We start from the raw sequence: 264,392 nt of genomic DNA on the forward strand, positions 1-264,392 counted from the left end.
ACCTTGACACATGTGGACTCCACATTCATGTGAATGTAAAGGCATTGAAATTTGAAATACGATGAGGTGAAGGCAGGAAATCTCAATCCCAAAATCACTCCATTTTTTCCGGAAGCCCTTACGGTCAACGAGTCCGGATCCTCACCCCGTCGAGAGAGCACTGATTGCTCCCCGACAGCTTTCCAACCACACAAATACGTGGGGCCCACAGATGAAAAACACTTTTAAAAAAAAAAAAAAAAAAAAAAACTTCAAATGTTCACCCGTGGGCCCCACGTGTTTGTGTGGTTGGGAAGCCGTCGGGGAGCAGTCTGTGCTCCCCTGACTGGGTGAGGATCAGGACTCGTCAAGGATGTAATTTTAGATAAAAAAAAAGGTGTAACTATCAATTTATCACTGAATACATGGATTTGCGTTAAGCAGCAAACCCAAGAGAGGCCTGCCTAGGTAAGTACTAATTTTTACGATGTCAATAGTCATGGAGTAGAATGGCGGTGACTTTCTTAGCATTTTGCTTCAGTCCTGCGCATGCCCACGCTAAAATCTGGTTGAGATTTCTACAAGACCTCAATCATTAATTTACAACAGTCGAGATCGAAATTTTAGTCAAATTCTTGATCCAACGATCGATGATCTCGCTGAACGTGTCCTGCGCATTAAATGCGCAAGGTCTGTTTTTTATACTCTGAAAATTTGGAGCTGGTTACAATCACTTTATCGGTGATGACCAGAAAACTTTAGATGGGGCTCGGAGTCGGAAGGAACATTTGATTGAGTATCAAGCCTGCATTTGATAATGCGCAGGATTGTCAAGCAAAACATTTTTGGCCACTAGTTGAGATTTTGATCTAGTGGCCGAAAATGTTTTGCTTGACAGTCTTGCGCATTAAATGCGTAGGACTGAATCAATTTCCGATGATAATGATGCTTGTCTGTTAAAGGATCCCTCTTTCTGGCCATGTATTTGTTGAGCCATGGCCGGAACATTTTGTCTGAAGGAAGCAATTAACAAGTCTCTAGTCCCTTCTAGTTTAGAACGGTATCCTACCACACATGAAACATAACTGAAGTGCATTTACAGAGCACACACCCACGCACCCACACAACAAAATAGCCGTGTTATCTTAACGCTATAGAAAGATTTCAGGCCAAATGTTACATACAGGGTATCTCCAACCACTGTCGCCTCTTGACAAACATAACCTAATAGGGTCGATTTCTTGGGGAAAGAAAACATCACAGATTCACAATGGCTACTACATATGATGTGTGAAAACCTTTATAAACAAACTGCTGACCTCGACGTCTCTATAACCACCAACTACATGCCATACGGAACCCCACAATCACTTCACTGGTCAATCTTAGCTAACACAAGTGCAGAAAATAGTTGAACAATGAATTTTGTGTTTCCAAAACGTGTAAATCACAACACTAAATTCCATTACAATGAAAAGCATTACATAAACTCTGTATACATACACCCTATAAATCTGATGCCAAAAGTAACGCAAGCATTGTATATCTGCAGCAGTACAAAAAGACAACAAACACAAGCACAAGTCGTTGGCTACCCAATCAACCATTACAGTATCGTTGTCACAATACAAGGAGATGAAGATGAGAACCGTGAGTAGATAGGTGTTGGGGGACAGGGAAATTCATTAGAAGGAACTAATTAATTCCCTTCTACAAGCAAATCAACCAAATCCACAAGAAAAGCCCACAATGCTTTCTCCAGACCTGGTTAGTTGCAATTTGCTCAGAAGAGATTTTCTAACTACACCCTGCCACATAATTGTGTTAAGAAATGACATACGAAACTCCAAGGGCTCACTTCAATATCGAAACTGGCAAGGATGCCCCACAAGCACATGAACAAGGTCAGTGGACATGGAAAATGACTACAATGGCCGAATGGCGTCCACAGCACTGTTGGTATAAATTATTGTTGTACTTACCATAATTGGCATTATAATTTATAAGTACTTGATCAGTAACCAAATGACAGCAGCCAGAACAACGATGCCAATTACAGCCAAAAGCAAACACATGCAGGAGCAACCACCACTTGTACGCTTGTTCAGAAATGCCAACTTCTTTTGCACACGCTGCATCCAACAAAACACAACAGATAAATAACATAGATAATTAATTCTTCAATAAACAGGCACTCGTCTAACCAAGGTATAGTCAACTAAATACGTACTAAACTAAAAATATTTGTTGTAATAGCATTTGTTATCTTTCTAAGCAACATTTTGGACCTGAAGTAAGTTACAGGTGGTCAAAGAGTTTTCAACATTTCCCTACCAAACCCTATAGGCAGCAACGATGCCATAAATTTATTTCAACTCCTTGAGGCAATGATTATTTTGGGGGTAAAACTCCCTCTTGCCAAGTACACCAATCAGATATTTGAAGGGTTTAATTTGACACATTTGAGAATTCCATACCAAGCACATGCATATTAGGGTCTGCACTTGTATCTGTACCAAAGCAGTAGCACAAGTGCATGGTTTTACAGAAGCAACAATATACATCTGTTCATGTGCATATGCTGAAAGTTTCACTTTTCCCTCCTTTTTTTGATGAAAAAGGAGTACTAGTATTAAAGCCAAAGCACAATATACAAAAGTTTCTCTTGGACTACAAGAAGGAACTAGATCCTTTGTTCTAAGAGAATGGACTGTTAGAGAAACCACTTAAGAGAGTTCAAGGAAATATTACAAAAAGCGACATCGGAAAGCTCCTGTACAATAGTAATCAAAATGGAGCAAGGTAAAAAGACCAAGTCTACCCCTTAGGAGAGGGTAACTGTCCAAAAGACTCCTACAACCCGACCATACTTCCTTCAAAACTTTCAATATACATTGAAAGTGTTACAAGCCCATATTAGAGGTACAGAGGTATGTGGATACTAAGAATATAACCTGTAGCCTGGAGTCTGTCGAGTCCACATGCTGGTCCAAGGAATCCTGCAGAGTCAAGGAGAAGGGAAACATCAAGTTCAGAAATGCAAAATTGAACTGAAAAAAATAGGGAGTAATGGGATGAAACAAAAGGCAGGGGACCAGTTATCAGAAACCATACAAGAAGTCTTGTGTGTAAGCCAAGTTCCTCATTCACAGCCAAAGCAATGTGCTTCGTACTTATTACTGTCTCCTCCAATTTCTCGAGACCTTCATCTTGTTCTGCTTCCAATACAAGCATGAACATATATCAAAATCATAAAAGACCACCCAAGAGAAAGACAGAAGGACTGTCAATTAACAAGGTTATAGAAACTTGCCTCTCATCACTTGCCGCTGAAGACCAACAAGGCCACGGTTGTCCAAGCCAGTTGTTCTGCTCATGGCATCTGGTTTTATATCTGGTCCAAGCAAGCTGTCCCTAGTGGCAAAATTGGACATATTCAACGCAGTGGCCATCTGGTTGGCTTTGGATCTCAAATTTGCTAGCATATCCTGGCGTCTGTGCATCTCCTTCTCTGTTCTGTGCATTTGAACCCAAAAGAAGAAAGGCAAAAAAAAAATGAGAAAGCTTGAGGAACAAAATAATTAATCAAAAGAATTAGAATTAAGAAGCTAAACAGTTTTTAAGTCTAGATATCAGTTAATCAAGTACAATGTGCTCAAAAACCACAGAAGAAATGATCTGCCAGAAACACAAGTATTTAACTTGAAAAATTTTCCAAAGACCCAAAATGTCCCATGACTACATGCAGGTGACCAAGTACAATAAGTGCAACCAAATGAAGGTGAAACCATTGATGAATGAAGAGAGAGATGGTAATCAAACTTAGTAGCCCTTCTGGGTACCATAGATGCAGATGCCTTCTTGCATTAACCCTTTAATTAGATTCTGAGAAAGTGATGAGGACATCAGTGAGCAGTTTCGAGTTTACCGGCGACACCGACGTAGAGATCATCCCACGACAGCTTCTATGTGGATGGATGACGAGCTCGAAGGTTATTAGACTGCTAGGATTCTATGGTTCGATGAGAAACACTGCTCATAGGCAGTTTGTCATGTTATTTTCCTTAGTCTTAGTGGGTTGGGTAGTAGTTTACTATTGAAATATTTTAATTTCATGTTTGAGTCTTATGGGCTGGGCCTAGAGTCTATTTAGGCCCAATTTTGAATTATTTTGAGTTTGGGTTAGATTTAGAACTTAAGTTGGGGTTATTTTGGGAATTAAACATGTAGGGTTGTGAGGGATCAATTTTTTTATTCAAACCTTGTATGAAATTTGTTTTTGGTAATCAATGAATGAAAAGAATTTGAAAAAAAAGAGCTCACGTTGCTTTTTTCCTCTCTCTCTCTCTCTCTCTCTCTCTCTCTCCGGCGGAACCAGCACTTTCCCCTCTCTCCAGATAATCTCTCTCTCCTCCTTTCACCCTTGTTTCCCACTAAAAAAAATTCCCCTTGCTCTCCTCTACAAAGATCTACTCTTTTTTTTCTCAAAAAAAGACTTAGTTTCTTTCCTAGAAATCTTCTTCTTCTTCCCCAAACCCCATGGTTCTATTTTTCTTGCAAAAAAAAAAATATATATCTTTGTTTATTTTTTCTTTCCTTCCCTCTTTTCCTTATACGGCAGTCTAGTTGTCTTTTGTTAGTCTCCCTTCCCTTCTCTTTGTTTCTTTTCTTTCTCTCCCTCTCTCTTATCACCTACTCTCTTTCCTAGGATACGCCTTCACTTCAAAATAATTTTTTCTCCTTTCCTAGGATTCACTACTTCAAAATATTTTTTCTTTCTCTTATTTCTGTTCCTAGATGCTTTCTAACCCCTGTTTTGGAGCCAGGATCAGCAAGTAACATTATCTCTCCCAAAATATTTTTCATTTATGCTTTGGCAGTAGTTTTGTTTAAAACAAAAACTTCTCAAGACTCCCTTTACATTGTTAATTGTTGAGTTCCTTATTAGAAATCTCATATTGATTATGACAACTCTATTTTTCTTTAAGTTTCTTAATACCCTTGCATTTAATTTAGTGTTATGGTGCCAAGATCCCCATCCCCTTGTTTCCCTATTGATTCTTGTTTCGTTGTGCTTACCAGTAAGACTTATTGTGTTTATTTCTCTACTTTAGCTGTCTTACATGCATGATTAATTAGAATTCAAGTGCTGCAAATTCCTTTCTTTACTATCTGTCAAGAATAGGTATTTAATTCTAAGAGTCTAGTAGCCCACTTTGTAGGTCCCCTAGTTTCTAGGGTTTCTCCTACATCAGAAAGTCCGGTACCCATGGTGGGAGATCTCAGCGAAATATCTCGCTATTTTGAGATAGCGAAAGGAGAGGAGAGACGAGATCTGAGAGATGGAAGATCTCGCCACGTCTCGGCGAGATCTCACCATATCTCAGTGAGATCTCGACATCTCTAGTCCAACCACCTGGTTTAGGGGGTTTTAAAACCCCCTATCTCGCTCGAGGGAGGCATATCGCTGCAACCCTCAAAACTTGCCGGAAACTTGATTTTTGCCGAAATTTGTTGGGGATTCGACTTCTAAACATCCTTAACACATCAACAACATCAGATTATCATCATTCAAGCCTATTTCAACTAGATTTTCAACAAAGGAAAGATTTTCCCCCAAATTTGATTTTTTTTCAAATAGAATGTTCTACAGTGGGTGTGTGAGTCTAGTATAAATATATGTTGATCTACTAGCTTTGATCTACACCTTCATGGAAACAAATTTAATTAACATTAAACTGATATGTGGCATACTACAGTGATGAGTTGAGTTGGGAGTCATATGTCACCAACGTTCAGAATCAGTTGATGCAGAATGCTGAGTGATACTCTTGCCGTCTGGTAGTCTTGTAATCTTGTTACTCTTGTACTCTTGTGATCGTGAACTTAGGGATTATGATTTATGACTTACTAAAAGTCTATAACTTCTTATGGTTGTAAAATTTTGAAGACATTTAAGTTCTTTGATAGTTTAATGTGTAATGTATTTGATATTTGATAGTTGATAACATGAATTACTTGATATCTCTACATTACATGTTGTCTAACCTTGCATTCCACAACATTTCGATTTTACACATAGGATCAACTTATAAGACATACTTAGGGTTATTTTCTCACAAATTTAAGGCAACCAGTGTTTTCAAAAGGCCTTAAATAGGCCAAATGCCAAGTTTCAGCCCAACCAGGACCTAAAACCCACCGAGATGGGCCACCGAGTTTATGCCAGAAAATTTGTATATCTCGACTGAGCTCTCGCCATCTTGGTCGAGATCTCGGTTTTTTTAAGAGGCTTGAGCGAGGTCTCCCACCATGTTGGTACCAACATATCCATCATGAAAACATAATGCCTTGTAAACCAATGATATCTCGTCTTTTCTCATCTCAAGCAAGAAATATGTCACCTACATCTTTCTTTTTTTCTTTTTTTTTTTTTTTTTTGGGCCTGGGGGGGGGTTGTGATTGTTGAAGAGCACCACCAGCCTACTGGTGTCTTTGCTAAAAAGCCAATCCAGGTTTCCGAGAAGTCACATAAGCTATGAACAACTTTTTTACTCTTTGCTTGCAAAGCCAACCCAGGCTTCAAAGAAGTCACAGAAGCTGTGAAAAAACTTTTTCTTACAAGAAGGTTAAGATGAAAAAATTTCACATATTACAGTCAAAGTGCTGTGGAGTTTGAAAGACAAAAAAACAAATTAAGAAATTGAAATGGCAGTGACCAAGGACATGAAAGGTTATTTCCCATTGCATAAGATAGTTGTTAGGGCCCCAAGGCTTGGTGCCGAAATGCATAACAATTGTTACGCCATACAAAGTGACACCTTGAAAACGTTATATATATGTTAGTAATTTCCAGTGTTACTTTATTTCGTACCACTGGTTTTTAAGCCAGGGACCTTGGACAAAGATGCCGATGTATTGTAGATGTGGGATGCACCTATCACAGGTGCTGACAAGACAAAGCTGCTGAGTTTGCAATCTTTGGAATTCAGTAAGCAATCACGACACTCTTTTTCCCCCCTTTCTGTCCCACTATCTACACTACGATAAATATCTAATTTGTTCTATTGTTTTTGTTTGACTATCATCAAATGGATGCCTGCGACAACGTCAAATTCTAAAATTTAGATGACGAAATACGAGAATGGTAGGCAAGCCAAGGTTTAATCTGGAAAAGGGTTCTGATCTGAATCTGATTTGAGTAGTTTATCGGAAGGAATGGAGGTTAATGGAGGGTGGGTGCAGGGAACGGATGATGAGGTGATGATAGTTGAGGCTGAACCCCTGAACATATATAGGTGACAGCCAGGAGTCCTATCTTTCATTATGACCGAAGGAGTCCCACCTCGGGCAGAAATTTCGTGGGCTTATTCTTCACTAGCAGCTGTCCCAAGTAAGACAAAATATCAAGTTGAAAGGACGAGCAGACTTTGAATCTCATGAGGAAGGTGATTAGAGGCAGGGATCTAGAGTGTTAGCTGCTCCAGGAAGATGATTTAACACCTGAAATACTAGGTTGTTCTGAGTAGTATCACTGAAATTGCAGCAAACTCAACCAGATCTAATTGTACCGCCAGAACAGGAAAAGGAAAGAATGATAGTGAAAAATAGGTAAGGAGGAGAAATTAAGGAATGGGAATGAAAAGTAGGAGGATGAAAGAAACCAAAGCTTACCTGAGGAAAGAAGAGTCCAGACAGAGAGACTGGAACAGAAAAGAGCAAGGAGAACCTGGTGGAGACACACACAACACCACCGTGAAGATTAACTCAATTCCCAATTTCATAGCATCCCTCTTCCCATTGTAGGCTATATGCATATGAATATGAGTTAGCATTTTTTGAGTTACAAAAGAGTCCAAAGTCCATTGTCGGTTAGTAATTTGAGTTGTGTTGGAATTGGTTAGTTTATGTATAAGATAATACTCTTTATCAAAGAGGATTCTCGTCTTTTAGGAGTTTTTGATTGAGATTTTTTTATTTTTTTATTTTAATTATTAGACTCCAAGTTAAAGAGTCTAGGTCAAGTGGTAGGATCCTTGTCTACTAGGGATTCCCACATTGGCTCAAAGTCTTTTAAGGGTTATAAATAGCCTGTTATTTCATTGTAATTTTCAGGCTTTGATTGAATAAAGTTTATAGTTTTTGGAACACAGGGTCACAGTTCTCTTTGGGAGGGCCACGGCGGATTTCAAAAGTTTTCAATCACAACCAACAGCTTACAAGTAATCATCAAGCAGCCAATCAAGAAATCACAACATCCCAAGTAAGTCCAAATACCTCCCCCACTCTTCCCTGCCCTGCACAACCTTCCCCAACCTCCTGTCCGTGCTGCCGCATCAATCCAGCACCACCCCTAGGCCTCACGACACCCTGCAGCCTCTCCCCTATCCCCCACCATCCTGTTAAGTTTCTCCCCCACCCTATCCCTGGAACCGAAGGCTTCCCCACCCCTTTCTTCTCCACCATACAGCAAACCCCTTTCCCTACCCTTCCTTTTCCCCAAACTAGGATTGCAATTCCCTCCTAGCCCTAATCCTACTTCCAATTCCCCAACTAAATTCAGTTTCCTAAGCCTAACAAACTCTGCTTATCTTCTTCTTCCTAGGAGATTCTGCAGAATTTTAAAACTCTGAAATATGAGCCTGTTTACACCTCTGACCTTACCTAGTAGTCCTGACCTATTAAAAAAAAAAACCAGTTCTGCAATTACTAGAACAAGAGGTACAGACCTGTTCCTACCCTCACCGGGATGCCTTCCAAAGTTCCAAGCCCTAATTCTGATTCTGTTACCAATTTCAGTCTGGAAGTCATATCCCTTAGTCCTGAAACTATAGTTCACGTTCAAGGCAGGTGTTGTTGAAAAGACTGGCAAAAGGTCTCAACTTGGGAGGGATTTGCTAACCGGAAAGCCAGATCGACTACAAGGTGGAATAGGATTGGAACGAAGTCCACTTCTAGAGAGATATAAATTCAGATCTGACTTTCAGTTGCAACAGGTTTTTCAGAACACTAGAATACCCTAAACACCATTAAACATCCCTCCCCTTTGCTGGAATTCCTATTCAGCCCTTAGATTTGGGAAAATTACTAAAATACCCTTATCCCTAGATCTGGGTTTACATCACCTATCCCCTACTAACCTTCATTTTAAAGGCAGCTTGAGTTTGGTTTTCCCTTGGTCTACATTTCTAGATTGGGTCCACCCGTGATAACACTGCTGCATCAAAAAGATTTATGCTTGACATGGAATTGAAGAGCTATACACAGAAACAATGACTGCCATTTGATTATCATAGCTTAAATGGTCTTCACAACATGGAAACTAACAGTAGATGAAATTGCAAAACTGTTTTTGTTGTATCCACAAACCCACTCGTTTTTCAAATATTGTGAAACAATTGGAGCAAAAATACTTACATTGGCTGCTTCGTGGGTAGCTTGGATAAAAGGGATTGCAAACTATCGAGTCTAGTTCCTAGTATTGTAATCTTTCTCCTAACGGCAGAGAAGTGACGCTGTGTATCTGGTCCTGATGGGGGAATAGAACCCCTCTCAGAAATCATCCCATTTATATCATCAGCAAGCTTTTGTGCCTCATTTAATTCCTTCATCCATGAGTCTGCTGCAGATGCCATTATACCTGAAAGTGTACTCAAAAATGAGGTCGAAATTAATTAAAAAACAGGCCATGCTAAAAAGAAAATATCAGCCTTAAGAATAGCTGTGACAGAACTCCAGAGCAGGATGAAAATATTGTTGAGCCAAAAGCACAACTAAACTATATATTTATTCGATTAAGTATTTATTTAGCATCATATCTACAGAGATCATCAGACCCCATATTTTCAATACTAGCCCAAGGAGCCCTCCTTTGTCCATTAAAGGAATATATTCTTCACAAGGAACTTCTCTAACTTGATAACTACTTTTCAATGTAACAGAAAACTATTTCAGCTGATAGCAACAATCCTCTGAATTTGGAAGAAGTACACCCTTGAGTCCAATGATCAGATTTTTTTATGAATAAGATATCTAAATAAGGCATAATTACTGACTAAATACTTTTCATACATTTACGGTTAACGCTTAGTACTGATTGTCGGTCCAAACAGTGGTAAATTTGTCTGTTTTGCCTGAATAAGGCAATGGGTGAGTGACTCAATTGCCAAGTTAACTCTAAAAGATAGACTAGCCCGTGCAAGTTATGGAATCCAAACTCAAAAACAGAAGGTCAAGATATTTCTCATCTGGCTGTGGGAATCAAAAGATACTGGGCATTGTCATTTCCGCGTACAGGTATTTGAGACATTAGCTATTGTAATCAGACAAATCTCCACTTTCGGACTCCTATCTGTGGTTCCTACGCTACAAAATTGGCTCCATTTTTGTTTCTTCTTTCATCATATATTTGATGCTAGTATTAGTGACTCACCCAAAGAACAACATCCATAAAGCAATACTTGAGCAATAACCAAAAGAAGTGTACCAGTAAATTGCCAACCAAGTGAGGTTCAGTGAGTCTAGAGAGTGCAAACCTAAGTTAACGCAATTTCCGAAACATAAACAATCTTATCTTCTTCCTCTAATTAATTGAAAATTTCCGAGTCTTAGAATCAAGGTAGTCTCATTAGCAGAACACTAAGGACCAACCGCGATCAACATACCAAGAACATCAAGAAACTCAATTATCTTTCTCCAATATCATCAAGACAGCTACAAACAACACCGTCGTGAAAGATGGATTAATGCTCAAACAGAGACACCCAATTATATAGCTAGAAATACATAATGACGATAAGATGGACTACCCACAAATCAAATCCTCCAGAAGAAACCGAACGCCCTAAATTCCATCCAGCACCATCAAAATAGATACTTACCTAAATCCATATCCGCAATTGATAATACTAAGGAAAGATTAATCAGATATATACTAATAACAATGACATCGATCCTACAAAGAAAACATTATCTGAAAATAAAAATGTAAAACAAGAAAAGAAGAATCAAATTACCTCAAGCAAATGACTTGATTCTGCAATCAGACAAACCCGATAACTCAGCGTCTGAGAAAAAGATTGATTGATCTGAAGTCGGACAGAGTTCTGACCTTGGCGTTCGGAAGGGAAGGGAGGTGGAAACGACGACACAAGCTAATGCCACGAAACTCAGCTGAATTTGTCCGAGTCTCGTTGTCGTCGTCAAATTTTGACCCCTTAAAAAAACACATTAAATAATACACAATATATATTGGTGAGTTTTCTCCTACAAGACCTTCGTATCCTCTACCTAGAGTCTAGGTCACCTACGCGTCAAGGGAAAGTGGTGAGGTAAGCGTTCTTGTTTGCAAAGGTGGGATGGGATAAAAAGGACTTGGAAAAAAAAATATGTGGATCCCATGTGTAGTGGGGTGAGGGAGAAGGAAAGGAAAGGGAAAGGAAAGGGTTTTGGAAAAATGATAATGGTGGGTCCCACTTTTTACTTTTCCCACCTTTCCCACAAAGTCCCACCAAATATGTGGGGTTTTAAAATGGATTGGGGTGGGAAAGTTGGGCTGCCACATCAACTCTCACTTTCCCACCCCAAGCAACCAAACAATCTACCATTTTGGGATTTAAGGGAAAAGTAAAAAATCTACACTCTTTTCAAGAATTTTCTCACCCCACCTTTATTCAGCAAACAAACGCAACTGTAATGTTTTTCTACCATACATTAAGGATAATGCTCATATGAAACTCATTAAAATTTATTTTTGATTTATTCTATCAGTACTCAGAGGGAGGGCTATTGTATAGTGAAGAAACATTAGAGGAATACATACTTCTTAAAATAGCATGAATGAAGTGGAGAGGTACGTCCAGGATCTTGTGTAATCGACTTATTCTGTTAAAGGTTGAAAGAAAATTATATAGGACCGTCGTTCAACTAGTTATGATGTAGAGTGCAAAGTGTTGTGCTATTAAAAATAATCATATAAATAAACCCAGTATAGTAGAAATGAGAATGCTAAGATGGATGAGTTACAAAACTATGAAGAATAATATAAAGAATGATCATATTAAAGTTGGTCCCATAAAATGATACGTTTCGAAAAAAAGTCGTTTGATGTGGCACAACCATGTTTTATGGAAACCTATAAATGTCATTGTACAAAGAAGAGATATAATCTAAATTGAAAGAACTAGAAGATTTTTTTTTTTTTTTTTTTTTTTGGTAAGAAAGAACTAGAAGAGTTAGGAGTAGACTTAAAATAACCTTAAGAGAAGTGATAAGAAATTATATGTATAACTTAGGCCTTATATCTAACATGATCTCAAACAAAAGTGACTGGAAAGCAAGAATCCATATAGCCGACCCCATTTAGTTGGGGCATTGCTTATTGTTGTTGTTGTATACTTATTTCCTAATGAGAAGATGATCCATTTTACCTCTACACCTTATGGAGGAAGAGGGGGGGGGGGTACGTGGGACCCAGTAGGGATCCCTGATTAATTTTGACAAAATTCTAAGGTGGATCTCACCTTTATTTATTTTTTTTTTTCTAAGTGTTGGAAAAATAAAAAATGTGAGAGAAATACAAATCCTCTATTCCTTTGCCGACTAAGGGTGTCAATTGCGTACCGAAACCGTTAAACCGTACCGAACCGCCTAGTATAAAGTCGCATCGTTCAAAATTCGGTATAGTACGTACCGAAACCAAATTTTTTCAATACAATTCCGATTTTAGGTACCCACACTTTCGGTTATTCTTGAAGCCGTACCAATTGGTACCATACCAAATTAAAAAATATATATGTAATTTTACGATTAAAACGCTTTACCTTTACCTTATCCCTAATTCCCTATTTCAGTTTTTTGTTTTGTCCTTCATTCCTTTTCTTAGATTTACTTGTTTTGTCTCTGTTAATATCACATTCTATCGATTGCTTGATCACAATTTCATTAAGATTTTAATGAACTAATAACAAAAGTGGGATGGGTTCGTTCGTACAAAAATTGTACCGTACTAGATATTGTGTTTAAACAGTTTTTCCCCACCGATTTAATACCGAAACTGTACCGAATCATTTTTGCAAATACCGAAATCATACCTTACTATGTAAATTTGATACGGTACAATTCTGGTTTTCAGTAATCAAAATTGATCCGTACAATTCTACACCGAATTTCTGAAACCGTACCGATTGACACCCTTACCGTGACCATATCTCATCTTTTGGTACCTCGCTAAAAAAAAAAAAAATGAAAAAAAAAAATAAAGATAAAAGATAAACGAAAATTACACATGCATCCCTGTATATGCAACTGTTTGTCCCTAAAATTTGTTCTATGTAATTTGATTAACACGTTTGAGCCAATCTAACCCAACTAAAAGTTCCCTTTAGCGCAGGTTTAACTTTCAACTTCTCCCGCCAAACTTGAAGAACGGTTGAGTAACCGTCTTGATCGCCTTAAAAGCCAAACTTTAGGAATCTTTCTTTCCATGGATCTTCAATCAGAAAATGCTTCAGTAAAGATTTCCCAATGCAGCGAACCTACCTTTTCGTACTTCTGTTACTACAAGTGGCTCAAGCACTTTCGAAGTGGCCACAGTATAGAAGATCTCCATGGGAATCACACTCTTTCATTGGTGAGTTTGCTCCTCTGTAAGTTGTTTCCTTTGGTTTGCTTTGACTGTTCATTTTCTTCTTCCCTCATAGATTTTAACCCTAACTGGAAGACGCATTAGTTCTTTAATTGGGAATTGCGTTTTGGACTCATCTCATGTGATGAGAATTTTTATAGTTCTTTCAGCTCGTGTAGATTAAAATATCACAAAATCGTGAGAATTTTTTCTGGGAATTTGAGAATTTTCAGTTGAGATTTGTTGTTTTCTTACTTCTTGCCTCATTCAATTAGTAGGGCTTTCGTGCATTGCTTGAAATTTGATACATGTGTATCCATGTTGAGCATATTTTACAAAAGACTGGGATTCATTCTTCTCACTCTTAAGAGATACTGACTTGTCCCATACTACCACTGTTGTTGTTTCAGCCAAAGAAACTGCTGAAAAAACTTGTTATAGACTCTCGAGACCATTTATTGGAGATGATGGAAGGATCTACACATGTTCTGGACAAAACCTTCTGGCATTTGAAAGCAACGGGTCTATCAGTTGGACTTTCACTTTAAATTACACTTGCAACACTGAGGTGGTCCCTGTGCAGGATGACATAGGGAGGGTAAGGAATATAAGATAATTAATTGGTTCAAACTTATTTATTTTATAAAATTTATAAACTTGAAGTATAGAATGCCATTGATCTGTAGGCAAGCATCTTAAAATTATCCTTCAATTTAGTTGCCAAGCATTTCCCGGATTAATGGATGCCTCATTCATTTTAGGTCGGAAATTCTTAATAATCAATCAATGCATGTTAAATATTTGGTTTTAAGTTTTTTTTTTTTTGGGTAGAATAAATATTAGGTTCTAAGTGATGAATGGTTTCCTACCATTCTGGTTTGGAGTCTGTATATGCAGACAGAAAAGAAATAATGGAAACCTGTCCCTTTACAGGCTCAAATTAAACAATAGTGAATACTTTACTTTCCTGAGTTTCCTCTTAATCAGTTTTGATTGATAGATAATCTTCAGTATCCTGCATGGTTTTGATACTTTCTTTCTTTGTTCCCTTTGGTGAAATCTATTTTTAGCTTCTGCAATTTCATGTTCTTTTAACACCAGACATTGGCAGATATATCTAATTGCAGAAAACAAAGTACTGAGAATCAAGCCTTCAGATACTGGAATCTTCTCTGCAGAAATTTTCTTTTCATCTGAAACAACTACAGAAGGATCAAATGAAATTTTAGGTCTTGCAATAAGCATGGTTAGTTCATCCCTTTTCATCACTGTAAAAAACCGGGGCCTTTTTGCATTTAAGTTGCACGGGAAACTGCTGTGGAGTGCTGGACCTGTTCTTTATCGATCTGGCTACCGTCAAGGTTGTAAGAATAATATCACAGATTGTTATTTTACTTCTGCCCCAGTCATTGATCAATGTGAAGGAAGTTTATATGTAAGTTCTTCTATTTCCATATGGCTCGAAATATTATTTTTTTTCACAACTTCAAGTTGAGCTTCCCTACTTGAGGATCATTGCATTAGGTAAACTGCACTGTAATGCTTCTCAATATTCAGGGTTCTGGGATAATATTGTTGCAGAAGTAATCCAGCTGATTGAATTTTGTAACCAAATCAAGCCTCAGCAGGATTTCTGTAGCTTTAGATTCATTGCAACTATTTCCACATTCTTTACATATTTATTTTTCTCCATCATCAGAACTCAGAAGTACTTTATAGATCACTGGTTCTTTGGTTTCAATATACATATATCTTTGTGTTTCACATCTGCAGATCACAAACACTGAAGGACAGCTCTATTCCTTGTCTCTTCGAAGTCCTCACTTTAAATGGATCCAGGATTTCAGTGATTTCGACAAGATGCTAACAATTACCCCAGGATACAATGGCTGTGTGTATGTCATAATCCCAGTGAAGGCTGTTGTGTTGGCACTGGACGTTTTGACTGGAAATATTCTGTGGCAAAAGAGTATTGGTCCACTGAGTAACTTAGAATGCTCACCAGTTGTTGATGCCAATGGTAAGAATCAATCTTGTGACAACATCTCCATTTCTCGGTAGTTGATGATGCTTATGAACTTATTGTAAATGTCTTTGAATAGACCTGTTAGCTTCTGAGACACTACTTTGAGGCATTTTATGTGCCCTTTAAGACACTAAGTCATTGTCATCTGTAGAATGAATCTTAGTATATACAGGTACTTCAACTGGGGATACTCATGCTTCTCTCTCTGGTATGTAACAGGTTGGATTTCTATTGGATCTGTGGATGGTTTTTTGTACTCATTTTCACCAACTGGAGATCTCAAGACATTCCCTAGAGCAACTGCACTAGACTCAGTCGTTCAAGTTAGTCCTCTTCTTGATTGTTCAGGATTTGCAGTTTACATCTCTCAGACAAGGATGGAGGGAAAGATAAGTAGGACAACCGGTGAATATACCTATGTCTCCGCCATGAAACCCATCAATGTAGTCTTTACTCTGTTAGCTCCAGCTACTGGAGCCATCTATTGGACTGAAAAGAATCTTGGTACTTGCAATATTTAGTGATCTTGATTGATCTTGAGATGGATTCATAATTCCTTGTTTGCAGGTCTAATTCTGTTAAATGATTGTTGCAGATCAATTCTCATCTTTATTGTTGGGAAGTGATCTACACCATTTTGCACTGGACGAAAGATTTCTTCTGGCTTTTATAACTTCAGCAAGTGAGAATCTTTTCATGTATGTTAGTTCCTGTAGGTAACATCTGTCAATGCTTTTGATGGAATTCTACCATTTGACATTGAAATAATGTGTAGTTTTTTGATAGTTATTTCCTTGTTAAATAAAACCAACAAATGTTTCTAATCAGTTCAGTTAGCTATTGAACTGAAGTTTCACATTTATTAGCATTACCTGCCCAATACTGATTGACTGGATGGCTGCTGATTTCTGGCAATCATGTAGAAATTTTGCAGCTAAGGACAGAGTTACATTTAGAGAAACATTTTCTGGATTTCTCAGCTCTTTTTTCTAGTCCAGTTTCCCCTGAACTAACAGAACCCTGACCATTTTTATGCAGAGATGGGCAATCCACTGCCATGTCGTACCAAGCGTAAGCAGTGAAAAACTCACCGTTGCCTATATATTTTTGATAATTTCAACATGTTTTTATATTTTGACTCTTAATTTTGCCAGGTCAAATTCTTTCTTTAAGCTGCTCCCAAGAAAGAACTAAGCAAAACAAGATCTACACAGGTGGATTGTTATTAATCAATGAACATTGGAAATATTTTAAGTCACTATTATAACATTATCTCTCTCTTTGCAGGCAGTGAGAGCACAATTCTACTATTTTTGCTATTCCAAACTGCAGTCTTAATCATACTAGCTGGATTTGTCCGGTTTTGTTGGACATTTTGGAGTAAAAAGAAGCTTCAAGGTCAAAACCTAGGGAAATTCCTTGAAAAGAGAGTGAGTCTGAAATTCTTGCTCCTGTAAGCCTTTATCGCTATCCTTTATTCTGCTGACCTCTTCTTCATTTCAGCACTCTCTTCGAGTCAAAAAGAAAGCATTTGACCGGACAATCACAGAGCTTGAGAAAAAGGCAGCAGAGGAAGCTGTGGGTAATGAAATATTCGAAAAACTTGGAGATTTAGTAAGAGAGAGGGAAGGCATCGAAAGGAAGCTTGCAACTTCCTATAGTTTGGGTAGGGATTCAGCTGGGACACAGCCACGCTCTCTCCTTCCACTGTATGAAGGGAGGAGCAAGAGCTACTCTTTTCAAGGAACTAAGAAAGAAAGTGTTACTATCTTCCACAATCTGAGTGATACTTCTGCTAAAGAGACAAGCAGCCACAGCTGCAGTAGTAGCAATAGTGAAAGCAGTGGGAAAGAGGCAAGCTGGTTTAACCATGGAGATCAGGGTTCAGCATCAAAGGGAAAGGCACCCTTAGAAATTGAGCCATGGGAAAGTCCATCAGGACAGGAATCGGATTCCCAAGAATCCATGAATCCATTATTTTTTGAGCACACTTCGGGGGAGATGAAGGAAGTAGATATCCATGATGAGGTAGGGATAGTTGAGCCCATACACAAGGAAAGCAGTGGTGGTGTGTGGTTGAAGAGGAGGACACTGTCTTCAGCTAATTCGCAAACAGTAGCTAACACTTCATTGAGAGATTGAAATTCATGTCAATGCCCTTTTGTTTTGTGAAATTGACCTACTAAAGGAACTTTGCTATCATGTTCGGGGGATTCAGATGTCAGATTCATCTGCAAAAGATCTTGTAGTATGTGAAATAACTTGATGATAGTTAATTAAGTCTTTTACCAGGTTCAAAACCAGAAGAGGACATGCCAGCTGATTATTTGCTTAAATTTTCTGCCAACCACTTTACAAAGGAGGGTCATAACTCATTTGTGGATGTGAGAATTATTCAATTCAAATTTCTAAAAACAAGATCAAACTACTTCCTATTCCAGCTTTTTGTAATTTGCCTAGATACCAAAATCCTGTGGGGTTTGCAATAGGTGTATCCCTCCCAAGAGAGGACTTTTTCGCATTCTTCAATGCTACAGTTTGACATTAGGGACAGCTGAAAAATTAAGAATAGTTATGAAGTTTTGAAATTGATATATGTTCTTTAGATTATTGTTTAGTTGTCGGAAATATAGTCAAGCTGGTTTCTTCTTGTTTCCCTTCTGGCTTTTAATTCCATGTATGAACTATGTCATTCCATTCTATTTCAAGAAATCAATTCCAAACCATATAACTATTTTGTTTAAATTTGTATGAGGAGTGTACATGTTGACTTGAATTGGATCATCATGAATGTGGGTGAGAAAAAGAGATTGATAGAGAAGTTGAAGAGAGGAAATGGCTGATATATCAAATGTTCGAGGGATTAGTTAGTTCTAAAGGGTCTATTTGAGTTCCACTCTAAATTGAAGGCATCTAATAGAAAAGCTAAGGCATATTTTAGGGTTTTTTTGAATGAAAATATACCATAAAATTATTGCTTTTTTTTTTTTTGGTCAAAAAAATTTATTGGTCTTTAACTTTTAAGAGGGTTCAGCTGGATAGCTTGCATGTATCAGTGTAACCAGAATTCTCTTTCAGCAATGGAATGGAGCTTCTTTTGGCTAGACATTCATCCTTTTCTGCAAGGCTTTGTATTGTTTCAGTTTTAAGTCATGGTCATACAAGTAGTTTTATAATAGAGATACCTCATTCTATTTAACCCTAGAGACCTAACGTAATCTTAGAGACATTTGAAATCAAATTTGGGAAAATGACAGAAAAACTACCAGCACTCTAGCACAAGAGTAAGATTTCTTTAAAGCATTTAGAATCTACCCAAAATATCAAGATAGAGAGATTCATGATAAAACCCTAGTATTGAAAAATGATTTCAATTAAACATCCATTTAGAACAGGACCGCATTTCAGTCTTACACCTATGCACTAGACCAACTTAAGAGAATCCTTTCCAGCTTAAGAATCCAGGTCACCTGTTTCTTTTAAGTCTCCTTCATAGTTCATTCATGACTTCTTTTACATATGTGCTGCTTCAGCCCGAACAGGACTCCCTCAGGTTGTCAATTCTGGATTCAAGCCTAATCTTTGAATCCAACGCTACTGCTTTCATTAAATTAAATTAAAATATTTCTAAATGTCACATAGGAAACTACAAAAGAGAAAATGAAACAAGCTATCCATTCCCATAAACTGACGTGTTTATTACCAAATCAACGTATTTCTCCTTAAATCTCTGCTGTCTAACTTGCCCCGAACCCAAAAAAAGAGAAGGTGAAAAATCCACATTTCCCAAACCCACATCCCCCTCTCCTAAAATCACAGTACCCACGAGCTTGTGCCAAGTTATCGGAGCAACTGCAAGTCGAACAGCCTGAGGTTGACACTTTAATAGTTGCCAGCTACAAAATTGGTATGCGATATGAATGAAGAAATGGATTCTACGCTGAACCTGCAGTCACCTTTCTCCGGACAACTCTCTTCCTCCGTGCCTTGGGGGGTGCTTTCTCTTCTTCAGCAGCATGTTCTGCAGTCTCTTGCTTGATTCCCAGGAGACCCAGCCCAGAAACAACGGCATTCTTTGAAATGAACCAGTTTGAAGAAGACCCAGCTACATCCTTAGATGGCCTGTTGTAAGCTTTCAACAGGTTATCTGATTGAACAAGTGGATCTGCCTCCACCCCAAGCCAAGCCAGCCTTGATGTCTCTCCAATTTGGACATTCAGAACCCTGCATGGCACACGAAACAAATGATACAGTATGATAAATCCTCAAGAATAACAGCGGCAACGTACAGTATCTAAGAACTTAATGCATCATCTACACCAAAATACTTAGCCTCCACTAGCTGCTGAATATGAATTAATACTAATATGATTAAGCATTGATTCCAACTGGATGGCTGTTAAAAAAAATGATTTGCCATCATGATGTTGGTTACACATGGCACCTCTAGCAAATCTACCACTAAAGTATGGTTGAAATCACCTAATTCTTCAGACAATAATTGTTCCTTGAGGTCCTTGCAGTACAACCAGCAAAGTTAAAGCCATTAACACCACATGCCTCCAAACCCCACTAACCCCCCAACCCACCCTCTGAAAGAAAATGGAAAATCAGAGGCGACGAGTCCTTGCTTTATCATGCCTACTGATTCTCCCTGTGCCCAAGACATGGTATCCTGACATCTATTCTTGAGCTTCCTAATGCCAATTCCGCAATTAGTTTCCAAAAATATGCAATGAGAAACTAAGGACCAGAATTTCTTTTGGCAGCCGTGGGCTCAAGTTGAGCAGGATCCCCATGGGCGTCAGGGGAAAGGTCATCAGCAACAGAACCTGAATCATGAGCTATACCCAAAACTTCTATTATAAACTTATGATTTATATTTAACTTATGATAGTTGAATTATTGTATTCTCAAGATTGAGAATATGATGCTTTTTGTACTCACATGGATGGAATTCTATTGGTATATAAGTTACTTGATATATCTTATCTTATCACTTGCTTTTCATTTATATGTCCTACTAATTATTTATTTGATGTTTTATAACCTTGTATGTTCATTCCTACAGCATTTTGATCTCAAACTTAGGATAGGGTTGTTTCTCACAAATCTACGGCGACCAGTGTGCTTAGAAGGCCTATAATAGGCTAAATACCAACTTGACCCTAGCCCTCGAGTTCACTCGAGGCTTATAATAGGTTAAATACATCTCGAGTGAGATCTCACTTTTTCTCAAGGGCAAGATTGCCCTCAAGAGCGAGATCTTGAAACTTGATTGGGAGGCATACATGAAGTACAACACAATAATAATTTGTTTGAGGGGGAAAACCGCTTTAACAGAAGTATACATTAAATCGAAACAAACTAAGAGATGAAGTTGTATGATTATTCTTAATTATAGTCTTACTCATCAATAAGAGGAATTTTAAGTCTTCCTCCTCAATAGAGTTGAAGGGAGGGTATAACCAGAAATAGGAGACTCAACCAGACTCCCTTCTTGAGTTCAAATCCCATGAATAATGAATATCCAGGAAATAATTCACAATATCCCACCTTATTGAATCCACCTAATGATCACCCAAAGTATCAAGAGATGAAACACCACTAATGCACTTAAACTGTCTGGCAAACAGCTTTAGGTCTGAACTGATGCTCATTATAAGACTCACAGCACACACAAGCTTTTAATTGTGGACTAGGAAGTTTGCATTTCCCCCAATGGAGTAACAATAATGTAAAACCTCAGGTAGAAAAGAGAATAGAGAGGGATGTACGAGAATCTTTTATAGCTGTCAGCCCCGCTGAGAGGGGGGGGATGGCAACTGAGTTTAAGAAACTGAATCAGGAAAAGAACAAAAGGTTAAGAGCGAAGGTGAAATGGGAAAGCAAAACAGAGTCCGCAAAGAAACTCACTTGATGCAGATTCATCACCAAATTAGGCTTCTGCCCATGGTTTGAGAACTCACAAGATCCCACAAGATATCTCAGCTAAGATCTTGGATCGACCAAGTGTTTGGTCAAGCCTTAGTTATAAATATGCACCGTCTCAAGCAAGATCAAGTTATCTTGACTCGTTTTGACTCAATCTGGATGGTGCCTTGTTTCCCTCGCTAGTTTTGTGTATTTTTTCAGATTTTTTGCCAGAATATTGGTCGGAACACCACTTAACCTGCATCAACGTGTTTAGAGCATCTACATCAAAGCTCCAAGTGACTTTGAAGCAAATCTTGAAGCAAGGTGAGAGTTCTTCCCCAACTTTTTTTTTTTTTGGTTGGAAAAACTATGTTCTACACTACTTGCTTGGATGTGGATTAAAGCTATGTTGAACAACTTAGCTTAATCTACACTTTCATGGAAACGATTTTTTTTTTTTTTTTTTCTGAATTAAAAATATTGTTGAAAACAGGGACTGAGGTTTCCTAATTATAATAGGATTATGTTTCCTCATAAGTCTAGAATTTTATTTATATATTTCCTTTTCCTACATAGTATAGGACTTAACTAGGTTGTAACTATAAATATCCTATTGGGGTCTTGTGAATACTTAACTTTTAGAAGAGTAATTCCTCACATTACAACATGGTATTAGAGCAAGGTTTGTTTGCATCATACAGAGCTGCTGTAGAAATTTTTTTTTTGAAGTCACTATTCACATGTTTGTTTTCTTTTCGGGTATCCTGGAAATTTATATTGGATGATTAAGTGCATATCTAAGAAATTTTTGTCTAAGAAGTCTGATATTTAAGCGGACCGGTTGTGTCCCTCCAATATTTCTTGGTGTACTTTGATTCAACAATATACCAATTGGAGGTAACCTAAGGAGATACTTTTCACGTGAATTAGTGGGAGTAATTTTGAAAATATTTCAGGGACTTTTTCGTAAATTTTGAAAAAGTTCAGGGACTTTTTTAATAATTTCTCCTTGCAATGATGTATGATCCCATATCTCCTTTATCTGGTACATCTGAAAAGTCTCCCATGTCTTCCATTCATATGGATCGTGAGTTTTCTCCGCTTCAGATAACCACTGTAAAACTTAATGAGACAAATTATCTTAGATGGTCTCGTTCAGTTTCCCTCGTTATTGGTGCTCGTGGACTTACTGGCCATCTTGATGGAACTTCTACCAAACCTTCCACACCTGGTCTGCAACTTTCCAAGTGGTATAAAGATGAATGCTTGGTCATGGGTTTTCTCATCAACTCCATTGAATCTAGCATAGCAGAGAGTTATCTCCTCCTTCCTAATGCAGCAACTATTTGGAAAGTTACTAAAGATACATACTCCAGAGTTGGCAATGATGCACAATGCTTTGAAATTAGACGAAAAATCAATCAATTACAGCAGAAGGATCTTCCTCTTTCTCAGTACTATAACACTCTTCGGAGATATTACCAGACTTTAGATTTCTATAGGAAATTTACGCCAAAGAATGTTGAAGATGCTATTGCCTATCTGAGAGTTTATAATTTTTTGGTAGGATTGAATATAGAATTTGATCAAATTCGCGCACAAATCCTTTCTAGAGAGCCTTTCCCTTCTTTGGCTCAAGCCTATGCCATGGTAGATACCAAGGACAGTCGAAGGACAGCTATGGTACACACTCAAACATCTGATAGATCTGCATTGGTGGCTGATTATGGCAATAATAAATCTAGTTTTGGTAATTTTTGCCCTCCAGTAAAGTGCGAGTATTGTGGAAAAGAGCGTCATACAAAGGACAAGTGTTGGAAATTGCATGGACGTCTAACAAATTCCCGTGGAGGAGGTAGAAATGGAATCAAGAGCAACAATCAAACATCTACAAATCAATCTAGTTCTGACACCCTGAGTACTTCAACACCTCTTTACTCAGATGAGTTCCAACACCTTCGCCAATTGATGTCCAAATTTGACTCATTCTTCTCCAGTACCAACTTCCAGTATGAGTATAGCCTCTGTCATTGATCTCTCTCTCTTGATCCACAAATCCCCACAGGTATTTTTGGTTGTCACAATGTCAATTTGACTTATCCCTCTTGGGTAATCGACTTTAGGGCAACCGACCATATGACAAGCTCATCTACTTTGTTTCATACTAATTCATTTGTCCCTATTGCTCAGGATGTTCGAATGGCTGATGGGTCTCTCTCCTCTATCTCTGGGAAAGGATCTATTATCTGTTCACCTTCTCTTACCTTACCTAATGTCATGCATGTTCCTAAGTTTTCAGCTAATCTTTTATCTATTAGTAGCCTTACTCGTGATATGAACTGCAAAATAACTTTCTTTCCTTCTCATTGTGTGTTTCAGGACCTGGAAACAGGGCTTACGATTGGTAGTGTTAGACAGAAAGGGGGGCTCTACTTAATGGATGGGTCCCCATCAGCTCTTTCTAAGGTCTCTAGTTCCACCTCCCCGGCACTTTTTACCTTATTACATTGGCATAGTCATCTTGGCCACGTTCCTTTACCTATTTTGTCCAAATTATTTCCTGATCTGATTAAAAGGTGCAATTTAAATAATTTTTATTGTGAGGCATGTATTTTGGCCAAATAGACCAGGCATGTTTACCCTATTTTAGAGAATCGTAGTAAAATTCATTTTTCAGTCATTCACTCTGATGTGTGGGGTCCTTCTCGGACCGTGTCTGTATCTGGTCATAGATGGTTAGTTACCTTTATTGACTGTTGTACTAGGACCACATGGGTTTACTTACTTCACCAAAAAAGTGACGTTTTCTCGTGCTTTCAAAATTTTCATAATATGATTAGGACTCAGCAAACCATGGCATCATACACCAAACTAGTTGCGTCGACACTCCACCTAAAAATGGGGTTGTCGAACGCAAGAATAGACATCTACTTGAGGTAGCACATTCCCTCATGTTTTTTATGCATGTGCCTCTTCGGTTTTGGGGTGAAGCCGTTTTTAATGCGGCATATCTAATTAACCGAATGCTTTCCCAAGTCTTAGACCAACGCTGTCCCCTTGAGGTTCTTTTAGGTACAACAGTTTTTACAGTCTCACCTAAGGTTTTTGGATGTGTTGCCTTTGTTCGGAACCACCATATTCATGGAAAGTTAGATCCTCGTTGGTTAAAATGCATTTTCTTGGGTTATCCTCCTACACAGAAGGGGTATAAGTGTTATCATCCTAGTTCTCGTCGTTTTTTCGTCTCTATGGATGTTGTGTTCCAGGAACTAATTCTTTTTTTTCCCCTACACCTCTTCAGGGGGAGAGTTTTAGTGAAGAGGTTCCAATGTTGATTCCTCCTTTCGATATTTCTCCTGAGATTCCTACAAATGATCCTCCTTTGGAAGATGGAATGACTGGACAAAAACAACTGGTGGATGATATACAAGGGGAGACTAGACCTCTGAAGACCTATCAAAAAAAGCAATAAGTGACCCCTTCTGAACCAAGCCAGTCAAAAGCTTTGGTTTCTGGCCCTGAACAATCCGTTCCTCCAGGTGAGTCTGTCTTTGACCCTTCTTCTACTCCTACTTTAGACTTACCAATTGCATTAAGAAAGCAGCCTCGAACTTGCACCAAACATCCTATTTCCAATTATGTTTCATATCATTCTCTATCTCCAGAATTTCAAAGTTTTATTTTATTTTTGTCCTCTACTTCTATTCCTAACACTTGGCAGGAGGCATTATCTCACTCAAACTGGAAAGAAGCTATGGATGAGGAAATGCAAGCTCTGGAAAAAAGAAAAAAAAAAGTGAGACTTGGTGACTTTGCCCATAGGAAAGCAGGTTGTTGGGTGCAAATGGGTGTTTGTGATCAAGTAAAAGGTAGATGGGACAGTTGAAAAGTACAAGGCAAGATTGGTGGCCAAAGGTTTCACTTAGACTTATGGCATTGACTACCAGGAGACATTTGCCCCTATTGCCAAAATGAACACAGTTCGTACTATTATTTCATGTGCAATTAATAAAGGGTGGAGTTTACAACAATTAGATGTGAAGAATGCCTTTTTGCATGGAGAACTCCAAGAAGAGGTATATATGGATATACCACCCGGGTATTCTACTACAGAGACTTATAGGAAAGTGTGCAAGTTAAAGAGGGCTTTATATGGGCTGAAGCAATCTCCAAGAGCGTGGTTTGGAAGGCTTCATAAGGCAATGATATCTAATGGCTATAAGCAGAGCAATGCAGACCACACTTTGTTTATTAAAAGAGATGGTTGCCACACTACTATACTTTTAGTATATATGGATGATATTGTGATCACAGGTAATAGTGAGGATGAAATTTCAGCATTAAAGACTTTTTTGGGAACTGAATTTGAGATCAAAGATATGGGAAAACTAAGATATTTCCAAGGGTTAGAGTTGGCATATTCTACTAGCAATGTATCTCTATCCCAGAGGAAGTATACATTGGATCTTCTTGAGGAAACTGGAATGCTAGGATGTAAGCTGCTTGAGACTCCTATTGAGCCTAACCTACACTTGAAGGCAAAGGAAGGAGAACTAGTTGACAAGACAAGGTATCAAAAATTAGTGGGAAAGTTGATCTATCTATGTCACACTAGACCTGACATCACATTTGCAGTTAGTCTTGTTAGCCAGTATATGCATGATCCTTCTTCCTCACATTTGGATGCAGTATATCGGATCTTGAGATACTTAAAGATTACTCCAGGAAAAGGAATTTTAATTTCAGCTCATGGACATTTGAAGATTGAGGCATATACAGATGCAAATTGGGCAGGATGTCCAGATGATAGGTCTACCTTTGGGTATTGTGTATATGTGGGAGGTAACCTTGTGACTTGGAGAAGCAAGAAACAGCCTGTAGTTGCGCAGTCCAGTGTCGAGGCTGAGTTTAAGGCGATTGCTCAAGGCATTTGTGAGGTACTACAGCTTAAAGGGCTACTTCAAGAGGTTTGGACAGATTTGGAGGTTCCTATACAGCTATTCTCAGATAGTAAGTCAGCAATCAGCATAGCTCACAACCCAGTACATCATAATAGGACTAAGCATGTGGAGATTGACAGACATTTCATAAAAGAGAAGCTTAAGGCTGGGATGATCCATATTACCTTTGTTACTTCAAACGAGCAACGGGCTGATGTGCTCACCAAGAGCTTGAGCACGAAGATATTCAATAACATTATGAGCAAGTTAGGCATGATAAGCATCTATGCTCAAACTTAAGGGGAAGTGTTGAAAACATAGAATGAGGTTTCTTAATTAGAATAGGATTATGTTTCTTCATAAGTCTAGAGTTTTATTTTTATATTTCATTTTCCTACTTAATATAGGACTTAACTAGGTTGTAACTATAAATACCCTATTGGGGTCTTGTGAATACTTAACTTTTAAAGGAGCAATTCCTCACATTACATTGTCGTGTGGAAATGTGAACAACTAAACATGTTTGATGTATTCTTTGACTTTAAACCTTAATCTATTCATTTATATCAAGTAAAGGTTGTGCACTTTATGTTTTATAAGTTTGCATGTTCACTTCCTTAGTGCATCCATTCATAGTTGTCAAGGCGTCGCTTAAGCGTCGCCTTGGCGTCTGGGCTCCTTCAGAGCACCTCAAATTGGTGTCGCCTTATTTTTAGGCAATAATGCGTCCGCTTTTTTTTTTTTTTTTTTTTTTATAATTTATTTAATCACGAGAAAGATGCCTAATTGAAGGCATATATTGAAATATTTATTAGATTTCGATTGTAAAGTATATATTGTTTGAACCTATATGCATATGTATAATGATGCTACATGTGATCAAATGTTAAAATAAAAATAAAATCAAACAAAATCAAAAGAGAATAAGTTCTTGACTCAAGTCTCACACTCTCACTCTCACTCTAATTCCTAATCTCTTTCTCTCTTCCTCTCTTCTTCTCTTCCATTCCCGCGACGACACTCCGACAAGCGGTGGCCAACGACAAACAACTTCTTCTCTTCCTTTCTTCTAGCGACTTTTTATTTAGGACCTATTATATGTGGTTTGTAGTATGTTGGATGACTTGAGGTAGTCTGATATTTAGTTTTTTTATTATATAAGATATGATAGATTTAGAGTGAATGAGATGTACACTAAAAATTTCACTTAAGACACCTCAACCGCCTCGGAAGGCGCCTCGTCGACTCATTGCCTCAATTAGCCTAAACCGCCTTGCATCGCCTCGTCGCCGTGACAACTATGCATCCATTACAAAGCTAGGGTCAAGTTGGAACTCACATCTATACTTGTTTTCTCATAAATCTAAGGCCACCAGCGTGTTTAGAAGGCAATAGGGCAAAAACCAAATTTTGGCCCAAAATGAGCCCTAGAACCACCAAGAAGGGCGAACAAGTTGGCTCAAGTGGAGCTGGCAAAAGATACACCAATTTAGACGAGATCTTGTTTTTTCCTGCACCATTGAGATCCCCATCAAGAACGAGTTCTTAAACATGCTTCATTTATGCCAATTTGATGGATTCAAATTATGAGTAGAAAGCATAATGTTAGGATTTATTTCATTAGTTAAGTTAGAGTCCTATTTTGAGTATATTTCCTTTATTACTTCACTTTCTAAATCAGTTCAGGTTAAGGATTCAGTTAGGCCTTTTGGTTTTCGTATAAGAGTCTATTTTTTATTCTCCCCCCCCCCCAACCAAAAAAAAACCCCGGGCCCCCTCTATTGGAGTAAAGTAATTTTAAGTCTTTTAAATAAAGTTGTAATCATGGAAAAAAAATTATCAGCAAATTTTGAAAATGAAATGAAACTCCAAGAATTTCCCTAAAATTCAGTTCAAAGTTTCGACCAAAATTTAAAAAATGTTAAACCATTTTGCAAGTTTTGACCGAAATTTTGCATGTTTCGACATTAAAACTTTTTTTTTGTTAATTTCTATTCCATTTTCACCTAATTTTCACAACTACTTTGCCTTCAAACACCAATTTTGCTCATTTTTGCCTTCAAACATCTTTTAAGCCACAACAGCTATTCATGGACCCAAGCCCAAATTGCAAAGGAAACTTGTCGACAACAGAATGTGAAGCATGAACCATACCCAACAATTCCAAACTTCCATTTTTTTTCATTTTTGTTTTCTTCAAGCCTTAAATGATCTTGTATTGCTTTGAAATTAAGTTAGGTTTAGTCTAGGACTATATGTGTGTTGTTCAACTTATATTTTGATTATTGCAACTATTTTTTTATTTATTTTTATCTAAAAAACTATTTTCTAAATTTCAAAATACATATGTATACATGATATATAGGCTTGAACTTAATATATGTGAGACACCATCATTTGATCTAGTTGGTCATTGTATTTTGTTTACCTGTTGTATATATAAGTATATAACCAGTCTACCAAACAATTCATGTATGCTGATAATTCTATGCATGTATAAAATTCAGTTTGTACTTGTTGAAACCAATCAAGAAATCAGATGAAATGGAGGTCATGTAAGGCCCGAAATCTCGGTCAAAATTAGAAAATTTCGGTTTTTTGCTGGGTCAAAACCTAAATGTTCTCCATGGTTGTAATAGGGACTAATATTTTCTACCAAAAAAAGGGACTAATATAAAAAATGAAGTTGAACTCTTGAGTTTTGTTCATTGCTACCGATGAAGCAAAAACGCATAGCATGGCTTCATGACCATCTTCCCATCCCCACTCCTATCTTATGTGATTTCTTGTCTCTTCTTCCTCCCAAGAATATCTTCTATCATTCAAGTAGTTATTCAAGATAACCTTTAAAACGAGTAAGTTAAATTGTATGCTGGACCCCTATTCTTCTTCTAATTTCTGAAACCCTATTTCTTTCTAGGGCTCCTAGTTGATCATCTATCAACCTATGACTACATCATTTGATAGGAAGAAGGTCTGAATAGATGGGGAATGATAACAGACAAGAATACAATGCCCAGCAGGCCCAGATCATACCATGCTACATGAAACTCAACTGAATTCTCCTCAATCTACACAATCCATAGGATTAAAAAGATAGAGCTAGGATAAACCTCCTAAGTGCTTTCTAAAACAAAGATTGAATTCCACAAGGAAACTAACACAAAAACAAGGAAACAAATATATTATCCTGTACTTTAACAAATAAAATTTAGAAAAGAAAAATACAACATAACCCCAAATAAATACATAACTAAACACAAAAAACACAATTGACCAGGCTCATCTCCGTCTGAGCTTAATGCATCCATATAAGAACTGAAGGCCAAAACAGAACCTTTGAACAGAATCAATTTAATTAGGAAAAATTAGGGTCAGCGTTTCAAATTGTAAAAAAATTTGGCGATTATAGAGTTTATGATAGAAACTAGGGCTGAATGTTAGGATTGAGTGTTAATGCGGCTGTGGGACTTTGGCTAGGTTTGAACCATGGTTGGACAGAGTATACTGGCTGGAACTGAAGTTCACACAATCGAGTTTCGGGTAAATTTAGGATTTGGCAGGGAAATAGGGGTCAAGCGGATGTTCTGTTCAGTGGATGTTGTTCCTAAAGTATGAAGGAATTTTGATGGTTACATATGACTGGAAACTATAGTTGCAACTTTTATGGTTTTGGAGGGAATCCAGCATGGTTGTCAAGCGTTCGCCTAGGCGGCAAAGCGGTTTTTCAACTGCTTTGTTTTGAACCGCTTAATTGACGACCAATGCAAAGGAATTCCAAGGCCCAAAGTGACCCCGTGCCCGTCGGCATCAGAATGTGAAGCATAAGCCATACTCAACATCAAGAATCAATGAATCAGTAAATGCCTATGCAGACACTTTGACAACCATGGTTTGACCCATCTACAGCATATTCAAAGGAGAAAGATCAAGTTTACTCCAGAAGAAAGTAGAGTTTCATGCTCTTCTACCTGCCTCGGTTGCTGCTCTCGTTCCTACCATGCATCCCTTTATTAGTTCCACTCCAACCACACCTCTTTCTGTATCAGGTACTACAAGATGAACTTATGTTTGTGTTCTTTTTTTGAATAATTTTTTTATAATTATGATTCTTGAATGTTTTTTTTTTGGATGAATGTGACTATTGAATACTTGTTTAGCTTATTATAGAAAGTAGTTGTATTGAAAATTTTTTACCCAACCGCTTTGGTCGCCTTATTGCCACCTAGGCGCCGCCTTGTCACCTAATTGCTTAGGCGGAGCCCCAATCGCTTTGGTCTCCTTGCACCTTGACAAGCATGGAATCCAAGGTTAATTGGCTGCTAGGGTTATGGTTGATATGGACTAAAACAGTTGTTAAGGTTCCAATGGTTTATGGACTAAAACAGCAATAAAGTGTAACATAGTATGGGGGGAGGTCAAAGTAGTTAAAATTATGAATACAATTGATGGCTAGTTCTGATAGAATTAGGGTTTGAAGTTCCTGGTTAGAGGAAAAATGAATTCAGAAACTTGGGAAACTGCTGCTGTTTTAATGAATGAATGAAGGAGCCTTTTTTTTTTGTCTTGTATGAGCATTTTATGGTAAGGGTTTCATCTATAGTGATTTGGGATTGTTCAAATGGAGAGATCAGGCTGGGAAATTTGGGAATCAATAAGGGCTTGAGGGGATAACCAGAAAACAAAGGGGGAAACAGTTAGGGTATAAAACAGAAAATTAAACTTAATCTCGTCCATTTGAGAAAACAGTTAAGCCCAACCTTAGTTAGCATCTCTATCATTAACCACAAAGAAACCATCAAACATACCCTATTTGAGACCACACCAAGAAAACCATCCCATGCCCCATAACTATACCGATCTAAACCTAACATATTTTTCCTATAAGCTGGTTCTGATAAAAGGATCTTGAAAGAACCGACTCCTAGGCTCTTAGCTGAGCATCCATTAATATAAGATACTTGGACTAGGGAACAAATAAATAAAGACATAAAGCCTTAAGGTAGTCAGGATAAGAGTGCAGCCCCAGTCATGTTAAATATCTTAACGACTTAATTCTTATAAATAGCTCTTTCCTTCCTTTATGCTCAGATTTCTATATAACCTACACATTTCTTCTTTTAACCCCCCCCCCCCCCCAAAAAAAAGGAACTCCACATATTTCTTTGCTCTTGCTCTTGCCACAACCTTCTCAACAAACAAAAAACTGAATAGCCAAAAAAAAAAAAAGGAATTGACAAAACAATAGTATCACTAACGGGGGAAGACAAAAATACCTCATTGCAGCACTAAAAAATAATGCCACCCCAATAACATCAAACCGGTTAAACAGTGCTCTGTCAACTCCACATAGTAGCTGATATCGCAGATTTGCATAAAGTCCCAAGAAAGCTCCATAACTGAGTGCATTTGTAGAGACATTTGGTATTGTCACAGATAATCTGGCATAAAAAGCAATGGTGGCTGAGAAGTAGAATGGTTGCAAAATAATTGATTTAGCTGGACAATGAAATAGCACCAGAGAAAAACTATGAAGCCAAGCATGTCTAGCAAGTGGTTTACCTTCCCTCCTTCTTACTGGCTGAAAGTTTTGTCAAAGCAGCTTGTGCTGCTCCAGCAGTTAACCCAACCAAACACATTTCTGCAGCCTTGTAGAAGAATGAGTGGATTCTTTTTTGCAAGTCAAATTCTCGGAGTGGATAACTCTTCTCAAAAATGTTGTTTGGAAGCTTTTGTAAAGTATTCTGCAAGTCAAACCGGAATGTATTTCCATACGAGCGACAAGGAGCAAGTGACCAAACAACAATGGCACTGCAGGCTGATACCGTCAGCACATTAATAAGTGCCAAATCCCATTCCTGCTTTATCCTATCATAGAAAGATGGAGACATGTATCAAATCTAAACCACATCAGGTGAGACAGTTACATTTCCCTATTAAATTAATGAAGTACCTTTCCCCACGATTCTTCAGTTCCCACCAAACAGAACAACCAACTGTAGCAACCTGATCTAAAAGAAGCTTATATAGGAAACCTGGGTCTGCAATCATTCTGCAAAACAAGAAGATTCAACAAGAAACCAGGGAACGATTAAAAGTATGGTAAGCACACTAAATATCCAACGTCAGTGGTTCCTAACCAAAAGAACCAACATATCATTTTCAATGACATTAAATAAACAGAAAGCAGTGACTCATACCCAGGAAAATCCACATAGCAATTTTTTAATTTAGTGACATTAAACAAACAGAAGGCTAATTATTATGATACAACAGCACAAGATTTAACCAAGATGTTAACATGTTGGCACATCATGGAAACTTCCAAATGTATCGAACCTCCGTCACTGTCCTAAAGCGTAATAATTATTATAAACTTGAACTAACTTGAACCAGCTATAAGATGCGCAGGACGAATTAGAATGTATGCAGTAAGGATAATTTAGGAACTAGTTCAATTACTAGTTGCCTTATACTCTATTTTATTCTTTTTTACCTTTTACCTACATAGGAATGTGTATGTAATTTTTCCATACCATTAACGAAGTAATATAGATGTGGAAAGCTCTCTCCATCATACAATATTCTACCATTCTCTCTCCCCTCTTCTTCCTCCAACATTCTACTCTCATCACCCCTCTTGCTCTTGTCTTCTTTCTTTCTTGCAACCTTTCAATTATAAATCAGTGTGGGAGCTTTATGTCCAAGAGTCATCCTATAAGCTCTTCAAGCAGTCCAAGTGAGACCGACTTTGTATGAACCATGTACAGGTTTAAGAATTTCACTTTTATTTCCAATGGATAATGGAGTTCTCAAATGAACAATTTGATTGCTCTCTATTACTAAATTATGTGTAGAACTTGGAATTTTAGACTTTTTTCAACATCATAGCATTTACAACTTATGGCCTGACATCAAACCTCTATTTGGAGCAAGTATTCACAATTTGGGCACACTGCTGCAGCATTGTTCAAATTGTCCAAAATACGCTGTGTACCCTAGTTTCAGATCCAAATAGCATAAAACCCACTGAGATAGCCATATGATTTCCCAGGAAAAAAGAAAAAAAAAATCACCCCAATTTGGCAAGATCTCAGCCCAACTTGGTTGGTTTATTGAACGGAGTTCCAAGACCGGATTCTTGATCTAATATGAGAAGAAGGGTGAAGGGGAAGAGGACAGCCCTCAAGCTACTCAAGCTACAAACTCAATTTATTGTTTTCCAATCTGCTTCGATCCTTGTTTATACATCAATTTATAAAACCTAATAAACAAACACGGCTACTCACTTCTGAAAACTTAGACTAACGAAAATTGAAAATAAGACAAGAATTGGAAATTTCACATATTTAATAGTTATCCAAAGTAATAGATCATATATCTTACCATAAGATAGATCCTTAAAATCCAACAGAACCAGAACATCAAACTGGGCCTGAATCATCCATGTTTGCATGCCCAACTGGGTTTAGGTCAATCCAAGGTAAGACTGCATAAATTAACCCAGATGGACTTCAATACAATTAAAACCCATCCAAAACCTCTAAAATTAAAGACTCATTCAGGCAGTCCTCACTGTATCACGTTGCCGTTAAAAACCATCCCCTACATATTCAGGGCCAGAATTGCCACATTCCCTTGTGTGTGGCAGAACTAGGTGCGACTGTCTACCTTAGATGACCAACTGGAAACTTTTTACACATTTATATATGAGAAATACATGGAAACTATGGCCTGGAAAATGATATTGCTCTTATCTTTTGCGAATTAGCCTCACCAAGGCATCAACTATTGGCCAGCCATCTTTTGCTGTCAAAACTACGACATAAAAATTGACTATACAGTTGAGAGAAATTGCACTAAAGGATATAAAAACCATCCAATTGCCACAGGAAATTTTGAAACAGAAACTGAAAAGCATCTGAACTATGAGAAGCGGAAGGACTAGGGTTGAATATGACCCACAAATAACTGTCCTAAATAGGAAACGAAAATGAGGAAAACAAACAGATTCATTCACTAAAGAGCTGCTGCACCCACAGAAAAGAAAAAACATGCACAAGCAATCATACATGTGAGTCACACAAATGTTTCAGATGGGCGCGATTGGCATCCAGTGAGAAATTAAATACGGATCAGGCTGCAATGACCTTGTCATTGATCAGGTGAGTATGTGAACAAATCCACTCATTTTCTAATGAAAAAGTATTTGATATCATGAGCTCTTTAACAAAAGAAATGTATTTGAGGGATTTCTATATTACCTGCCAATGAATTGCCTAGATAATCCTTGTGGAAGAGATCGAGAAATAAACCTAGCTGTGGTTGGCCTTGCATTGATTGCTAGGAACCTCACCATTTGAGCAGAGCTTACCAAACCCTGGAGAACAAATTACATCCAATTTAAGTTGGGTATCCATCTTTGTTTGAAAGGAAAAAGAGTAAAAGAACCTACCATTTCATAAGCTTGCCGGAGCCCAGCAGGCAAATCCAACATTGTCTTCTGCCACTCATTTAAGACAGCATCTACAAACTTCCTATCAAAAAGCTGGTAGAAGTGCAGAAAACTGATTACTGGATATTGCATTGTCAACAGATACATTTTCCCTGTATATATAAACTATTGTACCTCATCAAAAACAGCTCGAAACCTAAATAATCCACCCTCATCTCCTTCATCTCCATCATCAAAGTCGCCCATGTAGTCGTCATCATCACCACCATCATCACCTCCATCACCACCACCAAAATTAATTTTCTTTCCAATACCTCCATCCCCTCCTCCAATTGCAGTCTACATCATTCCCAAAGGCTAGGTTTGTAAGATGATACAACATAATAACATCAAATAAAACCTGAAATACTACCTCATATAGACTATAACAATCTCCATATCATTTAAAAAAGTATCAGTGTATGGTAACTAGTATAATAACACATGCTGATAATGGAATAGAATTGAGGCCACAAATTAAAAAGATATAGAAGATTTACATTATTTTTACATCTGGTGGTGCCCTCGTTGGCACGATCCCACATACCCCGAAGGCAGAGCAAAGGCTCTCCCTTGAAGAGAGCCGAGCAGTTGTTTTTGCACGGACGATCTAATTATGTTATAGTGCTTAAAATGGGGCCTTTTTAGGAACAGAAACAGGTAAAATACCAAAATAAAGGCCGACAAAAACCTTGGATTGTTGCAGAACGGGTATGCAAAACCTGTCTTGCATCAGTGTGGCCTCAAAGTGAACCTTGGTGTCATGTGCTTATAAGAATTTTGGATTCAGAATAAAATAAAATTGTCAGCCAAAATAGGAGAAGAACGTACATGAACGAAAAAATTCAACGTTTCCAAGACTAAGCTAGTATTGAACAGTAAGACACCATCGTATGGCTTTAACGCAGTCCTAGTGGATAAACACTTCCACATCTCTAATTGTTTTCATGAGCTTCAGACACCAATACCTATTAATGTCTCTTCATGACCAACTACTGAAATATGACTTGAGGAGAACATCGAGTAATAAAATTTTTCATTTCTATTCAGTTGCCCAATTCGAAAGTTCCTCACAGGAACCCTTTTGAAGGAAAATCTTTATCACCGCAGCACATAATTAAAAGAAGCAGATAACCATAAATAACACGAGTTCTGAATTTGACATTTAAGGAATCCATAGAAAACCCATTTCGGCTCAATTTAACAATCCATCGACCAATAAGAATTTGTATTAGCGCCAATTACACAACCATAATAAAGATATCTGAGCAACACAAACCTCGGGGCTAAACTTGGATTGCTTCTGACTCAAATCGAGCTTTGACTTCTCAAGCGTCACTGTTCCCAATGCGCCGTACTGTGTCTTCATTTCATGAGCAACCATAACAGATGAAGATGAGGATGCCGAAGAAGATGATGAAGGAAATCCAGAACCGGAATCAGAAGGGGGGAGCTTGAAACACCGCTCAAGGTGAGATGCGAGGTCTCCGTCCACCAGAGCCGGTCCATTAACAATCGCAAACTTCCTAGCTTTCCCAATAGAAATTGATCGACGATAGGTTGGAATAGGGCACAGGAGAGGACGATAAGGATGAGAATGGACGTTTTTGTTAGGGATTGAAGAGTTTATAGGCATGATTTGAAATGTCTGAAGGACGGCACGAGACATCTTTTACTCTCTTTCAAGAGATTACTCTCCTCTATCTTCAAGTGGAGCTTTCTTCTTCAGCTTTCATGATCAAGTAACAGTCGCGGAGAAGACCCTGTGAAGAAAAAAAGGGATTCCAGAGAGGATTTCGTGCTCTTCTCTCTCTAAAAAAAGGAATGAGAGAGAGAGAGGAGGCGAGGAGAGGCGGAGAATAGAGCTATGGATCGAAGAGAATTAATCCGAAAGAATCTCTCTCTTTTCAGTTTTCGCAAACAAGCCCCTCACGGTTTTTTAATTTCCCACGTGTATTCATTTTTTTATATCATTTTTTATTTTATTTTATTATTGCTAGTAAAATTACATGTGCTAATATCTTAGGAGTTTTTAAACACCCATCCAAACTTAAATTATGTGCATAAATAGGTTTTATATTAAGGAGTGACGATCATTAAATATATCATAGAAGGAAGCATTAACTCATGAAGGCTTCACTAAGAGTTGTCGATCATTACTAACTGAGCAACCCTTTAAATAATTATAAATAAGTTTTAATTCTTTGAGCATATAAATGTAGAACGATAGGACCATCCATGGAGCGTGATGAAAATTCTTTTATTTTGAGAACTCTTCCGATATTGTTTCATTCGACTTCCATAATTAAGAGGTCAAAAGTTCAACTTCTCAAAAGTTTACTGTCATATCGATACCATAGTGAATATTGTTTCTCTCTTTTTTGGGGATTAAGTTTCCCTCCCTTTAATGAATGTTGTATTTGTGTTTATGACCATCTTTCAGTCGTCGAGTGAGTAGAGTATACCACACGGTAACTTTAATAAACATTTGTTTTCAAGTTTTAGGGCCTATTTGGTTACATGAATCTAGAGATTTGAAATCTCTGAATTCATAAATGCAAGATTTATACCCGTTTGGTTGTGAAAATCTCTAGATTCATGAAATCTACATATTCATATTTTTACACTAAAAACGTGAATCAAGATTTATGGGTATATGGGATGAAATTCAGAGATTTCATTTCTATCATGAAAACGCTAAATATTTGCGCATTCACAAAAATCACAGATGAATCAACAGATTTTATTCAATATATTCGGTTAACTAAACAGTTAATTTTATAAATTATGACTCCATGGATTTGAAACTCTAGATATTTGAAATTTTCAGATTCATGTGTAGGGCCTGTTTGGTTACATGAGTCTGGAGATTTCAAATATCTAGAGATTTCAAATCTATGGAGTTATAATTTATAAAATTAGATGTTTGGTTGTGGAATGAAATTTGTGGATTCATCCTAAAAAACTATTTGATCAACGTGATTTTGTGAATGTGCAAATGATGCTTTTTGAAACTCGATTTCACCCCTTACCCATAAATCTCTTCCGTTGTGTAAGGGTTGATTCTGAATCTAGAGTTTTACAAGCAACGGGTATAATTCTCGATTCTGATCCGGATTTGAAATCTCTGGATTCATGGGTTCATGGTAATTTACTTTGGTTAGTTTGAATTTTTGGAATGAAATTTCTAGATTTATCCTAAAAAAATATTTATTGAATTATGATTCAAATCTTTAACGCTTTGATAGTATGGGTGAAATCTCTGGATTTCACCTCATACCCATAAACCTACAAATTCACGTTTTTAGTGTAAAAATGTGAATCTCTAGATTTCATGAATCTAGAGATTCATTCACACAACCAAACAGGTAAAAATCTCCCATTTGTGAATCCAGAGATTTCAAATCTCTAGATTCGCATAACCAAACAGGCCCTAAAATACTGTTAAAAAATGGTGAGAATTTCAATAGTAGAGAAATTTTAAATTGAAATGCCACAGTCAATTTCAATTTAAGTATGATAGCTGTGATATGGTGAATCTTGAAAAAAATAAAAGAAGAAAGAAATATTAAGGTCTAGAGAGGATGTGAATCCATTCAAATGATACGTTGCAAAAATGTCCCAAAGAAAACGAAAAGAATAAGTTCAACAGACATTGTGAAATCAATACTAAATCAAATGAAATTCATCATCAATTCCTTTCATTAATCGTAATTGTATCATAATTTATAACTAGAAGAAATGTTCAAATCCACCAATATCTCACCAGTAGAAGGAGTGTGGGGATTCCTCACCAGATCCTTGTCAATTGCTGTGGAAAGAGATGTGAATCCTTCAAGTGGGGAGAAAAAGAAAAGGAGAAAAGACGTGCACCCACCAATGAGAGATATTTATTTAGGCTGCATTTGTTTGCTGGAATAAAAGTGGGGTGAGAATAAATGGTGGAAAAATTCTTGAAAAAATGAATTTTTTTTTCAAGAATTTTTCTGTTATATCCCAAAAGTGTGGTCTGTTTTGTCGATGGAGGTGAGAAAGCTAGAAACAAACTTCCTTAATTTAAAAAAAGTTGTCCATAGTGAGGTGACATGATAACTTTTCACTCCAATTCTTTTCAAAACTTCACAAAGGTTGGTTTGTTTCTAAATACAGAGTGGAAAAAAAGGATGGGAAAAAAAATATGTGGGCCTCATGTGTAGTGAAGTGAAAGAGAAAGAAAGGAAATGAAGGGATTTTGTATAAAAATATTAATTGTGGGTCTCACTTTTAATTTTTTCACAAAATTCCACACATTTGGTGGGATTTTGAAAAGGCTTGAAGTAAGAAAATTGGTTTGGCACATCACCAGATAAGTTTCCTTAAATTATGAAAAACTTGTCTCTAACTTTCCTACCCCAAGCAACCAAACAAATACACATTTAAGATTTAAAGGAAAAGTAGGAAAAATTTATTTTCTTAAAAAATTTTCTACAAATTTTTTCCACCTCACTTTTATTATAGCAAACAAATGCAACCAAAATGTATGAAACTCTGTGAAAAAATGTGAAAAATAAAAAAGTGAAACCCACAATTAACATTTTTTCATAAAATCCATTCATTTCTTTTCATTCTTCCTTACCCCACTACACATGGGACCCACATTTTTTTTTCTCTCATTCCACCTTTGCAAACAAGCGCAGCCTAAGGGGTGGAAGAAAGAAAAAAGATGGTCCCATGTGTAATAGAGCAAAGGAGAAAGAAAGAAAATAAAAGAATTTTATGAAAAAATATTAAATATGAATCCTACTGTTTAGTTTTTCATATTTTTTTCACAAAAGTTCACATTTTTTGTGAAGTTTTAAAAAGACATAAGGTAAAAATGTTAGCATGCGAGCTCACCAGCTTTATCACTCCCATTAATTAAACAAACTATACTTTTAAAATTAATAATAAAAAAAAAAATTTTAAATTTTTTTTCTCACCTCACATTTAGACTAGCAAACATGGTCAATCCAGTTTAAGTCATATCCAGCGACTTAGATGTTGAAGTCTTTTTTTTAATGGAAACGACTAGAGGTTGAAGTTACCACATGTCATACTCTGCTCGCTTGGCTTAAGGATGGCCATAAGTGCAGCCACTGCATGGAATGTGAACTCGAAATCTCGAAAATATTGGTGGTTATTATTGAGTGTAGGCATTCAAATAGAATACACCACAGGTGGGTCCCACATAAATATGTAAAACATCAACCGACACAATGTTAAGCCAATCAATATTCATATAAATATACTTCTAGCACAATGGCAAGGAAGTCTCGAGTTCAAACCTCCATCCCCCAACCCCTTTCTCATCATCCCTATGCCAGTGAGGGGTCATGCGACGTCGAAATATGAAACCATTATCACATATTTGCAACTTTCAGAGAGCAACTGATCTGAATCAAGCAACTAGCCTGAAGTGTTTCCTATGAATTTTTTTTCGATTAAACCATTTCATTAGTTCGATTCCTGCACTTAGTAAAATTTTCTCTTGCCCAAACACTCTTCAAAATTGATAAATACTTGAAGAGATCTGAGATTCCATAGATACTTGAAGATGTAACAATGTGAGGTGATTCACCAGGTTAGAGAGACAAACTGGGGAGCTGATTTCTCGGCAAGCTTGATAAGTGATAAAAGGGAGGTGATCTTTGATCCGCGTGGGTTCCCTGACCGCCTCTTCATAAGGCTACAGTCTTCTCTGTATTATCTTTGTATTTATTTACCTTCATATTGAATTATATATATTCTCTTCGATTTCAAAAAAAATTGATATGTACAGTATTATAGTAGTCAAATTCAGAAATACAAAAAGCCAATTGACAAACATAAGCTCCAGCAACAGCATCAATTTTTACATACCATCATGTGAAATCGGTTATTTGACACAGGATATGAACAATATATTCACAATACTTCTTTCTCCAGTCTCAATACAGCCATGAATGCTTCTTGAGGTACATCAACTTTACCGATTGCTTTCATCCTCTTCTTTCCCTCAGCCTGATATGCAGCAAGGTATAAAAAGGATAATTAGAAAACAGTAGAATTACTATAAAACAATTAACTGTGTTCTGCACGGAAAGAATAGAAATCAAAGCTACAGTTTAAATCATATTGATGAAAATGTATCAAATTAGACCTTCAAGCAATTAGTATTATCAGTGAGATACAGATATAGGATAACCTAACAAAGTCCAATTTAGGTAAGGTATTGTCTGCTAGTCATCAGCAACAAGACAAGAAGTTGAGACTTTCCGCTTCTCATTGAAAAAATATAGTATGTGGAAGCAGAATAGCTCCACGAATTCCAAGGCAGGTGATGCAGCACCTTTTTCCATAACCATTTTTGCATTATATAAAAAAATACTCCTATTATTTTCAATTCAAAATGATACCTGTTTCTTAAGCAATTTCTTTTTCCTCGAAATGTCACCACCTGTACCAGATAGAAATTAGTTCAACTTGTCCAGAGTAAGAACCTTTCACACATCAAATGGACGTGTAAGTTACTAATGGCATTTGAGTAGATTGTGGTACATAGAACACAAATCTCCTGGAATCAAAACTTTCTTAACTATCAAGATGTCTGTTTTGAAGACGTAGATATAATTCTAGAATCTTATACTTAAGTAAAAGAGACTTTTGACAAAATCGAAAAGTACAAAACTTCCATCTTACCGTAGCATTTCGCAAGAACATCCTTCCTAATTGCTGACAGCTGTTCACTTGCAATCACCTTGGAACCTATGCATGCCTGTCATTGATATTTTAACATAGTAATACTGAGTACTGGAGAGCAACAAAATCAAGTCAACCAAAGATTCACATAGTTCTATTAACAGGTGCCACACGTAAGGTGCCCACTTACCTACCAAGAAGCTGTAGACATAACTAGCAGAGAATTTACCAAGGTAAAGGCAATCAATGTACATTATGTGGTCAATTAGTCATTCCAGGGCAAGTTGGCACTGATTTATAACTTTATCACATAGAACAACTGGAAAGTTATGTAACTCCATTTATATCATTACTTGAATGGTAAATAAATTATTTTAACACTGAATGATCCTTCCGCTTCGAGCTTTTGATAAACCTGAAACGCATCAAAAAGTTGATTGCTATGCCTTGAAAGTTTGACAGTTGATAATTCCTGGATTTTCAACTTGATTTTAGCACTAACATATCAATTCAACTAAGAACTCAGACCACTATCTACTTCAAAAGCCAAGCCTGGCGTTTCTAGGAAGTGCAGAATTGCCCAGGTTCCATTCTTGGTCTTCATCACATCATGTCACCATCAATATAAAAAGCATCATCATAGGTAAACTGCCCCACCAGTGCATCAGACAAATTAGTAAACAGCATGACCATGATTAGATCCAACTTCAACACCATCATCAAGATCTCACAAAGGCCCAAGGCTTATTCAGAATGGGCAAAGACACACCTATTTAAACAACTTGGCTCTCACCTTGATCACCAAGACCTTGCCTAGTTGTCAACTTGGTCACCAAGGTCTCATCTGGAATCACTTTTCTTGCTTAAGGCCTTGAGTAAAGCCATAGGCATCGAATTGGTTGCATGTAAGACTTTTTACCTTACCTTAAGAGGAGGCATTTTCAGCTTCTCCTTTCCTAACTCATGAATTGAGCTTTCATCGTGCACCTTACTGCACCCTATCATAGCTTTATTTATCTATTTATTTTTTCCTTGGGGGAGGAAGAGGGGGGGGGGGGAAGAGAAGTAAAACCAAGGGATACATTTGGAAAAACAAAAATAACAAAGGCTTCATAATGGTAATTCATAAAATCGAGTTTCATCATGTTTTGCTTGTTTTGGTAAATGTTTAATGATCACTAAATGACTGGTAAAAGGCTTGATTCTTCCTCCTGGGTGTTCCATTTATTAAGCACTAAGCGGCCTAACAATAATTAAAATTGGTTGGGAATTTGGAACAACAGTTTACAATAATTACTGACATAACTAGAGAAGTCCTAAGCCTAATTATTTAGGATCCAAGGCTCCTGCCCAGCGCCTTGGGTAGTTGGGTTGCCTTGGCACCTTTGAGCACTGTATTTTCACAAGCAGTTGTAGACAAAATATTGGTTCCACTTGAAAATCCAAAGCTCTCCAATGCTTGCAACAGCTAAGATTGGCTATTTCCACATGAACAGACTCGGGTGGACCTAAATAGGGGCCGGGGGCCCCCTTTTCTTTAAATGTAGTTACTTCCTCATTTTCTCCTTTTTGTTCTCTTTCCACATGTAAAATATCTTATTTGCATCCCTCCCCCCCCCCTGAATAATTTGTAAGGATAAAGATAATGGGTATAAATGTCATTCTCCATAATTATTCAACAATTACAATTAAAAAACATATTTTTAAGGAAGAAACAATTAAATTCCAATTAGAAACTAACTCATAATCCCTAAAATTTCTCCCTATTTATTCTCTCCTCTTTCAATTCCTATTTCTTCTCTCCTCTTTCCTCACACCTAAGACGCGGCTTATGGAAAATTTGGAAAAAGCTCATTTCTAAATCTTCAACACAATCAGGTATTCTCTTTCTTTTTTCTGGATTTATTATCTCTCTCTCTCTCCCTCTTTTTTTTTTTTTTTTTTTTTTTATCATTTTTATTTGATTTTATGTTGTCTCTCTTTCTAAAAAAAAAATTTGTTATTCTTTTATTTGATTAAATATTGTGAAATTAATATTGTGAATGCAACTTCTATAATTCACAAGGTAACTAACTATCATGATTGGTTTTGTTTGCATCTAGCTTTCTATTGCTGAAATCATGTTTTTCTTTTTTTGGTAATGCTGAATCTGTAAGATTTTTTTTTTGTTAGCGATCCTCATGCTTTAATTTACTTATATTTTGTTAGGGTAAAAATGATATTCTAAATAATATACCTATATTTTAATATATGTGGACCCACATCTAGATATGATAAATAAGTTGAGGTGGACCCCACAGTTTGTGTGGTGAAAAAGCATTAGTGCTCCCCCAATGAGGTGATGAAAGAAAATATGTTGAATCCTGGGTCTACCCTTGAATAAGACTCCAACGATCAAGCTAAGAACCGCTTAAAAGAGCTAGATCATTGAAGACTGAAAGGCTTTCACTCAACAGCTTCTTTTGTGTTCTCTATAAAGAAAATGGAAAGAGAATCCACCAGACTCCACAACAGAAATAAAACATTCATCTTGTAGTGCAATTTGGAACCATGCAACATAGTGGTTTATGCATGGCTAGGCGCCTCGTTGGTGTCGCATTGATTCTTTGCCCTCCTCCATGCTGGGGTTACCTAGACATTGTAACAACTATGCAATGCATGAAGCAGGTTACAGAACAATGAAAATTTTCAATATGGTGGCTTCACGGTAATTATCACCAATACATACCCTACCCCATTAAAATATTGCAAGACTATACCTGGTCCTCTCCAACAGACGTACACCAGCCCACCCAATTTTTAAAAAGTTTGGCCGGAGCTCTTTCTTTAGCATAACCCTTATCTGATAAAGGTCACATGATACTCAAACCAATAGGGAGGGAAAGGGGCGCTTTACTGATAACCAGACCAAAATATGTACACAAAATATGACAGGCTTTCCAAAATCTCAGAACTAACAGCACACCATATAATGGAAGAATTGATATTACCTGAATTGGTACTTTAAACATTTGTCGTGGTATAAGCTCCTTCAGCTTTTGACTCAATGCCCTCCCTACAGTATACGCCTGAAAAGCATTAAATAGGAATGTGTTAATTCTGCGGTAGGGAACTTCGATAATGGATATTATTTTTGGGGTTTCTTAGTGAAGAAGCTTTTCGTTGTACAATAAAATCCCTCTCAGCCTCCAACTTCAGAAATAGACTAAAATACTAACTAGTTAATCAGAATGGAACTTGAGGCATACTGGTGAAAGATCTAGATTACCTTATCCTTGTGGACAATGGTTGCCAGAGGTTCCACACGGTCACCATTAATCTGAATGTCTAGCTTTACTAATTCACGTTCTCGATACCTAACACCAAACAATGGTAACAAAAGATATATCACAGCTCAAGCACAATATTCTTTTCATTATGACGCAGAGTGTTATCAGTCAATAATGAAACAGCAGCAGAAACAATATCTATATTCTTATCGAAGGCAACGAATTTTTACTTTTACCCTTTTCTTCAACAAATAAACAGAAACTTAAATTGAGAATAAAGAAAAAACTAAATGAAAACAGCACTTGAACTGCAGGAGAACTCTCCTCCCTAAAAAGGTACAAATACCATTGAAGGCCACAAACCTGATGTTCAAAGCCACCAAAATAGCTTGGGATGGATCTCCTTCATGAGACTCCACCAAATGGCCAAAGGTCATTCAACCCATGAACAATAGCCCGCTGCCAATCTGCTACTCCAATAGGAAGCAATGAAGCCAACAATATCACACCATCATTTATAGAGTGCAAACTAATGGTTTGAGTAGGTGTAAAGCTCCAAGCATGTTAATCCTGATCGACTTTTATAACCTATAGTAAAGGAGAGAATAAGGGCCCAAGACCTAATAAAAGCATCCATAGGGATGCACCAAAAATATTTAATGTACCATGGCCATAGTTGTCAACAAGTTGCTAGGCATCCAGGCTTTTCATCAAGTTCAAGGCAACAATGTGTTGTTGAAACTTCCTGAGTTTTACCTGTTTACGTTTATTCATATTTATTGCTTTCTTTCCTAATGACTAAACTTGTGTGTATTTTTTTTTATTATACTTTTGTTTTTTCATATTAAGTCATTACGAGCATAATTATATCATATTGCATTGAAATGGCTTAGATGTTTTATAAACGCATAATTATATTGAATATCCTTGCCCATATCATATATGGCATATCTTGCACACCTAGGGCACTTGAATGACACTTTGGGTTGCTGAGTTGCCTTCTCTGAGGATACCTGTCTCAACCCCTTTGCTACCTCTGAATATGTGGATCGCCTCTTCTTTGCACATCTTTTCTCTTCAGCTATTTGGGTATGTTCTTTTAGCAAAGTGCTAGTGTCATTGGAAGAATGAAAGCTTCTCTTTGACAGAGAATGGATCTGGCTCTGATGCAAATCTAAAGATCCACATAAAAAAGAATAGTGGCAGTAGTAGTCGCAGCAGTACTAGTACTAGTATTCCATACTTTGTTTTTATTCTAACTAATGATCGATGTATTCCATAAATCTTAAAAGAAAATTCTTTAGGATCGTCGTTGAACCAGTCATGATGTACGATGCAAAGTGTTGGCCTGTTAAAAAGAATCATGCAGATAAACTCAGTGTAGCAGAAATGAGGATGCTAAGGATGAGTGGCAAAACTAGGAAGGATAAGGTAAGGAATGATCATAATAGAGTTAGTCTAGAGTTGCTCCCATACGTGATAAGCCACGAGAAAGTCGTTTGAGGTGGCACTAGCCACGTTCAACGGAGGCCTTTAAATTCCCTTGTATAGAGAAGTAATATAATCCAAATTGAAGGACCTAGGCGAGCGAGGGGCAGACCTAAGACAACCTTAAGAGGAGTGTTGAGAAAGGATACGCATAGCTTAGGCCTTGTATCTAGCATGGCCTCAAACAGAACTGATTGAAGGGCAAGAATCCATGTAGCCAACCCCATTTAGTTGGGAAAGGGCTTATTGTTGTTGTTGTATTCATCGAACAGGATTTGCCGGTCTGAACCAGTTGCACAATAGTAGTCGTCTAGGTCCATTATCTACCTTAGCTACAGGAAGGTTGTGTATCTTTTTAATCATGTGGTAGTTTTTAAAATTTTTGAGCAGTTTCCACCATCCACAATTTTGAAAGGTGGTATGAATTGCTTTAGACCCAGCTTAAGATACAACTCTGAGCTGCATCGGCTTAGGCTTAGGCCAATGGCCATACTATAAATAAAGATTTGTGGGGGAGGGGAACCAACTCCAGGACCAGATGTTTTATATTTAGCTTGTGCAAGCTGCTGCTGCCATATTCCTCCATTGTGAGAGATCAGTTTAGTCTGTGATCTAAACTCTAGTCAGTTTAGTGTGTAGAAAGTGCACAAGAGGTTTTTCTCAAGCTTGCTTTCAAGTTGACCAAAGATTCTCCAATTTATTGAGGCTACTCCGGTTCATGGTTAAACTGATCCATCATAAGCCGTAGCCAAGGTTCTACCTCAATAACAATAAGTTGATAGCAGTACCCAACTCCCACTTCTTCATCTAATCTTCCATTAACCCTCGGCTTCTAATTCCACAAAACTGCAATTACTTTGCATCCAACCATTAGATTTCTTTCCACTCAAAACCCCTCTCTCAATCCCCTTGGCAATCCCATCCATCCATGATACGATAGATTCCACTTACCAGGATAAAAGCCCCAATTTCTAGATTTCACAACCCAACCATCAACACTAAACCAGATTTGGATCAGATATAGGTTACAGTGCAACTCTTAACTCTTTTTTCTTTTTTGTGAATAAAAACATCATCTCCGAAGGAGTGAGGGAGGAGGGAAGGGGATTTGTTGGGGGAAGGGTGTTGAACTCATCCTAGAAGTCAGCAGGAGGAGTGCAACAACAAAGAACTAAGACCTCAGGTAGCAACAACATGTACGTTATATGGGGAATCCTAAGGAGGAGAATGGGGTAACATCCGCAGACTAGAGGTAACACCAAAGCAGATGGCTTTCTAAAATCAAGTCCACGCTTCTAGAATAGGTGGTCCATCTCCTAATATTCCACTCCAATCAAATACGCAAAAGTGCTGCCCCGAACATCAACTTCCTAGTGATAACACAATAGAGTTACCAACAAAGGATCAGAAAATCCTTGAGCAAAACCCTAGATACATCTAGAACGAGGTCAGAAGGACAAAGGGACTTCTTCCAAATAGACCAAGCTAGGAGGCAAAAGAAGAAACAATGTCCTTACTAGAATGCAATCCAAACCCAGACCCTAAATTCAACTCTAATCCATAGTTTCACCTTAACTCCTTAAGATACCATTTTCAAAACCAAACCCTATCCCTATCTTGTTGAGAACTCAAAATTCAGCAACTAAAAGCCTTCCATGAAGCCTTACACCATTGATAGCTTTTCCACCATTACTAGCCAAACCTAACCACCAAATCACAACAATAACCTGACCCTAGCTTCCAAAGTCACCAAAACCCTAATTTTAACCTACCCAAATTTGACTGTTCGTTCAAGAACCTTTGTAACTGGTAATGAGCTGATTCTATTAAACCAAGGGCTACATTAGGGTGCACTTGAGTTTCACCACAAATGCTTGCAGGAATGGAGGTCAGGCAGTGTATCGATTAATCAGCATGAGTGATATATTTTATGCTCTTAAAAAATTGCTGATTCAAACACATTCATCAGATGAGGAGTAAAAACTTGGGACAATTTTTTGTGTGCGCTTCTTCAGAAAATAAAAAAAAAGGGTATGTCTTAACCTCATCGTATTTCTTAAACGGATGAATGTCAATGTTTCAACATCAGAGATGGACTTCACAGAGAAAGGAAATGAATAGACACAGTCAATGACAATTCACTTTCTCTATTTGCATCTGGATATCAGTTCCTTTTCAGCAATAACTGCACATACCCAATAAAAGAGTACTCCATGCTAGCATAACCCTTGCTTCTGGACTTCAGTTGATCAAAAAAATCCCCAACCATCTGTAATTTGAATTAAGGAGAGCAAGAGATATAAGGTGAGTGTTGAACACAAGAGGACTAAAACAAACCAACAATGTGGAAAGGAATATAGGAATGAAATCAGCAGAAAACTGTACCTCTGCCAATGGTAACTCATAAATGATTGATGCTCTATTTTCAGTGATATATTTCATTTCTTTAAATTCACCTCTGCGGTCTTGGGCCAGCTCCATAAGAGGACCAATATAATCTTTTGGTGTAAGCATTTCAATCTACAAAAGTCAACCTACAACCACTGAATACTTTTCAAAGCCAACTTTAAAGGATACGATTTTATAGTATAGTACACAGAAAGTTTCATAAAAAAGAAGAGGAGATTTAATCCCAATACAAGAAATAACCTTAACAAATGGCTCTTCAATCGACTTCCTATTTCCAGGTTCAGGCAGTAAAGATGGATTTGAGCACTCAATCTGAACCATAGTACAGAAACTGATAAGATTGCCATATCGATCAGTCCATAGTATATCCAATTACTGGAGTAAAATGAAAACTCTCATAATGGGTCATGATATGCATAAGTCATAACTGCAGTACATGCAACAAGAGAAATTAAAAGAATAATAATAATTGTTATTATTATTTTAAAAAACTAATGAATATGCAATTCAATCTTCAAAGTAATCATGCATTGCATCCTTTTTTCTTGATAATACTGATACACATTCAAATAGCAATACATTTGTCAAAGCCTTGGTGAAATAAGTAAGAAGAAAATATTTTAATCAAGGCATACATTGGCTACATGGGTTCAACATAAGTTATGCATAAAGAAGATTCCAGATCAGGATGTCAAGACCTGTTTGAGGTTTTAGAACAACAAAGATAAGGCACCCACTTAGGGAACAGACAGACAAGAAGGCGAAAAGCAAGGGCATTTTTATGTACTATTATCATGATAACTGATCAAAGAAATTAACAAGGACAGAGAATATGAATGGGCCATCAAGATGATTATTCGTACGCATTTGTACTGAATCTACCGATGCACTCACTGCTAAGGAGGTCAGAATTTTCTATTCAACCATACAAATAAATGGGAAGCAGGTGTTTTCTACTCAGTCTGTCTTCAACTGTCTTGTCCTTGTTTACTAGATTCATTTGGAGCCTTTCAGAAGCAAGGACATTATTGTGCTGTTTTATGCTTTAGTAAACATTAGAGGATTCTCTCGGAGCTTCATTTAAGGAGTTTTCTTTGTGCTATATTCTCTCTCCATCATCTCTCCCTAGCCTCCCTCTTTTAGTAGGAGGGACAGGTCTAAATCTGCTTATTTTAGTGGATATAAACCGTGGGTAGGGTTACTTGCGTGTTGGCCCCCCGGTGCAATGAGTTTTTTTCCCCTAGTCGGACACTCAGATGGGCCTAAAATACTTTTAGGATATAGTATTAAAAGATTAGGGTTAGCTTTGTTGGTCTGTCTAGTTAGAATCCTATTTCTTTGTCTTTAATCATTATTGAAGTGTCCGAATTTAGATATGATGCAGATCCGGCACCAAATTAGGTTCCCTAGGATTGGTTTTGTTAGGAAAGGGCAATTTGGGAAATGACAGATCCATCGAGAGTTAGTGCCTTGCACTAACTCTCAATAGGAAAAAGAGGCGGTAGTTGAGAGTTTTATACCAATCGAAATTGGTTGATGCTTTCCTATATAGAATATACTTGTAAATTAGCCTATATAAAGTAATATTATTTTGAGGAGAGCTCACAAGTTCTATCTGAGCCTCCACAACTAAATCGTGGCTTCCATCTTCTCTTCTCCCTCATTCTTCCCCTTATTCTTTCTCAAAATAACATGGTATCAGAGCTGTAGTAATTCTTATTCAATTCTAAGAATTACTAGTACAAACAGTTGATTAGGGAAAGAAACTGTACCTGGTGTGGGAGTCGTTTCCAGAAAATAAAAGGATGCAGCTACACTGCACTTGTTGGTGATTATTATTTTGATGCAGCTCCTTATTGAAGATCAGTGCAAGAGATTGTCCATGATTACGGTTAATCTGCATTTTTTTTTCAGTCCGCCTCACTCTCGATCTGTTTAGAGTTAAGAGAATAACAATCTTTGGAGAAGAAGCAGCCGTCGGAGTAGTCGCTGGAACTGTGACTTTTCGCTTCCAACGCTGTTTGAGATCAGAGAGAGAGAGTGAGAGAGAAGGAGAAGAGTAACCTGCGACGCTGCTTTAGATCAGAAACTGGTGTGATTTTTTGTTTCCGATTGTTCCTCTAGATCAGAAAGAGAGAGTGAGAGAGAGAGAGAGAGAGAGTCTTCGTGAAAGAGAAGACTGACCTGCGGTAAACCCAGTTCGATTGGTTTTAATCTGTTTTCTGGTTCGGTAGGTTCAAGTGGTCCAAATCGATTGGTATTGGTTTGTTTACTGGTTCGGTTGGCTCAAGTGGTTATGAGATTAATCTGATTCTGGGATTAATTTGGAAATTATTCTGATTCTATTTCGATTTCATTTCTGGGATTTGATTTTAATTGTGTTGGATATGGGAGAAATTCCAAATAAAAATACCATGACTGAAATTATTTATTCATCCTCTCATCGGTTAGCTGAGAAGAAATTGGAGGGTGGATCAAATTTCCACCAATGGAGGGCTGTAGTTAAAATTGTTCTTACTGGACGGGGACAAATAGATCATTTGACTAAGACTGTACCCAAAGATGATGATACTTGGGCAATTATTGATGCACGAATACTTGAGCAGATGTTTAATTCCTTGGCCGATAATATTATAGATTTGGTTACTCACTTACAAACTGTGAAGGAATTATGGGAGTATTTGAATGTGTTGTATTCTGGTCAGAATAATCTGGCTAGAATCTACGAATTGTCCCAGGAATTTTATCGAGTAGATAGGAAAGGTAGAGATATTACCCAATATTTTGCAGATTTTAAAAGAATGTATGAAGAACTAAACTCTATCCTACCTATCTCCTCTGATATCAAAACTATGCAAAATCAAAGAGAGCAATTAGCTGTTATGGGTTTCTTGGGAGGTCTTGAAAAGGAGTTTGAGGCAGTTAGAGCACAGATTCTTGGTAGTGATCATGTACCCACATTAGCTAACACATTTTCAAGAGTTCTTCATGTTGCAAGGGAGAGTACCAATAACTCTACAGAAAATTCAGCTTTGGCAACAGTTTCTCGAGGCACTTCTGGAGGACATGCCCCTGGTGGACAGAATATAGGACGAACTCGAGGAAATAATACTGGAAAATATCCAGGTTCACACAACTCTCATCGACAAGACAGACAAGTTAAGACTTGTCATCATTGTGGTCGTCCAGGACATATTCAACGATATTGTTGGAAGCTTCATGGGAAGCCCCCACACATGGCGAATGCAATCATCACCTCTGAATCAGCATCTCCAACTACTACCGTTCATCCTGAGGGTAAGACTGTAAAGATGACTGATACAGATTATATTCGTGTCACTCAGTTTCAGGCCACTCAACCACATTCAGCCGCTGCCACCCTTGTTCAGACAGGTAATGCTACTGCTTGCCTTTCAACCACATCTCGCCCATGGATCATTGATTCAAGAGCTTTTGATCATATGACTAGGGCTACAGGTATATTTTCCTCTTTTGTTCCATCATCCTCTTTGGTTACACTTGCTGATGGCTCTCATATCAATGTTAAAGGAGTGGGTCCAGTTCAACTCACTCCATCCATTACCCTACCCTCAGTTCTTTACATACCAAATTTGCCATTTAACTTATTATCTGTTCATAAATTTACCTCCACTAATAACTGTTTGGTGCAATTCTTTCCTGGATATTGTTTATTTCAGGATCTTACAACGAAAAAGATGCTTGGTAGAGGCCGTATGTCTGGGGGGTTGTATCTATTCGAGGAGATATCCTCTACTGCGTGTTCTAGTATTTCCATCCCCCATCAAATACATTGTCGGTTGGGGCATCCCTCTTTGGAATACCTAAAATTGGTAGATAAAAGTTTTCATTTTCTTTCTAAGTTGGATTGTGAGTCTTGTCAATTTGGAAAACTTCATCGTGTAAGTTTTCCTCCTCGTATAAATAACAGATCAGATCACCCTTTCTCTCTAGTTCATTCTGATGTGTGGGGACCCTGTCCTGTTAGTTCTACTTCAGGTTATAGATACTTTGTTACATTTGTGGATGACTTTTCAAGAGTCACTTGGCTTTATTTAATGAAAAATCGTTCAGAATTATTTGACATATTTTGCAATTTTGTTATTGAAATTCATACTCAATTTGGTGTTCCTATTCGTACTTTTCGTAGTGATAATGCCAAAGAATATTTCTCTGATCCTTTTTGTAAATTTATGGCTTCTAATGGGATTCTTCACCAATCCTCCTGTGTTGATACTCCTAAACAAAATGGGGTTGCAGAAAGAAAAAATAGACACTTATTGGAGGTCACCCGTTCTCTCTTATTTGAGATGAAGGTTCCTAAATCCTTTTGGGCTGATGCAGTTTCAACTGCTTGTTATCTTATTAACAGGATGCCTTCATCTGTCTTAAAAGGTGGCATTCCTCATTCTCTCTTATTTCCTTCATCTCCCTTATTTACTTTGCCTCCTTGCATATTTGGTTGTGTATGTTACATTCGGAATCATCGCCCAGCGATCTCTAAACTTGATCCTCGTGCACTTAAGTGAATTTTTTGGGGTACTCTCGCACTCAAAAGGGATATCGTTGTTATTCTTCTGACTTACGAAGATATTTTGTCACTGCAGATGTGCCTTTTTTTGAGTCCACTCCCTTTTCTACTGAATCTTATAGTTTAACTGACTTAAATGATGATCTATGTATTTTTCAAAGTGTGTTTCCACAGGGTACAGTTCCTTCACCTCCATCTCTGCCAGACATCACCAAAGTATACATGTGCCGTCCAAAACCACCAGCACCCCCTCTGCACCTACGGTCTCTACCTCTGTGCCGACTTCGTCAGTTGATCCTGCGGACGTTCCTGCCAAATCTGACCTTGATATTCCAATTGCTCTTCGGAAGGGTACTCGTTCTTGTGTTCAGTATCCCATCTCTAACTTTATTTCATATTCTACTTTATCACCTGGACTCTCTACTGCTCTATCTACTATAGAGACTTATCCTATTCCTAAGAATGTTCTTGAAGCCTTGTTTAATCCTGGGTGGGTCAGTGCAATGAACGAAGAATTACAAGCCTTAGAGGACAATCAGACTTGGGATCTTGTGTCTTTACCCTTAGGAAAGAAAGCTATTGGTTGTTGGTGGATATTCACTGTGAAAGTTAATCCTGATGGTTCTTTAGCTCGCCTGAAAGCTTGTCTTGTTGCCAAGGGCTATGCTCAAGTTTATGGCGTAGATTATGTTAATACTTTTTCGCCTGTTGCCAAGCTTACTTCCATCCGCATTTTAATCTCTCTTGCCGCTACCTACCAGTGGCCCTTGTTTCAGTTGGATGTGAAGAATGCCTTCCTTCATGGAGATCTGCATGAGGAAGTGTATATGGAGCAACCACTTGGGTTTGTTGCTCAGGGGGAGAAGAATAAGGTTTGTCGCCTCCGCAAATCATTATATGGTCTCAAGCAGTCACCTCGAGCATGGTTTGGACGATTCACTACTGTTGTAATAGAATTTGGGATGACTCGTTGTGAAAGTGATCACTCTGTATTCTTTAAAAACTCTGATGCAGGCAAAATCTTTCTTGTAGTTTATGTTGATGATATTGTCATTACAGGAAATGACACTTCAGGAATTGATAGGTTAAAGACCTATTTGCAAGAGAAATTTCAGACCAAAGACTTGGGCAAGTTAAAGTATTTTCTAGGAGTAGAAGTTGCCCAATCAACAAAGGGCATCTTCTTATCTCAACGAAAGTATGTACTAGATTTGCTTCTGAAACAGGAATGTTGGGATCAAAACCCATAGACGCTCCCATGGAATGTAACTTAAAGTTAATGCCAGAAGATGGAACCATTCTTGATGATCCGGGAGAAGTACAGAAGGCTTGTTGGAAAGCTGAATTATCTGACTGTGACTAGACCTGACATTGCCTTCCCAGTCAGTGTTGTGAGTCAATTTTTGTCTGCCCCACGAACATCAGATTGGGATGCAGTTATATGAATTATGAGGTATCTTAAGAAAGCACCAGGACGTGGACTTCTTTACACTAATCATGGGCATAGAAATGTTGAAGGATTCTCTGATGCTGATTGGGCTGGATCACCTATTGATAGAAGATCGACTACAGGCTACTGCACATTCGTTGGAGGAAATCTTGTATCATGGAAAAGTAAGAAACAAACTGTGGTAGCAAGATCAAGCGCAGAATCTGAGTATCGTGCTATGGCACTGGTAACATGCGAGATGGTATGGATAAAACAATTACTCAAGGAATTAGGAATTATTGATGACACACCAATGAAGTTATGGTGTGATAATCAAGCTGCGGTTCATATAGCATCAAATCCAGTTTTTCATGAACGTACCAAGCATATTGAAGTTGATTGCCACTTTGTTCGTGAGAAGTTACTACAAGGCATAATATCCCCCAAGCATGTGAGGACTGGAGAATAACTCGCAGATTTGTTCACCAAAGCTCTAGGGAATACAAGAGTTACCTATATTTGTAACAAGATGGGCATAAGTAATATATATGCTCCAGCTTGAGGGGGAGTGTTAGGAAAGGGCAATTTGGGAAATGACAGATCCATCGAGAGTTAGTGCCTTGCACTAACTCTCGATAGGAAAAAGAGGCTGTAGTTAAGAGTTTTATACCAATCGAAATTGGTTGATGCTTTCCTATATAGAATATACTTGTAAATTAGCCTATATAAAGTAATATTATTTTGAGGAGAGCTCACAAGTTCTATCTGAGCCTCCACAACTAAATCGTGGCTTCCATCTTCTCTTCTCCCTCATTCTTCCCCTTATTCTTTCTCAAAATAATAGGTTCATACAGGTATTGGGCCTCCACTGGATTGATTTCCTTTGCAATCAGCCAATTTAATGGACTAAATCACGGGTACAGGAGTTGAGTACGGAAATCTCCTATTGATTGTGGTATTTTGTCTAATCCTATTAGAGTTCATGCACATCATTTAGCTAGTCCTTATTGAAGCTGATGCATGTCATTGAATTAGTCCTTATTACAGTTGATGGGGAGTTCTGTAAGGGTGGAACTATAAAATTCAAATCCAATTAAAACTAATAATTTCAGGTCAACTCAGCTAGATTAAGTTTCTAATTCAGTCTAGTAGTTAGAATCCACTTAGGACTTCTATTTTATTAGGTTTTCGGTATTTGTAAGGCTATGAAAGCCAATTAACGAGACTTATTATTTATAAGTTTCATATAATAATATTCAGCTATTGCACCTCAGTTTTGTTTGCTGTTGTATCAAGAATAGTGCATCCACCATTAATAAGGAAACCCCAAGTGCATAGATTTGGATCTCTTGTGAAGACGAGTAGGGATTCCCTTACAGCTGCGAATTTCAGCCTTCATGCAATGATGCAAGTCAATTCATCTTCTCCACAACATCATTCACAGCTCCTATATCCATGTGAGTGGCAGCCAGGATATCCCATTCCCCCTTCCCTCACTGTTTTTTTATTTGTTTTAAATTTTCACTTTCTAAAACCCTAAAACCTAGACACAGCATATCTTCCAGCTTAACCATCCAAACCCGACCAAACTTGGTGGATATCCCTATTATAGCATCTACTTTCTCTCCAAGTTTCAGCCCATCCTGACACTTGTAGACTCTAGTTCCTCATCTCTAAAATATTCACCCTATATATCTAATATCCACCCATTTTAAATTGGTTCTCTTGAAAGATCTTAGTTAATTGGCCCTAATTCATTTGAGACTACATCAAGATAAGTCACTTAGAGGGTTTATTTGAGTGGAAATAAGCCTTGGCATGGGTTATACATGTATTAGGCATCTGATTTTATGTGCTCTCTTTGTAACTGGCCAATTATTTAAGCCTAAGGTATTGGTAGAAATCAGAAAACAGGATTCACTTCATTAATTTTGTCAGTGTCCTATTCTGAATCTTCATTTTTTCATAGTCAGTTTAGCATACCACATTAGGGGTTGAAATTAGGCTTGTAAACGGATCGGATTCGGCTCGGATACACCCCTATCCGAATTCGAATCCGATAAGAAAATCCGCTATCCGACGGATATTTTAAAGAGTATCCGAATTCGAATCCGATAATTTATCGGATATCCGATTATCATCCGATCCGCGAAAATATCCGATTACTGGTTACCACTTTCTGAGTTCGGTGACTACGATTTGAAAAACCTGAGTTTAGGTGCAGTGGTGAAGACCGTCGGATTTGCGGGGTAACCCATCAAGCATCGCTAGACCACCGTCGGCCATTTTTGATATATTCAAAGATGATCTAACAGAGGAAGATCGTTGGCTTTTAGGGCTAACAAATCAAGCAAGATCACACTACCAGCGGCCATCTAAGATGAATTCAAGACAAACAGGGCTACGTTCAAAGACAAGCAGAGCTATGTTCTTACCAGCGCTGTAAGAAGCACAAGAGCCCAACGAAACAGGAGAACAAGAAGGGTCTAAAGAAGAATCACCGATACACTTACCCGAGTATACAGTTTAACGCTCTAGAAAACCCTTATAGCTTGTGGAACTCAGATTTAAAGTTTAAACCACGAGAGATCCACTCTCAAGCAGATCAGGAGTTTTGCATTTCAGAGAAGAGCCGCATATCATAAGCAATGGAGTCTCAAATAAGGCCTTCCACTTTTCGGATGAAAAACTTTTGCCACTGGTTGCTATTACTTGCTGGTTGCCGTTGCTTACTGTTACTTGCAGGCTGCCGCTGCTTGATGGCAAATACTGAAACATTAGGGTTTTGCCATTTCGGTTCTTCGAAAGCTTAAAAGAGTGAAGGAGAAGAATAGGAATAGTGCATCCCGCATCTAAGTTAAACAGTGTGTCTAAAGACGTTTCTAGAAAAAATTGTTATTTTAAAACTTTTTAAAATGAAAGCTGACAAACCCATGTGATGCGTGTGTGTGAAGTCACTAACCATTATCTACAAATATTATTTAACCATTATGCGTGTGTTGGAAGATGTGAGAATTGACAACTCATTATTTAAAAATCCTCAAAATGCGCGAAAGTGGTAGAAACCCGAATATTCAAAATAACGTTTGTTAATTAAACTTATTAAAAATTATATATATATGTTAATCGGATAAAATAGTATCCGGATAATATCCGATCCGTTTAGCAAATATCCGAATCCGAATCCGTTTGGTTGTCGGACGGATACGGATATTTTCCGGTAAGAAAATATTCGGATTCGGATACTCTTAAACGAATACGAATGCGAATACGGAGGCGGATTTCGGTTATCCATTTACAGGTCTAGTTGAAATAGGCTGTCTATCATAGGCATATTAGAAGGAGGCAGCTCAAAGTATGGAAAGGCAAAGTCAATGGCAGAAACCAAGAAAGAAGAGTTGTGAACAGTAGAGGTACCATCGGCAGCAAGCAACAACTCAGGGGGACAAAAAGAACCTGGAGGTGCCAGTGAAGCAAGGCAGGAAAAAGATGCAATCGAAGCAAGGTTGTCACTAGAGCAGCCTCACTAACTGGCAAAAGGAAAATTGATTAGGACCACCATTCCTAGCAGAGGAAGGGACAATTAACTGGAAGTTGGAACGCTGTGACCACATGGTGAACAAGAAGTTGGCATCTCCCAAAACTTGATTGACCACCATAGGCAATGTCTGCTAAAACCATAGAAAAGTTGTACGACATCAGAAGTAGTGGAAGGTAGAGAAGATAGATGGTGTGGGGAAGATGGATTGTCGAAAAGGTTAGGGCTAGTAGTAATGGGGTGGCGAAGGAGAAGGATCATGAAAGTTCATGGGAGGAAGGCACTGTTTGGTGTCATGGCAGAGGACACAGCAAGAGAAACACTCTAAGGGGTAGCCATCAAACTTCACAGATCGACTGAAAGAGAATCCAGTACCATCAGTGATGATGATAATCAATGGAGCTGTTGTGCCTGAAAGATTTTAATGCAAATTCTAGCAAAACCAAGATGTTTGTCCTTAGTTTGAGGATCAGAATAAATGGGATTTCTAGAACAAAGCCTAAGATACTTGGGCTTCCAACAACTGAAACTGAAGGGGAAGACCACGGAGACCAACCAATAAAAGCGAGTTGAGTTCAACTTTTCGTAGTTGCAGTCTAGCGGATGCCAATCCCAGTTTCTTAAGAAGCTTTCTTGCCAACCTGCAATTGACCTTCCTCTAGGGCACATAGCTTGTCTTCCCCACCTGAGAACCTAAAATAAAAAACTCACTGTCCAAAAGGTATGTTTTCAAAAGCCCCTGAGGTCTCTATTGGTCAGACAAAGAATTCTGAACCACTATGAAATGGCCTACCAAAGAAGTGATCCATTTGGAGGCTTCATTACCTAAGATGCTTCCCCAGAAGAGGTTAGTATTGGTAGTGTTGATGAAATTTTGAGGGATAAACTGACGAGTATGACCTTCCCAGTGAGGAAAGGAATTGTTATTGAAGATAGAGGTCCAAGTTAAGCCAGACTATCTGGAGGCAGAAAGGAATGGTGGAGAGGGACAAATGTGTGGAGGTTGCTGGGCAAAAGAGACCAGCCATGGAGGCAGACCTCAGGGAGATAGGGCACTGGCCATCACTCCAATTTTCATGTGAGGAGAAAAATGGAAATTGAGGAGACGGAGAAAAATGGCTTTGAAAATGACATGACAAGTTTGCAAGCAATTCTAGAATCCCCATTTCTTTTTGTTATGTCATTGTTTATTACTTGAGTTCTGCTTCTGAAGTTCTTTCATGGTTTTAGTTAAGACATTAAAACAGATCAAACACTAGTTTCCTACTTGAATTTGTGACAATACAAGAACAAAGAGATCGGTACCTACAGTACTAAGAAAGATCAAGGAAGAAGTTGTTGAAGTCAAAGGGAGAGAGAGGGAAGAGTAGAGCTCATAGTTTGATTCAGAATACCCAAAACATGGGCCAAGATCCAACTATATAGTTGACTAACTAACTTAGAAAATAAAACGACACAAAGCACAATCAAAAATAAAATCCATAAATACGAAAGAACTATAAAACCTCCCTCAAGAGTTAGCTAAATCATTTAACAAAATCTAGTTCTTCAATAAAATAAAATGGAACTCCAGATTGAAATTTATTTTCAAAATCAGAACTTTGTGGCAAATTTCAGAAGTCCTACATCAAGTACACTTCCTCAGACTCCTATCTTCTGATCTATTTTTCTAGATCGGATAACATAGTATTGTTTAAGTTCTCATTCTTGATTATGTCAGGTTTCTGAAATCAAAATTTGAACCTTGTTTTAATCTCCAAAACTCACTGCAATGATTGGTTTTTTTACTTGGTTTAATGGTTTCTATTTTCCTTGTTAGAATTAGAAAACGCCATATTTTGAGATCCAGCCATCAGAAAAGGATCAAACTTAATAGGCTTATCCTACAGATAAGACGTGCTACCACTTTGATTTTGGGCTAATCTGAGCAATCCTCCTTGACTTATTTAAATTTTTCCTAATCTGATTTGTTTGCTTCCCTGCGACCCTCTTGCAAGCTGATATTACCAATTCATGCTAGCACTGTACTAGTGTCAACCCTGAGAATTGATGAATGCAGGTCAGTTTAGATAGGAACCAATAGGTTATGCCTTTATTTAAAACCAATTGTGCTTTATGGTAACTGCCAAATTGGTTCTTCCCTTTATTTAAAATGACTAGATTAAAGTGTTTGGAGGGGTAGTTAATTTACACAGTTTTTTTCCTTCCTCTAAAAACATTCATGAATTAGTTGGTACTAGAAATGCTAGAAAAAGTGAACGAAAAGAGGCCTGATGAGGGGAATGGAAGTGATTGACACAGCAGGAGTGGAATGTGAGCGGACTTTCAAGGTGGTGCATGAATCAGTGATTTGCTCCCTCCTCCTATCCCGGGTATTTCATAAAGTATTCGACCCGGTTTAATTGTATTCTACGGAAAAAACCGAAGATTTCACATAGTACTTTTGATCGGTCGAGTCATCCGGCCTCCCCGATTCCTCCCCTCTACTTCTACAAACAGAATAGTCCCTTCACTTTTTCTTCTCAGTATAAAATACATTGATACAGAAGCCCTCTAGTATTCTACACAGTGTATGAGTTCCCACTGTAATCTTGAGATTAGTTGCAGACCTTTTCCGGTTCAATTCAAATTTGGTCACAAAGACACAAGAGAAGAAAATAGATAATAAAATGTCAACGTAACGGGATTAAAGAATGAAACTAAAACTGATGTAACCAGCCCTACACAGCCCCCAAAAAAGGCCCAAGCCCATCCAAGAGCAAGAGACAACCAGGGGGGGCGAACCAGATCAGGGGTAGAATGGTCATTTCCACCCCTGGATCGAGTCATAGTTAGTTGGTCAAAGTTCAGTTTTATTTTGGGTAATTAATTCTGTTTTTATTTCTAATTTTGGAGTCCTAGTTGTTGAGTTAATTTTGTATTTGATTGTCAGTAGGAGTTGTTAGTTCGTTAGGATAGGGTTCCCTAATTTTAGGAACCTTATCTTAATAGTAAAGGAGGAGGGTTGGTGCGTCAGGTCGGCAGCCGGCACCGGAAAAAATCTAGCCAAACCTTTTCAGCCGCCCCATGTTGGGCGGCTATGTTGTTGTGTTGTTGTTGTGTGGACTAATAGTAAAGCTGTTTAAGCCAAGTCCTATTCTAGTAAGTATTTGGATTCCAATTAGGTAGGGATTCATTATTTGAGTCTAGTATGGTTTGTGGAGACCATAAATAATCTAGTCTTTAATGTAAGATTTCAGTTTTGATTATTGAATGAATTAATTTGAGAATTTGGCTTTGGTAAAGTCGTGGGATCCCCTTTGGGTACCCTGCGGCTGGAATTGTGCTTTTCTTCTTCAACTCAAGGATGCCATCTTCTTCTCCAAGCATTCAACCTCAGATCGCAGCAAGTTTCTTCAACCAAAGGTAAGTTAAGAAAGCCCCCAACCCCTTCCCCTGCAGTTTCAGCCCATCCCTACCACTTCCCCCACTGCCATGGCCTTTCCCTTCCCGTTCTCATGCGACACAGCGGGCTTCCCTCCCCTAGTTTCCCTTAATCCCCAGCCCCTTTGGACCTTATTTACCCTTCCCTAGTGTCACCCTTGCCCCTAGAGATTATCACTAACAGCTACTGCCCAATCATCCCTAATTTCACAGTTTTCTGAAAATTCTGCAACTCATCTTCCCCAGTCAAGTTCTGCAGAATTTTACCAGACCCTAGCTCAACCTAGTTCAGATCTAAACCCCATTCCCCAGCCTTCTTTTGGTTCCCAAAATCCTGCAGCTTGGTAAAATTACCTTGCTGGACTTTCCTGGGCTAACCCTAATTTAGGAGGATTACCTAGAAACCCTAACCCTAGACCTCGGGTTTCATCAAAAAAATTAAGTAATATTACCTAATCAAGTCAACAAATGAAGCAAGGCTTAAACATTCCAGCAGCAGTTGATACAAATAAGGGAAAAGAAAGAAGAAGAAAAAATACATATATACATATATACATATATACATATATGTGTATATGTATATATGCATATATACACACACACATATATACATATCACAATAGTGTCAGCAAATACAGTTAATGTTCCAACAGCCCATAGAAGAGGCCAGAGGCAACAAACAAATTGCATGATATAGGTAAAACAAAAATTGCACAGCAGCAGCAAATAGGTAAAGGATCGAGCAGAAATTACAGTATCACCATTTGTACAATTCACTCTGTAAACAACACTTGGAGCCGTAGTTATCAATGTCAAATTGTACTCTCTCTCAAGTCTTTCCTGTAATGGAAGATCACCAGCAAGAAGTCCATTCAGGATGCCAACCATGATAAATATACTTACAAATATATCAGCATAAAAAATAAGAAGAAAGTTCGGTTCGAATTCACTATACCTGAACAATTTCCATATGGAGAAGGCCCAGGAATCCACATCGGAAACCAAAACCCATGGCACTTGAAGTCTCAGGCTCAAACTAAAAAATTGAACACAGAATAGTTTTTGAATTATTAGTTTTTGATCAAACATATTTTTTGTGTCTTGCTTCAAAAATGTCAAACTATTACAGTTGAGACGCATCACTGAAAATAATATGCAAGAAGAAAAAATTGTTGTTCCAGATAAAGCAAAAATTACTTCAAAGACAGCATTCACTAAAAGAACTTGAAGGAAAAGTACCATTTGTGAATATTTTAAAGCAGAGGGGCAGGCACACTGCAGACACAGAGCACCAATGGAGCATTAGTATGGGATATCATACAGGAGGCACAGGGGTCTCATTTTAAGGGAGAAGAGAGAGAGCACGTGGGCAGCGCCTAGCCTTCTCTCTAGTTAAAAATGCTGTCATAACCCAGTCACCAGAAAGGGAGATAAAAACCTGACAGGACTGCTAGGCCACACTGCCTAGTCTATTCATTGTGGGACTTCACCTGACACCTTACAACATGAGCTGAGGTGAGGACAGCTATGAACTACCTGTATCCGCATTCCCCAAGGCAACCCCCTTTCAGAAGAGATCACTGGACATGAGAGCAGACAGAGTGTCCATGAGGTGCATACTTATGACTAGCTTGGACTCTCCCCTCGCATTGAGGTGCTTTGCTCAAAGAAATGTCAATGGTTAGACAGAGGCAGGGTATACAGGCTTCATAATCCATAATCCACAATGCTATCTGCACACCCAAAAAAGGATCCTGCTGATCAATAGTCAGACAGGACATCATAATTTTACCAATATAATTCCTGAAGGCATTATAGGCTCCATCAAAACTCATCTGCAGAAGAATTATGCTAAATAAATCAGTCCTTTAATCCTTCTCCATCTTTTGGTCCAATATCTAAGCTCTTTCAAAATTTACAATCAACACCACAGAAGCTATCTTCTATAGCTTTCTCTAGAAGGGTCAAGAAAGTGAGAAACCACAAAATACCGCCACCCACTCAGCTGGGCCTCCATTTGCCTTCCCAAACCCAACGGAAGCCTCGTCCACAACCATAACATAGCCTGACTTTCTTGAGTTAATCCACAAAATCTATTCCAAATATGAACTATTTAGTCAACTGGGTATATTCCTACATCTTAAATCTGATTCCATTTGCATTATTCATATTCTGTCCAACCGATGTTGGACTTGGAGGAAAATTCTGCTCTTTTGTCCTTTAGCCTTCACTGCCACCTCTTTGGTGATTGCTAATGGTACTACCACTTCATTATGGCTTAACACTTGGCACAAGCCCCTGTCTCCTACGTAGCCCCCCATCCCCTCTCACCCACATCTCCCCCAAGACTGGGTCTCCCTTTCCCACATCACAGCTCCTGTTTTGAGTAAAGTGGTCTAGCTCCCCACTCGCCCAAGCTCCCCTTCTGCTTGGAACTTCATCAGGCCTTCCTCCACCCTTGTTCCTTGTTCCAACATCATCTAGGTCAAAGGCCATATCCCTCACCACTCCTTCACTGCTTGGAGAACAATGAGATTTTGCCTTCCGAACCAATCCCTTCTCATCTATCACCATATTCAGATCCCATTCTCTCATGCCCTTCATTGCAATGATGTTGAGGACGTCAGTCACTTTTTTATATCCTGCCCTTTTACTGGTTCTATTTGGAAGAAAGCCTTATCCTCTAAATGGCCCCTTGGCTGCCAGCCATTGTCGCCTACCATTTGACCTAGAAGAAACTGGTTAGCTTCTTCCCATTTCAGCCCCTTGGTCTCCCATTCTTGGTTGGAGCAAAGTTTCCAAAGTGTCACCTAGGCACCAAGGCGTTTTTGGAAGGCCTAGACATTGGACCGCTTTACGTACATGCAGAAAATTAACCTTTTTGTGTCTCTAGGCAACACCAAGGTGATGCCTTGGAGGCTTGGACACCATATGATACCATTGGGGTTGGCCGCTCACTCTTTAGACAATTTGTGTATAGTCTTTATCATTTTTCGGTTATCTTTTTAACTGATCAAAACGTATCCCACAATACAACACAACACAATATTAGTGGTTTCCTTTATAAATGAAGTGAGAAGTGTGGGATCAATTTAGGATAAGAAAGAAGAAGGAAAATAACCTTAAAGTCTAATCATGAAATAGATTCCGCTGAATGGCATTTTAGACTGGAAAAGAGGTAAGTAAAATAACTACTTTGATATTTTTACAAATTTTATGATATGAAGCTATGTTGCTATTGTATTATGATAGATGAACCCATGTTAGTTTAATTTTTTCTGATGAATATCTTGAACTGTTATAAACTCTTTAATATTCTTTTGACTTACAAGTAGAAACATACCAGTTTTAATATGTTATTTGTGCCACATAAAAAGGTATAGAAAAAAGTAGTATACCAGAATGCTTTGTTTGCCAAGGCACTTTGAGAAGTTCTTAAATGCCATGGTCGCTTTATGAATTTGATAACTAGGGGCATGGAAGAAAATTCGATCAAAATGGTCGAAATTTCGATCGAAATGCCTGCAAAAATCCAACTCGAAACGAAATATAGTAGTAGGCACGAAATGTATCCATATCGTTTCGTATCGACCGAAATTTCGACCTCATTTTGCAATTTTTGCTGATTTCTCTTGCTTTCATCCCATTCTACACCTAATTTCTAGTATTCCATTTCCTTCAAACACTTGATTTGCTCCTCCATTTGTGCATTTTCTCAAATCTTGCAAGGTGAGTAACCAACTTCCTCATTTTTTTATTTTTGTTTCATTTGTGCCTTAAATCATGTTAGATTGCTTCCAAATTTATATATGTTTACTTTAGAGTGTTGATCTATGAATTTGTAGTGTCAAAATTATTTTTTGATTCTTCCTACTATTTTTTTATTTTTCTGTTATTAAAAATTATTTACTAAATTATGTATATTGTTAAAAATGTTTATGTATAGTACATGTATAAGCTTCAAATGAATGTATGTGAGAGTTGAGACACCATATTGCTGTGATGGTGTTGAATTAAAATTTTTTTCTGTTAATTATGTAATTTTACTGTATTTAATATATATTTAAATAATTAAAAATATATATTTAAATATTAAAAAAATAATTAATTTCTGTTTTAAATTTAAAAATAGGAGAGTATTAGTGGAAGCATGTATGCAATTTTTTGAGCATGTTGTGGATATTTTTAAGATAGTTAGTGTATATTTTATATATTTTAAAATTATTTATATATTAAAAAATACTTATATATATATATATATATATTATTTAAAAATAGGAGGTTATTATTAGAAGCATGTATGTCATTTTTGGAGCATATTGTGGAGCTTTTCAAGATACTTAGTGTGTGTTTCTTGTATCAGGCACTCTAATTTAAAGATGTCAGACATAGCTTGGGATCATGGGAGGCCACTGACAGCTGATAAGAGGAAGAGCGAGTGTAATTACTGTAAGAAACAAATAGGAGGAGGTGGGGCCACTAGATTGAAGGTGCATCTAGCTGGTGGCAACAGGGATGTAACATGGTGCCCAAAGGTGCCTGTAGAGGTCAAGAGGGCAATGGCCTCATATATTAGTAGTGGAAAGCAAAAGAGGAAAGAGAAGAGAACACAGAGGGATGAGTTCGAGGATGCCTGCTTAGATGACCTTCCAGATCCTGAGGGTTATGGTAGGGATGAGCCAGGAGACAGTGACCCTGATCCAGAGGCCGATCAGCTGAGGAGGGCGATGATGATGAGTAGGGAGCAACAGAGGATTGATGACATCAGGAGGCAACAGAGGGGTCTGGGTTGTGGGTCCTCTAGAGAGCCAGTAGGTATGGGAGGCACAGGTGGCTCCCAAGTCCCTATGAGGAGGTCTCAGAGTGTGAGGCAGGAGGCTCCTATCCCACGGGCCCCTACAAGGGGTCGAGCTTCCTCAGCACATCCTACAGATCCGGATCTTAAGATTCTTTGCAATGATCCGGCCCTATTTGCGAGGCCTGAGCATAAACAGAGAAAGTTGAAGCACTTATGGGGGAGTGTGAAGGAGAAAGTGGGGATGGCTTTCTCCAAATGGGCGCATTACCATAGTGTTCCAGCACATACAGCCCAGGGGCCCTACTACAGAGATATGATTGAGCAAATAGGCAGGGCTGGGAGTGGTGTACAGGCCCCCACTCCATATGAGATATATAATGTGTATTTGCCTAAGCATAAAGAGAATATAAATGAGTACATTAAGGGATTAAAGCCCATGTGGAATCATTATGGAGTGACTCTGATGGCTGATGGTTGGACTGGTCCCACTAGACAATCCATCATCAATTTCATGTTGAATTGTGATGGGAGGACAGTGTTCCTCAAGTCAGTAGATGCATCCGGTGAGAAGAAGGATGCAAAATACATTTACAAATTACTGAAGCAAGTGGTGAAGGAGGTTGGAGTGGAAAATGTAGTTCAAATTGTGACTGATAATGGCTCCAACTACAAGAAAGCTGGGTTGAAGATGCAAGAGAACTCTAGGTATCTAAAGTCTAAACATATAGTATTCATTTTCATTTGTAAATACATATATTTACATTACACATATACATGTACACTTTATAACTTTGTATTGATGGCTTGATGCCTTGATGGATGGACAGATATAGGCTCTTTTGGACTCCTTGTGCTGCTCACTGCATTGACTTAATGTTGAAGGAGATTGGAAAGGTCAAGCTTGTGAAGAATACCGTGGACCAAGCTCGACATGTTAGCACCTTCATATATAACCACACCTACGCATTAAGGATGATGAGGGACAAGTGTCAGGGTGAGTTAGTGAGGCCAGGCATAACCTTAAACCACCCAGCCATCCCAAACCATACTCCCAACCCGCTTTCTGTTACCAATCCTTCATACCCTTCAACCGAGCCTTCATGTCCCAACTCAGACTCCTCCATTGACCCAAACATCTTTGAAACCCCCTCCCCTGGTGATTCTCAGCTGTGTGAGACTATGTTCCCTAGCCTGACCCAAAATGCTTTTCCCGACCCCAATTTTGTTTGCTAAGTTTGCCCTCCCCCTGTTCCTATGTCAGATTTTATTGTATGGAATGTTAGAGGCCTGAATGCAATTGCAAAACAGAGTGAAGTCAAGAAATTTCTCTTGGATTCCAAAGCCAACTTTTGTGCCCTCCTTGAGACTCATGTTCAAGTTGAGAGTTCCCATCGGATTGCCAATTTCTTAGCCCCTTCCTGGTCTTTTCTCTCCAACTATTCTCAAAGTCCTAATGGTAGGATTTGGATTCTTTGGAACCCCTCTTCTCTCAAAGTCTCTCTCATCGATGCTTCTCCCCAATTCATGCATCTCTCTATTTCCCCTTCTAATGCCAATTCTGATTTTTATCTCACCATTGTTTATGGTTTTAACCTGGCTGTCGATCGTGCCCCTCTTTGGGACTCCATCCGTTCTTTTTCCTCTGCCCATGCAAACCAACCCTGGGGTGTGGAAGGGGATTTTAACATTGTTCGTTTCTCCCATGAGAGGGTGGGTGGGCGCCCGCCCAATCCTAGTGCTGTCGAAGATTTCAACTCCTGTCTCGATGACTCTTGTATCACTGATCTAAGATGGTCAGGTCACTCTCTCTCCTGGCATAACCGTCGTATTGGTGAGGACAGGATTGCATCGAAGCTTGATCGTTTTCTTGTTAATCACCATTGGCTATCCTATTTCCCGAATTCCCATGCTTCTTTCTCCCCTCCTTGCCTCTCGGATCACTCCCCTTGTCTTGTCCATATCTTCCCTCTCTCCTCCTTCGGCCCTAAGCCTTTCAAGTTCTTTGATATGTGGACCTCCAACTCTTCTTTCTTGCCCACTGTTAAGGATGCTTGGGAGAAACCTGTTCACTGTCATTCCCTTCCCCTTATCAGTTTTGCCCGCCGGCTTAGGAACACAAAGGAAGCTCTCCGTAGTTGGAACCATTCCACCTTTGGAAATATTTCCTCCAGGGTCTCTGACTGCCGTTCAAATCTCTTGCGAACTCAAACTTTTCTTCAAAACGACCCTCTCAACCCCATGCTCGCGGAAAATGAGAGGAATCTCTCTTCTGAGCTTTCTTCCCTTGTCTCTTTAGAAGAGAGTTTCCTTCGCCAAAAAGCCAGAATCAAATGGCTCCAGCTTGGGGACTCCAATTCCGCTTTCTTTCACCGCTCCCTTAAAGAGCGTTCAAATTTTAACTCCTTTCCTGCTCTCCTATCTAGCAATGGAGTGTGGATCTTCGACCCTCCGGGGATCAAAGCCGAGGTTGTCTCCTATTTCTCAAATCTTCTCTCTCCCCCCTCGATCTTCTCTCCCGCCATGTCCCCCTCTCCCCCCGGGCCTGATTAATAAATTTGTCAGCCCTCAATCTTGCTCCTCTCTCTTTTCTATCCCTTCCCATGATGAGATCATTCATGCCATTCGATCTCAAGAAACCAATCGTGCTCCCGGCCCTGACGGGTTTAGTATGGTTTTTATTCAAATGCCTGGAGCATTATTGAGGATGATCTCATCAAAGCCGTCCGCAGTTTCTTCCTCAATCCCTCTCAGCTCTCTTCCATCAACCAAACTTTCCTTTGTCTCATCCCCAAAAAGGTTGGGGCCTCTTCTCTTCCTGATTTTCGCCCTATCTCCCTTTGTAATCTCCTTTACAAGTTCATCTCCAAAATCCTTGCGATCCGGCTAAAAAAGGTTATGCCTAACTTGATTAGTGCAAACCAATTTGCTTTCATTTCGGGTCGTAGTATTGCGGATAATATTCTCCTTTGTGCAGAGATTGTCAAGGGGTTCGACAGAGCGTCCCACTCCCCTGCTACTCTCCTCAAAGTGGATCTCCACAAAGCTTTCGACTCTATCCGCTGGGATTTTATTAGTGATGTTCTCCTTGCCATGAGATTCCCTCCCTCCTTCATCCATTGGATCGAAATTTATATCTCCTCCCCTTACTTTTCAGTCATTACTAATGGTTCGCCGGCGGGCTTCTTTCCTTCTAGTGTCGGCATTCGGCAAGGTTGCCCTCTCTCTCCCTACCTTTTTTCCCTGGCTTTGGAGGTCCTATCCCGTCTCCTTCAAGCCAAGACTGATCAACTCCTAATCTCCCCCATTCCTAAGTGTAAAGCCCTTAATCTCACCCATCTCGCCTTTGCTGATGATCTCATGATTTTCTCTAAAGCCGACCTCAACTCCATCTCCTCCATCACTTCTGCCCTTTCTTTCTTTGAGTCTATCTCTGGCCTTAGGGTCAATCTAGACAAATCTACTCTTTTCCTCTCTGGAGTTTCTGAGCCTCTTCGCTCCAATCTCTTAAATCTTTCGGGGTTCAAGCCTGGATCCTTCCCTGTGACCTATCTCGGGCTCCCTCTCATTCCGGGTAGGCTCTCTCGCCATCATTGTTCCCCTATGTTAGATCACATCCGTAAGTGTCTCCAGCTTTGGAAAAGCCGTTTCCTCTCCTTCGCAGGTAGGGTAGAACTCATTCAATCGGTACTCCAATCTTCATACCTGTATTGGTGTGGCATCTTCCCGATACCTAAAGCAATCTCGTCTGCCATGGAATCTCTCTTATGTGCTTTCCTCTGGAAAGGTCAGGATTCTACTCGATTCCTGCGCCCCATAAGTTGGTCCAATGTTTGTCGGCCCAAATCTGAGGGGGGTCTTGGAATTCGTCGAATCCAAGAAGTTAACTCCGCTGCCTTACTCAAGCTCATCTGGAAAATTGTCACCAAAAATGACTCTATCTAGGTCAAATGGGTCCACTCTTACCTTCTCAAATCTAACTCCTTTTGGACTGTCTCCATCCCTCCTAATCCCTCTTGGACTTGGAGGAAGCTTCTCCTACTTCGGCCCCGCGCTCTAATTGTTATTACCACCCACATCTCTTCTGGTTCCTCTACTTCTTTCTGGCAGGATCCGTGGCATCCAATGGGCATTCTCCTCTCGCTCTTTCCTCCCCGCACTGTATATGAGTCTCGAATCCCCAAATCTACCCTTCTCGCGGAATTCATCTCTAGTGGCACTTGGGTCCCTTCCCCGCATCATAGTCTCACACTTGTCTGGAATTCTCTCCCCCCTATTTACCCTCACCTACATGATACTATAATATGGACCCCCTCCATCACCAAAACATTCACCATGTCCTCTGCTTGGAACCTCGTTCGCTCCCCCTCCCCTTCCCCTCCATGGCCCGCCCTGGTTTGGTTTAAAGACCATATTCCCCGTCACTCTCTCACCCTTTGGAGAGCCCTAAATCTAGCCCTGCCAACCCAATCTTTCCTTATTTCCCGGCACATCCCTGTCAACCCAAAATGTATCCTTTGCTGGAATGGTACTGAGGACATCGAGCATCTATTTTTTACTTGCCCTTTATCTAGTGCCCTTTGGAGGAAAGCCCTTAGTTACATTTGGCCCCGCTCCCGTCGCTCCTTTGGGTTTGCCCGTGACTGGTCTTGGATTTTGAGCAAGTTCCCTGGCTCCTCTATCTGTGATCGGATTGGTAAGCTGGTGTTTGGTGCTACTATTCATCATCTCTGGTGGGAACGTAATCTCAGGCGCTGGAATTCCAAATCCCGCTCCATTGACGCTATGTGGAATGCTATATATTTCGATGTTTCTTCTAGGATCTCCTCTCTCTCCCTCCCCTCGGTAGTTGACTCCCCAAGGAACAGGCTCATTGTTGTTACCTGGGGTCTAACTCCCAATTCACCCCCTCTTCTTGATGTGAGCTCCTGGCTCCCTTGTATTTGTTTTCTTGTTCCTTGGTTCCTTTAATTGATTAATTATTCATCCAAAAAAAAAAAAATAGCACTGCAGAGCTTTGAGAGTAGGAAGACTGGCCTTAGGAGTATGTTTGCATCAGAGGAGTGGTTTAACTGGGAGGGTTCTTCATCAGTGGGAGGAAGGAGAGCTCAATTGACATCCTTGATGAGAGTTTCTGGCACAATGTGAGGATAGTGGTGAAGATGCTTGAGCCTGTGGTGAATGTGTTGAGGATGGTAGATCAGCAAAGAAAACCTACTCTAGCACACATATTTGCTGCAGTAGATAGGATGAAGCAGCAAGTTGGTCAGGTCCACCCACGCGGCAACAAGAAAGTCCTTCAAATCATCAACAGTAGATGGGAGTCTATGTTGCAGCATCCACTGCATAAGGCTGGTGAGTTGTTAAGTCTAGTATTTAATTTAATTTTCATTATGTTATCACACTATTAAGCATTAACTATTCCCTTTTATGACATACTTTTTCTTACACAGCATACTATTTAAATCCCAAGTACCATTACAAGGACAATCTTGGGATGAGGCAAGATTTGATGGATGTTGTCCAAACTGTAGTGGAGAAGTTCGAACCGGATACAGCTAAACAAGCAGTCATCCTTATGGAGGTGAGATAGTGATTAGAATCATTTGATATTCACAATTCGTAGTTTTATACTAAGTCATTAACCTAGTAACTAGTTATTGTTTTTTCTCTTTATATATTAGATAAAGGCTTTTAGGGATGCCACTGGGAGCTTCAGTCGTGCTGTGGCCGTATCGGGACGGGAAACCGCCCCTGTGGGTAAGTTCATTCATTTATTTCATTATACATTTAATTATTATATTCTATCTTTAATTTAATTATTTAAGTATTAAAATGACTTGGAGACTATGTTTGTTGCAGCTGAGTGGTGGTTGCAATTTGGACGTGATTCACACAACTTGAGTAGGATTGCAAGCAAAGTGCTCTCCCAAACATGTTCAGCCACTGGTTGTGAGCGAAATTGGAGCACCTTCAGCCTCATTCACTTGAAGAGGAGCAACCGATTGGGTGTGAAGCATCTAGAGGACCTTGTCTACCTACACTATAATATGAGACTGAGAGAGGATCATATTAGACAGGGGATGGATAGAGAGAGCACCAATATCGAGTTGGCCGACATATTTGAGATGGATGATGATGATAACCCGGTAGTTGACTAGATCAGGGATAGTGGAGACGGATTGCTGGATGAGGATGGAGGTCTTCCCAATAGTCAGTTGCCAGAGGAGATGGGGGCTGATGTGGGGAACTTCATGGCCCATAAGGGGAGGCCACATGCAAAGCCCGCCCGTCCCTTCGTGCCACACCCTAATGCATCCACCCAGAGTGAGGATTTGATTTTCTGGTCCGACACTGAGGATGAGGTGACTCAGGCCTCCAGCGATGACGACGATGGTGGTGATGATGACGGTGATGATGATGATGGAGGGGATGAGGAGGGTGTGGGACCTCGTGATCAGGATTTAGCTGATCCTAGGGACAGACCACCACCACCACCAGCAATACGTGAGAGTCAAGGGGGGGGAGGACGACCACCGAGATTCACAGGAGAGAGTCAGTTCACCCACGCGACACAGGATTCAGACCATACTGGAGCTGCATCTCGAGGCAAAAATGTTTCCTCTACATATTCAAGGAAGGGGAAGGGGAGACAGCACGGCTGGAGCATAGAGGACACGCCATCATATGGGTCCTACCGTCCATCCGATGCCGAGAGCTTGGTGGGATCTATGAGATCGATGAGCATTGATGATGCTAGAGACCCTCCACCTCCAGAGGATCCGGATGGCATAGGCCTGCAGAGTCCTCATATGATACTGCTGTGGAGAGTATTGGTTCTACCGAGTCGACTTATGGTTATGGTCCTTATGGACCATATGGTGTCCCTCCTGGCTATCGATTCAGGGTCAGGCCAGTCAGCCACGACTGGAGCCTTATGGTTATGGAACGGCCTATGGAGCTTATGGTGTCCCTCCCACTGTCGATTATCGGAGTCAGCCACTGGGACCTTATCAGTATCCTTATCCTTCTCCTAGTCCTAAGAGCCAGGGGCAGGGTGGTCTTTCATTTGTTGAGCAGATCTTCCACACTATTCCAAAGCCACAAGGCCCACCACCACTAGTTCCTTTGGAGATTCACAACTTCCCACCGTTAGGGAATCTTATGCATGTAGATGAGGCCACATACAGAGGTGCAGTTCTTGACTATGTCCAAAACTATATGGGGCGGGGGCAAACATCATGGGAGTTATATTGTCATTTGTATGGGGTGCAGACGGAAGAGGGAGACCTTGAGGCTTGAATAGAATAGACTTGTAAGTAATAACATTCCAGCTTCTTCTCTGATTCATGTACTATATACTTGGAATGTTGGATGTTACATTTTCAATAGTTTTTTAATAAACTAGTAGTTTTATAGTGTTTATTATGCTTGAAATAGCTAGTATGCAAAAATCCAAATCAATTTGAGTGCATTTGAGGCTCGAAATTGAGTTTTCAAGAATCAGGAAAAAGTATCCAGTTTCGGTCGAAATTTCGACCTTGGATGTTCATTTCGATCGAATTTTTTACCTTGACTAGGGGTTGAGAGAAAGCGAATGAAGGGAAGCTCGAAGCTTTCCAAACCGATTACCGCAGCGGCTTATGTAGTGCTCAGCCAACTAAAGCAAGTCAGGATACGAACCTCCAAATCTCAATCTTTTGATCTTATTTGGAAGGCCAATCACTTCATTTACTCCACCCATAAACCTCTTTTAGAATCTAAGAATCCCAAAGCATTTTTTTTAGGGTGAATAAATAATTAAATTAAAAGGAAACCGAAGAGAAATACAAAGAGATACAGAGGGAGAGAGGGGAGGGCTCAGCCAATCAAGCGGGAGACTGGAAAGAGGAGGCGAGACTCTAGGAACTAACAATCAACCAATTCCTTGGAGAGTCAATAACTGGGGGATGGGGGAAAGAGAGAAGTCTAGAAGAAACATTAAAATAGATGGCATTCCAAATCATATCTCGGGATCGGGATTTGGAAGTCCATCTCCTCATGTTGTTGTTACCTCGCACCTCGGGTGTAGATTCTGCCCTTTCGTCACTGTCTAGATCTAGCACTTAGCCTTTTTGGTTTTCTTCTATTCACTTTCTCCCCTCCCCCTCCCCCCTCTCTTTTTTCCCTTGGGGCTTCTCGTAAATCGTAATATATTATTTATTCACCCATAAGCAAAAATGTTCATTTACTAGTTTCAATTAGTCTAAGACTAGATTTGAATCTCCTATCACATCATAGTACTCCACTAGATGGACATACAATGGCAAGCTTAGGGCTGGATATGCAGGCTTCATACTCCATAATCATATTCATACACTCATATTCCATAATAGAATTAGTAGTCAGATTGGACATCATAATTTTACCAACGTCATTGCTGGAGTAATTGGGCTCTGTCAAAGTTCATCCACCAATTATTTAGCTCTTCTGCAATGAAAAACCGAATTTTTCAATAGGTGCCTGATTTCAACGCATGGTTCCAAGTTTCAATGAGATTCATAAAACTCCACAAATATTTCAGCTTCATAAAAGCTCCATACAAAACCACCTGAGTTATGACACTTCATGATGTAAATGTTTCAGCTAATATTTCGAGAATTCCACAATTCGGTCTAAAGTTACATCTAGCTGAAACATTCTAGGTGCTCAGACCCTGCCCAGAACCCGATGAGCTACTAGGAGTCTAGGATGGGCATAGGGCTGAATGGCTGCTTATATCACTGAGTAACATATCAGATTTCTAGTGGCAAACCATGCATAATGTATGATTTAGGAATGGTTTATAATTTGATCTCTGCTATTTCGTAATCCATGTGAAAGTTGTTTTACTTGAATTATAAGTGTTATAGTACTAAACATCATATGAAACAAGCCATGTTAGAGACTGTATACAGTGAACACTACTATATGTATATATGTCATACTACTAAGCATGAACTCAAAGAATACGGCTACATTTTTACTACCTAGAATACCCTCAAAATTGTTCTTAGTTTCCTTATATACCCTTTGACTCTTAAAGCTTCTTAGTAAATTTTGATGTACTTTTTTACCCTTTATCACTCTATTCATTTCCCTAGGTCGTACCTAGACAAATACTTATTACAATAATTGCACTACTAGAATTGCTCATTCGCTCTAGTCGCAGAGTGGCATACTGAAAAAAGGCCCCTCCCGAAATTGAACCGATGACTGACACCTTATTAAAGTTACGTGACTCTTGTCTTTGAAGCGCTGAGTTACTTAAGACTCATCTAAGATAAAGAGTGTCCCAAAGGGCTACCTTTTTTTCTCTTAGATGAAAGCAAGCCCGACCAAAAAGGAGGCGGAGCCGAGTGGAAACCTACCACGAAAAAAGAAATTCAAGTCTCGGCTTGACTCGTTTAGGGCGCCCTGTAGCAAGTGCCTAGCTCAGCTCCGAAGAGTGACGAGAAGACCGCCACTGTACATCTTTCTTTCAAAAGATGAGAACACGCCCTTTACTAATACAATAGAAGGTAAGGCAAAAGCAAGAGTGAAACTACAAGCTAAAAGCAGGCATGCTCTTATTATAAGATAATACGATACAATAATTGCACTACTAGAATTACTAATAGAAAATATGAAAACAATTACTCTTTTCGTAGGTTCAATAATTAAGGTGTACCTAATGGTTAATATAAATCGTTTCAATTAAAAAGATGGAATTTGTTCAAGTTTGGTCTGAATAGCATGCATTGTCAAAGTGAATTATATAATTCATTTTAGGTAATTAATATTTGAAGAAACACCAAAACGTGCACTAGCATCAAGGTGTTTCCAACTTGAACTCCTAACCAATATATTTCCTCACCCGCAGTGCTGCATCATTAAGTTGCAACTTCTCCAATGCATCACGTAAATCAGGAAACCTGCCAACCAAGTTGATAATAAGAATCAATAAATGTGAAAATTTTAGCACATGAAAACTCACTGTCAAACAAGCTATTTAGGAGGTGAGAAAAAGATCCATACTGGTCAGAATCAACAGGAAACAACCCACAAAAAACCATTGGAGTGGCTTCCTCATATCCAGGTAGTGAGTTTTCTGCCTTCCTACCATAGTGAGTAATTGTGTCACCCACCCTTGCATCTGCTACTGACCTTACAGAAGCTGCAAGGTAACCTACCTAGAACATTAAGAACAAAAGAAAGTAGCATTTAGAACTAATAACAACCAAGGAGGAGGCCACAGTAAGGAAGTCCAGGATTAGAACAAGAAAAAATATATAATGATTTTGAATATAAACAATTAGCAACGAGAACAAACTAGTCCCACCTCACTAACCCCCCCCCCAAAAAAAAAGGATGTTGAGTTTAAATCTTATAAGTTGGTAATAGAGTTTCCACACAAGTTTAACTTTTCATATTGACCTGTCCACTTTAAGATAACAGATTGGTAGCCGATCTTAAACTAACATAGTTGTCAAGGCATCGCCTAGGCATCTGGGCTCCTTCAGAACGCCTCAAATTGGCGTCGCCTTATTTTTAGGCAATAAGGCGTCCGCTTTTTATTTTTCTTTTTTAAATCACGAGAAAGATGCCTAATTGAAGGCATATATTGAAATACTTATTAGATTCCGATTGTAAAATATCTATTGTTTGAACCTATATGCATATGTATAATGACACTACATGTGATCAAATGTTAAAATAAAAATAAAAACAAACAAAATCGAAAGAGAATAAGTTCTTGACTCAAGTCTCACACTCTCACTCTAATCCCTAATCTCTCTCTCTTCCATTCCATCGACGACACTCCGGCAAGCAGTGGCCAGCGACAAACAACTTCTTCTCTTCCTTTTTTCTCGCGACTTTTTATTTAGGACCTATTATGTGTGGTTTGTAGTATGTTGGATGACTTGAGGTAGTCTGATATTAATTTTTTTTATTATATAAGATATGATAGATTTAGAGTGAATGAGATGTACACTAAAATATTCACTTAAAATGCCTCAACCGCCTCAAAAGCGCCTCAGAGGGCGCCTCGTCGACTCATCGCCTCAATTAGCCTAAACCGCCTTGCATCGCCTCGTCGCCGTGACAACTATGTAAACTAAAGATAGGTACATGCAAATGAGCATGATTTGCAATCTAATGGAAGAAAATAAGTTCGAGATGACTACATTTGCAAAGTAATGGTATTTGTTAGAGCAGATTTTACGTACAACCCTTCAGTCCAAAGGGCATGCCTTATTTAGGCGGTGCTTGTTGTCCACCCCCTTCTCTCTTCCCCCACCCCTTTTTTCTCCTTGAATATCCCCCCCCCAACTGGGTTGTTATCCCCCATTCTGGAACTTCAGTAAGAGATTATTAATTTATATTATATTATTAAGTATTATTAATAAGGGAGCCTTCGGCACTGGGTTTGCCCTATTATTAGTTTACTCAGACGATCCAAGTTTTGGTTCGCACTAGAGATAATTTATGAAGCATTATTTAAGATTGCATTATTTAAGATTCACAAGTAGAAGTTTTACAAGAGAAACCAGGTTTTGTTTACCATCCATATTAAAGATAATATCTCAGCATTATTTCATGTGTTCAATAAGGTAAATCTCCAATGCAATCTTCCATCTTATTACCATGTGTGTGCGGCTCCAAGGATGGAAGATTGCATTGGAGATTTACCTCACAAGAACACATGGGATAATGCTGAGATATTATCTTTAATACTCCACCAAAAGGTTGATGCCTGAGAAACCAGTAAATGGTGGTCTCACACTCTCACCAGTTAAGAGTTCCAGGTTTTGATGACTAAGTTGGTTCAAAACCATCCAAAAGCAAAACAATGTAATGTAGATACCGAATTTGATTGATCAAAACAGTACCCAAATAGGACCTTTTCACAGGGAGACAATTGCAAATTTGATGGACTTAAAGTGAAACAAAGTTTAGGTGGGAAAGAGGGCTGAAACTAGAATGGTATTACAACAGGCTAAATAGATCTTCCAATAGGGGCAGAACTATAATGAAGAAAGTGACAATAACAATGTAACACGTAACACCCGGGCTTCACACCGCAAGGTGGATCGATTGGATCGAACACCAACCTACCTTGATCAAACACAAGGGTTCTCCAAAGAGGAGGAATGCTAGCAAGCAATTTGATTTCAATTCATCAGTTATGTCTTCACCACTTACATAAGTCTCTTTATATAGCATGCTAAAGAGACATAAACACTAATGGCAACATCCAACCACTAGCTAACGCCACCTACCTATTAATAACTCAACTACTACCTAACTCTTGACAAAGGAGAACTCCTTTGACAATGAATTCTCTTATTTTCAAACCAAAGCCCCTTTTATTGACTTTCCAACAACTAGACTTAGGCTTAGGTCTAGGCTATGAGGTTCAACATATGTGGGCTAACTTTAACCCACTAAAACAGCCTTAGCCCATGAAAACCATGGGCTGATTCAGGTGACAACTTTAGGCCTTTGATGGGCCTGACCCAATGGGCTTCTTCTTTCGTAAATATGTCTTCAATTCTGCATCACAATGTTTCTTTGTACCCATCCACAGCAAGTAGTTTAACCCAATATTCTGTTCACGGGCAATCAGGAAACACAAATGTGATTGCTGATGACTGGGCTAACAAGGTTGGTCAGACGCAAATCTGATTTAGAGACCGTATTAGCTTGAGAGACATGAAAGAAAATTCATAAGTTTTTGGGTTTGGGGTTTGAGGGTGTAAATCTTCCAAGGAGAGCTCCAGCTTCGTGTTACCTAACTGCTAAATTAAGATGTACAAATGCACAAAAAGCAAAGCAATCAACTCAAATTCCTTCCTTTGTTCACCCCATGGGGACAGGGGAAGAGGATCACAGACACATTCTACTATTAAAAGGGAAAGAAAAAAAAAACTTGAAAATTTTGAAGTGACAGACAGATTGCAAGCAATGTGACACCAAACTTAACACTGAATCAATTAAAAAGTAATGGCAGTCCCACAATAAAAGTGGTGCTGTCTCTATGGGTGATTCTAGGATTGTCTATAAGTCAGTAGTTCAGCTAAATAAATACAAAAATACAGAAAGCTTTTAATAGTGCAACAAGAGATAATTTATCAATGCAGATAAGCACTTGGCACTTGTGTGCTTAGAAAACACTTCATGTGGGGATAGTTTTCCAATACCTGTGCATGGGTTAGCACTAAAGTATCACATGTTAGTGCTTTTACAAAAGAAGAAAAAGTAGAAACAACGTGCCCCCTGCCTCCTAAAGAGGAAAACCCCAAAAAACATTTAAGGGTTAGGTTACTGAAAACAAATGCTGAGGAAGCAATATACCAAAATAAGCATTAATTCACGCAAGTTTACCTCACCAGCATACAATTCATCAACTTGCATTTGACTGGGTGATAAGACTCCAATTTCATCCACAAAGTAGTCCTATAACTTGCAAGTGTGACAAGATTTTATGAATGTTAGCAATATTAGTAGGAAAGACAAAAGTAAAAATTTATAAAATAAGAAAGATGCAATCATTCTAAACATTTTTTCCCCTTTTTCATTGAAAACACATTCCCCCCCAATGCTTCAAACTACTCCAGCTTGCCATATCAGGTTCCTTAAGCATTGTGTAAGTTTACAAATTCAGTATTACATAATTGTCTCTTCTAACATTAACTTCTGAATTTAACACTTCAAGCAATAAAACGATTATTTAGATACCAAATTTTTATGGATAACTAACAAAACAATTTCATGCAGTGAACTATCAGACTAACTTTTAAGACCGCAATTACAAATTTTTCTGCATCTTTATACATAACTATCCAGGAAAACTCCAAGACAATCAAATAAAAGAACAAAAAAGAGCAGTTAACAGCAGCCAGTACAGAAACCGTATTGTAGGGATCAAAGATCCACAGGGTAGGCCCTGGAGAACCCAAAGGATATTAAGGAGGTGGCTATCCATTTTTACTTTACCCTATTTGGGTTGGATATAGAGGACGGGGGAGCTGTCCTCACAATATCCCTCAGGGAGGGGGATTAACTGAAAACCAGCAAGATGGTTACAGAAGCCTATTTAAAAAGAGGAAATTAGCAAGGTGGTCTCTGGGAAGGACTCAAAGGCACCAACGTCGGATGGATTTGGGGCCAAATTCTTTAAGCACTCCAGAGATCTAGTAGGGGAGGAACTTACAGAGGAGGAATATGATTTTTTGAGAAATCCTACATGCCTTCTTCTGTTAATACAACCTTCATTACTCCAAAAGGAGGGAATGTGGAAACATTTGCAGGGTATAGGCCTATAACTTTGTCGACCAGTTGTGTAAGGCTATCACAAATATCATAACCAACAGACTACAACAGGTGGTGGGGGACCTTGTAAGTGAGAACCAGTGAATGTTCACCAAGGGAAGATCAAGTGCAGACAACATTCTTGCTTGCCATGATATTTTAAGAAGTACGAAGCAGCCTCCCTCCCCCCCCCGGTAGTGCTAAAGGTGGATTTGCACAAAGTGTATGATTCTCTAAGTATGAAATTCTTGATGGAAGTTATGGAAAGAATGCAGGACCCATACAAGTTTTTGAGTGCCCATGTCAACTCCGTGTTTTTTATTCCTATCAATGGCACAAGACACTTTACAGGGTGAAGGGGACACAAGGAAATGCATCGTCTCTTTACCCGTTCACTATAGCAATGGAGGCATTTGCAGGGATTATGAGAAGATTGGAGGTGGAACAGAAAATTAAGATGATGCCTAACTGCAAGGTGGCCCTGATTTCCCATTTGAAGTTCATGGATGACTAGCTAATTTTTGTGAAAGCTCACCAAGAATCAATCACGGCTAGTATGGGGGCTTGGGATGAGTTTGCAGCCCACTTTACGTCGCACCTCAGGTCCTCAACAGGGTAAGTCCTCTATTATCATAGGGGGCCCTACCCAGATAGCAAACTGAAACTTTTTGAATTAACAAGTTTCTCTTAAACCAAGTTACCTATTACGTATCTTGGAGTACCATAATTTTCAGGCAGACTTTCTATTGGGGACTGCATGCTAATCCTGGAAAGAGTGAAAGGAAGACTAGATTTCTATCATATGTGACATCTCCAATCGCTCCTCTGAGCTACGAGGTTGTTACATATATTGGTCAGCCAAATTTGGACTGCCAAATAATGCGATTTCAAAACTAGTTTTTTTTCTTCTGTGGACTGGATCTTCCCCAAAAAAGATGTGGTTTTTGTCTTGGGATTAAGTGTTCAAACCCCAAGGAAGAAGGTGGACTGTGGATTCGCCAAATAAAGGAAATGAACTTTGGCAGGAATTTTGAGCAAATTTGGTGGATTGTGTCTAAAAAGGAAGTACATGCATTCACTGTGAGTATAGCAAACATCTGAAGCAGGATTCAATTTCAATTTTGGGTAATGCTACTTCCTAATAATTGCTTCTGGGTTTGCAGGAAAGCACTTAAATATAGAGGCAAAGTGGAACCACTGATCAACATTTGATTGGCAATGGGAAGGGCACTCGCATGTGGTTGCATAACTGCCATCCTAAGGAATTCTCACCAAAGGGTATGGGAACACCATAAGGTACAATGCAAGATCACAACATTTGGAATTCGTCAATAGGTTCCTTAGGAAGGAAGTTGGCGGGCATGTGCTAGGTGTTCCTCTTATCTATGTGAGGTTGGAGGGAACTCCCGTAGGAGGACAGAATTGGTGCTGAACATAAAGATTTAGTGATGCAGGTCACGCACCAGATTGGCCTAATTTCCATAGAAACCAACCTAGGTATGGGTGTTTGTCCTTTGTTTCATACTTGTATATGGTCATGGGCCTATCCTATGGGGCCATTTGTTTAGCATCTAAGCCATATATGAGAATAGGTTATTTATTTGGTTTAAATTAAGTCAAGTCTGCTTAGAGTGATACACATTAATAGACCTTATTTGGGACCTGATACACATTAACTAATTAGTCCTTATCAGGGATCTGATACCCATTAATTAAATTGTCCCTATTACGCTAGTAGTATATTAGAGATATTTCAATTCAGTTTTCTAATCGAGTACAACTAGGAATGCAATTGTAAGGCTATAAATACACACCTAAGCATGTAATAAAATCCACCTTTTAAGCAAAGGCTTAGAATTGCTTTGCTTTTCCATCAAGAATAGTGTTCTCAGCATTGGTAAGGAAACTCCAAGTACATGAGATTTCAATTCAGTTTTCTAATTGAGTACAACTAGGAATGCAATTGTAAGGCTATAAATACACACCTAAGCAAGTATTAGTTCACAGATTCATATTAATAAAATCCACTTTTTTTAAGCAAAGTCGTGGATTTGCTTTACTCTTCCATCAAGAATAGTGTTCTCAGCATTGGTAAGGAACCTCCAAGTACATGAGATTAGGATCCCTTGGTAAGTCAAACAGGGATTCCATTGCAGCTGTGGATTCAGCCTTCACTCAAGTCATTCCATGTCCACCATGGTTCAAGTCAAGGTTCCTAAATCTATGAAAGTGGCAGCAAGCATATCCCATTCCCCTTCCATCTCACCTTTTTCTTTTTTTTTTTCTCCTTTTTTTATTTATTTTTTGAGGCACTTCCTAAAGGCTAAAACCCTAAAGACAACAGACCCCATATCTTCCAATGTAGACATCCAAACCCAACCAAACTTGGAGATCATATCCCTATATCATCTTCTACTTCCCCTCCAAGTTTCAGCCCATTCTATCCAGCCAAACCCTAACAACATCAAACCTTAATTCTAAACCCTAATTCAAACCTCAAGCTAAGGTTGGTTTTGATAACATCTGAAAGAACTAGCCTCATTCCACACTTCTGGACTGAGAAATTTCAGGATTTAGGAGGCAAAACAAGAACTATGCACTAAGTGATGGCAGCAATTATTAAAGATGTAGTGATCGAATGTGAAGCATTACACATTAGATTGGAACGGAATCGAAATCAGAATACGCAGCACAGAAGTGAAGCATTCATTTTGAATGGAAACATAGAGTCCCAAGAGCTTGTTCTTGGCCAAAACCACCCTTTGATATGGTACTGCTACATTGTGATGGAGCTTTAGTTGGCAGCACTGCATCATATGGAGGACTGACAAAGGATGCAAATGGCAAAGCACCTATTGCTTATGCAAGGAAAGAAGACCACTTGTATGTCACCATCAATGGAATTAACTGTAAGTCTAAAACGGTTGTAATTTTGTACCAAAAGGGGATTCATCGAAACGTAAATCAATCTGAATCTCCAGTTGGCTATTGATATGCTTAAAGGGAGAAAGCCCTTGGAGAGTGCAAGGTATGAAGTGGGATAACAGTCATAATGCCTATATGTTACATGAGGTAGTATGAACCCGTAAGGATTTTTCCTATGGAACATAATGAAATGATTCAGAAGGGAGCAAAGCATATTGGTTTTACAGGAATGCTGTGGGTGCTTATACCTGTTTTTGACTCTAGTTAGAAGGGAATGCCCCCTCTGTTAAAAGTCCTCTCCCCTTCATTTGAGGGGTTCTAGGGGGCTGTTTACTCCGTAACTTTCCTCTCTAATACAAAGCTTAGTTATGAAAAAACAGAAAAATGAAAAAAAAGAAGACTTGCAGAAGACATTTACCTTCTCACTAGCCATAAAATATATTCTGTCACCTTTCTTTATTACCCCATCAATTATTCGAAAATATACAATAACGCCTCTATATGGATCGTAATAACTGCACAAGTAGCAAACCATATATCATAACAGAAAAAGCAGAACACAAAGAGATAAATTTTTTAACATGATAAACATAAAGAGATGAACAGAAAATCGTATCCTACAAGAATACAAGTTTTAGCATTCTCTTTTTATATCAACAAAAGAGAGCAAAAGAGAGACAAAAGAAATATCCTGCAGTCTGCAAACCCACCATTCACAAAGAAAGCCCACTGAGTGATTTTATAATTAACTGATCAATCTGAATGAAAATTTCTCTTGGGAAGCAAAAATGAAATAATCTTCAAATAAAAACGGTGAAGGGGGAACCCTAAGGACTAGGGGAACTACAAGGCTGATTATAAGTCCTCTTAGGTAAAGGCAAATACTAATGAGAAGATAGCAAACAAAAGAAAGGGATTGCAGCAGCTAATAGATGACAAAACATGCAAATTAGACAAAAGTGAGAAAGCTATAATCAGCATCAGCGTAAAACTAATAAGCAAGACTAAGGACCTGTTTGATAACCCACTGAGAAAACAGTTTCTGGTGTTTCTTGTTTCAAGAAGCAGAAAAATCGGTTGAAAACTGTTTGACAAATCATTTTCTTTCACATGATTTCTGCAACATAAATTGAAATCTATGAAAATTTTTGTTTCTAGAAACACTTTCGACACAACAACAAATAGCTGTTGGAAAAATTGGGGGCAGGTTGGTTTAAGTGAAACAGTTTTAGAAGGGGTATATTCAGATTTTGGCACTCAAAATATTAACCATCCTGCTTAAATCCTCTCAATACTCTGATACAGCTCTTCCATCCGTGGCAGGAGGACGACAAGAGTTGGAGTTGGAGTCATTTGGACCCCTGTTCTTCGATAACCCTTTGTCTTCACTCTCTGTTCACTTGTCTTCTCTCTGTGTCTCTCTCCCAGTACCTCCTCCTGATTCCAAACATCACTGGACAGTAGTACTATTGCATAAAACCCAACTTCTGTAAAGGGTTTCTAGTTTGTGATTTCAGACTGCAATGATTGGGCGGGTCGTCAGTTGCAAAATGTTGCAATATAGCCCGCCCATATGCTGCAATCCATCACTGAATGGTAGTACCACTAAGGCAGGGTTTTGGGTTGGGAGTGGATAGTTAAGATTTGATGAGCGCAGAAGAAAGACTCTGAGCATTGTACAGTTGAGCATAATGGTCCAATGATGGGTCAGACTGTCAGAGTTTGATAGATGCAGACGTTGCATTTCAATCCGTTCGCTGTAATTCAATGCTCTATCACTAACCTGCCTTCAAAGCCATTACATGATTTGATTTTTTTTTTTTTTTTTTTTTTGGGGGGGGGGGGGGGGGTCATTTGCCTTGTAGACTAGTGATTCAATTAAGGTACTTGCCATTAAATGATTTATTGCTGACTCTTTCAATTTCCTCTTTTCTCCCCTCCCCAACAACCTAATTGGGTCAAAGTTGCTTTTGCTTTGCCAAATTGCTATAGCTTGAGATGTTGGCATGTCTCAGTCATTCTATCCTGGAATCTAGGATTTAACCAAGCCAAGATTTTAGCACTTGGGAGATAAATTATTAGGGATTTGCAAAGGATAATAACTGCACCTAATGAAGGATAAGTGTGGTTCTTTTTTTTTCTCATTTAAACGTTTCAGTCCCTCATCTTAGTTGCAGGCTGCCACTAGACAGTAGATAAATTGTGAAGTGTCTTTATTTCCCTTTTTTCTTCATATGCTGTGTTTTTCTTGTTTTTTGTTGTTAGTCTTAACAGATGTTTGTTATTTATTCTTTTTTCTTGCTGTTTCAGTCAGAAATATGCATGATGGAAGTAAGCTTTTCTTCATAGAGATTCTAACTTTTTTGACATTTCACAGCTTTCTGTTGACATGTCAAGGATTTATTTAACGTCCTTTCGGCAATAATACAGTTTTGAATCTTACGGCATCCTAGTACTGAAAGTTTGTGGACAAGGAATAACAAGGGACACATTAGAGGTAGAGACTGACAATAACCTAGATTTGGATTTGAAGATCCACTGCAAAAACACAAATATTTGTGATATACCAGCATACAACTCTTAAATATGATGGCATAGTAGAGCACTATTTTATGTTAGTATGGTATGGCAAGAGAAATGAGAATGGGACATTAGAGTTTGCAGGGGAAATTGCATTAGAATAAATGTTTTATCTTTTATTGATCACTTAAGTAGCTATCCTCATCACTAGCTGGCTTAAGATTGTTTTAGTCACTTTTATTGATCTCATGATCTTCTCTAAAACGGACCACCTTTCCATTTCTTCCATCCTCTCGGCTCTCTCCCTTTTCGAATCCCTCTCGGGTCTCCACATCAATCTTGATAAATCCACTCTCTTTCTCTCCGGTGTCCCCAATCAACTTCGCTCTTCCCTTCTTCAGCTCTAGGGCTTCAAGCCCGGCTCTTTTCCTGTGGTCTACCTTGGCCTTCCTCTCATCCCTGGTAGGCTCACCCGTCACCACTTTCTCCCTATGCTCGATCATATCCGCAAGAAGCTTCAGCTCTGGAGAGGCAAGCTTCTTTCTTTTGCTAGCAGGGTGGTTCTCATCCGCTCGTCCCTCCAATCTTCCTACCTCTACTGGTGCAGAGTTTTCTCCATCCCCAAATCAACAATCCAAGCAATGGAGTCCCTATTTTGTGCCTTCCTTTCAAAAGGGCAGGAACCCTCTCACTTCATCCATCCGGTTAGTTGGTCAACCCTATATCGTCCTACCTCTGAAGGAGGCCTGGGTATTCATCGGATCTCTGATGTTAACATGGCCTGCCTTCTCAAGCTCATCTGGAAAATTGCCTCAAAGCAAGATTCCATTTGGGTTAAGTGGGTTTATTCTTACCTCCTCCGATCCGACTCCTCCTGGACTGCCTCAATGTCGTCCAATCCTTCATGGGTCTGGAGGAAAATAATTTTGTTGTGCCCCCGCGCCATCTCTACTATATCCACTTCCATTGCTTCCAATACGTCCACCTCCTTCTGGCTAGACCCGTGGCATCCGATGGAAATTCTCTTCAATCATTTTGGCCCCCACGCTGTTTATGACACCCGTATCCCCAAAGCCGTGCCCCTGTCTTCTTTCATCTTGAATGCACTTGGTCCCTGATGCCCCTCCCCATTCTCACACAGGTTTGGGGGTCTCTTCCCCTTATTTCTAACTCCTCGCGTGACACCACTATTTGGTTGCCTTCCCCCACCAAAGCCGTCTCCACTTCCTCTGCTTGGAACCTCCTTCGACCCCACAGCCCCAAGCCACCTTGGCCCCTTTGGTCTAGTTCAAAAGCTTCATCCCCTATCACTCCCTAACCCTTTGGAGAGCCCTTAACCTTGCTCTCCCCACCCAATCCTTCCTTATCAGCTGCCATATCCCAGTCAGCCCCAGTTGTATCCTTTGTTGGAATGGTTTGGAAGATCTGGATCACCTCTTTTTTTCTTCCCCTTTCTTTAGATTGCTCTGGGGAAAAGCCCTAGCCTCCATTTGGCCCCTTCGAGGAGCTACTTCAGGTTTTCCAAGGATTGGCCTTGGTTTTTGAGAAACTTTGCTGAAAACTCCATCTGTGATCGGATTGGTAAGCTAGTGTACTATGCCTCTATCCATCACCTTTGGTAGGAGTACAATCTTAGAAGATGGACTTCCAAATCCCACTCTATAGATAGGATTTGGAACGCCATCTATTTTGAGGTCTATTCTAGGCTATTTGTCATTCCCCATCCCCCTGCTAATCATTCCCCAAGGAACAGGCTCATTGTTGTCTCCTGGGGACTTAGCTCTTCTCTCCGGTCTTCTGCTTAAGACCTTGTATTTGTTTCCTTGTCTTTAATATATTATTTATTCATCCAAAAAAAAAACACAAATAGAGCTATAAATCTCAACAACCAACGGAACACAAACTGTAAAGAATGCCATGGCATAATAAAACATAAATATATAAGATGTATTGGAAATTACTTTCTAGAATGCTAAGATAGATACCTATCAAAAATAAGAGCTCTTAAAGGCCTTTCAGCAGTATCCTTGGGTGGGGGAATCCTTTTGATAATGGCATTCAGGATTTCCATTATACCTACACCCTCCTACAATAGAAAGACAAAACCAAAGATAATGAAATTTATAAAATAAATCAATAAAGATGCAGACAATAGGGCACTGGACAGAAAACAAGAACTAATAGAATAAGTAGAAATCCTTGACGATCTTAAAGTTACAACCATTTTATAGCTACATGTGATGCCACAAGTCATACACAAATCAAAGATTGCACTTCAGAATTACCTTAGCTGAGCAGTAAATCGCCTCACTGCAATCCAATCCAACAATCTACAGATAAAGGTGAATGGTTAATATGGAATTTTTCTCTGGAACAGCTAGCATCATATGGACTTGTTTCTTTCTCAACATATCAAAATGCAATGTATAGGACAATATACCACTGTCATCTACACAGGTACTAAGAATGCGAGAAATGCTTCATGAACTGATGACGAAAAATCCTTGTGTTTTTCAGTTACCAGAGATTTTTACTAAAATGAAGTGGTTATCATTTGTTACTCTAAAATATTGCTGCTAAATAATAGGTAAAAAATGCACGTATTGGAGAGGAACTCGTCTTTACAATATCTACTGGTACCACAGAAAACTTTCCCAAAAAAGATATTAAAATAATCTAGACTAAATTCCTCTGATCAATGTTGGAAAGTCGTAAAAACATGTACCAACAGTAGGATACAAAGCAATCACTATCTGCAAAGCTCACACACTAACCTCTTCAATCTCCTGTGACACACGATATGGTTCAGCACCTGGGAGATCTATTTTGTTTAAAACCTGAATTTAAACAGAAATAATCATAACTGTCAGAGATTCAGAAAAAATTTCCCATTCTCAAAAACTCAATAAAACTGAGGAAAGGTGAAGAGAGTTTACCCATCCAAATTTACCAGGAGGAGGAAATACATTAAGAATCAATAGTATGCGTATCAACTTTACTGCATGGTGTTAACATATGTTTTCATGTATAAAAGAACATGGCCAGTTAATCATCTTCTAGTACATTTATGTGCTGCAAGAGTGGGTTTTTTAAAGCCTATTAAAGGTTTACCTAGATATCACGGATTTATCTCCAATGCAATCATATGATCGTTTGCTAAGTAGCAAGACAAAATCTTCAGCATTAACAAACAAGAACCACTAAGCTCTAACAGAACAGTGTAACCTAGTAAGTGAAGTTTAATAAGTTCTCTTCTATCCAAAATTAGTTTCAAACTTTAATATTATCATAGGAGTTTCAAACTCTAAAATTTTTATTGCCAAATAGGGCAACTATTTGCTGGCTCAGCTATGAAGTAGTGCTCCAAACTTAAAAGAAGGTTGCAATTCAGATCAGATTCCTGATACCATCCTCAAGCTTTTTTTCCAGTGAATAAAAATATATTATAAACGTCCCAAAGGGAAAGAACAAATAATAAGAGAGAGGGGGGAGGGGGAAACCAAACTACTAGAGCCTAGGAGAAGACAAATGAGAGCTATCAAAACCCCAGATAACAACAATGAGCCTGTTCCATAGGGTATTCACAACAGACCTGTGGGGGCGACAAGGTAATCTAGAGTTAACATCATATCAGATGGCCTTCCAAATCTAGTCAGGAGATCTAGATTTGGTGGTCATCTGCACAAGTTGCAATATCCAAATCTGCGAGATGTATGCACCAAACATCAGCTCTGCCAGGGAATGGCCTTCGAAGGCAGAAGCAAACCAACATGTCTCAAACAACCTGGGGCACCTGGAAGTCTGCAAAGGCATGCAACCAGATGTGTCTAGTGAAGGGACAGACAAAGAAGAGGTGGGCGATATCTCCATCGGAGGGGCAGAAAATGCAGAAGAGGGGGAGCAGGGATTGAGCAGCAAATGAGAAGGGATTGGGTGGAAAGACAGGGAGTGACGGTTCTCCGAACCGTAAGGGAATGGCCGGGAATGTGTCCAGTGAACCAGACAAGGTTGGACCTTGGAAAAGAGGGGAGGGGGAGCGGACGAGGTCCCACGTAAAAGCTGTAGGGAAGACACCAGATCTGGAAGGAAGCCAGAGGAGCTTGTCACGAGGGGGCACAGACAGACAGGGGGGAAGTAAGGGCCAGATCAGGTCAAGCTCCTAGGGGAGGGGAAAGGAGGAAGGGGGAGACCTAGCATCCAAGGAAATGAAAGAAGATACCGGGGGGATTTTTTGGGATTCCCGAGGAGTAGACAGCCTGAGCTACCACAACATGGAAGAGGATGCCAGAAAGGTGCTAGGGATCGAGCCAAAATAATATTAGAACCGTCTACAATGTAGGAGGACAGAGCTTACAGAGCAAGGGGGCACAGGGTCAAAGGCTTCCTCCAAATCCAAGAGTAGTTAGAGGGAAAAGAAGCAGTCCAAAAGGAGTCACGCTTAAGGTAGGAATAAACCCAAATGGAATCCTCATTTGTGGAGATTTTCCAGATGAGTTTGAGGAGGCAGCAATATTATAATCTTTAATGCAATGAATGCCAAAGCCACCTTCAGATTTGGGCTTGCAAATCTTGGACCAGATGAGAGGGTGGAGGAATCTAGAGGATCTTTGACCCTTCTAGAGAAAGCAACAAAATAGAGACTCCATGGTTTTGATAGTAGATTCTGGAAGCGTAAAGGCCCCGCAACAGTAAATGTAGAAGGATTGGAGGTCTGACTTGATTAAGACAAATCTGCCAGCATAGGAGAGGAGCTCTCTCATTCAATAAGGTCAAGCACAGGAGCAGTAGTGACCCCTAACACAAGTGGGAAAAAGCAGGAGGCCAAGGTACCTGATAGGGAGAGAGCCAAGAGAGAAACCAGCCGCAAGTTGTTATGAACTCCTTTGAAACTTAAATACAATGGGTTTACAAACAACAAACCCTCCAATCGCCGCCTTCACCAAAACCAGAGGGGTGGTGTATCAATGCATGTGCATTACAATGAAATTGAAGATGGAGATCAGGCAGCAAAAGCTTTTTTATCAATCAAATTCATGTCCAACACTCATCTCCCATACAAACTTCATAAAGACACAATAGACTCCTAAACTAAAAGGAAAGGCCTAACCTAATACCTATCCTATTAGGTTACTTTAACTCACTAGGAAACTTTAATAGACTCAAAATAAATTCCAATTCTAGCCCCACTAAAGACTTCAAAGAAAAATATGCAAACAAATGAATATTCCCCAAGCCAGAAAGGGGATACTGTAAAACAACTTAACTGAACCACTGGTTCAAACCAGAAAAACTGGTTCAATTCTCAAAACTCCAAAATAAACAAGTATGGCCAATAAAATGCAACATAGTAGCCCACATTTCAGGCCCCATGAAAGTGGCCTATTACACAGAAAACCCAAGGGGTCAAATGCCCAAGATATATTGAAACCAACCATAGACCTGTTCCTAATAAAACAAGCCTATTTCAGTGATGCATCTGCATCACAAAAATGATGCAGTTTCAGCTTTCATGTTTTCTGGGTTTTGCAACAGATTTATGGTGGCTAACAAACTGACATTTTGTCTTTCAAATTAACCAAGACCATAGGCAAGTGGTAGGTGATTCAACAAATTTACGGACTTGAAATAAGAAGATGCGCAATCAAAAACAAAAACATTTATGATGAATAAGATTTGCCAGTAAAAACTAGCAGTAAGAGACTAAAAAGGTCAACAGGAGATGGTGTTTATCAAGGCCAAATAGTGCAGTCAATTCAACAACCCAAAAAAAAAAAAGAAGAAGAAGAAATCTCTGGATGGGAAAAGATGCAGAAAAGATTTAGAAACCCGCCTTTCTAGTTCTATTTTCTCTCCGTGCTGCCCTATCAATGCGGAAGCTGCAGGTTCGAGAACCTAAAGAAGTGACTGGTGACGGCATTTATCAAGACTATATAGTGAATTTGATTCATAAATAAAAATGGAAAATAAGATGAAAGACCTATTTGGGAAAGATATGCTGAATAAAAGTTACCTTGAAAACCATTACAGTGTTTACACATTTATTTAGATCATCTTTCTGATTCTATTTTAAACAACCCTATGGAAAGAGAATAATACCAATGTCACGATCAATCGTGCCATCACCTAAAACTTCAACAAGAAGAAGACATCCAAAAAAAATAGAGAAAAGCAGCAATATCTAAACTAGCAGCATTTTGTAAAGAATACTTCATCTAAGGACCCAGCAACAATACACATTGTTGACTGACAATAAGTACAGCACCATTGGCAAGGAACTTTCCAAAACGTACCAAGTCACACAAATAATAATTGATTAAAAAAAAGAGCATACCCATTAGTTGTCATGCTAGCACTTACAGGAATAATTTCAAGGTTATTTTCTAGAGCCAGATAAACATTTGCCAATGTCTGAGCTTCCACCCCCTGCAGTGCAGTGTTCATCAGTTACCAGTATGAAGACTGTGTTTCTTTTCACGTAGAGTATACCAATACTACAAGTTTGGATTCCATAAATTCATAATACAACATAAGCAATAAATATTTGTGAGGTGAGAATAATGGACCAAGATAAGCAAAGGAGTTTAGACCATCCCAAACCAAACCCTTCCCTTATTGGCTATATCAACTAGTAATATTCTTTCTACAAAAAGAAATTCAGTCATGCCCCTTCAAGTGGATCTGTTTGTCCATGGAACCAGTGGAACAGGTTAAAATTTTTCTTATTTTTTTCTTTATTTACCATAAAGAAATTATCTGTAGACATATTAAAGAAGGATGTGCATGTTGCAGGGCACAATCTTAGTATGATCACATATAGAATTTTTTTGAGGACAAGAACCCATGCAGCCGACCACTAATAGGTGATGTTCTGGAAATGCTGCTTTAACTCCCTCATTTGCATATTTTATTTCTGTTACTTACAGATTAATTTTTCTAATTCTATTATTTCTACACTTTGATAGGATCCATGTAGCTGACCCCATTAAGTCATGATAACGTTATCTTTAATTCTTTACTAAGTAACAACTTGGAAAGTTGATCAAATACTTCTATGTCTGACCTCTTCTGCCAACCCTCCCCTACATCTCCACCCCCACAAGATCCAGAGTTCCCTCTTCAGCTTGTAATGGCAGAAACAGTGAGTCAGTGAGGAAGAAGGAAGAAGGAACAAGTGAAGGGAGAAAGACGGGAAACCTGAGAAGAAATCACATAAGGGGGGAGAGAAGAAAGCGCACATGTACATAATTCATTCTTTTCCGTTCCATGCCCAATATGTCTAATATTTTGACTACAAGCATATAAAAAAAAAGAAACAAACTTCAATAAGAACCATTATACTAGGGCTCCTAATAATTCAAAACTAGTTAGAACTATTCCTATGCATCCTACCCAGGTTAAAATATGTTTACATAATTTTCCAATTAAAATAAGGCTAAATTGTAGCTGAACGGATGTGTAGATTGATTTTACTGAACACTCGTTGAGATCTTACCGTTAAATCTATAGAATTAAGTTTGAACCGTTCGTTAAAGTTTAAGATTTTTCCCACTACTTACGGGTAATTTTCATCACCGGTTATCGCCTTTTTTTTTTTTTTTTTTTTTAATAACTTACTGGATAAAGTCGAGTAACCTCCACCCCCTTGGAAAGGAGATTTTCTAGGGTTCTTTGGCAATGGCGTGTTTCAGGCGTGTTCTTGATTCGGTTTGAACAGATTTAATGGGGTTTTGAAAGCTTGAGTTGAAGGTTCTCTGTTGATTTCATTATCTTTTGAAAATCAACCCCTACCCGATGCTAGCAGAAGAGATCATCGCCTTTTAGAAGAGAAGAAAACTGAATCCTCCACAACAAATAGTTTGAACCAGTAAGTTTCAGAGGAAAGGACGAAGAAATATTAGAAGCCATCACAACCAATTTCGTAGGAAGCAGGGAAGAAACTCAAGAACCAAAACGACAAATTCATTGATGATTAACCCAAGATTCATTGATCGTTTCCAAAGAGACGGTGATAGAAGTTTAATGTTAAAGGCTCTTGTTGTTTTTTTTTTTTTTTTTTTTTTATGTCATTTAAATGACAACGGGTGATAGAAGATTTAACATAACTAATCCATAAATAAAAGAGAAAAATTAAAAATATTGTTCGACGATTTAGATTAGTTTACCAAATCTGATGGTAGATATTTAGAAACGTTCAGCTAAGAGATTCACACGTCCGTTCAGCTACCACCTTCCCTTAAAATAAATAATAAAATCTCAAATGTCTACAAGACTAAATCATATTTAGACCCAACTCTAAATCTGAGTTCCCCAAAAGGATTTGGACCAGTCCAAGGTAGGTCTGTCCAGATATGTACAGCATCACAGAGATTTGGCACCTCCCATATAATGTGACCTCTATTCTGACAGTTCTTTCACTCAGTTTCATCATGAATGCCCTGATAATCCTTCCACATCACCATTTCACAGTAGTATATTTTCTTTTTCTGATGTATTTGTTCTGTAGGTAGGAAATTTAACCTTTTTTAAAGAGAAAATAAACGATCCCTGTTCTGACTTCTGAGCAATCTGGTGTTCAAAAATGCTTGTCTAGATTGGGCTCTCCCAATCAATAAGATTTTAAGTTAGTTTTAGTTTGGAATTACCCGGAAATATTAGGGGCCTGTTAGGTAGAGTAAGTGGGGGAGGGGCACAAAATGGATTAGTATTCAAAAATAAGGATATACTAGGCAATAAAATTAGATAAAGGATTAGGCGGATTGACATGAAAGGAAGGGGTATCTGGGAGACAAAATCATATGATGACAAATGACAATTTGTACGTTGTTACCAAGCATTCTTCTTCCACCACTAGACATCAGTCCTCAAAGGCTCAAATCAGCAGTAGCCCCTTTTCCAATTGAGAGATTCTTTACAATTTGGCCTCCAAATGGTCTGCAATTTGAAGTGGTAGGTGGTAACCCCTTAGGCTCTAAATCCAACTAAGAGTCCAACAAAACAACCAGTCACCACCTAAGAGCTAACGAAATATTTATGAAACTCAACCTGGCATTGGGGTCAATTTTGGATGTGATTGCAGGTTCTACTCTCATACGAATAGGATGTACTTGGGGATGGAATCTGACTAGTTGGCCACTGAAGAGTTTATAGTATTGGCTGCTTCTCTGAAACGTATCCAATAGTGGGAAATCATTCAGGATTATCCAACTGAGATATGATGTTTTCTCTATCCCCTCCTTTTCTTATGTGGCTTATGCACTGAACCCAGCATCTATGTTGTTTAATCAAACACTTGGTAAAGCACCTTTTCCTTTTTTCTCTCCAAGAAAAAAAAATTCTCATTTTCTTTCCCCGGAAAAGACAGCCCCACCCTTTTGGCATGAATAAAAATCATAACCAAAGAGAGGAAAAACAAGGGACCATGGAAGGTATGAAGAGGAAAAGGTGAAGATATATAAAAGCAGGCTAACAAGGCCATGACCCATAGAAGAGGGTGATGTTAGAACTGACGTCAAAGTAGATGCTATTCCAAATTGTATCGAAAGATCAGGAATTAGTAGTCCATCTGCGAATATTTCATTGCATCACATGCGACTGGTGGTTTCAGGTCATTCCATCCAAATTCATTCTCCCTCAAGGGGGAGGAGTCTTTGACTGCTTCATCAACAATTTCTTAGGGTTTTCTCCCCAATAGTTGAGGAGAGGGTGATACAGCAGAGCCTTTTAAGGAAGCCAGATCAAGAACCAGGTCCAATTTGGATTTTTAGTCTAGTAGATATTTGGGATCTTTTTGTCTCTCTATTGGGATAATTATGTAAGCAGATCTTTAATTTGGTAAGAATAAGTACTAGTAGTATAGTCAGGAGTCCTAGTATAATTGTTTTCTCACTGAATTCTGTTTCTTTCACTACTATAAGCTTGTAATAAATCTATTGAGGACAGAATAGATGAATTAGAGCTTCAGTTTGTGTGCGCAAGTGCATATCCCCCCCCCCTCCCCTTCTTCTTCTTCTTGTGAGTTATGTTATTTCTTCCCTATCTCCCTGCAACTCTGTTTCTTCTTAGCTTTCCTTTTTCCCTTTCCTTCTTCTCACTTTCCCTGTTTCCCATTAAGTAGCATCAGAGCCAAATAATCCATCTCCTTCCTTTTTCTTAATTCTGTCTCTTGTCCCTCTATAATCTCTTTCCTCTCCTTGAAAACCCCTTCCTGTAGACAACCACAGCAATCCTAGCTTTCCCTGACTGGTGCAACGACACTCCCACCCTCCCCTTTTGTTTATGTAACTGTGAGCAAACATTCCATATAAAGACAAAAAGTTGAAAGGCTTTTCTTACTCCTGATCACTATTGAGAACCTGGAATTCGGCAATATTCCTTCTTCTTTGCAAATCCCCTTGTTGAAAGAAACGATTGTAATAGAATGGCTTATTGATCCATGATCTCAAGCCCTCTATTTATAATTAAGTGGAAAGTAGACTATTACAAGGAATAGAATTTTATATGAATACAAACTCTAATTTAACTCCTATACAAACTCTTATTAGACTCCTAATAGAATCCAACACTCCCCCTCAAGTTGAGGCATAGATATTACTCATGCCCAACTTGCCTACAATAGGAAGGAAATCTCTTTCTTTCAATCCCTTAGTGAAAACATTTGCTACTTGGTCTCCAGATCTTACAAAAGGCATGCAGAAAAGCCTTTGTTCCAACTTTCCTTTGACAAAAAACCTGTCAATTTCAATGTGCTTAGTTCAATCATGTTGCACCGGATTATTAGCAATACTAATAGCAGCCTTGTTGTCACAATATAACATCATAGGGTTTGGAACTTGAACTCCAATATCTTACAGCAAGCCTTTCAACCATAGTAGCTTACAAACTCCACGAACCATAGCTCTAAATTCAGCTTCAGTACTAGATAAAGCTACCACATTCTGTTTCTTACTTCTCCAAGTAACTAGATTACCTCCAATAAAGGTATAGTAACCTGAAATTGACTTCCTGTCTGGAGATTCAGCCCACTCTGCATCAGTGTATGCTTCTACTTTTAGATTATCAGTGGGTGACAAAAGTATTCCTTCTCCAGGAGTTCCCTTCAAATACTATAGTATTCTGATAACAGCCTTCATATGAGCTAAATATGGATCATGCATGAATTGACTCACTATACCTACAGCATAAGCGATGTCTGGCCTGGTGTGGGACAAGTAAATAACCTTCCCTACCAGCCTTTGGTATCTTCCTTTGTCCAGTGGTTCTCCCTCTTTTTCTTTAAGTTTAGCTCCAACTTCAATAGGGGTATCAACTGCTTTACACCGCAACATTCCCACTTCTGATAATAGATCTAGGACATACTTTCTTTGGGATAGGAATATACCTTTATTTGATCGAGCCACCTCAATCCCTAAGAAATACTGTAACTTCCCTAGATCTTTAATTTCAAACTCTCTGCCAAGAAAGTCATTCAACTTTTGAATTTCTTCACCATCATTCCCTGTGATGACAATATCGTCTACATAGACAATGAGAAGTGTGATGTTAGTACTTGACTTCTTGACAAATAGTGTATGATCAGCATTGCTTTGCTTGTACCCAATAAAAGTCATTGCCTTCAGGAGGCATCCAAACCAGCATCTAGGAGACTGTGTTAACCCATAAAGTGACCTCTTCAATCGACAAACTTTCCCTGCAGTATTGTCATCGGAGAAACCATGTGGGATTTCCATATAAACCTCTTCTGCTAACTCCCCATGTAGGAAGGCATTCTTTACGTCTAGTTGATGCAAGTTCCAGTGTTTGTTCACAGCTACAGACAACAGAACTCTGACAGTATTTAGTTTCGCAACAGGGGCAAATGTCTCCTGATAATCAATCCCATAGGTCTGGGTAAACCCCTTTGCAACTAGTCTAGCTTTCAACTTGTTGACTGATCCATCCATATTTTGTTTAACCACAAATACCCATTTGCAACCCACTGGTTTTTTTTCTGGAGGAAGTGTAACCAGCTCCCAAGTGTCATTTTTCTTCATTGCATGCATTTCCTCTACCATAGCTTCCTTCCATCTCTTATCAGCATAGGCTTCTTGCCAACTTTTAGGAACAGATACAGATGACAGAGAGGATATAAAAGCACGGTAAGAGTCAGACAAAGAGCTATAAGAAACATATTTGGCTATGGGATGTTGAGTACAAGATCTGACCCCTTTTCTAACAGCAGTAGGAAGATTAGAAGAAGATACCTCAGTAGAATCTGATTCTGGAGCAGGAGACTGAAATGGTAACATATCACCTTTCTCCACCTGCTTTAGCCGGTTGTATTTCTTCCTCTAATAAGTCTGCACCTCTTTATTTTGGTCAATCTGGTTTTGAAAGACCCCAACAGTGTGTCTCACAGGAGTGGTCTCCCCTTGGCTAGGTTCTTCACATGGTTCAGAAATCGAAGGGGGAGGATGAGAGTCCTCAGGTATACTGGCTGAAGTCTCCCCCTGATCAAGAAACTCTTCTGGGACTCTTAAGTTGTGTTGGTGTGTGAAAGGAAGATCTATAGTCGGAAAGAACACCTCTCCTCTAGGACTCTCCCCCTGGAGAGGTGTATAGTAAGGGCAAAACTCATGAAAAAGTACATCCATGGATACAATGGTTTTCCTGGAGGGAGGATAATAACATTTGTACCTTTTCTGAGTAGCAGAATACCCCAAAAATATGCAGCGTAGGCCGCAGGGAGCCAACTTACTTTGGTGGGCTATGATTCTGGCATAACACACGCATCCAAAAACCTTTGGGGAATAACAAAAGAAGAGGCTCCCTGAAGAATCTCATTAGGACATTTAAAACCAAGTATCCTACTGGGCATCCTATTCATAAGGTAAGAACCAGTGAGTATAGCATCACTCCAGCACTGGTCAAGTACATTTATAGCAATCATAATAGAACGGGCTATCTCTAAGATGCCGATTCTTCCTTTCGGCCACCCCATTTTGGGCAGCCGTATCAACACAACTGGTCTAATGTATTATGCCAGAGTCAGAGAGACATCTTTGAAATTCACCATCAATATACTCTGTGCCATTGTCACTGTGAAGGATCTTCACAATGGCATTGAACTGAGTTTTAATCATATTATGAAAATCATCGAAAACATCGGAAAACTTCATTTTTTTTGTTTTAAAAGATAAATCCATGTAGAACGAGAGTGACAATCAATAAAAGTAACAAAATACCTTATGGCCAATGATAGAACACGTCGGCAGGGACCCCACACATCAGTATGAATTAACAGAAAAGGAATAGTTTTTCTATTATGAAGAGAAGGTAAATAAGTAAAACGAGTCTGCTTCGCAAAAATGCAGGCTTCACAAAAAAAAAATCATCCTCATTACAAGAAGAAACTAAATCAGGAAATATTTTCTTAAGAGTTCCTAAAGGGGTGTGACCTAGCCTACGGTGCCACTGATAAAGGTCTGATATTACCGAATGGACCTGATTAGAAGATGTAGTCAGAGCAGAAGTAGATCCTTCAATCGGCTCGAGCAAATAAAGTCCATTGTCTAGTTTACCACGTCCAATCTCCTTCCCCATTACCAGATCCTGGAAGACACAGTAAGATGGGGAAAATGTCACTTTACAATTCAAGTCATGTGTAAGACTTGCGATAGAGAGCAAGTTAGTAGAGAAAGAGGGAACATGTAAAACTTTAGACAAAAAAGGGATGGAGAATGTTGAATGGTCCATTTTCCAACAATGGAAGAATAGGAGCCATCAGCAATTCGAATTTTATCCTTTCCAGAAGTTGGAGAATATTGTAAGAAAAAAGAGGATAAACCTGTCATATGATCTGTGGCTCCGGTATCAATAATCCAAGGAGTAGAAACTAAAGAAACTTGGAAGCCTGTAAAAGTTTTACCTGAAGTAGCAAGGTAGGAGTTGGTTTGATTAGTAGAGGAAGCAGTGGTAGAGGTTGTACCAGCAGTAGAAGATTGCAGAATACGTCGCAAAGTAGCTAACTCCTCTTGTGAGAGACCAACATCTGCAGAGGGTGTTGTGGAAACTGTCTCAGAGATATGAGCTTTCGGTTTTCCTCTTTTTTGTGCTCTTTTTTGCTCAAAATCAGCAGGCTTCCCATGGAGTTTCCAACAATTTTCCTTAGTATGATATGGTTTGTGACAGTGCTCACATTTGACAATCTCCTTAGCCAGATCAGATTTAGTGCGAACAGACTGTAAAGCTGATTTCTCCATAATAGGAGTATGAAGCATGGCTAATCGACGACTTTCCTCACACTGAACAAGAGCATAAGACTGTTCTAGTGTAGGAAAGGGAGAACAACTTAAGACTTGTACTCTGATCTGATCGTACTCCACGTTCAAACCGGCCAAGAAGTCATATACTCGAATCTTATCAATGTGCTTCTTATAAGTCGCCACATCATCTGGATTAGTGGGGTGATAATCCCCATAATGATCCAACTCTTGCCAAAGAGATCGCAACTCAGCATAATAGTGGGCCCCACGATCGGTTCCTTTTGGGTAGTCTCATGAAGCTTCTTTTGTAGCTCATAAACCTGTGCATCATTCCCCAACTGTCCATATGTTTCAGTAGTAGCCTTCCAGATTTGGGCAGCAGTATCAAGTAATAGATATCCACGGAAAATATTTGGAATCATGGAATTCAAGAGAAATGACATAATAAGAGAGTCATTCGAGATCCATTTATCCTGTGAAACGCCTGTGGTAGTAGGTTTGATAGTGGTGCCCGTAATGTATCCAACAAGTCCTCTTCCAGCAATAGTCAAGTAAGCAGATCGGGACCAATCAAATAATTTGTCCCATCAAATCTTACCGAAAGAGGATGAAGATTGGGGTAATGTTCAAGGCCGGTGGGAGCAGTAGTACCATTGATAGTTGCCATGTTGAAAAAATTGTCTGCAGTTCTTTAGTCTTCACCTTTTGAAAAAAAACTGAAAAATCGAAGATTTGTGTTGCGCACGATTGGGAAGATGAAGCAGCAGCAGCTAAGGTGAAGGCGATGGTGATGTTGGCTTCTCTTCTTCTTTCCTTTTCTTTTTGGTCGAGCCCACTGCAGTCCGAGAAAAGAAATTGGTTGTGATGGATTTGCGAGGGTTTGCGATCAATGCAATCTCTAGCTGAAGCAGCAGCAGCAGCCACCTTTGATTCAGTTTTCCTAATCGCAAGAAGCAGCAGCAGGCACCTGTGATTCTGTTTCCTAATCGCAAGAAGCAGCAGCAGGTTGCGGCCTGCGATTCTGTTTTCCTAATCGCAAGAAGCAGCAGCAGGTTGTGATTCTTCTTCTCTTCTTCTTTACCTTTTTTTTTTTTCTTCTTTGGTCTTCGAGGTGGAACTGAAACAATAGTGCAGCGGTGGGGTGCGATGGGTTTGAAAAGGGAAAAAATTCCTGCCAAACGATGGTTGCAGAATTAGGTTGTAGAAGAACAAGAAAAAAACTGCAAAGGGTTTTGGAGAATAATCTGCTGTGGGTTTATGGGTTTGAAGAAAGAGAAAAATAGAAGAACATCCTAATCGAACTTAGGCTCTGATGCCATGTTGAAAGAAACGATTGTAGCAGAATGGCTTATTGATCCATGATCTCAAGCCCTCTATTTATAATTAAGTGGTAAGTAGACTATTACAAGGAATAGAATTTTATATGAATACAAACTCTAATTTAACTCCTATACAAACTCTTATTAGACTCCTAATAGAATCCAACACCCTTTCTGAGTCTCGTGCCAAGTAGAACACCCTCCCTCTTTCCCTCTTTGTTAGATAATAATACGTACCCCCAATTTCCTTTCTTCCTTTTTAAATTTTTTTATTTCCCCAAGAACCCCGTCCCCCCCCCCCCCCCGGGGGGGGGGGAGGGCTTTAATGCACCTTCTGTTTCTGTTTGAAATTTCAAGTTCCTTTTACTGAGTTTGTTTTTAAGTTAAAAAAATTACCCATGACACCCTTGTCCCATCTTTGATTCCCTTTTTTCAGTTTAACCCTTTCTTTATTAGTTTGTGCTTCTACCAACCTACCCCCATCCCCACATTTTAAAACGTGACTGTTTTCCCCTGTCACCCTACTCATTTTGATAATTCAAATTACTTCCATATTGGCCCCCCAACTGACTCATTTACACACACCCCAGTAGTTCTTATTCCATTTTTTTCCCTTTCCAGAATTGTCTCTCCTTTTATTCTAGTGCCATTTTTCTCGTTTTTTCTTTTTTAATTCCACTACATTACAAATTGCCATTGCTATCATACCCACCAGGGCCACCCACCATTGAGGAGCACTGAATCATGGCCTCATCAAAGCCAAAGGTTGTGGATGCTGATCAAGTGATGCTGCTTTTTTCTTTTAACAAACTCGTGGTTGAGTTTTTTTCTTTTCTATTATTTTACCCCCCTCCAAACCCCGCAGTTTTGATGCAGCAGTCAGCACAGCCTTGGACCAACCCAAAATGCCAAGTGACTCAAAAAGGAGTCCTTATCACTTAACAAACACAAGATAACTTCAAACATAACTCTCTGTGTGACAATTAAGTATCCAATTATCTTGCATCTGTACAACACTATACGTGTATTAAATAACCCTCCTCACACAATACCAGTCACTGATATAAGTCCTTGATTAGGTGTGTAAATTGAGAAAGCTTTTACTATGTTCCAGATTTAAGAAACAAGAACTATTCTCTTCCAAACCATGTCCATTGAACCAGTGGATACCTTTTTCGCGTTTTTACCATTCTCTTGCTCTTTCTTCTACTCTTTTAAATTATTTCTCTGCAAACAGGATTACACCAAATTTGCACTACTTATTTCAGCATAGTGAGGTTTTTCCCCCTTTCAACTGTTACTTTTTCAGATGAATAACATAATAGATTTTCATTTTCGTTTCTTCTCATTTCAAGAACTGAATTTTATATATTGGGTTCTGCAACCAACATAATTCTTTACCTGCAACTACTCATCACCCTTCAATTCATTTCATTAAATTCTTTTACTTGACTAACATTATTGGTTATCTTACCTAGGCTGATGCTGACTTTTAAAACTTTAAACCCTAATCTACGGATTTTTGCTTGATGATTAATGAAGAGTTTCCATCCTCTTTTCCCCATGTAAAGGTAGCCTTGTCAATGGGAACCACAGGAGGCAGATGGCGCAGAGCATCAGAAGATAACAAGATATTGAGGAACTCGACAATAAAAAGGAACTCAACAATGAAAGGGAAAAAGAGGGGGAATAAGTAATAGAACCAACTATAAAAATAGGTATTCAACATTTAAACCGTCCTATAAAGTTCATGATCCATCACAATCTGAACTAGAATTGCATCTACATTCTAAGAAACCAGAATGAATGACCTAAGACCTGATCAGGCCAATTGTAGGTCACTCCATTTAACCAACCCTGTTCCCTTAATCAAGACCATAAGGAAGAGAACTCACACTGGCCTAATTAGAAGTGAAAAATAAAACTTATTAAATGAATAAAACAATAAATAGAAGAAAATTGTACCTGAGAGGCATCCACAACGAGGAGAGCACCTTCACAAGCAGCAAGAGAACGAGAAACCTAAATAACAGAACAGTAAGTTATGACAGCAACCAAAATATCAAAAGTAATTTGTTTTCCATCATGTCTGGGGATCAGAATAAGTACTGCTGGGAACAATGAATTATGAAGCATCTGAAGGAATCCCCCTGGTTCGGCTAGGATTAAAAGAATGTTTTTTTTTTTTTTGAGTAGGTATCAAGATTTTAAAAAAGTTCAAATATCATGATTAGAGGAGAACCTAGAATATAATACAACAACTACAAGATACATTAATTGTCAAAGAGCAAGTGAAGCCCAAACATCCTGAAGGATCAAAAAGCATACATCAGTGCCTGTTTTAATTGTATTATTTGATATGCTTTTGGTTGATTCTAACACGTCATTGTTTCCCAAAAAGCGCAATGTTATTGGTACATCTAATTACTGTCTCAGCTCTCAAGATCCAAAGTGTGCATAAACGATTCCAAAAGAAAGTGGACAGTACATTATCAAGCTAAACCAAATTGGAAGACTCAAGCATGGTCAACCTCTAAGGCATGAAGTGGCATAGTTACTTAAAGATCATAAGCCACTTTTTTCTTGGGTGCAAGTGTGCAACACCCCCTCAAGAGGAAGGAATCAAAAGCCAACTAAGTAAGCCAAGTGCTGGCATAAAACCTCACATATTGAAGATCATAGCATTAGTCCATGAGTGGCATAATCTGGTAATAAAATTGGAAGACCATTACTCAGCAACTGCATTAGAAGTATGAAATTGGGAAGGCAAGTGGAAAACTCAACCTTTAGTCCAGTAAGACCATTAAATAATGCTCCAAGACCTCAACTAGACAAGCATCAATATTGGCATATTGAAGACCTAGGAATATATTTTCATCTTGTTTTCAAGTAATACCTGAGTTGCAATATGGCTCTCACATAAAATCCTAGACCCGTAGAACTTAGTCTTCTAAGTTACTCAAGAAGACCAAATCAATATCATCTTACTATCTTAGATTAGGCAAAATTCAGGCCTCCTTAGTTTACCTATCTCAATAAAGTACATGATAAATAACTATAACAAAATAACTGGATCAAAGTTGGTATATTAGGCGAGGCATATGAAACAAAAACATGCTGGGAAGGTCAAATGTGACTCAACCTGTCCGACCAAAGAAAGATTACGAGAAGCTGAAGCCAGATGATGTTACCAGAGAACTGCCTAGAATGGATCGAAGATGGGACAGTGCTTTTAACTGTCCCCCATAAATGCTTAGACAGTGTACCAATGGCTGTCCAGCGATCAGCTAGCAACCATTAATGGCTACAAAGCGGTCAGTATTACGACTAAAGCCCGAGGAGATGGGATGGCTCTGCCAATATTTAAGCCACCAGAATATTCAAATGCTCCAATTGGGACCTTTCTGCCTTCTTTTTAAGAAATCAGAAGGACCAAGCTAGGACTTATTGAACATCAGTACTCTTGGTAATTTAGAGCTTCGAGGGACATTCTTATGCTTCTTAGTTTCATACTTCTCCATGTAAAGGTCTCATGCATAAGTAGTGAATTCAGCTATTTGAGCCAGTATTGTAATTTGAGTGGCAACATTCAAAGATTCTTCAAAGAGAAGAGTTGCTAGAGTTTGGAGAATATATATTGTAGTAAGGGCTGTAAGTGGTAGCACAGAAAACTACTCGTGGTTTGAGCATTTGCCAGAACACTTAGGCTAGTCGTGAGTTCAAGAAAACAATTAGGAAAAGGCTTGATCAATGCCATTTAGAAATTGATCCATGTTGGAAAGTCAAAGTGTATGGGTATCGCTTGATAATGGATACGAGCAAAAAATCTTGTGTTATATTATCTTTTTCACCCTACTCTCAATAGTGTGGCCTATCACATCACAATTCAAGCATTCATCTTCGTTTGGGTGGTAAAGTTTTGAGTTGAGAACTTGATACGGTTAATTTGTATAAGAAATAGGACAAAGAAGAAACAGAGGTTCGAAGTAGCAGAAGAGACAAAATGAGAGAAGAGAAGAGTGATAAGGGTTAATTCTTCTTATCAATATCGTCTGACACCCCCACTTTATAGTGGTCCCGGGTTGGTTACAACAGAAATACTGAATTATGCAAAAATACTAAAATAGGCTAGATAGCTGTTTGGCATCTTAAACATATGATTCTAGAGTCTTCGAGCGTCTTCCCTTACGAGATGAGCGTCGTAGTGGGAGTGCTTCTTCACCGTCAGTGGGTTCTTCTACCATAACTCGCTGAGTTGTATCAATACCACCAGCTGGGGAAAGAACCTTGTCCTCAAGGTTCAGGGCAGGGTACCGGCGAGAGAGCTCATGAAAGTCTTCCCAAGTTGCGTCGGCAGGTAATAAACCGTGCCATTGAACCAGAACCTGAGGATATGAGTCACCAGTCACCACGGCGACGGACATAGCGGTGTTGGAGAATGGCAAGAGGCACAAGATCAGGAGGAGGTACAGCTGCGGTAGAGGTGGCTATGGAAGGTGCTTCTCCCACAAAGGGTTTGAGAAGAGAAACATGAAAAACATCATGTATTAGGGCTTCAGCAGGGAGAAGGAGACGGTATGCTACAAGACCAACGCGCGCCGAAACTCGAAAGGGGCCGAAATAACGCTTGGCTAGCTTATGGTTCGGACGCGTAGCAAGGGATGTTTGTCGGTAAGGTCGTATTTTGACCCAAACCCAATCGCCAACACTGTATTCGCGATCGGTACTTCGGTGGTCGGCCTAAGATTTTATACGAACTTGGGCGCGGAGGAGGTGTTGACGCAGAACAGAGAAAGCTGCATCACGAGAAATCAATTCGTGGTCGACAGCGTCGGCAGAAGTAGAAACTGGAATGTAGCGTATTAATGTTGGTGGCGGTCTTCCGTAGACAACCTAGAACGGAGTGCTACCGGCCGATGAGTGAAAAGCTATGTTATACCAATATTCGGCCTAAGGAAGAAGGTTGACCCACCGTGTTGGCATATCATAGTGAAGCTGCGCAGGTAGGTTTCAAGACAGCGATTCAGAACCTCTGTTTGCCCATTAGTTTGAGGGTGGTAAGTCGTGCTCATTGCGAGTTAAGTACCTTGTTGCTGAAGCAATTCACGCTAGAATAGGCTGAGAAAAATCGGGTCTCGATCACTGATGATGGTTTTAGGAAGACCATGAAGGCGAACAATATCTTGCAGAAACGCAGTAGCCACACGTAGTGCCGTGAAATTAGGGACCAGAGCAGTAAAGTGTGCATATTTGCTGAGGCGGTCTACCACTACCATGATGGCCGATTTGCCGGAGCTGAGGGGAAGTCCTGTTACAAAATCCATGGATAAATCTTCCCAAATTTGTGTCGGTACTGGTAAGGGTTGGAGGAGACCAGCAGGTTTGGATTGCAGTGGTTTAATTTGTTGGCAGAGAGAGCAAGCGGCCACATATTGTTGAACGTCTCTATGTAATCCTTTCCAAAATACATTTGCCGAAATGTGTTTATATGTGTGCAACCAACCGGAGTGGCCCCCTTGCGGAGTATTATGGTATTCATATAAAAAGCGTTGTTGAAGAGGCTTGGGGATGACCAGTCAGTGATGGTGATAGAGGATGCCGTCTCGCCAGCTATAACCAGTGGCATCTGGGACATCGAACTGAATATTGGCAAGGAGCGGTTGGAGCTCCGGGGAAGATGTTGTTGCCTCGCGCAACTCCGGTAAGAAATCCCAACTGATCTGTGTTAAAGTTAATTCGTTTAATGCTGCTGACTCGTTGAGACCCTTCTGAACCGATTCGGTGGATCGGGAATGTTGGGCTGCATCATTCGATGTTGTAATTAGCTGAGGCCCATGGGCTCGAGAGAGGGCAACAGCAGCCATGTTGTCTTTTCCTGGCTTATATCGAATTTCAAAAATGTAGCCCACTAACTTTGTTAACCACGAACTTAGGATTTTGAGAAAGGCAAAGCAAGACTAGAGGGTTCACCTCCTTCTCTCCTTCTCCTCCGGTGGTTCTGGAGGCGGAGAGATGCTGGCGGTCCTCGCTGTGTCTCTCCGCCTCCTTCTCCCCTTCTTCTCTCTCTTCCTCTCTTTCTTCTCTCAGTCTTCTCCTCAGCCGGTGTCTCTAGAAGCAGAGAATGATGTGCTATTTTGCTCAAGATCGAATGGGCTTTCCCTGATGAAGATATCACCACTGCTGTCGCTCAAGTCCTTGAAAGCTCGAAAGTCCTCAAAAGCTCCGTTGCTGCCCCTGCTGCTCAAAATCTTGTTGAAGCCCGATGCTGCCTCTCAACTTGCATCGCCATTGCTGCTGCCCCAGTAGAGGCTGCTGCCTCCGCTGATGCTCAAGACCATGTTAGCTCCGTTGCTGCTGACCTTATTGAAGCTGTCGCCACCTCTGATGCTCAAAACCATGAAAGCACCGTTGCTGCCGTCTGCTCAAAATCTTGATGAAGCTGATGTTGTCTCTGCTGCTCAAGTAGCTGTTGCAACCGTTATTGCTCATCTCCCTTTAGCCTCTGTTGGTTTCAGGGAAATCTCCTACACCCCTTTTCCGGCTCCTTCTTTATCACCTATTGCTCAGTCTACTTCCATCGTCCTCAACCTAATCCCTCTTCTTCAACTTTTGCGATTTCTGATTTCCGCTTGCCGCCGGTAGCTAGTTCCTACCAGAGTTGTAGACCTCACCAATTCCTGCTCCAATTGTGACAAATCCCTGCACAATTTCTCTCTTCGAGGTTCTCTGTCAGATATCTGCAGTCAAAGCCTCTGCTCCTCCTGTCAATGCCTAGAATATTGTTCCTTCATCGGCTACCGAGGGTCCTCCTTTTCAAGAGGTGTCGCCTCTCTCCCCTGACCCTCGCTCTCTGCTCTCTGCTCTCCCTTTTCTATGTAGTCTCCTGTTTTTCCTGTTTTGAGCACTCTGTCATCCACTTTCCTCCCCTCAAACCTTCCACTTCGGTAACCAGCTCCAGTAAACCATCTCTCTCCCTCTCCCACGATCAATACCCTTTACCCATTATACCCTCACCTTTGCGATTCATTTTGGGCCCTATGGCCCATGGGCCTTGCTCCTCTCCTCATCCCTTCCCTACCCTCATATCTTTGACTTGTGACTTAATCCCTTCAGGATTTGTTGTTATTGTTGCCCTCAAATAGTTGATTGGCTCGATGTCGCTTCGTTTATTTCTTAGTTTGGCTTTGGGTCTCCTTTGCTTGTATAACTAATTTGCTTTAATTGTTGCTCTTAGGTAATTGTTAGGCTCATTGCCTCTTAGGTTGCTTGTTAGTTGAGGCCTTTTTCTCGCTTTGTCTGGGCTCTGTTCCTTGTGCTCTTGTAATTTCTTTTATTCTCTTTGGTAATGAATTATTTAATCATCCAAAAAAAAAAAAAAAAAAACTTTGTTAACCACTTGGCCTGTTCAGGTGTTTGGATTGTTTGGCCAGCTAGCTCCCGGAGACTTCGATGATCAGTCAGGATGATAAAATTTGCGGCCCAACAGGTATTGGCGCCAACGGGCCACTGCCTGAGTGATGGCATACATCTCCCTTACATAGGTAGAGCTAAGCTGCATTGTAGGAGTCATTTTCTTACTAAAGTAGGCAATTGGATGTGTTCCTTGGGCCAATACTGCTCCAACCCCAAGACCTGATGCATCCGTTTCCAATGTAAATGGCTCATTAAAATTTGGGAGAGCTAGCACTGGAATTTGAGTGAGGACGTGCTGCAGCTTTTGAAAGGCCTCTTGTGCTTCCTGATTCCATTTAAAATTTCCCTGTTTGAGGAGTGAAGTGAGCGGAGCAGCTATGTTGGCATAGTTCTTGATAAAACGGCGATAATACCCGGTTAAGCCCAAGAATCCCCGTAGAGCTCTTAATGTAGTTGGTATAGGCCACTCAAGAACAGCCGCTATCTTTGTTTGATCCACTGCCAACCCCTGAGATGAAACCACATGTCCCAGATATTCGATGCTCTGTTGCCCAAATGCACACTTAGATAACTTTGCATATAACTAATGTTCCTGCAACATCTCAAATACCAATCTTAAGTGTTGTAAATGGGCCTACCATGATGGGCTATAAATTAATAGATCATCAAAAAATACTAAGACAAACCGTCGAAGGTATGGCTTGAAGATGGAATTCATCATAGATTGGAATGTAGATGGCGCATTCGTAAGTCCAAACGGCATGACCAAAAACTCATAGTGGCCGTCATGTGTACGAAAGGTTGTCTTGGCAACATCGTCAATGCGCACCCGGATTTGATGATAACCGGAGCGAAGATCCATTTTGGAAAATACTTGTGCACCATATAACTCATCAAACAACTCGTCTATGGTAGGTATAGGAAATCAGTCCTTGATAGTAACTGAGTTTAGGGCTCGGTAGTCCACGCAAAAACGCCACGTGCCATCTCTCTTCTTTACCAATAGCACTGGAGAGGAGAAGGGACTGGTACTGGGCCGAATGATACCGGTAGAGAGCATTTGGGTCACCTGGGCCTTAATCTCATTTTTCTGGAAATAGGGATATCTGTAGGGCCTGACATTCATGGGCTCAACTCCTGGTAACAAATGGATTGAGTGATCTTGGGCTCGGACTGGTGGTAGGCCCATGGACTCTTTAAAAATGCTATTGAAGTCAGTCAATAAGGAGGTGAGCTCTGGTGTAAACTGGGTTAATGGGGTTTGTTAAGCGAGTAAGAGCTCCAACCGAAACAAGGCCCATCCAGACCCATTATTTAATACCCTATGAAGGCCCTGATATTTAATGGGTTCAGGCCCATGTGATCCATCTCCCTCTAATGTTATTGAACGCTGTCCATGATGAAATTGGATTGTTTTTTTGGCATAATCAAACACAATCGGGCCTAGGGTAGCCATCCACTGGACTCCCAAGACCAAATCTGCTCCACATAGTGGTAGGACATATGCGTCAATAGTCATAGAAAAATGTTGAATGTGCACAGTTAAATTACGTATAAATCCTTCACATACCAACCTATTTCCGTCGCCCACCATGACGTGTTCATTTGTTACTGGTTCCACCGTCGTGTTCACGAGTGGCAGCATATGGTTCTGAATGAAATTATGGGTGCTTCCTCCATCAAGCAGGTATTTGAGCAGATGGCTGGCTATCCTTTTAGTGAAACGGATCGTGGTTGGTGAAGACATACCAGTGAGGGAATGATAAGATAATTCGGTAGGTTCTTCAGCTGATAAGTGACTCTGTTCTGAAAGTTCGGCTGACCCTGAAATCAGCGGAGTCTCACTGTCCTCTTCATCGTATTCCAACAGGAACAGTTGTTTAGTCTTACAGCGGTGCCCTGCAGAAAATCTCTCATCACAGTTATAACACAATCCTTTCTCTCTACGCTGTTGCATTTCAGCAACTGTTAGGCGTTTGATCGGGATGGTGTTTGGTGGTAGTAAGGTTGTGGTTGATTTGGAAAGCCCAGATCCTATGAATGAAGGTGCGGGGATGGAAGGTTTTGTGGATAATGGCATGGGGCGAACAAATGGTCGTCTAACTTCAGATAGCTTTTGTTCTTGAATACGAGCTAGCATCATGGCATCCATTAGTTCTACTGGACGAAAGGATTTTACCTCATGGCGGATGTCAAATCGGAGTCCTGAAATAAAGAAACTAACCAGAAATTCGGTAGGTAGGTCCTCTACGCAATTGGCAAGACCTTCGAATTGGGCCTGGTAATGCTCTACCGTTGTAATATGAGTTAGTTTAGCCAAGGCTTCTCTCGGATCATCATATCCTGTTGGCCCAAACCGCATTTCTAAAGTTCTCGTAAGAGCGCTCCAGGTTGTGAAGATTTTGGATCTGGTCATCCACTGAAACCATTGTAATGCTAGACCTTCCATATGGATTGATGCTAAAGTGAAGCGTTGATCATCAGGTGTTGCGAGAAACTCAAAGAATTTTTCAGCTCTAAAGATCCATCCCGAAGGATTGGTACCATCAAATTTTGGAAAATCAACACGGGCCGTTCGAGTCTGAATCGAGTTTGGAGAAGCTATGGTTGCTCTGGGAGGAGATCCCAGGATGCAGCGGCCTTCCGATACTGGAGTTGCTTGTGCAGCTCGACCATCCATCGTTGTTAACCTTACAATAATCTCATCCAATAGAGCTCGTTGTTCAATCAGAGCCTCTCGTTGATCTGTCATAATCTCTTGCAGCGATTCGATTTTTGTAGCATGCTCACTTGATGCAGCACTCAATTGCCGGAGTAGTTCTTCAGCTTGCCTTCCTCGAGTCCCTTCAGCCATGGATAATCCGGCAGGTCGAACCAATGATACGGTTAATTTGTATAAGAAATAGGACAAAGAAGAAACAGAGGTTCGAAGTAGCAGAAGAGACAGAATGAGAGAAGAGAGGAGAGAGAAGAGAAGAGTGATAAGGGTTAATTCTTCTTATCAATATCGTCTGACACCCCCACTTTATAGTGGTCCCGGGTCGGTTACAACAGAAATACTGAATTATGCAAAAATACTAAAATAGGCTAGATAGCTGTTTGGCATTTTAAACATATGATTCTAGAGTCTTCAGGCGTCTTCCCTTACGAGATGCGTGTCGTAGTGGGAGTGCTTCTTCACCGTCAGTGGGTTCTTCTACCATAACTCGCTGAGTTGTATCAGAACTTGTCACATCAATATCTTGTTTTGCCTCACCCCATTTACCCTGCTTTGTGTTGCCGCCAATCTTACAGCACTAACTTTCAGAACGTGATACCTGGGATCTTGGCCTTAAAGTGTGTTGTGAACTAAGTTATAACAAGTGATACCTAACAAGCTTCCTATGGGGGAGATAATATCTGTAATGTTTAACTCTATGTGCATCTGTGTGCATATGTTCATAACTGTCACATACTGTGATATTTCAAGGCTGAAGCATACCACATGAGTCAAGAATAACATGTATACAATATTAGGAATGCTACTAAAGCCACAGATACTTTCAAGCTTGTTAAAGTCTCACATAAAATGACTATTCGAATTAGGCAGGACTAAGGAACTATCTGACTTATCTACCCACACAAACTCGGTTCAAGCCAACAGAATTATGCCTTCTGCTACTGGGAATTGATAAAAAATTTCGTTCTGCCATCCCATTCCATTGTTTGGAAACACTGTACCCTTATCTCAGCAAAGACATTGGAAAATCTATTTCGCGGACCCTCTTCGGTAATCTAAAACCCTAGTATAGTCTATGCGAGAAAACAACATTCCTCGACCCCCTTATTTTTCATGCGCACCCTCCAATCTCCATAAGGTGATTTAGGATCTCAAGCATTAATATGGTAAAAAGCGATGATAGGGTGAGCAATTGTAACAATGTAAAAGAAGAACAGAAAATGAGACCTCTCCCTCATTAATTCAACAGGTCAAAGAGTGTGTGACCATTCTCCTCAACAGTAAGGGAGATCATATCTAATTTTCATGATATATTGGAGTTGATATCCAATTATCCATCATTCTATGGCCAGCCTCCCTGTCATTAATCACCTAGGGATTCAAAGGGACTTGAGGGATGTAAGGGCAGGATGTCAGTGCAAGGGGGTCCCATTATGCTATGCTCACCTAATCTGTTCTGTTATCAATTCTTGGTTCTAAAAATATCCTCATACCCTGGTGAGCTAGATCCTAAAAGACATTAGATGAGAAGAATAGAAAGGAAAGTTTATACATCAGCTCTTATCTAATGATTGCACAGTTGTCCACTTGCTTCATTGAGGGGTTTTTCTTCTTTTTTTTCTTTTTTTCCTCCTGTTTGGGGGTTGAGGGGGTGTCTGTACCTTGTTTTCTATTATTAAATGGGCTCGTAATATTATTCATCCTTCTTCAGCAAAATTACTATAAACCCTTATAATGTAGAATTCACCACATGATAACTGGTTGAGTGGAGATGACATCAATGTGGATTACTCTACCAAAATGAACTTATGGAAGAATGGATGTCATTGATCCTTTTAAGGTACATACATCATCTCCAAAGGATAATAATATCAGTATGGGAATATCAAATAAACTGTGGATTACCTCATACGAGAAGTCTACATGCCCTGGAGTATCAATCAAATTTAGGCAATATGGCTCATTGTTTAATACATAGCGCATACGAGCTGCCTGAAACAAAGTATCAAGTAAATTAGAATATACAAATGAAACTTAGAGAAAACAGGAACATGATCAAAAAAGTGAGAAGAAGAAATAATACAATACAAACACCAACAGGAAGAACAGAAGGGAGAAAATGATATGTTAAATAGGCCAGCAAGTAAAATCCCAAGCCTATGAGTCATTGGTGCAATTACAGTGAGGGAGATTGAAAAGAGACAACTTAATCAGAGCTATTAAATATTCGAGTGATAGTTTAATCAGACACTCTGATCATAAAGACATAAACTATGCAATTCTTTGTATTCTGATTCATCCTTCAATTCATTTAGTTGATCAGTTTGGAAGATATGGCAAAAGGCCTTTCCTTGGTAGCCTAGGAGTAGAAAAGCTGATTCCATCCCTGGCTGAATCACATTGACAATGAATTAAACACAACTTAAAAGGAAATATTCTTTAAGCCAAAGAGAGAATACTCCAAAACAACTCATATTGAACCTTTAATCCAAACCTGCAACTCAGGTTCATAGACATAAAACAAGAACATCAATTTTGTATACAGCCCAATTACCCACAGTTTAGGCCCATAAAAATGGCCTATTACATTAAAAAAATATCAATGGGGTCAAAGATCCAACATGTATAAACCCAATCCGAGACTAATTCCTAACAAACAAAACCCACTTTGGTGATGGAACCACACCAGCCTCACTACTGATCTGAACATATTAGACTCAACAAGCAGAGTCACAAGTGCTCAAGATTCTATCTGGTTTGAATTCTGATCTACAACATATCAAAGGTCAAATACTTCTGGGTGAAAAAAATTCCTTCAATGAATGAAGCCTATAGCATTCAATGGATTGTATCCCCTCACACACTTAAGTTGAAAACTCTTCCTTCTCTAATGACAATTCTGATATTGGTGATTGTCATGGATGTGGTCATCTTTCTGTTTTTCCTGTAAGAGGTTGTGAGTTATGGGGAGATCGAGAACATGAAAGTGGAACAGGTAGAGGATGACAAACCACCCAAGCCTTATGTCAATGATCGCACTGTCCAAGATCATTCACACAATTGGCAAGTGTTGTGCTCAATAAGGAAAACCTCAGTGTGCCCAAACAACTTGCTAATACATTTGGAAGTTGCAACTGCGCAAAGTTCTGATGTGGTATTCTAAAATGATACTAATCTTTCTTCTTCATCTGGACGTGTTCAATTGGCATCTGTTTCTCTTGATGATTTGGTCACTCAATTAGTCTATTACTTATATGCACTGCTACAAGTGCCCATACAGATTCTACTGTGATCTTGTTTCTTCATCTCGTACGGCTTGGCTTTTTATTCTAGTGCTACTTCTCCTATGACAATTAAATCAATTGTGGTTTCTCCCATTCATAAATATAGTTATCCTTCTCCATTCTCTCCAATGGGAATTCACTCCGGAATCTGGTAACCTTATTGTTTCTCCTTCTTTATCCTTGTCTTCTATTCTTCATATTCTTCAGTTACTTCCAAGTCTTTTTGTCAATAAATCAACTTACTATATCCTTGAACTATTCTATTATATTTTTCCCTTTGTATTCTGTTTTTTAAGAATCTACAAACAAGGTAGACAATAAGTGCAGGGCATTATAAGGATGGTCTACACCATACCATCCAGATCCTGCTTTGTCTTCTACAGCCACTTCAGCTTCTTCCATTAGTACTTTGCTCTCTCTGTTGGCATTTCAAATTACAGCACGTTTCTCCTTCCAAGCTCCCGCAAAATGATTGCTCTTTGCAAGACCATCTCTCACACAGAATGTGAAGTATATGAGCTGGGAAAGCGTCATCATGCTGTGCCTCTCTATTCATAAACCATAATGTTGAAAGAATCCTTCATTATTTTCTTTAGCCCGTCTCATTTCAAAAGCCAGTTCAACTTTTTCATATTCATTACCATTGTTGACTAATTGTTTTCGTTTGACTTGTTTATATTATTGAAAGATAATTCACAATTCATCTGTCGTTAGGGAATTTTGTAGTGAAATAGAAAACCAGTCTGACGTTTCCCTTAGGTTGTGGTTGTTTGCATGATTTTGGTGGGAAAGCTTTTCATGTCTTCACCAAAAGCATATGAAGAACACTGTACTTATATACCAGGGACAGAGATGGCGAAGTCTTTAAATCAGTTTTGCCAGCCTGGAGTTCCAGTTGATTCGGTGTCCACTCCCTTCAAAGTCCCATCGATTTGGTGGAACTCTCGCAGGGAATAGATGGAAACTTCGGTAATCCAACCACGAAGATACCAATCATGGATCATTTAATTCAAAAAACTCGCCCACTGAAAGCACATAGGTTTTATGTTTCCGTAGCCGAATCAAGGAGCTCATGATAAATTGATAAATAAATTTAAACGTTCAAATGAACAATAACAAAGTAATTTAAATTGCAAACGGTAAATGCGAACCTGTAGTTTGATAGTGATACCACGCTCTCTCTCCAGATCCATATTATCCAAAAACTGTTCCTTCATCTCCCTCTTCTGCACAGTACCAGTCACCTGCAGCAACTTGTCGGCTAAAGTAGACTTCCCGTGATCAATATGAGCAATAATACAGAAATTCCTAACATTCGAAACGGGGACCTGCCATCACCAAACCACGAAAACTCACTTCAAAACAACAAACTCCACGAAAATTAACACACACCTTTAAATCATTTTTCCTCCATGAGAGTACCTTCAAAAGTCGATCCCGACCAGCATTAATAGCGGATTCAGAATCCAAAACATCCTTCGATTGTGTTCCAGCGGTCTGACAGGATACTCTGAAGATTCGACGATGGCCCGAGGTTGAAGTGGAAATGTTGAGTCCGGAAACAGAAAATGGTGAAGAAGATAATCTGGAGGTTCTTCTGCAACTGTAGACTTGCCTAGGAGTGTTAGCAGATAAGAAGACCGTCAGTCGAGAAAGGTCTGTAGCCATTCTCGAAGTGGAACACTCGAACGGTTGCTTCCGGCGATGGACTCTCCAAGCATTAGCTGCTATTCTGCGTGTTCTGATTTCTGAGCCACAAAAGATGGGAAGATAGACGATGTTTTGGGCGGTAAATCAATTGTGAATCAGACAAGTTCTTGGCCCGATTATAGCCCTCTTTACCGATTCGGATCGGAATTCTGACAGACATAATTCCGTTCTTGAGTCCGAGTTAACTAATAATATTGGATTATTGTAAAAGAATGACGCGTCTAATTATTGATGGTTTATCGGTTTGATTCGGTCTCAACGGTTTAGTATAGTTTGTTTTTAGGGTATTTTTCATGTTGTATGGCTAAGTTGGGCCAAAACTCTTATCAGTTTTACTTAAATAACAAAAATTAGATGCTATCCACATTGGTCATTTTGAGAAATTACAAGTTATCTACTTCTTCTCTTCATTTTGAATTTAAAATGACCATTTACCCACGGGTGAAGAAAAATACATGTTTTTTATTTTGCAAAAAACTCACTTAATTTTCTAAAATTTACCCCTCCCCCCCAAAAAAAAACTCATTGGGTTCACCAATTCACCTAAACCTTTATGTCGTCACTCCCTAATGATATTCGAAATAAATCAACAAAATTCAATCAAATTACACATAACTCATAAAAACATACAACGTCAATTAGCGAAATAATATACAGAACTTGGCAAAATTGGAAGATAATTAGAACATTGATCTCATAGATGTAAGCGGTGGGGTTTTCAAGCCAAACCATCAATGCTAGTGATCTAGACCACTGACGGAAGACTGGAGGGGAGAAGCGCCTAAAGGGGTCTCCTAGAGAACTCTTTGCCATCATCAATGTATTATGATTGAACTAAAAACAATTATATTTTTCGCATGCTTCTATCACTTGCTTAAAAACTTGGATGCACAAGACAATAGAGGCCTTGGAATGGAGTTTCCACATGTCATCAAAGTAACAGAACTTCGTTGATTTTACTGAATCCATGCTTAGCGATGAACCCTTCAACCGCTGCAAAGATTGCAACTTTATATCCACTTATATGAAGCCATTTGATGGTAAATCACATAAATGGCGGTTGTGCGTGAGAGAGTGAGAGAGGGAGAGAGTGAGAGAGATTCCCATACAAGACTAGGGTATTGGATTTCACCAACCTAAGATGTGTAAATTGGAGCTTAATAAATTGATGAAGGTAGAATCCTTAACGTCAATGGAGGTCGTGGCTTCTTTGGTTTAGTAATGCTAGCTTTCAAGGTTACAGAGCACGCCGCAGGGTCTAGAAGGTTTTCCACTTACTGACGTTGTGAATTTTTATTTTGTCTGTTTCAATCGTAGTCTAGGGTTGAGAGATTTTTTTGATCAGGAATTGTGGTGGGTATTTTATAGCGGGAGGCAAAGTATGGGTAAAAGATGGGTGAAGAGATAATCCATTCACTCACTTAAGGCTGAGTGAGGGGCATTATTGCTATCTAAAGTGCTAATGAATATTGTAGTCCATTGGCATTCAAAACTTGAAAAAATTAACAAGTCAAAATCTAACAGTAGTTAACTTTAAATTTGTGAAATGATCAATGTAGGCAGCATGCAATTTTTTTGTTTTGTTTTGTGGTAATGAAGTCCAATTTATTGAGATGACTAAGCGGAGGTTACAGAGTTACATAAAGACGATGCAACTAAGGAGTGGACAAAGGCCATTGAGTCATAGTCATACTTGATCCAACAAATTTTTTTATTTGATTAAAACATGGAAAATCTGAATTAGAAGCAACTAAAAAAAAGGGTAAATATCACTTACCTCCCCTATTAATTGGACAAATAACATTTACACCCCCTCTTAGTTGAATAATATCAATTTACTCCCCTCTTACCTAGCAAATATATCAAACACCTTACATCTGTTAACTTTTTCGGTTAAATTTAACTTTTATCGTTAAATATTTTCTTAAAACCCCAAATTACCGTTGGCTAAAATATTTGTTTATTTTAATCCATAAATTACTGTAATTACCCTAGCAGTTAAACTACTAAATTACCCTCAATTAAAATAAAATTTAAAAGCCAAAACACCATAGTTCAAATTCAATTTATCTTTAATTATTAAAAGCCTAACATACTTTTTTTTTTTTAATATATATTTTAAATTATCAAACAATTAAAAAAACACCTACTACTATCAAGTAAAATTAAAAATGCAATTAAAAAAAAGTTGATAAAATTAAAGAAAAAAACGTACTGCTATCAAGTAAAATAAAAAATGCAATTAAGAAAAAGGATATGTTGATAAAATTAAACCCTTACTACTATTTTTGGGTTTTTTTAATTGTTTGATAATTAAAAAAAAAAAAAGTATGTTGGGCTTTTAATAATTCAAGATAATTTAGGTTTTAACTATGGTGTTTTAATTTTTAATAATTATTTTAATTGAGGGTAATTCATTAGTTTAACTATTAGGGTGATTATGGTAATTTAAGGTTTAAAATAAAAAATAAAATTTTTAGCCAATAGTTTAGGGTTTTAGAAAATTATTTAAATGAAAAAGTTAAATTTAACCAAGAAAGTCAACAGAGGGGAAATGTTTGATATATTTGTTAGGTAAGAGGAGAGGTAAGTGATATTATCCAACTAAGAGGGGTTGTAAGTGTTATTTGTCCAAAGGGGAGGTAAGTTGATATTTACCCATAAAAAAATGATTTTAATTTGTAATATGCGCGGTCCAACATATATGGCTTTGACCACCAAAAGGTTGGCTAAATTATTTAGCGGGTTGCTGATCCAAACTCTGCTAACAAATGCATCACAGTGGATCCTCTTTCGTCCTCGCATTATTACCTGTTGTGAAAAAAGAAGACCGAATCCTACAAGCTGGATACAACCTCCATTATTAAGGATGCGAATTCGTTGTCAAGCTTACCAAACCATCTAAACCTGGATTTATGTCTACGCACCTGGCAAGCGACAACAATGAAGCCCATCAGCATAGACTTTTATTGTTCTTGGTCTTCTAATTTTTTTTTTGGTGTTTTTCCATTTCACTGGCAATTGAATTTCTTAGTACGGAAAAGTTTCAAAAAAAGAAGTACGGAAAAGGGATGTTTGTAGGAGTAGAAGTACGGAAAATGGGATCGGGAATAGCAAGTTGAGCCGGATCCTGCTGACAGTTTAGATGTGCAGTGTTGTTCCAGGCTTACAGCTGGAGTTTGTTTCTGGATATGCGGTTGGTGTTTTAAGATTTTCTGCATTATTTGGTCGGTGTTAGATTGAAGGAGTCGAAGTGAATTCTAGAAAAAGAGACGACTGAAGCAAGAAATTCGAACGAAGTCGTGGTCACGATGGGATGATCGGTTTCACGCGTGCTGGTAAATACGTGTTTTGGCTGTTTCTTGATGCGATCCATCGGGAGGGATACAGACCCAGTGAGGCAGTTAGTCCATGAGCTTCAGGTTGTGGAAATCTCTGTTCGATGTTTCGGGGGAATGAGGGGTTTCTGAACTTATTTTCTTTCCTGCGAAAAGCTAGTTTAGATCGGAGGAGGGGCTATGGGTATGTACAGATAATGAGATTGATGAGAAATGGTGTCTAAAGGTTTTAAGCACACCCTTGGAGATTTTCATGTAGAGTAACTGCCATTGTTTCTGCAGAGTGACGATTCGGGCTTCGCCAAGAAAACACTTTTCAACTATGGCCGTATTTCTACGGACGATTTCCTTCATTGCAGTTGCAGGGGGAGTATTAGCTATGTTCTTGATTTTTGCTTCATGGGTTCTGATTTCATATCCTATGGGTTCCACTGTTCAAGGGTATCTACCTGGGATTGACCATGCAAAGAATTCTTCTGAGCGTGGATTCGTAAATCAGAGATCTTCTTCTGTGGCTGATGATTTATTAAATAAGAATTTAACTTCAAAGGTGCTCAATGTACCATCTGATTCAAAACGAGGAGCACTGCCGGTCATTTCTGGTTATCCCAGTTTTCCAATGGCCGAGAAGATTGATCAGAAAACAGTGCCAGTACCCTCATTGGCTTCCGATTTGATCGAAGAATCCAAGAAGGACGTTAGTGTTTCGAATTCTCCAAAGGTTTTGGAAGCTGGGAATATTCAAACGCCATCCTTAGGTTTGACTATTACCTCAATAATCAATCAGGAGACAAATGGTAGCACCTTAACTTTTCCTCCTCCTAACTTTCTGGACCGTAAATTGGATTCTTCAAATTCTACTTTGGGGGCTTCGCCGCTTTCATCTCCACTAGCCGGAAAGTTTAGCAAAAGTGGTTCAGTTTATTTAGGTATCTTTCTGTATCCATATTCTCTTATGTTTTTATCATACTATATATGTGCTTCTTTTTCCATTTTTTTGGGTCTCAGGAAAACATTATAATCCTTTCGTCTTTGTTTTTCTGTTTAGCTGATGGGTTCCCCTTACCTAGGCTGTTGTTAACTGTAAATGTTTATTGAAATTCACTGGGTAGTTTACTGTTCATCTGTCTGTGTGTGTGTATATATATATATACTTTGGGTGTGGGGATAACAAAGTTCTAGTGCTAAAGTACCCAAACCCATCCATGGACATGATGAGCTTGATGTTATTCTCATTTATCAAGCTACAGTGTTATTGCTGGTTGGGTGGTTCTGACTTGCATGTACTTGAAATTGGAATAGGTTTTGGGTCAATTACATGTATGGGGTAGAATTGCAATTATGTGGTGATTAGGGATTGGGTTTTCCTATAGTTGTTTTCGGCTTTTCGCATGAAAAAAACCCTAATAACATGCAAAAAGGATGCATTTTGAGGTATAGAGTGATCAGTGATGTAAAGAGCTTCATTTAGGAAACATTAGATATCATTGTTTCTCTGCAGGGATGGAGGCCATCTTGCCAAAGCACCATTAAATTCCTTACGTAATGTCATTGCTTGGATTCCTACTAGTGGTTGTACATTTATAGCCAAAAATTATTTCACCTGGAGACAATGCTCTTGAATGATTTCTCTTGAAAGACAGTGAGGGTGGACAATTGCCAAATATAGGATGAGCATCATATGGGGACAATGCTCGTTCAGTCTGTGATAAGGTTCTTATTAGATTAAGGAAATTTGGTATGTTACGCTACCTTATTATTGTGTCCTGCTGCAGAAAGACAGTTAATAGATTGTGGAAGATTATCTGTGTCAGATTTTGTAGTAATGAAGTATGGGCATTTGACTTGAAAAAATAAGGGGAGCTGAGTATTTGATACTTGGAGTTACTAGTACACTCTCACATGCAAATGCATGTGGACTTTTTGCTTTAGTTATGATCAGAGAGAATAATACAAAGTACAGATTTCCGTCAGTAAAATTATCATATTGCCAAATCTATTTTTTTGTTTTTAAATTACCTTTTAAAGAAGATTTTTTTTGGGGATGAATTTGATAGTAAGTGAAGGATGAGGGTTGGCAATGGAGAGACAATGAGAAGTGGTCGGATCATCTTTGCTTTGTCTTGCAATGATCTAGGGAGAGAGAATTTTTAGTGCTTTTGGTAGCAAGTGAAGGATGAGAGTTGATGTTGAAGAGACAGAGAGGTTGTTGGGTTGTCTCTACTTAGATTTGTAATGAGATGTAGAGAGATGCTCCAGTAAAACATTAGGAAGCTATGTTTCTACAAGTTTCTTGGGGGTGAATACATTAAAAAGTTTACCCTAAATTGGAAATTAAAATGTACTTTGAGTAGTGTATAGAATGTCCATATCTTAGCATTTAGAATAGCGATTCTTCATCCTAGGGACCTTACTTTGTGGTTGAAACCATCTTGTTTTCTTTATGAGTGATAAGTTTCCACATACAATTTTCTACTACACAAACTACTTGAATCAACAATTATATTTCACAACCATCCTCCTCTTTTGTATCTATATACCCATTCTGTTATCTATCACCATAAATTTTCTAAACCTTGGGTTATGCTTCGATTGGGTTCATGAAGTTCCATGTTCTCCTTCATAAATAAGTCTACCACTTTTGTTGGTTTTCTCACATTGGCTTTGCCTTCTAAAATCTTAAAGATTTTGTCATACTTCAATTAAGAGATATCAGCTAACACAGTAGTTAAGTTCTTTCATCTTGAAGGCTTATTGGTGTTAAGAAGAGTTGGGAGTTGTGCTGCCTCGAAAGTTTTAGTGATAGGCTCAAATTGTTAATAGAAACTTAACATCCCATCATTCATGAGAATCAACAATAGAAGTTGCTCATAGGAACATTAACAAATTACAAAAAGAACCATGGCTTCATTGATTTTCGTCTTCCTTTGAAATCGATAGCGAGAGATATGGCTGACTGATGCATGACATTATTGTCACTATAGTTGAACAACTATCCAATATTATTGATAAGCTGCTGCCTCAGTTGGGTCCTTCCCTCTCAAGTTCTTGTATCAAGACCTTAACCGATGCAAAGAATTAAAGAAAACAAGCAAATAAAAACTCAGAACTCACCTTAGGAACTCCACCGTCTTGCTAAATTTCTCAAACCAAGCCCGTGGAGACTGTTTGAGTCCATAAATCGCTTTATGAAGCCTGCAAACATGAACATTGTCCTCCCCCTGAGCAACATACCCTGGAGGTTGCTCCATGTAAACTTCTTCATGAAAGAATGCATTTTTTATGTCAAGTTGAAAAAGAGGCCAATCATAATTCACAGCCAAAGATATCAAAACGCGGACATAATTAAGTCTCGCCGCAAGAAAAAAAGTTTCAAAATAATCCACACCATATGTTTGTGTATAGCCCTTAGCCACCAAGCGGGCCTTGAGCCTTTCAACTGTACCATCAGAATGGTACTTAACAGTATACATCCATTGACATCAAACCACATCTTTCCCAGGAGGTAAGTCTACTAAAGACCATGTATGACGAGATTGTAAAGCATCCATTTCCACATCCATGGCGGCTTTCCAGCCAGGAATTTTAAGAGCCTTGGTTTGATGGGTTGGAATATGAATGGTAGACATAAACAAAGCAAGGCAACGAAAGCTAGGACGGGAGATGAGAGATAGAGACAAAATTAGAAACAGGATAAACAATGTTAGAGTGTAAAGTACAAGTACGAGTACCTTTCTTTAAAGCAATTGGTAAGTCATCTGAAGGCGGGGTGGGATCTTCACTAGAAGAATTCGCCAGTGGAGAGGATGAAGAAGGAACATTCATAGGGCCAACTTCAGGCTCCACTAAATGAGAGCCGCTAATATTGTTAGGAGGAACTGTGCTATCCATAGTATGTTCTGCCAACTTATGTCTCCGTTGATAAACCTGTAGAGGAACAATGCTAGTGGGAGGAACTAAAGAGGGAATATGAGGAGTATCATCCAAAACACAGTTTTCAATAGACACAGATTGACTAGGATAATAAGAAGTGTCTTCAAGAAAGGTCACATCCGCACTTATAAATTGTTTGCAAAGAAACGGATCATAACAGTGAAACCTTGCGAAACCTTTTTGAGTACGTGAGTACCCAAGAAAAATACACTTAAGAATGGGGGGAAAGCTTATTTAAAGGATGTGGTATGTGAACAAAACACACAACCAAAAATATTGGATGGAACTAAAAACAGTTCTCTATTGGGAAAAACAATTGAAAAAGGAGATTTTTCAGAAAGCAAAGTCATAGGCATTTCAGTTAATTAAATGACCAGTAGTCAAAACCGCATCACACCAGTAACTCTTCGGAACATTCATCTGAATCAAAATAGCGCGTGCAACCTCCAAGAGGTGACGATTTTTGCGTTCAACCACTCCATTTTGTTGGGGAGTGAATGAACAATTGATTTGACGAATCATTCCAAGAGAATCACGAAGGTTAGATATATCATGTTGCACATATTCTAAAGCATTATCAGACTGAAAAGTTTTAATAGGAAGAGTAAATTGAGTCCGAATTTCATAAATAAAACTTTTAAATGTAGTTAAGAACTCTGTCCGATCCTTTAAAAGATACAACCATGTAAGACGGGAGAAATCGTCCACAAAAATGACAAAATATCGAAGCCTATTACTAATTCTATAAGGACCCCAAATATCGGAATGAATAAGAGAAAATAAGGACTCACTTCGAGGGATAGAGCGTGGAGGATAGGTGGCACAATGATGCTTCCCTAATTCACACGCTACAAAATTTAATCTAAACACTGATTTAAAAGAAGGAAACAAAAATTTTAATCTAGGTAAAGACAGATGGCCTAAACGACAGTGCCACTGGAGAGCATCTACACCATCATCAGAGAGAGCCACAATAGGGGCAGCATAGTCCAAATAGTAAAGTCCGTTCCTTTCACACCCTCCACCAATTGTCTTCCTCGTGTGAAGGTCTTGGAAAACACAATAAGTGGGAGTAAAAGTCATAGAGTAGTTTAGTGCTTTAGTTAATTGACTAACAGATAATAAGTTAATAGGAAAGTTAGCAAGATGAAGTACGGATGACAAGGTAAGAGAAGGTGTAGGAGAAACACTTCCAGAGCCTAGAATAGGTGTGGAAGTCCCATTAGCTATGACAACAGAATTTTTAGTGGTAGATTTAAAAAAAGAGTTGAAAAGTGATGACTTACCAGTTATATGGGAAGAGGCCCCTGAATCGATGATCGAAGGGGTGGAGTAGAAGTGAGAAGTGATGTGTTACCTACATGAGAAAGTGTGGCAGCAGAAGTACCAGTGGATGTGTAAGCGCCGGTCTCAATATTTTGCAATCGGCGAAGGATTTGGTTTACATCATCTCTTAGAGTCTTAGACAAGTCCCCTGAAGAAGATCCAGATCCACTATCGTTGTTTGCTATGTATCAGTACCACCATCAGAAACGACATGATTGACAAGGTGTTTGGCCCACTCTGGCTTTCCATGTTTGGCCCGACAAGCTTCCACTAAGTGCCATGTTTTACCGCAATGAGTACAAAGTCGAGATGTCTTATCAGACAGTTGAACACCACGACCTCTAGAAGACCTGTTAACTCCCCTTGAACCATGACCACGAGAGGTAAATTTTCTCCTTTAGAATTTTTTCTGGAGAACTCCTTTTAGGCAAGGCAATACGTTGAAGTCTAGAATATGCTTCAGTTTCACTAAGGTTAGGGACATGTTCACCAGCAAGAAGATGTCCTTTGACAGATTTTAGTTAAGTGTTCAATCCTACAAAAAACTTGGATACAAAAAATTCATTCCGTTGGGCCTTAAGCTTCTCTATATCTGGGTTGAGAGGTTGAAAGACATTCAACTCCTCCATCATGCCTTTAAAGGAGTTGTAATAATCCTACAGAGACTTGTCAGCTTGCTGAAATTGAAATAGCTTTTCATAAATCATAAATACTAAAAATCTGAGTCATATTATTAGCTTGGGAATAAGTCTCTTGCAAGTCATCCCATATTCATTTCAGAATAACAAAGTTAATTGCACCACTACAGGTGGAAAAGCACCACACTACTAGGAGGCGGAGAAAAGATAACTCACTGATGATGAGAAAGAAGGTGAACCAACGCCTGAGACTGCCTTCTTCTCAATGCCGTTGGTTTCTCAGTGGGGTGTGGGTTCGTTTCATTTGAAAAGGTTGTGTTATGCTTGGTGGTGTTTTGTTTTGAAAGGGTGCATTCACTGGGGGAGGGGTAGGTTGGTTTGGAAGAAGGGTATTTTGGACCAGCAAAAGATTGCGATAATTGAATTGAGTTTTGACTTCTATATAGTATATAGTATGATAAATAGGAATCAGATGGAGATGAAGGGACCTCGTCTTGAATGTCCCCACCACGATGTTTTCCTCCGATGATCCCCCCCTGTGATCATGGCCGCCCCTGTTTCCTCCGGTGACCCTCTTGTCTCTCCCTCTCCTCCCCTCCCCTCCTCCCCTGTCCACCACTCCCCCAAGCCTTGGAACTCCCTTTTCTCCAACCATCACAATCCTTCCTCTACTGATCTAGACCTTACCTTCATCCCCTCCACCTCTACTGAACCATGTCCGGTCGCTCATTGTCCCTTCGCCTCCACCGCTGTTAGTATCCAGCGATGGTCCTCTGCTTTTCTTGGCCAGTTTCTTGGTCCCCCTCCCCCGTTCGCCATTCCGAAAGCATCACTCTCTAAACAATGGAAAGCCCAAGGAATGCTAGACATTCGCCAAATTGACTCCGACATCTTCTTATTTAAAATCGACTCCCCTAACTGTCGCTCTCGTGCTCTTGAGGGCTCCCCATGGTTTGTAGGAAAATCACCCTTATTCCTTAAACCTTGGACCCCGTCGCTCCCACTCCGCAGGGTCGACTTCAGCTCTCTTCCCCTGTGGATCAATCTGCCAGGACTTCCGCTCGAGTTTTGGAACTCCGATTGTCTGAGCAGAATAGGTTCTGCCCTTGGAAAGCCGCTGCGAACTGATGCAAAAACATTGAATTTGACTCGCCTCTCATACGCAAGGATTTGCGTTGAATTTTCTGCTGCAAAAGATCTCCCGTCAAACGTCACCATTGCTGATGACCTTGGCCTCAAATATAGCCAAATCATAGTTTTCGACTGGATCCCTCCTCGTTGTGACCATTGCTCCACTTTTGGTCATGCCTCTAATGATTGCTCCTTTGCAACTCATCAATTTGCAAAGTCCACCGTCCCGGCTCACCCTCTGGCCAACGAAGATTCAAGGTTCTCTATCGAAGCCCTTCTAAAAATGAACACAATTGACGCTCTTGAGTTGGTTTCGATTCCTGCTACAACCGTCGCTACCTCCTCCGCTGTGAATTTGCCGCCGGCTGCCGGACACTCAACTCTGGCAACCAGTACTTACCGAAGAAGAAGAAGAAGAAGAAGAAGAAGAAATAAAGCTGCTCCCTTACCTGTTTCTCTGGCTGCTGCCTCGATTGCTGTCATCCCCTCTGTCGAAGACCAATCAAATCTGACTGCCTTACCTGATAGTTACTCTACAAATGAGGACTCTGAAGTTCCTGAGATGTCTGCTCGTCCTGATGAAGCTGCTGCCACTGATAGAGCTCCTGATCGAACAACTGAGGTATCTGTTTCTTGCTCCGTTGACGCTCAGTCCTCGTCTTTCCCAATTGGTGATAACTAGAACAACCTAAACATTAAAGTCATTTCGCCCAGAGCTATCTGTAACTCCCCGAAGAAGTCTGATCCTATTCTTATCTCTCCTTCTACATCGGTTTTACCCCTACCTTCTCGCCAGCTGGGGCCCACCACCAATTCCTCTTCCATTATCCAGCTGGGAGTTGTTTCAAATCCTTCATCCTTTTCCCACCGTCTTTCGGCCCATAACCCTTCTTCCCTCAATATCCAGTTTCCCTCTCATGGGCCGAAGCCCATTACCTCTTTAACCCCTTCCTTTGGTCCTTTGAACCGTAGGCCTAGGTCCAAACGATCTTTACAACCCAATGCTAGGCCCAATTATTCAAATGGGCATGTTCCGCCTTTGTCCTTTGTCCATTCCAACTCTAGCCTTGAAGCCTTAAATCTGCCTTCAGCCAACCAACAAATAATCCAGCCAATTGAACCATCATCCCCCATCCCAGCAACCTCCTTTGGCCCTATTACATCTGCAGTCACTACCCATGAGAATCCTCTCTTGCGTGAGACTTTGTCTAGCCCACCCCATAAGTTTGCCTCCTGACCCCATCTCCTTTATTTTGCCCTCCCCCCCCCCCTCTTTGTTTTTATGTCAGATTGTATTGTGTGGAATGTTAGAGGTTTAAATAATATTGCTAAGCAGAGTGAAGTTAAAAAATTTCTCTTGGATGCTAAAGTCAATTTTTGTGCCCTTCTCGAGACTCATGTCCAAGTTGAGAACTCCCATCGGATTGCTAACTTCTTAGCCCCTTCCTGGTCCTTCCTTTCCAACTATTCCCATTGTTCCAATGGTAGAATTTGGATTCTTTGGAACCCCTCCTCTCTCAACATAACCCTCATTGACTCTTCTCCCCAATTCATGCATCTCTCTTTGTCCCCTTCTAATTCCACCTCCATCATCTTTCTCACCATTGTCTATGGTTTCAATCGGGCTGTTGAGCGTGCCCCTTTATGGGAATCCATTCGTTCTCTTTCTTCCGCCCATGTAAATCACCCCTGGGGTGTGGGTGGGGATTTTAACATTGTTCGTTATTCCCATGAGCGTGTGGGTGGTTGTCGGCTTAATCAAATAGCGGTTGAGAATTTCAATTCCTGTCTTGAAGATTCTTGTCTCATTGATCTTCGTTGGTCCGGTCACTCTCTCTCTTGGCATAACCGTCAAATTGGTGAGGATAGGATTGCTTCGAAGCTTGACCGTTTCCTTGTCAACCATCATTGGCTCTCCTCCTTCCCTAACTCCGATGCCACCTTCTCCACTCCGGGCCTCTCGGATCACTCCCCCTGCCTTGTCCATATCTTCCCCCTCTCTTCCTTCGGTCCCAAACCTTTCAAATTCTTTGATATGTGGACCTCCAACTCGTCTTTCCTTGATACTGTCAAGGAAGCTTGGGAGAAGCTTGTTCATTGCCACTCCCTTCCTCTCATTAGTTTTGCCCGTCGGCTCAGAAATACTAAGGAAGCTCTCCGGCGTTGGAATCTCTCCACGTTTGGAAACATCTCCTCTAGGGTCTCTGATTGCCGCTCCCACCTTTTGCAAATCCAGGCCAATCTTCAAAATGACCCCCTCAATCCTTCGCTTGCGGACAATGAGAGACTTCTCTCTTCTGAGCTTTCTTCATTGGTCTCCCTTGAAGAGAACTTTCTCCGCCAAAAAGCTAGGATAAAATGGCTCCAACTCGGGGATTCCAATTCTGCTTTTTCCACCCGTTCCCTCAAGGCGAGAAATAACCACAATTCTATTCCAGCTCTCCTCTCTAGTAATGGATCTTGGATTCTCGACCCTCTGGGGATCAAAGCTAAGGTTGTCTCTTTCTTCTCCAATCTCCTTTCTCCCCCTCGGTCCTCTCTCCCTCCGTGCCCCACTTTGCCCCCAGGCTTGATTAACAAAGTTGTTAGCCATCAATCTCTCCCCTCTCTTTTCTCCATTCCTTCCCATGATGAAATCCTTCAGGCCATCCGCTCCCATAAATCGAATCGTGCCCCTGGCCCAGATGGATTTAGTATGGGGTTTTTCTCTAGTGCTTGGAACCTCATTGAGGATGATCTCATTAAGGCTATCAGCAGTTTCTTCCTCAATCCTTTCCAGCTCTCTTCCATCAACCAAACTTTTCTTTGTCTTATCCCCAAAAAGGCTGGCACCTCCTCCCTTTCTAATTTTCGCCCCATCTCCCTCTGTAATCTCTTATATAAGTTCATCTCTAAAATCCTAACGAATCGGCTAAAAAAGGTTATGCCTAACCTGGTTAGCTCAAACCAATCCGCTTTCATTTCTGGTCGTAGTATCGCAGATAATATCCTTCTTTGTGTAGAGATTGTCAGGGGGTTTGATAGAGCATCCCACTCCCCTGCTGCTCTCCTCAAAGTGGATCTCCACAAAGCTTTTTGACTCTATTCGCTGGGATTTTATTAGTGATGTTCTTTTAGCCATGAGATTCCCTCCTTCTTTTATCCACTGGATTGAAGTTTGCATCTCCACCCCCTTCTTTTCAGTCATTACTAATGGCTCGCCGGTGGGCTTTTTTCCCTCTAGTGTCGGTATCCGCCAAGGCTGTCCCCTCTCTCCCTTTCTCTTCTCTCTGGCTTTGGAGGTGCTATCCCGTCTCCTTCAAGCCAAGACTGATCAACTCTTGATTTCTCCCATTCCCAAGTGTAAAGCCATCAATTTGACTCATCTCGCATTCGCCGATGATCTCATGATCTTTTCTAAAGCTGACCCCAGATCCATTTCCACCATCACCTCTACTCTCTCCTTCTTCGACTCTTTATCTAGCCTTAAAGTCAACCTTGATAAATCTACCCTCTTCCTGTTTGGAGTCTCGGAGCCCCTTCGTTCTAGCCTCCTGAATCTTTCAGGGTTCAAGCCCGGGTTCTTTCCCTGTTAACTACCTTGGGCTACCTCTCATCCTGGGCAGACTCACTTGTCATCATTGCTCCCCTATGTTGGATAACATTTGCAAAAGCCTCCAACTTTGGAAAAGACGGCTTCTCTCCTTTGCTGGTAGGGTTGAGCTCATCCGATCTGTGCTCTAATCTTCTTATCTTTACTGGTGTGGCATTTTCCCAATCCCTAAAGCCATCTCATTTGCAATGGAATCTCTCTTCTATGCCTTTCTCTGGAAGGGCCAGGATTCTTCTCGATTCCTTCGTCCCATAAGCTGGTCCAAGGTATGTTGACCCAAATCTGAGGGAGGCCTAGGAATCCGTAGGATTCAAGATGTTAACGCCGTTGCTTTGCTCAAACTCATTTGGAAAATCATCACCAAGGATGATTCTATTTGGGTCAATTGGGTCCACTCATACCTTCTCAAATCCAACTCTTTCTGGACTGTCTCTATCCCCCCTAACCCCTCTTGGACTTGGAGGAAGCTCCTCCTTCTCCGTCCCCGAGCTCTTTCGGTCATCACCACCCACATCTCCTCTGGCTCCTCCACTTCTTTCTGGCAATATCCGTGGCATCCGATGGGTATCCTCCTCTCTCTTTTTCCCGCCCGCACAGTCTACGAAACCCGAATCCCCAAATCCACCTTGCTTTCGGAGTTTATCTCCAATGGTTCTTGGGTCCCTCCCCCGCACCATAGTCTCACGCAAGTTTGGAATTCCCTCCCCCTTATTTACCCCCTCCCTCATGATACTGTTATTTGGTCCCCCACTACCAAATCCTTTACTACGGTTTTGGCCTGGAACCTCCTTCGCTCCCCCTCCCCAGCCCCTCCCTGGCCTCCCCTGGTATGGTTTAAAGGTCATATTCCCCGTCATTCCCTCACCCTCTGGAGAGCCCTAAACCTAGCCCTACCAACCCAGTCTTTCCTTATTTCCCGCCATATCCCGGTGAACCCAAATTGTATCCTTTGTTGGAATGGTATTGAGGACACTGAGCATTTGTTCTTTTCTTGCCCTTTATCTAGTGCCCTGTGGAGAAAAGCCCTTAGTTACATTTGGCCCCGTTCCCGTCGTTCTTTTGGGTTTACACGTGACTGGTCTTAGATTCTGAGCAAACTCGCAGGTACCTCTATTTGTGATTGTATTGGTAAGCTAGTCTTTGGTGCCACAGTCCATCATCTATGGTGGGAGCGTAATCTCAGGCGTTGGAACTCCAAATCCCGCTTTATTGATACCATCTGGAATGCTATTTATTTTGATGTTTCAGCTAGGATTTCATCCTCTCCCATCCCCCCGGTTGTTGATTCCCCAAGGAACAGGCTCATTGTTGTCTCCTGGGGGCTCAACTCCCAAATCTCCCCTTCCAGCTGACTTTTGCCCGTGACTTTTTGTATTTTGTTTTCGTCTCTTTAATAGATTATTTATTCATCCAAAAAAAAAAAAAAAAATTCATTGCAATATCAGGTTCTATACTATTCGACATCCAAATTTTGATGATTGCATCATCTTGGATCCAACTAAAATAGGATTTGTCAGTCTCAGCAGGAGGTTCATCCTCAATGAACTTAAGCTTACCTTTTGCAAGTATGTACTCCCGAACTGCTTGTGACCACAACTAGCAATTAGAACTACCTTTGAGCTTGATAGATGTAATTTGATTGTTTATATGATCTCCTTGAGATCCTTTAGATTTATCCATACTCATGGTTGAGTCACTTGTAAGTGAAGACATTAAACTGAGGTAGATATCACTCAAATCAATTTTCCAAAACTTGAAGTAGAATGAGCACAAAAAAATAATAAATATAAAAATATAAAAAAATTTGCAACCTTAGGACCGAATAAGAGAAAGAAAAAAAGGTTTGCAAAGTGCAGGAAGAAAGAGAGAGGTAATGAAGGTAGGTAGAAAACAATATTTAATCCAAGTTCTGGAACTTGTAAGAGTAAGGTAATAGGTAGAGAAGATCAGTTCACATGAATACTTGATCTAACAATCCATAATATACAACATAAGGTGGCTGCACACCAAGGAAAACAGAAGAAAAAAAAAGAAGAAGAGAACTTCATAAGAGAATATTGAGAACAACATTGTTTTGATTAAAAAAAGCTCTAATGCTATGTTAGAAAACAAGCATTAAGTAATTAAAACAACAGTTGAATTTGAATAGAGAAAAGAGAGAAGAAGAAGAAGAAGAAGAGAAGAGAGATGAAGAACTAGCAGAAGAGGCTTGTGATTCTAGCTAAAGAGTCTAGAATCACAGAGCTTTTTTATTTATAGCTTCTAATGAATCTAGTACCACTTGAGAGACAAGTAATTGTCCTCTAGAAAAAAAAAGAAACAAAAAATTACAGCTTTAGTAACTTTCTAGTTCCTAAAATAGAAAATTTTGAAAATGGAAATTACCACAAAAATAGAAACTACGCTTTCTAAAAACTCCCAAAACTTATGTAGCAAGACTCCTACATTAGAAATAGAAAGTAGAGTAGCATCACTAGCATAATACTTTCACGTGAACAAGTAAAATCAGTTTTTAAAATTCATACCGAGGCTCTTAAAATTCCAACCCCTCATGCCGAGGCTCTTAAAACTCCTGGCTGGAAAGCCACCATGAATGTGGAAATGGATGCTTTACAGTCTCATCATACATGGTCTTTAGTAGACTTACCTCTTGGGAAAGATGTGGTTCGCTGTCGGTGGGTGTCTATTGTGAAGTACCATTCTGATGGTACGATTGAAAGGCTAAAGGCCAGCTTGGTGGCTAAGGGTTATACACAAACATATGGTGCGGATTATTTTAAGATTTTTTCTCCTGTGGCGAGGCTTAATTTTGTTCGTGTTTTGATCTCTTTGGCTGTGAATTATGATTGACCTCTTTTTTAGCTTGACATAAAAAATGCATTTTTATATGGTGATCTTCATGAAGAAGTTTACATGGAGCAACGTCCAGGGTATGTTGCTCAAGGGGAGGACATTGTTCGTGTTTGCAGGCTTTATAAAGCGATTTATGGACTTAAACAGTCTCCACAAGTTTGGCTTGAAAAAATTAGCAAGACTGTGGAGTCTTTTGGATTTGTACAGCGTTATTCTGATCACTCTCTCTTTGTTAGACCGTAGGGTGATTGTGTTGTCATTATGGCAGTTTATGTTGATGATATTGTTCTTTCAAGCAGTGATGTTGATGCAATCCATACTATTCAAGGCACACTTACAGAAATCTTTCCAAACCAAAGACTTAAGTGATCTACAATATTTCTTGGGGATTGAAGTGATTTGTAGTTAACAGGGAGTAAGTTTGTCACAAAGGAAGTATGTGTTAGATCTTTTGACTGAGACTAACATGCTTGCTTCTAAACCTAGTGACATTCCCATGGATCCTCAGTTGAAGTTAGGACGTGATAATGGTGATTTGTTGGATGATGTCCATCGTTACAGGAGTCTTATTGGGAAACTTATTTATCTTATTGTAACTCGTCCTGATATTTTTTATTTTGTTGGTGTGTTGAGCCAGTTTATGCAGTCTCCTAGGAAGGCCCATTGGGACGCAACAATGAGAGTACTTCGGTACCTCAAAAGTGCGCCTGGAAAAGGGCTCATCTATCGACCAAATTAGAGTATGGACTTGATCAAGGTTTAAAGTATCCCACGATACCATACGATACTAGCCAATACGTATCCATATTTGACCCAACCGATACGATACATCTCGGTACGTCTCTCCATTGAATTACACTAAAATACAGTAGCTAGAGCAATACAATACTCAATACAGGACGACACGTCTCTTAAAATCACCTGACCGATACGATACTCGATACCGATACTTTAAACCTTGGACTTGATTGCCTTTTTTGATGCAGATTGGGTTGGATCCGTTATTGATTCTACAGGTTATTGTACTTTTTTTGGTGGAAATCTTGTGACCTAGAAGAGTATGAAATAGTCCACCATTGCTTGATCTAGTGCTGAAGCTGAGTATACACCGTTGCTGAATTGATGTGGCTACATTCGTTGTTAGAGGAAATGGGATTTCTAGTTTTTGCCCTTATGAAAATGTTTTGTGATAATCAGGGAGCCATTTACATTGCTAGTAATCCAGTGTTCCATGAGAGGACGAAGCATATAGAGGTAGACTGTCACTTTGTGCATGATGCAGTCAAGAAGAAGCTTATAACAACTCCTTTTGTGAGCTCTACTGACCTGCTACGTAATTTGTTCACCAAAGATCTATTCAGACCAAGTTTTCAGTCTATTTGTTGCAAGCTGGGCATGAGAGATTTGTATGCTCCAGCTTGAGAGGGGAGTGTTGAAGTATACGCAAGTTTGGGCTATTTTACTGTTCACGTCATTGTTCACATGAATAGTAAAAACTATTTTTACTGTTCACGTGAACAGTATTATGCTAGTGATGCTACTCTACTTTCTATTTCTAGTGTAGTAATATTACTACATAAGGTTTGGGAGTTTCTAGAAAGCATAGTTTCTGTTTTGGTGGTAGTTTCTATTTTTAGAATTTTCTATTTTAGGAGCTAGAAAGTTACTAAAGCTATACTTTTTTTTTTCTTTTTCCTTTTTCTAGAGGACAATCACTTGTTTCTCAAGTTGTATTAGATAAGGGCTCTGTGATTCTAGACTAGAATCACGGGCCTCTTAGCTGGTTCTTCATCTCTCTTCTCTCTTTTCTCTGTTCAAGTTCAGCTACTGTTTTGATTATTTAAAGCTTGTTTTCTAACAATTAACAATAAAGATTAGAACCCATGATTTCTCAAGAATTGCTACTACATTGTTCAGTTCTTGAACCACCATTTCCATATTGTGCTTATAGTTAGTATGTCATATGTGTGCCAATTCTCTTCTCAGCCCATATGTTTTGGTGAATTACAGCAGATTTCATAGGTTTTTAAAACCCTATAAATACTTGGTACCTGCTAGGAGAAGATGACATGTATCAGTTTCAGCAATTTTTGCAGCGTATGAAAATTTAAACACAACCAATGGAGAAAGGGATCCATCACCCAACATCAGCCATTGTAGATTTCTCTTTAGGTGAGTATAGGGGTAGAGGGATGGGGGTGAACACACTGACTTAATTTTGAACTTTACCACTGCATGTTCATTCAAGGCAACTCAGTTCAATACATTTGGAGAAAGGAAAAAGGGTGAGCTGAGAACTGGAAATGCAGCAAATTCACAGAGTCCGCATATGATTCAAAGTTTGCAAAGTCATCCACCTAGGCTGCTGTTGTTTGCTGGAATTAAGGTAGGGTGGGAAAATTCTTGAAAAAAGCAAAATTTTTCTACTTTTCCTAAAAGTGTATATTGTTTGGTTGCTTGGGGTGGGAAAGTGAGAGACAAGTTTCCTAGAATCAAGGAAACTTGTCTAGTGACATGGCAACCCAACTTTCCTACCCCAAGGCTTTTCAAAACCCACAAATTTGGTGGGATTTTGTGGAAAAGTTTGGAAAAGTAAAAAATGGGACCCACCATTATCACTTTTCCACAAAACCCTTTCATTTCCTTTCATTCTCCCTCACCCCACTACACATGGGGCCCACACGTTTTTTTTTTCCATCCCTTTTTTCCCACCCCACCTTTGCAAACAAACGCAGCCCTATAGAACCTTTTCGCAGTTAGGGTGGATTATCTCACAAAGAATACAAGTTAAAAACCTCAGAGAACATTTCAATTGACGCCATCTGAAATCCCAAATTAAGGATCTCAGATGCAAGCAGGCCTAGTAATCAAATCTGTGATCGGATATGAGATAAAGGAAGCAGCCGCATTTTGAGGGAAGAAATCAGATTGATGGAAGGGGAGGCACGAGAGATGTGAACAATCTTCATGGCAGGAAGAAGAGAGGGAAAGATAACAGGAGAGAGGAATAAAAATCACGTTTGGGCGATCACACAAGCTCTTCTCATCTCACTAACATTGTGGCAAAGATAAAAAGATAGCTTTACTTTTGCTTTCCTAATAATGACAACTCTATTTACCAAACAATAAAAGCATAACGATGATCTTGAACTCGATTTTCTAATTAGTACAAGCATAAGTATATGTGCTGTCAGAAATAATCAGGATATGTAAACGAACAAATATATAATAACCAGGTTTTTTTTCTTCTTCGCGAATCCAATGTTGTAGAAATCAGCACTGGCATTTCTAACAAACCCCTGATGTTGTATTAACTCACCCTTATATACAAGTAATTCAACCATAATCTAATAATATAACAAGCACACAACCAGTAGCTAAAGAATGTTGCTTACAATTGAGCTCCAGACTCCTCATAAGCCAAGCTACTAAAATGCTTTCTTGCATTTGGTTTCAGGGCTCGGACAACCTTCTCGGAGCACTGGTTCTGCCTGTGCTATTGAGGTTTGGTTAGGTAACTGATTTCTAACCTCAACATCAGCATTTGGATCCAATCTATGTTCACACGGTAGTAATTAACTCAACAGCCTATTTTCTTCTACATCATAGTCCTTCCCGCACATAAAGAAATGGCAATATCCATCGGGCAATTTCATGTCAGACTCTTGGCTACCTTCAAATCTACAAGGAAGTGGGCATGAGTGGGAGTGCCAGTTTAAGTAATCTGAAAAGTTAACCTCCTCTTTGTGATGAAGACAATGTGAAAACTTCTACAATCCACTTCTGTGGTCTTCCATTAACTGACACTGGGGATTTGATCCAGTTGGAGATCCCTTACGTACTGCTTCAAGAGCAATCTGTGGGCAGAATCAGAACGATAATTTTGTGTCTGCCAGGGTGTGGATTATCAGGTAGGGTTCCAAATGGAGATAGAGAAGTTCAAGAACTGAACACTGATAGAAGCTGATTTCCATTGTTTGAGTCACCAGAAATTCCTTTTCGTAAGGCCTGAGGCTTGGTTTCAAATGGAGATAGGAAAGGTGAAGAATGGGGCTTCCTTTGCAAGGAGGGTTAAACCAGATAAATCAAGAAAAACCAGAGCGTTTATGGACCCATATTCCGAGCTTGACAAAATAAAATATTGCCTGTGGATTATCGGGTAGGGTTCCAAATGGAGAAAGAGAAGTTCAAGAACTGAACACTGATAGAAGCTGATTTCCACGGTCTGAGTCACCAGAAATTCCCTTTTGTAAGGACAGAGGCTAGGTTTTAAATGGAGATAGGAAAGGCAAAGAATGGGGCTCCCTTTGCAAGCAGGGTTAAATAAAATATTTAAATAATTATTTCGAGAGATGTCTCTCTTCAGAGGAAGTGTTAGAGAGCACACCTGATGGAAAGAAAGTGTTAAAGATTGGTAGTTGGGAAGATTCAGTAAAGAAATGAAATAATAATAATAATAATAAAAACTCAGATATCTTGCAAGAAAGATGGGTCAGTGCTCCATCTAGAGAATCGCTGGCAATTGTGTAAGCTTATTCATGAATTCCAGCAGTTGGGTGCTTTGCAATGGTGAGGAACTATGAACTCATCACATTCATCAGGATCGAACAGGCTGGGACGTTTTTGGTGAAATATTTTGTCAGTTTTGAACAGGCATTTTTGTCTGTTGAGAATGGGAATTTTTTGGTAGAAAGCATCCTATATTAGAGAAAGGAAACTGGTGTTACACTCTTGGAAAGGATAAACCCATAATCCAAGGATCGAGAAGGGGCCATCTGTGGCACATGGCAACGACAGCGCCCACCTAGCCAGGGAGTTGAGTCGGCAGCAGCGTTTTCCTACCTTGGAGAAAAAGAGAAAGTACAAGATGAAAACGAATAAATGATGTAGCCAAGTGAGCAACTTCTCCCACTACCATGCCCATATGCGTTGCACCCAGAAGCCCATCAGGAAGTGCAGTTGCTTCTGCCTGCAGAATATAACTTACTGAAACGGGTGTTGACACAGCTTGAATGGCGACACCAGCACAATAAAAATGACATGCCCGACACCACCTAACGGCTTCGACTGAACAAAACTTCCAACGCAGCACAATGCTGGCAAATCTCTAATCATCTCTATCGACTGAGAATTGCGAGCCGTCGGAGGTGAAGAAGAAGGTGAATGGCAGATGAAGTTAGAGAGTTTGGAAAACCAATTGCAGCAAGATACTCATTCGTTGCGGTTAGAACTTTCTGCAGTGTTTCCTCTGGTCGAACTTGAGAACAGGTGGACGCGAAATTATATCGTTTCTTCCAGATACTTCAGAGAACGAAAGAACCAATTCATGTGTGGAGGCATTGTCTAGAGGAATCTTGATGTTGGATGGAAGTGCTTGAAGGAGTAGTTGTGTCTCCTTGGGTACTGTCAAAGTAGGGATGTTTTAAGTCTGAGAGGGGTATGGAAGTGTTTGAAGGAGTGGTTGTATCTCCTCAGGTTATGTGGTAATAGGGGTATTTAGGTCTGAGAGGGGTATTTTTGTCCAGCGAAAGATTTGCCATACTTGCTTTGAGTTTTGACTTTTATATAGTATAGTATGATAGTATAATATTTATTAATGGAGTAACCATATTTTCCTGTATGAGGATATTTTCTTTCTGGGTTTGTTCTGCTACTCTCTTATTATGTTTTTCACATGGAATATTAGGTAGAAAACAGACGAGTTCCCCGCACAATCCCTGTAAACTGGTTGTCGTATTGATAGCCCTTTGCATAGACCATGGTCGGCATGTTCTATCTGAAGTCACATCTTTGGTATGACTTAGGTTAACACTTCTCTTACAGAAGTTCCACATTTTAACTCACATTTCACACCAACATTGTCCTTGCTTGCTCAGATTTTCCTTTATTCTGGAATGATGTTCTAGAATGAACTAAAAGTTTGTTCATAGTATGCGATTGTATTTCTGATCTACCTTATTGCTACTCTGGTTCAATAACTGTAAAGACTTACACAAGCATAGTTGTCGAGGCATCCAGGCGCCTTGATCATCTTATGGGTTGTCTTGAATTTTGACCTTCTCCAATGCCTTGGATTGGCTAGACACTTTGACATCCATACCCTATATTGGCATCCTTAGCTCCCTTAGAGAGAGATTGTATAACTGCATTCTTTTACACAGAGAGAGAGAGAGAGAGAGAGAGAGAGAGAGAGAGAGAGAGAGAGAGACAGAGAGAGACAGAGAGAGATGATGATGATGATGTAACTGCATTCTTGATACTAAACTGGTGCTCATCACTTCTCCTTGAGGTTATCTTATTTCACCATAATATTTTTATGGGTTTGTTTAACATTATTACTAAATTTAGTGAGGATTACCACCGGGGGGGGGGGGGGATCTTTTCCTGATTCGTGTTACAAAGAGTTGGAAAACAGTATCCTTTTCAAAGTAGGATGTTTTTCCAAAAATAGTGATTATATCTTTGACTATTTCTCCACTTGGCACCCATAGTGGACTTTGCCCTAGCATATGGTTGCATTGTTTCCCCACTTGATAATGTTGAAGTGTGCTTCTGATTTGTGTCCAATTAGAAAATTTAATTTTATGCCAAATGGGAGCAGTTAAGTAGCTATGTCTACGCATATTGCCTCATACCATCTACAGTGAAGGTCACTGTATTTTATATCAATTAAACTATTTCATTATGTATTTGTGTTTACTGGAATCATACTTTTCTACCATTGAACCAAAGACTTGTGGTTTTGGTCAATGCATTATCCATGCTACCCTACTGTATGCGTATTGCATGGGTTGAGCTTATAAATTTAGATATCTGTTATGCCGTGAGTTTGTAGCTCTTAGAGGAGAACTGCTGCCCACTAGGGGTACTGTAGATGATATTCATTATGCTCTTCAAGAAAGTTTTGTTTATATCTAATATTTTTTCTCTTGGGTTAAGCTGATACTTCAACTCATCATTTATTGTTTTAGAGACTTGTGACCTGTACAATGGCACATGGGTATATGATTCAGCTGGGCCATTATACACAAACAACACATGCCCCATTCTAACACAAATGCAGAACTGTCAGGGCAATGGAAGGCCTGACAAAGACTATGAGGACTGGCGATGGAAACCATCCAAGTGTGACCTCCCCCGGTTCAATGCAACAAAATTCCTTGAGTTAATGAGAGGGAAGACAATAGCATTTATTGGTGATTCAGTCACCCGGAACCAAATGGAGTCTATGCTGTGCATTCTTTGGCAGGTAATTATGTAGGTATGCTATAAGTTTTACTTTACAGACCATCATCAAACACCTACCTGTTTCCAATGAAAGCGGTGTGTGATGGTTCTAACATATTTCTGATTTGTTGTGTGTTGACCAATGAGCAGTTGGAATCCGCTAAATTGAATTTGTTGGTAATAGCACGTGTTGGATAATTGCGTGCTTTCCTATTACATTTTCAGGTGGAAGTTCCTAAAAACCGTGGAAGCAAACGAATGCAGCGTTGGTACTTCAATTCAACATCAGTGATGATTGTTAGGATATGGTCATCATGGCTCGTCCATAAGACACCAGATGCATTTGATTTTGCTCCAGAGGGAGTGGACAAGCTCCATCTTGATAAACCTGATGAGAACTTCATGGAACATCTTCCGACCTTTGATGTGGTAGTTCTTTCTTCTGGCCATTGGTTTGCCAAGCAATCAGTATACATCTTCAACAGTGAGATTGTTGGGGGACAGCTTTGGTGGCCTGATAAGTCTCGTCTGAAGAAGATCAACAATGTTGAAGCTTTTGGTATCTCTGTTGAGACAATTCTTACTGCAATTGTTACTCACCCCACTTACAAAGGCTTGACCATTCTCCGATCCTACTCGCCTGATCATTATGAAGGTGGTGCCTGGAATACTGGTGGGTCATGCACAGGTAAAGTTAAACCTGCCTTGGACAGTGAGCTTGTTCCAAATGGGTTTACAGATGCAATGCATCAGAAACAAGTGATGGGATTTGATCATGCAATCAAGAAGCAAACCAACAAATCAAAGTTGAGACTAATGGACATAACAAAACCGTATAGTTATCGTCATGATGGCCATCCTGGTCCTTATAGGAGTCCTGATCCGAATAAGATCACAAAGCGTGGTCCTAATGGACAGCCTCCACCACAGGATTGCTTGCATTGGTGCATGCCAGGTCCAGTTGATACGTGGAATGAGATTGTGCTTGAAATCATAAGAAGAGAGTTTGAGGCAACTGACAGGGCTCTAGAATGATCCTATGGCAGCTCAGTTGGTTGGGTGTAGTTTGTTAGTTTGTATGAGTTGTAATTTTACATGTGAAGCTGATACCTCTTCAACTAATCTAGGCAGATTTTGTAGGCTTAAAGGGAAAATCTAATCACAGTGATAATTGGCAGGTAGGTTGCGATCACCATTTGGAAGTGCAACTTACATTTATCAAAGCTGAATGAGAGTTCACTCTGAAAGGGAATTGAAGATGCTTTATAGTTTTTCATCTCAGTCATTTTGTCATAAACATTATGGGTTTGGATTGTGTTCAGAAATATGGGAGTTTGAAAATGCTAGGATTGTATTGAGATTGCCTTGTTTCTGATTTACTGGTTGTTGAAGATCATGTGACAACACTGACAAGGGTAGTTGTACTGAAAGGAAATTTGAGGTTCCTCCTGAAAAGTCAGTATTCGGATCAAAGTTGCATTTACAAGGAGTGGGCCCTTGGCGCAACGGTTGTGGATAGCAGCTTCAGCCATAAGGTCAAGGCATCAAAACGGCCTTTTATAAAAAATTGTTGGGATGAGACTACTGCCCTCAGACTTTAGTCGTGAAAAAGCCTTTGACATTGAGTTTACCGTTTTAGATGCGAACACTCCTATCCTTTGGAACGCAAGGAGAGTACAGAGTATTGTATGTTAAGGAGAGAAGTGGCTGGGTCTGGACTCACGGGAGAATGGCTAAGGTCATTAATCCATTTCTGATGGAATTGAATGCCTTCATTGGTAAGGCAATTTTTGCGTTTAAACTTTTAATAGAGCCCAGGGGAGCTCACCTGCTGCAAACCGAAAAACCAAGAAATATCAAATTCTGCTTTAGACTCATTAATGCCTACAAGTTTACTTATTTCATTATCAAAATTTGTTTTCCAAAATTGCATAATCATCTGGTCTCAGTATTGAATTGGGTAGTTGTGCATTTCTTCTGTTTGAGGTTCTTGGTTTTTGAGTTGCATTGGCTGAGTTTAAGAGTTAAAATGTAAATGACGAATCCAAGATTGTTTAAATTTCCTGGGGTTACGGTTTTATTATTGATAGAGAAAATAGAGAGAAATGTTGGTCACCAAAAGTAGAGAAGATTAAGGAAAGAAAGAAAAAAAAAATGGAAGAAATTTATTGTATAATTGTAGTATAACTTTATAAGAGGGTTTTAATAAGGTTCTTATGTTTTTTTTTTTTTTTTAAATCTAAGGCGTTTATGTTTAGGAAGACAAATTTAATGAATACTCCTCTCTAAAAGTGTTTACTTCAACTTATCTTGTATTTTCACCAACAAAAATATAAAAAGAAATTATGTATGTCCAATTTTTCATTCAAACATGGTACAATACCGTGTTAAAAGTGTTTCTTTAAAGTAGATATTTTCTTAGTTCATGAATGAAGTGTTATTTACTGAAAACAATATAAAAATATATCTTTTCATAAATTTTAAAATAATAATAATTTTTGGTTGATTATTTTTTTAGTGAGTTATCAAGTGGATGATTTATTTTTCTACCAAAGACTAATTAATACTTTCTTTTCTTTTCTTTCTATAGCTTTGCCTAATAGCACTATTGCGTAATTTGTATCAAAAGTTTAGTTTGAAGTCGTATCAATCAATTTTTTTTCCTTCCAATCTAGGGCAGAGTCAAGATTGAACATTGAGGGCGGGGCCGAATAATGAGTCTGGATCCATATAGATCTCACTTGTGAATTATTTTATTCTATTTTGACAAAGACCTAAACTAAAAATATAGGAAACTAATAAAAAAAAACTATAATATAGATAACACAGTTATACATAAATTTTTTTTTTTGGTTACAAAACTGGGTCAAAAGACCCAAAAAAACAAAACAAATTAAACTAGAGCACAACTCTTGAGACAATTTAATAATTATGATTTTAAATATACTATTAATAAAACTAAAGATTGAAATTGACATTAATAGAAATAAAAATTTTAACCAACAGAGTTGGTCCAAGTGGTGAGCAGCTTGATCCGCTTAAGCAAGGTTTTTCGGTATCGAAACCTTGTGGATGCAAAAAATTCTTGTTGGAAGACTCACCCACCACAACCAGGTGTGTGACCCAGATCGAACACTGGATTAGTCAGGGCAAAGCCTTAGAAACCGAGGTTGACAAACCAAAAAGACAAAAAAGAAACCAAAATTTTAAGAGAAAGTTTAGAGATTAAAAAATAAAGAGTTTTTTACTTTTGTGAGTATCAACCAGATTATAAAGTATATTCAAGTTTCAAATATAGAGGGACCAAAATGCCCCTTCAAATTATTTAATATATTATATTATTATATGCATATATTTTTTAATCGTATAATTAACGCTTAATGTGTAATTATGTATTTTTAAAATCATATATTGACAATATATTAAATAAGCTGATGGATACTGCGCTGTCTACAGGCTACGGTGAATGTAACAACAGATGCGGGGTCCACTTCTGCATGAAAGAATGAAAGTGCGAGGAAAGAAGATGACGCCAGAAGCAGCTGAACTACGGATTTCAAGAAACAGCAGCAGTTATCTTTGACTTCTACTCTTTCCTCTCTCTTTCTCATGCCCATCATTCTCAACTCTCAACTCTCAACTCTCAACCAATATATCAAACTCAAATTTAAATGGCCTTACAAGAGAGAGAAAGGTAAAGATTCAACACACCCATAAACAACTCAATCACTCAATCGGTTGCGATAAACAAAAGCGGGAAATCAGATTTTTCGATTGCAAGCTCTCACATACTGGTGCGCTCTTCTTCTTCTTCTTCTTAGTTCTGACACACCAAATCGAAGACTATTTCTTCTTACGAGTTACCATTTCTTTAATTGTAAGGTGTGAATCCAAGTGGGTACACGGAAATTATCCGTAAATCTGCAGAGCTTGGCTGCTGGCCGCTGGCCGCAAATCTAGGGTTTCTGTTTTCGTGTCTTGAAGTTGAGAATTTTTGCAAATCTATGCGTCTTTAAGGTTCTGAATCAGAATGGTTGAGTAATCTACTGCTAATTTGGAGGTGCAGGTGGTTTTTTTTTTTTGGGTGCGAGGTTGGAATTCCACTGAGCGATCTATGAGAAGCCAAGTATAAGAGAGGGCTTTGCCAGTTTGGCTTGGATTTCACAGTGGACTAATTTTTTATGTGTTACTATAATATAGCAGCAGCAGACTCCGTGGGTTTTTTGGAATTTGCTAGAGGTTGATATTGGCAAGCCTTGAGATTTTCTGTATGTTATGGCGAGCAAGCATAAGTAATTAGTTTGAGCGTTGTTGGATTGGCTATCCAGAAGCTAGTTTGGAGTTGCTGCGTTTGGAGCTGAAAGGGAATTAATCTGGAGAGGCATGGTGGAGTAAAAATGGCTCAAAGTCCTTCGGCGCAAAAAGTTGCTGAGACGGTGATTGAGTCGATTGGGCTAGGATACGATATTGCCATAGATCTGCGACTGAAGTACTGTAAGAAGGAATCACCAGATCCTCGTTTGATTGAGCTCGATGAGGACCAGGGTCGAAATGTTGTTCTGCCTGGTGGTATAACTATTCCTAATGTTTCGAAATCAATAAAGTGTGATAAAGGGGAGCGGATACGGTTCAGGTCCGACGTACTCTCATTTCAGCAGGTAATAAGTTTTTTCTTCTATTTGCTTCATTAATTTTGATGTCCTGCACTTACTGTTAACTGTTATAGAATTTAAAAATGTGGCGCTTCTGCAAATTCTTTTCAGCTTCTATTTTTTCTATCTCTCATAGAGTTACTTCTGTTGAGGCTTCGTTTCGCTATTGGCCTTCTTTTACCAGAAAATCCTGTAGCTATGTAGAAGATACTCATTAATCATGCTACAGTTTGAGGGTTAGATCGAACGAGAATTATAATTTACATGTTGATACTTCTCCGTGCTATCTATTTTCGTTTGGCTTAACTCTACTGTTTGTAAAGGCATACCCTGATATGATAGCAGCGAAAATGTTTTTTAATTCATGTACTCATGCAACTGGCACAAAATCTGTAGACCTTGAACTGATAGAGTAAAACAAATCTGGCTATTTTGGGTGGGAGTCTTTCTTTTTTATTGTATTGACATTTGATAGCCTGTACATAATTAAACAATGCCTGTATCATCCTTCAAATTTCATTTTTGGCAGATGGCAGAGCAATTCAACCAGGAAATTTCATTGTCTGGTAAAATTCCCTGTGGTCTGTTCAATGCAATGTTCGAGTTATCAGGTTGTTGGCAGAAAGATGCTGCCAATACAAAAGCCCTAGCCTCTGATGGATGGTTCATTACAATCTACACTGTTGCATTGGCAAAATCTCAAATGGTACTGCGAGATCATGTTAAACGAGCTGTCCCACCATCATGGGATCCTGCTGCATTGGCAAAGTGAGGATCTTACCTTCTCATGTTTAGTAATGATTTTACTTATCTGAAGTTTCCCCCATCTCTTAGAAACCTTTTTGTTTGGTAACATTCATGTGGTTTCCTCTTTTTACTTTTAAATTTTCAATAGCTGTTCGTTGTGTATTGTTTAATTTTTATTTACTACTGTGGGGAGTTGATGCCATTCTGTTGAGAAATATGAAATTGGTAGAATGGCTTATTGATCCATGATCTCAAGCCCTTTATTTATAATTAAGTGGAAAGTAGACTATTACAAGGAATAGAAGTTTACAAGAATGCAAACTCTAATTTAACTCCTATACAAACTCTTATTAGACTCCTAATAGAATCCAACACTCCCCTTCAAGTTGAGGCATGGATATCACACATGCCCAACTTGACCAAAAAAGTATAAAACATCTGTCCAAGTAAACATCTGCAATTTGATCTTCAAACTTATAGATTACGTCTGCCTTATAGACTTCCATTTGCTTTGTCCTCATCTTTACTGCAACTTTATGTCTCCAAGGAAGAACGCCCAAGAAAAAAGGTAGAATATTCAAATGTTGAGAAGACTAAATTTCTGTGCAAATCTTAGGGAAAATATATTTTGGGGGTAACAATTGCTAGGGTAAAACAGCCAAAGTGAAACTTTTGATTTGTAGTAATGTTAGATCTTTAAAGGAAAAGTTTGCCAAGGGACAATCTCCAAAGGTAGGGGAAAATTTGTCAAGATAAGTGACATCTCCAAAGGTAATAGAGATCAAGTTCTGCAAAGGTCAAATGACAAATCTTTTGCAAGGTTAGATCTCCGAAGGGAAGATGTCAAGTTAAGGGGCAAATCTCCAGGGTTAACAGAGATCAAGTTCTGCATAGTCAAAAAGATAGCTCTATAGCAATGTTAGATCTCCAAAGTAGAAGATTGCGAAGGTAAGGGACAAACTTTCAAAGGAGTAGAAGATTGCGAAGGTAAGGGACAAACTTTCAAAGGTAACAAAGATCAAATTCTACATAAGGAAGTCTACATGGAAGGCATTGAATTGTAGACATCTTCAATCTCCCCCTCACGTGTAGCTTTACACGTGGGAAAACAATAACAAAGGAAAGGAAGAAATTGTAATGGTAAGATAAAAGTATTAGGAAAACAAATTTAGAGAAAATGACAAAATTTGAAAGGTGGATGATCGAGCCTACGGTGCCACTGATGAAGGTTTAATATTACCAAATGGACCGGATTAGAAGATGTAGTCAAAGCAGAAGTAGATCCTCCAATCGGCTCGAGCAAATAAAGTCCATTTACCACGACCAATCTCCTTCCCCGTGACCAGATCGGAATTAGCTAGGTAGGAGTTGGTAGGGGTAGTAGAGGAAGCAGTGGTCGAGGCTGTCTGGGGCAGAGAAGACTGCAAAATACGTCGCAGAGTAGCGAACTCCTCGTGTGAAAAACCAACGTCTGCAGAGGGTGTGGTGGAAATTGTCTCAGAAAGATTAGCCTTTGGTGTTCCCTTTCTTTGTGCTCGTTTTTGCTCAAAATCAGCAGGCTTCCCATGCAATTTCCAACAATTTACCTTGGTATGATATGGTTTGTGACAGTGCTCACACTTGACAATCTCCTTAGCCGGATCAAATTTAGTGTGAACAGACTGTAAAGCTGATTTCTCCATAATAGGAGTATGAAGCATGACTAATCGACGACTTTCCTCACACTGAACAAGGGCATAAGACTGTTCTAGTGTAGGAAAGGGAGAACGACTTAAGACTTGTACTCTGATCTGATCGTACTCCACGTTCAAACCTGCCAAGAAGTCATATACTCGAACTTATCAATGTACTTCTTATATGTCGCCACATCATCTGGATTAGTGGGGTGATAATCCCCATAATGATCCTACTCTTGCCAAAGAGATCACAACTCAGCATAATAGTGGGCCACGATTTAGTTCCTTCGGGTAGTCTCATGAAGCTTCTTTCGTAGCTCATAAACTTGTGCATCATTCCCCAACTGTCCATATGTTTCAGTAGTAGCCTTCTAGATTTGGGCTGCAGTAACAAGTAATAGGTAACCCCGGGCAATATTTGGATGCATGGAATTCAAAAGGAATGACATAATAAGAGAGTCATTTGATATCCATTTATCCTGTAAAACACCTGCGGTAATGGGTTTGATAGTGGTGCCCGTAATGTATCCAACTAGTCTTCTTCCAGCAATAGTCAGGTAAGCAGATCGAGACCAGATCAAGTAATTTGTGCCGTCAAATCTTAGCGAAAGAGTATGAAGAGTAGGAAAATATTCGGATCCAGTGGGAGCAGTAGTATCATTTGTGGCTGCCATGTTGAAAGAATTGTCTGCAGTTCTTTAGTCTTCACCCCTTCAAAGTAACTGAAATGTCGCAGAATGCAACAGCCAAACCACCTAAAAAAAGTTTGTTTTTGTTTTTTTTGGAAATTACAAACAAGTCCCTAGAAAAGCTGAAATTACAAATAGGTCCCTATAACTATTTAAAATCACAAATATGCCCTTGGAATTATATGAATTTACAACCAAACCCCTAAAATTATGGGAATTTGCATGTAGGTCCCTGGGAAAAAGTAAATTTACCAAAGAAGTCCCTCAACCATCGTCTTTTTTTTTTTTTTTTTTTTTTTTTTTTTTTCTGGGCAAATAGAACGGTAGCTAAGGGAGAAAAGAAACTAGGTATAATTCGATACAAGTTGGGGCTTGATTCGATTCAAGGTAGGACTTGATTCGATTCAAGGTAGGACTTGATTCAAGGTTCGAAAGAAAGAATCAGATGAAAAAATTTGACGGAGACGAAGAGTTTCAGAAGAGAAAAAAACCAGAAAAAAATCACTGTGATTACGATCGATATTCTGCGTTTTGGGTGTGATTAGACGATCGATATGCTGCGATTCAGACAAGCGATGGGCCAGAACTGTTTGTATTCTGCGATTCAGAGGAAAACTGTGTTGGCTGCGAGTATATTCTTGGAACTGGAAGCAGCAGTTGCAGAAGCAAGAAGCAGCAACCGACAGCTGTGAATCTGTTCTTGACGCAGGAAGCAGCAGCAGTAGTGCAGCAAAGCAGGAGCAGCTTTTTCTCTTATGGTTTCCTCTGTTTTCTGTTACTGTTCTTCCCTCGAGATGGTAAGTCCCTGGAAGCTAGAAGCAGATCGATTTTTCTCTTCCTTACTTTTTCTTTTTTTGTTTCTTTGGTCGATGGCGGAAGCAGCGATGAGAGCAGCTCCAGTAGCAGCAACGATAGCAGTACCAGTAGCAGCGGTGGTAGCAGCAGGGTTCTTGACGATAGCAGCGGTGGTATCAGCAGGGTTCCTCTTCTCTTCTTCTTTCCTTTCCCTCCTTTTGGTTTTGGAGATCGATAATTGCAGAAAATTTCTGAATTTGAGTTTCTGCGATAGTTGCAGAAAAAAAACCTGCGATGGGTTTGAAAGAGAGAAAAAAGAAAGAAGAGAGAAAAGAAAGAAGAGAGAAAAGAAAGAAGAGAGAAAAGAAAAAAATCCTAATCGAATTGAGGCTCTGATGCCATGTTGAGAAATATGAAATTGGTAGAATGGCTTATTGATCCATGATCTCAAGCCCTCTATTTATAATTAAGTGGAAAGTAGACTATTACAAGGAATAGAAGTTTACAAGAATGCAAACTATAATTTAACTCCTATACAAACTCTTATTAGACTCCTAATAGAATCCAACACAGTCTCCATCTTAATTTTTTTTTTTCTGCAGTTGGCAGGTGATGCTACTCCTTCACATCTATTTTTCAAAGAATTAAGTCTATTGTTAATTCTTGTAACCAGTGAAATTGAAAAGAAACTTCTACTCACTGAAAGAAACAACCAAGCATAACTAAATCCAATGATATTCTAACATGTACAAAATGTAATCCAGGATCAATATAAAACTCAAATTCAGTGATGGAGAGTATGTCAAACAAGGGCTACTACATTGGAGATGACGTAGGCAAAACAACAATTCTCCTCCCTCAGTTTATTGATCATGCAAAATAGGAATAGACAGACATGAACAGGTGGAGGTATAGGGTTACCTCAAAACCCACAAGTGCAGATATTCTGAGGGATTGCAGCACTTGAACAAGGCACCCATGTCATAGTAGACATCGCAGCAGCAGAGGAACGCCCTTCTCAAATTAGGGTTTCTCAAACACTGGCTCTCAGTCAAAGGAGGACGAGAGCAAGAGCTTGTGATGGGTCGTTTTGCCTTAAGCCCAGTTAATCTTAAAATTGCACTAATATGATGGCAGTAATGAATCAAACCACAGGGAAGCTGGAATTATAAAAATCAACCAATAACTAAATTAACTAATAATTTAGATGAGAGTGATTGTGAAACCGAACAAGAAAAACAATGCGAAATAAAAAAAAGTGAACATTAATTCGTAGAGAAAGCTTCTTTCTAGGTTTATGAACCCCCTTCTTTAATCTTGCAATTAAATTATTCCGACACTCCTATGGCTCACTTTGGCCTCAAGCTTCATGACACCACAAAAAGATAAATTCAAGGGTTGTGCTATGGTACCTATCTTGTTGATTTTTAGATAAATTGGCTAAAGACCATTTGTTGGAGTATCCCTTAATTCTAATAAAAACCATTACATGAAAGTGACGATAGAATCTCTCTCTCTCAATATATATATATAGGAGGTAAGAAATGAATGGGGGAGGAATTGGAAGAGAGGGATGAGAGAGAACAAATTGGGGGTTAGAGAGAGAACAAGAAAAAGATCAAAGCATTGAACACCAATTTACCTACCAAATCACAAATGGATTTGCTTGCAAAATGCCTTAAGAACCAAGCCCAATCTCTAGGGAAACCAAGGGGGCGTTTGGATCGAGGTCAAATGGAGGTGATGGCTATCATCCACAAGGAAGGGAAGAAGGGGCAAGAGATGGAAAGATGGTCCACATCTTCAGGGTTGTTCCAACAAAGGATGCAGTTAGGGTTGACATTGAGATTGTGCTAGATGAAGAAGGGTTTGGTGGGGAGGCAAAGTTTGAAGGCTCTCCAAGCAGCAAAGGAATGGTGGGGGATGTGGCTTTTGAACCAAACAATGGGGTACCAATTTACGGTGGGGGGGGGGAGAGAAGGGGAGTGGAGAAGGTTCCATGCCGAGGTAGTGGAAAAGGTTCCCAAGGGGGATGGGGATCAAATGGTGTAGTCATGGGGGGGATTAGGATAAAAGGGGGTGGGGTGGGGGTGAAGGTTGGGACAAACTTGAGTGATACATGGAAGGGGAGAGGTGGGAGGAGACCAAGAGTGACCAGAAATAAAATCCAAAAGAAGGGTGAGTTTGGGGGCGAGAGGTGTGGACTTGCTGAGGGCCAAGGAGGGTGTAAAGGACACCTAAAGCAAAGGCGTAAACTTTGCTTCCTTCTTTTCCATTGTTGTCATAGTGTCCGCCTAGGCGGCAAAGCGGTTTTTAAGCCGCCTAATTTCCCCCCGCTTTTTCGCCTATGTGCTACTACTTTGCCGCCTTGTGCGCCTTATTGCCTCCTAGATGCTAAAACAACCGTTTTTTTACATTTTTTTAATTGTACATATTATTTTTTTGTTATTTTTTTAATCATAATTTATTCTACAAAGATGTATATAAATTTAAATAGGTGAGTCATTTCGGAATTGAGACCCAATTTGTAAATGAACTCCGAGGCCTGAAGTGTCTGTCGGCAACAAAATGTGAAGCATGGGCCATACTCAACATTGATTATGAATGAATCATTAAATAAACAATGATTTGGAAATCGGAACAATGAGATCTATTAATTTATCATGTCGGCACTGTTTGGTAAAAAAAAGGGAAAAAATGGATACATCAATTTTGATTCCAATTCGAAATTATCCATGTATATTTAAGAAAAAAATCATGTTAAAAATAATTTCTCTAAACTATATATGAATAATATTGTTGAATGTTTGTTTAGCTTATTATAAAAAGTATTTGTATTAATAAGTAGTTTAAAAGTAGTTGTATTAAAATTTTTGACCCAATTGCTTTAATCACTTTATTGCCGCCTAAGCGCCGCTTTGTCGCCTAATTGCCTCGACAGAGCCCCATTCGCTTTGGTCGCTTTGACAACCATGTTCTTTTCTCTTTCTTTCTATTTATTCTTCTGTATATTTCTTTTGCTGCTTGCACATTTAAGCACATTATGTTAAGAAGGCATTGTATTTTAGATATCTTGCGTTGTATTTTAGATGTCTTCTAATTTGATACACTTCAACCAATGATCTCTTGAATGGATCATCTGTTCCCATCAAACCCTTGATCATGATTTTGGATCAATGGCCTTAGGAAATTTTGACCAACACAGCCTTGTCTCTACTCATTCAGCATCTACTACATGCAGCACTCTATACCTGCATCTGCGTATAATTAACATTACGTAGCCACATAGTCTAGAATGAACAATCAAAAACTAATAAATTAATACCAATTACATGCCCTTTATGTGGCTTGATCAGCCGGCCAAATCATGGAGCTCTCCTAGAGACCCTAATTCAATAGTGATAGTCCAACCCCTCTCCAGCTAGTCACATATAGACAAAATATGGAATGTGATGTGTGCATGACTCTCAACCAAGTTTCCTTTTTATGATCAGAATTGATTTTTTAGCATAATTCTAGCCTGCACATGTCCTGGTTTAGAATATGTCATGCTGTGCATGCCAACATTTGCCCAAAGCTGTATGGACTATTCTTGATTGTAGGGAAGGAAGCTTGATCTGCTTTCCAGATGTGAATATATATATATTAGAATCTGAGGTTTCTATTCTGACAGACATCCATGATCAAACATCCTACTTCATTAGTACATCTGACCTGCCATTTAGGGTCATCAAAGGAGATCTTCACCTTGCAATTGATTTTCTGCTGGTTGATGAAGTTTTCTCCATTTCAAATTCCAGTTTTATGCCCTAAGTTCAAGTTTCTGATATTGACGGCCCCAAGTTCACATAGAGAGAAAGGACAAGTGGATTTGGTGTTTTGCAATATTTCAAGTCTTTGGCCTGGTTTGTCTTGCTTGACATGGAGACAAATTTACCCTCGTAGTCACAGTTGGCTGGTGCTGACCAAATTTACCAATCACATAGTTATATGCACACCAAACTGGCAACCACGGGTGGCCAGGTATACCATGTACTGCCCACATACGTGGTGGAATACACACACTAATATCCAAATAAGAGAAAACCAAGGAGACAAATTTGTGTGGTTAGACAATGTAAATATGTCCATAAAGCAATTCTCTACTATTGTTTTGTATTTTGTTCTATACACTTCAAAGTTTTGAACCCTACTACAACCAAGAAATCTGTACTCCTAGTGCACTTCCGCTCCTACAAAGATATTTAAGGCTGCAGGCTTACTCTCTCAAGGCTCAACTTGACATTCCTTAACATGTTAATGATAAGCAAAATATAATTCCAAGCCTTACACGCAATATTTTAGGTTTACTCAATGATAATCCGAACTGAATTTTCTCGATAATTACCACCGTAGTTTGGGACCTCATGAGATATCTCATACTTTTGAGTAGGCTAATCGAGATTGAGGTTGGCATATATATATATATATATATATATATATATAACATAGCAAGATTTTAATGGGAAACCATGGTACAATATCATTTGTGTGTCAGAAAATAGAATTGACACCTATTGGCCTAAACAGACACTTATTTATGGTTAATATCATTCGAGTAAATGTTTTTGTATTTGTATTTCATTTACATAAGACTATTCAAAAATAACCAAATAACCGCTTCCCCATTTTGAAATTTGAATCCAAAAAGTTTTAAAAAAATAGAATCTGAAAGGAAAGAATGTCAACCTCCGAGTTCACGAGTAAATGATGACCTGATGTGGCTTAATGTTACCTCATCAAATTGCCTAAAACCTTGGTGGTGTTCATGGTTTGAGCTGACCAATTGGCTTCAAAGTCAATACATGATTGTTTTATTTCTTATTATAGATACTCCATAATTCTTGGTTTGGTTTGACCACCCAAAACCCAAAAGAGATACCTCATATTAATCCACCCGAAAAGAGAGAGACCTAGATTCAAATCCTAACACCATAGATCAAAACCTACCCTTTCCCCACCAAATTTCAAGCCAATTAGAAAACTAAGCGGATGGTTTAACCATCCCCTCATCGATAGTGGTTAGAGAGTCAGTATAGATTGAGGAAAGAAATCTCCAGAGTAGTTGAGTTATACTTAGTCAATTCACTGTGACCAACAATATCCCTTTTTTTCGGATGAACACTTCTCTCAAGTAACCTAATGTCAAAAGACGAACATATAATGTAGGTGATTGCTTTTTGGTCTTTAGATTAGAAAGGTTACTGATTCAGCACAACCAGAACCAAAAGTTACTGTTCATGCTACAGTAACGTGAACAGTACCCTAGGAGATCATTCTTCATATTTGGTGGGCCCCAAGTCCAGCTTGCAAGGAGATAAAGTAGGAACTTTTTTCATGGGAGTTTTAGAGATAACTTAAGATTTTGTTATTTATTTATTGGGATAATTATGTAATTAGATTTTTAATTCAGGTAAGATTTCTAGGATCAGTTTTTTAGTTAGTTTTAAATTCCTAAGAGTCCTAGTATGATTAGTGTTTTTGCTAGTTTTAAATTACCAAGAGTCCTATGATAGTTGTTTTTGTATTGAAGAATGTCTCTTTTACCATTTAAGCACTTGTAATCAGCTTTTATTGAGAATGAAATGGAAACATATGAATTGAAGCTTTAGGTTTGTGCGTTTGCAGCAGCCCCCCCTCCTCTACCTCCTCCTCTTCTTCTTACGGATTTCTTCTCCCGCTTCCCCTTCTTTCAAGACTAATTCTTCTAAGATTCCCCCTTTTTTCCTTTAACTTCTTTACCCTTCTTTATACTCTATTCTGTCCCCCATTAGTTACCAAGTTTCGAGGTTGGCCTCACTGACGCTTATAGAGTTTTAGGACCTCAAATGCTGCGTAAAGTGTCTTTCTTGCTTGGTGATCAACCAATGAAGTCATTATGGATCCCTGACTCATCTCATTCAGGGCCTTTGACAACAAAGGGAGCTTCACTGACTTGGTTCTTATACAGACCTTGCCAATTGGCCCCTAATCCAATCGAGGCTACATCAGAGTGATGTTAAGCATGGCAAAACCAACCCTTGGAGATGTTAAAGAGTTGCTCCTGAAGGTTGTTGGTGATTAGGCTGAAGCTACCAAAAACTTATAGCAGAATTCCGAGCTATGAGGCAAGGTTCTGCTGATGGAGCATGCACATTAGAAGATCCTAATCCTACTAGGGGCACAAATTCCCCCAAACCAGAACCGATATCCACTGAACAGATAACTCAAGTCAAGGCTGAAGTGGTCCTCTTCTTGAATCCAGCTCACAATGCTCATTGAGAAGCTGCTGCCCGAGTCTTCAAAAGCGATTCCAGAACAAGTCTACCCAGAAGAGATTGAGGTAGTCAAAGCTGAAATTAGAAGAGATGAAGCAGTGGTTGAGAACACTTGGCTATAGTTCTTCAAAGCTCAGAATGCTATTGATGTAGCACAACAGAAGTTACCGTTCACGCTACAGTAGCGTGAACAGTAACTTAGATGATAATTTCATATTTGGTGGGCCCCAAGTCCAGCTTGCATGGAAATAGATTCAAATTTGGTGGGCCCAAAGGCCCCAAACTCCAGCTTGCAAGGAGATAAAATAGGAACTGTTTTTGTGGGAGTTCTAGAGATAATTTAGAATTTTGTTATTTATTATTGGGATAATCATGTAATCAAAGTTTTTATTTGGGTAGGATATCCAGGATAAGTTTTAGTTAGTTGTAAATTCCTAAGAGTCCTAGTAGGATCAGTCTTTTGTTAGTTTTAAATTACTAAGAGTCCTATTATAGTTGTTTTCGTATCAAGTATCTTTGTTTTGTTATTTAAACACTTGTAATCAGCTTATTGAGCATGAAATAGAAAAAATGAATTGAAGCTTGAGCTTTGTGCGTTTGCAGCCCCCCCTTCTTCTTCTTATGAGTTTTCTTCTCCCTCTTCCCCTTCTTCAAGACTAATTCTTCTAAAATTTCCCTTCTTCCCCCTATCTTCTCTATTCTGTCCCTCATTAGCTATCCTTGAAGAAACAGACTGTGTGCTTGAAATATTCGACAAGAAAGTTATTGAGGCTGAAGATGGTAATATGGAGAATTGCGAAGAGATGATTAAGGTCATAGTACCAACTGAAGATGTAATGGACATGGCTGCTGATGGTTAAAGTGAGCACAGAGAATTAACCATGCCCCATTATGAAGAAAAGGCTCTTTGCCCTAAAGACTTTGTCCCTCGTGTTTGTACATCTCTGGAGTTATCTTTGGGAATAGTCAAAGCTGCTGCTTACTTGATATTACCTTTACATCACTAGCAGATCCAAAGACAAATTCTTTTCAAGATGTGGAGAGCTGGTACAGGTTGATGATCAATTTGGGTTTGTTTTCCTTGATTTAATTCCAGGATCCTACTGGTTATTGGCCTTAAATCCATGAATTGAGTTGCAATGGACCTCTTTATGGGCCCCAAATACGGGTACATGTTCCAAATGCAAAAATAGCTTGTCTATTTTAAATCAAGGGTTATTAGGTCTTTTACTTCTTTTAAGTTGCATGTAATTAGGGTTCTTTCACAGCCTTCATGCATAGGAGAGCTAGTTTTTATGTTTTTGTACTTTCTAAAAGACTCGAGAGTTAGTTAGAGTCAATTAAGTAGTAGGTTAGTTAGGTTGTCAAGGCGACCAAAGCGATTGGGGCTCCACCTAGGTAATTAGGCGACAAAGCAGCGCCTAGGCGGCAATAAGGAGACCAAAGCGGTTGGGTCAAAATTTCTCAGTACAACTACTTCTAAATTACTTTTTAATACAGTTACTTTCTATAATAAGTTAGAAAAACATTTAATAGTCATATTCATCTAAAAAAGAAATCATTCAAGAATCATAATTATGAAAAATTACCCAAAAAAAGAACACAAACATAAGTTCATCTCATGAAGCATCATAACAATGACTATGTACTAACATAGTGAATACGATAAATTAATAGATCTCATTATTCCGATTTCCAAGTCATTGTCTATTAAATGATTCATTGATTCTTGATGTTGAGTATGACTCCTCCTTCACATTCAGTTGCCGACGAGAATGGGGCCCAGGGAGGCCGCTCCGGCAAGGGTGTGGGTGCAGGTGCCCCGAAGCTTGAAGAGGTCCTATGTCACTTTGGGCCTCGGAGTTCCTTTGCAATTTGGGACTCTATTCCGAAATGACTAAGCTATTAAATTTATATATGGTTTTGTAGAATAAATTTTGATTTTAAAAATAAAATTGCAAAAATATATTATGTACAAAATGTAAAAAAAGCGGCTACTTTAGCGTTTAGGCGGCAATAAGGTGCATAAGGCGACAAAAGTGCTTAGGCGAAAAAGCAGAAAAAACAGTGCATCAATTAAGCGGTTCAAAACAAAGCGGTTGAAAAGCCGGCGAAATAGAGTTGTGGTATAACACTCACAAATATATACTCATAAGAAATATAGCTGGATAAAAAAATAGAACTGTACTTAAGAACAAAGAAACTTTACACACAACTGAGGTGTTGCAACACCTTTGTTTCTTAAAGGCTCTTTCTCTCTTTCTACCTCAAAATTTTATTATTACAAATAGGGAGGGATTCATTTCTATTTATAAGCGATGTAAACCGACAAATACGAATAAAATAATAATTTCTTTTTTTTCTTTAATCTTCTACTTCTTTCAGCAATCTTCTACTCTCTTCTTCTACATTCTTCAAATTTCTTCTCTTTGCTTCTGACTTCTACATTCTTCTTCAAATTTCCACTCTCTTCTACAAGATTCTACAATGTTCTTCAAACCTCTTCTTCTTTTCTACAACCTTCTTCAAACTTTTTCTTCTTTCTTTAGAGTTTTACGACATTCTTCAAAATTCTACAACTTTCTTCAAACCAACTTGTGAAAGTTGTAGAAACCTGACACCTAGCAAGGATACTATCAGAAATAAAGAAAGTCATAAAACTTTGAAGAAACAAGAAGAAGATTGAAAAGGTCTATAGAATCTTAAAGAAAGAAGAAGAACTTTGAAGAAAGCCGTAGAATTTTAAAGAAAGTAGAAGAAGCTTGTAGAACCCTAAAGAAAGACGAAGAATCTTGAAGAAAGTTGTAGAATTTTGAAGAATGTTGTAGAATTCTAAAGAAAGAAGAAGAAGTTTGAAGAAGGTTGTAGAAAAGAAGAAGAGGTATGAAGAACATTGTAGAATCTTGTAGAAGAGAGTGGAAATTTGAAGAAGAATGTAGAAGTCTGAAGAAGAGAGAAGAAATTTGAAGAATGTAGAAGAAGAGAGTAGAAGATTGCTGAAAGAAATAGAAGATTGATGAACAAAGAAATTATTATTTTATTCGTATTTGTTGGTTTACGTCCCTTATAAATAGAAATGAGTCCCTCCCTATTTGAAGTAATGAAATTTTGAGGCCAAAAGAGAGAGAGAGCCTTTAAGAAACAAAGGTATTGCAACAACTCAGCTGTGTGTAAAGTTTCTTTGTTCTTAAGTATAGTTCTATTTTTTTATCCAGCTCTATTTCTTATGAGTATATCTTTGGGAGTGTGTTATACCACTACTCCACTGCACCAAACAACACCAATAGTTTGCACTGTTTTGGGTTAGAAGGGTCTGTTTAGGACTCTTTTTAAGTTATCTCAGCTTTACCTCAGCTTTAGGAGTTGCAATTAGCTTTAAAGCTGCTGTCTCCTTCTCCATCATGTGCTGGTGAGTCACATCCAATGCCGTTCTAAGTCACATCCATGAAAGCCTCAGTGAGTCATATCGTAGTGCTAACCACACCCTGGAGTTAGTCATATCCAGGTTAGCTATCCTCTACCATCTTGTTTTCTTCCCCTTCAATTTTTTGTCTTCTCTTTTGGTGACTCCCATTTATAGGGATCCACTACAACCTTTTGTACACCATCAGAATCCTCCAAAATCCACCCTACAACCTTTTATACACCATCATAATCCTCCAAAATCCACCCTACAACCTATACACATCATACCCTTCATTGTATCAAAAGTACACATCAATTTACCATCCTTGACCCAAGGTTTTACTCCCTTTTTTGAGTTCTCAGATTCCCAATTCAAGGTTAGATCTATATCAACCTAATCCTCATCCCTTATTTTAAGACCGATAAAATCCTCATCCCTTGTTTTAAGACGTTATTGATTGGAGTAGATTCAGGTGATTTGGTTGATTTGGGTTGATTTAGTTGATTTACTTTCCTGTTCTTTCTTTATTGAGGGTAGATTTGCTGTGGATCTTATATTTTTCCTGTAAGATTCTCCCATTGGGAAGATTTTATTGGTTTTGTATTTGGTAAGTTAAATGAGTATAAATAAAGCTCCTGCAGACACAAGTCAGGATTCATTCAGTTCTTTGAGCATCCCGTAAGTTTGATCTAAGTTTCCTTTTTTTTTTTGGGTACCCCATTAAACTCCCCTAACCACCCAAAACTCATGACAGGTACCATATCAACTCAACCCAAAAGAGAGAGACCTAGATTCAAATCCCAACACCATGAATCAAGATCTACCTTTCCACACCCATTTCGACTTGGTTCTTATATGGATTTGGCAGTGGCCCTCAATCCAATTGAGTCTCCGTCATAATTGTACTCATTATAGTGGTTGGTTGCCCCTATGTAGTATGTACGCATGGGGCCATGGACATATGAGGGGATGAATGCCAATACATGGAAGGATACTGGCCGATGCACTATTCTCTAGATATTCAACATTTGGTCACTCTTCCCCATGGTAAACTGCTTGGATATCTGTTTCCAAGGAGGCACTGAGATGAATTTTTCCCTTCATTTTAAAAAACCTGCTGTAATGCCACCAGTTGGTAACTCATTTTCTTGATGTTCAATTATACAGAGATATACCTGTCCTGATTTTTATAAATGTTATCCAGTGAAGAAGTAATACTACTGTAGTTCAGCACCATGTGCAAGTGTGCCATCCCCACATGGACGGTACCATTAAAAAATTTAGAAATCATTTATTGTTCAATTCAAAAGGTATCCGGGTTTTGAAATTCTTATATGCAATCCTTATTTGATCGAAGTGAACTTAATTTGGTTTCAGGTTCATTGAAAGGTTTGGCACCCATGTCATTGTTGGCGTGAAGATGGGAGGGAAGGATGTAATTTATTTGAAGCAGCAGCATTCATCAAAACTCCAGCCTTCTGAGGTACAAAAGAGGTTAAAGGAGATAGCAGACAAGAGGTTTTTGGATGCAAATGGGCAATATGATGCAGATACAGCACTGCGCCAGAAAGACAAGGTTTGTAGATTTCTGATTTGAATGATTCTACTAAGATCTATATTTGATCAATTTAGAGAATATGAAAGGTTTGTTTTGTGAGTTCTAATCATTTCTACATAAGTGAACTAATGATTCACTGCATGCCACATCATAATTTTGGTGTTTGAAGTTCTTATCAAATTTGATTACTACGTTTAATTAGTTGAGAAGATAATTTGACCATGATGTATCTTGTCAAGAAGGAGAACAACCTAATCTAGTCCATCTCCTTTTTCTGTTCAGACATTATTCTTCCACTGTAACGCTTGTTAGCGGATGCTTTGTTCCTTATATGGACCTTCTCTTAAAGCCCATGGGTGCCTTGATTAGTAGGATGTCAAGTTTGAAGAGGACTTTGTTGTATGCCTAACAAAGTGATTTATGGTTCTTTTATTATGTATGTTCTCTAAAAATAACAAATAAGCCTACTTGTTTCACTGATGGAAGTGATAGTTGACTATCCTTCATGAACACCATCAGTTCAAAATGGTCGCCTCCTCACAAAATGCTAAGATCTTTCAAAGGACTCTCCTATTTTTCATATTTTATTCAATAGGGGTTTCCTATTTTTCATATTTTATTCAAGTTATAAATAGAGAGTGGGGGAGGAGACTCACTACCGTTGATTCAAGAAATAATTAGCCTTGATCTCATGATTTTTTGCGAGAGAGCATAGTTTTGGGGGACTCATAACTGCTCTACCGTGTGGTGCAGTAGGGGAACCTTGGTGGTTCGTTCTTCTGAATCTCCATGTTAAGGTGTGAGGCCTGAAATATCCTTCTCTCTTCTCAGCCAATAAGGTCAGATTCATGATTTCTATATGTTATGGTTGGTAAGATCACTTCGTCTCAATCGGTTTGTTTATTTAGTGGAAAATCTGTTGGGAAGTGTCCATCGGAAGCCTTGTCTCTCTAAAATTGCAGTCATGGTAAAATCTTGGTTTATTTAATCATCAGGGACTCCCTAGCACACGAATTATCTATAAAATATTAAAAAAATAGATAACTGAAGGCTTGTTATTCAACAATATAAGACGACTTATATGCCAGTGTCAACCAACATCACACAATATATAGAGTGATTAGCTCTATAGCTATATTGATCAGAATAGAATGAATTGTGGTGTAAATAAATAAAGTTGAGTTGAAAAATAGAAAAAATAGAATAAGAATTGGATTTGTTTTTTAATAAAATTTTCCAAATAATAATGGGTTGCCCGGGATTTGAACCCGGAACTAGTCGGATGGAGTAGAAAATTTCCTTGTTGAAATAATAATATGTATAAATATATATTCCTTCTCAGTTAGTTTCCTCTTCAGACCTGTCCATTGATTCTGGTTATTCATCTGGTTCTAAGGTCTTGATATCATCTATTGATTCTGCACTGCTTTTCTTATCCGATCTCTGTGATTCAAATGTATTGAGCCATCCTTCTACAATTGCTACTGTAGTTGTTGTTTGCTAGTAATTTCTGTTCCAGTGTCATGATCTAGACTTTAACAGAGGCTGAAACTTTTGAGGAGTTGATTCTCCTCAGGTTCCTTATACTCATCTTGAAGGGTTTTCTCTCCATTCTGTCTAGTTGCTATTTGGGGAAGTTAGGTATGTTTGGGTACCAAGAAGAGAAAATAAAACTTTTGAAAAAATTGGAATTTGAGGAGGGAGATGGATGCATAAAATAATCATAGCTTCATCATGATTTTTTGTCTCATCGTGTTTTTTTTCCTCTCTTTCTTTTTTCCCCTCTCCCCTCTTAGCATCTAACCATACCCTTGGTTAACCCCCCCCCGCCGATTAAGAGCCTTTCATAGTTCTGCCAACAGCAGTGTGTCCTGCTGTGCTATATGGACAGATACTTTGGCTATTCTGACGTTTGGATAGATGAAATGTTGTTGATTTGGCAAGTATCAATTTTAAATTCTAACTCGGTCAAATAACCAGTACATAGGTATGCAGCCCTCTTTGTGGTACTCTGGCCATTACTATGCACAACCCAAATCCATGGTTCCTCAGAACTTTGTGTGCACAAAATTTGATATGTGAACATGGGACATCCTTGAGGTCTAATTCTGCCCAAAATTTTGACCCCCTTCCTGACTGCCATGTGGCAGATATTAGGGCCAGATGGGAAGCCCTTCCAAGGTGGGGCAAATAGGAACCAAGAGATCAAAGAAGATGACAAAATATAGGTTGAGCCATAGTATTCTTATTTTATTATTTTACCGTTGCTGCCTTTGATACTCGTCATGAGCAAGGGGAAAAAAGTAAGGGAGAAAACATGATATGGTGCATTTCCTTACCCATTTCCTTGATGAGTATTGTATTCTAGATTCCTCATCTAACGGTTTTCTGTAATCATTCTTGGGTTCAGTTCGAGATCAGGGAACAAAGATTAAGGTTTGCAGATGTTAGCACATCGAGTTCTTTTGCACTTAAGGAGGTACTTTGAGCACTTTGCTTATATTTTTCTAGTTTCACTCTTGGTTGTATTTAGTTTGTGCATAATTGCCGTCTTTGCCACATCTATTTACGGTATCCATTTGCAGGATATTTCTTGCTTTTATAAGAGGAGAGGGGGAAGTGACAATAGGAATTTGCCTCACAATGAGTGGTTAAATACAGTTCAGTCAGAGCCTGATGTCATCTCAATGTCCTTTGTTCCAATCACGTCTCTTTTGAATGGAGTTCCTGGTAGTGGATTCTTGAGCCATGCCATCAATCTCTATCTACGTTGTAAGTTCAATGAATTTCCATTGTACTATGGTTGCAATTTACTAGGTGCTATTCACAGCTGAAGAAAAATTTTATGTTACTCTCTTTTGCTTGTAGTTACCTGATTCCTTCTAGCACATATTATAAAGTGCAATTATATAGGCAGAAATGATGATTTATCAGCAGGTTAGAAGAACGGGTTTCTTGATTCGTTGAAATATTTTGGCTTCTGGTTGTAGATAAACCTCCTATTGCTGAGCTGCATCAATTCTTGGAATTTCAACTTCCCAGACAATGGGCACCTGTGTTTAGTGATCTTCCTCTTGGTCCGCAGTCTAAGCAGCAAAGCAGTGCATCCCTACAGTTCAGCTTTATGGGTCCCAAGCTTTATGTCAACACAACACCGGTAAAGTTCTGGCTGCCCTGTTTAATTTTCTGTTGTATTATCCCTGAGGAAATGGCCTCTAGCATTTCGGATGAGCTAAACCATGGGTTATGGCATGCATGGATGATGTCCCCATGGGGGTATTTATACTTTATAATGTCTTAATGATCCTCTAATGAGAACTAGTGTCTAATAAGCCATGGATTGGCTTATCATGAAGCTTGTGGTATTGTATTTGTTGAAAGTTCACTCATCTCTTCTCTAATTGCTAGTCTGGCAATCGGTTTGAATCATGTGATGTTGACATTGAAAGTGAAAATTTTGAATTTTTCTGGTCTTCTTTTCAGATGTTGGTATTTTGGTCACCTTAGGTCTGTCTTTAACCTGGCTTGGGTTTGTGCAATGCTTTAACACTTGATGGGCATCAAGTCACAGTCACCTTGTCGATTGATAACAGGAAAATTGTGAAATCCCTAAATATATTATTAGTTTTACACGAACTCAGGGAAAGGTATAACCCTACTGAAATCAAGCTCTCCATCTTATGCTCTGCAGACTGTTGTTGAACACTGGGATGCTCTCCCATTGCTGACATAAGAAATATACTTATGGGGATGCAATAGTAAGTCTCAAATTAGAGCCACTGTTTTATCTTCCAACATTTCTGCCCATTCCTTTCCCCGTGGGGTTGAAGATCAAAGGGTGAACAATGTGGTTTCCCAAACAGAGCTCTATTCTCTTGCCTCCACCTCTTGAACATCCACCCAAGAAAAAACAAGGGGAAGGACATTCACATCTGTGTGTGGGTGTGTACATATCTCATCAATACATCTCAATCTTCCTACCCATCTGTCCTCCCTCTTGTATCAGAAGCCTTGACATCCCATGATATCATATTTGTATCGTCCTATTTTTCTTATCATTAATTTATGTTGCATTACCATAGCTGTTTCATTTATTGGTATACTGTGTAGTTATTAAAATTTTGTTCATATTATTGCATATATTTAGAGTCATGATTTAAGTTGGTGTTAAACCTGCAAGATACAGTCCTTTTATGTTACATGCTAGAAATATCTTTTTCTTTTCACCATTGTTGTGCAATATTATCTGGTTCATATGTTTGTATCTGTTCAATTATAAAAGTTCTTGATTTTATTGGATATACATAGTTCTTCTCTCAGTTTAAGTTGGTGAAAAGTTCACAAATAAGGACTTTTTAAGTAAGTATTTTAAAAATTAGTTGTTCAAAAGAAAAGGTCTGTCTATATGTAGGAAGAAAGATCCTGCACTGACAATGTGGGAATGTTTTCCGACACCTCTGACATCCTTACCATGTCAGCCCCTGTCAACAAACCATTTCTCATGTTGTGATCGGTATGGCATGAGAAATTTCATCCATAGTGGCTGCATCGGAAACCTTCTCACTTATGTGATTTAGCTGCAAAATAATGACTCAACTCAATTTGAAATATTCTGTTCAATATGGGCATACAAATTCGCACATGTGAACCTTCAACGCTCAACCTTTAGCTTCATGCATTACTAATTGTTTTCTAGCTGTGCTGTAAAATTTTCAATGCAAAAATTGAAATTTCTTTTGCAGTCTAGTTATTATATTATGTTTGGGTGTATCTATACAAGCATGCTCGAGATTTTCCAGTTTTCTTTCTTGACAACACACTTTCCGTTCTTGCTTTTGCTTTTCATCTTCTTAATGCAGACGCTAGTCGGGACTTGGGGTCACTTGTCTGTTACTTTAATCCTATAACCCCACCTAGGCGAGTTTTGCCTTACAAGGATTAAGTTTTCTTAATGTATGAGTTCCAATCATTCTGTTTAATTCCATGACAGGTAGATGTGGGTAAGAGGCCTGTGACTGGCCTCCGACTGTATCTGGAGGGTAAGAAAAGCAACCGCCTAGCAATCCATATGCAGCACCTTTCTTCTCTTCCAAAGATCTTCCAACTCTATGATGACCCAAATGGCAACTTCACTAATTTTATGTATGATCCCAAGTATTACGAAAAGGTTCAGTGGAAGAACTTCTCTCATGTCTGCACTGCCCCTGTTGATTCCGATGAGGAATGCTCCATCGTCACTGGTGCTCAGTTCCAGGTTAAGGCTTATGGAATGAAGAAAGTTCTATTTTTGCGGCTACGCTTCTCAACGGTTTCAGGTGTAACGGTGGTCAAGAAACCTGAGTGGGAAGGGTCTCCTGGGATAACTCATAAATCTGGAATCATCTCTACTCTGATAAGTTCCCACTTCTCGACAGCTCAGAAACCACCCCCACGTCCTGCTGATGTGAACATCAACTCTGCTATATATCCTGGTGGCCCGCCAATTCCTGTCCAGACACCTAAGCTACTTAAGCTTGTTGACACTACTGAAATGTCAAGAGGACCACAGGACAGTCCTGGCTACTGGGTTGTCTCTGGTGCCAGACTAATGGTCGATAAAGGAAAGATCTCTCTTCGTGTCAAGTATTCCCTCTTGACTGTCATGTTGCCGGATGACGACGACTCTCCATAATGTATGGATTGCAAATTGCACTCTCTCCTGCCTCACAGAAGATGGAAAAGAAAATGGACCGGGACATACAAGGAAACAAACGGCCAAGAACACCGAACAAATTGGGTGCTTTGGGTGCTTTCTGGAGGTAAAGCGAAGCCGTGTATGCAGTACAGCAAGGTTAGAGAGTAAATTTCCCTTTTCCAATTCTCATAGTTGCATGTTGTAATGTATTACGCGCTTGTAATTGATGATTCGTATCAATGGAACAATTTTCTGTATCCATTTATCTTCCTTGGCTGGGTTGGTTGGCTAAAAATGTGAATCATTATGCTGTTTTGAGATGGCCTTCAATTTCAAGACTGTTGAAGGTCATCTTGAAGCTAGCCATTTCTCATAGGATGAATAAATAGGTTGTGCATACACCTGAGGATACATCACATAAGCATTAATTTGTAGGCAAAAAAAAAAAAAAAAGTGATTCCTGTGAATAAGAATTAATAGGCATACCTGAAAAGCTCCAATTAGATGAATAAGAACTGCAACGTTTCAAATGTCGACAATCTAGAATGGTTCGTAGAATCCGGTGAGAATATTACCAGGAGCATCGTTTCCGAAGGCCGTATATCCTCCACAACCAAGTGATACATAGAATAAGGTTGTCACTCGCTGGCCATATAAACCTGCTTTCTTCATTGTTTTGTTCTCAGCCGGAGGAGGTTTTAGGGTGTCCTCCATTACAACACGCAGAATGATAAAACTTCCTTGTGGGACAAAAAAATCATAATTTAACAGATCTGGGGTCAACTCAAAAATCACTGAGCTAATCCAGGTTTCCCAATCCATTATGCTGGGTTGGTTCCTTCTGTATGCAATATTTTGAGCTAGCTAACTGGCATACCTGGATTTCAACCAAAGCATGGCATTGGCAAAGGCAATGTTTCCAAGAGCTTGGAAGGAATACCAAAGTTCTGTTGATTGAGAGATACCATCAACCCCACCTTTAACACCAGTTAAGGTCCCTCTGAACTTGTGATGAGAAGCAAAATTTTGCATGCATAAGTACAAAGCAATGAAAGAGTAGGTGAAGGACATTGCTGCTGCCATTACAGAAAGCAGGGTTACTTTCTCCAAGTTGGGGAATTGAGATAATATAATTTCAATTCCTCCAAAAATTAATGTCTGAATTTCCTGATGCTCCACAGCTTGCCTCGTGACCTTTCTGGTGGAAACAACTTGATCTTTTGAATGCCCTGTTTTAGTGACAAGAATAGAGAATATTTGAACAAGAGATTAGGTTAAATTCAAAAAGAAAACAGAAAAACAAAGAGATTAAACACAAGTGGATTGATGACTCACATCATGCTTGTTGCAGCTGTAATAACGTATCCAACTATAGTTTCCCAAAGCATTATGTATTGGATTGTACCACATATAACCTCATCTTTCTTCTCTGAAGAACAAAAACAATTGTCTTTGCATCATGAAGAGGGAGAGAGAAAGTGAGAGAGAGATGTCACGAAGTCTATTAGTGAATTACTTACCTAAACATACTCTTACAACACCAGCATATGTGTTGTTCCTCTGGCCGGTCACCGGTTCTGAGGATCTGTGTCGAACAGGAGGACAGAAGTGCAATAGGTAATGACTGCAAACATGATAAGAGCAAGAGGCCCAAGAATCCAACCCATCTGAGCAACACTCCATGGAAAGCTAGAACACCTGATCCTGCCACTGCTGTTATAGCATGTTGTTGAAGTCCACCAAGTCCTTAATTTTTCTTTTTCCACAGCAAAATATTAGCTTTGCTCATGTTCAATTTTTCTTGACGTTTAACTAGTTCATGTCTGATCTGATACTTGAATTTAAGGGTGTCAATGGATCAAGTCAAGTACTTTCTGGAAAATTAATGAATCAGGTTGAGTTAGATCATGAAGGTGGGAGGTTGATAAGATGATACCTCATCTTCCAAGCATATGTGGAAAGAATTTGATTTTAATTCAAGAGATAAGGATCCAATCTAACAACAAAATCAAGTATGGATTCTCTACCCATATGGAGTGGAAAAATTTCAATCCACATGGTTAAATGTTTTACATGCATTCAACTTAAAAATGATATCGTCTTTTTTAGGAAATGAGAGAGAATATTTGAATCCCAACATTTTCAAATTTTCCTAAATATAGAAGATTTTGTTTTTAGATTGAATATGTGTCAAGCATTCGATTGGAATTTTCCTCTTCATTTGGGTGGAGGATGTGGATTCCAAACAAAATTCTCTTTTTTAGGAAAAAAAATAGAAGATTTGGATTGAATTTTCTTCTAAAAGGAAATTTTGTTTTTAGATTTGGACATGTGTCATTCATCCAACCGTGTCGATTAAAATTTTTCCTCTTCATGTGGGTAGAGGATCTGAACTCATTATCATTTTACTAGAAAGCCTTCTAAGCCTGTGAGATACATGCATACATCATAGTACACAACCGGAGGGCTAACGACATTGTTTCTTCGTTTACCCCAAAAAAAAAACGACATCTAAATGAATGGACTAATTGGTGCCCTGGGATTGAGCTGTTTATAGTATATTTTCTTTTCTTTTCTTTTCTTTTTTAATTTTTAATTTTTCTAATACTGTAAATGCCGTTCGCAAGGATCGAACCACAACCTCTCCACTGAGAAGCATAGGTCTTACCACTCAACTAACCCTACAATGGCTGTTTATAGTATTCTTGTATGTATCAGCTTCGAGGTGGGGCCCAAGGAGGAAAGAAAGTTGAATTATAGGTTCCAAAGTGCTTCTTTGGTCCACATATAATTAACTTACCAGCAAAATTAAAGACAAAAAGACCCTGAGTCCTGGCTTTAATAAAGAAACTGGTCTCCACACTTTCTTGCTTGACACTAGGTTGGTTATATCTTACATGTGTTACCCAAGAAAAAAAGTACTATGTAGTACCTTTATGTCTTGTAATGTGTCCCATATATCTAGGAAATCTAATGTTGTTGCGGATTTCCTAGCCCGGAAAGATTAGTCTCTTTCAGACGCGATTGCTTGGTTTATTTCCTCTCTTTGGTTGCGAGAGTTATGCTCTCTCGCTCCCTTGGCTAGTCCGTCTCTTTAAATAAAGAGTTTGATTACCAAAAAAAAAAAACCCAAGAAAAAAAGGATTGGTTGTATGCTTCTCACAGTGGACTCCAGGCTTTATCCTTAGTTCGTCAAAATGGGTGAAGTTGGCTGTTTAGTTGGGGAGGGAATAGATAGTGTGATTCTATAGAATCGGTTTCCATAAAATCCAGATTTAAGATTTAAAAAACTATTTCATTAATAAAAAAAAATGAATTCACTAGAGTCCCACGATTTACTTAAACCTACTTTCTACCTTGTAATAGATTCACGTAGGGTATAAATGGATCGAATTCGGATCGGATAGTGATAATACCATATCTGTGTTCTATTATATTCAGACAAAGTTGGATAATATCCTATCGGTTTTTGGATGATAATCAGATAATTATTTTTTTCAGTAGATTCTTCTAAATGGACATGAATACAATTTGAATATAAGTTTTCCATTACCTGTTGATATCTTTACCATTTTGTTTGAAAATCTAAGAATTCAACAACTTTAGTTGTTATTTTAGTATAAAACCTAGAAAAATAGTCACATATCTCAAATGAAATTTTATATAAAAAATAAAAATAAAAATCCCAAATAAGTAACTTAATCGGACGGATAATAATCGGTAAGAAAGAGGCATACCGTATCCACATCCTATTAGTAATCGGACGGATTCGGATATTGCTAAACAGATGCAGATGCGAATTTGTGAGCAAATTTCAGTTATCCATTTACGCCCCTAGATTCACGGCTGAGACATCTCAAAACTTATACTCAAGATAGATTCCACTTTACAAGTTGCACACTCCTAACATACCATCTAAGATTCCGTTAAATCTTATTTTTTAAATTTTTTGTACATAAGCATTTTTTATATAAAGATAAATTGGGATGGGGTATTACATATGCTATAGGCAAATAGTTGAATCCGTGACCAAGGTTTAAAGTATTGGTTCGTATCAGCCGATACATGTCAGTATCGCAAGCTTGCGATACGATATAGGATGAGATGTATTTAAAATTTTATTTTTCCAAATCATCTATCGCGTATCTCAATGTATTAGCTGATACGTGCTGATACAATGTGATGCATACCGACACGACATTATACATACCGATACACGATCTCTGCTTTCAACCTCTTATCCTTCTCATTTACTTCTTCACCTTGTAAGTTTTCTGTTCTCTCCTTTTCCTTATTCTTTGATTTAAGGATCTACATGACTACATTGGATTGAAGCTATTATTTCAGTCCTTACTTTCAGTTCTAGATCATGGGTTTTTGCTTTCGAATTGCTTCCCTGATGACCCTCTTTTATGTATTATTTGCCAATGGTTTGGAAACTGAAAAATTCAATTCCAAGCTGATAGTTGAACTATAACTAGATAATCTTAGAAAGATAGTAAACCAACTTGCCCATTAACATTAAAAGAAACTTCTTGAATTTGCACATCCCAAAACTTGGGAGAACTAAAATGTTTAGACGGAAGAAATGGGTTGGACATATAAGCCTCCCAATTGAAAGATAATTTTTAGTTCTGGTGACTATTTACCTTCTTTCTCAATATAAAGTCTATTATTTTTTATTTAAATCATATTATTTTCATATGTATTTTGATAATTTTATTCAATTATGCATCCATCAATATGTATCTTAGATACGATCCAATACAAACCGCAACATCTCTTAGAATCACCCGACCGATACATCACTGATACACGATATTTTAAACCTTGTCCACGACCTCTCCATTGAGAAGTGAGGTTCTTGACAATGCTCTCTTCTTCTCTGAATTAAATTGGCCCACAAACACAGAAGCAGATCCATCCATCTGATCTTCATCAGCCTCAAAGGACCTGTGGTTCTGGTGATGTAGAAACACAGCCTAGGCCGACCCAAACCCAACCGGTTCTATACCCAAATGAACCGGCCCAGTTTGAGTAATGGGTCTGGACGAGTTTTCGGAAATATATGATTTCGGGAATACCGTATTTGTTTAATTATTTTTAAGTTGGATTTTTGGGATATTTTCCACGAAAGGAATCCACAGTTCAAGTTTACCGGTTCTTCTTACCAAGCAAAAGAAACCTGTGAAACATGGTGTGAGTCTCTGTTGGTCGACGTCAAATAATCTAATCTGCAAATTTGTTTGAATTTAACAGGTGCGTCAATTTCTCAATCCATCTATCTACCTGGAGATTTCAAAGCAAAGGGTTCTCAGATTTCGTCCGTTTTTTGTATCTTCCCTTTCCTCTTATATGTAAAAGAATTTGACTCTGGGTATCACATTGAGTAAAAGAATTTGATTTTCTAGGATAGATGTTCCACTGAGGTATGAAATCTTTCAATTTATTTTTTGTTTGTCTGATTTTATGGATTAGCAAAGTTTGTAGATTTGGAACCCTAGTAATCGTTTCTTTGTCCTTGCCGTTCTTGGTTCACGGAGTTTATTTACTGTTTGTGTGTGTCTGTCTGTGGCTATGTTTACAGTTTAGTTCATTTACAACTACGACGACTTTATAAGATATTATATTGGTTGTGGGATATACTTAAAATTAAGTTGCATTGAAAGGGAAAGAGCTAAGCGAACAGAGCGGGTGATACTTTGCTGCTTTTCGTGTGAGCAGTTGATGTAACAGGTTCTTCTTCTGAAGAGGATAGCATTAGGTTGTGGATATGAAGCGCAAGCGGGGTAACAGGAAAGGGAAACAAAAGAAGCATTCAGTGACTCTGGTTAGTAAAAATGAGCAGGCCCTCTATGCTATTAGTGTAAACAGTGATAATTCGGGTTTAGATGACATAGATGATGTCCAGATGGAGTCTGGAATGGAAGTTGAAGCATCGGTGTCTAGAAGGCCCGAGTATCTGGCCAAAATTGAGAATACCGACGCTGAAGTGGTTAGTGATAGGAACACAGCTGGGCAATCAGGGCATAATGGGTTGACTGACAGACCTGCCGGGCAATTTGGACGTGGGCGTGTGAAGGTTAAGCTCAAGTCTTCAAAATTGTATGAGTCTCAGCGTTCGTCCGATGTGCAGACTCAGAGTGATACAGACAAGAGTAGCCTACAAGTGGGTTTGGGCAAACAGGTAGAAATTGCAGAAAAGATGGAGGATAGTGCCAATTCTTTTCCGGAAATGAAAGTTGCTGGTTTGGAAAGATCACCCCGAAAAGCTGGAAGCATAAAGATTAAATCATCGAGGGGTTTAGGCTCTTCAAATATAACTGTTAACCCAGGGAGTAGTCAGCTACGTACGCTGGGTGAAAGGATCACCCAAACTGCATCAGACAGTGAAAAGCCTTTGGACTCATCAACATCTAGGGAATCATATCAAAGGGAATCAAATGGACCTTATCTGGAGCCAGGGTACAATGAGAAAGAACTAAGTGCTGCTTTGGCGGTATGTCAGAAGTAGAATCCCAGAACATCTGTTTTCGCTTTAATTGTTGCTTTTTTGAAGTCTTAAACGTATTTATTTTCTCAATCGCATATTCCTCAGGTTATCAAGAAAATCATGAAAATGGATGCAGCGGAGCCATTCAATGTTCCAGTGAATCCTGTTGCCTTGGGAATACCTGTAAGTATGAATCTTATACACATGTTACTGCTTAGGAAGTGATAAAATATTTTTGAATGCCATAGCGTGATGTAAATATGTAAGCATTCCAGCTTTCAAGAAGAGGAGGCATACGCATCAATTTACAAAAGCATAATCTTCATCAACATATTTTGGTGTTTAAAGTCATTCCATATCTACATGTGCTTATCCTACCTATTTGTGCGTTTATCTGTGGGAGGATGATCACAGTAATCAATAATTTTTCTACATTGCATTTTCCTCTGTGTTGGTAGTATCTAGATTCATCTAATTCACTAGTCTAACAAAATTTCACCTCAATGGAAGATGTAAAATGTTAAAAGCATGATGTTTTAGTACCCCCCCCCCCTTCCCCCTTCACGCTTTTTCCTTCTCTAGAAGTTAGAAGAATTCAGAAAACTGGGAATCTGTATTTGTGTTTGGTGTTGACTTAAATCTGTTCAGACAATGCATATTATTTGTACTATGATATTTTATCATACATTAGGTTTATAGACTAACACAGCTTCTTGGATCAGGACTATTTTGACATCATAGAGACCCCTATGGATTTTGGCACAATACGCAATAATCTTGAACGGGGTGATAAGTACATTAACTCAGAGGGTGTTTTTAAGGATGTGCAGTATATTTGGGATAACTGCTATCGGTATAACAACAAGGGTGATTATATTTTGGACCTTATGAAGCGGGTGAAAAAGAATTTTACAAAGTACTGGATGACAGCTGGCTTGTATAGTGATCAGTCAAAGAGAATTAATGGTGAGAGCTTATTGAATGCAGGCTAAAATACTGTTTTTCTTTCTATATCATATTTTTTTGGTACTCTATACCTATCTTGGCTGTTTTTAAATTATAGAGTGGATGAGTTTCATGAAGTGACCTGAATGGATACTAAATTGGATGTGTCTATTCAATAGAAAGCATATACCTGCTGCTTTGTTCTTTGAAATACTTGGAATAGAAAATGCATGGTAGCGTTGGTAGAATTTGGAAATTGTCTTCCTGTTTTTGAAGTCTTATCAATTGTGAGTATAAGTTGGTTTTTGTTTGAAGTTATGTTCTTCCTTTTCATGGCTCACCATGACTGAAAGAAGTTGAAGCTGGCACACATGTTTGAGTAAGATAAGCAGAAGATCCACCATGGCCACCAAATGACCTCATGGTCCACCAACATATCCACCATATGCTATGTACCCTACTTGTAATGCTGATCCAATAGTCTTGGCATCATGGTCACCATGATATGTTGGACTGGGCTTTCTTCTACGAAAGATGGCATGCACCAACGCCCAAATTCTCTGTTTCCTTCCCCCCAAACTCATGGTATCCATTATGCTAGACAAGCTGGATATATCCATGTCCATCCCAGCTATCTCTTCAAGTGTAGCCTCCCCTAGAACATGCAACTGTGATCCTTCTCCTGCATTACATGATTGGCGGTATGTAGATGAGGCCATTTACAGGGCAGTTGTGGAGGACTATTTGTGTTTCTTCTAGCACACTGTTAGGCATTTGTCTTGTAGTTGGAGCAAAATGCATATTAGCTTCATCAGCACAAGTGGACTCAATTGAGCACATTATGATTTGTATAGCAGATATTATGTATTGTTTGTTGGGACTTGGATATCTTTGTTAAATATACTTTATAGCATATACTAGGTCATAGATAATCAATCGTTATTATGTTTTTTTCATCCATCGTGCATGGTTACCTGTTCTACTTATATTTTCTCAGCTAGTACTAAAACATTGTAGAATGGGCAATGTTACATGTGGTAGGCAATAGGGTCTGACATTTTCTGTCAACCAAGGGTGCAAATCCAAAACACCAATTTGTCTGAATTTTCCAGTAACATGATTATTGATCCCTTCCTTTTAGCAGGAAGCAGTGGTGCTCATGTGGAGAAGGTTGCTGTTTCCAGTCAAGAAAATCTGCATCTTAAAGGCAGTCACTTGAAGCAAAAGACACATAAACGTCGTGGGTATGTTTTTTTAATTATACTTATACTTTTTGCAAAAAAAAAAATTTCCCCCTTTTGGTAGGACACTTTTTGCAATAGTTATGTTTAAGGCTGTTCAAGACACTTAATGCACATTGAAGCAATTATATTTTTAAAAAGATGGGGAGATGGCTTTGATGGCAGTGCAGAATAAATCAATAAGAATTGATGGCAGTGCAGAATAAATCAATAAACGTAGCATGTGAAAGTTGGCTGTAGTAGCAGATCTAGTCACAGGTGAAAAGGAAACCCACAGGAGGCCTAGGAGAAACACGGTTAAAGATTCAGTAAAGAAATGTAATAGGTTCAGTAAGCAATATCTATTAGTTGCTTACGTTTGGTAGAAATCAAGGATCCAATTTGACAGAGCAACCCTTTTCCACTTGGTTGAAACTGAAATGTTTCTGTTTTTTGGGTAATCGATTTTTTTTGTTGAAATGTGCCAAATTAGGCTAAGAATTTGGGGAATATGGCCTTTGAATTTACAATGAAACTTGTCACAAACCAAGATCAGTGGCGAATACTGGCTAGGAGTGCGACGAAATATAGAAGAGAGAAAGAACAGAAGAGAAGAATGAGATAAGGAGAGTAGCCAACCAATAGAAGAAGCTGTCTCTCCATCATGTGTGTGTATTCAGTTGACTAGAAGAGAGCAACGACCAGATGCCATGTTGAAATAGGAAATAGAAAGATTCCTACACTAAAATAGGAAAACAAGGATCTTATTTAACTGGGAAAGTAATATAGTAAATCTAGCCTATCTAAAACATAACCACCCATGACAGGGAAAGTCCCCTTCATCATGGAGTGTTCATATCAAAAGAAGCCTCCAGCCTGGACAGAAGGTATAGATATGAGACGCTGTGGCAGTATTCACATAAACAGTAGTGGCCAACACTGGTGAGCTGGAGAAAATTTCATTCAGGCAGTAGTATCAACTCAAACATATTAGCCATCAATAATTCCAGCAGCGGATAGTAATCTTTGTATCGAATATGATTACAAGTCTCAATCCAAAATTTCAAAGAAGCATTTCAGAGAAAATTGTTAGTAGGAAGCCATTTTTTCATAGAAAGATAAACAATCTCACTGAATGACTGCATCAAAGACTTTCTCAAGGAAGGCAAGTAGTAACTAGTAAGTAATATTCTACTCAAACAAAGACAGATATAGAACCCTAAACAAAGGTCTCAGATAGAAATCAATGATAAATAGGCAGTATCGGATACTACAGATCGGGTACGTAGGGTAGGTTACTATGGACCAAATAGGTAGTACAGGAAAGGTTATCGTGGACCAGACAACATCAGGTTGTTATAGATCAAATAGATATGAATTGTTTTTAACCATCTTTATAGATAAACTTGTGGTTGAGAACAACACAAACAAGAAAATAGTAATCTTCAGTTAAAGGTAGTCTTAAGATAATGACTTGAGCAGATGACAATGATAATCTTCAATAGCAGTCTAGCAGATAGTTATTGCCAGTCCCCTGCCATCATGTGTGTCATTACACGTGGACAAATAATGACCCTCAATAATCAACATTTCAAAGGATGAGCATCACAAAAAATTCAGTAATCTAGAGTAGTGCTGCAACAAGATCCGAATAAAAAGAAACTCTCCAATTTACCCTCTCAAAGCTGCAAATAAAATCCCAAGAAAATAAATCTTCTACCCATTATCTCTGTAACAAATACGCTCCACGCAAGTATCAATCTTCAAATATGGCTACCCCAAATTTATATGATCTGCATCCCAACATGATGTAGTCATAACAAATAATTTCCATGCAAGTATCAATCTTAAAATATGGCTAACCCAAATTTATATGATCTGCGTCCCAACATGACGTAGTCTTATATTGACAAGAGTCAACTAAGGTATAGGGTTGGGGTTGAGTGATCGGGTTATGATAGATGGATATGGCTGAACTCGAATTCAGCAATTTAGGGTTTATTTCCTGGTTTCTGTAAAGGGAAGATTGAGTCTCTGAGGTTTAGAGTTGGAATTTAGGGATGGGGTATTCCAACTTTGGGGTGGGATTTAGATTGAGTTTCCAGCTAAGGGAGGGAGTTAGTCAACACCAATGTAGGCCAAAACCCAAAAGTGAAACGTGAATTGGGCTGGCTGAGTTTTAGGGTTTCTTGGCAAAACGATGAGATGGAGGTTGTTAGGTTTTAATGGATGGACAGGTGAAAATTTATCTAGTCCATTTCCTTGTCAGAAATGGACCATCCATTTCCTTGTCGAAATGGACCATCCATTTCCTTGTAGATGTATGACATGTGTCCCAACATCACATCAAATTGTTGTAATCCATTTATAAGTCACATCAAAGAGTTCTGATTAAATTAAAAAAAAATGATGTGACTTGTAAATGGACCTCAACCTTTTGATGTGATGGTGGGACACATGCCACACATCTATAAGGAAATGGATGGTCCATTTCCTTGTCAGAAATGAGATAGGATGTAAGTCCATGGACGGGTTCTCCTTATGAGCAGCAGGTGGTGTGGTCAAATCTTGGGGTTTCGTGGTTGACATCTAGGTGTGATCTAAAATTTAAGGCTTTTAGATAGTTTCCTAACATGGAGGAAAAGCTGTGCTTGATGTTCTAGAGTTTTAGAAGAAGAAGAATTGTATTTGGGGATGATTCAATTTGTTATTGTTGAAGATCTTCTTGAGCAGCTTGAATGGTTGAAGATGTTTTCCGGAGGAAGAAAGGAGAAGAAGAGAAGAACAAATCAGGTTTGGGTTGTCAATCATATATGTGTTTGCTCAACTCCACCTAAACCCTTAGAAAAAAAAAGTCATATTCTTTACTTTGATCATCTCTAATTGATGGTACATATGCATACGCGCACATTTTCTCCCATATCTAGGAAAAAATTCACACATATCACAACCGCAACACCCCCCCCCCCCCCCAAAAAAAAAAAAAAAAAAACCCAAAAAAAGAGAGTTCTTTTTAAATATGGTCCAAAGTACATATTTTTTCTTAAAACACATTTACTAACTGTGCTCTAGACATCTTGGCCTCGTGGGTGCTCTCTGTCTTTCAATTCCTTTGTCTGTTGCTAGCCCGTTGGCATTTTAGTGTGATACCACTGTTTATAGCAGTTAACTAATCAAAGAGAACTATTTTTCTTACTCTACTAATGCTAATGTTCTGTAATGCGCTAATGTTCTGTAATGCTGTAAAATCTGATGCAGAATCAATCGCCACAAAAGTGATTGTCTGTGTGCAGTCTGTGTTGTGAGGCGTCGCAGGAAGGAGCGTGAGGGAAATTCCCAAGTGATTGAGAATGAGACGGGAATAAGTGATAGTAATTTATCGCAAGAGTTGAAACATGAGGTATGTCAGATATCTGACTTTTAAGTTTTTGACTTGATCAAACATAAGAATGTACAGGGCAGAGTTCTCAAGCCTGTAACTGCCTGTGATTTTCCTGGTTGGCCCATCATTTGATGTTCAAAGTGCATTGAGAAATTTTAGTACTATTTAGATTCGGCGAGTTGATCTTAGCTGGTGTATCAAAATGCTGTGTGGTGCCAGGTTTAAACATTGAAAAGCAAGCCCAAGAGGTCTAGTCCATTCTCTAAGCCATCGGGCTCAAGTTTTGGTCTGCATAAGGCCTCTGATGATAATTAGATAAGTCATTGATTTAGTTGTGAAGATTCTTCTGGTTCCTTTAAATCTCAGGGGCATTGTTGTATTCTTATTTTTATTTGTGGAGCCTTAAGATGGGAATGGAGTTTTTAGTGTCAGTCTAATTAGTGCTAGGCTTTTCTATAGTGTTCACATCTAGGTTTCTTGAGTTATGGTTATTCCATGGGGTTCTTTGGGTTCAAGAAAACAGAAAAAATAGGGGAAAGATTCTTTTTTTTGGTGGGGTGGGGGTTAATTTGGATCTGCAGCCTACCTTCTTGTTAAACTTGATTTTCAATAGGGCAGCCTGTAGAATGGAGAAGAAGACTGAATCCTTAGTCATAGCAGGATTCTTATACTTGAAACTCCAAGATCCACATGGCCACACCTACCTCAGACTTGAATCACCAAGGATCCCAGGTCTTTGACTTTAAACACCAGGAGCCCTCGACTTGGAATTGAATCACCAGATCAGGTCTCCAAACAGAGAAAATGCAAAGCTGTTGAGCACATGCATCAACTTAATTGTATTCATTGCAATTGTGAGGGGTGCATTAATGGGGCGCCAAAAGACCATAATACAACTTTTAGACTGGAAAACTAGTCCCGTGTGCGTGGAACTCTTTTAATGACTGGAAGTTGCCAATTGAGTAGAAATCCCCTTACTTGAATTGGATCAGATGATAAAAGAGCCAATTGAACTTGACAAACCCTCGTTCAGCTGAACCAAGCTCAAAAGCTGGACTTAACGGAGTATACCATGATACTGCTACTACTACTATTACTATCCTGCTTGGGCAGTTCCTTCAAGGGCTTTTTGAGGGTTTCTTATGGATGTAGTACTTCAGGCCTGCATCATCATGGCATGAGACTTAGAATAGGACCAACCATACAGTTTGCTGGTTACTAGGGTTTCAAAGACCGGGATGGGGTGCAAGTTGGTCTGGGTGTCTGATCTGCTTTTTTGCTGTTTTTCCTCTCTTCTTCTTCTTCTTCTTCTTCTTCTTCTTTTTTTTTTTTTTTTTTTTTTTTTTTTTTTTTTTTGGGGTGGGGGTGGGTTACCAGTCCAAGTTCAGGATAACCCTGACAGTGGAAATTAAGTATTCTGTTTTTAGGGTTTATGGGGAATTCTAGGGTTCAGTAGAAACCTTGGAATGCCTGTAGTTTTTTGACTGCAGGTAGGGTCAAGTGTGAGGTTTATTGAGAGGAAGGTTTCCTCAACATTGCAGCCTATTCTGTTGTGGGAAATGGGGAATCAGAATCTGCAGAGTTCTAGGGTTCAGGGGATTTTAGGGTTTCAGTGAATGGAATGGAGTGAAAAAGGAGATATTCAATAAATATCTAGATGTATGCATTGAGAGTCTGAGACAAGTTAATAATGAGTTATGGCTACTACCTACCCTAGGGAACGATGTTATTCTGATGTCCTGTTAGTCTCGTAGATGGTTGCAGACTATAAAATGTAACAATATCTGTCAACATGGTTCAAGTTTTAGTCAAAACTGACCAAGATCTCTCTATAATCTTGATTTCATGACAAACCAAGACGAAACACCAGGGTAAAGGAAATCTGGTTTTCAACCAGAAGTCAAGATATCTTGCTGATTTTGAGAGTTTTGACTCAGATTTGGTTTGTGCTTGTCCATTTTGATGATTTTTTCTGGATTTTTGCCAAAAACCAAGGATTTCTTCTAGTTTTAGTAGGCCTTGAACTCAAGCAAGTTGGTTTGGAGGAAGTTTTAGCCATCAAATAATTGTATTAAAGTACATTAGAACTCCTTATTTTTGTCATTTACTGTTTCTGAATTGGTAACCTAGTATTCTAAATTCTAGCAAGCAATGATAGACCATGGTTAAGAATCCTGTGTGATCATTTTCAATGATTATTTTCTTTTGAAAAAAAGATAGTTCATCCGTTGTGAGTGGAAGACTTCAATAGCTTGGACTTAAAAAAAAAAAAAAAACCGTGATTTTAGGTGTCAAAACCACTAGTTGAGATGGAGAGGGAAAATTCCCTGGTTCAACCTGGTTTCACAAGATCTCGGCCAGATCTTGGTTTCTGGCTAGTTGAAATCAAGATTGAACCATGAACTTACATGTATCGAATATCTTACTTGCCCCAAGACTCCTTTAAAAACAGAAAAAACACGCCTTTCTCCTTCAGTCCTTTACCCATGGCTTTGATAGGTCGAAAAGTCAGTTCATTATTGTTCCACAAAATGGAACGCTAATTATTTAACCAGCTTGTGCTCAATACGGGAAAGGCGGAGGCCACAAGAATGGAATTGATGGTCATTGCCCGTATGGTTATGGCCACAGAAGAACATATCGCCGATTTTCCGGCGAACCAGCAAAAATCAGCCAAAATTGCTGAAATCTGGCTTGTCACCGTCACCCCTTGCTGTTTTCAGCGGAACAGCAAGGGTTTTCAGGTTCAGCTGTAACAGAAGCCTAACTGCTTAACCCTCTTTGTGTGAAAAAAAAAGGAAAAAAAAAAAGAAGAAGAAAAAGGAAACAAAGATGTCATCTTCAACCTCCGATCTTCTTCAACCTGAAACACAGAACAAGTAAATGTGAAGAAAAAGAAACGCATAGGCCAAAGTAATTACTAAAAGGAGCTTTGTGATGTGGGTTCTGGTAGATTAAAGCACAGACGACAGACCAAAGTACTTCAGCCAGTTCAGCGATCAAAGGATTTCCTCCAGAGGAGGGTTTTTAATAGAAGACCAGGGAAAATGAGAAGCAGGGTTTGAACTTCGAATTTTATCTGATTTCGGGCGAACTTTCGGCGATAGTCCGGCAAAATTTCGTCATATTGCCAGGTTTGCTGGGCAGCGAACCGGCGATATCCAGCGAATTTTCATTCCCTGGTTATGGCTTGAAAAGGGGGTCATGATGACCTTGTTTGCACCATTTTTGCATGTCTGTATCAGCTTGTTTATCTTGTTCACAATGAAGGTGCACTGTGTAAAACTCAATAGGATTTATTACAGTGGAACCTATAGATGGGAACACTGTGCCTATTCTCAATAAACCAGTCAATACTAGATTTATTTATTGATCAAGATATGGGTGATATGGTGTGCATGTGTGATGATGAGTGCTTGTGATGTGATTGATGCAGCACAACCAGTGTTCACGCCTCAGTAACGTGAACAGTAAGCTAGCAGATTATACTTTCTAGTTGATGGGTCCCAAGTTCAGCTTGCAAGGAGATAAAATAGAAGATGTTTAGCATGGAAGTTTTGAATATAATGTAGGATGTTATTATTTATTTAGTGGGATAATTATGTAACCAGATTTTTATTTTGGGTAGGATATTTTGGATCAGTTTTAGTTAGTTTTAAATTGCCAAGGGTCCTAGTAGGATCAGTTTCTCGTTAGTTTTGAATTGCCAAGAAGTCCTACTATAGTTGTTTTATTATTGAAGTATGTTTGTTTTATTATTTAAACACTTGTAATCAACTTATTGATGGTTCGGTGACTAGTGTTAGAACAGTGGGGGGACAAAGTAATGAATTCCCGATAGCAGAAGATGTTATTTAGGAGTTTTAAAAAAACAATTAGGATTTTTATTATTTATTTATTTGGGATAATTATGTAATCATATTTTTAATTCAGGTAGGATATTTTGGATCAGTTGTAGTTAGTTTTAAATTTTTAGGAGTCCTAGTAGGATCAATTTTTTGTTAATTCTAAATTGCCAAGAGTCCTACTATAGTTGTTTTCTTATTGAATTATGTCTCTACTATTATTTAGACACTTATAATCAGCTTATTGAGGATGGATTAGAAAAAATGAAATAAAGCGTTTGTATATTTGCAGCCCCTCTCCTCTCTCTCCTCTTCTCTTTTCCTTCTTATGAGTGTTCTTCTCCCTCTTCTCTTCTAGTCTGATTCTTTTCAGGTTTCTCCTTCTTCCCCTATCTTCGTTATCCTTATTATTTTCTCTGTTATGGCCCCCATTAGTTATCTTTGGGTGGAATGCTGCTCGCAAAATCCATGAAACGGCAATTAAACCTATTTGACCATGTGGTGAAGGTCCAATTACTCAAGGAGCAACACTGGGCAGAGAAGGTTTATTGACCAACTAGGGTGCATCTACTAGTGACACATTATCAGGTAGAAGCGTTCATGAATTTTGATGATCCAGCAGGTGCAGGAATTTGCAATGCTCATACTGCTTGAAGGACCATATTTCAATTTGAACCGATAACCCAGGATCTTCACTCCATTTTTCTGACTTCCTCTAGGGGATTTTCCTTCAGGAGGGAGGAGATTTTCAAGTTTTTCACGCTGTATGTGCTACTCTTGGTCCTTGTTTTTATCATATTATCTTATACTTCATATAATCCATTTTAGTTTCTTTCTTCTCTACCTCTATCTCTGAAGCAGCAGATGGGGACAAGTTGTGGAAGATGTGCTGCTACAGCATACACCACCAGGGGCAGTGCCTCGGTATGGATGACTTATATTTTTATTTGTTCTTATATCATTATATTAGTACTAAATGGTCAACAATTTCAGAATTCCTTGTCGAAGGCCGTCATTTATGGGCTCATGTATGCATGCCTAAGTCAAGGAGAACCTGAGCAGGAGGGGAGGGGAGGACTTTCTAAGTAGTAGACCTGTCTACTAGCTTTAATTATTTCCTCCCTATTTTTGTTGGGGTTGTCTTCATTGTCAGGGTTTTAATTGGTGCATCCTCCCAACCTAGGATATCATCATTATTGTACTGTTGTGGTATTGATATGAGAAGTATGGGTGTTCATTCTTAGTGGAGTTGTGGTGATGTGATGAATCATATTGTGACGATTGCTGGATAAGTACTATAGAGGTTTACTTTCCTTGATTGATCATCTCTTTTCTTAGTTCTGTGTTATTCAGTCTTCAAATCTGCTAGACGCAATGTGGAAATAATAGTTTGCTAGTTATTTTAAAGGAACTGTCTTGATCATGTGCTGAATTAAAAAAGTAACAGTTTGATATGCTCAAACTGCAAGATCAAAGGTTCATAGAAACACAATAAATTGTAATTTTTTTTTTCAATTATATGATTGTTTGTTGTGGGGGCCATAGCTGATGCTGTTTTGCTGGGCCTTGCACAAGGCCGTTTTACTTGTTAGAAACCAGAAACTGATTGATCAGACCAGCAAAAAAAGGGGGGGGGGGGCAGCGTGCTTTAGGAATTAAATTTGCATGGTAAAGACAACATATAAAAATGATAGTGGAAAATGAGAAAAACCCAAAAAACTGAACTTAGGTGACCAGGGTAATCCAGATTTTGAAGTTTGAACAATACTTTTAACGAGGACTCGAACTTAAACCAACTGACCTTCTATAGTATTTTCTATTGCCAGTAGGAAATAATCGAGTCTTTTGTACGTGCGCAACTGTATGTCTGTGTGAGTAGGAAATAGCTGTGTTATTTATTTTGTTGGCAACTGAAAACCATGGCAACTTCTTAATTTTTTGGTAAAACTTCCTTGGAGGTCTCCGGTTAATTTAGAACAACAATAAGTCAAGTTAACATATCTGCTGTGACAGCTGATTGACTAAAACCTTTATTATGGGTCAATCCCATGTTTACTTTTGTAGGATGCCTTTAAGTTTGAGCTGTGGTTTTCTTTCAGTGTGCGTCATTCCAATGCATCAAATGGACTTATTTTCTACAGTAATCCCACCCATCACAGTGGATTGACTAGGGCCGTTGTCTGCCCAATGTTTTACTTTTGTGGGATGATCTTTAATAAATGGTTTTCGTTAATGATACATCTAGTGCAACTTATGAACTCTGATTTTATACAATAGACCCACTGCTAAACTGTATGTTTTCTTTCTCTTCCTATCGATCAATTACCTATCTATTATTACAGGAAACCTCCCCTGTAGATAATCCTTGCAGCGAGGATGCATCATCAAATTTTGATGACTCAGCTGAGCATGATGCTGATGCTGATGTAGAAGAAGCAGGAGAAGAGGTGAAACTAGAGACAGCCAAACTGTTCATTCCCAAACAGCAAAAAATGTGTGAGAATGAGATGGAAATTGAGCAGAATGAAGCAGGTAAGTTCTCAAAGTTAAGACAAGGCAATGGATCTGGGGAGGAACCTAATGTGCAGTCCCAGGTGCTAGAAATGGAGAATCCATCTGTCGCTTTCCAGCCTGACACTGAGAAAGATGACATATTAGTTCAGCTCGAAAGTGAAGGCAATGCTGTGCAGAATCGGGATCAGGATACCCAGCTACCTAAACAAGAGGTGAGTTTATTTCTGTTTCTCAAACTAATGTTATTTGCTAAATAGATTCTATTTGTCTTCATATCTTGCTTTGAATGCGTGTTGCATTTCCTTTTCTATGGTCTCTATTTACTCCCTTATTGGAGCATACTTGATTGCTTTTGCTGTACCTTGACAAGTTTTTAGGTAATTTTAATGGAACTAAAAATGAATTTCTAAGTGTTGATACCAGCCAACATTTTGTGACTTGGCTCCTTCCTCAAATGGCTAATTATTGTAGTTGTCAGTTTGGGCTTTAACTTCATAGTGAGATGTCCTTCATTCTCTCTTTCTATGCTTTTGCTTATCCTACTAGCAATAAACCACCTGTTTTGGGATACTGTTGTAAGGGTACTAATGAGAACTAATATATATGTACATTTATACATATAAGGTGTACTTGTAAAGGTAATTTGGTTTTCTAAGCAATATAGAGTGCGGAAGAATTGGTATTGGAGGCAGGAACAGCTCAGAAACTAATTATGGTCTGTCTTCGTACTTTGGAACCCTAGAATAATAGAGAATTCAAAAGAAGTGACTGCATGTGAGGACTTGCATCAAGACTCACCCTTTCTTATCTGATCTAAGTTGGAGTCGGTTGAACATGGTACCAGGACCATTTGTCACCCTAGGGTCCGTTATCAAGGACTGATGCTCCTAAATGGTGATATCTTATGTATAAACTCTGCAGCTCATATTTCTGTTAGATATCTTTCACTATATGGGTTATACGGCCAAGTTTTCCTTAGGGTTTTTTTAATTGCTGGCCTAGGGGCATTACTATACTTGTACTCTGTACTATCTTAATTAAAGGTGGCTAGTGCCAAAATGACCCCTGTTTTCCCAACTCTCGACCTGGTAGAGCTGAGACCCATCAAGGGATTACCGAGTCCTTTCTCTTGGTTCCTCTTTCTTTCTAGCCTCTTTCTTGCTATCCTCCTATGTCTGGAACTTTTTTTCTTACCCTCAGTGTTGCTTTTTCCGCTGAGGGTTTACCCTGGTTTTTTCTTCATGATCTAAGACAAATTGGTGCTTGGGGATTTCGTGAATTTTGTCTGTGTTTTAGTTGCTGCTTGCTACTATTGATGTAGCATATGTTTGTGATTCTTTCTGAGTTTTACCTTTGGATTTCTTGAGATCAGCAATTATGGAAGTTGTAATATTTCTACTGATCATCTGTTTCAGACAGGCCAAGTGGTGGAACTTATGGGGACTTCCCTCCGTCCACTGCTAGACCATCAAATTAGTTGCTGTGCTCTAGGTCCTGCTTTTCATCTATAGATTCCTATTGTTTTTCCAGCTACCTCACATGAGAATCTGAGAAGCCCCAAATGCTAGTCTTTCTCTAGAAAACTGAAGTTTTGAGGACGCCCTTATGACGTCTTTCCTGCTGAATTTGATGAATCCTAACATTGCAAGAGGTCATCTTTTGGTGGAAGCTGCTGCTGATGTAAAAGCAGCCAAAGACCTGTACTCCCAAGTAGCAAATGATGCACAATTTCATGAACTCAGAAAAAATTCTAGGTAGTGTTTTAAGTGGTGAGATACATTGCAAGAGCTGGAATTCTATGATGATTTTCAAGCTTTTTGTTGTACTAATGCCACAGCTTTCAAAAAGCATGAAGACAAGCTAATTGTGGTTCCCTGGCTGGTCGAATGTGGATCTTGATCAATTCGGCCACATGTCCTTAAGTGTGACCAAGTCCATTCTAGGTCCAATCTGAAGATAGCCATTGTACTGCCGTGCTTTAATCTGTAATGCAGGGACAATACGCCCAATATTCTGTTTCTGGTTCTCCATCTTGTTGTTGCTATGCATAATCAAGTGATTGTTCTACTTCAAAGAAGGAACCTATGACATGTGAGTATTTTGGAAAGGAGTGTCATACCAAAGACTTTTGCTGGAAACTGCCGGGATATTTTGGTGATCGAACCAGTCCAATGCACATCACACTTATATTCTCTCATTTTATTCTACTCATCTTAAACCTTCTTATTTTCAAAGTATGTCTTGATGATTCCTTCCAGCTTAGTGTTTCCTGTCTATAGCATTGGTGAAAAGCTTACACTCATGATTTTAAAAATTTTAGCCTGATCTATGACATTACTCTGTTGAATTTGTTACAGGACTCACAGAACAGGCATCAACACACTAAAACTTTTGAGAATGTTTTTCATGAGAATCCTTTGGTTTTGGAGTTGTGTTCTACACTTTTCCCTGACAATTCTGTGTCTGTTTGGACGGGGCCTCATTCGCTTGTCCGTCGCTCTAACCCCATTCAGAGTGGTGCCATTCATGAGGCTATGGCAATGTTTATGAAGTAGTAACAATCAAGGGAAAACAATGTGGTGATGTTTAAAGCTCATAGCTTCTCTATGTCACAGAAGGATATGCGTGAAATGGATGAGCAAAACAACCCCAGGTTGAATTCTTCAGTTGCTGCTTATCCCTGTTGGTCAAGCTTGAGCCATGTTAGGTCGTAGAAGGTCTAATCTAGTCCATCCAGATTGCTGGTCATTTCTCCGTGGGAAGTTTGAAGATCATGATGAGAGCTCCGAACTTGTCAATGAAGCATAATAAGACATGAAGGAGCTGGAAGTCCTATTAATTTTTACAAAAAGAGGGCTAACATCATTCATACAAAAAAGTGGCGGAAAATTAGGGCCATTTGTATATTGTGAACCACACTTTCTTTTTTGCTGCTGTGGTAGAGGTTAGTTATTCTGTTAAAGCCAAAGCAGGCATGATGCATGACAATGGCATACATAAGTTTATTCCTCTTTCTTCTTTTCTTCATGACATAGGTCCTTGCTGGATGGTTCTGTACTCCAAGAAGACCTCTAACTGATGGACAGGTAGGCTTTGTGACTTAGGCTTCAGTAATGGAAAGAAAACCAGAGAACTGTACAGCTTGGAGGTTTAGTATTTTACCTATAGTAGTTGATGAGCCCACACTGATCATGGCAGAAGCTGCATTGCCACTTGTTTTACTGTGGACAAATGGGTTAATTAAAGATGTAATCTTGTTTAATGAATGCAAATGAATACTTTGATCATTTTCTCAATATTGTTGCCAATCATGAATTGATAACCTAGTTGGGCATCTTATAAGATACCCAATGTTTTACACCACTGGATTTTCTTTTATTTTTTGGAGCGGATGATTTTATATATAAGGAGGGTAAGAGTTGTTTCATGTACCACCAGGGAAAGTCAGCTTAATTTTCTTCATTATTCGGTGGTAAATTAAAAATAGGCTAGGATTCAGCACCAGAATTTGTTGCTGTGTTAGGAGTTAGGACCTTATGACCACAAGCGAATTAGGAAGTGACAAAGCTTCAGTCAACGACCAAAAGCTAATGATCAACATTGAAATTTCAACCGAGATCTTGGTCCAATAATCTGAAATGCCTCAGGACGGCCTCTTGAAACAAGGTCCATTGGTGAGAGACACAGAAAGAGGAAGTCATCCAGAATTCCAAACCCTAACTGATGGACCCAAAATAGTCTCTCAATTTTCAATGTTTTGGTGGTTGAATTGGATTAACGTCAACATCTTAACAGAAAAACATCCTCCATTATGCACAACAATGTACCTTTTATACCGTATGAAAGGATAGGATTAAATGTTTAATTTTAACTTCAAAAATACTTTGAAGTTGCTTTGCTTTCTCAGCTGCCCATTTGGTATATATGTGCACTGTTGTGCATAGTAGATGATGTTTTCTCTGTAGTCTTAGTTCGACCTCTATTTTTCAGGTCAGAATTGCTTATATTAGTTTAAGATTCCGTTATCTCTTTTCGTCTCTCTTTCCCTCTTTAATAAAATGAGCTTTAGGGCTCATCCAAGAGACCAAATTCAGCAGCTTATACAATCTGGTTCAATCATCACCAAAACCAACCCATCGGGTGCTCTTTAAACAAAAATTCAAATTGTAACCTTCAAGGAACCATTTCTGAATCGTCGGTTACTTTGATCCAAGTTTCAACTTTTATCACATTTAATCACTATTAACAATTAACTTGACTTAGGTCAATATAATTAAGGTTGGTTCACAAACTATGGATCTACATACCAGTTCCATTAAACAACATACTATTCCGTTCATTCATATTACTTGGTCCCATGGCTTTGGCTTACTCAGTCTACTTCTCCTCTGGAACCTAATAATACGAGGAAAAGGTGTAAAGGCTACCTGTTCTATTTTTAATGATTTTCCATTCATAGAATGAGTATATCAAACACTAACTTATTCTAATAGTGTTCTAAAACACCCAATTATAAAAGCAAGTTTTATGAAATACTTAAAAATAGAAATAATCAAATTTGTTACTAGTGTTTTTCGATGCAGAAATACTCTTTGGGTTATCAAACAGATGTTTGATTAGAAAAAATTTATATTTATTTACTTTTTATATATTTATTCAAAGTCTTCTACTAGAATTTATGTTATTTATTTTTTTTAAAAAAATTAAATTATTTGTCATATATTTCCTCTAACTCTTCCACTCGAATCAAATGCATGTTGGAGACGATTTATAAAGATTGGGATTTGAAATTCCCAAGAACACTCTGTAAAATTTGACTACCAACGTATAAGACTCTAGCGAATTAAACGGTACCAGAAAGGTAAACGCCAAAAGAAAACGAAGGAAAACCAAAACCAAAACAAGAAAAGATTCGTTTCGATTCATGCGTTCATTTCTCTCTACTCGAAAGCCCTACGTCTGGTCCACCGAATCTGATCGTTCGGGCCGTCCGGCGAGCTCCACGTCGCAGGTTATTCTCCGACGCCCGGCGAACTTCAAGTAAGCTCTCACTCAATTCCTTTTCATGGCATATGTCACTGCAATCTGTTGAAGATCTGATCGTATAATCAGAGTTTCAGTCTATTAGCTCAACTCTGTTTTCTGGTTTTTAAATGTACTAGGTTGCTACAGATGTAATTTTCATTGTTTTATTTCCGATCTATACAAATATATCATGTTTGCCCCTGCTGATTGGCTATGCTGTTTGTGTTGTTTCTGGGTTTAAATGGATTGGCTTCAAATCTCAGCTTTATAAACAACTAATACGGAACTTGTTCATATTAAAATCTGAAGGACGGGGGTGGGAGTGGGAGTGGGGGTTAACGAACTCTTCAACGGATGAAGCTGTAGAGGGATATAAATGAGGGAGTGGAGGAAGATATTTCAGTGATTATGTTGTACCTTATTTCACGAGTGTTGATTATTCATTCTATGGATTTCTCGTCAATTGGTTGCCTAGTAAACCTTTCATTTTTCAAAGTTTTGCCGTCTCGAAAAGCATGCTAGACAGTGTGCTTTCTATTCCAGGTTATCCATAGTCCTTCAAATGGTGCTATTCAAATTTAGAAATTGATCCTTATCGAGATTACTAAGTGTTTTCTGTTTCCTCCCTCTTTGATATATTTGAAAACTTGACTTTGAAGAGGATCTACCAATTGTCTCATCATAAATACTGCATCATCTGCTGCTTTCATAGTAGATACCTGCTTGGCTGTGTTGCTGAGATGTTCCATTAGATTATTCAGTGGGAAGAAATCCCTGTTATTTAATAATTTTAACTGTCATTCTGTGCTGCCTTGTTCCATACTTTCATGTGAGTTTCAGAAGTAATTCGTGAACTGCAGTTTTCCAGCTGATACTGTTCTCGAAAGGGGAGGATATCACTCTACTGGATGACCCTGCAAGCAAACATCCTGTCACAAGTTGTTATCTCTACTTGCAGTCCCATCTTCATTCTTACTAATAGCAAAAATATTTCCTGTTGTATTCTGATTCTATTCCTGAAGTCCTAATTGTGACTATTGATTTTTTGGATCCCAGTCCCTTTCTCCATATTCCCCTCAATAATCCTTTGTCAATCAGTATCCCTCTTTAATCCCACTAGTCAATGTCCCTTGCAGGGGAGAGATTTGTTGACTGCAGTCAGAAGCTGAACATCTGAACTCTCTTTGATGTAGCATCAGAAATGACTGATGGCCAAAGATAGGATCTCAAGCAGAACCAGCTTGAATTTGGGAAAATATGGTCAGGATCAGCCTGAAGTTTCAAATTTGGTTGTTTCGGTTTCTGTAATGGTATTAAGCCATTGGATTTGGACAGTGGTGGGGAAGGATCTAAAGTTCTCTTGTGGGATAAAATGGTTAAGATGTTGGTCACCTGGAGTGGAGATCTTTATTCGTTTTGCAGCAAAGAGATAATTAGGTTTTTAGGATGGGTATCTCAAATAGGGTCATTGGATGTCAGATTAATTCAAGATTGGTGGAGTTTGTGTGGATTAATGTAACTAGAGATTGTTTAAGTTTGAAATGAACTGGATGGCTGGAAATATTTCTTGAAAACCTTGGGTTTTAGGCTTTGGGTTACTGTTGGGGGAACCAGGAACATATAGATTGTTGTGGTTGGATCAGGCTGTAAACCGGATTGAATAAGGAGGTAGGTGTAGGTCCCAATCTTGGAGGGTCTGATGGTTAGATTGAGCACAATTTAGGTTAGGTTTTTTTTTTAATTGAATTCAAAATTTTAGGGGGTAAAACCTTGTGTTGTGGAGGCTTCTAATGGTTGGATTGCACAAATTTAGGTTAGAAAATATGGTTTTTTTGGTGAATTTGGAAATTCAAGAAAGGGGGTGAAGTCTTGGATTTTGGATGGTAATATGATGTGTACTATTTGGTTGGATGAGTGATACAGCCTGAAAACCTACATCTGGAAGAGGATTCCAAATCAGGCCCCAGAGGGTGCTGTCCACTACTAGTAGTAGTTTAAGTATTTCCATAGTTATTCATCCAAAGGAAAAAAAAAGTATTTCCATAATTTTCTTGTCTTTTTTGGTGTCTCTAATTTTTGGTTAGCGCTGGTCTAGCTTAGTTCAAGTGGTCTAGTTCTAGCCCACTTTAAGTTATTAGACAGAAGATTCTTTTCGTTTTCTTCTCATCTTTTTTAATCATTCTTCCTTTTCCTTTTCCTCTCATCTTTTTTAATCATTCCTATACTTATTTAAAGCATCCATGATTTAGAGTTGCTGTTTTATGTTTAATCTTAGGTGTCCAAGTCCTAACTCAGGTGGGAGTCCTGTTTCAATCAGGTTTTCAAGTTATATTTGTAATTGGACAGGCCTATGGCCTTTTTCTATACTGCCCCACCTCCCTTCCTCCCTCCCCCACCAGGAAAAAGAAAAAGGAAAGAAAGAAAAAGGTTAATGGGAAGAATAGAACCTGATTACTTCAATTATTGCTTTCAGTGCTGCTGCATTCCCTTTTATATTTGTCTAATCTGAGCTTAAGATGAGTTTGGTGTTTAAAGTCCAAGAGGCCAGGATCCTTGCTGCTTAAAATCCAAGGTGGTTTTGAAGGTTCTTGGAGGTTAAAGTCAAGATCTTTGCTGTGCCTATACATTCAACCTACACTTTCTTCAAATGATCCACCACTGAAGAAGAGGTTCTACAGCTAGTTAGGTCGAGGCCAGCTCTTCCTTACGCCATCGTTCCTTGTAAACCATCGTTTCATGGGACAATATTTTCAATGGTGGGGAGTCTTCAGTGCCAACAGTGATCATGGGGTTTTTAGAGGAAAATAACAAGCCTTGAAACTTGGTAGCCTCATTTTATGAACCTGAAGAACATTTAGATCTTGAAGATGGAATGGTTTCTCTATCACTGGAATCAGGTGAGGAACTGAGTTTCCCAATTGAGATTTAAGAGCTATGGAGACTCTGGAAAGCAACAATTATGGTGTGAAAACACTTCCTGATGTTGAATTCCCAAAACAAATGAGAAGTTGGGGGTGCTAACTTCTATGACAATTATGGGAGTGATAGGCTGCTTTGCATCAGATTCTCTTCACCATCCATATTATGATGGTTCTGTTGTATGGAGAGTGTTGAAGCTTGCTTCTGCTCTGGAGTTTAGTTGGTCAATAACACGACCTGTCCACCATGCCATTGCACATTCTTTAAGTAGTTTCAGTTCCTAAGAAGGTGATTGAGAAAATCAACTTTTGTGGGTTGAGAAATAGAAACTTATAAAAACATGAGACAAGCTTGAGTCATCTAGAAACAATGTTTGTGTCTTTTGTGGTTGATAAAACTCATCTAGGGGAGTGCTTTGGTCTCTGTGTGTGTGCTTCTCCAGTGGTAGTATATATCTTGAGGGCTCCCAAATGTGTTCAACACCCTTTGTCCCTATTCAGGAGTCCACTGTGTTCCATTTACAAGCTGAGTTGGTATTATGGGAAGCTGTAAGGTCACAATTTAATAAAGTTCATGGTTTCCTCTGCTGTGCTTTGTAGCCGCCATAGAAGCATCTGCCACTTGAGCAAACCTAGCTGTATGACAAAGGAAGTGATGCAACCAATTCTCTTTGACCTCGGGCATGGAGGAAGTGCTCTCATTTGATTCCCGAGAGGAGTTGAATTCTGATTGGCGTTTTAAAGGTTGCCTGCTTTTCAAGTTCCATAGGAGGGCAGGCTTGTTGAACTTTGTAGTCTTTGTTTCTTGATGTCTAGTTACACAGTGCAAATGTAGAATGGGCTTTTTGATGCATTACAGAATGAGCCTCACTCTTGGATGCATCCTGGTTTTGAGAGAATGTATGCCAAACAGTGTCTTTTACATTTCAGAATGCATTCTGACAATGCATTCCAAACATAGCTAAGTATATTATTATTGATCAAATGAAAGGGATTTTGATTCATAATAAAAGGGACACTGTAATTTGTTAAAACAGGAATTAGATTGGTCTTAGTGAATATTCAAAACTTCATGTACGACCACCTATAGTTTTCTTGCCTTTGCAATGTCTATGAATGAAGTTGAAATTTGACAGGCAAGATATAATGAACTAAGAACACACGTGTGACGTGACACACACCTCCCTCCCCCCCCCCCCCAGGCGGGGGCAGGGAAATGTTGCATGGTATACCTTTTGATTTACATCAATCTGCAGGAGAAGGTAGCATGGTAAGGCGAAAAGACCGATTTTGGGAGTATGCTGAGGATTTAAAGGGGCGGTTTTTATGCAAATTTTGTCAGAAAGAGTATCCTGGGGGAATCGCACGAGTCAAATCTCATCTGTCTCAACAACGAGGTCGTGATATTGCAATTTGTGACAAAGTTCCAGATGATATTCAAGCTCAAGCTCTCCTTGCGATTGGTCCTAACAAGAAGAGTAAGGTTGCATCTTCAACCAAAACAGAAAGAAGTGGAATTGGTTCATCAATCCCTAATGCTTCAATGAGTCCACATCAAGTGCCTATGCTGAGAATAAGTGAGAAAAAAGACACTGAGTCAGTTGACAAAGATGTTTTTGAATTCTTTCTCGCGAATAACATTTCACTAAATGGCATTGAATCTCCGTCATTTATTAAAATGATCAATTCTATTACTGCTTATGGTTCCTGTTACTATCCACCCAGTTATTCAACTCTTTGCACAGAACTGATACCAAGGGCAAGGAAAGAGATTGAGAAATATGTCTCTACAGTTAAGGAATCTTGGACTCTCAATGGATGCACTTTGATGTCAAGCATGTGGACTGATGTGAGTGGTTGTTCTTTCATCAATGTGGTTGCATATTCTCCAAAAGGAGCTGTTTTTTTAAATTCATTTGAAAGATCAGCCAAGAAAAAAACAGATTCCTTTCTTAGAGATATATTTAAATCTGTTATGGATGAGATAGGGCCAGAAAATGTTGTGCAGATTCTCTTGAATGATACTTCTGGTTGTGAATCTGTTGGTGATTTTGTTATGGAGAAGTACTCACACATCTACAAAATGCAATGTGTCACAAATGGAATACAAATGCTTTTAATGGATATTTATGAAAAACTTGAATGGATAAAAGGTGTTTTTGATGATGCTAAACTGGTGGTTGATTATATATTTAAGCACAAAATTGTTTTGAAGCCATTGGGGGATATGACTAACAAGGATTTGAGAAGGCCTTGTAAGACTGAATTTTCGTCCTACTTTTTAATGCTCCAATCGGTCTTAGATGCTGAAGAAAATTTGCGGTTGATGATTGCGTCACCTGATTGGAACAACCTGAATTCTGATGAGACTGCATTGGCAGGAAAAATTTCTCAAACAATTCAAAGTGAAGCCTTCTGGATTCAAGGAAAGGATGTTTTGTCAGTTTTAGAACCACTTATTAAAGTGTTACGTTTGGTTATTGGTGAGGAGTTGACTACAGGTTACTTGTTCGAGGCAATGGAAAGGACAAGGAAAGTGATTGAACACTGTTGTATTAGTGATCCACCAAAGTATTCAGGGCTACTGGAATTGTTTGATAAAAGGCGGAATGGGCAGATACTCCACAAGGTTCATGCGGCAGCTGCATATCTGAACCCATCTCTTATGTATAATGGGAAGATCAGATATGAGGACGTTGATGTAAGAGATGGTTTAAACTATGTTGTGGAGACCATGATTTCTAAGGATGAGAGGAATGATTTTGTTACACAGCTATTACTTTACAATGGGAAAAGTCCAAAAGTTTTTGATACTATTGCATTATCCATGTTGACGAATGTTCATCCTCGTAAGTGTTAAAACCTCTTTATTTTATCTACCAAACACCATTTAAATATGGAGTTTTATTTTATTTTTTTCCTTTACTTGCAGGAATTTGGTGGGAATTCAATTGTGCTTCAGTTCCTTTACTTCAAAAGGTTGCCATGCGAATTTTGAGCCAACCGTGTAGCTCTCGGGTATGTGAACTAAATTGGGGTGCCAGTGAAGCAGCAGAATTAAAGAAAGCTAACAAGACACCAAATATTTCAGACGATGTGGTTTTTATAAAGATGAATAGGAAGATGAGGGCTAAGTTTACAGATCCTGAAAGGAAACAAATTGAGGCTATTGATCTAGACAATCTTCCAGAGCTTGCCAAAGGCACCATTGATTGCCTGGAGGATTTTGAACATGAAGCAGGTGATACCTGATGTTCAAAGAAAATGATGCTTGCTTAAGATTGTCTAATTTATATCCTGCCAAAAATTCCATTTGACTTTATTCTCTAGAGGGTGTAAAGTTGTGTATTAGTTGGATATCTATTTTGATTACATTGTGCACTTGATCCATCGGGTAGTATTTCTTGATACGCCTTATGTTTCAACTGTTTTTGTTGCATGGTTGAATATTGCTCTATGCTTTACGAGCATCCAAGGTTCACCTGAAAGTACATTCGCAGGAGGAACAACCAGCATAACCTGAATATTTTACAGTTTAGCACTTTGCGAACTTTTTGGTCTTAAACTGAAGCCTTGGTTCAGGCTTTGTTTTAGGCCTTTTAGTTTTATGCTTGGGTTTGTTTTTAGATGTATTTCTTGCTTAATTTATTAGTTTTAAAATGCTGAACAAGTGTATTTAATCTCAGCCTGTCCTTTGTTAAGTTCTTCTAGATTCTTTCCATTTCTTGAGATTCTGTTTGAGAAATTTGGACTGCGAGGAACCCCTCCAGACCTGGGAGGTTTCCTATTATTCTTTTTCTGAAAAAATAGCCTAACTGTAATTAATGACACCTGTCCAGTTTTCTAGGGACTACAAAGTAAAGAAAACTAGGAAAAAAAAAAAAAAAAAAATTAAGCCTTTTAGAAACAATAAATAAAAAGGTCAGAATAACTTAGCGTAGGGGTGGAATAAATGCCATATGTTTCCTCCAGGCCTTTTTAGCCTGGTTGCCTCTACCCCCCCCCCCTCCTTTCCCCCCTTGTACTGTATTCTTCCCTTCAGGGTGTTTATGTTATATTCATGTATTCATCCAAAAAAAGGCCATCTGTCCAGCCTTGTAGGAACAATAAAACCTCGTTTGGCCTTCGTAAAACAATTTTAGGCCTTCTGGAAACCATATAGTAAAAAAGAATGCAACTCAAAACAGTTATTAAGAAAATATAACAATGGGGAACTTCTCTTGTGTGGAAGGGTTCCTTGCAACCCAAGTTCTCCTAAGATTGAAATTGTAAGAAGCAGAAATATCAAACTTCCACCCATGGAGGTGTTTCTTACCATCCAAGTTCTCTTAAATTAGAAACTGTCTAGAAGAACAAATTGCTGGAATTTTGGTACCCATCTTGCCTTCTAGAAACAATAATGTTTGAGGGGGGAAAAAGAAAAATATAACTTAAACAAGCTCCACTACTAGCGCTAAAAGGTCCAAACCAAAATCTGATCAGTGAGTTCAGTTTAAGATAACAAAAAAAACTTGGATCAAAGTGCTTAATTGTCTGGTACTACAGTCCAGTTGCCAGGCTGGTTCTTCCTCTTGTGCATGTACTTATGGGTGAAAACTCGGATCTGCAAGATTTTGTACTTCATAATTTGATTTTGATGGTTGAGTTGTATCAATGAAGTTGATGTATACATTAATTTTTGGTTGTAGGTCTGAAAGTGAAACCATGTTATCCTAGACTTTTTGACATTTGTTTTTTTTATTGTTTTATTTTTTCACATGTAAGGTTGGTTCACTGGAGATGAGTGTTTTCCTTAAGTTTGTTATTAGTTAAATTTGCACATTGCATCTGATCCTAATTCTTCTTTATGATCAGCCGTGAAAATGGAAAATTCTAGTGGGAGCTTTTAACTTTTTGTACCATCTATTCTTGGTTTATGTTCGAATTCAATAATTAACCATAGTATTTGGACCATTCCATGACTACATGTAGCATTTGAATCCATAAAAAAAATTTTTCCCCGGTAAATTGATGAATTAAGCAACAACTATGCACCAATATTTTTGTACTTCACCACATTAGATTTTGTTTTAAAGATGACTGTACTTGTTCTATCCAGTATCAGTTGTTATTGAAATAAGGTAAGCATTGTTCGCAGGTCTGAAAACAGTGGCCACATGGCCACAATTCGTCGGTGCCGGGTGCAAATCTTAGTTAGAATCAGCTATGACCTGTATCTCGTGTCAAGCATCCCTCTATGCACTGTATGAAAAAGAGAAAAAGTTTATTATAGTGGATTATAGGGTGATGTATGTGAACATAAAGGTTGAGATATATATGGGTTCAGGCTGTGCAGGTAAACTGCTAATCCAACTGTTTAGTTCTATCAAGGCGGGATGACTTGATAGCTGGTAGTTGGGGCAAGATTAGTCAGCTTGTAACCTAAAAACCTTGTGCTTGGTTGTGATTCCCTAGGTATGAAAAATGGCTTTGCATTAACCATCTGGTGAGTTGAACCGGTTGTGCCAATATATACCTGTCCTGACATGCACTAGATTCATATGAGGGATAGGTTGTTAAAGTAAACCTGCTAAAGAACCAGCTGGCCTGTGTTTTGGTCTGGAATCTCTACATCCAATCTGATACATACGTCCTAAACATGAGGCATGGTATGCTCATAGCTGGTTGAATGCTAGGGACTAGATTTTCTTTTAAAAAATGATCCTAGCAGATTGCTGTAGCCAAGGTGGGTGGATTCCACCTTGTGCTTGTCCTTGACCTTGGAATTTTGCATTCAAGCACACGGTATAGCTTCATGAGAAAAATGTATACCTTTATTAAAGAACATTTAGCAGAGCATACCATGGGATGCATAGACTAGGTTCACTACAAGGTATGGATCTTCCTCCTATATGATTGCAAAACACTCTTGCTGATCCTGGCTAAAGAGTTCATAATAGAAGGATCAAAAAGCTTTTATTACTATTTAGCAGTAGTTGTGCCAGGGTCTCCATAGTCGCGAGGATCCCCACAATTTTCTTGGTTGAAATTGTTCAATGATTTGATTTTGTCATTGTGAAATTTCTTATATGTTAAGAGTGTCCTCCTGTTTAATGTTCTGGGAGGTGATTTGGTTTGTCATCACTATCTTCTTGTCTTGTTGTAAACTGAACGCAGGAGAGTTGATCCTTCCCACAGTACTGTCTAATTTCATCTTAAAGCCTGTAAAGAACGAAAAGTGATGTTGAAGTGATTGGGAAGTTACAAATGTGCAACTTGGATTCCTTTACTTGTTTTACCTGTCTGGGACGATTTGGAAAATTTTGGTGCATCTGTAACCAAAGAGGAGATTCTTAGATGCTATTTAAGAGGTACATAGAATTCTTGGACATTCGAAACACAGATCAATTTACGGAGAACTGACAGTAGTGAAAACTTCATAGTTTTGAATTTTGTGAAAATATTTTACAGCATATGACTGCCCTGATTGTGATAAGTAATACAAATTAGTCTTTCAAACTTCCCTAGTGAGCAAAAAGCACCTCTTTGAGGTTATCTGACAGCCATTATTGCTCCAAGCATCATCCTGTTGGGAGGGTTTTCTCTCAAGGATTGCATTATCTAATTGCCTTTTGAGCATGAATTGCATTTTCTTTTTCTTTTGATCTCGGTCAAAAAATTCATGCCAATAGATTTCATCATGATAAGGGGTATATGTTCTCTGCTCCCGGGGGAAGAGTGGGGGCAGGGGGGTTAGCGTGGACTAGGATCAGGGTCAGGGTTGGATGGAAAGATTATATGCTGTATATTGCACAAGGCTGTCATCAATCATACTCCTGTTCCTTTTTGACATAGCAAAGGTTAGTGCTATATCAGCAGATGGCCGGTGCATTTTTTTTTCATGATGTTCATTGTAAAATAGTAGAAGTTTTCAGTCAGGAATACTCTTCTCGAACTGGGTTTATATGTGTGATCTGTTGACTATGATTGAGGAGGATTTCAAGCTCGACAATATGCTTTTGCTGTATGGTATTATTATATTGATTTTTTTATTTTGTTATTCAAATAATTGCAAAATGATATTCTACAGCTCATATGTTGAAAAAATTACTTATGCAGTTATTGTGTATAGCTTAAATGTGTTATGTTCTCTTAGAGAAGAAAGACTTACCCAAAAGAGAGAGAGAGAGAGAGAGAGAGAGAGAGGGGAGAGATTTATGAACACTCTAACCCCCCCCCCCCCCTCTTTTTTTGGTAGACAGAGCTTCTATATATAAGGGAGAGAACTATTTATATATACACTAGAGAGTTGGACACTTGACCTCTTACCATGGGAGTTTCTCATCTTCCGTTCAATTGACTTTTTGAGTAAATTGCTGTTGACACCTCAAAACAGAGGCCTTAATGCACAAATACCCCTTTTAATGTCTTATCTTATAAGCACAGCACCCCGGAGCTGGATTTTTATTGGACACTTAACCCTTTTACTCTTTTTCTTTTTTAAATTAAAAGAGAGAGACACAACACAACTGTTTTTCAGCTGAAGCTTGTAAAGAAAAGTTAAGTAGCTAGGATCATATCTGAAGACTAGAGGCAGGTTAAGCCTATTTATCTGATTAACCACATCTAAAAGGAGGCCCAGTTGGTGTATGGATTGGGTTGGCATTCTCTGTAGCCCTGAGTTCAGTGGTGATCTTTTTCTTCATTTATTCTCTGGTCACTATGGAAAGCATGCACCGATAGGCTCAAAGGCAGGAAAACATGGTCACCAGAAGACATATAGTGAAAGAAGGTGAGAGAGCTTTTTCGAGTATAAATGCAGGGGAGGAAGGTGAAGTCATGGTTACAAGCAGGTACAAGCAGGGAGGAGCAGGTGGGTACCTATTTCTGGAGAGTCCTCCCAAGGCACCCTTTTTTCGACTAAATACAGATGTGGCTTGGCGTGAAAAGGAAAGGAAGGTAGGGGCTGGAATCATGAATCGCTCCTCTAGCTCGGTATTGGAAGGTGAAGCTATGGCTTTGCGGTGGGAAAGCTGTATGCACTAGGTGATTGTCAAGACTATTCGGAGGTTGAGTTGGATAATCACCAGTTAATTAGGATTGTCAATGGCTTCGAGGAAAGTCCATTCCATTGCCTTCCTATTGTCCAAGATATCCAGTTTTGAGTTTTGAGGCAATGTATGGTCTTAGGGTATCAAATGTAATTGTAGATCACCTAGTCATGACTCTCTCCTTAGGAGAAGATAAAGACTGGCCTTCATCCATTGTGTGGTTGTTAGAGCTTTGTTCGGCCGGCCGTGTCCATTTTATCTCTATAATAGATTAGTTGATTAACACCCCCACCCCCCCCCCTAAAAACAAAAAAAAATAATAACAATAATTCATTGGTGATTTTCCTTTTTTTTTTTACAAACTAATATCCCATGCACTCTGTAGCAATTGAGTGTGGGGGGGGGAGGCAGGCTTGAGAAAACCTGTATTGGTTTGTGGGTTACAAGACTAATTTTTTTTTCTCATGGGCTTGGGTCGGTGGCATTTACAGGTCAGCACTTCATTGTGATTTCATCTTCTAGGGCAGTCAGATGAGGCCCTAATTGTTGTCTTGCTTTCAGGGGATTTTTTTTTCCGGTTTTACTCCCGTTTTTTTTTTTTGATGGTGATAAAGGGGTTAAACCCCCGGTGGGTCCCACCCCCCGTGGAATCTGCTGAAAAGAAATTGAGTCCAAATCCTCTATCCTCTATTTTTAAATTTTCTCTTACAGTTTACCTGACTTAAATGACATCATCAAGTGGTCTATATGAGTGATAGATGACCTAAATCGAAAGAAACATCAGCACTCCGTGATTTCATCTTCAGGCAGTCTGATTGACAAATTAACCCTCTGACCTTCGAGGCTGAGTCCACCTTTATTCTCGTATTTTTAAATTTTTCTCCCGCGTCCCTGACAGTGGTGATAGAGGACCTAAATCGAAAGAAACTACGCCGATGAGGTTTTGGTGCGATTATCTTGTTGTTTTATTCTCTCATTTCTAGATAAACCAAGATCAAAGTTCATCCATCATCCAGGTTTATCCTTTTCTTTTGCAAATACATCCAATTATTTAAATTCAAGAAAAATGAAGTGTAGCCAATAGCGAATTGATCGATCATCAGTCTTTGTTCAGGTTTCATGGAAGAGATTGGATAATGTATCTGAAAACACCTACAACCCAACCGTGAATTATTTCCCAGAAAAAAAGAAAACTTGTTGAACAGATTCAGGGGAAGTAGCAGAGATAAGAGAAAGAAAGTTCTGATTCAAGGTTTTACTTAACCAAGAGAAACTACAAATAAGAAGATAAATCGTAGAACGAAGAGTAAAGTCGCTCTTAAGAAGGATGAACTTTATTGCCAGGTTTGGATGACAAACCCTTCCATGCAGATTTCATCGATGCAGTGGCCGAAAGAAGAGCAGCTTCCATGTACTTCTTCGAAGCAGTAGTCGCTGCCTTTTCCATCGATTTCCCGATCTTCCTCGCATTATTCGCCACTCGAAGTAGGCTATCTAGTTCAGACTTCGATGCAGAGTCTAATTCCAGTTCAAATCGCCGGAATTCATCCATGGCTTCTTCCATGGCCGAGTTGAGGTCATCCTCTGCTTCTTTCATGAAGGTTTCAGCTTCTTCAACTTCTCTTTCCTGTTCAGATTCAAGGTTAGCCCATGCCTTGTAGGCTTCCAATTCGTAGAGTTTCAACAGATCTTCTATTGTCGCTGGATCAAAATTCTTGTCCTGCAATGCTAGATCTGATAAAAAGGAGAATTGATCCATTAGAGCATCCATGGATGATGATGATGATCTGCTCAACTTTGGCCTTAGCTAGAGTTTCTCATGAAAATTGAGTAGAACAGGAAGTCTGGAATGATATCTTTATTCAGTGACAGAAGAACATTTGGGTGCTGTTTGGTTTCCGAGAAAAAGTTGTCAAAACTCAAAAGGCACTTTACGAAGGAATCGGCCCCTTCAGTCAAAATCACTGGAACCTTTAGATCCAGATCCAACGGTTGTTATTAAACCATCTAATTTCATGTCCATCCACAGAAGTTTTTGGTTGCTTGAGGTTTTTCCACCAAATAGAATTATTTCTTTCAAGAAAAGGCAAGAAAATGGAGACATCGATGACTTTATATCTTATCTATAGAAGAGCCTGGGAATCATTGCGGTTGGTTTGTGGGGTCTGAGGATTAGGTATGGTGATAAATTATTACCTCTTTTCACACAGTTGGCGTGGAATGAGAGATTGCTTCACTTCACTTGTAACTCCTAGGAATACACGGAAATTGCTTCAGTGCTGCAGCCAGCACCATGCAATCCATGGTCTACCAAACAAGTAATTGAGATTTTGTCTTAACCACAATTTTCGATTTGAACCTGTTGGTGCAGATTTCGCCCTGATCTATAGACCGTGAATCTAACACCGAACCAAGCAGATCTGGATCGATCTGACTTCAACTTCATTGGATTGAAATGAGCTCTCACAATGAATCTATTAGAAACGTAGCCGATCGTCTTGATCGGCGTCACATCTCCGACAATCTTGTCAGATGATAGTTCAAGTAGGGTTTTTGAGCTCTTTCAAAGCTTCCAAAGAGCCTCTCCAACAATCTTGTCAAATGATAGTTCAGGATTTAGGGTGTGTTCTCCTTGAGAAAGAGTACTCCTTTTATAGCGCTTCTCAATTTAGAGTGATCGTCGATCAACAAATCAATTGAATGGTCATGATCAGCCTTTATCTGGTTTTTAGGGTTTACCCACTAAGAACTTCACTTTGTTGGTTTAGAAGGCCTTAATGGAGATAGACAGGAATAGAATGAGAGTTCCGAGATTTAGAGGTGGTACCCCGATTAGAATATTTTAGTCACAACAAAACCATAAACTAAATGGTCCTATCTCCTTCATTGCCCATCAGCCGTGATCTTAGGACATAATAAATTGCAATGGTCATTGCAGTTGCAAATGACTTTACAATGACTTTTTGGGCGCTTCTCCCTCTAACAACTTCACTTTGTCAGCTTGAACCAATCGAATCGTCATGAAACCGGAGCAAACCGGCCTGGACCCGGATTGAAATATTTTAGTCACAACAGAACCATAAACTAGATGGTGCTATGCCTTCATTGCCCATCACCCAAGTAGAGTTTAGGAATACACAGGCAGCAATCTTTCCGATAATGCTGTTGGCAATCATGCATATTTATAATTGACTTGAATTGGTGTCCCTTCTCTTTCGGTCTTCAGATTTTTAGGTATTTTGGTTTGATACTGAAATTGATCAACTAATCTGCTACATAATCTGTATTGAGACGGTCCGGAACTGTTGATTTGAAATCAAATTTTAGGGATCCTACGTGACTAGCGATTGCATCTTCTTAAATCTTAACATCCTTCCTCAACTCCTAGTACTAAAAATGAATTAAATCTTAACATCCTTCCTCAACTCCTAGTACTAAAAATGAATTAAAACCATATTATGACAAATTTACAATCAAATTCTAAAACTGAATTGCAACTACAACCGAAACCGGAACCGAGTTGTTTGGATTTGGATCTAATTTTAGAACCGGCTCGGTTCTTGGATTGAATTTGGACTTTTATTAACATTGCGTAAAACCAAATTGAATAATCAAAACTAAACCGATTGACACCTTGAAACCAGTAGCGATTGTATTGTAGGCTCTATTTGGTAGGATTTCTATTCCGAAAAAATCATTTATGAGAATAATTAACGGGTCAAATACAGACGGAAAAGATCAACATAGACCCAGGATCATATCCACACTCAGTCAAAGAATGCCAGTCTCATTGATGTGATACACGAGATCTTTTACAATGGAAGAAATCCAATTCTCTTTTTCTTCTGTCTCTCTTAGCCATGAACCTGACTCTTGGTTGTCTTTAATCTCCAATGATGGAAATTTTGCAACAAAAGTAGCATATAAGAAATTACTTGATAGAAAACTTGGGAACATGCATAATTCCAATACACACAAGCCAAAGTTTAAAGTTTTCTTTTAGAGATTGTTGAATTTTGGACTTTCAGTCTAGAGACCCTTTCTCGATGGACACCAAATTCACTCCGATTGTGTACTTTGTGGAGGCAACGCAGAATGAACATGGACCTGATAAATTTCCGAATGAACATGGCATTTGTTTGTTCGTCGTGATTGGATCAAACAAATCCGGGCAACAAGACCATTAAGACTGAAAGTGGATAACTTTGAACAAAATAATCTGCAGGACTTATGTCCTTCATTATTCTATCATACCCATTTGGATAAACCCATACTACCATAGATGTTTTCAGTTGTCATTATAACTTGCTATGGTATTTGGCCATTAAGGAATGAGATTATTTTTACTAATAAGGAACCGGACCCGTCTAGAATTATGGATTATGTTAGACGTTGGACCACAGAGAAGCAGATCAACCCGCCAGGATCTGGCTGGGTTCAGGACCAACAGGCAACAGCAGACTAACTTTAGGAATACAATATGTGTGTACAACTCTTGCAGGTTTCTTGCAGGATCGTAACACAATTCTGATGCGTGCAAGGATGGCTCAGCAGAAAACAGAGAGAACTGGATGGACTTGGGGACTACTCACAAGGAACAACTTTCGAATCATCACTAGGGGAACTGTGGAAGGTTGGACACACTAGTACGAGGGGTGAAGATTGGAATGCAGCACGCAAGGACAAAAGCACTACAAGTTGATACCATTTGGTGTAACGACCTATGACTAGTGGAGATCCTACCTTCACCAAAGAAACTCACTATGTATTTTTCAATCATCTTCATTAACACTACAGGAAAAGTAAGAATTGTGAACAGTGACATCAAGGAAGAAGAGAAACAGAAAACAGCCTGTTTCAGAGGTTTACCAACCCATAAGATAAGAAACCGACTCCCTCATCCCAAAATTTCATATAACTATGTTAGCCCACTGAAGTATAAAGGTTACATCCTTTGTATGAGTTAAAGAAGAACTTCTTGTATTCACACGGTGGACACTGTTATGTACTAATGCTCACAGGAAGTTATTGCAGTAAATGTAGTTATTTCTAGGAAAGCAGTCAGTAGGGAGTTGGGAAAAGGGAGCTTCTACATATAGGGGGTGATAACTATTTGCTTGTACCCCAAGGAGAGTTGAACTCTTAGCCTCTTATAAGAGGCGTTGATCTTTGCTGACAGAGTCAACCCTTGTTGGTAGGGAGGTATTTCCTTCATTCATCCATCATAACACTGAAATCCCCCTGTCTCTAGTTTCAATCTAAACACTAAAGCCTGCAACTCTAAATTCCAGCCATTCAAATGGTCACATTTCCTTTATATGTTGAGCACAGAATCCCCACCCCCACTCAATCGAGCCCATCAAAGCCCCAACTTACCCTGGCATCCCTGAATTCCAACAAGCCCTAAATTTACCTCAAAACCCTAGTTTTGAGAATTTCAATTCCAGCCATCAGTTTCTCTCCAAACTTGAGAACTCAACATAGGCCCCTGCCTCTTAACCCTTGACCTAACCTCCAGCTCTAACTCTTGTTATAAACTCTAAATCCCCAAAGTCTCCCCAGATGTGAAACCAAAACCCTGATTCTGCCCAAATCAAACTGGTTGTAACAAGGTCCTGTTTTGGCATAAGTCCTTCTAAGGCTCCATCACTCTTACTACTAGTTCACTACTATATTTGCCTTGCAGACTTGACCCACTTATGTGCTTATAAATTAGAGTTGTACACACAATCATTCACAAAGAAGTAGGTCAAACTGGGCAGTAACTACTGCATCAATCATTCATCCTTGAGTTTCAATGTAAAAATCTCACAATTTGATCAAGCAGCCAGCCATCCACGATCAGCACTTTTGATTCAATAACCCATTGAATCTCTCCAACATTACAGACGAAACCAAGTGCTGAATCATTGTCACCAAAGAACTACTGAGGCAGAAACGAACTCTACATTCTAACATTGTAAGCCCAATCTGAATTTCCTTTCCTTCAATGGTGTTTTTAACACATGGCATCTTCATCTACAATGAGGTTTTCAATTGCTTCACTTACAATTGTAATCCACTCTTTAATGACTTGTATGTCAATCGGATCTTCCACAGCTGTAGATACCATTGTTCCCCTATAATTTGTTAAGATAATTATGCAAACTCTTCACCAATTTCCTACTTTCTAGCAATAATTAACTTTTATTTCCCTTGGACCTTCTTGAAGCCATTTTGAATTCTCTTCCACCAAACCGATCAAGTGTTGGATACGTAGCGTATCCAGGACAGTAGGAAGCACCAACGTTTGGCTCTGGACCACTTGATGTAGTTCAATGTTCCAGAAAGGAATGCAGAAGAAAGAGCTACAACCAAGATCTAAATAAAATTCACTGAATTGAGAGAAATTCAACAACTTATGGTCAAATAACCTGATCTAGTGGAAATTCTGGTTAAGAGTTCATGAAAAATATAGTTCAGAGATCATCATCTGAATAAAAATGTTGATCTGATATTGTTCAACGTATATTGGATATTTTATTCATGTTGCAAAGTAGAAGAAAACTCACCCTGCTTTATCTGTAAATGGGACATCCCTCCTACCATTTACCTAAAAGCTCCTCTTTTCAAAACTTGTTTCTAACTTATCTGTAAAGGGTTGTAATTCCAGTAATGTATCCTAAAATATAGTTACTCTGTTTTACCTTGACAATAGAATCCCTAACTGTTCTGGAAGTCACAGAATCACCCAGGTTTACATACCTGAGCACTTTATTGTTTAGAACACCAACCCTTCCCCCCACCCCAAAAAAAAAATTCCAATTTGTGGGTTTTAAGCTCGAACGTTTATGTTACTGTTGTACTTAAGCTGTACCACATAACTGTCTTTCTGAGCTATTGGAGTATATGGGAAGGTCAGAGATGCAGTCGATAACATGGGTTCAATGGAAAAGAAAGTATATTACTTTTCACATATGGATCTCTACTAGATCCTATGCACAATTAGATTACTGAAAATACAATCAGCTCAAAGAATCACTTTGCCACCAAACCTATGATGCATTACTCACAACCCAAATCGGTAACTTTGGGTACAAATAAGCATGTAATCCAGCCATAAAAGCTAGGAGATACGATTTATAGAATTTGCAGTTTCAGAGAGTAAAATGGGTTACGAGAAGCAGCATGGACATTCCTACAACCGGAGAAAACCGTCAAAGATTAATGGTGAGCTTCTGTGGGATGGAAATTTTGAAATTCAATAAGGACAACACTCAACGTCAATCATGATCTGAACCATAAAATCAGGGCATAGTCAGATGCTCCAGCATAGATTATTAGCCGTAACACTAGACAATAATATGCAAAAAATAACATAATACAAATACCCAATTAAACAGTATTTTCAGCTGCGATGGCTGAGAGGTACCCGTATTTGGACTGAACCGAAGAAAGCAAACTAAGGATATAAACACCAAACTTCAAAATTGCAAGGAGAGGAAAAGTAAAAACCTCAAAAAAAATCCAGTAATCAGATAATTTCGAGAGGAAGATCAAAGACAGGAAATCCTTTAATCAAAACTCATGAGCTTTTCAAGTTTCAATTGTCATCCATTACATTTTTCAATTTATATAAACTAATAACTACTAAAAAAAAATCAGAAAACTACCCGAAACTGAGGAGCATTATTGCCAGTGGCAGGCAAGATTTCCCAGCGGCAAGGCTCGAGGTCTTCGGAAACAGGGCAGTATCCTGCAAGCGTCACCTTATCTGTCGAAGCTGCGGCGGAACCAAATTCGAAGACGGTGACATCCGACGGCCGAGGAACCTCCATCGCTCCGTTCATTCCTGGTATTCCCGATTTCTCTGCTGGATTTTCAGATTTTGAAGTGGATTTTGGCTTGGAATTTGTCGTGGGAGCCTCTTTTCCTCTCCACCAAGAAAGAATCCCCATGGCTGTAGCTCTGAGCAAACAAAGTCCAAAAGCTAGGGTCTAGCAGAGCAAAGACTCAAGAGTCTTGAAGCCTCTAGTAGAAATAGGGGCAAAGGAAACCCAGTCGGGTCGATTTTCTGTTTGACCCAAACCTGATCTATATTAGAATTTTGGCCCTTTACCTTTCTCAAATCAGATGAGTACAGAATCTATTTTTTCTAGTACAAGATTACCGGAGGTGGTTTTAAATACAAGGGCACTGTGGGGCGTCAACGAAATCCTGTTAATCCGGCTAGGCTCAAATTCACCCAAACCTCGCACGATTCGAGTTCAATTTTTTCAATCTGAAAGGTGGGCTTTGGTTACAAAATAGTGAGCCTTGACAGTGTGGAGGTCAGTTTGCATTTAGCCCTAGGGCCAACTCTGGGTAGTCCAACCAGACACTATGTTAGTTTAATTTAACTAAAGTTACTAATAGTTGCTCCGTTGGTAAGTTAACAATTTTCAACAAAAAAAAAAAAAATTCATGGGTTTGATTTTACTTGGTGGCAGTATTATTATCTATTTTATTTTTCACTATAAATTAGGATCAGGGTTAGGGTTAATCAGGGTCAACTCCACCCTATCAGGATTAATCAGGGTGGGTTAAGCTAGGGTTGGAGATTTTCAAACACTGATAGGATTGCATTGGGCTTGAGTTTCAATTTCAGTCTCTAAGGTATGGTTAGGGCTCAAGGTTGGCGCAATGCAACCTGACCCGTTGATACCCCTAGTAAAGGATTGGGGCCATTGACTTTGAGGATGTTTGAAGGGATGGAAGTTCGGACTAAAGACCTCCTTGGTTTTATTGTCTCGACATATGAAGATGCTACCATTGTCTCAAAAGCACATCCAAAGTTTAAGGATTTGTTCAAGGACTTAATTGTAGTGTTTGAAAACAACCGAACGAACAATATTGGATTTTGCTTCTCTAGTATCTCTTCAGCCAAAGATTTTCTTTTGTCATGTATTGAATACAATGATCCTAGTCAATGCCATTTTTTGGTGAACCTCAATTAATCCATCGTGTGTTTTGTGAAAATTGTGCCTAAGCAAATATGGGCAGCATTACAACACCTCTAGGATTGAGAAGTGACTTTCTCTCCCACGCGTCATTGCTTCTTCTTTCTCAATCTCTTCTTATCGGCTCAAGCTAACCCAATTGTCCTTCAGTGTGTGAACGATGGACTGGGAGATTGGTTCCACCTTATACAGGGGAAGACAAGTACTTTTCTAGTATAACAATTGATGATGATTGCAACATTCTTAAAAGCTGAAGGAGCTGCATACTATGGGATGGTCAAGGAGACTTCGTGGCTGACCAATGCAAGGATTGTATGGGGAATTCAGTTTCACCCATGGAGCTCTTTGCGATTAGGGATGGCTTGCTTCTTGGCAATCTTTGGGTGTTTTGAACATCTAGATTCTTTTTGATTGCCTTTCAATAGTGCTTGCTCTTCAGGGACCGTTGCCCGGGCCCTGGGGGGGCCCCCCCGCCCCGAGCGGCGGGCCCCCTCATTCCGGCGGCTCGGCGGCGGCCCCCCTACCTCGTCGCTTGCTTGGATGAATCAAGGACAGTATGAAGGTCACTCCCAATGACTCTTAAGTGAAACTTAAAGATTGTGAGTTTTGAAAATGTGAAATCTGGAGAAGCTAATGTCAAGTACGATTTTCTGAGGGAGTGCCACAAGTTTGAGGCGTTTTGAAAGCAAACAGTTTATAGAATAGACATTCGCTCCAGGCCATATTGTGGTGTACTACAAGAATGACAACCACCTCTAAATGTTTGTGGAAATACAAATGAAAACTTAAAATCTAAGACTAACTGTATAAATGCAGTTTTACAAATGGGGAACAGAGTTGAACCCCCTTGAAACTCTCATTTTATGCCAACTGCGAATGACAATTTTGGTCGAGTTTTATTCTTACCCAACAATTTCATCTGATTTGCCCGTTCTTCCTCCTCTTCTAATTTCTTCCTTCGCATAGCCTCTTCCTTTTGTCTTTGAATCCGTTCTAATTCCCGGTAACGTTCCTCGTCTTTTTGCTGCTGCTCCAAAGCTTCTCTTCTTTGAGCCTCTTCAACCCTCCTTTGGTTCTCCTCTAGCATTTTATCCAGCTCTTCTCTCTCTTTTCGAGCTTGTTCCTATGAGACACCAAACATGACATTAAAAAACTGAGCCAACATCAAATGTAACAGTTTAAGAAGTCAAGTTACTGAATATGAAAAATAGCTCTATAATGTTAGGAGATCTGACAACAATTAAGACCAGCCACTGGTTATCTTCCAAGGTACTTACTTCTTTCTGCCTAGCCTCAACAAGAGCAACTTCTTTTTCTTTTTCAAGTTGAGATGCAACTTCATCGAAGAGTTTTTTCCGTCCTTCCTCTATTCGTCTTTGTATTTCCAGCCTGATTGCCTCAGAGTTCAATGTCTCCTCAACTTTCTTTCGAATTCCTTCCTCTACTCTCTTTGCAGTTTCTTCCTCTAATAGTTTCAGTTCTGCCTCACGCTGCAACCTAATGAAACAAGCAAAAAATTCATTAGGATACTCTTACAAAAGGACATTTTCCAGGCAGTTCTGAAGTCAGATGGTAGAAAAACTGAATTGGAAAAGCAGCACGGCAGCTTCTCATCTTTCATTATTATAATTGGCTAACCCTGATTCCCATTCATCAACACACTAGACACAAGCTTACACTTTAAAGCATACCTCTAATAGTTCCCTGATCCAAATAAATGAGTTTTCAAACTGGAGGACAGTAGAAAAACGAGGCACCAATTGGACCATCAAATTTAACAAGTTGAACTATAGCAGTAGCTTCCTTCGGAACCATGGAGAAGAATGTCAAGTAACCTGTTACAGGTTTGAAACTACATCACGAAAAAGCACTACAATCGATGCACAAACACAATTTTAAGATTCATTCAAATTAATTATATCTTAGATGTGTTGATCTAATAATCTGACCTCCCCAGGTCATGGAAAATGAGTATCTATTTCATGCGAGAACAAGCATCAAATTTAGGCAAAGCTTTTTAACATTGAAAGAATAATTTCCAGGGCAGAACAGCACAATGAGAGGATGCATTATTATTGTTGAAATCACCTTCAGGCATGGAATATAGATATATGCTACTTGTCCACAGACAAACAGTCTATAATATTTATGCTCAGGGCTAGCTAGATTCTAAGGGAAAGGTAGAAAAATTTAGCCTATAACTAAAACCATAGCTGTCGAAGTGACTCCATGTGACGAGGGGATGGCTAGGCGGGCGCACAGGGCCTCAATTGTTATTTCCTCCTATCAATGTTCAGAGAAAGTGGCCGCATGCTGGAATGTCATTGCTCACCTATCATGGTAGGTTGGAGTTGGTGTTGCAGTGAGCAGTAAAGAGTGTACAATGAACAAGTGAAGAATAAAGCAGCATTTCATCTCAGGTTTCATTTGATTCTTGATTCCTCCTTCTAGTTTCCTAACAACATGATTCTGAGAATCTCATGTCAAGTATAGTAGTATACTGTGTGCACATACAGATGATATGGTAGGAAAAGGCATCTGTAAATTCCTTTTAAAGAAAACAGATTCCAAGTTGACAGCCTAGGCATCTGGACGCCTTGGTCGCCTTGTTGACCTTAGTGCTTTTTACCCTTTCCATGCATTGTACTGCCTACACAGTAGGCACTATGGCAATTTGACCAGGACAAAAGGCATTTAGTTTTTCATAACTACAGAAACACAGCTGACAACCCAGCCCTCAAGAAACCGCCCAGATGCCTAGGTGACGACAACTTTGACTGCATAATCTTTTGTGGCAAATTATTTCAACTTTGAAGGGCTAGACATGCCCATGAAGTAATTTCTAGCCTGAGTATGACCTGTACGAGACAAGTCTCAGCTTGGCTGGTTTCTAGAAATGGTAGCCCAACACCCGGCCTCATGAGATAAACTTTAATATGAAGGTAAAACTGTGCTAATGATACCCAATTCAGCACCAACTTCCCCCTCAAAGACACATAAAAGCAGTAAGAAGTCTAACAAATTGTAAGAAGCTATCACAAACATGAAAGGAATAAAAATATAAGCCTTTTTACTCATCAAAGCACACCAATGAAGTTTTTTCTCACCACAGAACATATCACTACAAAATATGAAACGGCATTCTGATCGTCTCTAGTTCTTCAGCAGTATGATATTATCAAAGTTAACCTTTAAACCAAAAGGTGAAAATCCATCTAGATTATTAGTTCATATCTCAAGCTGAATCCTAGGGAGAAACTCCATTGAAATTGTGATATACATAAACTAACATCACATTGTACAGCATAACACAAGTCACTCAACAAATTAATCAATTAGCTTAGAGATATCCATCCTGAAAAATATATCATTTATCCTTCTTGGGCAACCCAAAAATCAAGGCCTAAGATAAAACAAGGGGAAATTTTTAGAAATTCCTGAATCAATCATATTTTCTACCAATATGAAAAAAACATTAATAGCATGATACACAATACAAAGTGCTCAAAGAAACAAATCTCAACAAGGCTCATTAAGGATGCAGAAGACAATTTTCAGCACCCTTTATTCAAAGTTAAACAGATGCTAGAAGTAACTGTTGATATCTCACATAATTTAAGGGGAAAAAACCCAAAATTTTATAAAGAGGACTACATGAAACCAAAAAGCCTTCAACAGAAGAATAGAGAACAACCACAAAATCAAAAGTTGCAGTAAAGAATGGAAAATACATGGAAAGTGGTAAATATACCTTTTCTTTTCTTCTTCTTTTCTCAAATTTTCAAGGGCAATTTTTCGATCAGACCCAAGACTTGGACTACGAGACCTTTGTGAAGGAGACAGTGAACTACTCCTGCTTTGCCTCTTGTGCCGCCTCGGTGTCTTAGATCGACTTTTACGGCGCTTTGGAGTTGGTGAACGACTTTTACGGCGCTTTGGAGTTGGTGAACGACTTTTACGGTTTCGAGGTGATATTGAACGACTTTTTCGCCTGTGTTGTAATATAGAAAGTTATCAGAGAACACCTGAAGAATTTGAGCATCATCATAGAAAATAAATAGCACGTCAACTCACCATCTACCACAGTAATTCTACAACATAACGACTACAGTTACCTCATATATTGTTACGAATTACGCTTGTGCATTCCATCTTTTATTACATGAAGTCTCGTATATCCAGATTGAGCAGCGAAAAAGGGACACCCAACAGCAACCATCACCTGCTTACTTCCCATATGGGAGGAACTACAGTAACCATCACCTGCTTACTTCCCATGTGGGAGGACTACAGTTCTTTAAATATTATCAACATATGTTTCCTCTATCTCAGTCCTATGGTTTTGCTTCCCCCCCCCCCCCCCTTTTCTTCTTTTTTCACCCAAAGATTTTGCTCTTTTTTTGTGTGTTGAGGGAAAGGGGTTGATGGGGTTCTTGCATGTAAAGACAGTTTCCTTATACTTGAGTTACCCTACCACCTATACAAAAATGATAACATAAATATTGGTGATGTAATCATCATATGGAAGCCAAATTTCAGGAAGCCTTTAACAGCAGCATGATGACCATCAGGTTTAGCATGTAAACAGCTTGGGTGCTCACCCCTGAAGACTCTGGGTAGAGAAAATGTCAGAGTGCCAAAACCAATGATAAGCAAACAGAATTTACAATCAAATTAAACAACCAGAGTATTCAAAAAGTAAGCCAAATGTACTAAATTATTGCCATATTGAAATACAGAAAATCAATTCATCCATACTTTTGTGGATGCTCACTTTTTGATCTGGTGCTGAAATCAAATAATAGTTTCAGAAAACAGCAAGTAGGAGTTCTCTAAGTTCTCCAACAGGACCCCAGTTACATCTCAGATTCAGAACACTGGTCCCATCATGGAAATCACTTTCCAGAATGTTAAGTTATAAGGCAGGCAGTAAGACTATTGAGGAACACATAATCTTGCTCCTTAATAAGGACAACCCCCCATTATTGGTAAATCAATTCTTTTGGTTTGGGTTCACATTATTAACTTTGACTCCACATAATAAGACTACTTCAGCTCATTGCGTAGGTAAGAATCTACCAAGAATCCAAGATCAACAAACTAGATAAACCAAGCTCCCTTCCCAGGTAATATAAAGAATTCTCCCACTGTCCCAAACCCATTATGATTCATTTGAAGATTTTTAAAGAATCCAGAACACGAACACCCCCTTCCTTTCCCTCACCCCACACAAGCTCGATAAGTTTGTGGGCGATATTGGCATAAGAAATATGTGATTCCAAAACAGAGAATGCGTGCGAACACGCGCGTGTGTGTTAGTACTATCACCTGCTACGAGAATACGAATACGGAGAACGGCTTCGATCCCTTCTACTTCTCCTATTATATCTACGCCCCACAGGAGAAGGAGAATATTTCCTCCTGTAAGACGGAGAACGTGACAGCGACCTTGGCATCTTGTCTGCTTTACTGCACCAGAAGAGCCCAATCCAAAGTCTGTTTTTTATCCAATTAAGCTGCAATTACAGAGATTTTCCTGCGAAATCCAAAAAGGAAATCGAACAATAAGATAATTATGAACGAAACAATATTAATCGGAAAAACATAACCAAGGAAACCCTAAAGCGCAACTATCCGAACATTTTGGCCTTCATGGCCATGGTCCTGGTTAAATGTCTAAACTCTATCTCAGATTGGAATAACTAACGGCAAATCAGAAAGAACCCCAGATCAAAACACGTAACAGACGACGCATGAGAATAATGGAAGAAATATACCCATTCGCAGTAGGGGGAAAAACCCCAATTACATGTACAAGAAATTACTCTTTCTCTCGATCTCTGAGTGTTTGGGCAGTAACGCAAATTTCTTTTCTGGGTATGAAGTGACTCAATAAGGCGCAGGGATGAAGAAGAAAGAAGAAGCAGATGATGTGTATCGCTCTGTTCCTCCCTCTCGTTCCCGGTGCACTGTATCAAGGGCCTCCTTGGCCATGGCTTTTATTTTCACAGATAAACCGATTTTGCCTGTGATTTGGTACTGTTTATTGAATCTGTTTATATTTTAAAATTTTCTACAAGTTTTACTTTGGAGAATTTTCACCATCAGTTCCCGAGTTATCTCCAAATATTTCCTACACCCACTGTGTTATTTAATTTATCAAACAAACTCCCTAATACTAGCACCGTTAATTTTTTTATAGTTTTTCCTTATCCATTTTCAGTATTATCCTTCCCATCCTAAGTCTTGAAACATCATCCGTGACAAATATCTCCTAATGATTTATAATTAGGAGATGAATAAATCATGAATAATAGAGATGAAAAAATGTGTCAGGATTTTTTTTTGTTTATGGCTATTCTTGTCATTTTGAAATATTTAATTTAACTATGACTTCCTAATGGAAACAAATGCCTTTAATATATTTTCATCCTATAAGGGGTCTGATTGATAAATTAGATAACTCACGGGTGGCATTAATTTTAAAGGGTAACTCAAAGGATAAGGCTAAATTTTTTTTTTTTTTATTTTTTATTTTGAACATTGAATTAAAATTCATTGGTGTGCATACCATGAGGATAAAATTGTAAATGCATATCTTTTTTTTTCCATGAGAAATTATTTATTATTAGGGAAATTTTTGGGGCCACCCCTAAGTTACCCCATAAATTTAATGTCCCCCATTGAGTTATCCAGTTCATCAGTTAGATCTTCTATTATTCAATATATCCGTTTTTATTTATCTATTTCCAATATTACCTCTACATTTTTAAAGGAAAAGTTAGAAAAAGATAGGAAAAGGGAAAAAAATATTCATGAAAAAATATAAATCACCATGATGCAAAAATGGAAGAAAAGAAGTGATTGCAAATGGTAGAGGAAGACAAAGATGAGAAGAGCATTATTTATTTTTTCAAGGGTATTTTTGTCTTTTTAAAAAAATTCACTTGCTCATGAATACTTATATGTGATTTCCTAATAACAGGGTGTTACTGATATAATTTTCATTATAGGGGGTATCATTGATAAATTGAAACAACATCACCATTTTTGTCCAATCTACTACAGAAGAAGGGCCTTCTTTGATCATTGCCCTATAGGCACACTACTCTTGTTTTAGTGGATTTCATATGAGTCCTACATAATATGTGTGATTAAAACGCGAAAGGAAAGCACTCATTTTTTAAGGTGTACTCCAAAAAACTAAAAACATTGGACAAAAAGGTGTTGGTAACTGGTAGGGGGATGAGTCAAGATCTTCTACTCCTAATACCATTGTACCTTTCAAATTTTCCTCTCATTGCCCCCCAAAATGTAGGTGGATTTGGGTGCTTTGTGTCAAATGGGCTATGAGAAGGGAATTCGGGGTTACGGGGTACTAGGGGTTAGGGGATCCGAATTACAGGGGTATATGATTGATATTAATGACTTGACTAATCTTATTATACTATAATATTATCATAATACTATATAAAAGTAAAACCTTAAGATAGTTACGAATGCTGTTTTGTTAGACCAAACTACCTGCCAATGATGGGTTAGTAAAGCGGTTAAAGACTCTACCTCCCACGGGGAGGTATTGGGTTCGCACCCATTCGGCGGCATTAATTTGAGGATGTAATCGTGGTGCGCGTAAGCTGGCCCGAATGAACCTCATAAAAAAAAGACCAAACTACCTTTCTTACAAACGGGTGGGTAGAGTCTTTAACCGCTTTACTAACCCATCATTGGCCAACACATCCCTTGTTATGAAATGCTAGGTAGACTATTAGAATGTGGCTGGCAAAAAATAAATAAATAAAAAATAAATAAAGTTCAGGCCTTTTTTCATCTGAACTTTCCTGGAAACCCCTAGATATCAAAGTATTTTGTAGAGGATCTCAGACTTGAGAGATCTCTTTTGGGCTAAGTAATTGAATTTGGTATTTATATATATAACTTGAATTTCGTCGTCAGATTTTTCTGATCATCTCTCTATTCTAAGTTCCAAATTTTTTAGGGACTAATAGTATCTGCAGAGCTCATTCTCTGTTAATCGCCAAGTTGAAGGAAAGGCCAACACACTTATGAGCTGGATGAAGAGATCAACTGAGACAAGGCATGTTTGTCTGTCTTTCTTTTTATTTATAATTGTTTTATCCATTGGGTGTGCTTAATAGATTTAGGTCTTAATAAACTAGTGAGTATTGATTGTGTTTGTCTAATAAACAAAACGGTCTAGTCTTCACTTCCATTTGTTTAATTAGCAATAGTCTTCTATCTCTTTCTATAACTATTTTCTCTTTAATTAGTTTCTAAAAGTTAAATGGTTGAATTTTGGGTGTGGGGTAGGATCTCACATTATTTATATAATGGCTACTTTTTTTTTTTCTTTTTGGTTTTTTTTCATGTATCCAATATGATCTTTTAAAACCTTTCGTTTAGATGTCTTCTCGCCCTGTTTTTACACTACTTGTACTAGTAATCTGGCTACTTCCCAAAAAAATGTATCAGTTGGGCTCCTTAGAATTTTTTGGTTATACTAACCCCGGCGCGGCTACCTAGGCACGGCTCAGCAAGACGGATTCGAAGTGTTGAGGTCACAAGTCCACTTCCCCGTTTTTGGGTCCGCTTCTCCTTGTTGTGAATTCGACACCACCTGACTATAAAAGGGCATTTCATAAAATAATAGGGGTTTTTTTTTTTTTTACAATATATATCACTAGTTGCCCCCTTTTGCTGGTGTTTTCCCGTTCTAGTTGGCACTGGGCTTTTTTGGGGCGTTGGGGGTTTTGTTGTGGGGTTGCCGGGCGGGGTCGCGCCTGCTCCTTGTGGGGTGCGGGGTCTGCGCTGTCCACTTTGCCTTTCCAACCATTTGCCCCTTTTCATTCTCCTCGTTTCATGTCTTTATCAAACTGTGTTGGTGTATACTAAAAAAATCCTATAAAAGCGCATAGAAGTTTGAGAGAAGGAAACGAGTAAAGAGAGATAAAGTGAGTTCTTCTTCGTTGATATGGCTTTACCAATCCCAGGATCTCTTCCTCAGATAACCAATGATCCAGCACCAAATTCCGACCCTACTGCTGCTACAGATACATCAATCGAAATGTCAAAGGTGATGAATCCATCACCCAACGCCGATTCAACCCCCGGAAGCAACCCTGACGACGGACCGCTCAGCCCACCAGTTGGATCTCAAATGGTCGACGTTTCTACTGAAACCACCGCAAACCCTACCGCCGCCAGTAGTGCGGTGGTGGTGGTACAGGAGTCAGCAGTGTTGCTTCTGTCTGTCTTCTCGGTTGCTGGAACTTTTGCAGCCTTGTACCATCAAGCACCTCCAAATGTCCGTCCATGGTTTCTCTCCAGTCTCTTCGGATTCGTAGTATTTGCCACGCTGTCGTTGGTCGGTAAATATCTGCGTCACAGCAGCCTGATCCACAAGGCCGTTGCCACATTCCTCATGATCGCCGGAGCTGTTTTGGCAATAACTTTTGTCTTTGTGACGCTTGCTCTCGTGCTTCAGTAGAACTGAGTCATGCACGAGCTGAAATCTGGGTACTAATAAATGAATCAATCTAAGCCAGCCTTACAAGAAGCAGGAATAAGTGGAATCTCGGCCGAAGCAAGCCTAAGGTTTCGAGAGGATGCATATATGCACTGCAAAAAATTGCTTGATTATTTTACGCGGTATAGCTTTGACCGTATATGTACGTAGTTGTAGTTAAATGTAAACTTATACACGAGGAATTTACCATGGATTAAGACTCAGATTTTGGAAATTGTTGTATGCATGAGATCTCTGATATAGGCAATAAAATATAGGCAACGCAAGAGGAAAAAAATGATAACTTTCTAGGGAAAATGGTGTTCATCACAGTTAAAAGGAAAGATAAGAGCCTTGCTCTCTAATGGGAATTATATTTTCTTCTGTAAGAAGCTAGCTAGAAAGCATACAGGTAGTTTCTTGAGGCGGATTCTATAAAATCTGAGGCACTGGGATTCAGAAATTCCTCAGAAATAACCAGAATTACAGAAGATAGGAGCCAATTAAAATCAGACTTCCAAGAAAATAATAACAAAAATCATGATGTTTGATCGATCTACCTATATTTCTGCTGAGTGTCCAACTTCTTGGTAGAAGAATAATATACCATAATTTGAGACCAATCCATTCCAAGTTACCAAAGAATCCTTCTTCCTACTCGAGGAAGGAAAAGCAAAAACCAGAAATATTCAAGTGCAGGTTTCAGAAGGTTCAAAACAGAATTATAGCTAGAGTTTATATATATATAACAACAGAGATTCAAGAAAGCAGGCTAATAGTAGGGTTCAAGGATTCAACAGCACAATCTGATTATGAAGATAGACCTAGAGTCAGCAATACCAAGAATTCAAAACCTTACATATTCAGAATTTAAATTTTAAAATCCTAGTTGCCACGAGATGTCAGATATCAACTTGAAGGTTCAAATTTTGATATCAACTGGGCTTTTGACTAGTAACGGATTAGAAATCCGAAATCAAGCCTCATAGATCAACCCAAAATAGAGTTGAGAGAAATTACACTTAAAAGAGAACTATAGAATTTGATGGCAAGATAAGATTTTAAAAACAGAAATATGACTACGGTTAAAGTTGGAATTGAAATCAAAATAATGAAATCAACCGGGGAGCAAACTGAGAAATTGAAGCTTACACAAGAGAGAGAGTTTTAGATGTGACATTTTTAATGGAAATGAGAAGCTATCACATTTTTAATGGAAATGAGAAGCTATCAGTCAAGAAACATACCTGATCCTCTTGAGTTAAGATCTCACCAAACTCAAGCTTGGAATGCCATCACGCTTCACTAGATCTCAGAGCAAACAAAAGCTCTGAATCTCACAAAACCAGAGGCAAAAGACAATATTATAATTTATTAGATTTCTGTGCCTTGCAGAATGGTTGTATAAATCTATAGACTTTCAGTATAACTAGAAATAGCTAAAACCAACTAGTAATCAAACTATCCCCTCAATTAACCAAGACTTAATAATACTCGAAAAACCTCCGACTGTGTTTGGAGTTCCTAAATCAACCAGGGCTTGAGATAGTGAAAGGCAATCAACATCTTCTGTAATGCCAACGAAACAGTTTAGCTTTAAACTCCAATTCAAAGCATAATGCAGAAAACATAAAGAGAGAAGATCTACAAAAGCAAACATCCTAAATGCAGTAACTACTTTCCATCCGCAACCATTAAGTACATAAAACTCCTTTGCACATAGATGGTAATGGGTGAATCAGAGGTCAAATATTACAAACTGAAAATGCAAAGAGGGGAGAATTCACCATTATACACAATCAATCAAGATGTTTAAAAGTTGATTCCTTGTGTTATGCCATAATTTCTCAGGCCAATGAACTGGGGTGGACCATTCAGCCCACATTTCGGAAAGTGATATTTCAAGGAGGTCAGCTTTACAATAAGAGCCACGTGGACATTAGTACATAGCAGAATAGGCACCCAAGAGATGCCTTCTGAGATATTACTTATCGGAAGGAATAGTTGGACTGGATAAAGATGCGCCAGAGCATAAAATACGGCATTTAATACTCTGCTCCACTACCCTGAATACTTAACGTCCATCACTAAAATATTAATCCATACTAATCTCATTGGGTTTGCTTCCTGATGATTTGTCTGGAGTTCATGAGGCTACATGTCAAATCAAGGGATTACGCATGATGATATTATTGATAATATCTGAAGCCAGATGTGTTAAACCCTTAGCTTCTCCAAGAAAATTTGGACTTTGGCTTCTCCAGCAAGCTAGGCATCATAGTCAAATCTTGGCTCTTTATTTAGCATATTCTAATTTAAAGAAGCGGGAGAATCTTCTCCAAGAGGACATCATGGAACCTTAGTGTAAAGGTAAATAATGAAAGAGAAAAGATAGATCAAGTGAGAAACAATGCATTCACTCTCCTGCAATTACCTTAAAAATTAAATTCTTCTTGAGCTCTAATTCCTTACTACAAGGTATTGTGTGATCTGGATCGGTGGGATTCACATCGGAATTCCTTTCCCTACAATTCCTGAATTCTCTCATAGGTTGTGGCTTTAAGTAATCCAATGGTTATCCAACAAACTAGAGTTGAAAATCAAATTTTGGGTGAGTTTAAATATACAAATTTAGTTTATTGGATAACCATTGGGTTCTTAATGCCCATGGCACAATCCTATGGTTTTGAAGGATTGACCCCTCGTCTGAGTGGCTCCCGCCACAAAGGTGGCCCACTCTTGCGTGCGGGGCGGCCCTCAACCAACTCAACCAACCAAAGGCTGAACAGATTCTAGGAGCAACACCTTGTTGTGGTTAAGTCTTCAATTTATCCAAGAGAACATAGAATACTTAAAACAAAATTACTGTTGTTGTCCAATCTACTAGAGAAGAAGGACTTTCTTGGATCATTGACTATAGGCACACTGTTCCTGTTCTAGGAATGTAGACTAGCAATATTGTCCAAGGAATGCTCCAAAACCAAAAACGTTGCAAAAAAGGTGTTTGTATGGTTCTTGGCATCGTAAAGCAAGGAAACAATTGGACATGATGACTAATTAATACTAATAAGATAAAAAAATATTAAATCATTATAGGTAATACACTAATATCTCAGAAACAGCTATATTACATGGAATTTCATCCATTGTTCATGTCATCTCTTGTTGTCCTGCTGTTGTATACTAAAAGCACTTGATCCTTTTTCTCCTAAGGCGTGTCATCATCAAGTGACCCCCTCGTTAGAGTAGTAGCAAACTCAAAATCTTCATCAATCATATTTTCCCTAGTTCTAAACTTGAGAAAAGTGCATGTAACAAATACATTGAGTTAAGCAGTATGGTGGAATCAATTTAACAAATCTAATTGCCCTCTTGCTTGTAGACCTTGCCCTCTGTTGGGAAATACCATGTCAGCATTGCCACATCATCTTCTATTAGTTTTGATGATAACAAACACGAATTACTAATATATATATACTAAGTTGTAATTGTACAACTCATTACGAAAGCAAGTAGACCAAATCCAACTCATTGAACCAAACTCACCGGATGCTCAACCCCAAGTCAAGATCAAGTAAACTTGGACAATGAACCAAAATCAAGATGAACATCAATATCAAAACACAAGAATATACGAAAATCAAGTTAAGTTCAAGACGTAGTACACCTCCACATGCACTAATATGTAATTGCACTAAATTATACACATATCATGTTATTAAACTGACCTAAGACATATTATGAGAGTGTATGGGGCTTATGGTTGGCTAGAAATACCAGAAATTCAATCAAGTCCTTGAATACACCTTAGTGTGCACTCTGTGCTGCAGATGGAATTTCTGCCAGACGGATGTCCGTTTGGTTTTGACTTAAGCCCAACGGCTATTTTTTAACAGCTAAATTTTTAGATGGATCTTCAGTGATTCAGGATGAACATCCGTCTGGATTGAAAACTGGGTGAAAAATTCTATCCATTCGGAGGTTAAGCTAAGCAATTGATGCTATCTTTATAAGTCCAACCACACCCATTTAAGAGCCTCTATCTTGCCTATTGAGTATTTACTACCTCACAACTCTCAAGCTCTCAATTTTGTGAATAAGCATTGATTACTTGCTTTCCAACTTCACTCAACTTTGAAGGACATTCCAAAGTTGTTAAGCAAGCCCATTGAAGTAAAGCTTGAAGTGATTAAGGGTATTGATACTTCATTAGTAGTGCATTCATCCCCCACTTGAGCATTCATCATCATTGCATCAAACTCACGCAAGGGGTAAAGTGTCACACCCCTTGTTAGATAATATCTTCCATCTCCTACATTGTATTATTGTTCAGTTTTAGTCTAGGTTGATTAGAATTGGTAGAGGGTGATATTACCCTATTTAAAACAAAGATTGTAAGGGCGTTCTTGCCCTATTTAGAATAAAGATTGTAAAGGGCGTTTTGTCTTATTGAACATAGGTTGTAAGGGTTTGATCTCTACCCATTGTATTGAAATAGAATCACTAGTAGAATACTCTCTTGAGGCCAAGAGAAAAGTGGACATAGACTTGCAAAGTCGAACCACTATAAAATACTTGTCTTGTGGTTGATTGCATTACCTTAATCTCATTGAAATTTACAATTTATCTTGTATTTGCAATTAAATAAAAAAAATTAAACAAATCCACTAGTAACAACCTATTCACCCCCCCCGGGTTGCTTTAACACCCTCTATATTTTTGAACATAATAACTTTCTCTATGATATAATGTTCTTGATGCAAAATGGAATTAAACAGCTGTGAAAAGGCAAAAAAAGTGAAAATTTCAGCTAGAAAGGGGAAATTATTCTTGAGGACTAATATGGATCAGATTTAATTTTGAGATTTTGAAATTACAATAATAATAAAGAAAATAAGGAAATAAGGAAATATATAGGCCAGAGGAAAAGGAGGGGGGTGGGGAGAAATTAGAGGGAAAAAATAACTCAGGCTAAAATAAACCAAAAGTCGGAACCCTACAAGAGATACCAACTTCTAGTAAAAGAAAATAAAGGATCGTCAATCCATAAATCATGGAGAAGTTTAAGAATTCTCACATTATAACTCAACTAGATTAGTTTCAACCAAATTTCACAAGTTTTGACCGGACACCAACATTAGTGTCACTTATACCCCATTTAAACTTCAGGAGACTTGATTGGGAACACAAGTATCATACAAGAGCTACTGATCCCCACATGCACTTGAAATGTCATTTAAATAAATGAAACAAAAATATTTTATGATAAATGATCAAATAACTATATCTGAATCTGGTAGAAATATTCAAAAAAAAAAAAAAAATCCAAAATGATAAAAAGTCAACTCCCTGTTCAAGAACAAAAACAGATTTTGGTGGTTTATGAAATTTTCAACTTTAATGCTAGGGTGTTACTCAATTCTAAAAGTTTCAACTCTGATATGGGGAAGAACTGCCCAAAAAGGAAATAATAATAATAATACAATAACATAGTTTACATATTGAAATCTAAAAAGATATTTTCAATCATAACAGTTATAAATAGCATTTGCAGACACCAAAATTGTTGGAACATAATTCCTTTCCATGTCATGTAAAGATTTTTCCCTTCTCTGCAAGTAATGCAGATCAACACAGTTTAAAACTAAAGACGGTAAACTAGGGTCTAGGGATGATCAGCACGTCCTGATGAAATGTGCTGAGCACAGCTGAAATTGCCAGATCCTTTTCCCACTACAATCCCATACAGGTCCAAAGAATCCAAGAATCTCCCAGAAGTTAATGGTACTGCATTTATATGGATGCACACCATCCGCAAGACCAAATAAATTGTGGATAAGAAAATTGAGTTCAGGAACTTGAAGAATAAAAAAGCCCCCAGGAATCTAAGACACCTGGTTGTGAGATTTTATTTTCACCCATTTGGGAGGAAAAAAGGCATACCTTTGATTTTCTTGTTTATCCACATTTCCACCAGCATCCCAGCAGGCCAGCACCATCACCAGCGGCAGCACAGATTGCTCCATATAGGGCAATGGCAGAAGGCAAGGAACTTCGGGAAGGAAGTAGTACTCTGGGACTAGTCTTATTTTTCTGGGGAGCCGTTTCTTCACAACTAGTCCACCATTTGATCCATCAACTGAACCACCACCCACATTTTCTGTGGTCAAAATTAAAAGTTGTACAGCAAAAAGCAAGAAGACAAGGAAATCTGGTCCACAGAAGAGAAGTATGAATTACAAACAGTGACGGAATATTCCACCAAGACCCTTTAACAAGTCTTTGGGCTCCTCAGCTGCAATGGTCAGGCAACTAGTTTGCTTTCGTTTCTGCAAAATCAGAGCCAGAAACTTCAGTTATGACTCACAAAAACCAGAGTAAATATAAAAGACACGTACAGACTATGCATTGCCTCATCGTCAAGAGTGGAAATGAAATGTAAATTTGTCTCCGGCCGCCATTAACCAGACCAGACCCATTTCTGGAAATGCATCGAAGTGGGGGTCATCAACTGAATACTTACCATGAAGTTCCAATCAGGATAATGTGTTCGATAATATCTAAAAGTTGGCAAGATAGAGTAGTGGTCATAAACTGGAGAGTATGTTGTTCCAGAAGCAATTAGGGGTTAGAAAATAGAAGAAGAAGAAGTCTTCCTACAAATCGATCTCTCCACCTGCAACTTTGCAATGGGGGAGTAAAATGAAAAAGAAATCTTCGATATCCATATTTTTGGAACCGGGTCACAAAGGTTTTTTTTTTTTTTTGGTTTTGTTAAAATGGGTCATGGGTCAATTTCACATAAAACCCTCCATCTAATCTGAACTGTTTAATAGGAATTTGCCACGTGTCAACTTGTGGTACTACACTGCTATGCAAAGCAGATGATTTTTTTCCCATTCGGAGACACCAAAATTATTAGAACATAATTTCTTTCCAACAAATATTTGCCTAAATATTAATATCGTAGGAATTATGTTACGGTAAGCTTAATTCAGTGTGTCATTGCTGTTTAGAAACACTCCAAGTAAAAGCATCGTTTTGGACATCAAAATAAATGAAAGATTACCACAAATCAAGTCTTACCAACATTTTTGAGAAAAACCCCAGCAATAGAAAGTTTATCGTCTGGAAGACTGGAACCCTAGTTCAACCACCCTTGATTCTTGTATTTTCCTCTCAGATTATGTCGCTCCTTCAAAGCTAAACTTCTTGCTCAAAGGTGCAAAAACCAAGAGTATTCACCTTCTTTCTTCTTCTTCAATTTACTAAACACCTTTTAAGAATGAAAAATTCACAAGCATGAGCACAGTGAAATTATATTGCCGCATGGTGTAGGACTACAATTGGGTCGGACTGAGCCAAACTTTTGCAATCCCAAGCCTAGCCCTATATATTATAATCTAAGCTAATTTATGCCTTGACCCTAATTTAGGGCCAATGATTATTGTCCATAACCTTAAGCCCTACAAAGCCAAGTCAAGCCAAACACATTCCTGCCTTGATTGACCCTGTCTTTGGCCCTAGCCCTGATTGGCCCTATCCCTGACCCTGGCCCTGATTGGCCCTAGGCCCTGATTAGCCATATCCTTATCCTTGTTCCTAATTCATTGAGATCAAGCATCAGAGACAAAATTAAAACTAGGATTAGGGTTAGAATCAGGGCTAAAAATTAGGACAAGTCAGGATAAGCCCAGCGAGACAAAGAGTAATCCTAAGCCCACCCTTAGCCCTAGTCAGGGCCAGAATATTTTGGCCCTAACTCACCCTCAAGGTCAAAATCTTGAGCCCAAGCCCTATTCGGGCTTAGGGTAGGCTTAGGGCATTAGGGCCAAACTTGCACCCCTAGTATAGTGCAAATACATAAAGGCTAGATCATGAGTCGGTGCACAAGTGGTCATTGCACCATGGGCACAGCCCTTGGGTGAACCATGTACATCAGCATGTGCTTGTAGTTTGTTTGTTGTGTTTTCCGGCATCATTTTCCATGGAAAGTTCTGTTGGCATCACTAGTCACCCTCTCAATGACTCAGGGTATGTTGATTCACATAAATAAATTGAAGAAATAGGAAGCAGTAGAACTGTAGAAGTCAAAGACTCAGGATTTCGATATTCAGTCTTCTTATATCTTAGTCTAGGAATTTATCAAAATTGGACCTATATATTAAATCCCCTTAGATAGTCAGTCAATCTTCTTCCTATGTTGTTGATCTTAATAAACTATTGAGTATTGATTGTGTATATTTAATTAACACCCTAGTCTTCACTTCCATTTCTTTAATAAATAATAATTTTTTGATTATTTTTTTAATTAATTTTTCCTTAAATTAGTTTCTATAATCTCACATAAGAAGCCAAGTATATAAACCTCTCGCATACTTTTGATCAATGCGGATTTCATTAATTCTGATTGATGCCCGAGGTTCATGTAGATGCATTTTACACAACCTACCCAGATGTCCAGAAGTTAATTCCTTGATATGGTTATAGACTTACAGCATCCAACTTATTCAAGAGATCAAACAAACGCTTGAAACAACATTATCATTTTTGTCCAATCTACTACAGAAGAAGGGCCTTCTTTGATCATTGCCCTATAGGCACACTACTCCTGTTCTAGTGGATTTCATATGAGTCCTACACAATATGTGTGATTAAAAAGCGTAAGGGGAACACTCGCTTTTTAATGTATACTCCAGAAAATAAAAACATTGGACAAAAAGGTGTTGGTAACTGGCAAGGGGATGAGTCAAGATCCTCTACTCCCAGTACCACCGTACCCCTCAAATTTTCCTCTCATAGCCCACCAAACATAGGTGGGTCCCGATGCTTTGTGTCAAGTGGGCTGTAAGAGGAGAATTTGGGGTTACGGGTACTAGGGGTAGAGGATCTGAATTACAAGGGTACATAGTTGAGATTAATGATTGACCAATCATATCATATATATTGTTATATAAAAGGAAAACTTGAAACAGTTGAAGTATGTATTTTGATTGACCAAAATATCCCCCAGAATAGATGTGTATCCGTTCACAAAACCCAAGAGCTACCAACCCCCACACAGGCGCCACCCAAAGTGCCCTAGGTCGAAACCCAACTACCCACATCCCAACCCTCCTCCCAACCCTATCATACTATCATACTACTATATAAAATTCAAAATATAATTTAATGATGGCAAATCTTTTAGAGGACCAAAATACCCTCCCACAATTATTAACCTATCCAAACCTCCACCAAGAGGTACACACCTGACCATAGCAAAAGGCACCCCCTCCAAAGGCCAAACGACTCATCCCCACCCCCTGTTTTGCCAATCGACGCATTGTCTAGAGTCTGGACAACTCTAATTAATTCCAACACATACAAGATTCTAATGGTGATGAGAATGAAGACAACACTTTGGCTTTGGTGCAAGTACAGACTAACTAGAAAGAACCCTCAACTTCAAACTCACCTAAGATCCACAAAATTTTGGAATTGAGACTTTGTTGACCACTCCTTCGTCGGATGTTCTGGCCAAATCTGCGTTCAGAGGGTACCGAGAATTTGTGTTGGCAACATCCAACTTTAATCTTAGTTACTATATAAAAGTAAAACCTCAAGTTGGACCAAACTACCCTTCTCACAAAGCAACACATCCCTTTTTCAAAACAAATAAACACCTTTTCAAAACAAAGCAACCCTTCAAAACTTGACAATAATATCCTACGGTTTACATTATACCCTCTCAAACCTTATTCTGGTAGAACATACCCTTTCAGACCAAAGCACCAAAAAACACACAATAAATCCCTTTCCAAGCTTCCCATCCTCAAATTAACACCCTCTTAATGAGTTAATGGTACTCCCTCCCTTGGACGCTGGTTTTTGAAGTTCTAGCTCTTGTAGGACCTCTATCGACTTCGACCAATCGAAACCGCATTTGGTTTCTAGATTTTCACTAGAAGCCTTCAAGCCATTTTATTAATCGGTATGTTTTGAACTGAAATTTGTTTTATTAATTTGTTATTTTTCTACATGTTTAGGTCGACCTTAGGGCTTTGGAAGCGGAAAAGATGCTCGGTTTATGGGATCGAGTTTCTCTAAAAAGAAAAACTCAATTTTATCAAAAAATTAAATTAAGTAAATTGCAAATTGCGCGCTTTTGTAAAGGCTATAGCTTAGGTTACATGTTTTAGTGCTCTAAATTATAAATTGCACCCTCTTAAAATTACAAATTACACGTTCATTACTTTCCATTCAAGATTCTGTTAAGCTAGGAGTAAAATATCCATATTATCTTCATTATATTTACCTTAAGTTTAAATTTCTCATAACCGACCCTTAAGTTTACCGGAAAAAAAAAACCAACTTTAGGTCCTTTCACCCATCTTTTTTATCCACATCTCACTGGACTACCACCATGAAAACTGAAAACCACCCTAACTCTCCCTTGCGGCGACCGTGCGCTTGCAGTTCCTAGGTAAAATTCCCCTCTCTCTCTCTCGATTCATCTCCCAAAGAGTGGCTTCAAGCTTCCATGCTGAAATGGGCGGTGGCTTTCCTTTACCACCGTTCAAGAAAACCAAAACCGGATGAAATGGACGGTTTTGATGATTTGATCAATGGTGTCCAAATTTAAAGCCCACTGTTTTTGGGGGGTGAAAGTTTAATGCTCAATTATTAAGCTGTTTGGGGATTTTTCCTGCAAAAAAAGAGACAGAAAGATTCTTTGATAATGAGTTTTAACTTAAAACCCTTCCTCAAATCTCGGATAATTAAGGTTCTTGGAATGATGAGATGTCGCAAGGATTAGGTGTCTCCACTGATAAATGGGGCACGCTAGGTAGACTATTAGAATGTGGCTGCAAAAAGTAAAAATAATATGTGAGTCCAGGCCTTCCATCTGAACTTTCCTGGAAACTCCCCAGAAATGCATGAAGTATTGTGTAGAGAGTCGCCTTACATAGAAAACAATGGTTTAAAGAGATCGAATAATATATAGGATCTCAGACTTCAGAGATCTCTTCTAGGCTAAGTAATTACCAAATTTGGTACCTGAAATTCAACTATTTAATTTCTATCTCTCAAGTCTGGGGACAGAGACCTAAGGTGGAGTTGGGATCATCTCCCGTGCTCCCCCGACAGGAAAACGATCAGGAACTTTCGTGAGTTCAACTATTTAATGCATTGCCTCATCGTCAAGAGTGGAAATGAAATGAAATGAAAATTTGTCTCCGGCCGCCATTAACCAGACCAGATCCATTTCTGGAAATGCATCGAAGTGGGGGGAATACTTACCATGAAGTTCCAATCAGGATAATGTGTTCGATAATCTCTAAAAGTTGGCAAGATAGAGTAGTGGTCAAGCGTTACAGACTTGCAGCCTTGAAGTTATTTTTTTCCACGGTGCTCTCAATACTATTGGATTTTTGTAAAATTTCAGACTAGCTAGCCACTATTGGATTTTTTTAAAATTCCAAGGTACCTAATGTTAGAATTCAAAGGTTTGAAGTTTGAACATTAGTTTTTTCAAACTTGATGAGTCAATTGACTAAAATACCCCTCAATTAGTCATAATTTCTTCAGACTGAGAGATATCTTATGGGCTAATAGTAATTGAATTTGGTATTTATATTAATTACTTGAATTTCAGCCTCAAGAGGAATGTCTCCATTTTTCCCTGTTAATCCCTGTTAGAGAAGTGTATGCATTTATATATAAAAAAGAAATGATAATTGATATGCTGTAACGTACAAGAAAGAAGCAGAAAACCTGAAAATTAAAACACTTCATTAAGATGAGCTGTGCAAGCCTGCAAGCCTGCAACCTGGTAACATTCCAAAAAGGGTGTCACATCTACTCAATTCTACCCAACTCTGCCAAGGTCAAGGAAATGCCAAACCCTAATCAGTTCTTTGGGCTGAAGAGTTGATCAATTGAGAAAGGGTCAAGCTCAGGGGTGGTTTGGACAGTTTTAGGCTACTGGGCTTTCTTGATTCTCTGTTAATCCCTCTTAGAGGTTAATTTGTGCTTTTGGATAATCAACAAAGTGGTTTCAACGAGGCAAAAAATGATTATTGATGTAATTTCACAAACCCAGGTCACCGCTGATGATTCTGAATGGTATAGCAATTCTAGTGTTTTGATGATTTAGGCAAGTGCATGGATCAAATGCAAGCCATGAACCTCTACTAATGTCTGTTTAAGCAATTGTAATCCAAAATGGTATATATCCTAATAATTCCATACTACGATTTTGTAAGCCAAATTTTGAATCTGAGATTTCTTTGAGTTTAACAAAATCTCCTGATTAACTTGTTCATAAGGTGGAAGCCAAAGCATGATTGTCTGTCTTTTTATTTTAGATTATTCTCTTGGTTGGGTGTGCATGTTAGATTTTAGATTTTGATAAACTCTTTAGTATTCATTGTGTCTGTTGTATACGACAGAAGACCTTATTTTCTGCAGGAGTCTTTGGCTCAAAATGGAAGAGCATCTAGGTTTGCTCCTAAAAGACGATGGTTCGACCAAATCAAACAAATTTTCTATTGGGAACAACTTATCATCTCATTGTAATCAAAACAGTTTTCTAGGTAAATTTAGTTCTCATCCTTAGATTAACAAAAAAAAATTTCTATTGGGAACCTGATTCTAGAAAACCAGATTCTGTTGAATATAAATTGCAAATCAAATCATGATTTTACAAAATTTACCAACCAAACGCTTGCTAATGGTTTGAACAAAGCTCATAAAGTTTGACTTTTGGGCCTTGGAACTGTTGTGATATATCAGTACCAATGTGAGAATGATTTTCACCAGAAAAGAAAAGTCAAAATGTGAGAATGAATATAATTTATGCCAAGGAAAGGAACGAAAGTTTAGTTTTTACCTAGTCTAGATGCATATTTGTTATTAGTGTTGAAAATATGTTTAAAACTTTATATTTTTTATTTTTATATATGTTTTAATCATGTCTTTCATCTTATGATTTCTATAACGGAAATTTTAGTCTCATATTATGGAAAAAGGAGTTGATTATCTCGTTTATATATAACAATGACCTATGTAATATATTTTTGGGATTAAAGATCGAACCCTATGCGACACGAATCAAGCCTAAACGTTGGTGTGACCCAACCATGGTTATATAACTATATATTAATTATTATAAATAATTCTATATGACTTGGGACTTGGGTCGTGGATCATAAGCCTTGATCTAGAAAGCCCATTTTGTCATAGGCCCTAATCCAGAAAATCCACTGCTGAGTAGAAGTGTGAAGATGTTATTAGAAAGACACTTTCCCTTAGAGATGTCAGTTAAATAGATAACTTCCTATAGGGAGTTGCGGTAAATAGGTAGCCTCACAAAGGGAGATGTCCTTACCCTTTCAACCACAACCTTTGGGGCTCTATATAAACCATTTTCGAGCTCTTTTTTATATGAATTTTCTTCTCCAATTTCTCTTTTTCTCTCCCTATTGTTATTCTGTTAAACAGTGAACAAAACCGGATTACACCTCAAGTAATCTTTTGGGGTGCAACCTTAAAGGTTTGGGTTGACTAATCTTGGGTGAAGACACATTTTCACACCCGTATTGCACAAATTGGGGTGTCTAAATTGGATTTTTATTTGTAGTAGCAGATGCCTGCTTCAATTTAAATTGAGATATCTTAGCCCAAATCTCCCTCAATTGATGTTATTTTTAAGACCCAAAAAACCATTAATTAACTTCGATTATTTAATTTAAATGTTATAAAAAGGTAGTAGAGAGAATCAACGCTTCTATCTTGTCAATGTAAATTGCATTTTGATATCAAATAGTGCATGTTTTTTTAGTTGTTTGATAAAATTAATAAAAAAAAAAAAGTACGGTTGAGGTTTTAATAACTAAAGATAATTTTGGTTTTAATTATAGTATTTTGGTTGTTAACAATTATTTTAGTTGAGGGTAATTTAGTATTTTAACTACTATGGTGATTATGGTAATTTAGGTGTAACTAAACAAATATTTTCAGGTAAGGATATTTTGGGGTTTTATAAAAATATTTTACGGTAAAAGTTAAATTTAGCCAAGAAAGTTAATAAGGGGAGGTGTTTGATATATTTGCTAGGTAAAAGGTAAGGGTGTCAAAATCCAATCCGAACTGTTAAAACCGGATTGAACCGGCTCATTATAGCTCGAATCGAAGCTTAATGGGCTGTGTTTGGGTTGAACAACCTCAGACCGCACTAGTTCGGGCTAGTTAGGGCTAGCCCGTGTGTGGCTCGCTAGCCCGAACCGTTTGAAACCAGCCCAAACCCAAACCAGCCCGTTAAACCTGTTATAAATAAATAAAATTTACATGTAAAAGACAAGAAAACCCCCAAGTATCCATTTGTTTTCCTTAATTCTTTTGTTTTGGAATATGCAAACAACAAGCCTACCAAAGCCTTCCCATTTGGAATATAGGTTTAGTAAACATTTAGCAACTGCATTATCATTTGAAAAATCTTTTAATGTTTTATTTTGATATATTTTTACAATGTTTCAGGAAGGGGGAGGAGATAAGCAGAGCCATTGAAATTCATTAAGATACCATATTTCTTTTGTATATTAGTTCTATAATTTTAACTTTTTTGTAGAACTTTTTTTTTTTAGTTTTGAACACCCAGCACAAGAGACTTGGAGAGAACTTAATGCTTATATGTGTTCATATGCTCTTGATAAATTCCACACATTAACAAGGTACTCAAAACATACCGTTAGTAAACTCGAACCAAAACCGTTAGTAAACCTAATTCTAAACTGTTAGTTAACCCGAACCTAAACCACACCGGCCCGAAACCATTATTTTTCTTAATGGGTAGTGTGTTTGGTTAAGTGTTTTTTAGCCCGAAACCGTTAGGCCCAACTTGAAACCAGCCCAACCCAAATTGACAATTGACACCCTTAACGAGAGGGAAAGTAAGTGATATTATCCAACTAAGAGGGGGTTTAAGTGCTATGTGTTCAAGTAAGTGGAGAGATAAGTGATATTTACCCATATTTAAATCATGAAGAAAATCAATGTGTTCTTAATTGGGTTAATTGGGTTTTATGATGGCAGAGAGAGGCAAATGGGATGCTTTTTTTTTTTTTTTTTATTAAAAGTTACCTAGATTTTTTTTTTTTTTGGTAAACAGTTACCTAGATAAGTTTTACCAAAAAGTTACCTAGATCAAACAAAGAGCTCCAATGAAAATTATCCGAAGTATTATTACTCCTATGCACGGTTGGTTTTCTTCAATTGAAAATACAGAAACAGCGCCAATGTGTCTCGTTCAAACTTCAAACGTCTCTCTCCGATCGCATCTGTACATTTCTTAGAGTTTCGACTCTCTTACAGTCTTAACTCTATGAATTCATTTCATCACCGACCAAACAAACTCGAACCCTTCTCATGGATCAAAAAACTGAACTCAGCCATCTGAGTCTCTGATTCTTTTGCGTCTCTTCTTGTTTCTATCATTTTCCTCTCTTCCTTTCTTTGTCTTTGGTTCCGAGATGCCGTTGAGATCCTGTCATGGACAGGGAGGCTAACCTTCCAGGCCCACCTGCAACATCCCAGAATCAATCTCGCTTCTCCCGTCCCTTCTCTTCATCTTTATCATCTAGCTCTTCTTCTGCAACCCCAGATTTAGTTCGGCATGTACAAGCCGCCCTTAAGCGTCACAGGCCTCTCGGTAAGTCGCTTTACCTTTGCGTTTTCCAATTGTTAGTAATTCGGCATCTTTACTCTTTTGATTGAAAAACTGGGGCTTAACCTTCTTGTTATTTATAAAGTGTAACAGAGTTTGAATTTTAGGGTTCTTTTTGGTGTGGTCTTCCTTTATGTGGATTTTCAGGTAACATGCAGTCTGAAAGTCTTCTACCAAGGCGTATACTGGTTCCCAAGAGAGTACCATCCAAGGGCACTGAGAAGTCTCAGGTAACGGTGTCATCGAGACCGGCTAATGCTAATTGTGAACTGATCGATCAAAGCGACAGTGTTGTTACAGCTACCGGAGAGGTTCCTGATGATTCGTCAATTACTCCTCTTGGTTTGGGAACTGTTACGAAAAACCATGACCAGGACTCGAAGTCTTGCTGCGTGAACGGAGAAAAAACAAAACCTAATATTGATCCTAATAGCCAGAACGATGATGCAGTTTCTTCTTCGTGTGTAGTATCTCAACACCTTCCTGCGGTTGATTGTGCAAAGGAAGTTCAAATTTCTTTGGGCAGCAATGTGGAGTACCAGAGTGAGTGGCCTCTTGGTTGTTGGAATGATTAACATGTACGCTTCAATTAAATGATAAATGAATTTTAAGCAGATTTTGCTGCGGCATGTCTTGTGCCTATGGTTCTGTTTATGCAGGCGCTAATGAGCTAATGGTCTCTATAGGGGACAACTTATCATCTCATTTGAGTTCTCTTGGATTGACAGCAATGGAATGCGATGGGAGCAACCGGGTGGAGACATTTTCTGTTAATGATCATGACCCAAAGCCGCGATATTTTCAGCAACCAGAAATCTTAGACATTAGTCTAAGGTCAGATGCCAGAATCACTTCATTGCTGGCAAAAAGAAGTGCTTCAAACCAGGATCAACAACATCAATTAATGACATTTATTGGAAAGGACATTAGCCACCCCATGACTCAATCTTCGGTTGTAGGTTCAACGTGTGCAACCACAACATTAGTCCATTCATCATCTGCACCAATGCTGAATTCAACCACCTACAGCTCATATCATCGAGACAGTCGTCCTCACATGGACGTAGAATCTTTGGAAGAGTTCAAGGTAAAACCACAACCTATAGCTCAAGGAATTGCTATTCAGTCATGTTCTACATTTCAGTGTAACAGAGGGGTGGTTGCAGAACAGACAGCTATTCCAACCCAAGCATCTAGCTCTGCTGTTCAAACTTCATTGGTAGTTAATGATCATGGCCTGTTAAAGGGTCAGCAAGACTTGGATGCTAAGGACAATGAACAGTCACATGATGCACATGCTGGTCATAGGAAGAGTTCTCAGTTCAATGATAAACAAACAAAGGAAGAACACCAAGGTAATGGTCCTGACGTAATATCTCAGGTTCCATTAACAAGGGACTCATCTACAAATGTGAAATTGGAGCCGTCCAAATCAGAAAAATCAGAAAAATCAGAAAAACCAGAAAAGGCTGTAAGTGGAAAAGGGGCATCAGGTCGTAAAAAGAATTATGATGCTGATATGTTCTTTAAAGTTAACGGAAAACTCTACCAAAGGCTTGGCAAGATAGGAAGTGGTGGAAGCAGTGAGGTCTACAAAGTCATTTCGTCTGATTGTACAATCTATGCCCTTAAGAGGATCAAGCTTAAAGGCCGTGATTATTCCACTGCATATGGTTTTTGCCAAGAGATTGAATATTTGAACAAGTTAAAAGGAAAAAAAAACATCATTCAACTTATTGACTATGAGGTACGAAACTGTGTAATTACTTACATCTTTCTTCCATATTGTGAATACACCTTCAGGATATTCCCTTCTATATGCTTCATTTGTACAATTTTCATTCCTATGTTTTGCAAAGGTGGTAATTACTGCTTGTTGGAATGAATGACCATGATGTTACCTAAAAGTATTACAGATTACTTAATGAACTCGTATCTTGGTGAATACAAAATTCATTACCTAAGACAGAGGATCACATCAGCTCCAGATCGGGGGGGGGGGGGAAGGAAAAAAAATCAAACAACTACACTAAAAAAAGCCTCAAACATGGAGGCAAAGACTTGAAGAGAGAGAAATGAAAGACCCCAAAATACAGCAACAAGCTTGTTCCTTGGGGTTTTAATGCATGCCAGAGGAAACAACCAATGAGAAGTTGGCATTAATTTCAGAAGTAATGGAATTCTGGATCTGGTTGAGGGAATCATATTTGTTTTTGTTTTTTGTTTTTTTCTTCCCCTTGTACAGCAACAAGCTTGTTCCTTGGGGTTTTAATGCATGCCAGAGGAAACAACCTCCGAGAAGTTGGCATTGAAGCCAGAAGTAAATGTAATTCTGGATCTGGTTGAGGGAATGATGAGTTTTTGTTTTTTTGTTCCCCTTGTTTGTTTGTTTATTTCTTTCCCTTATGATATTGTATTCCATCCAAATATGAAGGAATCTCATTGGATGCTGTTATACATATCTTGAGGTACCTCAAGAAGGTTTTTGAATCTTGAATCATGGCCATGGAAGGGTTCGATCGTTTTTCAGATACTAATTGGACTGGACCTCCTATTGAATATCCTTTGGATGGAATGTTGTGGCATTGAAAAGCAAGAGCATAGACAATTGTGGCTTGATAAGTGTAGAGTGCGTTTTTTGCTGCTTAGGACACCCTAGTGTCGCTTTATTGACCGAAGTTGCCACTTTATGGCCTACGAAAAAGCGTACAACTGCTTTATCTCTCAAAAGACGCTTTGACAACTGTGCTTGATATGATTTAGATTCCTGAAATGGGAGAAGCCTTTTGTTTATTATGGAGTTCAGATTAGTGGAATAAAGAAAATTCAACTCAGTCGCTAGCTAGTTATATGTCATGGCACAGCACAGTTGTCCCTACCCACGATGTAAGTACACAATTTATACCACAAGAAAAAAAAATCATGTGATTTGCTCTCAGTTATTGATTATGAGCCAATCAGAGATAGTAAGGCCAAAAAAAAAATATACATTGAAACTAGCGACCAAGGATGCAGGATCCCTCTGATGAATGCTTTTTTTCTGTACACTATTTAAGTTTGGAAAACTTTAGCTTTTTGACACTTTGACTGTTTCAAATGCACATTCTCTTTCATAGGTGACCGATAGAACATTGCTTGAGGATGTCATGAAAGGTTCAATGAATGCAAAAGATGGCAGAATCAAGGATGATGGGCACATTTACATGGTACTTGAATATGGAGAGATTGATTTGGCTCATATGCTGTCACAAAAGGGGAAAGAAATGGATAGTTCCAATTGGTCTATAGATGAGAACTGGCTTCGTTTCTATTGGCAGGTGCTAGTCAACACCTTTCTTAATTCATGATTATTAGTTGCTGCTGTATGCTGACTTACATAGAAGCTGTAATGATTAATTTTTTTTTTTTTAGTTGTATTTGACATTTGTCTCATTCTCTGCCATATCATTGGCTAACCTAGGACCATTGGAATGTGCAATCCAACATCGGAGCTAGGTATCACATATGCCTTATGATACGTAGTTGTTTGTCCAAGGATCCTCCACTTATTTCCATTTCCAAAACATGTCAGTCCACCAGATAACCTTCAGCACGGATGTGGTAGAGACCTCTTGCAATAATGAACTTAAAACCATATGTAAGTGATAAATGTTCAGCCATTGCTGAATCTCCTAGAGGCCAAAATGAGCAAGCATTGCCTGTCATTTGACCTGATGGCACATTGTTGCCTCACCGCTTTATTTATCAATAGAGCAACCATCAAGGGGATGTGTGAAGCCTTTAAATCTGAAAAATCCTCATCAGATGTGACATTGATGCAATCAAAGTAGCCTGATCCTGGAACAGCGATGGTGTCAGAGCAGCTTTAGAAACATCCTTGCAGCTGCACAACAAGCTACCTTAATTTTGATCTTGTCAATGACCATCTGAACATCTAAATATGAGCCCTGATAATCTCTTGTGATGCACTGCTCAAGTACACCACACATAATGGAATCATGGATATTAGTACTGCCTCATAAAACTTATCCTCTTCTTTGATTAGTGAGATGGTGAGCCATAATAACTCAGACACTTCAGGAAGGATCTAATTTAAAGCTAAATTCAAGGATGATTCGAGTTCCAAGTAATCCACAACAGAGAAATAGCTTTAAGGACAGAAATGATCAGATGAGGTTTGAACCAAATCATTACATAGAAGTATGATCAACTTGGGTTTAATTGAAGCTTATATGGTAGTAACCAACTACTGCAAGTTTCAGTCAACTATAATGGTTGGATGGAGAGATATGGCCTCAGTCACTAAAATAGATTCTTAGTTCAGAAATAGAAACTTCTGATCAAAGGTGTAATGAAATGGAAGTCTAGAGTGCATGTGCTTGGGTGAATCCACAGATTTCAAATGGAATCGAATTTCAAATCCATGGATTATAAGTCTATGGAGTCATGGTTCATTAAAATTAATTGTTTGGTTACCTGAATATGTGGAATGAATCCTGTAAATTCATCTTGAAAAACTGTTTGGTTACCTGAATTCTGTGGATTCATCCTGAAAAAACTGTTTGGTTACCTGAATCCTGTGGATTCATCCTTAAAAACTATTTGGTTCTCTGATTCCTGGATTCTCCATTACATTGAATCTGTTAATTTGGATGTTGAAAATGCCAAGGGTTTCCTAGTCATGCTAGCCCTCTGTGTGTGTGAATAAGGGTTGGAGGGCAGCATACTACTCTGTGGTTGGGAGCTCACTGTTCTCTTTAATTTGTTGATGTTGTTTAATTGTTTTTCCCCCTTCAGTTTTTGCTTGGTCTTGAAAGGCCTTGACTCTCTCTCTCGTCTCTCTCTCACTGTCTCTCACACTCACACACACACACACACACACACACACATATGCACACATTCTTACACGAGTTTGACATCTGTTAATTTGGTTGTATACTAATTCCAGTTTTTTGAAAAATTGATATTTTCTATTTGGAAATCTAATTTTTGTCTAGGGGTAAGGGATTGAATTCATAACTTACATCCAAATTTAGTGCTAGTTCTGAAGCTGGTATGACCAAGTAATTTGTCTTACATGGTGGCATCTCCTCTGAGAAACTTCTAATTTGTTGAACACCACTCAGTCAAATTAGAAAATGGTCAATCCCTATCAATGGTGCAAACTTGATCCTGGAAGAGTGGGGCAACTAATTAATTTTGAATGGCCTGGGGTCCCCAGTTGGGTGTGCGTTAACTACTTTGATTTGAATATTTGAGTTGACAAATCCCAAAACATGCAAACTCTGTCTTCTGGCCTTTTTGTTCTCTAAATTCAGGCACTATGAGCTAATTCTCGCTAATTTTTTCTCCCTTATACTCTACAGTTGTTTCTTGGGTAGAGATGTGCATTAGGATCACTGCATAGAAATTACAGTTGATGCATAATTTACAGGAAGGAAACACATGGACAATATTTCATTTGCTACTGGCCTTGACTGCAAGGATGGGCAATTGATTTGTTTCACAAAATCTGCAACACAGAGAAAAACAAAATCTGCAACACAACTCAGAAATCCAGTCATTCAATAATGAAGAGCGTAAAGAAAAAAGGTTCAAGACATAATTAGACTTCAACAACATTTTGTCCGAAGAAAAATAGACTAGTTCATATTCACATCAACATTATCTTGATTCTTCACCCACGAGAACAAACTTGTCAAGCACAGTCATCTTGTCTTCATCCGTGGCATCTAAGAATTTCTTCCTCTTTGTTTTTGATTAAAAAAACTTTTTCGCTGCCCATCTTCTATGGTCATCAAGGCCAGGAAGTGCGTCAATTGCTGCTGTAAGTTTTTCCGAAAGCTCCGGAAGTGAGTCTGAGTCAACAAACCTGTTGAATGTAGTGGCCAGCTTGTTCAATGGACTTGCTACTTTGTCAGCTGCTCCCTTCTCCTTCTTCTTCTTCTTGTTGGAGGTCTTGGGGGGAGCATTTGATGCTGGCCTACCTCGACTTTTAGACTTTTGTACATCTGGAGTTTGTTGATTACTTCCCTCTGCATTATTCACTAATGTCATGTCCACAAGATCTATCTCCTCCAAGCGTATGTCAGCTTGGTGAGCAGCATCCTTACCGGTGGCAATTTCATTGCCAAATCATGTACCTCACAATAGATTGGGAGGACACTGTATTCCTTCAAATACTTCCCTACGAGTTTCTGCAAAAATGTAATCCCAGCATGTTGAAAGTTAATGTATTTTCAAAAACAAGTGATACAACTCATGAAATAGTTATGAAATAAAAATGATATGATTGATGCCTGAAATGCAGACCAAACATGTTCTGCTCCATTGAACCTTGATGCTTTGGCATTCCACCCTAGCCCACTACACTTTTGAAGATCCACGTGTGCTTTAATTCTGGCCCTCCACACCTGGTAGTGGTTCTTCCATTGTTATGGCTCATATGATGTCATGAACTTTTCATTGACACAAGTTGTGATGTGCGCAAATTGAGGGGCCTTAAGGGCATTATCTCCACCTACCTCGCATCGATGATGCTGGATCAGGCACTCTAGAAAGTATAGTTACACAGAGGTAGTCCACTTGGCACTTGGCAGTATCCCTAGTCTTTGTTTGACATGGTTAAGTTTGTGTTTCTGCCATTTCTTGGTCTGATTTTGAACACATGAAATTATAAATGTTGTCCATATAAACAGCAGGGATCACAAATATATATAGAAGGCCAAAAAAACAGCACGTGGTCCAACTGTAAAGTCTGAATCCCAAACTGTTTCATGCTTTCAGCACACTTGACTTGAAGTCTTAAACATATCAAGGACATCTTAACAAACAACAAGGAATTAACTCTCAACAGCAAGCTAAGAAAGAGAAACTCTTAACAGCTAGCTAAGAATTAACAAATTTATACCTGAAAAGCAGTAATATCTTTACTGTAATTAACAAACTACAAAGAATTAACTCTCAACACCAAGCTAAGAACAAGGAACTGATTTCTGACAGCAAAAGCCCAATCGATTGAATTGGACGTATAAAGTCCACTTGATTTGAGTAGATTGGACAGATAACTTATTATAAGGAAATAAAGAAAGATGGAAAAACTTCAAGAACATAATGGATTCTTAATAAGCAATTTATCAAGTGTTAACAATTCCAAGTTCTTACTAATTGGGTTAGTGTCTGGCAGGGCAATCTTTCATCAGAGACCATTCCATGGTTCTCAGTCTTTTGCTTGAAAGAGAAGAAGAGGAGGATTTATTTTTTGGTCTGGAGCAGCAGTTCAGTTAATCCAGATAACAAAACCTGGAATTAATACCAGGCAAAATACCAAATTAGATTTCCATATAGAAAATACCAAATTTTCAAAAAACCTGGAATTCATATCCAACCAAATTAACAATGTCAAACTCGTGTAAGAATGTGTGCATGTGTGAGAGAGAGACCGGAAGGGGAAGAAACAATTGAACAACATCAACAAATTAAAGAGAAGTAAGTGCTCCCAACAACAGAGTAGTATGTTGTCTTCTAACCCTTCTTTTCACACATGCATGCACACACAGAGGACTAGCATGACTAAGAAACCCTTGGCATTATCAAAATTGCATGTAACGTAGTGTCGGGTTAAAAACTCAAGATTTTCATTCCAGAAAAGTCTTGGGGTTGTTTTCATTCAAAATAATATTGGAGTTTTAATTTTCCTACATTAAATATTACCAAAATTAACTGATTCAATGTAATGGAATGCATGGAATAAAAAAACAAACAGTTTTTCAGGATGAATCCACAAGTTTCATTCCATAGAATCAAGGTAACCAAACAGTTTTTCAGGATGACTCCACAAGATTCCTTCCACGGATTCAAGTAACCAAACAGCTTTTTTGGGGGGGGTTGTTTTTTTTTGGGGGGGGGGGGGGGGGGGGTGTTTTTTTTTTTTTTTTTTGATACATAAACGGGGTTAAAAAACCCAAATCAATTTAAAGAGAGCTGGTCAAACGATCCACCTGAAGGAACTCCTCTATACCTTGAGGGGGTTCCTAAAAGAAATGCGTAGGAGACTCCAATGTTGTTGTTCTCTTCGCCATCCAATCGGCAACCATATTTGCTTCTCTATTAGTATGAGTAATGATGATATTTCCATGCAAATCTACGAACTCTCGAATCACCACAATAATCCTTGTCATCCTTCCTTGATTTTGAGCACTCAGTTTCAAACAATCGATTGCTTGTGAAGAGTCAGACTCCACGTAAATAGGTAGCATATTTCTTTCTACTGCATAGCATATGCCTACACAAATAGCATGGAGCTCAGTTTCAAGAACACTTGTCTTGGGGATTCTATGCACAAAACCTCCCAAGTACACCCCTTCTGAGCTGCGAAAAACCCCTCCAATTTGATTGAAATCTTCTTTACCAACTGCAGCATCTACATTGCATTTTAGCCACCCTTCCGTTGGTCTTTTCCACTTTGCCTTTCTTCTAACACTTCGTGATAATGATTGTGGATTATTTTCCTGGGTCCAAGCTGCCTCCACATGTGAGTAGTATTCTTTTATCATTTCCACCCCTCCCGCTGGTCTAGTGAAGTCTTCTTCATGAGTATCACGATTTCTCCAACCCCACAGTAGATATAGTGTGATGGCGAAATTGGCTGACCATCATTTCTGTTGTTGTGATAGATTTCCACAAATGTTTAGGTAAAGCCAATCACGACGATCACAATTGAAGAACTGTCCTTGTTGATTCATTGGGATTAATCGTTTCCATACTCCACTCGCATATTGGCAATCTCTAAATACATGTAGACTAGTTTAGGCTTCATGAAGACATAAGTTACAGAATGAGTGGTTTATGAGTCCCATTTTCCACTTCCTATCATTAGTTAGCAGCCTGTTCAGACTTAGAACCCACATGAAACAAGAGATTCTTTGCGGCACCTTTAACTTCCAAATGGCCTCCCAATACCTGTTATCAAAAGAAATGTCCACACCAAGACTATTGGAATCTTCTAACACTTCATATGCAGATTTTATTGTAAAACATCCATTCTGTGATGGATTCCATAGCCATACATCCTTTCCTCCGCCTGTACTTGGCGGTGGGCATGCTTCAATTTTAATGCAACAGTCAGAAGGTAATATATTTTCGAATTTTTCCTTTCTCCAACCTCCATTTCCATCCACATATGATGATATTTTTTCCTTACTCATTCCACTGGGTATATCATATATAGCTTTTGACTTAAGGTTCTGCCCCATCTCCAGCCAATTATCTTCCAAAAAAAAAGCTGAAGTTCCATCGCCAACATCAACTTTGCTGTTGCTCAGCACTTTGGGAGCTACATTACAAATTACTTTCCAGATGGGAGAGTCACTCGACTAGCTTTGAATTTCTCTTTTCTTCTACTGCTTCCATATTTTGCCTGCAAAACTGATTTCCAGATAGTATTATAATTTAAGAACCCCCAAGCAAGCTTCATCTGGAAAGCTTCATTCACCTTGACGAGATTTCTAAAGCCCAATCCACATATCTCTTTTGGTTTACAGATAGTATCCCACCCAATGAGATGAGATCGCCTTTTGTTTTGAGTATCACCCATAAAAAACCTCTAGCTGATTTTTCAATATCTTGAAGTATTCCTTTTGGTAAGGGTCCTGACTGCATAGAGTAAACTGGAATAGCCATAATAACTGATTTAGCAAGGGTTATTCTGCCAGCCAAAGAAAGTGAATTAACCTTCCAATTCGACAATCTACTCTTCACTTTAGCTAAAATATGGTGGTAATTTTCCTTTTTAACCCGTCCATTCCAAATTTGGGTTCCTAGATATTTACCAATTTCTTTTGTTTCAGTGAACTTGCTGACATGGGTGATGTCTCTAGCTTGATTGCGACTGACATTTCTAGAAAAGAAAATTCTGGTTTTCGAAGTACTGACCTTGCTACTAGAAGCCATACAAAAATTGTTGAGACAATCATTGATTGTTGCTACCTGTTCAATCGTGGCTTCGGCAAAAAGAAGTACATCATCTGCAAACATTAGATGAGAAATGCATGGCCCGGTCCTCCCAATTTTGATAGGTTTCCATTGCCCATCACTTACAAAGATCCTCGTATACAATGTGATAACCTTTCTATGCACATCACAAAAATATAGGGTGACAAAGGATCTCCTTGCAGAATGCCCCTAGTGGGTTGGAAAAAAGTTGTATCTTCCCCATTCCAAAGAACACCCAGCTGTGCTGTGGTTATACACTTCATAATCACATCAATCAAACTACTCGGAAGATTGGCCAGTGTGAGGGTTTCTTGTATGAAGCTCCACCTAATCCGATCATAAGCTTTCTCAAGATCAATCTTGATGGCCATAGTGAGTTGTTTGTTGGATTTCTTGCGCATAGTATGAAATATTTCTTCTGCAGTAATGATATTTTCCTGTATATGTCTCCCTGGAACGAAGCTGACCTGATTTGGAGATATGAGGCTTGGCATATACTCTTTTAATCTAGCAGTAATAACCTTAGTAATTATTTTCATGCTCACATTACACAGAGAAATTGGCCTGAATTGAGAAATTAACTCAGGTTTGTCCACTTTAGGGATGAGGGCTAGATATGTTTCATTCAATTTGGCATCTATTTTTCCTTCAAAAGCATCTTTCACCATCCTAGTGACTGCTTGCCCTACCACTTCCCAAGATTTTTGGTAGAAGGCAGCTTGGAATCCATCAGGACCAGGTGCCTTCCATGGACTAATCTGTCTAACCGTCTTGTAGACCTCATCTTCATCAACCATTTTCCCAAGTGACAATAACCAATCATGATTTAATGTAGGAAAGCAATGAAGGGAGTGAAGTACCTGGCTATTTGATTGCTCCTCAGAAAATAGATTTTTATAAAATCCAGTGACATGTGCCTTTAGCTCAGCTGGATCGCGAATCCATTCACCTTCATCAGATTTTAGTTCTTCAATCTTATTCCGCCGTCTTCTGATGATGGTTGAAGTGTGAAAATATTTTGTGTTTCTGTCCCCATGTAACATCCACATTTTTCTAGCTTTTTGTGCCCACATAATCTCCTCTCTATCAAGAAGATTTTCCAATTCAGCTCGCAATTCTTTTTCAAGTTTCTTGAGGAAAGGGTTAAGTAATCCATCTGCTAGTCGTTTCTGAATACCCCCTAGCCGAGCATGCAGTCTTTTCTTTGCCACATTAATACTCCCAAAATTATTATAGTTCCAAGTAACCAAATGATTCTGTAAAAAATGAAAGGCTTATGGAATCTCTTTATTGCTTTCCCATCCATCTGCAATTACTTTAGGAAAATTTCTATGAGTCATCCACATAGCTTCAAACCGAAACACTTTATTTTTCCTTTTTTGAACTATAGGCTGCAAATCAATGACTAGTGGGTGGTGATCAGATTTAATTCTAGGCACAACCCGAACTACAACATCAGGATAAAGTACTCTCCAATCAGCATTGCACATACCTCTATCGAGTCTTCTATACGTTCTCTTGTAACCGTCCCATTTAGGTCCACGCCACGTGAATTTTGGACCTACTGCTCCCATATCAATAAGATTACACCTGTTAATATATTTGCTGAAGTTCTCACATCTTTTAATCTGAATTGCTCCTCCTCTCTTTACCTTTGATTCATCTAGGACATCATTCAAATCTCCAGCTAAAAGCCATGGTAGTTTAAACTGATCAGCTGCAGTTGCCAATTCTTCCCAACAAAATTGTCTATTGCCTTCCTGTGGACTAGCATATACAGCAGCAAAAATCCAAGGAATATTATGTTTATCCATAATTTCGAACAAAAGGAATTGGGGGTGTTCACGAAGTAACTTCACCTTCAATTCATTGTTTACAAAAATGCACCAAATTCCCCCTGCTAGATCTATTGCATCACTCCGATAACTAGCAACACCTTTCATTTTCTGTATAACTATTGCTACTCTTTCACCACTTATTCGGGGCTCCATAATTACTATGCAATCTGGATTATAAGTACTTTTGTAATGCTTAAGAGCAGAGGTGAAGGCTTTACTCCCTGCTCCTCTGCAGTTCCAACAGAAAACTATCATTAAAAATCAATTATTTCAGGGGATCTCCCCATCTATCATCATCTCTTCCCTAATAGCGGAATTATCTCCACTGCTATTTTCACAGAAATCATCCATCCTCTGATCCTTCAACCATGGTTCTTGGCAATGATCCGGTGGCTTCCCATGGTCCCTAAATATATTTTTTTTCCTTCCTTCCCGACTCCGCTCTAAGGCAGAATTGGTTAGTGTTGAATTTTGATTATTCGGATTTCGATTTTCCTGATTTGAAGGAGCTACCACTGGATTATTGCTTATCACTTGATCATTGCTGTCCTCATTTCCAATCCTGAATTTTGCATTCGCTAAAACTTCTGGTATCCTATAGGGGTGCTGTGTTTGAGGCTCTGTAATTTCTTTTTCTGGCACATGTCTCTAAAATTGATTACCATCCAATACCACATTATAATCCTTATTGTTTTGGCTTCTATTCTTCACATGTCTGTCATGATTCAAAGAATTTAGTTGCTGAGATGAGGCCACATCAACTTCCTTAACTACATTAGGATTTTCTCCCAATATATCTTGGTTATTCTCCGTACTAAGGGCCATGAATCTTGATCCAGATACCACTCTTCTAGCTGAGTTTCCTCCTGCCACAAAATTCTCTACCCTTCTATCACTCCCACCGACTTCCCCTCCTCCCATCATTTTCCTCTTGTAACGTGGTTTTTGGGCGATCATCCATGGTCCATAAGTATCAAGAGGAGGGAGATTGTTTCTACCTGTAGCATTGATCAGCTCTGCTTGGGCTTCCTCTCCTTCATTAGTAGTATGTTCTATTATATCCTCGTTTCTTGTAGATGGACACTGATCTTGATTATGACCGAACTTCCCGCACTTGAAGCACAACAGATGTAGCGATTCATAGAGGATTTGATGCACTGTTCCTTTCCTCCTAAATTTAGATAATAACGGTTTTTGCAAATCTATCTCCACACAAACCCTTGCAAACCTTCCTCGTGTGGCAGCCTCCGTAGTGGAATCAATTTTAATAACCTTCCCTATCCTTCCTGCAAGATTAGATAAGAAGTGTGTATCAAAGTATTCAATTGAAACTCCTGGAAACTGTACCCACACCACTAATTTTCGAACCTTTGCTTCTGCTGGGTTAAAATCAGGTTCCCACTTTCTAATGGAGAGATAATGGTCGCCAACAATCCAAGGACTCGTAGTTAGCACTTTCCTGTAGTCTTCCTGTGCTCCAAATTTTGTAATGAAAAATTCATTCCCTATATCAATTAGGTCTAGAGAGCCTACCGGTTTCCATAGGGCAGGCAAACGCTTAGATAAGAACAGGAATCCCGTTGATTGCCCTACTAATTTAATTATGAGCGATTGTTGCCAAGGAGCTCGTAGCCTCGCCTTTTCCTTTTTTGATAACACAATTGTCGGGCATAATTTCTCTTCCTCGTTAAGAATTTCTTCATCAATCTCCTCACTATCCGTCTCCCAATCCGAAAGCCCCTCATAGGAAAACCCATCGTTGTCATATCCTATCGTCTTCCATCTTCTGGTCATAAGACATCTTCTGGTCATCTTCTATTCGAGTGGTGGATCTTGAGCCTCTAACCATATCGACATAAGAACGAGAGGAAGGAGAACTCCATGCGTCTCTATCCGTGTCAACCTGCGAACAAGGAGGAGAAGAAGAATTTTTTGGATCATCCCCTTGGCAAGGTTGTCCACGTTTTATTTTCTTGCTACTTCTTTTCAATTGATCGAGTTCCTCCGTCGAAGCACCAATCACCGCTAAGCTCTCTTCCGATATCATCGCTAGGGTTTTTTTTCTTTCTTTCTTCTATCGGCGCTCCTATTAGGGTTTTTTTCGCCTTACTGTATATGTTTTTAATAAGAGATGGATCATAGATACTTTACAAAGCCATTGTACTTAGTTTCAACCTGACTAGTGGGCCTTAGTACTTGGTTTATCATAATGTATGCTCATACTTCATAGAAAACTTGACATTATTTAAAGTATGTGTTTCTGTCTGTTGTGATTAACCCCTTACTATGATTTAGGGCATTAATTAATGTGTTATCAGATTTCTCTTGTTGGCAAGATGGACAAACAATGCAGCTCTGGTCCAAAAACTGGTCCTTTTTTGGGTATCTATTTGGTAGGTGGGTTTAATTCTGTGTTTTATTTGTAATAGCTCTAATTATAAGGCCCAAAAGCAAGGTTCTAAATGGATGAATGAAGACTACCTATTTATTTGTGGGACCCCATCTGAGATCAGTTTAGAGTTTATCTAGTAATAGTTTTGGGGGATCTTGTGAGGTCTGTTCTTTAGTTTTCATAGGAAGAGTATTGTTAAGCAACTAAGTATAGAAAAGTCCTCCTAGAAGTTCTCAAGTTTACTTATTTTGGGGAATAAGATTATCTCACTTCTTCTCTCTCTTGGTCTAGTCTTCTTTTTCTTCTTCTCCTTCCCCATGGCTGCCACAATTTGTTCTTCTTTGGATGGCAGATTTTCTCTCCCTATCGACCATTCACTATCAAAAAATGTAATAGCCTTCCCTTTTCGTGGAAGTGGATAAAGAATGTTGGATTCAAATTGTGTAGCAGAGTCAAGGTTTTCCACTTTTTCTCTCTTCAACTCCCCCCCACCCAAAAAAAATAAAATAATAATAATAAAAAAATTAAAAAACCAAGAAAAAAAAAAGAAAGGAGAAGAATAAGAAAAATTAGAAGATAGATTTCACCTTGTCACTCTTTGATCATTTTTCTTCTCTTCTCTCTTTCTCTATGCCCCTTACGGCTGTCACCTTTTCAATATTTTTCTTATTTATTTCACCTGTTGGCTCTCCCCTATCAAATATCCACTTCTCCATGTGACTCTTTTCTCTGCTGAGGATATTAGAATACCAGCTAGTGTCTTGATCCTGGATTGTCTTGAAAAGTAATTTAGATTTGCATATGTGTAACAGTTGATTTGATCTTTAATTCCTAATTTGGAATGTAGGTTTGTTTGCTGCGTCAATGTTTTTGAGAAATATACACTGTTGTGTCTCCATGGCTGTATTTGATACTGATTGGCACCTACTATTTTCCCTGACTTTATGACTGGGGTATGTTGTTGCTTGTATCTAAAGATGTTACGCAAGTGCACATGTCGCAATCAAGTAATATATAGTAAGTAGAGTATCGATCCCACGGAGAATTTTATCTTCAAATATCAATGTAAAAGGAAGACTAATTTAAACAAAAATGATAAAGTGACTTTGTGATTAACAAACCAAATAGACAAAAGACAGGTGAAGTAAACTAGAGATACTAAATGGGAAATATGCAATAGAAGGAACTTTAATAAATGATATGAGTGTTGGGAATCAATTTCCCTTCCCCTAAATTTATAATGGTTATACTATAGCAACACTATAGCACAAAATATATCGAAGAACCTGGAACGAAATGACATAATGGCATTTTCCAATCCACATATGCATTAGCATCCTAAGTCAAAATTCCATATTCCTATGAAAAAATGAAATGAGAATGCAAATTATACCCAATTCCAATCATGGCAACATGAGGCAAGTGAGTATTCCTACCCAACCTACTAATTAGCTAAACCCAAATAAAGATTAAGCTAACCCACGCCATTCAGCAATTATCTAGACTCAATTAACTAAAATCACAGCATTCATTCATGGATGATCAATCAATAAATGAAATTGATGATAAACTAACATGCTGGATTCATTGATAATAGATTGTACTGTAGCAAAGCTAAATAACAATGGATAATTACTGCTCAAAACACAGGTTCAGGTATTCTTATCATCCCAACACATTAAGAACTTAGCTCATATCAGAATTCAAAGACAAAGAAAAATATACAATCATCAACATATTTCAGCTAGAAAATGAAAATTTAACAATTATAAAACTGAATAAAAAACTAGGAGATGCTTCCACACTGCTCCATCTTCCTATCTCAAGCAGGTCTCCTTCCTTCCACGAGGTCAACTCTCTTCTCTTATGGTCCTCCTCCTCTCCACGTTCTTCTCTTGCTGTTTTCTTCTTTATTTTCCCCCAAAGTGATAGGTTAAAAGTGGCTTGTAGGATTAGAACCTTTTCTTTTGATATCAACGACTGAGATCCTTCATGGAATGACAAGAAGAAAGTCTATTTAGTTAGCCCTTTTTAGTCATTTCACTTTATGATGCTACATGTGTCCAATCTGGGAATATTCTGCTCCGTGACGCTGCAGCATCTTTACAGAAAAGTGAGAAGACATGTTCTTCTTCTATGTTCCATGTTATGTCTTTATCCTTTATGGTTCTTCACCTACAATGCCAAGAGAAAGAGGGCTGATCAAATTCATCCATTAATTGAAGAGAAATTTATGCAAGAATGACATAAAGGATCTTTACAAGATTTAAAATGTTAAGACTCACTAAAACAACATCTAATGACAACTAATACTAAAACAAAGATAAAGTACTCTTAAATCAAGCTATCTTAAGTATATAATTACCAAACTTAACTCTATTTCATAGGGTTATCATATGTACACATAGGTCATCTTTGTCCGTGAAATATTGACATGTTCACATCCTGCAGCATAATTATGTCTCTATGGCTGTATTTAATGCTGATTGGTGCATACTATTTTTGCTAGACCTTATGAATTGGGTATGTACACATAGGTCATCTTTTTTCTGGGAGATATTGACATGTTCACACCCTGCAGCAAATTCTTCAAGCAGTAAACACGATACATGAAGAACGCATTGTGCACTCGGATTTGAAGCCAGCTAACTTCCTTCTTGTCAAAGGCTCACTAAAATTGATTGATTTTGGAATTGCTAAAGCCATCATGAGTGATACAACCAACATCCAACGAGATTCACAGGTTTTAAATGCTTTTTAAATGTTTAATCAGCCTCCCATAATACACCTTTGGAAAATAACATTCTTTGACAAGTTCATCATATTTGCTACTGCAGGTGGGTACTCTGAGTTACATGTCTCCAGAAGCATTCATGTGTAATGAGAATGATGCAGATGGAAATGCAATCAAGTGTGGTCGACCATCGGATATATGGTCTCTTGGCTGCATTCTTTACCAAATGGTATATGGGAAGACTCCATTTGCAGAATACAAGACATTCTGGGCTAAGTTTAAGGTGATTACAGATCGAAACCATAAGATCACTTATGCGCCAATCTCAAATCTCTGGCTGCTTGACCTTATGAAGAAGTGTCTTGCATGGGATCGCAGTGAAAGGTGGCGGATACCTCAACTACTTCTACACCCTTTCCTTGTTCCTCCTGTACCATCTCAATCACAAGTGCCTCAGTACCAAAACTGTAAATTGCTTCAGCTAATGGCTGAAGCCTATGAAAATGATAGTGAAACGTCCGGGGTACTTTCTCATCTCCAGCAGGTCCTGACTGACCCAATTCCTTTGTTGTCATCTCAATTGTCCACACCAAGAGACCAACACTGTGAGTTGCTCTCGCAAATATCAAGGCTTTGCTGTCAACTCCAGCAACACATAGCAAGTCATGGAAAAGAATAACGTTAAAGCATGTAGTCATGACCTGCTAAAGGTTAGTTTCTTGTAAGGTTGATGAGGTATTTGCATTGATCAATTCTCTGTTGTGTAAAATTTCTTGGAATCATTTCTGTTGTTAAGAATGTGTCTAAATGTGCCTGTGGTGTCTACCCATTAAAGTTGAGTTTGTTCGGGGTTTAAACAAGGTCCAAACAAGGAGTTCACTTTGGAGTTTGTATGCTGGACAGAAGTTTTGGATTCTAATGCTTCTGATGTTATTGACATTTCATTCTGCAGTGCAAGGAAAAGTAATAGCAAGAAAGAAATACTTATAGTGATCTGACAACCTTGCTCAACTACTCCAAGAAAATTTTCCTTGCGTATTCACCAACTCAATTCCTGGTTAGGAATCTTCTATAAGGGCGACCCGTGCCGGCTCCCACAATGGGGGCGGGGGACTTCGGCGCCTCCCCGCTGCGGGGCTGCGCCCGCGCCCCCCCTGGGCCCCTGCGCCGGCCGCCCTGGTTGGAATCTTCTATACTGAATGAAATTAGATACTATGAGTTTTCGTCTTTCATTTTCAAGGTCAAAATGTTTCTATTATTTTGGACTCAAAAGGATTTGACAAACAATGGTCCTCCATGGATCTATTGGAGTATTTTGGGACGACAACTCTTCTTCCTGGCACCATTGATGAGGTAAACTTGATCACTGTCTTTTTCACTTGGAAGAATTAGTTTCTCCTCCAACTTGCTAACCTTCTTCAGGAATTCTTCTAAATAATATAATTGCTTTTCAAAGATGAATGTTTTGTTAGTTTTCCAGCTAATAATGAAGAACATTTAGCTGTAATAGGTATAAACTATACACAACACGTTTGCCCAATTTTATTCTGTGAAAATTTATGCAAATTCTCCTAGTGTATGATGTATGATGGTGACTCTCTGATCATCTAACCATTCTAACACATTTGCTTCACGAAACTAAGCATAACTTTCATTAATAATCTAATTTATAATAGCTTAGTTTACATATTAAATTGTTGACTCCGATATTCTTTTTCATATTCGGACCATATGAACTTCCATATGGATCATACTATATTCTAATTCTTACTATAATGCAAATTCATTCTTTTATTGTTTTTATAGGAAACTCATTCATTCTATAGATAGTTAAATTGTGACATGTGAATAGTCCTATTCACTATATTCTTATTAAAATACTCTTTACTCCCTCGAATCTTTTTATTCTTTTTTTTTTTTTTTTGGGTTTCTAATAATTATAATTTAAAATTCCATGTGACAATTCATGGGCTAATCATAAATAATTAAGTGCATAGGTAGTTTAGAGCTAATAAATAAAGACTATAAAGAAATCTCTCCTTATATCATAAGCCATTATCATCTCTACCTAAGTTTCTTATGGATGAAGACAAATAGGTAGAGAAGAAAAGAGAAAGAATAACACCCAAAAAGAAAAGAATGCATGGCCCACGTTATCTATGAACATGGCTAGCAAGAAACAAGAAGATAGGTACATATCTCCATGAGAGATGGGTAGGTAAGAAAATAATCAGGGCAAGCAAATCAAGTCCCACCAAAGTTACCCCACATAAAGAAATAAAACAATAAATTGATGAACAAGAAATTTGCAGTAAAGAATTTAAATTTATGTGGCTTAAAAAATCAGAAGAGATGTGCTGTTTGGTACAAATAGTTTTCAGTGGGTTCTTGCCTGGCCTTCTAGAATAAAGTTTACTTTCCTTTTCTGAGTTAAATATCATTCAAAATAAGGGAGGTGATGATCATAGAGATGAAAATTGATAGAGGAGACCAAGACTCATAAATTTATGATGAGAGAAGACAGAGTTAGGTTGTAGTTGTCTCAGTGATGTCATCTTAGTTACCAACTACCAACCATTGCTTATCCTGTTCTTTCCAAATCACAATCAAACAAGTTTCTCTAGAACTGTATGTTAGTCTTCTGTGTGGCCCTTCCAAGTTGGTAGAGTTTTCTCTTTTTTAGGTTTTTCTTTCTGTGCTTTAATGGTTTACAGACAGTTAGGAAAACTTTTCTCCTTTAATTATTGTGGTTGTGAGAGAATATGAAAAGGAAGGGTGACTGAGAGAGCTCATCACTCAATGAGGGTGTTCTCACATAAGGATATGCTTCTGCTTCCTTTAAATTATTTTTGTAAATTGCTTGGTTGAAATTTTTTTTATGCTGTAGTGTTTTTTTTTCTTCTTTTGCACCAAAATGAAGTTTTACTTTTTCTTTGAACTAGATCTTCTATCCTGATTTCTGATTTTTTTTTTATTTTTTTCCAATTACATATTTAGAAGGTTTGGTCTATCTTATTGGGATTTAGAGCTCAACCTTCTTCGTCAATATGTGGTGAAAGGATGTGAAGTGAGCATAGTTGTGGGTAGAGGATTTTAGATTTTTTTTCAGTTGCTTATGATGAAAAAAACATCTTTATGGTTGAGGGTTCATTCTCTTTTTGATACGGAGTTTTATATTCAATTTGACATCAATCAATTCGGATATGATATAGACTTAATTAGATCGGAAACGATTTGATCTTTGATTATCGCGTGTTGGGCATCATTATTTAATTAAAATATGAAAAGTTGAATGAGACCACCAAAAGATATATCTAGTCTTCAAAATTGACTTGTTTTGTGCATTCTACTGTTTAAATTACTACATTGTTTAAGATTTCTTCTAGTAACATGTTTACCAAACTGGAAAATAGTTTATAAAAAGTGAAGGAGTTCTCATATCATGTTCAACTCCGTTAGATCATAATACCATATAAAAGAAATTTGAGAATTAAAAAGCCATTAAGCACACCTCTTTTTATATATATCTCTAATTTATCATAAATTTAATAATTAGTTTGAATTTTTCTTATCATTTCTTATCTTTTTTTAACAATATAATTATATTTAAGAAATGATATTCTAGTCTTATTCAAAATATATATCACATATATGGTATATATAAAAACATATACATTGTTGTAGACTACAAAGAAAAATCAATTTTAGAATTCTTTATGTATTAGGTTGGTGGAATGATTGATAAAATTGTAGCATGAGTTTAAGGCATTAAAATAGCTTCTCAGCAAAAATTATTAAGATGAAACTGCATAAGAAAATTAATTTTCCAGATTATGTAAAATAAGTTTTTTTTTGAAGATGATTTAAAGTTAATAAGTGTAAAATTGTGGTACCATATAGAAGTCAGAAAATGTTGTACAGAAAGTAACCCACCTGGTCCTTGCAGGAACCAAACCAACTGTGATCATAAGGGTTTTGTTTTGTATGAAAGAAAATGCATGAGATAGGAAATTGGGAGATTTTAAATTAATTCTTTTTTTTTTTGGTAATAGCTTTTAAACTAATTCAAATTTCAAACTAAACTAAACATCAAATAGTTTTTCTTTTTACCTTTTACTTCCTCATGGCTTTAGCAGGCTAATAACCACATTTCCCTATAAATAATCTATTTGGAAACTAGGAATCCATGGTTGATTGCACATGACCAATTCTGTCCTTAACCAGCAAATTGCTTTCCTCTCCCAAATCCAATTCATATCAAGCCATTCTTTAATCTTTTGGTTTTGGTAACTTACTACGAGTCTGGATCAGCTATCCGTCAGGGTAACACTTTGTGCTACCCGACGGGTTTACCACCATAAATACAGGGGACCCAAGAGTTGGGTGATGGGAGGGCTTTTTATTTTTTTATTTTATTATTTTTTACCGGTAGGTCCCACCAAGAGTGCTCACCTTCAGGGGTGATGATCCGGATTCACCTACTACTACCCCCACTCAGATGGGTATAATTGGTTGGGTCCACTAATGTTAAAATTTTCAATCTAACACTCACTCACCCTGATTTCTCGTGAGACCACGTTTTCTGGAGAAAAAAAAACCCCAATATTCTAATAATAAAGGAAAATTTCGTTTTTTTTGTTAATCTCTTAACTTATTCCAATAAAGGAAATGAGCTTGGTGCCAAAGGTTTTGCTTAAACATAATTTATGAGATAATTGTCAATACAGGGTTGGTAAAGTGGTAAGATCCATACTTTTCAGTGGAAAGGTTATGGGTTTGACTCTTACGAACAACAAAGTTCCCTCTGAGGATGTAATCAAGGTGCATGCAAGCTGGCCCTGATGAACCTAAGAAACAAAAACAAAAAATAAAAATTCATGAGACAATTTTTTTACGAAGCTTAGCCTTCGTAATTTTTGTTGAGGGATTGTTGCGATACTAACTTCAGTGAACTTGTCACGCAAAAGGGTGCTAAAGTGACATTTCACAAGTAAATCATATGGTAAACAATCTTAATGTCTATTTAATCAAACATTAAGATATGTGCAAGAAATGCACTCTTTAATGGTTAAGCTCTTAAAATAAGTGAATGTTCTTTTAGCACCCCAATAACAATCTTCTTCCTAAAGACGTTAAGATCTAAGGAGTTCTTGGGTTTAAACCTCCATCCCCATACCTTCCCTCACCTTCCCATGCCCCTCATCCATTCATCCTTATTACTAGTTTGATGGGAAAAAAAATCCCTTAACATTAAATTTAATCTCACTACCATTACTTCCTTGAGGTGTGTCACAATCATTGAATGCTACCAGCACCAGACCCCTTTCTATCAACTAATGTTGAATCAGTGGGCCAACCCATGAAATGGAGGATGGGGGGTTGGGTCTACCTTTCAAATCTGATTGAGTTTTTCTTTTCAGGGTACAAATTGGGTGAAAGTAACGGAAGAAAAGTAAAGATTGAATTTTGATAATGTTTTCAAAAATGAATAGTTAATTTTTCAATTTTGATTAGAAAGGAGGAGAGAAAAAGATGAATTACATGGAGGGGGAAAGAAAGGAGAAATCTGCAGAGAACAATCTATATAAATATATTTTTTATCACAACTGTAAATCTAATGGACTGTAATATCTATGGACACCATTGGCTATCATGGTGGTTTTGCAATTGCAACCTTTGCTACTTTGAAGCCCTAAACGACAACATAAACAGATGGCTTGAGAGATGACCGGAAGTGTTGATGATGCTGTGAAGAACTGGTAAGGAAATTGTTGTTGCTTCGATTCTGCTGTATTTGCTGACGGTGGTTCTGGTTGGTATGGAAGACTTATAGAGAGATCAAGGTTGAGTTCTGGGTATTGTCTTTCTCGTTGGTGGTGGCTCTGTTCTTGTTGGTGTTCTTCTGTGGTTCCGCTGCTGCTTTGTGTCTCTTCGGCCTTGATTTTATGGTTATTATTCATGATGATAATCTCCGACGGAAGCGTTGATGTTGGCGAAGAAGAGTTGAGTACTATATCGGAATAAGGGGTGGTGGGGTTGGTGTTGCTGGTGGTGCTGGTGGTAGTGGTGGTGCTATTGGTGGCGGCAGTGGTGGTGCCACCGAGAGGTCGATGGGTTTGAGGGTCAAGTCCACGGCTCAGGAGCTTGCGTTTGATGTGGGTATTCCAGTAGTTCTTGATCTCATTGTCTGTTCTTCCAGGTAATCTACCAGCAATGAGCGACCACCTATATGTTTGAAAAAAGTCCCAAATGAGTTAACACCATCCTTGGAAGTGTTTCCAAATCCTCAATAAGATAGATGAGATGAGATGAGATACAAGGAAAGGAAAGAGAAGCGCTTACTTGTTTCCAAGTAAACTATGGAGTTTTATGATGAGTTCGTCTTCTTCTTCAGTAAAATTGCCTCTTTTCAGATCAGGCCTTAGATAATTTATCCATCTCAGTCTGCAACTCTTTCCACAACGCAGCAAACCTGAAACCCACCACACATAAACAGAGACAAATTAGAATTAATGATGAAAACAGAGGAAATAAGTCAGTAAAGATCTGGGTTGTGTTTAGTTTGTCAGATTTTGTGTTGGGTTTCCAATACTTAGTCGGTTAGCTACCTGCTGCTTTGGGTAGAGACCTCCAGCAACCCTCTCCATGAGCTCTGATGTAGTTGATCAGGCGCTGGTCTTCTTCTTTGGTCCATGCACCTTTATTAGTATGGGCTTTCTCACAGCAAGGTGAACGACCCATCTCTGTTTCTCTTCTATCTGTTCTTCTGCTTCTGCTTGTCTTTGTGCTCTTGTGCCTTGGCAGTTATAGAGAGAGAGAAAGAGGTTTATTCTTGTGGAAATAGAGAGAAAGAGATGAGAGCAAGAGAGAGAGAGAGACTGGATTATTGAACCCAGAGGAACAAAGGGAGGGGAGGATTTATATGAGAAGAAGAGGAGGGGAAGGTGGAATTGGGGAGGAATTCGGAGTAGCCAATTGACTCGATCTCTTTTGTGGGGTATTTGACCGAGTTGGTGAGAAAGACGAGTGGTTACAAAATAAGAGAGAGATGCTCAATGCTGGATTTGGTAGGTAGCTCTACTTTTACGTGAGAGTTTTTTTTTTTTTTTTTTTTTTTTTTTGGGTAACCGAACTAGAGCAAACAGAACCAGACCAGACCCTGAAGGAGTTGAGTTAACCTTTCTGGATTTTTTTAACTCTGACACATAAATGAAACCAAACCAGAGCAACCAGAACCAGTCCCTGAAGAAGAGATTCTTCTTATCTTTCTCTGCTTTTCTTCTTTAATTTCTCTCTGTGACTCTGTTTCACCGACATTTTTTTTTACTCTATCCACACACTGTCCCCAACCTTTCCCACTCCCAAAAGGTTGTTCTAAAAGGAATTTCATCCCATGGAGCAAGTTTTATGCAGTTTTCATTTAAAACCATCAGAATATCAATTCAAATTGTCATGGTTGTCTATAGATTTCCAAAATAGATTTAAAAAACAAATACCCTGTACCAACACAGCACCAATGAAATCTTTTTAATCTCAAAAAGGTGGGAAGGTAGCTTTGTAGTTGCATTCTTGTTTCCCAAATGTATGTATACAAAAAAGTTTACTTTAGTATACTGCATCTGTTAGAATATTAATATAATATTTCACATAAGATGGATTTCATTGATTGTGTTACATATTTTTTTATTGGTTTGATATGGATAAAATATGGTTATTGAAATTCTTATATGGACTGGCTAGCATGAATTAATAAGGACCGTTAGATTATCTATGCTTAGACATAGAAAAGATGAAATGACTTAACTCCATCTCATGATATCTATACGGATCGTATTTATCTGGATCCTTGTCATATGGGTAGGTGTTAATAGCTCTGGATAATCTTATACCAAAATCTAGATTGTTTCAATTCTCTCTCTCTCTCAAAATTCAAGCAAGGGTGAACTAGTTATCCTGTTTTTGCTTGTGTGTGGTTGAGAGAGAATTCCGAGGGTAGGGAGAATGCTTTTTTTGATCGTCGAACATGATATTGTCCAAGGAGCCAAGTGTCATCTCCTCCACCCCAAACCACACCACAGTCCCAATCAAGGAGTTAGAAAAGAAAATTTCCACACTCAAATACAAATGGAATCATTTTTCTTTTTCTAGTGAAAACATAAAACACATTTGCTTTCAATATCAATCGGTAGGTTTGGCTTTTAACTTTTGGCTCTCAAATCTTTTGCTCTCCTTCACTGACGTGAAATGATAATGTTTCTAGAAACCCATTAGAGGCATTAAGTTGGTGACCCACCTTACTCTCTTGTGGGCCCATTTTGGGTTTGGTCCTCTCATGCTATTCTCATTCCCTGTTTGGTTCTTTTTAATGAAATTTTGAGTCTATATTCTATCTCAGATTCCTTTGACCCGAATGTCATTCTAATTCTTCTAACAATGTTCCAAACGGGAGTGTTTTAGCCATGCTCTCCTAAACCATGTTGGGGGTTAGAAAAGTGAACTCTATTAATGGTCGTCAAGCCTCATGCATAATCTTTATTTAATTTACTAATTATAATTACCTCACTAATCCTATCATAATCTTACTTTATTCTTATCATTTTGCTAATAAAGACAAATTATATATTCAAGCTTGTGGCATCCATACACGATCAGATGAGACGACACACGCCTTATGTGTATTAAGATTTGGGAGTCACTACTAAATCTTGATTACGTGATTATTAAGCTCATCAGAGATCTTACTTAATCTAATTTTCTATCCTAATTTAAGTGATTTAATGGTGTAATAAGACAGATTTTTCAAATTTAGGCTTGTGGCATCCACACACACCCTGGGTGGTACGACACACGCCTTTTAAGCATAATGGATTAAGACTTGTGATTATTAAATGGGTTCCACTGATAAATGATGATGATTATGGTTTCTAATCTTGTGATTAATTTTAATTACACCACTAGAAGAATATCTTTTGGGCATTTTTCGTCAAACATAGAGAGGGATTGGTGCCAACCTAATTTTATCTATCAATCCACTCAACTTATTCTATTGCTATCCAAACTTTATAAGAAATCTTCCTTCGCTGCTCTTGCAAAAATAAGAAAATTCCCATCTTTCTCCCTCTTTTGTTTAAACGTTTGGACTTTGGTGTTTTTTTATGTCAAATTCAATGGTGCTATAAGGAGTTTGACCTGGACATGAGCACTATCGGCTTCTATGGATTATATGATTTTCCGGTGAGGCTTCGCTGATGAGGCCAGTGCTTGCGTTTGTAGTGTACAGGGGTAATGCTTGTATAAGTTGCACTCGATAACAAAAACAGGTAAAGAGTGCTTATACCCAAGGTTTAAAGTATCCACAATACCATACAATACTGGCCGATACGTATCTATATTTGACACAACTGATACGGAACATCTCGATACACCTCTCTATTAAATTGCATTAAAATACATTAGTTAGCACAATACAAACATCGATACTGGACGATACGTCTCTTAAAATCACTTAACCGATACGATACTTGATACCGATACTTTAAACATTGCTTATAATGAACATTTACTAACAACAATGTCGAATCTATAATGAATTTGAATTTTCTACGCACAAGGATAGAGGATGTGCTTCCTTCACACTCCTCTACCACATGTTTAAGAATGGGGTCCATCTCTAAGCACTGAAGAGGAGGACAAGAGGTGGACCCCTTCCTTAACATGTGGTGGAGAAGTGTGGGAAAGCGTAATCCTTTACCCTTGTGAGTAAAGGATTCCAACTCATTTACAACGGATAGAATTTGGACTAAAGTTTTCAGCTATACAGATAAAATTGAAAATACAATTATCAAAATAAGATGATAGATGCTAAATTGATTTAAAAAATTATAATATTAGGCATTTTGAAAAAATGATTTATGTTTGAGTCCCCACCTATTACCTACCAACAAGTTCTCCAATTAGACTTTCGCCTTCACCCTAATCTGTGTGTACGTGCGCTGTTTGCGGCTCAAAGTAACCAAAATTAAATTGATGAATTGCATGAGGCACCAAACACGCTAAGTTTGTTGAGTGATTAGCTTCATATCTGGTCATTCTTGCACATAATAAACTCTAATATTGACATAATCAAATATTAATGCAATTTCAACCCCAAATATTATACAGTTTTTTTTTTCTTCTTTCATTTATTAGGTCTTAATTATATTTTTTGTTAGGGATAAACTATGGGTTAAATAGATTGGAAAGGAAGAAAAGAATGATTATTTCCTATTTAATAAATATTTTTTAAAATTTTATATGATTTTAAACCACTTTTAAGACTTCATTGAAAATACCCTTTTCTCAATTTTTTTTTCTTCTGTTGACCTAAACTTCATCTGGTCCCCAAACTTACATGGGGGTTAGAGGAAAATCTGTGTACATCTTTTTCAGATATTTATCATTTCTTCTTCTTCTTGTTATTATCTCTAGAATTGGGTTCAGTTGGACTCGTACAAGTTTCTTCTTCTTGAGTTTTGTCAGTTTTCTCAAGCAAGATTATTATAGTTTAATCTATAATGATTATGGTTTGAGAAATTGATATTGAACTAACCCAAATTTATTTGAACATTCATGGATATTGATATTGATTTTTGAACAACTCCATATTGGTGGATCAATGATTACAAAGTAAAAAGATAAAGTGAAAAACATAAGTAAATTTATCTAATCCTCATGAATGATTCAAATACTAATATCATTTACCAAAATGTTGGTGAAATAATATTTCACATTGTAATGTATGATAATCTACTATATAACAACTAATAACTAAAATGAATAATAATTAATATGATAACATCAAAAAATATGACAGCTAAATTACACTTGTAAGATGTATTTAAAATTTGACATCGAGGAAAAAATTATTTTTAAAATAATTTGAAAATGACTTATTATGTAGTTATCAAAAGATGTCATTTTCTTAGAAATTATTTGAAATTTTTTTTCCCCCTTTTACTAGTATTGAATTGAAAATTTAGTATATGTATTTTTTTTCATTTTTGACTCTAACATTTTCATTATTTCTTACATGACACAGAATTATGTTCATTATGATCTTTCCAAGACGCTAAAGGGTGGAATTCTTCTATGAAATCTTTTAAAAATTCATTAGAACATCCGCTCTTCTTCTAATCCTGACGATACTTAGATGATATCATGTCCAACGCATTCTAGAAACGTACATGGTAGTTAAAAAGGTGACACCAAACTCCATATAATACTTTACTTATGAAAATTTGTATATAGAAATAATAGTTTTGTCTTTATTATTCTCTCTTCTTCATGACTATCTTCTCTACGTTATTAGATCTTCCATGGTTGTCACCGTTGGCATTTTCTCTAGTTAAGTGAGTTGTTCTATTTTTGTTAGAATTAGAAGATAAGATTAGTTAAGAATCCTCCCCTGAATCCCCTCTACCTAAAAACGTACATGGTAGTTAAAAAGGTGACACCCAACTCCATATAATACTTTACTTATGAAGATTTGTATATGTAAATAATAATTTTGTCTTTATTGTTCTCTCTTCTCCATGACTATCTTCTCTATCGTCATTAGATCTTCCATCGTTGTCACCATTGGCATTTTCTCTAGTTAAGTGAGTTGTTCTATTTTTGTTAGAGTTAGAAGATAAGATCAGTTAAGAATCCTACCATCTACTTAACTACAAGTTTAATGAATATCAAAATCAATTTTTGGGGACCATCGAAATACAAGTATAAGTTGATGAAAATCAAAGTCAATTTTTGGGACCATTGAAATACAAGTAGAAAGCTGAAAAAGCATATCAAGTTGGTGCGACCTCAATGAAGAGTCCGAAAACTCCCTTTCTTCTCTATGTCGAAAACAAATTGACATTGCAACCAAACCCTCCCATATAAAGAGAGGCAAAATGATATTAAACTCGGATATTGAAGTATTGGTCTTTTAAGGAGATATAAACTCTTTACCTATTACTTATCAGGTATTTAAGTGATCTCTAGAAACAATATTGCTGACTTCCTAGCTAGGAAGGCATCCTTGGTTATGGGCCTGAAAAAATGGCCTACTCCCGCTCATTAATTATTAGAGCTTTGCTGGGTTGCCAAATAAATCAACCTTCTACCAAAAGAAAATATAAATGATCTCTACCAACCAACTTGTTATGACCACTCAAATATTTCATAGCCAGGAGTTCTTGTGGAGAAGGGGTGGTTGGATAAGGGGTGAAATGACCACTTCAACCCCATGAAATCAATTATTATCTTTTCTTTGGTCTTGGCCCCA

At 38.5% G+C, this 264,392-nt stretch overlaps 13 protein-coding genes, 1 long non-coding RNA gene and 1 pseudogene across 23 annotated transcripts; 6 read left to right on the forward strand and 9 right to left on the reverse strand.

Annotated features, from left to right (window-relative positions):
• Nucleotides 1–1,401: 1,401 nt before the first annotated feature.
• Nucleotides 1,402–11,207, reverse strand: LOC149021175 (syntaxin-51-like). The gene is made up of 6 exons (XM_089149438.1): nucleotides 10,995–11,207; nucleotides 9,397–9,619; nucleotides 3,293–3,495; nucleotides 3,094–3,194; nucleotides 2,934–2,978; nucleotides 1,402–2,111 (listed from the first exon to the last, which is right to left on the reverse strand). Exons 2-6 carry the CDS (start codon nucleotides 9,612–9,614, stop codon nucleotides 1,980–1,982), a joined length of 699 nt encoding a protein of 232 aa, XP_089005564.1. The 5' UTR covers nucleotides 9,615–9,619; nucleotides 10,995–11,207; the 3' UTR covers nucleotides 1,402–1,979.
• Nucleotides 11,208–13,503: 2,296 nt separating this feature from the next.
• GEX3 (gamete-expressed 3) lies at nucleotides 13,504–17,789 on the forward strand. The gene is made up of 10 exons (XM_089147063.1): nucleotides 13,504–13,609; nucleotides 14,014–14,201; nucleotides 14,715–15,038; nucleotides 15,377–15,623; nucleotides 15,849–16,133; nucleotides 16,225–16,311; nucleotides 16,668–16,700; nucleotides 16,784–16,843; nucleotides 16,917–17,059; nucleotides 17,133–17,789. The coding sequence occupies exons 1-10, from the start codon at nucleotides 13,504–13,506 to the stop codon at nucleotides 17,769–17,771; spliced, it is 2,112 nt and encodes a 703-aa protein (XP_089003189.1). The 3' UTR covers nucleotides 17,772–17,789.
• A 1,165-nt stretch (nucleotides 17,790–18,954) lies between these two features.
• On the reverse strand, nucleotides 18,955–36,865 carry LOC149021177 (plant/protein, putative (DUF3411)). The gene is made up of 8 exons (XM_089149439.1): nucleotides 36,259–36,865; nucleotides 35,115–35,279; nucleotides 34,941–35,033; nucleotides 34,750–34,865; nucleotides 32,439–32,537; nucleotides 32,048–32,353; nucleotides 31,762–31,926; nucleotides 18,955–19,853 (listed from the first exon to the last, which is right to left on the reverse strand). Exons 1-8 carry the CDS (start codon nucleotides 36,646–36,648, stop codon nucleotides 19,565–19,567), a joined length of 1,623 nt encoding a protein of 540 aa, XP_089005565.1. The 5' UTR covers nucleotides 36,649–36,865; the 3' UTR covers nucleotides 18,955–19,564.
• A 3,838-nt stretch (nucleotides 36,866–40,703) lies between these two features.
• LOC149021178 (Small GTP-binding protein) lies at nucleotides 40,704–117,098 on the reverse strand. The gene is made up of 22 exons (XM_089149440.1): nucleotides 116,731–117,098; nucleotides 116,460–116,636; nucleotides 113,930–114,016; nucleotides 103,858–103,914; nucleotides 92,691–92,756; nucleotides 89,108–89,170; nucleotides 88,619–88,663; nucleotides 88,319–88,419; nucleotides 84,232–84,328; nucleotides 79,962–80,033; nucleotides 76,611–76,765; nucleotides 76,450–76,507; nucleotides 62,736–62,816; nucleotides 62,534–62,620; nucleotides 49,082–49,153; nucleotides 48,818–48,952; nucleotides 48,628–48,701; nucleotides 44,944–45,031; nucleotides 44,666–44,743; nucleotides 41,676–41,751; nucleotides 41,393–41,433; nucleotides 40,704–40,997 (listed from the first exon to the last, which is right to left on the reverse strand). Exons 1-22 carry the CDS (start codon nucleotides 116,974–116,976, stop codon nucleotides 40,902–40,904), a joined length of 2,052 nt encoding a protein of 683 aa, XP_089005566.1. The 5' UTR covers nucleotides 116,977–117,098; the 3' UTR covers nucleotides 40,704–40,901.
• Nucleotides 117,099–119,772: 2,674 nt separating this feature from the next.
• On the forward strand, nucleotides 119,773–143,389 carry LOC149021179 (protein trichome birefringence-like 18). The gene is made up of 3 exons (XM_089149441.1): nucleotides 119,773–121,285; nucleotides 140,801–141,078; nucleotides 141,282–143,389. Exons 1-3 carry the CDS (start codon nucleotides 120,679–120,681, stop codon nucleotides 142,089–142,091), a joined length of 1,695 nt encoding a protein of 564 aa, XP_089005567.1. The 5' UTR covers nucleotides 119,773–120,678; the 3' UTR covers nucleotides 142,092–143,389.
• A 1,135-nt stretch (nucleotides 143,390–144,524) lies between these two features.
• On the forward strand, nucleotides 144,525–167,291 carry LOC149021180 (MAC/Perforin domain-containing protein). Its single transcript, XM_089149442.1, has 8 exons — nucleotides 144,525–144,850; nucleotides 145,123–145,714; nucleotides 146,238–146,476; nucleotides 160,695–160,893; nucleotides 163,286–163,354; nucleotides 163,461–163,647; nucleotides 163,866–164,032; nucleotides 165,866–167,291. The coding sequence occupies exons 2-8, from the start codon at nucleotides 145,454–145,456 to the stop codon at nucleotides 166,544–166,546; spliced, it is 1,803 nt and encodes a 600-aa protein (XP_089005568.1). The 5' UTR covers nucleotides 144,525–144,850; nucleotides 145,123–145,453; the 3' UTR covers nucleotides 166,547–167,291.
• On the reverse strand, nucleotides 166,838–170,121 carry LOC149021181 (amino acid permease 6-like; annotated as a pseudogene).
• Nucleotides 170,122–171,669: 1,548 nt separating this feature from the next.
• On the forward strand, nucleotides 171,670–188,654 carry LOC149021182 (DNA-binding bromodomain-containing protein). Of its 5 annotated transcripts, XR_016172292.1 has the most exons (9): nucleotides 171,670–171,808; nucleotides 172,137–173,048; nucleotides 173,148–173,225; nucleotides 173,765–174,008; nucleotides 175,129–175,231; nucleotides 178,466–178,607; nucleotides 184,777–185,160; nucleotides 187,306–187,892; nucleotides 187,984–188,654. XR_016172292.1 is itself a non-coding variant. In XM_089149446.1 (8 exons), the coding sequence occupies exons 2-8, from the start codon at nucleotides 172,323–172,325 to the stop codon at nucleotides 187,501–187,503; spliced, it is 1,875 nt and encodes a 624-aa protein (XP_089005572.1). In that variant the 5' UTR covers nucleotides 171,670–171,808; nucleotides 172,274–172,322; the 3' UTR covers nucleotides 187,504–188,654. The 5 variants fall into 5 exon arrangements, 4 of the variants coding, with proteins under 4 accessions (XP_089005572.1, XP_089005569.1, XP_089005573.1 ...); XM_089149446.1 differs by having other exon boundaries at nucleotides 172,274–173,048; nucleotides 187,306–188,654; XM_089149443.1 differs by having other exon boundaries at nucleotides 187,306–188,653.
• A 1,075-nt stretch (nucleotides 188,655–189,729) lies between these two features.
• Nucleotides 189,730–199,615, forward strand: LOC149021183 (uncharacterized). Its single transcript, XM_089149448.1, has 4 exons — nucleotides 189,730–189,988; nucleotides 194,148–195,740; nucleotides 195,824–196,132; nucleotides 199,048–199,615. The coding sequence occupies exons 2-4, from the start codon at nucleotides 194,159–194,161 to the stop codon at nucleotides 199,110–199,112; spliced, it is 1,956 nt and encodes a 651-aa protein (XP_089005574.1). The 5' UTR covers nucleotides 189,730–189,988; nucleotides 194,148–194,158; the 3' UTR covers nucleotides 199,113–199,615.
• A 2,532-nt stretch (nucleotides 199,616–202,147) lies between these two features.
• Nucleotides 202,148–202,808, reverse strand: MEE9 (maternal effect embryo arrest 9). The gene has a single exon (XM_089147064.1). The coding sequence runs from the start codon at nucleotides 202,690–202,692 to the stop codon at nucleotides 202,240–202,242; it is 453 nt and encodes a 150-aa protein (XP_089003190.1). The 5' UTR covers nucleotides 202,693–202,808; the 3' UTR covers nucleotides 202,148–202,239.
• A 3,874-nt stretch (nucleotides 202,809–206,682) lies between these two features.
• LOC149021185 (allyl alcohol dehydrogenase-like protein) lies at nucleotides 206,683–208,986 on the reverse strand. Its single transcript, XM_089149449.1, has one exon. The coding sequence runs from the start codon at nucleotides 208,856–208,858 to the stop codon at nucleotides 208,562–208,564; it is 297 nt and encodes a 98-aa protein (XP_089005575.1). The 5' UTR covers nucleotides 208,859–208,986; the 3' UTR covers nucleotides 206,683–208,561.
• Nucleotides 208,987–210,576: 1,590 nt separating this feature from the next.
• Nucleotides 210,577–215,921, reverse strand: LOC149021186 (uncharacterized). Of its 2 annotated transcripts, XM_089149450.1 has the most exons (5): nucleotides 215,677–215,921; nucleotides 215,228–215,435; nucleotides 213,651–213,890; nucleotides 211,177–211,396; nucleotides 210,577–211,022 (listed from the first exon to the last, which is right to left on the reverse strand). In XM_089149450.1, exons 2-5 carry the CDS (start codon nucleotides 215,353–215,355, stop codon nucleotides 210,756–210,758), a joined length of 855 nt encoding a protein of 284 aa, XP_089005576.1. In that variant the 5' UTR covers nucleotides 215,356–215,435; nucleotides 215,677–215,921; the 3' UTR covers nucleotides 210,577–210,755. The 2 variants fall into 2 exon arrangements, with proteins under 2 accessions (XP_089005576.1, XP_089005577.1); XM_089149451.1 differs by lacking the exons at nucleotides 215,228–215,435; nucleotides 215,677–215,921 and adding an exon at nucleotides 214,015–214,256.
• A 2,895-nt stretch (nucleotides 215,922–218,816) lies between these two features.
• LOC149021187 (uncharacterized) lies at nucleotides 218,817–226,110 on the reverse strand. Of its 2 annotated transcripts, none has more exons than XR_016172294.1 (3): nucleotides 225,949–226,110; nucleotides 225,369–225,754; nucleotides 218,817–220,755 (listed from the first exon to the last, which is right to left on the reverse strand). It is a non-coding gene; the product is annotated as an uncharacterized LOC149021187 (long non-coding RNA). The 2 variants fall into 2 exon arrangements; XR_016172293.1 differs by having other exon boundaries at nucleotides 218,817–220,994.
• An 8,586-nt stretch (nucleotides 226,111–234,696) lies between these two features.
• On the forward strand, nucleotides 234,697–253,140 carry LOC149021188 (serine/threonine-protein kinase MPS1-like). Of its 4 annotated transcripts, none has more exons than XM_089149454.1 (7): nucleotides 234,697–235,116; nucleotides 235,279–235,674; nucleotides 235,791–236,878; nucleotides 238,248–238,448; nucleotides 251,936–252,097; nucleotides 252,192–252,798; nucleotides 253,041–253,140. In XM_089149454.1, the coding sequence occupies exons 1-6, from the start codon at nucleotides 234,957–234,959 to the stop codon at nucleotides 252,765–252,767; spliced, it is 2,583 nt and encodes an 860-aa protein (XP_089005580.1). In that variant the 5' UTR covers nucleotides 234,697–234,956; the 3' UTR covers nucleotides 252,768–252,798; nucleotides 253,041–253,140. The 4 variants fall into 4 exon arrangements, with proteins under 4 accessions (XP_089005580.1, XP_089005582.1, XP_089005579.1 ...); XM_089149456.1 differs by having other exon boundaries at nucleotides 235,791–236,218; nucleotides 236,303–236,878; nucleotides 252,192–253,140; XM_089149453.1 differs by having other exon boundaries at nucleotides 252,192–253,140.
• A 4,441-nt stretch (nucleotides 253,141–257,581) lies between these two features.
• Nucleotides 257,582–259,030, reverse strand: LOC149021189 (uncharacterized). Its single transcript, XM_089149457.1, has 3 exons — nucleotides 258,697–259,030; nucleotides 258,431–258,560; nucleotides 257,582–258,313 (listed from the first exon to the last, which is right to left on the reverse strand). The coding sequence occupies exons 1-3, from the start codon at nucleotides 258,827–258,829 to the stop codon at nucleotides 257,689–257,691; spliced, it is 888 nt and encodes a 295-aa protein (XP_089005583.1). The 5' UTR covers nucleotides 258,830–259,030; the 3' UTR covers nucleotides 257,582–257,688.
• Nucleotides 259,031–264,392: the final 5,362 nt, after the last annotated feature.

The sequence above is a fragment of the Hakea prostrata genome, chromosome 3 (genome assembly GCF_041222555.1).
Source record: "Hakea prostrata isolate BN-2017 chromosome 3, UWA_Hpros_2, whole genome shotgun sequence".
NCBI classification, from domain to species: Eukaryota; Viridiplantae; Streptophyta; class Magnoliopsida; order Proteales; family Proteaceae; genus Hakea; species Hakea prostrata.

Excerpts from the sequence above, each read along its gene's own strand:
- LOC149021175 (XM_089149438.1), bottom strand. The coding sequence starts at position 9,614 with ATGGCATCTGCAGCAGACTCATGGATGAAGGAATTAAATGAGGCACAA. Across the intron at positions 2,979-3,093 it reads GCTTACACACAAGACTTCTT|GATTCCTTGGACCAGCATGT; the intron begins GTATGGTTTCTG and ends TTGACTCTGCAG. Across the intron at positions 2,112-2,933 it reads CGACAGACTCCAGGCTACAG|CGTGTGCAAAAGAAGTTGGC; the intron begins GTTATATTCTTA and ends TGTTGGATGCAG.
- GEX3 (XM_089147063.1), top strand. The coding sequence starts at position 13,504 with ATGCAGCGAACCTACCTTTTCGTACTTCTGTTACTACAAGTGGCTCAA. Across the intron at positions 15,039-15,376 it reads AATGTGAAGGAAGTTTATAT|ATCACAAACACTGAAGGACA; the intron begins GTAAGTTCTTCT and ends TCACATCTGCAG. Across the intron at positions 16,134-16,224 it reads TTGGACTGAAAAGAATCTTG|ATCAATTCTCATCTTTATTG; the intron begins GTACTTGCAATA and ends TGATTGTTGCAG.
- LOC149021177 (XM_089149439.1), bottom strand. The coding sequence starts at position 36,648 with ATGTCTCGTGCCGTCCTTCAGACATTTCAAATCATGCCTATAAACTCT. Across the intron at positions 35,034-35,114 it reads TTCGAGCTGTTTTTGATGAG|CTTTTTGATAGGAAGTTTGT; the intron begins GTACAATAGTTT and ends CACTTCTACCAG. Across the intron at positions 31,927-32,047 it reads GCCAGTAAGAAGGAGGGAAG|ATTATCTGTGACAATACCAA; the intron begins GTAAACCACTTG and ends TTTTTATGCCAG.
- LOC149021178 (XM_089149440.1), bottom strand. The coding sequence starts at position 116,976 with ATGGCTACAGACCTTTCTCGACTGACGGTCTTCTTATCTGCTAACACT. Across the intron at positions 45,032-48,627 it reads ATGGAGTACTCTTTTATTGG|GTATCGAGAACGTGAATTAG; the intron begins GTATGTGCAGTT and ends GTTTGGTGTTAG. Across the intron at positions 44,744-44,943 it reads CCATTGTCCACAAGGATAAG|GCGTATACTGTAGGGAGGGC; the intron begins GTAATCTAGATC and ends AATGCTTTTCAG.
- LOC149021179 (XM_089149441.1), top strand. The coding sequence starts at position 120,679 with ATGGCCGTATTTCTACGGACGATTTCCTTCATTGCAGTTGCAGGGGGA. Across the intron at positions 121,286-140,800 it reads AAGTGGTTCAGTTTATTTAG|AGACTTGTGACCTGTACAAT; the intron begins GTATCTTTCTGT and ends TTATTGTTTTAG. Across the intron at positions 141,079-141,281 it reads TGCTGTGCATTCTTTGGCAG|GTGGAAGTTCCTAAAAACCG; the intron begins GTAATTATGTAG and ends TTACATTTTCAG.
- LOC149021180 (XM_089149442.1), top strand. The coding sequence starts at position 145,454 with ATGGCTCAAAGTCCTTCGGCGCAAAAAGTTGCTGAGACGGTGATTGAG. Across the intron at positions 160,894-163,285 it reads CACTGCGCCAGAAAGACAAG|TTCGAGATCAGGGAACAAAG; the intron begins GTTTGTAGATTT and ends TCTTGGGTTCAG. Across the intron at positions 164,033-165,865 it reads TTTATGTCAACACAACACCG|GTAGATGTGGGTAAGAGGCC; the intron begins GTAAAGTTCTGG and ends ATTCCATGACAG.
- LOC149021182 (XM_089149446.1), top strand. The coding sequence starts at position 172,323 with ATGAAGCGCAAGCGGGGTAACAGGAAAGGGAAACAAAAGAAGCATTCA. Across the intron at positions 174,009-175,128 it reads TCAGTCAAAGAGAATTAATG|CAGGAAGCAGTGGTGCTCAT; the intron begins GTGAGAGCTTAT and ends CCTTCCTTTTAG. Across the intron at positions 175,232-178,465 it reads AAGACACATAAACGTCGTGG|AATCAATCGCCACAAAAGTG; the intron begins GTATGTTTTTTT and ends AATCTGATGCAG.
- LOC149021183 (XM_089149448.1), top strand. The coding sequence starts at position 194,159 with ATGGTAAGGCGAAAAGACCGATTTTGGGAGTATGCTGAGGATTTAAAG. Across the intron at positions 195,741-195,823 it reads GTTGACGAATGTTCATCCTC|GAATTTGGTGGGAATTCAAT; the intron begins GTAAGTGTTAAA and ends CTTTACTTGCAG. Across the intron at positions 196,133-199,047 it reads GGATTTTGAACATGAAGCAG|GAGAGTTGATCCTTCCCACA; the intron begins GTGATACCTGAT and ends AACTGAACGCAG.
- MEE9 (XM_089147064.1), bottom strand. The coding sequence starts at position 202,692 with ATGGATGCTCTAATGGATCAATTCTCCTTTTTATCAGATCTAGCATTG.
- LOC149021185 (XM_089149449.1), bottom strand. The coding sequence starts at position 208,858 with ATGGGGATTCTTTCTTGGTGGAGAGGAAAAGAGGCTCCCACGACAAAT.
- LOC149021186 (XM_089149450.1), bottom strand. The coding sequence starts at position 215,355 with ATGCCAAGGTCGCTGTCACGTTCTCCGTCTTACAGGAGGAAATATTCT. Across the intron at positions 211,397-213,650 it reads AAAGAAGAAGAAAAGAAAAG|GTTGCAGCGTGAGGCAGAAC; the intron begins GTATATTTACCA and ends TTGTTTCATTAG. Across the intron at positions 211,023-211,176 it reads TTGAGGCTAGGCAGAAAGAA|GAACAAGCTCGAAAAGAGAG; the intron begins GTAAGTACCTTG and ends GGTGTCTCATAG.
- LOC149021188 (XM_089149453.1), top strand. The coding sequence starts at position 234,957 with ATGGACAGGGAGGCTAACCTTCCAGGCCCACCTGCAACATCCCAGAAT. Across the intron at positions 235,117-235,278 it reads TAAGCGTCACAGGCCTCTCG|GTAACATGCAGTCTGAAAGT; the intron begins GTAAGTCGCTTT and ends GTGGATTTTCAG. Across the intron at positions 236,879-238,247 it reads TTCAACTTATTGACTATGAG|GTGACCGATAGAACATTGCT; the intron begins GTACGAAACTGT and ends TCTCTTTCATAG.
- LOC149021189 (XM_089149457.1), bottom strand. The coding sequence starts at position 258,829 with ATGGGTCGTTCACCTTGCTGTGAGAAAGCCCATACTAATAAAGGTGCA. Across the intron at positions 258,561-258,696 it reads GTCTCTACCCAAAGCAGCAG|GTTTGCTGCGTTGTGGAAAG; the intron begins GTAGCTAACCGA and ends GGTGGGTTTCAG. Across the intron at positions 258,314-258,430 it reads CATAGTTTACTTGGAAACAA|GTGGTCGCTCATTGCTGGTA; the intron begins GTAAGCGCTTCT and ends TCAAACATATAG.